At 37.7% G+C, this 222,754-nt stretch overlaps 1 protein-coding gene and 2 long non-coding RNA genes across 28 annotated transcripts; 1 reads left to right on the forward strand and 2 right to left on the reverse strand.

The window, feature by feature from the left end:
* Positions 1–29,193: 29,193 nt before the first annotated feature.
* TMEM200A (transmembrane protein 200A) lies at positions 29,194–82,789 on the forward strand. Of its 8 annotated transcripts, none has more exons than XM_048938142.1 (4): positions 29,194–29,813; positions 33,511–33,625; positions 38,229–38,320; positions 79,636–82,789. In XM_048938142.1, exons 3-4 carry the CDS (start codon positions 38,253–38,255, stop codon positions 81,119–81,121), a joined length of 1,554 nt encoding a protein of 517 aa, XP_048794099.1. In that variant the 5' UTR covers positions 29,194–29,813; positions 33,511–33,625; positions 38,229–38,252; the 3' UTR covers positions 81,122–82,789. The 8 variants fall into 8 exon arrangements, with proteins under 8 accessions (XP_048794099.1, XP_048794100.1, XP_048794105.1 ...); XM_048938141.1 differs by lacking the exon at positions 29,194–29,813 and adding an exon at positions 30,977–33,233; XM_048938143.1 differs by lacking the exon at positions 33,511–33,625.
* Positions 82,790–86,891: 4,102 nt separating this feature from the next.
* LOC125690126 (uncharacterized) lies at positions 86,892–119,440 on the reverse strand. Its single transcript, XR_007375527.1, has 3 exons — positions 119,347–119,440; positions 112,656–112,770; positions 86,892–87,409 (listed from the first exon to the last, which is right to left on the reverse strand). It is a non-coding gene; the product is annotated as an uncharacterized LOC125690126 (long non-coding RNA).
* An 18,195-nt stretch (positions 119,441–137,635) lies between these two features.
* Positions 137,636–214,557, reverse strand: LOC125690124 (uncharacterized). 19 transcript variants are annotated; one of them, XR_007375519.1, is made up of 17 exons: positions 214,105–214,557; positions 201,185–201,278; positions 190,029–190,207; positions 184,319–184,427; positions 183,729–183,849; positions 179,356–179,529; positions 178,143–178,247; positions 177,809–178,023; positions 177,276–177,440; positions 165,837–176,302; positions 165,195–165,253; positions 163,010–163,151; positions 161,048–161,231; positions 160,060–160,148; positions 151,578–158,879; positions 147,653–147,738; positions 137,636–146,867 (listed from the first exon to the last, which is right to left on the reverse strand). It is a non-coding gene; the product is annotated as an uncharacterized LOC125690124 (long non-coding RNA). The 19 variants fall into 19 exon arrangements; XR_007375522.1 differs by having other exon boundaries at positions 137,636–158,879; positions 165,837–166,075; positions 176,173–176,302; XR_007375514.1 differs by having other exon boundaries at positions 137,636–155,594; positions 155,700–158,879.
* Positions 214,558–222,754: the final 8,197 nt, after the last annotated feature.

Genomic DNA, 222,754 nt, shown 5'->3' on the forward strand with positions numbered 1-222,754 from the left:
GCTGTCACACTGGCCTATTTTACACACCAGAAGCAGCACCAGAAGCAGTGCTCTAATTTGGCACCCTTTGCCACAAACTCTTTAAATAAGGGCATTCTAAAGGATGGACCAAGAAATGTATTGGATTTATTTGGCTAATTTATGTCTAGGGTGTACACAGCTCATTTCTTCAGGTTGTAGCCCTTATGGTTAACCAGCCATGACCACAATAAACCAGTGCCCACAGCCCGAGTGTTATTGTCTTGTTGCATACAGCTGATGAAGCCACAGCTGATACAAGAGCTTTAGCTGAAACCACCAGTGGAAACACAATCAGCCATTTCAATCTGCAAGATCAAAGGAGGAAACTGGGAAGTTTGAACATCACTGTTTGGGTTATGACAGTGTAAGCAGGATATAAGTAAAAGAATTCACAAAACTTCTTTAGAGGACTGCTTCATCCTACTTGTCCCCTTTTCATCGGCAGCTTATTTATGATCAACTCAAAAACCAACAGCCCAACCAACCAAAACAAAGAAAAGGTCCCATACATAAGGACTGTATATAATCAATCATTTGTTTTAGTGACAGTGGTTTATACTTCACAGTCTAAAGATATCCTGGCATTGTATTTTTAGGTTTGCCTGTCTCAACTGGCAAATCTTCAGGAGAGGTTTCAGTGGTGGAAATTTCAAGGGAAAGTTAGCACTTCATCCCAGGTTGTAGATTGCTAGAAAGAGCACATTCAGCCCTGTGCCTTTCATGTTATTGTCACCTAATGATGTTAAACTTTTTCCAAAAGGCTAGAAGATCTGTGGTTCAGCCTCAGGCAGTTACGAGGCATGTGGGAAAAGGTAAGAGTTCAATGATTTCACTTTGTTTGCTCACTCTGTGCCTCCTAAACCTACACATTTTATAAATAAATCTTTTCTGAGTGTAGGTCTTGTTTGCATTGCACTCAGTCAGACTGAAGCAATACAACACCAAAAGAGGTGTGAAATTCTTTAGGATGTCTTAAGTAGACTGTTAATTTCAAAACATCATTTCACTTTTAAAATGCTAGTAATTTTAAATAAATACATATTCCAAACAGCAATACATGAGTTATATGTATTTAGTTATACACCCTGGTCAAATACATAAAAAGATATTTTGGTCTTGAAAATATAAAACGTGAAGTATTACAGTGCTAGTCGATAAAAAATATCTAGATGAGTAAATTTCACATTTTCAGTTTTGAAAGTGGCTTACATTCCTTTATTTCTGCCATGCCTCTCTGTGTAACTGATCATAAAGCAGACTTCTATTTCAACTCTAGTGCTGATATGGAAAAAAAAGAGCTTTTACTGAATTTGTACAAACTTTGATAGTCTGTTTGTTCAAATCCCTAAACTGGTCATGTTCACATGGCTCAGCAGTCAAGGGGAAGTCATATATCAAAAGTTCTTTCTTCACTTTTTATTTTTAATCCAAAGCCTTTGTCACATAGGCTGTCTTAAGCAAAACCATGAATTTTAAAAAGAATAATAATGCTGAAACACTCTGCTTCCACTGCCAGTCACTTTTCCACTCAGCAGACAACCCAGGGCAGCTTATTTGAGACAAGGTCAGTGTTGCCACGTTCATCTGCTTTTCATCTTTCTCTTCCAGGACCCAGAAACATTTTTTTGAAATAATTTTTCCTTCCTAAACATAAATCAGTATACTGATATTCCAGTCATTGTTTTCACATTTGTATTATCTTCGACATAATACCAAAGGAGAGTATGGGCTACTTAGTTGCCCGCATGCAGTGCGTTTCTTTGCCACAAAGACATGTTAATGAGCATTTATAGATGCAGTAGTATACAAGTAGATGTGCAGGCTCAAATTCATATTTAGGAAACTATAAATTCATAACTTTTGTGATCAGAATTAAAATTGTTCTGTTTTCATATTTGAATGGAAGAGTAGAAGAATAATTTCCTGTAAGACCTAAGATCTCAGTAAAAATATTGTTTTAACTTGATGTAAGTAAGCTTCTTTGGAATTGTTATTTCTATGTCTCAGCATATGTGTTAATAACAGTAACTACCAATTACAGCTCAGATGAATACTGAAAACAACATTTATGAGACACACTGCGACATGGAAACCATGCTTATTGAAGAAAGATGTTCAAAGATGAACATGTTTTTGATCCAAGACCGTGTGATAGTTCACAAAACAATTAAAAAATAAAACTCTTATTCCTTTTCTCATTGTTGGATTAAAGAATGAGTCCTCTGTAGTCCCTTTTCTTGGTGGCTTCCTTCTGGATGCTCTGTTGCTCAGATGATGTAAGCACTGAGGTGCTGTTCAGAACCAAGCCACAAAAAAGAACTGTCCTTTTTCCCCAGTGCTACCTCCTCATATTCCCTGCTCCCACTGTCCCCATCCCTCTTGTCACTCCAAGCTCTCTATGATCCTATGAGCCCCACAGGGGACAAACACAATCAAAAACTCAGCAGATGGTTAGTTTTCTGTCAAGTCTGGCCCTTGTCCAGTTCATTGTAGAGACAAAAACAGCTCTACTGATAAAAAAAAGGTGGTGACACAAAAATGGCAATGAGTTACAAGGGGTTTATGTGGGAAGACTTCTTCATTTGGTAGCAGTGTTGGCTTGAAAAACTCCTGCCTGATTTTAATAAGGATATAGACAAACAGCAATTTGGAAAGTAGATGCCCTGATGTGAAACACTATCTCCAGCCACTTATTGTTGCTTGGCAGGAAAGATGTTAAACCCAAGCTGTTTGCGTATTCCAATATATCAGTTCAGCTATGCAGTAAGTAATCATTGGCACAGTGTGTGTGGTACCTTAAATTATCACAGCTGTCTTTACAGTGACTCTGATCAAATCTTAACATGCCAAGGTGATGAGTTTTGATCATATATAGAGTCATCCAGATCTCCATATTTCCAGTAATTCTTACAGATAACATTGGTGGAAAAGTCTACTAAGTGTGGAATGCAGAAAAGCCAGGCCTTCTGCAGACTTGGGTCTGATTTGCCTGTGAGATCCAATGGAGAGTTCATCCTACCTGTTCCTGGTTGTTTCTGCAGTCCTGGCAATGGCTGGTATCACAATATTTCTGCTTTTTTGAGAGTGACAGTGCTGCTGCTGTCTGCTCATACTAAGACTTCTGAAAACAGCATTCAGCAGATTCTAGTTCAAAGCAGAACAGACTCAGTCTTTAGGCTTGAGGTGAGTCGCTGGGGCTATATTTAAACATTTGCACCATAAATGGAGTTCAGTGCTTCAGCTGTGTTTCCTGCAGTTTAGGAATTGATTGGCTCATTACTCCCCTGTCTAAGACAGTCAGTGAAAGAGAATGTGTTTGTGACCCTTGATGGATGACACTAACATGAAACCATGGCTCAAATCTTCTTAGTTTAATCCAAGCTGCTGGACTCTGTACTGATATGCTAAAAGTAGGCACACAGGTTTCCTTACCATTTTGATGTGGATGAGATTTTAACGATAGGTGAGGAAAGGAGATAGAAATCAGCACGACTAAACAACCTGAATACTTTGTCTGCTGGTATTTCGAATTTCTCACATTACACTTGCAAATCTTGTAAGTATGGACAAATATATGTGTTTTTAAATTGTTATTATTCTTCCCCACATTTTTTTTCCTCCTTAAATGCAGTTGGAAGTTTAAGATTTTTACTATCTTCAAATTCTTGAGCTATCCTCCTGCCACAATGTGGGTGCTGGAGGTCAGACATCCTATCATAACTCTGTGCCAGTGTAAAGTTTTGTCTAGGACACAGCACAGGATGGATTCTTTGTGTGCAGTGTGATTCTCTGCAGGAAACAGAAGTGTGTTGCTCTTCACTTGGCATGACCCACCAGTGCCATGGGTTGTCAACCAGCCTATGCTCTGGAGTCCAAGGTGAACGTGGGGAAGATTCAGCACTGTCTTTGTCCTTTGGTCTGGCACTGAGCAGGGAGATGTTAGGGGAAGAACAGCTGCACAAGCAGCCTCCAATCAGGTCATGACATTTACCTGTGGTCTCTTTCTTTTTGCATGGAAAATCTAACAATATTAATATGGTTTTGTCTATTGCATTGCCTTACTCTATGTCAGCTGTTGAATGTGTGTGTTTTTTCTTGCCACTGGTATAGATACATCACCAGTGAGGTGCCACTGGTATAGATGCATCACCAGATACATCTAACCAGTAAGGTTAGATGGTTGAATGTATCCTTCCAACCTTAAATCTTATGAAATATCTAAAACTCAGCTATATCTTAAAAGGCTTAAAATAATCAATGTTATGACTTAATGTAATTAAAAAGTGTAATTAAGGCAGTCGAAGTATAGCACAGTGATTGACTGCTAAATGAATTTTCAAATGCTTCCATACAGCAATATTTCTATCATATTTATTCCATAATTTTTCAAAATGCTGGTAGATATGAGGTATATTATCAATTAGAAAGCTGTGCTTTTAGAAAGCTGTGCAAATCCAGTTTTACTGAGAGGAAATGATTAGCTAAATTCCAGACTTTGTCTCTTAGGATCTCTTGACATTAAAGAATTACACCAAACAACTCCAAAGAGATTAACAGCTCATCAGTTTTTTTTTAATGCGTGTCCCTGATAGGATGATGAATTCTGAAAGCAAGCCACCGCTAATCCTGCAATACTTTAAAATACTGTGAGCTATAAGCTTGGTTAGTTTAAGAACTGTTTCACAATCACTTCTACTTTCTTTGCTGTGCAGACAACAAATTTCAGAAAATTGACCCCTAAAAACCTATCCAGCTGTCTGTGATTATTTGTGTGTGTAACATTGTTATACAATCTTACTTGCAGTAAGAGTTTTTGGAAATAACTGGATATCATTCTGTATTTGGAAGGATAAAGTAAGGTAACTGGAATCAAATAAAGATTTGGGCAGGAGAGAATGTGAAATTTGGTCCCAGTACATGGGCTGCAATAGGACAAACCCAATGACTGAGGCTAACAGGAACGAAAAGAACAACTGTGAATGTTCAGAAACAAAACAGCAACGCAGAACAGAACTTTTAAAAATAATTGCAGTATAGCCAAGAATGTTAACATACTCATTTGTGCCAAACATGTCTTAAGCCTATTGTTAGCTTTGAACAAGCAGTGATAAAATTTTACAGAATTTTAGCATAAGAAAACGTATCATAGAACGCTGTTGGAGATCACTGCCATATTCAACATAAGCAGGTGGTAACAAAACAGGTTTTCTATTGAAGTTTTTATGGATAATGAATTCCTATTAGCTATTTTTCCTCCATTTCTGATATTGTATAGTTGAAGGGCACTTTTGTGTCTTTTGAAAGTGACAGCAATAATAAACTGCTGGGCTCCATGGATTTTTATGCAAGAAAATAAACTAGCTTCTCATATCTACCTGCTGGATCCTCTCCTGACAGAAAGCCACCCTTTATTTTATAAATATTTTTTAAAAATAGAATGTGTAATTGCTCTGGTGAAGCTTTCTAAATGAAAGTCACTGCCAGTTAGCAAAAATATCTTATATTCATCTCTTGTTGAATACTATGCTTTACAGGCTTCAGAAAAGCTGTGTTAAAGAAAAAAGCAAAAGATTGGAAGTGTTGTGCTAGCTCATGTATTGAATGTAGCCAAACTGTTTTTAATAAAAAAAAATAATAATATTATTATTATGGTATATTTTTGATACAGCTGAGAATTTGGATTCTAGCATGGCAACACTGAAGTAACACCATGCAATCTCCATGGCACAGGTAAGGTTATGTCAGTAGCACTGTTTTGAAGGCTCTATGGCTATACCTCATGCACCATGTGTAAGAGTTTTAGCTTTTCACATATCCTGGCCTATGGGAAGGGGAGGGAACTAATGGAATGTTTGAGGGGATATTCTGGATAGCTGTCTCAGTCTGGTCAGGAACAATCAGTACAGAGTTAGCTTTAAGCTTGTTGATAGCAGTCTGTGGAGATATCTTCATCTGATACCTAGCATGATTTACTCACTGTATAGGAGACCAGGATATTTATCTCAGCTAGGGATTTTATACCAAAATGCTTTGTTTAGGAGTTAAGTGTGTGAGAACTTGTAGCGAAGCAGTTGACCTTGGTGTGAAATCATGGCAACTGATAGCAGCGTTTATGGGGGGATAGACTTTCCTCCTTACTTTTATTTGAAAATTTCAATCCATGCAAACATAAACTTCAGAGCAAATCTAGTCCTTCAGTGGCATAAAGTGTGTCTAAGGGGTTGTACTAATGGTTATCTTGCTGGGTAGATGGAGAGGGAAGGTCTAAATTTTAAAATACAGATTCTTCAAGTATACATAGATAAAAACTTCCTCTTAAGTTACACTCTTCCGATACAAGGACTACAGTCTATTGCTTGAATGAGTGGAGATTAGTTCTATAGCAGGACCAGTAGTTACAGATAAAACTACATCTGAAACAATAGAACCATAGAATATCCCAAGTTAGGGTACCCTAAGGATCACTGAATCCAACTTCTCCAAATGTTTTAGTTAAATTTATTACTAACATAATACTAGCAGGTCACGGGAACTGATTCAGTAAACTGGTAAAAGAAAATGTTAACTAAGCCATCTGTCAGCATGATAAAGATTTGAATGCAGGACACTTGCCAGTTATCCTTTCTATGTCTGACATTTTCCTAATTCCATGCAAAATTATGCATTAAATATTTTTGCTATAATCTCAGTGGGTTGCTAATAGCATTTATTTGTTTATTTATATGCAAGCTAAGACATCAATGTTAGCCAAAACAATTTGTTGTTATTTGCACAGATTTGCCAAAACTCCTGGGTTTTTGTAGCTTTCATTTACTTGTTTTTCAGAATTTGTGATTCACTTTCAGGCCAAGGATAGCATATTCAATTAACATTTAACAAACTTATACCAGTAATTCTATATCTGGAAAAAAACTGACATACAGAATGTCTATTCTCAAATAATCTTGATATTAAATCAGATGAGGGATTAAATTTATTTCGACTAAATACAAAATATATATCTCTGTAAAACCTTGATGACTACTTCAGAAAATGGCTTTCCAAAGAAGCAGATTTTAAAAGATTATCTGAAATTCAGTGAAACAGTAGCATTGATAGATGATGTGCCTTTTCCACTTCAGTGATAAAAAGCCTTACTTGCTTTTTGTACGTCTGTTTTTCTTTACATTTCTTGCTGACAGTAAATTTTTTTTAGCCTTCTCAATATTGTCATATTAAGGAACTTCTTACTAAATCTGAAGTAAAACTAGTTACGATAAGTTGTTTTAAGCCTTTATGTTTCGGCTTGGGTGTGGCACACTCTTCCAAGTCAACCATCTAATATATAGACAATGGACAGGTAAGTGTTTAAATTAAAAAATGTATTACCTTTTACAAAGGAAATGACACAGTGTCTTTATAAAACATTTTCTTTCTTCTGGTGACAATCATGATCATGCCACTTTTATACATGTTTTATTACAAACAGGTTTCTAAATTTATCACCTGATTAGAAAATTAATCATTCCTCTGAGTTTATTACCAGGTTTTGTAGCCCACATTTCTTGCCAAATTCTTGTTCAACCTCTAAAAATCATTTTTAAAATATTAAACAGTGAAATACATTGTCTAGTATCACATCTTGGAAATAATTTCTGCTTTTTAACATATCAACTATGACATTTCTTAGCAATTTTCTTGGTTTCACTTTAACCCATTAAGTTAAATTCTCCTGAGCAAAGTTAGTGCTGTAGATCTCGAGTCCTGTGGATTTCACAGAGTATAATCAACTTCAAATTGGATATGAGTGGAGGAAAAGTGAAAAGTGTAACACGTTTCAAGAAAAAAATATTTTTATTAAAAAACAAAGCCCAAAGTACTGGATTCAGTGATTAAAAATTTTTGCTCAGTATATCCTTAAAAATCTTTTTGATAATTCGGATCTTCTAATTCTGTTAAGTTGATATGGCCTGTAAGACGCAAATTGATATATTATGAAGAAAATTAAAATTGACAAATAGAATGCACAACTTTCTTTCCAGGGCACATTAACAAGAGATTATTCAAGCAAAGGGACCTATGGTAAACTTCTGGAAAGGAAATACATATTCTGTAACCTGTCTGAAGGGATACGAACTTCATTGTGCATTAACTTGGCTTACATTTGCAATGGCTGCCATTTTGGAAGTATTCCAGCTTTGCATCCTCACATGATTGGCTGCTTGGTTTGCCTATGTGGACCCTGCTGTAATGGGGCTGGCTAGATAAATATCTGGAAAACTCTCTCTGCAGTTAAAAGCACTCAAATTTGGGGGTATAACATATGGACAAGAAACACAGCTAAAACAGAGCAGCACACCACCAGTCTCCTTGTCTTCTGGGAAGAGGTGATCACGTTAGAACAAACTTCATTGCAAAAACCTTTACAAAATTGCCACCAGCAGGGTTCATTTAACCAGGTCATGTCTGTCCTGCAGCATGGAGCCACAGGGGAAAGTCCAGTACAGTCTTCCCATCTACTCTGAGAACAGTGCAGATTTTGAAGCATGATAGTTGCTGTATTTATCTGAAAACTTGGTCTTTGCTCTTTTAAGAGCACATTATAAAGCTCTGTGAAATCATATGATATAGTATGGCATAATAATACAATCTTTGAAGTTGAATATAGTCCAAGCATAGCATTTATGACAACTGGTGCATACTTAATGAGTGATGGTGTCTCACAGAAAACTAGCAACTCTTGAATTGAACACATAAGCATGCAAAGTAAGATGTTAAGATGGCAAGCTCAGGTCACTGCACCTTCTAAGATTTTCAGAAGTTGCTGCGATTCTATTCATGTCACTGTGTGCATGCCCACAGGAGGTGAAACATGGAACTTTTGTGCATAAAAATACTCTTGTAGCTCTGGCATCAGAAAGAGAGCTGCTATGTTTTCCACATCAGAATAGGTAATTTAGAGATAGAATCTATCCTTTATCTATCCTAGAATAGAATCTAACCTTTCATCCCTGAAGAACATCAGGTAGGACCATTCTGGTGAGTTATGTCAATGCATACCTTGCATGAGAAAACTTGCAATTACACTTCCATGATCCATATGGCTGAAAGACCATTTTTTGTAAACTCACAATAGTAGCACTGGACCTGCTTTACCAGGTAGTCTTGGAAAAAATTTCTTCTAAGGATCCTGACAGGACTATTTAGAAAGAGTAACATGGTTTTGCATTCTTTCTGGCCTCAGCTTTCCTATCCTTAGGCCTACTCAGTGAATTCTCAATGCAAAAAGGATTCTGTGATGTTTGGATGACTGTGAAGGAGATCTCACATGATTGACTGTTCTCCATTTCACTAGAAGAGCATCTGGATCTGCACAAATATCACCTGACTTACATCACTAGGAAATTTTACTGGCGCCTTCAGGTCACAAGCATATCACTCTGCCATACTACAATCTCCATTAAATCTTCACTGAAATTTTACCACCACCAATCCAAGTAGTCATCTGGACTAGAATAATCTTCCTCCAGGACTTTATACTTGCAGTTTCTCTGATACTTACCTGCTACTGCCATTGGGCTACCAGACTGCCTAAATGTTGATTCTGGTGGTGGACCCACATATCATGCTTCACTAGCATCCTTATTTTTAAGATACAATTTTGATTCTATTTTAGAAAGATTAGAAATAAAACCAACTTTATGCAACTGTGTCTGCAAGAGCAAAATGATTATATATAGCACCATATATACTTCAAAGAAACAGAGATTATGAAACCAAGCACACAAGGTCCTTAGGAATAATGTGCCTGCAGAACTTCATGTCATGGAAAGTATCTGTGTAAGACACTATTATTAATAAAATAACATTACTGTAGATGTATTCAAAAGTATCCCATAGTGAACTGAGATAGCAGTGAATGTGGAGTAGCTTCGACTTTCTGCTCGGATATTGCTGCTAATTAACAGCTTTCTGAAGTGCAGGGGCGTTTCTTGCTGAAGTAGGAAATGAATGTCATATTATATGGGATTATTATAAGCCATTTCTTTAGTTCACAGGATCTCATGTAATTCCACATTAAGGATTACATACCACATTCTACTACTGATCTACCAGAAATAAAAGCAGATAATTGCCTACTGGAAAATAGCGGGTCTAGAAGAGCTTACTTTATGTACTGAGGGCTCCCAAATGTTTGACAAAGTACACAAGAATTGCTCATTCTCCTATTCCTGTTTTAACATCTTTGAACAGAAAAAAAGGTCTTTATTCACAGAATAAAGCCTTTTTTACAACATTTTTTACAACATTTTTTAATACTGCAGACATTTTTTAACAGAGGTGAGATGAAAAAGTATCTCTTTCAGTTGAAACTTTTATTAGGATAAATTCTAGGATATACTGATTAGCAGCAACTCTTACAAAAATGAACTGCAAAGTATTTAAAGACTACAGGTGCTCAAGTTCTTTATTCTACATCTGATATAGAAAATGATATGCTATTTAGTCTCAGTAAAGTAGAGGTGTAATTTTCCTTTCAGATTCATTCCAATGCAGGTTTTCTTTATTGTGTGGTTTTTCACAGTCATCTTCACCTGATCAGGCTGATCCGAATGGAGCATTTCCATTCTCCTCCACATTCTCATCTTTGCAATCTTGTCTTCTCCTTTTGGGCTTGGTTTTGCAGCTCTGAAAGCAGTAGATCTTGCTGTGATCCATCTGAGGTGTTGTGCTGGTTCACATGTGCCTGCTAGGGTGCTACTGGTTGCCCCTGGAGACATGGCACTGCACAGCCTCACCACCCTTGGGCTGCCAAATATTGTAGAAACCCAAAGCAGTGCTCCCCTAAACAACTGCCCCTCTCAAAAACTTCTAAGCACTCAGAATGTGATCCAGGACTGTAAATATTGGATCAGCTTCTCTGAATCTAAATTTCATATACGTTTCAGTGTTACTTAAGACTCAGTGTCTTAAATTTCAGAGCAACTTCTACTCCCCTGCTCCTGAGTGCTAACTTGCTGTAGACATGCTTTAAACTTGGTCTTACAACACTTACGGAACATATGTGTAACTCCAGTACAAATGCTGTTACTGTGAATTACAGATGTCCCACTGTGTTTGTACTGACGTATGCTTTGTTGATGATTGATCTGGGCATCTACATGCCTGAACTCTGATAGGATTATAAGATGGGTAGATGAGATCCAGACTGGGACCAACCCCCCAACATTTCAGGCCTGCCAATTCTGTTCCTTCTCTATCCTGTCTGTGCTTAATTAAATGAAAAACACAGATCAACAGCATGCAATGACTTATCTAAGAAACTGGGCTTAGACTGTCTGCAGTCAGAAGGTGATGGGACTACCAGACTGTGGAGCAGCATGGTGTAAGACTCTTCCAGCATACATCAGTCCAAGCCTTTGCTACTGGAGCTGACTCTTCATTGTGAAAGTAGAACACAATTTTATGGAGACAAAGAGCAAACGAGGCAAATCTAACTGCAGGCTGGAAAAAAGGAAGCCCATTATATGGGCTTACAATCAGCCTGTTCTCTGTATTTTCCCAGAATTATTTTGCTATATTCATGGAGAGTAAGAGTATAGGATGAGGAATTTCAGGATATATTTACAAGATACGAGCAGGACATTTAGGTTGCATAGATTCCATGTAATTATTCACTTATCTGGGAAAGATGCTAAATGTTAGACGACAAAAGGTTATGCTGTGAGTTTCCTAATGTATTGCTGTTTGTAAGAATTGATCTCACTGTGGATTAACTGCTGTTGCTCCTCAGTAATTTACTTAGCACAACATGAAAAAAAAAAGGAAGAAGAAAAAAGTCAAGCCTGGTGAAAGCGTGATTTTCTTAGATGAATTACAAGCAATCTCTCCTTCTTAAAAATGTGTTTGCAAACGGGCTGATAAGCTTGTAGGACAGATGATTTCTATTAAAAACGGTTTGGCAAACATATGGATTAAGTCTTGCAGCGACAGAACAAACCCAGTTCAATTAAAGTAAATGGCAAGTACATTGATTTTAGTTGCACTGGAATACACCCAGGACAGTAGGTAAAACAGTGACATTTTAACTATTAGAGAGAACATATTGAAAGCAAATGTTTACATGTACAGTGACCTTACACCTTAGGAAAATGATTAGTTGTAAGCTGACCCTACATGAAAAGAATATTTAATGATTAACAACTGTGCCCTAATTCAGTGCACATGCACTTTTTAATACTTGTATTTGTCAATCTTAAACCAAATGCTAAATAAAATTGTAATAAATTACATGCTTTTCTTATTTTATTGAAGAAATTCAGTAAAAGTTTTTCTGCCCTCAAAGCAGAGTGAAATCTCTCTTGATGAGCAGAAGTATTATCTGAGACAGTACAAATTCACTAGGTGGCAGCATAGCTAGCAATTTTCTAAAAAACTTACTTCCAAGTTTGTGCATGTTTTAGGTACATCTTGACCAATCTAGACATGAAAACAGACAGAGAAATATTCTTTTAGAAAGCTAACATTAATAAAATCCAACCATTGTAAGGGTGGTGTTCTTTCAAAACACATTAATTTCAGGTTATGTTCTGCATCTGAAGCAAATGACGCATATGTATTATGATGTAAGGAAACAAAACAAAGAGAATGAAATTCCTCAAAAGGGATCATATCAGAGCTTTTAATTAGGTCTATAGCAGACAAAATTCAAAACACAGCTTCAGATGGTAAAAACATAATATCCGGCTATTGACAGCTATTATTGGTGATCTGAGTTGACCCTAACCAAGGAAAACATTTAGTCAAGATTGCATTGAACACGGCACAGGGCAAACACATGGTGCCAAGTGGAAGAGAGGAGGGAGTAGAGCTTACCTCCTTGGCTGACAATTTTCCAAGGAATACCGACGCTGTGAACTTGTAGCTGAACTCTCCTGTCTGGATATGAGACTGGAAATGTATTTTGTTTGCTACAAGATCCTCTCTGATTTCATGGCTTTACTGAAAATGACAGTTTATTTTTTCCTTTGGAAAAACTAGGTTAAAAGCTTCTCAGCAGAGAAAATGTGTATGAAAATACATTGGTAAATGGACTGAAATAATTCAGCCTTCTGAACTTCAGAAATTCAGATGAACAGATCAGCCTTCCTCATCTCTATATATGCTTTACTATCAACAATAGTAAATTCAGAATGGATAATGATGATTTAATGAAATGTTCTGCAAACAAGCCATTTCCTGGTGCAAATCAACATAATTATCCAGTAGTCTTTGCTCTCCAGTGTTTCTCTCAGCCTTAGCCAGACATGCTTAATGTTTTTCGAGCATGTTTGCAACATTGCTGCTGTTTGTCCATGTGAAGCCCAGGACTGCTGCATTTAATCAGAACACGTTTTCTTTGACCGATTTCCCCTCATTAGTGACTGACAGATCGATTACTTTATATTCCAAACTTCAGGGCTTTAGATGAGAGGTTTCTTTTACAATTTTTTTCTGATGTAACTTTTCAGTAAGCTTCAGGGTGCTTCTTTTGCCATCAACAACTTTCTTTGCAACTAGGAAAGGAAGAGGAGTAGTAGGTAACACAGAGCAGATAACACCTGAGCTAAAATCCAGTCCTGGTGTTTAATCACAGGAACTGGCAACCATTCACAAAGTGCTTGAGCTGTGTATTGTCTGTTTATGACTTCAGCAATGAAACTGGTTGTGTTCAGTCAGGATTGATGCATGTTTTTATACTTTTGGCAAGCAGAAGACATATGGCTCAGAAACGATGTATAATATGTTGTAAATGCTGCTGTTTATAATGAAATTGAACAGATTTTGTATCTTTATAGTATTTGTATATATTTCAGGGGATAAGAAGATCAGAAATACTGTATTCAAAATAACATTAGTAAATTTTTCTGTTCTGTTTTTTTGAGGAAAGTTCAATTGTTTTCCCTGAATATGGACTCAGTTGCCAAAATGTCAAGCCTGGATAATGCTCTCACTGAAATGCATCAAATTCTTGTCCTGTCCCTGCACTGGAGTGAAGTTTCTTTAGCATCTTTGATTCTCCTCTCATTAACCGGGACTTGAACACCACCTTGCCCTCTGTATCCCGAAAATCAAAGTTCTGATTCAGGACAGAACTAGTGCTGCACTTAGACCACTTAGCCCACTCCCCATCATGAGAGGCATGAAATCAAGCTAGCAAAACCTAGAGCGCACCAAAAACTAGATAGGAACTGAGACAATACCAATGTATTTTCCAAAGGAGAAGGGAGGAGTAAAGAAATGCAATTCCTCTATCAGCTGTTGTAAAAGCAGAATAACTGAACACCATCAGCCTTGCAAAGGGCTTGCCAAAAGATAGGCTTTTAGACTGTATAAACAATTTGGATTAAGAAACATTAAACACATTCACACCTGCTTTCAAGCTTTAAATCTGTAGCTCTGCAAAATGTCACATATTTGAATAAAAGCATGTATTATTCTTTCAGCAAACATCTGTTTGGAAATGATAAATTTATTTTTCTGTGTGAACTTTCCTGCTTCACTTACCCATTTATCCTTCTATTACTTTAAATATACATCACTGATTAATACCTGACAGCCATAAATATCCATAAGCTATTCCACTCTTTGCCTTTTCTCCTTGGCTTAGAAGCCAAAGGTTTTTTTTAACAATCTACATAAAATTGCTGAACTTTAAAACATAAACAACCTGGGAACCAAAAATAACCTGCAAATAGGTAGTAAGAGCTGGGGAAAGTATTATTTTGCTTTACTGTTAAATATAAGAAAGTCTCATTTTCCATAGAAAGCAGTCAACCTCAAAGTGAATGAAAAACAAATTCAAATTACTTACATGATTCAGAGTCTAATAAATAACAAGCCAGTGGATAAGAGTATTTGAAAGGAGATTTCATGTTATGAGCTATACAATTATAGGTAAAGTATTATATGCTCGATTTGAATCAGAGTCCCAAAGATTAAGAAAAAATAAAGTAATTCAATCAAATATTCATATTTAGAAGCTACCAGGTATTTCTTTAGAAAAGAGTGAACAAGGTAGAAAATTAATGTGACATTTAAAAGTATAAGCTCATCTTAATATTTGATGTATATTCCAAATTTAAGGTTGTGATCCTTGCAACATGTTCCAATTCAAGTAATATTTCTGAGATCAAGGGAGTTGTTTGAATAAATAAAGATACGTAATTATGAGACTATAGAACCAATAGAAAGCCACTGAGATTGTAAGATACATTCAAACTTTTGTATGGTGCATTCACTGGTGTGTAGAGCTTTCCTGATGAAGCCGCTGCAAGACCACAAGTAGTGTGGAAAGTGCTGTGTGTATTTCATAACATACACATATACACATCTGCAAAAAGCACTGCTATGTTTTTGAAGAAAACTAATACAAATGGCAGAGAAAATAGAGGAAGAATTGATAATAGAGTTCAGAAACTAATGAAAATCCAAATGGATATATCATTAAGGTAGCTGCAGCTGTACTGTTACAAACATGTATTTGTAAGGTTCAGTTAAGGAACTTGATGCATCTATTCTGAGTATTTGCAATTAACTTAAATTCATAAAAAAATATATGTAGGGTGGCCTATTTTTTCCTTTTTGTAAAGGATAGACTCTGGCTTGCTAGCTCAAGATGAAAAATGTCAATTAATAGGTAAGTTAAGAAAAACATTATCCTTGCTCTGTAGTGTGGACAAAAGATAGTTCTACCCATCTCCTGTCTGAGAAGTCCTTCAGTGAGTAAAACAAAGTTTACTAGAAGTCATAGCTATAGAAGCATAGAAAGACTGATGTTGGAAGGGATCTTGGAGGTCACTTGATTCAACCATTGCCCAAGAAGGGACACTCAGAGCAGAGCTCAGGCCTATGCCCAGATGGCTTCTGAAGATCTCCAAGGAGAAGGAGGTTCCACAGCCTCTCTGAGCAATTTTCTATTGCACACATAGCACAGAAGTGCTACCTGATACTCAGATGGAAACTCCTGTGTTCCAGTTTGTGCTAAAAATTCTAATCGGAAACATTGGTTGCAAAAGCAGGTTCAAATAAAAATGGCAATACTTTGCGCATGTGTTGAAGACTTCATAAGGGTGACGACTGTGGAACGCCAAGATCCTGTTGTCTGTGGAGTTATGTTATACAGACTGCTGAGCAACACTCTGGGGACTCTGTACTCTAGTGAATCCATTTCCTGCACTGCACAGCTATTTCTTATCTATAATTTGCACTTAGAATGTCACAGGAAGCTCATTGTCTGTAAACAAATGACTTCCTATATTTATACAGCAATTTTTACTCCCATACACTTTTAGAGCACTTCCTAAATTTGGGATATTTCCAGTACCAGCAAACCTCTACCTTTGCTGTTCCTATTGTGCAAGAAAAGGCTACCCTGGGCAGATGACAACCATCACTCTTCTGCTCCTAATCCCTGCATTTTTGAAATTATCAACTGAATCTCTTTATTAAATACTGTATGAAGAGAATAATATATGGTTGGATTAACAAGCTCCTACATTTTGACAATGAAAGTTCATTACTCCACACTATCCCAAGGAATCCTGACACAGGAGATTACTTTCTGAACTGGTAATAAATGGCTCTGGTAAAGCCCATGCAAATACCCCAGACATAGATGTCTATTACTCTTCCAAATGGGTAAAATTAACATTTGTGGAAATATTTCACTCCTGGAGCAGGATTCTCTGTGTAGCTGGTGGATGTAGCACAAAAACAGAGCAAAAAGATCCTTGTCAACAGCCCCTATGTCGTAAAGGTGCTGCCTGTAGTGTGACTACTTCTCAGCTAGGTTTGGAGTCATCCCTCAGCTAGGTCAACTCTGAGCCAGGTCAACCATGGGGCTGTCTGTCACTGTAATCCCTACTTCCACACACTCTTGATGCTGGGATTGATGAGGACATCCAAAACAGGAATACCAGCAGGGAAAGAAACAGGACACTACAGGTACAAGGGTTTCTTGGTAGAGTGTACACACTTGGTCTCAGCCTCACAGGACCATCTCCACAGGGTCACTCCTGTGAAGTTTTCCAGACCCATGGTCTTTCTCTGACTCCTCCAGCTCTATCTTCTGCTCTCCCTCTGGTAAGGACTGAAGAGTGGATGTCCCAGAGCAGAAAAACCCACTGCTTCCTGCCATCTTCTCAGCAAGTTTGATATTAAAAATGTGGCTGTTCTTCCCAACTGGGCTGAGCCAATGTTTTTGACTTCTTCCTCTGCTGTGAGACTGCATGCCCTAGGGAAGGAGATGTGGCTGTGGCAAGGATCATGACAGCTTAGTCATGAAATCATACTCTCACATATCCTTCAGTCCATGACAGCCCCAAAAGTTCAGTCTAAACTTTTAGGGAAAGACACAGAATTAGGAAACATCACATCACAGCTAAGAGGATTTAGTTAATTACCAGCTTTTGGTTACCAGCAAAGTTAATGTCAAATAGATTTTTGTTTTTTTGTAAAGCAGAGCCTTTTTATTTTTTAAATGAATAATATGGATTTAAGCGTCAATTGATTAGAGAAATTCTACAGAAACTGTGAGATGCACTCAGAACCCCTGGTAAATAAACTATAGAGCTAAAATGCATCTGCTGACTGAATGAAAAACAAAGGCTCTTATGTTCTGGTCAGCAGTGTACAACCATGCTATGTAACAACTACTGGGGAGAACAGGAGTGCTGTGACAATTGGAAACTGTAGAGGAAATCTAAGCAGAAAAAAAAGTAATTGTTTGTTCAGAAATGTAAGTAAGTGGGAGACCAAGGTTAACAGCAGTAGTTTTCTTGAGGTGGAAAAAATACCGGAAAGTGCGTGCTATTCCCCCAGGTATTTACATGAAGGCCTTTGATGACAGATGAAATAAAAACATGTACTAGTCACCTTCTCTCTCTCCACTATCCAGTGCACTAAATTAACACTAAAGTCAACATCAATTTACATGCAAATGGGTACATAACATTTTGTCCGGTCATGTATAAATAACTAACAAAACAACTCTCCCGAGGAAGATGTTATCCAGATTTGGTTAAGTTGTGAAGAAGAAATATATTTTCTGAAAAGATGATAAAATAAACAAACAGATACTGACAAAGTTCCTCATGTTTCATTTCAACACAAGGAATGAATTTATGTTTTGACAAACTACATCAACAGAGGCTCCAACTCTCCTGCTGTGAGCTCTTCTGCAGATGTGCTGAAGCAATTAACAATATGCTAAGGTAGTCAAGCTCATTCTGCATAGCATTTTGTTTCATATTATTTATTTTAACTTACGTATGTTGGGAAATTTGATTAAAAATAACTTTAAAATAACTTTTTTTTTTTGAGAGCACATTTCTCCTAGCATCAGATTAACTTGTTTTGACAAAATCCCTTTCCATCTTTAATAGTTTAACGAAGATATCAATACTTCTCTGAAAGTAATTCCACTGAAAATAATTTTGCTATAACAAACCCTGGGAGAGGTATGTAAATAATAGATAAAGAACAAGCTTCTTATCAAGCTTCTATGTTAATTACCATTTAAGTAAATCTAATATTCATAAATAACAACTCAGTTATACCCACTCATCAATGAGATCTTAGACAAAATGATGATAAATTAGGTTTGTGGTAGATTTATATGATTGTTACATAATTATTAATAATGGAACTTTTAAACATCGATGAATGGCTTCACCGTTATTCTTCCATAATGCTCTCTTAAACACTTTATGACATTAATTTGACAGGAAATAGGCAGCAGATTGCATGCTCATATCTAAATCATCTCTAACACGTATATACAATTATTTGAGGAAAACAGAGACCATATTTTTAAAAAATGCTTTCAGTGGCACCTTTGTATAAATGTTTGCCCTATCCCTAATTTTTTCCTTTTACATTTCATTTTCCGTAGCAGTCTCTTCTAAGACAATTTCCTGACATAAGTCATGCTGAGAATCTGTTATTTTCTGGATTACTAGTTCAGAATGAAAATGTTGTTTAATGGGCTTCTCAGTCATGGCTACGAAAACAATAGGCAGAAGAATGTGTTTTCAAAAGGAGATAAAAATTGTGAGGATTTCTTTCCATTTAGGTTTTATGGTTTGTTAGTGCTTTTTTTTTTTTTTTTTCCTTTGTTTTTTGTTTGTTTGTTTTTCTTCCTTCTATGTTATATATTTCAGTTTGGTTTGCTTCAGTATGTAATCCTCTAAAAATAACACATCTCCTAGTATTTCTTAGTTCCTGTGGGAAAACTTAAATCCTTAAGCACTGCAAGATTGTTGTGGAATGAGGCAAAATTGAATGTAACACATTCTTTTTCAAGCAGTAATTATAATCAATGTAAATAAATATATATGTATTAAAAATCCACTACTTATAAGTACAAGAGGCCTAGCAGGGGAAAAAAAAATTCTAAGAAGCTGGGAAAAAAGTAAGTTAAAACATCATGTATATGATGGTGGGACATGAGAGTACAGAAATTTCTTGAATTTAGATCCAGATAAGGAAGGTATAAAGTCACTCTGTTCTCTTTCATTTGGGGTTCAGTATATTTCTCCTCTTGTTTATTACACCTTCTGAGGACAGCTGAGCACCTCATTGCCAAACTGAACCAAATTCTCAAAACTACAGAACTGTAATTTTTATGTAACATTAATATTTTACTAAAACTCTGATAAAAATTAAGGCTCCAATGTTATTTTGATAGCACTAAGACCACATAATCGTTGCTGTGTCAGCTTAGCAGAATGCTAAGAATACTGTCCATGGGTTTTCCAGTTGCATTATTCACTTTAGCATTAAATATGTCTCAAAATGTTTTACCACACAGTAACAACATGCTCTGCTTCTCAAGAAGGCTCAAGCCATATTTCAGTAAAACAAATATTTGGGGTTCTGGAGTTAAAGAGAATATTACTGTCTATTTAAATATAAATGTGATATTTTTGTTAGTTCCACTGTACTTACTCCTAGTTTCACTCTTCCCTTAGTTTTAATAAAAATATAAATGACATTAAGTCCTTAAAATATTAGCAAAAATAGCAGATAGATTTGTGTTGTGTTGGATTCAAAATGCTGGATGAGGCATAAATACTATTTTCATCAAGATTCTCATATTAAATATTAATTTCCTGATGTCATCAATTATTCTGCTCTAATTATCACATTTTGTCGTCTTTGTTACTGAGTTATTCATAATTTACCTTTTAGAAGTAGGCATGAAAATTAATAGAACAACCATTCACCATCTATTCCTCATGAAGTCTGGAAATTATGGCTGTCACTTTACTGTATGTTCAGACCCAACCTTTAATATCTTGTGTGTCATCTTTAACTATTTGAATAAAAACTAACTTCCTCTAGTTTCTCAGTGGAACTCAGTTATCCAGGGGACTTGCACAATGTCATTACACAGAGAGTCCCTCAAGATGTAATGCAAACGCATTCATTTCTCTAGAACAGGTTCTGGTGCTATTAGCATGATGTTACCCTGAAAATCTGTCCTGACAACCTCTAAGCTTAATGGGAATTTATTAAGATGATTTTGTTCTGGTTTTCTGTGCTGAAGATATCCTAGCATTTTTTTTTCTGGAACATGAACATTTTTCTGAAATATCTCCTATAACGTAAACATGAAGATCTAGCTCTTTAACCAAGGATGGGCAGTTAAAGCATGTGATTACAAAGGATAAAATGCTAATAAATATGAAGAAATGTACTTTCTTTGAGGCAGTTGTCACTTCATAAAATTCACGTTTTCAAGAAGCATGCACATATGGTCATATAACAAAGGGATTTTAGAGCATTCGTGCTACTGCAATGAAGCTAGCTATTGTACAATTCTAGTTTCTTTTTTTTTTTCCTAGAAATAATAATATTTAGGAAGTGGATTGCTGGTGTCAACGGTTTACAGGCTCAGTTCCATGACCAGCGGGGTGGAGGGATTTCCCAAAATCCGCACCTTCGGAAAAAGGGAACAGGGGACCCCAAAATAATTAAAAACAGCAGCAACAATCTGAGGAGAAACAAACTAATTTACTAAATATAGTATTGGAATGCAAGATAACACACTCTCTCTTTGGGATTGCAGGGAGTTTCTCTCGATTTGGAGGGCATCTCTCTCAGATTGGAGGTCTTTTCTCTCAACTAGGAGACTCCCTCATTCAGCCTGGAGATTCTCCCTCTCAGCTCAGAGTCTCTCCTGAAAACTCTCCTTTTCAGCTTGGAGACTCTTGCTCATTTTGTACTGTCTCCCTGAGACTCTCCCTTTCAGCTCTCAGACACTCTCTCTCAGTTTTACAAACTCTTTCCCTCTCTGGGATACTACAGAATAAGGCCCGATAAGCATTAGCCAGACCCCAAATCATTTGTACCTCCTCAGATCTGCCTGAGCTGCAACATTCCTGTCTCAAATACGTGTTTAAGCTCTCAGGGTCTTTCAGGTGTTCAAGCGAGAAGTTCTATGACACTGAAGATGTCCATCTCCCTAAAATCTCTCCCAAGCCTCTCCACACTCCCCGCCACTCAGTATTCTCTGGCTTTGGGGAAGGTTTCCTCAAAATATGATAAATACAAATACTGAGTGAAATGATGAGCAGTACATTCAGGGAGATTAACAACGTGATCAGATGAGCATTCAAAAACTGGATAAAGGATTCAAAAGAGAGACTGGGAACCTGCTTAGAAATCCCAAGTTCTGTGAAATTAGTGGCTCCCTCTGCAAACAGGTTCAAAAGAGAAAGCGGAATCATTTCTTTTTCTCTTTACAGAAGCAAGATAGCAGTGCTCAAGTTTACAAATATCTCAGAATATTGGCAGTCCGCCTGGACTTTCAAGGTCAAGTTTTCAGTGAGCACCTGCGAAAGAGGTAAACTTTCCCAACAAAACTCTGAGAGCAGAGAGAGATTCGCTCTAAAAAGCTAAAAAGCAGCTTCTGCCCGCATTCTCCATCAAGAATGTCAATGGTTTACGGGCTGTTTCGGCCCAGTTCCGTGACCAGTGGAATGGAGGGAATTCCCAAAATCTGCACCTCCGGAAAAAGGGAAACAAGGGACCCCAAAATAATTAAAAACAGTAGCAACAATCTGAGGAGAAACAAACTAATTTACTAAATATAGTATTGGAATGGAAGATAACACACCATAATACAATATAATTAGAATTCAAGCTAATAAATCAAATATAATGAGAGAGAGAATGGCCGAAAGGTGGATAGGCCTCACCATAACGCAGAAGTGAGATGTGCAGTCCAGTTGAGCAGCAGGGAGACGAAGAAGAGCAGATGAAGAAAAGTGCATTAGGTGACCTTGCCAGGAGTCACCTGGCAAAGCCCCTGGAGAATGTAGTTCTTCTCTTCCAGACAGGCACCTGGAACTTGAGCATTAACAGTTAAACTCCCAGTGCACTACATGATGTTATGATGTGGAATACTGATAACCAAAAATCGTAATGACACACTTGTAAGTAATTACATATTCTACATAACAAGAATTTATTACGTACATTTTTTTTCTGTATAGTAAGAGATAGAAGAAATACTTGAGACTTCCCTTAATAATACATCTCAATAGTGGTACAAATATTCAAATGAGAAAGTATCTCTTCAGTTTTCTTAATGGCCAATGGCTATTTCCTACAAGAGTGGTGAGAAGAATTCAAGATGGTGCAAAATAGCATGAAGGCCCAGTTTACGGTCTATCGCCACAATGAAAACGACTACAGATAATTATGATTAATCACAGCTAAAATACTTCAATAGTACCTTTAAAAATTATGAAAAAAGTGTTGTTTTTCATTATTTAGATTTTCATTCAGAAGAACAACAATACTTTTCCCATTATATTACCCTTTCACTTGCTCCTGATTTCCTGTAAGACCACAGGCAGACAGTATGACTACTGTTCGTGCCAGCATTTGTACAAGTAGCTTACTACAAAATTTTCATGTTTAATCATGCACTGCGTGGCTTTTTGTTATCCACCTGGAAGTATATGATGAAAAGACAGCATTTCTCTTTTTCTGGCACTACTGCTGGTATTTAATATGCAGAGATATGCCCTTCTGCAAACAAGAAAACACACTACCTGTGGTAACAACATAGCGCCTACTTATTTTGAAGCAGCCCAAACAGAAGAGCTGTGTATTTTGGTTCCTAGTTAAGTATCAGGAAACCTTAAACGCAGAGTAGACAAGTGTTTGCTGAAAACAATTCAGTAATCTGAGAAAATAATATGTTTTCTATACATTTGCTGATTCTACCAAAATATTTCACTAATATATTATTTATTGAGGGTTCCAGCTATAGTGGACACAAAAACTCACACTTTACTTTATATTTTCTTTTCAAGATAGTACTGCAATTTAAAGATTCCAGCACAATAGAGTGTCTCAGACACAGACCAAAGCTCACAAACTGCACTGATAAACAAGAAATCGAAAATAAAACAACATCTGGAAACCTTTTTTCTTCCCTATCTCACCCATTAAAAAAATAATTCCAACTCCTATGCATTTCACTTTCTTTATTCATTCTATTCTTTCAGAGTTTCTTCATCTACCTGAGCATAATAAATAACAGTTGTCTTTTTAGACGAGGATTTCAGTGGTTTTTATTAGTGACTGATATTACACATTCCAGTACATATAGGTATTCACAACAACATTTCTGTTCAGACAAACATTTCAAATAAAGCCATAATAAGATTTCATTATACCAGTGGAAAACATTTAATGAAGTCTGATTTCTTAGATCACTTCACGACATGTTAAAACCCACTAAAATCACAGACTGTTTTCATACTTCAACTGCAAACAAGTATTCCACCACATTCTTTATGTATGAAATGACATAAATACTTTTGATGCTGCACAGAGAGAAAAATATGGCTTCCTATTTACAGACACTACCAACATATGATTTTCAAGGATTAATTTTTTAACATATACACATTTTCATCATACTTGGAGAGCTAAGTGTTAAATCCTGTTTGTCTATTCTTTTAAAAAATGTTAGATCATATGAAAGCATAAGACGATGAAATTAAATCAGCACTATTAAGCATTGTTGACCACCTGCCAATCATTTGGAAGTAGACATTTCCATCCTGTGTTCTCACTGCCTTCAGAATCTGTTCAAGATAAAGGTCAAGCCAGTAAGTAATATATCACCTAGTATTCCATGCTATTTAATTATAGTTAACATACATAGTGATAGATACCATAATCCTTTTTTTTTATTCTAACATTTACTTGGTCCTGTATTTCTTGGCTTTATGTTGCTATTAACAAATATTTAAACAGTAATTCTGCTGAATAAGACCTGATTGTATTCAGTGTTGCACAGATGCAAATAAAAAAGATGCTATCTGCCATGGAGAGCATCTAACAGGGTAAAGATAACATATAACAGATGAGTATTGAGAGTTGCACTGGACAGCTAGAGATGCAGCAGCCCAGGCACTCCTAAGATTTTTCCTGTAAATATAGGAAGGACACTCACACTGTTGCTCTAAGGAGACCAAAGAAGTAGCTTTACTGATACTTAACAATGAGTTCTATTTAGTGCTAGGGTATAAGACATCACAACAAAAATATTAGTTTCCTGTTGAACATTTTAGCAGCTGGCTGATGGATGCTGGCACCAGGGCCTAGGAGCTGAGCTACTAGTACACATGGGATTAGGCAAGGACATTAAGACATTGCTTATAGACCTCCGAGGGTAATAATAAGGTGGTTTCTGCTTGAAGAGACAGGGAATAGGAAGTAATGACACTGTCACAAGTTAAACCAACAGCCTATGAGGAACCATTCCTCTTTAATAATAACTTCACTGTCTCAGTTCAAAAGAAAGTTACAGAATCATAGAACTGTAGAGGTTGGAAAGGACCTCTAGAAATCCTTGAATTCAATCCCTCTGCTAAAGCAATTTCCCTACAGTAGGTTACACAGGAAAATGTCCAGATGGGTTTTGAATATCTCCATAGAAGGAGACTCCCAACCTCTCTAGGCAACCTGTTCTAGTGCTCTGACACCTTCAAAGTAAAGAAGTTCTTCCTCATTTTCAGAGAGAACTTTCAGTGTTCCAGTTTGTGTTCATTGCCCTTTGTCACTGGGCATCACCAAAAGGAGCCTGCTTCTATCCTTGTGATTTCTGCCCTTCAGATATTTATAAGCCTTGATAAGACAAGGACAGTAGTTCAAGAAAGCTCTAGATGTTCTTAAGTCCTCCCTACAGAGAGGTCAAGTGGTGTATCCAAGGCCACATGGAAAGTCCAGAAAAGCAAGAAGTTCTTGATCCCAGTTCCGAGTTTATAGGTGCCTATTGTAAGATATCATGCCTTTTAGCAGCATATTGTTAATGTTTTTCCCTTTTAGAAGTTACTGTGCTATTTAAAAATTCTGTGTTTTTTTTTATGTTTGTATGTTTCAATATAACATTAAACTTGGTAAAACACAAGTTTCACTATTTACTCACCTGAGCAAAAGTAGAAGTTACCAAAAATTACTTTGTGTTTCATGGTTCAAAAATGAGTGGTGGTTTAGGACATTCAGTACCTGTAAGACATACTGCCTCTTGTTCATGCCAACCACGTATATCACTCAAATTTGAATATGGTAAGTTTGTTTTAAATTCCCGTGCAAGTGAAGATCCAGGGGAAAATATGTTGAGGCCAATGAAGTCTCTTGAGTGATGGACACTCGATCAGGGCTTGAATCCACATGGTATTACCCCAGGGTACAGCATTTACTGCAGATTACAAGTGTGTCTGTTATTGTCATTGCCTGGCCATCTGAGTCAATTGGTAAATATGTAAACAAGGATGTGAAGTAGCAAATGATGCAAATGAAACAAGAAAAAATGCATTGGGTAAATATGGGTGCAGGTTTCTATGTACATAACATGATGCACTTCACCGAGGCATATGCTTCAATATACCACCAAAAATTACTTAAACAGGTCTTTGCATAACAAAACGTACTGCATTTTTTTTCTATTTTATTCAGCAAAATGGATTGATCTTATTTATCAGAAATGATTTTCCACTTCAGCACAAATAAAGTATATTTATGTTCCCTGTTTTCAAAAAGAACATGGAATGAAGAGGAAGGAATAGAGCTGGGACGCAGAAAAACATGGAAGATCGCTTCAGGTGCGTATGTTAGAGAAATATCTACACTGTTAACTCCATTTCCTTCTGGAAAACATTGGGATGATTCAGTTTTTTATTACTGAATTTTCCTAACTGCTCATATAATCTAATTATAAGTTATAGGCTTGTGATTTAATATTAAGACACTATTCAGGTCTTGTCCATGTTTTAAAGATTTTAGACTGTATTTTTACAGACTAAAATCAGCTGTTAGCCAGAGATCTTGACATATTTTGCAGTCCCAGGATTATTAGTTATGAATTAACACTTATTACCACCACAGAACACTTGATATCTTATGGAAACTGAATTTGTACTGATAACACTGAAAAAAACTGAGCATGAATAAATGATAGACAGTAGATTTTCTCCATGTCTTAATCAGAATTAAGGGATAACAGCTTTATAAGAATATTTGAGTTTAATATTAAGTGGAAAGAAAGCTATGTAAGGTAACTGATTCACAGTATTATTTACATTAAGTCTTGGCAAAAACAATTATGTTTGTTCTTCCTGTAGTTGTCCAGATTTGACTACAGCTCTTCACAGCTCATGGGGATCCCTTCAACCTTAAATTACATTCACAATCCTAATTCACGAATTCATATTTACCACCCTAAAGCACATGACAGTTCAGTGACCCAAATTCTAACCATATTCCAGTAGAAGTGAGTCTGGACCTTAGAAAAGCATCCTGTAAATATCTGCCTTCTTCAATGCATTCAATTTACAGATCTGCTGACCATTTAACATACCCACTGCCTTGTTTATGGAAGCAAATGAATGATTTCATTTGATGAGCTGAAAGATGCAGGTTGGAAGGGAAACTAGAATAATGCTGCTAACATACCAATTTTCAAACAAAAGTACTCCAGGCCTTTACGTGAATTAAAAGGGAGGATCTCACTCTTGAGGTTAATTACTGATTCTTTCTATAATCGCAGAAGCAACCACCGTCATAATTAATGCATTAACGTGTTTGTTTTACTGGGATGAGCAATATCCATGTTGACTTTTAAAGCCTGGAATATTGGTTTTGACACTGACTGACTCCAGAGATTTGCAGATATCTGAGATCTGAAGAGCCTTATTCTCTTCTTCCTTTTCCATTGCATATCGAGAGTAAATCCCTTAAATCAATGGTCTTCAGATCATATCAAACTGATATAAGTAGGAAAAGGAATAGGCAAGAACTGAAATGTACCAGATAAGAAGCAAAGCTGTACAAGTCAAATCCCAGTCACTAGGATGGGCAGAACTTGCTGTGCCATCATCCACGGCAAGCTCCCACAAAACATATTGCTCACATTTTAAAATCACAACTATCTTATTTTCATACATATAACCCATGGGTAATGTAGAAAAACCATGACTTTGTGGTTCAGTGGGAACATAGGCTTTGTGCTTGTGCCACACAAGGGTCTAACCCACCTCCATCTGACATAGAGATGCTCCCCACCTCGTAGCATTGCTAACACCTATCCCCTAGCCCACTGCTCTGTCCGCACAACCTTGCTGCCTCTGAACTCTCGTTAATTTCTACTTTTTGTGGAGAGGGGCTGTTTGAGAGCGTAAATCATCTGAACAGTTCCAAAGGACCTGAGGAGCATTTTGTGGCAGGAAAATACAAATGGAGATGATGTGGTGATGCCATACTTGGTCTGGGGTTGGAAAAAAAAGAGATCTGGCAGAAACAAAGACAGAGCAAGAACTGAGCAGAAATCTTTCCTCGCAGCATTACCACCCCCAGCATTTCCAGGAGACCGTGGTGGAGCTGGTGCTGGCTCACATCATGCCCTTAATCCAGATGTTGTGAACTATTGGTAGAATAGGAGAGTGAAGTTTCCACACCTTTACCTCTGAGGGATTTCCCATAAATTCTAGTGGAAAAAAAAAAAAAAAAAAAAAAAAAAAAGGAATCTATGGAGAGACGCTGACTCTTGAAAGAGATCTGGTGTGCACAAGCATCATCCTTTCCCTCACCCCCAGGCATGTGCAGTGGTGTCAGAGAACCTCTGTCTGCAGGATGTCCCCTCCCTTGCTGGCATCAAACACAATTGCTCTGCGATGGGCAAGCCAAAGTACAGGTCTGGTAACATCTGAGCAAACAGGCAGAAACCTGACACTTGTAAGCTGTTCTTTCCTCCTCAAATCAAAAAGTGCTGAAGCTGGAAATTTGATACTTCCTACTTCTGCTGAATGTTTCTCTGCCCTTTGCTAGTCCTGCTAGGGCTGGGTGACAGCTGTCTTTGATGCAGCCATTAGGCAGGGGTGCAGTCATCATAATGTGAGCTCTGAGAACCCAGCACTCTCTGCACTCAAGGTGTGAGATCTCACTGCGTGGTGGTCAGGAGCACCCAGGCCGCTGCCATCTCAAGCCTCAGGTACACTTAGATATGCAGATTCCAAGTTCAACATCTTTCTGTCTTTTTAGGAGAAGCATTAAGTAGAATAACGGTATGAAAAGCAACGGCAACTTTCAGGTCCAGTCAATTTTTGAAAATCAAATAAGACCAGCTACCGACTCTAAACAGGTGCAGTTTTTTTTTTCTTCTTGTTTTTTTTTTTTTTTTTTCCCCCAAGAGATATGCCCGATGTACACGCTGGGTAAAATCCCGTGCAAGTAGGAGTTACCCCCTCGCCGATCCCATCCACTGGCTGTATCTCGCGTGGCCAGGAGATGCGAGCAGCCGGTAGCCAAACTGTCCCGGGCTGGACACCAGGAGTGAGTGGACAACAACAAATAAGCAGAAAAAAAAAAAAGAAAAAAAAGAAAAAAAAGAAAAAAAAGAAAAAAAAGAAAAAAAAGAAAAGAGCTGAATCACAGAAGTATTGTCGTCCCTGAGCTCTGAGGCGAAACCCACCGCAGTGAATCACTCAGCTCTGACCCCCCACCCACCCGAGCACGGCGAACCTCCCGGCCCCGACTTCCGAGCCCCCGCCCCGCGGCTCCTCCCTCGCGGCCGCGGCCCCGCAGCCCGCTGGGGCGGAACCTGACGCCCTACAAAGCTCGCACCCGGCAGGGCGGGGGGCAGAGCGGCACTGGGAGGAGGAAGCGCTGCTCTTTGGGGTGGCCGCGTCCTTCTGAGAGGAGAAGGAAAGTTCTGCCCCAGCCTCGGTGCCGTCCCGCCGCATGCTGCCTGCCCCTTTCACCCTCCTCCTCGTCCCGTGAGGAGCGGCGGGAGATTGGAGGGGTCGTCCCCAAGGTGTCTGACCCGCAGCCGGCGGCTCAGGGAGTGAAACTTTGCTGCTGGGACCGGCGTGAGGCGGCAGAGCGCCTTTCCACGGGGCCGGCAAAGTTTCTCGTGGCTGCCGCCCTCCCACGTCCCCAGCCCCGCTGCTATGGCACCCGCCCATCGCCGCGGGGCGAGCAGCGGGCGGCCGCCTCCGGCTGTCCGCGCGGCGGCGGAGGGGGGGCGCGCAGCCCCCGGTCGGCGGGCGTCCTTCTCCGGGCGGCAGTGACCGCCCCGCCGTCCGCCTGCCTCCGCCCGAGCCTCGCCGCGGATGGGGACGGGCGAGAGGAGCCTCCGCCTGAGCCAGCCGCCGCTTCACCGGAGCGGCCCCATGTCCTCCTCCCCGCGCCGCGCAGCCCCGCAGCGCTCCCCGCCGTGAGAGCGGCGGACGCCCCGCTCCTCCCCGCAGGTAAGCGCTGATGGGTGTGAGGGGTGCTCCGCGTCCCCGAACTTGCAGTGCCTCCGCGGGGAGATCGCTCCCGGCTGAGCTCCGGCGCTGGGTGGGCTGGAGGCGCTCCTGGAGCCCTGGGTGGCGAGGGGTCAAGCAGGAGGGGGAGGAGAGGCACGGAGGGGGATTTTTTATTTTTTATTCTTTTTTTTTTTTTTTTCTCCCCGAAATAGACTTTGTTCCTCCCGCGCGGAGCCGGCAGCACGCCGGGTCTGCCGCTCCCGTGCAGCTGCTACACCCTCTTTTGTCTGCTTCGGTTCCGGAATACTTTGCGCGCTGCCACCGCCCGCAGCTCTCCGGCCTCGGCAGCTGCCTCAGGGCTTCGCACCGCTGCCTTCCCCGCCCCGAGAAGTTCCCCGTTCGCTTTTATTGCCGCCCAAGTTCGGGTTATCTTCAGCTTTGTTTGAGGAAAAATGGTGGTGTGCTGAGTGCTGGAAGGGTGAAGCGCGGGGACAGCAGGGGGGTTGCACTGCTTCCCTTGGTGGGAGCACACCTCGCTGCTCGAATAAATCTCTCCTCGGGCAGCCAGAAGCCGCTCTGGAGCAGACTTTGAAGCAGAGTGGTCAGGAGCAACTTGGGGGTGCGGAGTGGGCTCTCCTGATATCCCATTGCTACAACCATTGTTGTATTGTCGCTGTATTCAGCAGGCGCGCAGCTGAGATTGCAGGAGTGATGTCCATTGACACCTGGGACTGATTGCCATTAACCACTGCTGTCTGCTTCATACAGAGCTTATAAAAAATAAAACTGCTTTTCCTCTTTGAAGACAAGAGCGTTCAGACAAAAGTATTCTCCTAGTGTGTCGTTTTGTATAATATAAGCTTCAAAATAACCTGTGGTCATGTGGTGGACGCTGTACTTATAGTGCTTATGGGACTGAGGGCTGTATCGCTCAAGTCAGTACTGCCACTAAAGCTGATGTAGCCTCTTGCTCACCCTGTTTCAGTGTCAGTACTCTGGCAACTGCTCTGTTATTCTTCGTCTGCTAGATGATACTTTCCATTTGTGAGGGAAACCGAGTGAGTACCCCGATAGAAGCAAACAGTGCGTTTCTTCCATTAATTGTGGATTGTTGTTGGGTTGTTGGTTTTTTTTTTTTTTTTTTTTTGGTACTCCTTTGTAGAAGGTACAAAGAAAACCTGAAAATCTTATTTCCACTGAAAGTAATTTGAATTATTTAGCAATGAAGCCAAAAGGTATTTTGAGTTTGGAACATTTTAATGTTCTTCTAGCAAAATACTTGCTAGAAGATAACTTAGACAGTTTTTTTGGCAGTAATTGGAGACATGGGAAAAGATGTGTGGTAGGTAAGTAGCAGTTTAAGAAACAAAATCATATATGATTTTTATTTTCATAGCAAGTTTGTTGCTCATTTGATTTGCAACAGTGATCCAAACGAAAGCTGGAAAAGGAAGAATGATGCAGGAGTTCAGCACACTAGAATCATTTTATTCCATGTATAGAAACAGTTTCATGTACAGAAACCCAATACAGTCTCACTGGAATTGCAGCAGAATTCATTTTTATGGAAGCTCTGTAATCAGATTATAAGTGGTGGGCTGCCTGAATTTAATCCTGTAAAGTAAGGACTGAGTGAGCTCTGTTCTTGAAGCACTGCAATGTATGCTGACCCTCAAACAGGTGAGTAGTACCAAGATTCATCTCTAATGATTACTGGTGGTTTAAGTTCTTTGCTTAGAACAATAGGCCAGTAACTCTATTGGTAACTCCATTGAAACTGTTCACTGGTTTAGCAGCATTACTGGACCTTTCCTGGATCAAGCTGTATTGTGATAGGTTCTGCTTCCATTTTCTTGAATACTAGGCGTGTAACACAAAACACCTATGCTATACACAAGTATTCACCTCAGCCACGTCTTGTGGGCTATATGGTCCTGATTGACTCATGCCTTTCTGGGAACGAAAGGGGGGAAAAAAGTGAAAATTAGTTAAGGACTAGAACGTATGTAGGAAACAGCAGAAGGAGACTGTTTTCGTAGTTTGTTCAGTATGTTTTAGGAGCCAAAAATCTGAAATGCTGAAGATCAGTGAAGACTTTGAGTAGAATCATTGAAACCAGATAAAGGTACGATGGAAGAAGTGTAAAACCTATGAGTTGCTGTCATGAATAGCTTCCTATTTTTTTTTTATTTTTTTTAAGAATGCTGTCAGTCTTGTCTACGATAGCAGTAGAGCTGTAGTGGAAATAAGAGCTTGATATCTTAGGTAGTGATGATGTCTACACTTGACTTGGTGCCATTATACTTTTTTTAAACAGATAAATTACTTTTGCCTACAGGTGTTTGATCTCGTGGTGTTGGAAGAAAGAGAAAATTGCAAATCACTTTTCAGCGTGCAGGAACAGACACTGAAACTATGATTTGTTTGTGAAAGCATGGACATCTTGTCCCAGTTTAGATCCTGTAAGATGTTTCAGATGCTGGCATGCGGCTGGCAAAGAGAATGTAAGGAGAACCTGAGCACTCGTAGAAAGGCAGCTGAAGGCCAGATAGAAAATCCAATTAGATAATCTTTATGCTACCATTGTACACAGAAGCCTTTAAAAGGACTTGAATCTGTTCTGCAGAAACCTTGTAGTTAAGATTTGTGATGCTGCAATCTGATGGATGTGGGAAGATATCCCAAATATGCCATTGCTGTGAGGATTCAGGGAGGTTCTTCCTGGTGTGTGTTTTCCAGCAGAGTCTTTGTACTGCTTCCTGCTCTGCGCCTGCCTTATGTTTGCTCAAGTAGTGATGAATAGTGATCAATAACGTAATAATTCTTAGAACCTTCTTAGAAGGTTCATACATATCTCTTTCTTTTAAAACATACACACATTCTTGGTCCACTAGAAATGGAAGGCATTGAGTTAATGCTTTTGTTTTAAAATAAGAATTAAGTAAGGAGAAATTTCAGCTTTTTTCTCTTACTAACACATTGCCCACACAATCTATGGGTAATTAGGTTCTTAATAAGTGGATTGTAGATTGCACGGAGAGGTGAAATGCTGACAGTGCTAGTGAATGAAACTGCTGAACAGATGTTTGGCACAGCTGTTACCCTACCCCCTAGTTTTAGTAGTCTTCATTTTGTGGAGTTGGTGAGAATAAGCATTGTTCTCAATTTCCTTCTTGGGACTACAGTCTGACTGTACAGAAATTTTGTTCTTCTGTTCCACTCCTAGTAGCTTCTATTTGACACACGGTTCAGTACTTGCACTATCACTATATTTGTAGTCTTTTCTCATCTCAGTGTACCCCAGCAGGAGCAGATGAGGTAGACTTGATGGCTGAACACAGTACTGAAATATTCAGGCTATACTGGCTGGTCTTCTCATATAGATGTAATTACATTATCCTACCAGAACTTTATTGTAAGGTCAGTGGCTTTTAACTTTGTGTTTTTGCTTGGCTACTTTTCCTTAAAAATCAAATGTTTTTTTTTTTTCATAACAAAGCTGCTTGTAACCTTTCATCTACAGTACTGACACAGTGTGCTTGTATCACTCAGTATTCTTATTTTGATCTTTTGACGATAGAAATATTACAAAGAGCATTTGGTTCTTTTTGAAAATAATTCAATAAGCAGAAGATGTGAAAAGGGAGGATGATTTTCCTTTAAGTCATCGTATCTATTTTTTCCTGTTTCATGCTAGGAAGGTTTGTTGTAGCTGAAAAAGTGTGCCAAAGAAGTGCAGAGCCACCTAACCAAAACTGAGCACCTGAGGATCTTGTCATCTTCAGTGAGATCCAGCAAAGAGTTTGGGGAAGGTAATGCCAAAGCAGACTGGTGGGAAATGAAGCTGTGAACTGCTTTTATGTGCACAGTCACTGGGAGTTGTTAGGAGGAATGTTAAGCAGTTGTCGCTTCACTCTGTGGTGTCCATTCTGATAAACATCTCATTATTTGTATCCCACTGGAGTTGTACTCAATTATTCTTTTTATTTTCCTCCAATTAATTTAAGTAGAATCAAAGGGCATTTTTTTCCTACATTTGTTTCATTTCTGTCCCACCGAGCTTCACAATGATACTCTTACTGATTCTGAGGAATGAGGATTTGATTGTTTCCACTTCAGATGCAAGATCTAACCAAGCAGATCTTAGAAATCACCAGAGATGGATGACATAGTGTAAATTATTCTCACTGCCACTAGTTTAAAGGCAGAGAACTCAAGAAGAGAAGTCTCCTTTTATGACTTTATTTTTTTCTTCTTAGCTGTTTCACAAAGATCATTGGACATCCCAGTTTGAAAACCCTTGAGTAAAAAGCGTTAATATTTGAGCATTTTGAAACTGTATATTTCCATAAATTCACTCTGGCTGTGAAAGGGGAAGGTCATTTTCAATGAAAGTTTGATGCAGTTGGGCACTAACATCCTATGACTGGAATTGGTTAGCAGCTTTTAATTCTTTAATTCCAAGCAGGAGAGGTTTCCACTTTGATACTTTTGACTTATGTTGGGATCTGTGGCATCAGCTGAGGGAGCAGATATGAATTTGAAAGAAGTGGTTTACTGATTTACAATGATGGTAGCATAACTTCCCCACTAATGGGGGAGGGGAAACTCCAGAGGTCACTTTGATTGTTGTTTTTTTTTTTTTTAACCATCAAAGCAGATTAATTAGGAGGCAGTTAAGAATCTTTACTTAGTCTTGATGAATTTGGTGAGATAGTGATGCAGTAATAGAATTTGATTTTTTTGTTTTCAGATTTTCCTTTTGAGTGTATCTGAATAAATGGTTGTGCTTATTTGTAATCAGCAGCCCATTGTTGAAGAACAAATTTATATCTAATTAATTTTATCATTTACATCTTGCTATGTATTGAATTGAAAAAGAGTGCTTTTACTTGTACTGCAACTTGCCCATCCATCTAGTTGTATGTGTAAAATTGCAATTCAAAGCACTTGTATTTTTTTCTCTCCTTTGTGTAATTCAAAATAATGAAGGCAAAAGGGTACGTTGTAATTTAAAGCAAACAAAAGAAAGACCAATCAATTTTGATTTGCCATTACTTGAAAACCATCTATTTGCAATTTATTAGAGTTCCATGTGTGAGAAACAGCAGGTAAATGAATAGCTCTCAGAGCTGCTAGAACGTTATACCATTTTTCTATGTACTGGAAAACTCATAATTAAGAATTAACTGTGTTAGCAAGGCTTTATCCTCATAGAAGTTGGCAGGATTGTCATGGAATCAGGATTGTCGCATACTAGCCCAGCAGTTGGCTTGATCCAGTTACTCATTTTTTTCCTGTATCTTCCTGTCTCTGCATGCGTACATGCACAGATACAATCTATCTTTCTCTCTTGCTCAGATAGGAAGTTCGGCTTATATTGACACTGCAGAGAAATGTAGGTTTAATGTATTACTTTCTGAAGAGGGAAAAGAGTAGCACTGTGTGTTGGGGCAGCGTTCTACTGCAGTAAAGAAGCTTTCCTAATGTAGTGTTACTTGGAACAGGCAAAGTGTACGCAACTTGGTTGCTACAACTTGTTTTTATCTTGTGCTACACAGATAGCATATAAGGTGTTAGGCTACTTCTTGGTCTTGGAATAAGATATGCACCAAGGAACCACACTGTCCTGTAGACATGGATGCCATGGTAGGATTGAGATCAACTAAATGAACTTGATACTGTGTGCGAGATTTGGCAGATGTGTACTTTGTGCTATAAATCACAGAATCATCTAGGTTGGAAGGGACCTGCATGACAGCATATTTAACAGTTGACTTGTTTCACCTGAGGTATGACTATATTTCTGTAGCAATAAGAAAGAAAGCAAGGGGTGAGGTAAGGAGGAAAAAATAAAAGGACAGAAGAGGAAAAAGTGAATGTCAAAAGAGAAGTTGAAGGAAAAAATGAAGGCAGAAAAATTATGAGCTTATAAGTAACATATTTAAAGGTTAATATTGCTAGATTCAATGATGTACATGGAAATAGGCTCAAATAATAAATAGAAAATTGAAAACAGAATATATAGTGGTGTTTCTTTTCTGATGCATTCCTGTCTTTTGACTCTTGAACTGAAAATGAAGAAATTGCATGTTGAAGGTGCATTTTAAGCAATTTATATTTTTCTTCATTGTGTATCAAAATATATTGATCTACAAAAATGACATTAAACAGTTCTTGCAGAAGATGCACTTAAGCTAATTTAATCAAACTATGAAGATGCTGAAGGATCTAGAGGGCAAGACATGTTGGGAGTGGCTGAGATCCATCAGTTCAGCCCAGAGCAGAGGAGACTGAAGGTCCTCATGGTGGCTGCAGCTCTTCACAAGGGTAGCAGAGGGCAGTGCTTATCTCTGCTCTCTGGTGGCAGTGACAGGATCCAAAGGAGCGGCATGGAGCTGTGTTAGGGGAGGATCAAGGTGTCAGGGTGGGAGTTAAGAAAAGGTTCTTCACCAGAGGGTGATTGGGCACTGGAGTAGGCTGCCCTAAGTGCTGGAGTTCAAGGAGTGTTTGGAAAATGTTCTGATGCATAGGGTTTCAATTTTGGATGGTCCTGTGTGGAGCTGGGAGTTGAACATGACACTCCAACTCCAAATATTTTGTGATTCAGTGATTAAAAGAAAGATAGCCAAGGAGTACAGTATGTTTACCAAGACAGGAACTGCTAAGTAATGGCATTTCACTCTGTTCTTGTTAGTTAGATCAGCTGTTGTTTCCTTTTGCAATCAAACAAATGCCTTGAACTGAAAAGTTGCTACTGTGTAAATCTGTGTAATCTGTTTCTGTCTCACAGAAGACTAATGAGCACAATAAGAACAATGGGGACTTTCTTCAAAATAGTGGAAAATTAAATGGTGTTTATTTGAAGGGAGTGCTTAGCTACCATATACTTGCACAGATTTTTGTTTCCAGTGTGGTTTTTCCAGGTCTGTATTAGAAAAATACTGATACATAGGCCTATTCTCTGGCCTTGAGGCCAGAGTGATCTGGTTATTTTCATTATGTTTGGATATACAGAATGCTTAGAGTTGGTGGAACATCTTGAGGCACCGCACTCCCAAATGGATTATGAGGAATTTGCTAAACAAGTTCAAACTTTCACACAAAATACATTTCTAACTGACAGTTCCTTTGTGTCACAATAATCAGTGTTGTAACAGTACCCTAGTAAAAAATGACCAACAAATATTAATAATAATGACATTCAGAAGCTTAGCAGACAGTTCAGAAACTTCTAGAATGGTAGAATCTCTTAATGTCAATTTGGTGCCTAAGTGCTTTCCTCAGATCCTTCTGAAAACCCCTGCAAAATATTTGCTTGTTCTTTGCCAGGCAGGAAATAAATTTATTTCCAAATTATTTTGCATATTCTTATTCTGAATTCATTCTTCTTCTAATTCAACTTTATTCTCCTGGGACATGGCCTCATGAGCTAGTGCCCATGGAGGAATAACTATTGGGTCCTACATGTGCTGATGGAACATAGTTCAGTGGGCTATACAATATTAGGAAGACAAGTCACTGTTTTCCAAACCAAGTTTACAAACAATACAGCTACCAATGAAATTACAGAGAGAAGCATTTATTTATTAAGAACAACCAGTGTTGTGTTTTGCAGAACTCCAGTTTGTAATTTTTTAACTGCCTGTGGAGTTAATGCAGGTAATGGAGAATGGCTTATAGTGAAGACAGAGGTTCCTTTTCGTATTAGTTCCTGATATAGTGACATTTTTTTACTCAGAATTTTTTTTCTTGTGGAACCCAGAGATTCTGATGAGGTGTCATTGTGTACATTATGTAATTCCTGAAAAAAAAAAAAAAGCGGTTATCACACAGTCAGGATTAAATTATGGGAGGCTGAGCCCAGATGGAGTAGCTTTCCATTAATGTTTTCACCAGGGTATTCCTATACTGCCTTCAAAACATACAAATGTTTTATTATTGTGCTTTGTGACATGACTTTGTGATGTGTGAAGTTCATTACGTTTCTTGCCTTCTCCAAAGAATTTTGAGAATACTCACCCTTTGTTTTTCTGGTCATTTTTTGTCAGTGTACACGATGCTAGGTGTTTACTCTATGATAGAGAAGGCAGAACCCAAGAGGAGCACCTGGAGAAGATAATCTGCAGTCCTTCCTTACAAGATTTATGTTTAGTAGTATATTATTCTAATTGTAATTGTACAGTGTTTTGAATAAAGCTTGACATGCATGGTTTTCAGATTTGAGTGAAGGAGGATATTTTCAGCTCAGAATATTGAGTGCTGTGGAAACAGCCTAACACTTTGCTTAATATTCAGTGAGAAGCTAGTATTATCATCAACCACAGGTTAAATGTGTTAAACCTTGTTGAAATGATGGACTTCAAAATTGAATTCTAAGCTTTATTTCCTAATTCAGTAATTCTTCCTTTACAGTTGAAGAAGCATCTACTGGGGAAAATGGGGAAGGCAAGGAAAAAAGGAGAGAGCTCCAGTAGTGCAAGCTGTGAAATCAGATGGGGAGAAAGGTTGGTAAAACCAGAGCCAGGGTCGACAGTGGTGTTGTGGAAAGTTTGGTTTGGAGGATTTTTCTGATGAGTCATTTGTTCTGGAATTAGCTGAGGATGTTGCGCTTCAACAGTGAGACTCCATTGGGGAATACCCAAGTGGCTGAAATCCTTCCAGTACTTTTTTCTTTTTTCTTTTAGTTTAGAAACAGTTATTGGAGGTCTGAGTAATGTTTGTTGTACAGATCCATCCATTGCTTTATGTTAATAATCTTGTTGCTGTGTTCTGCCTAACTGCATGGATTAGATCCAGTTGCTCACATTCAGTAGCTCTGTGCTGTACAGAAAGTTCATAGAAACTGACACAAACTATTACACTTTCTTTGCCTTATGTAAAAAACTTACGTAGTCAGTTCATTCTTTGGCAGTTTCAGGACTGAGAATATAGTGATGCTCTGCGGACAGAACTGTAGATGTAGGGGAAGATAGGTCAATACTATAGTGGTAGCCACAGACTTTAATTAATTTCTAGGGGTAAGCTCTCATTCACAAATAAAGTTGTAGACAAGTAGCTGGGAGACTTCTTTCTTATTTGAGTAACTGGAATTATGAGAAGTGGGTCTTAACATGCCATGTGGCTGGAAATGCATGTGGCATTAATATCACAGAACTGTTTCCTTTCTTTTAGTCAGTCCTTTGATGAGACCATGTGTTGTCACTTGCCACGGTTAGTAATTTAGAAGAGAAAGATGTGGTGGGGTAACACTCAGATCTTCAGCAGTGACAGCAAAGATTCTGACATATAGCAGTAAAAAAAAAAAGTCCTAGGTCTGGTCTGCTTTTATGGCTATTAGTCATTATGATCAAACTGTAAAAACAAAGTACGATCCGCAGTGGGAGTCTGCAAAGTAGACCAAGAAACCATCCTGGATTTCATCGAACCCCTAAAGATGATATGACTTCATGTTGTAGCTTTGGGAGAGTGATAAAATTGTAGCTGATAAATGTCTCATATTAATCATTTTTTGTTTGGCTTGTTTTAGGATACTTTATTGCCAAACTTTTAGAATTGCTCTTTCTCAGTATGGGTTTTGTTTGTTTTGGCTAAGACTAGCTGACATAGTGCTGCAAGTCTCTGTTCTGTCTGAATAGTTCATGAACAGGGAGCATTAAAGAAAATATGACTATGTAGCCAAGCTAGTATTGCATAACTGGAGTGTGTCTGAATTTACTATGGCTATTCTGGCTCATCTGATGATATTTTCCATTTTTCCTCATGGAAGAAGTGTCTTTTCCTTATATATATATATGTGTGTGTGTGTGTATTATATAATTAATATATATTTATATGTATATAATTAATTATATAATATATTATATATATATATTTTCCTTACATTGTCTTGTGAGGAGAACTTATATTGTCTTGTTTAGGGAACTGTTTCTCCTTGTTTTGTAAGAAATAAAAGTAAATGAAGTAGTAAACCCAAACCACCCCCCCGTATTGTGTAGATATGGGCAAGGCACCAGTGTGTATTACAACATGTAAGAGTCTTCTGAGCATGATGTTGCATGAAATGCTTGATAATAGCTGACTTTGTTCCTCTCTGAAATAATTCTTTAAACACTTGAGATTTTCCATGTCCGTACAATGCTCTGTCCGGTATGTATATAAGAGGTCTATCCCCTCCTCTTTTGCTTTTCTTCTTTCTTTTTGTTCTTTTGCTACTAAAGAGAAGCAAATGCATGGGGAAATAAATGCTGGCCTCCTGTGTGACTCCTGCAAAGTTAATGTATAAAGCTTTATAACTTACATCAGTCAGCAAATACATAAGAAAATTGGTTTTCTGCTATCATCGCTCACATTTCTGTCAGTCTGAATCTTTAATTTTAATGGAGTGCTAGTGTACCAGGTCACAAAAATGTTGGAAGATTGGTTAACACACTGAGAACTGGATGATGCAAGTTAGTAATGATCTTTTCCTGCTGTGATCTCTAGAACTCCATAGAAGGTCTGAATATTGTTTGGCTGCTGTTGCTGCGGTGATGTGGTGAGATCCTAATCATGTGAATTGAAAGGCAGAATTCCCATGCATTTTTACAAGGTTAGGATTTAATTCTGTGTGTTAGGTACTCATGGTCCTAGTGAATACAGTATACTGGCTTTTACATGGCCCAAAAATGTCAAAGATGCTTTCTGTGAGTCATGCCTTCATGACACAAGTAAGACAAAAGAGCTTTCTGGAGCTGAACGGATTTTAGCTCAAAGCCATGAGAATCAGTTTCCAATAATCACTTGCCATCTTGAAAACCCCTGAAGCCTTCTGGAATGTATTTTCTGCAAAGACAAATTTCTAGTTTATCTAAGCTGTGTGAAAGTGGTATTTTTGTTGTTGTTTTAATGTTTGTAAACATGAATTTTAAAATATCTTTTAAATTTCTAAATGACATATCTAACATGCCTGGCTGGAATAGTAGTAAAGATTATTTTCATCTACCTTCTTTGATTTATAGTAGAACATTATGAATGGTTAAGTATGGTATATCAATGGTTATCAATGGTTAATCAATGTATGAAATAGATTTTTTTTTTTTATTTTCTTATTTGTGATACTCAAACTTGTAATGGCAGTGTAATGGAGAAGATGCCCTGAACTGAATGAGACAAATACTTTTTAGAGAACTTCTAGAAGTGCCTTAACACTGATATGAAAAACTGTCTGAGGTCACTAAATCTCAGAAGGTCAGATGTTCACTTGGCAAAAAGCTGCCCATTCATGGAAGTCTCTATCCCCTACCTCAAAAATAGTAGAAAAATCTCAATAACCTTTTAATCCCAGTCAACTTAAGCAGTAAGCTTAGCGTTGTAGGAGAGAGTGTAGAAATGTGCTGATAATTTACTTTCCTTCTTCTGTTTCTGTCCCATCTGTTGGGACAGAAGCACTGGAATTTTTTCCCCCCTCTATGACATGACCTGCTGCTTTGCATGCTAAGAGGCTGTGAGGGTAAGAGGTCTGTGTTAACAAGGCTTCTCTCAGAAGATAGCTATTCTGATAGCTATTAGCTGTGTTTTGGAGTAAACCTATTAAGTCATTTTATCTGCTCAGCAGTGTTCAGTGATCCAGAAAAAAAGCCCTTCCTCCCCAGTTTGGATGTGAAAAGAGGTGACAGAGTGTGCACGTGTCCATTCCTACTAGGGAATGTCACTAGGCACAGGCTGAGGTCTTCGTTGTCTCGGCCATAGGTAAGAATTTCAGCAGCTGCCAAGGTGGATTTGTGTTGGCTCTGAGTATGTGGCAGGGATTCATTAGGCTTAAACTGTGGTCTTGTAGAAAACAGGTTTAGGAAAAAAGAGTTGTTTAAGCAGAATAAAAACTGTTGCATTCCTGTGCTGAACAGTTTGTACTGTTAATGTAATTCAAGAACCAGTATTAAATTCACAGTGCATTTCTGAGCTGTTTTAAATGTGGTGTTGTATACCTAAGCCTTATACAGCAGTATATAAAAATAAGATGATCAAATCATAGTTGTCTCGCTACAGAAACAGAGGCATAAGAATCAGATGATGAGGGTGTTGTTCTTGCCTTGTGGAGAGGTAAACTGTGTCTTTGGACAGCTTGCCTTATTCTGCCTTCCCAAAAGTTCACAGCCACCTCATCCATGTATTATTTTTATTCCTTTGGAAAATACAGTCTCTAGTGTCTTTTCCCTCTGTTTTCCTTTCTGCAAAATGGAGGTATTTCTGTATGAGACTTATCAGTCATAAATACTCATGAGGGTTTTTTGAGACCTTTGAATGAAAAGTGCTACGCAAAATCAAATCAATATTATGTATGCTGACTGAGAAGAGCTCTGTGAATGCTGATGCCTGAACAGGGTTTAGCAGTAGATGCTGTCTTCATGCATCAAACTGTATTGGAAATCAAAATATTTAAATAAAAATTAACAATTGAAATTAGTTACATTTTTAATAGTGAGAAGATTTAATTCTTCAAGTGCCTCCTTGAGCTGAGTTGTCTCTTTTTAAAAAAACAAAACAAAACAAAAAAACAACCCACAACCAATGGTATCTTTCTGGAAGATCTAACTCCAGGAGAAGTTATAGGCTTGATACAGAAATTAGAGTTAGATATCCTTAGTTATGTATGCAGCATGCTGACAACAGTGATCTTTTCTGGCCATGAGTATGTTTATTTTTTGTGTAGCAGTTGTATATTTGTACTTAAATGATACTTTTCCATCAAAGCTATTATTTTAAATTAATTATTTAAATTAATTATTTAGTCAAATGTAATGGCTTAATGTTTATTTTAGGCAAAAATTTCCAGCTGTATCAGTAAATAGCTGTTGGAGAGACTGAAGTTGAAGAGAGAATGCTGCTCTTCTGTGTGTAACTCCTTGGATAAAACTTAGATTGTACAAGCTTGGTGTAGTGAATGGAACAAACGTGGCTGAGTAGTTTTGAAGTTCTTCAGAAACACCACGCTATGCCTTTGGGGCATTATTTATACACGGCAAAAGTTGGGTTGATGCTGGCAAGCCTGCCTGACAAAATGTGGTTCTCCATTGTGATGCCTGAGATAATATGGGAACCAGACGTGGGGTGACTTTCACAAGTGAACTCTGCAGGAATGGTTCCAGACATGAGGCTGAATAAGTTCTGCAAACACTGTCAAGTCAGAGACAGCTGTCACACTACAAATATAAATTTAATGTGTAATGCTTCATACCAGCAACTTGGTAATATTTTTGATAACTCAAAAATTTGAATCATATGTTGTCTTTGGCACACAACTGGATCATTTCAGTACTCTCTAAACAGTTTCTAAGTTGAAATAGAAATCTTTCTTTTGTCTTCCTTTGCATCCTGTAGGAAAATTAATGGAAATTGCATTCCTGATTGAATGTTGGTGTTAACCCTGCAGTGAGCAGGACCTTTAACTAGATGACCACTGAAAGCCTTGTCCAGCCTAAATTATTCTATAATTCAGTTATCTAAGTGATTTAAGAAGTGTGTTTGCTTTCTATGTGAATAAGTCTACACCATTCAGAGACATGTAGTTAGGCATAAATATAGTTGGAGCCTTTCTAAAAGGAGTCTGTGAGCACTTTGAGTGGCTGTGGAGATGAGGTTTGCTGTCTGTATCTTACTTCTGTGAAAGTTATGACTTCCACCCTGTGAAATGGAGCTTCTGCCTGCATTCCTGGTTGTGTTGGCTCAGCAGTTTGGGAGTAACTGAACCTCACTTCTCCTTGGAATCAAAGGAATGACAGCCCAGCAATGTGCACTCCTCTTGTGTCTTAAAGCCTCTTGTATTTGGTATAATAATGTTTTTATGCCTAGTGTTACCTAACAGTGCAAGTCTATCAGGGCTACTAACTGATAGATAAAACTACAAGTCTCCGTGTTTGCAGAAAGATAATTTTGGCATGCTTATGGGATAGTTAACCAGTTGGAAAAGTTTCCAACTGATACTTGCTGTTAGTACTAAGGAGAATTATTGTGTTGCTTGTATATTTTCTGGGTTGGATCGAAGTGTGAGGTGTCTCACTTTAAGTTCATTGATCATAGAATCATAGAACAATTTGGGTTGGAAGGGACCTCAAGGATCATCAGATTCCAGTTCCCCTGCCACAGGCAGGGTTGCCAATCTCTAGATCAAGTTTAGATCAGATTACTCAGGGCCCCATCCACCCTGGCCTTGAATACCTCCATTGACAAGGCATCCATAACCTCCCTGGGCGACCTGTTCCAGCATCTCCTGGTCTTTCAGTTAAAAAAAAAAAAAAAAAAAAAAAAAGTCCCCCTGACAAATAATCTCAATCTCCTTTGCTTTAGTTTTAAACCATCCCCCCCTTGTCCTATCTCTCTCTATCTATGTAAAAAGTTGTTTTCCCTCCTGTTTGTAATTTCCCTTTGAACACCGGAAAGCCGTAATGAGGTCTCACCTCAGCCTTCTCTTTTCCAGGCCAGTGATGGTTTCAGTATTTCTTGTGGTGCATGGGAGAATCAGTTCCAAAAACTACTGGATCAGGAACTGTCAAGCCATCATGGTTCATTCTCATACCTAGCCCATAGCTAAAAGATCTGCATAGTTTTAAGCACTATGATTTGATTTCTTTCATTTTGATTATCTTTCAAAGCAAAAACATTTGCAATTATTTAGGTCTTCCTATGCTAAATTAAATCTTTCTTGTGAACTGAAGGCATCAGTGAATGGTGAAGGTAGAAGAAAAGTATTGAAGAAGGATTACATCTTTAGTAGATATCCTTGAAAAATATCTGCAGGGAGAATACAAGAGTTGCCAAAGAATGACAAATTTTTGTAACTGTTTTTTTCATTCTAGTGTTCAGGGAAAGGGAAGCAAGTCATATTCTGTGTGCATTTTTTTCCCCTAGTGGACTATGGGAGATTTCATTATGCTCAGTTTGACTTTAACTGCAAAAGCTGTTCATCTGGAGTACGTGTAACTGCAATGACTGTTAACAATGGCTTCGTTTTACATTGAAGTGCTGAGAGCAGAGAATGTAGGAGGCTTTACAGAGAACATCAAGCAGCCTTGATGTGGAGATTCAATTTTTTCATACTGATTTAAAAATGGGCATTCTAGTTTAACATAGTTTTCCCAAAAATCTAAGAATTTATGTTTAATACATGTAGTTTAAATATTTTGATAACTGTGTATTTTGATCTTTTACTTATCTGTTAGTAAATTGCTAGGCTTCACTGTCAGAGGCACTTGGTCTTATACACTTGCCCCATTACTAAGTTAATATCAAATAATTAGGGAATAGCTAGTGGAAAGAAGTGGAGCATAAAGATCTTTCCTGGGAACTGTTCACTTCATGTCCAGCTTAATCACATGGGTTTATAAAGACTTTGTCAATCATGCTGAGACATGCTGACAGATAATTCCCATTGGATGAATGTGGGTAAGCACTGGATTTCAGAATGTGAGGACAGACATAAGAGTGATTTAGCTTGCACTTCCTTTAGGATGCAGCCTCCTCAGACATGGCTGGGCTTGATACCAGCATGTGAAAGGCAGGGCTATTAGTTTTCATAAGAGCCCTTCATCTAATAGCTGGCTGTGCAAAATGTGGTTGGTTCTGTCTACATATTGTGATGTCAGACATTTTATTTATCTGCTTAACTTGCATCATGCCATCTGGAGAAAATACCGCCTCTGCAAGAGGAAATATAAAAGATGTTTTATCCAGGGTGGTGGGATTCTACCTGCTTTGTTGTTGCTGTTGCTTGTTTTTTATAAACTGTAGCTCAGAGTTCAGATTACAGCACCTCATTGCATGGTGTAATTGTGCCCAGAGGCTGCAATTCTGGTTTGTAATGAAAGGGGAAAAGACTCATGGTCTGCTCAAAAGATGTTGGTTCTTTATTGAAACACCTGACAACAGAGACTATCTGATGATTGTTGTAAAGTATATGCTAATTATAAACCCAAATGTTTGGTAATACATGCTAGTTTTATCTGTAAAGCTTTTAGTTTTATCTGAACATTAGGATTTAGTCATTAATTTTCATTTATTGAAGTCTTCACATTCACTATTATTAATATAAAGTACGTTTTATTTATTTCTACTTCTGTAAAAGCTATAGTACCATTCACCTATAGCAGGCATTCACTCAGTACAGTGTCTTTTGCATTTGTATATACTGATGTTTATCAGCCAACCAATCTGTTCAGTACTATGCTGTGTGAAACCCTTCAGGTTTTGGTACAGAAAACTGAGTCATGGCAAGTAGAAGCAGGGGAAGCCAAGGAGAAGAGTGAGAACCCATACTGAGCTAGTAATATTATTAAGTCTTTGTTCTCCCTGTAATAAAATGTTGTTTTACTTGCTCATATTTTTAAGGTGTTCTACTTTATGCTACGTACATTTAGTGGACCTTAAAGTTTGCTTTGTCTTAAGGTTGCTTTGGATGAGAACCTTATCATCAGTCTTAAGCAGAACATTTCTCTGGGAATATCAGGCAATGCGTGGCTTTCATCACATACCTCAGAATATCATTCTAACATTTAGCATTTTGGAGTGACTTTGATTTAAAAAAAAAAAAAAAAAAAGTAAGTCACAGGAATTTTCCTGGTTTCTCTATGGAAGTGAAGAACTTACCAGCCCTATTTCCAAGAATTTGAATATGCACGCTAACGCAGAAAAATAACCTTCTAATGAGAGCTCAGGTTTTGTTTTAAAGGAAGTCTGGAAGCAGGCCAAAGTAAAGCTTTTACTTTACAGAAGCATGTGGCAAGCCTAGGTTAAAAGGATATTCAAGGAAAATATTTTTCTCTGTGATCACACTATGCTTAACTGCAGTCAGCTTGCTGAGTGTGAGAATATATTACTGGTCCCTTCCAACCCAAGCTGTTCTGTGAGTCTATGATACATCTTTTAATTAATGTTGAGGATGAGCTTCTCAGGATGGTCATTGCACCGTAGGAGAAAGTGAAAATGTAGGGAGAACTACAGAGATATTCCTTTCTTGTGGAGAATGTACACAGATGTGACTTCAGGAAGAAAAGAGGTTGTTCTCTGCAATCACCAGAACTTAGTGAATGAAAGGTAGTGTTGAGTTCTTCTTTACTTATTTTTTTAGAATTGAACTTTTCAGGAAAATTGAAAGTATTAAGTGGTGAGAAAAAAATAATGTATTTAAGGTTTAAGAAAAGAGTACTTCTATTTGAGATACAGGCTGCTGGTTTTTTTTTGTTTTTTGTTTTTTTTTTTGTAGTGTAGTGCTGATTAATGAATAAGATCAGGGTGCTATTGTGCCTGTAGATTACCTGCTGCTAATAACCTTGTGGCTAAATCATTTTCATAAGTTAAAAATTGTAGAAACTTTACACAGTACTACTTACATTTATTCAACTTTTTGTTCAAGTGTCTCCTTTTGACTCATTCTGTCTTGTCGAAGTTGTCATTCTTTCAAATAAAATACCAACTTAGAAACATCATATAGCTCGTCTGTTTTGTTGATAAGCAAAACCATATGAAATTTCACATATGATTAGATCTGCTAGTTTCCATGGAATGACAGAACTTTTCCCCACCATTCAAACACTAGAATAGAAAACTGTAGTATTTTGGGCTCACTTCTGCAAATTCTTGCCAGTTCTAACAGCCTTTCATCACATAAAATCACTCTGATTTTAAAGGAGGCAATTCCAGGAATTTAGGTTCAGTAAAGGCATTCTCCTTCTGTCAGTAATGAACAAATTCCAAAATCCAAATTGTAAGACTGTAATTTTATTTTACATACAGTGTGCAGTAACTCTGAAGAATTTACTGTAATAGTTCTATGACCTCAAAATGAAGAAGGAAGCTACTGCAGGTAAGTAGACATTTACAAATTAGGCTCTCTGTAGAAGTTTATGCTAAATTTGTAAACATAAAGCATTCTTTTGTCACCATAGAAATAATAATTTAAGTTCCATAATTCCTTTGGGTACATTAAAATGAGTCTTTTACTTTTCAGGGTTATGAAAAGATCAGCATTTTTAAGTTCCACAGCAATTACCATTGTATTCTTTAATAAGCCAATTTAATGCTGAAGCACGAATGTTTAAAAACGAGTAACAAGAATGGATCTCTTAGGGTTTGAAATGGACAGCCTCCAAAGACTTCTAAGCTTATAAATAATAAACCCTAGTAGCAGTTATTTTGAAGAGGCAGCAAGGCAAACACCAGGCATTACTGACAAAAAAAAAAAAAATTGAATCACATATAACATTCTGATCCCATTTGAACTGATGACAGCTTCCTATTGCTTGAACTTAAGGTTTAACCTTTTGTCTTTTTATGTACTTTTAAAGCACGTGTGTGCATTCAGAATTGCTAAGACAGATGATTGAAAGTTATACAGAACTCACAAAACATTGGTGGACAGATGGAAAATCTGGAGAAGAATGTTAACCCTAGCTTACTAGCTGCCCTATCTCTTCCTCGCTAAATTCTTCTCCCAGCTTAGGTCAATACATTTAACAGTTCAATAACTAAATGGCTGGACAAAGCATGAGCTTCTTCATCTTTATAGCATGCATTGTCTTACCTTTGTGTTTTGTTTGGGGTAAATAAGATGGATTGCTTTACTATTCTGTTCCAAAATCCTCAGCAGTGTCACAGGGGAAGGTGAGCTCCTCTCAGTATGGATTAGGTTTTTTTAAAATGAAAGGCATTGTATGGGGCATGTGAGAAGACCTTGATGTGACTTAAGCAATGTTGATATGACTGCAGGATTGAAGGCATCTATACACCAGCTTTAAGCAAACTGTTAAGAGATGTTAGGAATGGCCATTCCCACAGTTCTCCATCCCAGACAAATGGGCAGGACCGCTGCTTTCTCTTTTGCAGGTTCCACCAGTAGCGAGGCTAAACACGCTTGGGACACACACTCAGACACCTCCAGTCATACAGACTTTTGTAGGCATGGTGCTGCTTTCAGCAGTTAGACATTGATGTAAGAGCCAAGTCCCTTAAAATCTCAAATCCCTATGATTCTTCCTCCTTTTGGCTGGTAGAGACTGACTTACCTAAGTCCACTCAGCTATTCCCCCAGTTGCTGGCACTTCATCCTTGACTGGATAAAGTGAAATGGAAGAGATGTTTTTCTTCTATTTCCTTGATCTCCTCTTGACTGTCAAGCACAGATCAGAAGCATGGGAAACATTATAGTGGTTACAATGCTAATTGGTGCCAACTCCAAGCATTTTTGGCATAACAGATCTCTATCTCAGATCTTACATTTCTTCCACTAAAATTGGCATCCAGAATGGTTCATCTCCTAAATAGGAAAAAAATGAAAGTTGAATAAAATAAATGGAGAAATCACGTAGCACAGATACGACAGACAGGATTAGTGGCAAACAGACCTAAGTACAGAGAGTTATGGGGAAAGGTGAAGTGTGTAGAGGTCCAACTGTCTCCTGAAGGACTAACAAGGAAACATGGCAGTATGATTTGAGAGATCATTGGTGACTAAGTGAGAGGCAGTCAGACCCTTCCTGAGGAAGGAGGGAGATGTTGGCAGATGTTAAGATGGCACGTAGTGAAGTGAAGGACAGGGAAGCAAGTAAGGAAACACCTTCTTCTACAAAAGCATCAAAAGGCATTCAAAGGAAACATCTGAAATGCTGAATGTCTTCTTTTTGAGCCTCTTCAAGGATTTTATAATCTGTGAGTATAATCAGTATTATGTACTATGCGTTACAAGATGTATTTTTCTTAAGAAGTTTAGAAAGCATCTGTACTAATAGTAAGTACTCATGTAAGTGGCACTGCTCAATTTTACTTGAGCTGTTTGTAATACAAGTATTAAGGGCTGCGGAGTGATTTCTTATGAGCTACTGTAATATTCCTGCATTGAATGGAATGTAAATCACAGCAGAATTTCTTCTGTGGTATAGTTATATCCTGTACTGGTCACAGCAACAGAATCTAGCCTCAACCAGAAAAGTACTGATTATGTTAAAGAACTGAATTTCATCCACATCTTTATTAATATCTTTGTTAAAGGGGAATCTTGTTTAGAGTCTCTTTCTTTGTTGAGTTGGATTTTTTTCTCATCTCAGCAGATAACTTGAGAGAATGTGTATGGCTTTAGATACAGCTTTGGATTTTTACAATAGTAGGATCTGGGTGTTCTGTATTTGAGTTCATTTACAGATGTAACTATTTTAGTAAGCAGCATTCAGAGACTTTACACTGTTGCCTAAGTGTTTTTCCACAATTGTGGAATGTAATCTTGAATTCTGTTTTATTATTTTCAACAAAATAATTGAACAAGTGTGATTGTTTATTCGCTAACACAGATTAATTGAATAATAAGCAAGCAATGTGAACATTTGTGGTTGCTTGGTATATATTTTAAAAATCCTGTGAATGACAGGAAAAAAAATCTTCTTAGAGACAGACATTATCTCCTTTTTTTCCACTGACTTTCAGGGCTAGTCTAAGGTTAATATATGGCTGCTTTATTCTAGTGAGTAGAGGCTTTATACTAGGCTTTTCATTACCTCTGATTTCTTCTAATTTTCACTTTTCATTTTTCTGATTAGGTATGCTCATATCTTAATTTGTTATAGTACTTTCCACATTTTCATGCATATGAAACATCTTCTTGGCTGAAGGAAATTGTCTATCTCAGACACTGCCAAGGGTTTCCTAGCAGGGAGTGTAAGGAGTACATGATTCAGTCATAGGCAGCATGGAGGACTTGGACCCATCTGAGTGGAAGATCTGTTTCTTAGCACAAGTGTGACTGTTTTAAGACATCTGGCTGTTAGAATAACAGATTGTTAGGAAGATTTAAAGAGTTACTTGATGGAGACATGGACAGAGATAAGACCTGCTTGGGCAGTGACTTTCAGTAGCAGTCCATCAAGGCCCTAAAAGTTTTGGAGATCTGAGCATACTATGGGATGAGGACAATGGGATTTGGCCACGAGAAGTTACCTTTCTACTAAAACTGTAATTAGTTTTGTTTTTAAAAGTCAGTCTATTTTGTCTCCTGAGTTTATAATTGTGGTTTTCAGCATGTGATTATTGGTCTGCAAGAGGAGTAGAAAGCTGTGAACAAGTTCTAAGATATTCATGAATGATGAATAGGAAAACAAATTCTAGAGGTTGCATTGGAATAAATTTAGGCATCTAAAAATATTAGAAGTTCAAAAATCACTGATCTAGAATCTGAATATCTTGATAGCTGAATTACAGGTGCTCAGGCTTTCCTCTCTTTACCTTAGTCTTTCCTAAGCAGTGTAGCTTTTGAAAATGGAATTTATTTGCCTTTTATTCAGCAGTTCAATAGACTAATACTGCATCATGCAATTACTTAAACCTTTTCCTGGAAGACGTATAATTTTTTTCATTGCTGATTTTATGGCACAAGTGATTATGATGTACTTCTAGCTCAAATATATGTTGTCCGTATATTCAAAATTATAACAGGAGACAAAAAGCATTGGAAATCAGTGCCTAATGTATGTTTCAAATGTTGGAACTTGAGTGCTCTGGAAAATGTTAACACTATTTTGCATTCTCTATGTTACTATGTAAAAAAAAAATGTTTAAAAGTGCAATCTGAACAAATCGCATAGGAAACAGGAACTTACTGTACACAAAAAAAATTGCCAAATACACAAAATCTGCAATACTAAGAAAAAATAAAATGTGACCACTTTCAAATTCTTTTCAATTGTTAATTTAACAAGTCAAGCAAGTAGTAGAAAATAAAAAGGAAAAAAAACACTAAATATTTTTTTAAATTAGTAATGGTTAAGTTTTAAGAGGCTTCATTAAGACTTTAGCCTTGTCCTGTGGGTTTTGAGAACTCCATTTAACCAACTTCCTTTCCCCATGACATGTTGCAGGCTAAAAACTATCAACTAGATCAACTAGAGCCAAAATGCACAGTACATTGCAATGTTGATCCCTGGAAATTGATAGGCCAATCCTGTACCAATTATTATAGTAGTTTTGCTACTGCTTTCAATTGGAGGTCAGCTAGAATTATTATCATTCTATGCTGACCTCAGTTCTAACTGATATTTTATTTGCTAACATTTATCCCATGTCAAGTATCTGCAATTATACGCAAGGTATTTTATTCAAATTGAAGTAACTTTCATAATTGGAAAGCTGAACATTGTTACCAGTGTCAAAGGTGGGAAATGGAAGTACACAGCAGGTATCAGTTACACTTAAGGTAGGTACAGCGGACATCTGCCAGTGCCAGGGATATTTGTGATGATGCATGGGGAAGAAGCTAGCAATTGTGGGATTGTGAGTTTAACCATAGCCTTTCACCTGTGTCTGGAGATGGCATCTGTTTCCTCCATCTGTTCTATTCCTCTGCTTATCATCCCACGTATGATCCCAGGCTGGAAGCTCAAAACAAGGAACAAAAAGAACTTTAATGGAGTTTCAATTAACAGTGTTCTGAAGTCCCCATGCAGCAGGTGGAGTTTCAGTGGGTACATATGGCCTTCTCTGAAGGGGAGGAAAGTGCAGCAGGCTGCCATAAACTTTAATATCCTGTGAGGAAGCTTTCCTTAGTAACATTCTGTCCAGGATAGGATGTGTACTGTTTGACATATAATTGTAGTGAAAATAAAGTTAAGAAAGTCAATTGCCCTTAGAGAATATCCATTTGGTGGAGCTTTCTGATATGAAGTAGCATTGCAGCTTCTGCTTAAAATTCCATTCTTCATAAAACCCAGCAAACAGGAATTTTGGCAACCAGGAATAGCTTACAATGAGAGAACAATGAGATACATTAAGGGAAAATAACTGGCTACTTCATAACTGAAGAAATTCACTGCCATAAATATCTTCAGCACTTCTAATAAATCTACTGTATTTGGGCAGCAACTTTACAGTTCTTGGCAAGCTTGAAGGATGTTCCTTAGAAAAGACAAGAATTTGGAAAACCTCATGGAGCAATCTTTGCTGCGATCTGTGACAGGTGGTAATACATGCATCTGAAAATGGTTTATGTATTGTAAAAACATTTCTGAAGAGCAGCATGATCCAGGGAGAGCAAAATCACATTTCATAAAAACAGTTAATTTTTCTTAACCTGACAAATGTCAGTTCTGTGCAACGTTTTTCTTTCTTTTGACAAAGTTGTGTGATTTATAACATGAGTCATTCCATGCTCTATTTTGGTTAAAAATGCAATATTTTTGTTAAAAAAGTCACTTTTACGTGTGAAACATTTCACTCAGACTCAGTGTTGACAATAATATGAAAGAAGAGCTGCTGTAGTGTTTCTTTTTATCATCTTTTTATTTAAACATTGTCAAAAATTTGTAATGAGGTGAAACTAAAATAGAGTACACTGCATGTATATTAAACAGCATTATTGCTAATTAATGCTATTTGCAAAAAAGGTGATTTAGTTGTTTGTTTGTTTTTCTTTAAAGCAACTGTATGAGTGTCCATATTAAATTCAGCAAGGGGTTTTGGCTTAAATTAATGACAACTAAAAAACAAAATTTGAAGCAGCCAAAATAGTTCTGGTGTTTTGAAAATGAAACCTTTTTTTCCTTCATTACTGAAAGTAATACCTCTTATTTCCACGGAAACTACAACAGATACAAGAGAGCACCATGACACTATTTGCTGGAGCAGATTCTCAGCTACAAAACTCTTTTTCAACGTAGTCACCACAGTTAGCCATGAATTTTCACCAGTGATGAACAAGAGCCCATGTGCTGCACTCATAAGGATCTGTATGACTGTCCAGAACATGGCTTGTTTTTATGTTGCTGTCACCAATGTTGAGATGCTTCACCGACCGCCTCACTGTGCTCACATCCACTCTTTGGTCTTCATTATCATTCAGCAAATGTTGATCAATTTATGGGTGCCATTACTTCCATATGGAGGAATTCCAGTTTGTTTCATATGTATTTCTATGTCAGATGCCATTTTGTCAGACTGCTTTTCTGCTGCCGTCTGTTACAAAATGTAATGGAATGTTGGTGGGAAGGTTCACCCTCTTCTGCCATACCACCGACATCCTCCTCTGATGTCCTGAGCTGACATAATAAAACAGGAGGCATTATTTTTAGAGCACTTCTCATATTTTTAAACTGGTGATAAGACACAGAAACTCTTTTGTTTGACACAGAAATAGTTTAGGTTGATTATGATTTTGGTGGGAAAGCTGAAAGTTATTTATAAATAAGTCCAAATACTTTCCATATTGCTATGTTTTCAGGATCACTACAGGGCTGCTGTGCCTAAAGTTTTCCAGCATAAAGGCAACTAAAGATTCAGAATGCTGCAGTGTGTTGCACGTGTTGTTGGATGTCCTTTAAAATAGCTATATTTTGTTTTTGAAAAACTGTACCACTGTTAAAAAAATTTCATTCCTGCATGCTTCTTTTTTTCATTGCCTGTGTCATCTACATTTTTGTAGCTTCCAAGTTACAACAGCGTGTGTGAAAGGAATGATTCAAAATATACACAAAATAAATTTCCAACCCACAAATGAAGGTGTTTGGCCTTGTTAAGGTCAGTGCAAATTTTGCAACTGATGTTAATAGTTAGAATTTTACCCAGAAGTGTCGCAGCCACGTTAGTTCTTGTAAGTCATCCTATCTAATTTATTATTTTCAATAATACCTCAGAATTCAAGATTCCATTCCACGAATATGGAATGGAAAAATACTTAGGTGATAATGTGAAATGTCTCTAAATGCTATTTAAAACAATTAGAGATTGAACTAAAAAAAACCTTTGTTCCCTATTGAGAGAGTACATTCGTAAATATATTTTCTCAGTGTCCAAGATATCTCATCATCAGTGTCTTCTGACCACAAGGTAGTTATTTGGTATTCATAGACCTACTTCACGATAGATGAAAAACTTTATATCCTTAACACCATTTTGTATTCCTTGTGCATTCAAGTTTTAAATAAAAGCTAATCACATTTTTATATGTACTTAGAAAAGTAGGATTGAGCTTCTAATTGTAGAGTATTTCTCTTTCTAATTTAGTTTAAATAAATTATAGTAAGCACAATCCTATCAGAAATTTCCAGACCAAATTTTACTTGCCTTACTAATGCAGAATTCCTGTTGAAAACTCTGTACTGAGTAAGAGTAGCATTTGCTTAACCATAAATCTTTGAAAAATGTTCTGATTCACAGCAGGTGATTTCAGAGATAAGAAAGAGAAAAAGAGAGATAAAAATTGTACCTATTACTTTGCCTTCTATTTGGAGATAATTAAGTTCAGAGGTACTGAAACAACATCAGCTATGTTACAGGGTGCCCTCCACACCAGAAAATGAAATTAATCAGTCATTGCCATATTAAGTTAAAATGAATTACATGCAGAGAAACCCTCTACTTCCATTAGTCACGTCAAGATGCAAATATGAAGATATATATCTTCACATAAATGTTCACAGATAAACAAAATAATTAAATTCGCTGCTGTTATGCAACACATTTTCTCTTAAGTACCTGTTATTTGATTTATGAGAGCACACAGTAGATTCTTTATCTGTATTTTTGATAACAGAATTTAATTTTTGTTAATCTGAGGCGTCTGGACTCGGGCAGTCACTCAAGAAAACGTATGTGTTTATGTTTAATGCAAAGAGTCCATCTAAATCTCTCTATCTGCAGATTTATTTTAGTTTTTAATAATGTTCTCTTGAGAGTATAGTTCTGATGTCAGGACTTTGCAAATATCAGTCAGAATGATTCCAGTAATGCCAGTTTTGTCCAATGACTAAGGAACTGAGCGTAAGTTTTATTTTTTATCTATTGAAAGGATTTAATTAATTCACGTCATAGCAAAATTCATTCTGAGTTTTTGCTTTATTTTATGAGATACTTCTAGCAACAGAAAACATGTAAAAAGCACCCGTTAATTTATTAGTGATTCAAAAGTGATTCAAAATTCAATTGATTTATTATTCTACTGTCAACTTGGGGGAATGCAAAATGGGAAGGAGTGTGTTGCTACATTATAATGGTAGTGATGTACATAATCAGCTGTGAAATCCTGCACTGCTTGGTGGACAACAAAGAATCACATTCAGCTTGTCTGCCCCATAGTTTATAGTCTAGCATAGGTGTATACATCTACTTTTCTTTTATGCTGATGAATGGCAACTGGTAGTAAAAGAGGCAGAAGACTATGAGAAACAGGATTTAAAATGGCAGTGGGAACATTTTCGTAAGAACTGTTCTCATAAAGGATGAAATTATTGGAAGAAACTACTGGAAAGACTGGTCCTCAGATGTAATCGACATGTAAGAGAAGACAAGATGAACATACACAGATTGATGAGTAAAAGGAGTGAAAGACATAGAGCTTAATTAGGGGAAGGTCAGGTTAGGCAGGAAAAGATTCTCCCCCAGGAGGGTGATTGGGCACTGGCACAGGCTCTGAAAGGCAGTGGTCATGGCCTCAATCTGCTGGAGTTCAAGGAACATTTGGACAACGCTCATAGGACCACTCAAAATTCAAACCCTATGCCTATGTGGAGCCAGGAACTGGACTCAAAATTCCTCGTGGGTCCTTTCCAATTAGATATTCTTACAGAATATCTATGAGATAGCCTTGAGAGTGTTCTCTCTTCACACACGTGAGATCCAGACTACAGTAAACAAATAACTAGTCAAAAGAAATTATACTTCATATTTCAAGTTTAAAATAAAAAACTTTGTAAGCTTCAAAAGGTCAGATAAATACTGAGGGTATTTCTAGCAGTTACAGTGATAATTAAAATGAAGTCACTTTATGTTATAAGAAAGATAAATAGGGAGAAATTTGTTTTCTGTGGTTCGTATGCATTGCAACTCCCAGCGCAGGCCTTCATGCAAGTGCTGCTATGTGATAGGCAGAACTTATGAGTTTTAATGTGCTGCTGCCATAATTCACCAGTGTGGTTTCCAAAAATAAAGTTTAGGGAAATGATCAGGATTCTATCTGCATTACAGTCAAGTTGCCACAGATTTATCTGTTACAACTGGACAATTGTCCTGAATTTGGATTTTGTAAATTTTTATACAGCAGATATATATGCTTTCATTATGTTATTATCAACTTGTAGTCTGGAATATAAGATGTTGTGTATTCTCTGTTATGAAGGAATCAGGTCCTCATGGTTAGAGAAAGACTTCAAGATATTTAGTGTTTGTTGAAGATAGCTACGTGTGTTAGCTGAGTAAAAATGTCTTCAGGATTTGGAAAGACATGCCTTGTTTTTGTTTCTATGTAATCGTAGTTAATCATAGTTGTTAAACATGTTAAATGGTTTCAAAAGATAACTGAGATGATAGTGAGGAAAATACAGGGCAGCATGGAGAAAAATCAAACTCCCAAACAGTCCAGAAATCAGCAAAAGGAAACAGGTATGGAAAATGTAGCCCTGTGCATGACAGGATCAAATGTTTTCCACAAATGTCCTCATCAATTAGTAAAAAAATAAATTGCAGAAATTGTGGAAATTTTAATTCCTCCAGTCTAGCTGAAAGAACCACTCCCATTCAATAGCAGCATCAATGAACATCAGCAGGATTTCTCAGGGAAAGTAATAGGAAAGTATTAGGATCCAATCCAACCCCGATTTCCTGCTGTATTGGCATCAGTCTGCAAGTTATGGAGGATATAATGCTGGCAAGGTCAGCTTCAATATTCAGATTCTTGATGTTCAGTATGCATTTAAATGTATTGGTGGATCGATCAATGAAGTGCTCAGAGAATTTATAAAATGATGAATATGTCCTGTTTAATACCATTGGGAATTTAGAAAAAAAATTTCAACAAGTTATTTCTTTAGAGAGAGAAACAGCAGTGAGCTATTTAAACATCAGATATAGCTTGTCACAAAAATGTAGTTGGGTTCAACTGTCTCAGAAAATATGGCACAAAAACAAATAAGGACAAACTGTCCAGGAATAAAATGGAGCTGGAAGCAAGCAGAGTATTTCTAGATGTCAGGTCAGAGTGTTCCACGTGGGAGGATTGGAAAAAATACTTTACTTTTAAAATGGAGGCAGTAGAATAATTAAAAGATACTATAAAATGATATTGATTTTGATGTAATGAACTTGAGATCTTTTCTGGTCTTCAACATTTTAAAACAACACCTGATGCTATTTTTGTCATTAGTAAAGGAACTAAATTACTTGTTTTCTCGCTAGATTTTAGTTTGACTGTAGGAGCAGCATTGAAGAGAGGTTTTAAAAGAGTTGAGGAAACGTTTTCACTTAATTGAAAAGAGTTTGTGTTGTAGAAGTGTTCTACTTGCATGGTACAAAGCATGAGTTTCATTTTAATTTTGTGTGGAAAAAGAACACAATTAATGGTTACTGAGCAGTTGAATATTAAATGTGAAGTGATCCTTATGAAGGAGAGAGTGTCTAGGGGCCGGCTTGAATATTTCAGCAAACCAGCCTCAGTAAGGAAAAATAAACAAAGCCTTATTTGTTTATTTTCCTTTTGTTTAAACAGATAAAAACTAAATGTAATATGCTCTACTGTATCTCTTGTGTAATCATTTGTATGACAATAGAAAGATTCATAGTTCTGAATTTTCATATATTTCAATATTTCTGTTACTAAGCATGTTAATAATATTGATGCCAACTCACCAGCATGAATATTCAGCTGACAGATAGCTTGTGAAGAAACTATTGCTGCTGATCATACTTCACAGTAATATTTGATAATACTGTTTTCCAAGAACATTTATGATTTATTAGTCTTTTTTCCTTCATAATTTTCTAGAGAATTCTTCAGAATTTCACAGGTGGTGTATGGATTGCAAGGAAATGTGTTGGTGAAAATTGGAAGACCTTTCAATTAGACTGGGCCCTTAGGAAAAGGATTGGTAAATCTTTAATAGTCACTTTGCTAATCCTTTCTGAATTAATGTAGTTTCCTTACATGCACAAAAATGCATCCTGTGTTTTGTTGTTACATGAAGCCTACTCCAATTTAAAGGAGGAATTTTTAAATTTAGGCATAATTCAGCATAATTTACTTTTAATTCACTACTCTAGACTGCTGAAATAAATACTGAAAGCTAGAAAAAAAATTGTCTGAAGTAATGACAGCGTCACCTTAAAAGCATATTATTAAAGTAAACAATACAGCTGACATATCATTCTTTAAATGGTTTAAAATGGTTTTCCACCCTTTTCTATTACCAAAGACTGATAGAGGGTAAAGCCTTACAGCCCAGATCAATAGATAGCAAGGTGTGTGTTCATCAGCTGAAAGCTTACCTGAAGTTTTATGAACCAGTTCTTTGTAAAGCTGATATGCGTGAAGAATAAGACAGAATTGAGGAAAGGATAGCTGTCTAAGGGAACAGTTAGAACTTAATTACTTAATGATTAGTAAATAGGAATTTGAGGGTAGTGTTGTAGGGTCAGAGCAAAAGAGCTATGGCCTGCTTAATAGATGGGAATTGGACACTTCAAGTGCTCAAATGCTTAAAGCTAAAACTTGCTTTATTTGCAGGCTCATACTTTAGAAGTGTCAAAAACATCCAAGTAATCTGGAGACTCAATTTCCTTTTTGAATGAAGGTTCACAGGTAACTTCTGAAAATGGTTCTGGATAGTTCTTCAGAATTTTGCCCTAAGCTTTTTTGTTGCATTTTTGGTTATGTCTGTGAAGGGGAAACGCACATTAAATGTTTTATAGATACTACTGATGATAATCTCCTGATGACATTTTCATAGCTCTGTTCCGGACATCCTGGAACATGATGTTGACTAAAAGTAAGTTTCAGTATGCTGAGGTCTGTTTATGATTTTATGGTTAAGAAACATGAATCAGGACTTTTTAGCCTGAAACAGCATCTATTACTTACCCTTTGCATGAGCCAGTGGAGAATTATTTGTCATCATCCCATGGGGCTAAAATCAGCCCTCAAGACTTGGCACTCATTGAGTGTAACCTAGTTACATTATCAGTGAAATAAAGGTTCATAAAAACTGAGCTACAGTAGAACCACGTTACTGACAAGAATAAAATAAATAAATATGTACCAGAATAAAGATGTTCTGAATAGTACATACCTGTTGCAGCCTTATACAAATCTAAGTCTGTAAATCCCTGTCCAAAACATATGTTGAGTTTCTACCTGCCCTTCATTCATCTTGTTCTTATTGCCCTTGCTTTTTTAAAGCACTATGTTTTTGAAATGACTGATTCATGGAAGCACAAAAAGCTGATGCAGAGCATATAGTTAAGCAGTGCTGCACCACAGATGCAAATGGGAGGCAGTGTTCACTGTAAAGGAATGGGGAAGGATAAATGTAGCCTGCACTGCTGAAAATTAGAACAGGATTGGATTAATCAGCATAGCGTGTATTAGGAGGAGGCCAGGGCAAGCCCAATTCAATTGAGTTTCAGCATGTCACAGTTCTCCAAGCCAGAGTGTCTGTAATTAAATTCAGAAATCAATGTTAATGCTCATCTGGGTCACAGAGCTCAGATCGGAAGATATTCAGGAAGTGCTGGAAAATTAAAGGTTTAATAGAAATATTCTGCTGGCTGTGGGTCATTTCTTCAGCATTCCTCACTAATACTTTTTCGGAACAAGTACTACAATATGGGTAAATGCAATTAGGATTGTGATACTCACCAAGAACAGGTATCACTGTTTGTTCAGGGGTATAACAATAGCTGAATAAAGTAGGGGGGAAGTAGCTTGCTGCATCATGCATGGATTGGGAGTTTCCAAGCTAGAATAAGGCAACACATTCACATTTCAACCTCTAGCCACCTCTCAGATCTCTTAGTATTTGAGGCTTCTGGAGTGGCATGAATATACCAGCATTTCTGAAAGCTGTTGAAGTGGTCCTGCTTTACTTGTTATGTGATCTCTGTTGTATCTCTAGTGGAAAGAAAGCTGTAATCTCCTTACATAGGCTGGTCATCTGTGAGGAGGTTTACATGGGAAATTTATGGCACCAGCAGATTATGTTATTATTAATGCTAGTACTTTTTAGTGATGTTTCTGTAATGATCTTAGTATAAGTGAGAATATATTTTCAAGAAATGTTCTTCATGTGGACTACATGCAAGAAAGCCTTGTTTGGTATGACCTATGAGCTAGAGGAGAGATAATTCCTTCCCAGCTAATGTGGGAATGATTTAGGAATCTGTCCCACTGGTCACAAAGTAAGATGACTCATCTAGGATTTTCTCATTTCAGAATTCATGAAGATGCTGCCCTTGTTCCATACAGTATATGCACATACTTTCTTTGAACTTGATCAGTTTTTTGCTTGTCAGATGTGGGATTTTCTGGCTCAATTTCTGGATCTACATATGGATTATGATCTGACAAGTTAGGAAGAGAGAGCACAGCTGTGTTTCTGTTTGCTGATTTAAGTCAGCTTAAATAAAGCAGACAAATACCAACCACTAAGATTCTAAATCTGTGTCCCTGCTTTCAGCATGCTTGGCAGTGAGGAGCTGACTTTTGTGCTTCTGTCATGACAAAGGCATTTAGTGGCAGCCCTTGAGGAACCATCAGGTTTAGAATTGACATTGACTGTTTTTAGGTGTATGGGAGGCTTCTTCTGTGTAAGTGGCACAGAAAGGCTATCACATTATCACTATGGAGTAATAGAGATCTGCTATACAAACATCTCTCCATGGCTTGGAAAATGAGACTTGGAACTGGATGAAGCGGGACTGTCCAAGTGAAAAATCTAAACACAGCTTTCAGCCAATCTGCAATGCTAGGGATATTCATGCTTGCAATTTGCAACTGACAAGAAGTCCTTCTAATGTCCTCAGTAAAACACTGTAACGAATGGAAATTTGCCAATAAGAACACCAACAAAAATGCCTGCATGATTTAGCCTATTTCTTGATAGTACAGAAGAATAAACTTTCTGATTATCTTGTTAAGTATCTTATCTTTGGATCTTTCTCCTCCAAATTTAGCTTTTCAGGGCAACAGGATAGACGTTCTGAGTGTCCTCTCTTCTGACCCCTTATTTCACCCACTCAACAACTCAACTGTGAAAAATTGTTTAACTGTGTTAAACGTTTTCTCAAATTCACAGCTATTTCAAAGGCAGAAGCATCAGTGTTGGCTGGAATTTGGAACTACTTGATTTGGATGTGGCTCAATTATAACCACACCCTGGGATGTCAAGACAGTGTGAGAATCCACATACGTGTACCAGGGTGATGCAAGCACATTCCCGAGAATCCCAGCTTACATAACTAGTAAATGCTTATGAACTGTTCATAAGACTTCTCACCAATGCAGGCTATACTGGTTGGCTGTGTTGGATCAGCACAGAACAGTCCATGACTTCTCTGAGGACTGTATTTTTTGTTTTTACTTGTTGGTATCTTTGGTGTGCACTAGGGTAACAAAAACTGCAGAATAAATGAAAAGCCTGAAAGAAGTGTCTGTGAAGTGCTTTTTCAGCTTCTGGGTGGGATCCTTTTAGTAGGGGAATAAACAACAGTATGATGCGAAGGGAAAAGAAGTTTCTTGCTCTACAAAATCTTATCCTCAAGCTGAACTAGGAGGATGTGATCAACTTCCAAATATGCCAGCAGCTGCATCTGACTAGCTAACTCCCACATACCTTGCACATTTCCTACAAATCAAATCAAACTCACGACCAGATGCTTCTCCTACTCTCCTTTTTTGTTTCAGTCTCATATGTTGTGTGCTTTCATCATTTATGTAGGTCATTTTGTTTGCTTTCTCCTTGCCTCCTATCGTGTTCTCGTTTGTTATCTTCATCTTTGTTCATTTGTGTTGGTTAAATTACATTCTATCTCTGACATCTCAGGCTGTTTTCACATAGTTGCATGATCTGGTTCATCTCTCTGCAGGCTCGTCTGCCTTTTTATTCACTCTGGGTGGTCCTTACTGTTTGCAGCTCTATTAACCACTGTTTCAAATATCAAGCTCAGTTCAAGTTGTACAGAAATTTTTCCCTCTAATATTTGCTCTGCAAATTCTTAGTGACATTTTTAGAAAAAAAAAACTAATATTTGTACTTTGGTCTTCTCATGTATCTGACTTATTGTGGCATTGCTGATTGGTTTTGCTGCAGTACTTTCTTTGCCTTAACCAAGCAGTGATTACTTTCTTCACATTTTAGTCCCATAATGAACTTAAACTCATGTATTTGTGTATTAATCCAGCTGCTTAAACCATTTACTTTACCCAGGATTTTCTACACTGAATATCTTTTCTGCAGAATCAAAACTTGTAAGGTTTCTGCAAGGAAAGGGAAGAGAATACTTAGCATATGTCCTCAGAATTGACCTTTTTTAGGGCAGTAACTTATGAAACTAGCCAGCTGTTATAGCATGCTCTGCTTGTTGTTAACTGCACTAATATTGATAGTCTTAACTGTTCTGTAATGTCTGCTGTATTTATCTGTTGCCTTTTACTCTATCATTACACTGGTGTTGGTGATGTCTTTCTGCTGAGTGGGACAAGCATTGAATGGTGACCTTTAAAATCCGTTGTGAGACAAGTGGAATCGTGAATGAATATTACTTACAAGATACTGCGTGTAATTTTTCTAAATTTTAGTGGAAACCCTCAGTTATGCCTGGATAATAATAACTGGTGATGCTGTTTTTCACCCTTTCCCCTATACTCTGGACTGCAAACCTTATGGTAGACTACTGGCAGCTTCCTGCTGCTTAACCTGTAATTGCATTTTCAGTTTCTCTCTCTCTCTCTACTTCTTCATTGTGCTTTTCTTATACATAGCTGATAATTTTGCAGTAGTTTCTTAAAAGAAAAAAAATAACCCACACTATATGTGTTGATACTTAATAGTCTGCTAAGAGAGTTTTACTGACCTTTACCTTCTCCTCATAAATGCATCCAGAAACTGGGCTAAAGCTTTAGATGTACCAGACTGACTGATAGCTACAAATGCTCTGTGATGGACTGAGAAGACTCTAAAGCAATAAGACACAAATATAAATTTTACAGTAACTGGTAAAAAAATGGCTCTTTATTTTCTCTCTCCTTGACTCTTAAACTTCTTATTGAAATTATTTTTCAGTCATTTGTGCTATCTATGTTTGCATCGCAAATCAACCAATGGTTTTTAACAAGGTGCTTCAATTAACTTAAGTCAAGCATTCAGTTGAGTTTAAATATGCCTTACTTATAATTCAAGTGCCTTATTGTAAGTGTTATTCTGGCTTTGTGTAACTCTGGATGATTTCCATTAAAAGAAACTGACACTATCTTTGTGATTAACTGTGACCAGACACAGGCTGAGAGAAAGCATGCAAAATATTAATAGCATTCAGATGATGTAAAAATAGCAATGCAAGTGAGGCCTCAAGAAGCTAAAAAACATAATTTTGCAAGTCATTTGTGAATAAATTGCAGTCTGTAATACATACATAATGTAAACATAATATATTATGTACATATATATGTACATATGTATTATACATTACGTATAATAGTTGACTATCTCCTCCTAAAATTAAGATGTTACCTAACATTGGTCATCGTTGACATCTAACCTGATCGTATGGGTCAACCGAGATTTTGTTTTAAATTATACAGGATAGCTCAAATGTGTTAAAACAGACCTCATAAATGGAGTGCATTGAAGCTGAGCTATCCATGCAACATATCCATTAACAGGGTCATTAATAGGGTGCCATATTTTAGCAAGTGGTACCATTTAATCATTCCTCATGTATTAGGAATATTCTCATTTTTCTCAGGCCAGATGGCCTACTTCTTCACAAACTCTCTGTTATGGGCTCAATCTGCAAAGGGCATAACTGGAACAAATGGATGGAGCTAAACAGCAGGATAGACATATGCTGATTCATAGATGTAAATGAAGTCATTGAAACTATTTTGGTGGTTTTGGTGCCATACAAAAGCTGTGGCCAACAGGATGGAGTGGATACAGACCATTTAAGGGTCACAAAAGAAAGTTCTGTGTTATCTATGAAGTCTACTGTGTGAACACATGGGCATTCTGGGAGCAAGCAAAAGTGAGGAGACAGGACAGCAAGCCATTCTTATGCTCTTTTAGCTGTCTTTACTCTATGCACTGCCCAGTAATAACTGGTGACGCTGTTTTCCACCCTTTCCCCTATATTCTGAACTGCAAACTCACTGGCAGACTACTGGCAGCTTCCTGCTGCTTAACCTGTAATTGCATTTTCAGTTTATCTCTCTCTCTACTTTTTCATTGTGCTTTTCTTATACATAGCTGATAATTTTGCAGTAGTTTCTTAAAAGAAAAAAGTAACCCACACTATATATGTTGATAAATCACTCTTTTCTTAACAGGAAAGGAAACTGAACAAAAGCACAGGACGCCTAGCAGATCTCCTTTGCTTTCAGAGGTTCCAAGTTATGAATTTCTGTTGCTTCTAATACTTAATAAATCAAGCAGAAAGGTGATCAGTGTTAAGGGATAGACTTTACTGTCCTATAAACCATTTAAGACAAAACATTTTTCCCACTCCTCCTCCTCCACAATGATAGAACATCAGTAGGGTTGTTCAGAGTCAAGTAAAAATAGAGATTTGCTAAGAGCATCACGTACCTATACTTAGATATGTATTTGTCTGTCAAAGATAAATGTACAATTCCATAAATATGACCTGCACTATTCCAGCATGTCTTTCAGCACCTGATTATTGATAAATCACTTGGCTCTCTGTGGATTCTTGCTGTTTACAGTATTATTAGTTTTGGATGTTAGAGCACAAGAAGTGGTTATTATAATGCCAATGGTAATGAGGGTGATTAAAAGTAAAGAAGAAATTGTGAGGGATAACTTTCATTCTGGGAATTAATTTAACCCTGATATTGACATTTCTATAGTTTTATATATATGAAAGATTAATTTGCTAGTCTTTGTATCTTGGAACTGCTGTGTTTTTTTATATGTACTTTCTACTTTGCAGTTATGGGTCATCAAACTGAGGAGTGGTAGAAATACTTGCATGTTCTAATGATGCACCCATATGGAAGTCTGGCTATGGCTATAGACACTATGAAGTCCAGTGTTCAGTTGAAGACCTGGTGGAGTTTTACTGTAATTTAATAATGATTTATTTCTGAGACATACATTAATGGGCAAATTTTGCCCAAAGTATTTTTGAACCATGCTTTCCTTTCTGTGTGAAATATTGCTTTATTTTTAAATCTAGCATTTGAAATTATTATTGCTAATCTGTCTTCTTGGCAGGGTAGGTTGACTTGCACAAAGGTCTTCAGCAGAAAAAATATTCAAACACTGATCCATTCTTCTTCTCAGTGTTCCTTGGAATATAGTTGTCAAAGGAGATTTCCAAGGGTACTGACAGACCAGGGGAGTATAGCTGTAGCAAAGGGCCACAGCTGTGCTGAAGCAGCTGTTCCTGCTGGACAAACAAACACTCATCATGTGGCTGGGGCACTCAAGGATCCCAGATTCGAATTCTTGTTCCAAAGAGACCCGTGTGTGTACTTTTCTACTGACATGGACTGAAATGACATCATGCAACTAAAAAGTATCCTGTTGGTGGAGGGGCCAGGAACCCAGGCTGTCCCACTTCACAGGCTGATGTTTTGGCCATTACTTTGAAATTATTCTGCCAGCACAAATTGACAAGTAGCAGGGTTACATTTAGATACCTGTAGATACCTAAGAACTTTTCAGTTACTTTCTGGCATTATTTGAATATCTTTGAAAAACTGCTCCTTTGTCTCTAAAGATAAACAGAGAATGATTATTCCTGCAGTTTTCAGGCTGTATGGTTTACATAATGCGATGTGTTTTCTAGGTCAGGGGTAAGGCTCTGCTGAAACACCTCAGTTACAGAACAAATAGATTTGAACTCATATCTAATACAAATACTATTTAAACCTTATTTTAAATGACTACTTCAGTTTGTTCCTGCTATTATTTGATCTTACAGTCATTGGATTTGTATACACAGTGAGAAATTACAGTTGTTAGAACATGCTAATTAACATGATTAAGTGAGCATGTAGAGCATAAGGACATTTGTTTGGTCTCCTGACAGCTGGTCGCTGCCCACATTAAGTGTGTGTCTCGCCTCAAGATTTCACTCTGACTAAATCAAGTAACAGATTGGTGGTTAAGCTAGATGATGCGTCACCAAAGGACTACAACATTTTTTGCTCTTATATGCCTTCACAGCAAGTGCCTGCCACTGGCTTATTTATTGGCTATTTGAAATTTTGTGTGCAAGAACTGAAGAACCAGCAAGTCCTAGTGCCTGTAAATTAAGATATTTGTTAACATCTTTGATTTTGTTTCACATTTATTTTATAGGGGAACTGAGCTTACTCATCTTCTGGCACACTGAGCTCTGAAGTGTTAACTTTTCTTTTGCAATAGGTCACAGATAGCTTTTACAAAATCAGTCCTTCAGAAACAACTGGAGACTCTTTATATTATTTATTTCAGGACTGTACGATTAATGTCTGGTCAGTACTTTAATCTGCATCCTGTAAGCTTGATTCCAAATTCCAATTAATTCAGTGCATTTGGAATTTTAGTTCTAGTATTGCTAGGCTCTGATGCTATCTCATAGTGTTCACTTTCTTCAAAGGAAATGCCTTCATATTCTCTGAAATGTCTGAAAGGTAAAATGAAAAAAAGGCAAACTAGAATAAATACATATAGACCCACATGCTTCTTATACACATTTTAAATTAGATTGTGCTCCTAAAATGATAATTTTTTCAATAAAAAAACTTCTATTTCTATTCATACTGAAAGCAAACAGATGAAGATCATAAAAGAATTAATAATCATTTAGCCTAAAATGTAACTGTCCTAGAATCTCTTCTATTACCTGAATGTGAACACCAACAATGTGAATGAATAAATGTTTCAAAAATAACCCTGAATATTTGGCTGAATAGCCAAGTCTACTTCCAGTTTTGCAACTTGTTTTCACCAGGAAATGGGTTTTATTCATATGAAAGTTTTAAAATATGTAGGTCACTCCAAAAGTAATGTCTCCTATTTATTTTCATGCAAACTACAACAGATGCAGAGCACAGTAACAGTATTTCGTAGTGCAAATTCTCAGCCACAAAACACTGTTTTTTAACATAGTCACCACCATCAGCTATGCATTTTCACCTGAGCCTGCATGCCACACATTTAAGAATTTGCACCAGTGAAGCTGTTTTGCACTTGCTATGATGGCATTGGTGCTTGGACAATGTTGCCCAGCAGTTTAACTTTCACTGTGCTCACATCCACTCTTTGGTTTCCATAAGCATTCAGCATGCATCAGTAGATGTCAGTCGGTACCATTTTTCCACATGAAGGAATTCAGTGACACACCTATGCTTTGTAGGCACTTGTCCAATGTCATTTTGTCAGGCTGCCCCTCTGCTGCCATCTGTCACATAGCAAACAAGTATGATGGGATATTGGTGGGAAAGTTAAATCTCTGTTCATACCACCACCACTTGTGACATTGTGGGCCAACATAATAACATAGGAGGCGTTACATTTAAAGTGCCTTCAGAGCCTAGAAAAGCCTACACTTTATCTCTTTAGTCATTAAAGACAGTTATCACCTTACTCAGTTTAGGCTTAAAAAATCCCTAACTTATTGGTTTTTTTTAGTAGAAAAACACAACAAAACCAAAACACCTGCAGAAAGCAAGCAAATACAAGCAAAGTAAAGCCAACCATATCAAAGTTTGTTTTTTTGTGTGTGTGTGCATATTCAAGTTTTTCCTTCTGCAGAGAAAATAATGCAAGAATATTAGTAGTCAGTCTGCTCTTAAGCACTTTTTCTTCAAGTCTTACAAAGTTTCTTCCTATTTTTATTTCTGCAATCTTTTTTTTTTTTTTTAAGCTGTCTCTTGCTTTTTGTTATAGTTCTTTAATGTGTATTGGAATAGGACATGATATACCATGCATAATAAGAGAAAAGTTCTGTGTATAAGTGAGGAAGTTATCAGTGCATACTTCAGAAAACAAGTTATAGATAATGTAATGCAGTGAATACAGATAGTACAGTAGGCATACAACAAACAAATGTGTCTAGTATCTAAGCACTTGTATTTCTCTAATCCGTCATCTAACACCTGTGCTAAGTGGTACAGCTATGCTAAGCAGAATGCCTGAACATTGTAGACAATGTGTGGCAGTGATTCAGGCTGATAATGCATGAGATAGATGTTCTGTGGCCATGAAGAGAACATGCAGTTCATTGTATGGTGACTCAGCAGCTGTTTTAGATGTTGGATACCTGATGCCAACCTCATATTTTACACTGATAAAATTTCTGAACTTCTGTAAACTCACCAGATTTCCACAGTATGTCTGAAGATGTAAATGAGGAAGGAGCAAGTGTAAAAGTGAGTGCAGCTAAGACAGGCAAAAGCCTGTAGACCAAATCTAGGCCAAGTCATAAAGCAGTATTTTGAAAGGAAAGTGTAGAGCTCAGGTTACTTCTTTCTTTGATGTGTGCTCTGTGCTTTTGTGAGTGGCTAACGAGCTCTGTATAATTCTGCCAATATTGGATGCTGCTGATTTTGCACAGAATTATCTATCTGACCCATTGTAAGGATCAGGCTGGAAAAGAGATAATAGCAAAGAGGACAAGCAGTTTGGGCATTCATCTTTTCACAGTATTGCCCAATGTTCACTTTGCTTTTGACCTTGGCATATTAATTGGAATAATTAATATACATGGCAGATACTGTAGGTAATTAAGGCATTCAAAAGGGATTTTTCTTTTGTGTAATTTAAAGAATGAAGTCAAGACATTCCCAAAATCTGAGTAACAGGTATTCTTACTTAGTGTACAATTATATTTATCAATATTTCTGAGTTTGGTGTTCTTAGTTCAAATTGCATATTTAGTTATTGATAGACATTTCAAATCAAGTTTACAGCTTAATAAAATCCCAGAGAATTTCCAAAAAGAAATTTTGTACCAATAAAATTTGAGAAAAGACATTCACAGACTCGAGCAATTTCAGCTGGGGGTCTCCCATGTTGCTTGGGGAGCCTTGCCCTTGCCCTGAGAGTAGACTGAGGAAGCAGGGCTGAGCACACAAATGACTGTTGTGAGAAGAAGGTTGGTCTAGAGATCTCCTGAGTTCCACTGGGCCCGAGTTACCAGTTAACGATAGTGTAGCCACATTGTGTATATGAACCCAGACTCTGAACTGCTAAGTCCCGAGCAGCTGTCTCGAGCAGAATTTTCCAATATTTGTTTTAAAATATAAAAAGGCACTGCACACTCACTTCCATGAGCTTTCTAAAGGAAGAAGAGTCTTGCATTCTTTGGACACAAACTGAACAGCTGTGAGAGTTTGGGTGCTGATCAGTTGTGCTTTTGTGACCAAGTTCTTTGCCAGTTGACAGGTTCACTTAAACACTGAAAGTGCTATTTTATAAGACTGTTTTTCCCCTCTCTCTCTTTCTTTTTTTTTTCCCCAAAGGAACAGTGAAGAATGAAAGTATTTTTGGAATTGTTGTTTAGTGAATTGGTTAATTTTATAACCTGTCCACAGAGTCATAATGCAGACACTTAGTATAAAAGACTGGGGAAGGCTCATTTAGGAAGTTGGCTGTTCACAGTCATACCTGAACTTCCTAGATGTGAGAGCCCTACTTTAATGCAAGAATAGTCATAAAAGTCAGAATAGAGAATGCCATGGCTCAGAATTGCTAATAAAATAGAGCAAATCTGAATCTAAATGGGAATATGATATATTCAATGTGGTTATGAAACATGAATATACTGGAACAAGTCACAGAAATCATGAGGGAATTGGTGCATCTTCTGGACTGGCTAAGAGACTATTCAGTCTGAAGAGGAAGCTCAGAGATGATCTCGTCAGTATCCATAAATATCTTAAAGGAGGGTGCAATGAAGACAGAGCCAGAGTCTTTTCAGTGGTGACCAGTACCAGGACAAGACATAATGGGAACAGACTGGAACACAAGAATTTCCAGCTAAATATCAGAAAGCACTTCTCTGCTATGTGGGTGATGGAGCACTGGCACAGGTTGCCCAGATTCTGTAGAAGATCTTCAAAAGCTGCTGGGAGGTAGTCCTGGGCACCCTGCTCTGGGTGTCCCTAATTGAGTGGGGTTTGGACCGGATGGACCCAGAGGTTCCATCAAGCCTCAACCATTCTTTGATCCTGTATGATTCTCTGATAAAGCAAATATATGCAAATAACCACACAATTCTATTTTTGTCACTTGAGTGGCACTTATAGTAGAATAAGGGAAGTTCAACAGCTATTTACCACTTGAAAGTTACATCAAAATCATTTTTATAAAATAGAACTGTAACTCTGTATACAGCGAAGGTTCCTCTTCTGTGCATATGCTCTAAAGTACTAAGTAGCTATAGAAATACGTATAAAATGAGATCTGTTCACTCTCCTAACAGCCTGTATTTGTTTTTGTTTTTTGTTTTAAATATTTTCCCTCACTCAGCTTGTTTCAGTATTCTATTTATAATAGTAGAAAAATTACCTCCTTCTCTTTCCTTCCCAACATCCTCTAGACCCTCTGTAGACCAGTGGCATTCTGTCCTTCATACTTTGTGATCCCCCTAGATTGCTTCAAGTAGAAAAAAAAATAGATATATATATGTATTTAAAGAAATGCCTATAGATAATGCTGTGTGCCATTCCTTAGTTATTTTCCATTGATTTTTTAGAGGTAACTAACGAAGACCCTTGACATTGCTTGGGCCAGTACAGTACAGGTTTGGAAACTGCTGCCAGATCTAGGTCTTTTAAATGGGTGGATCAGAGTCAGATGTCAGATCTCCTCACAGGTTTTGATATATCCTTAATTCCAAGCTTTTGTTTTTTACAGTGAGTGCAAACATTTTACTGTTTGATATGTAATGCAAATACAGACCATTTGATACAGGTCTACCAATATCTGGGGAGTCTGAGCTCTTAATCCTTGCTATCAACTTTTTGCCTACTGCTGCCCCTTAGACACCCTGGATTCTTTCATTACCTGACCCACATGCAGCCTGCCTTTTCCTTTTATGTTGGGAAATGGCTAGCATGATTTGGCCTGCTTCCATAATCTGACCAGCAACCAGGAGGTTAAAAAGATATGATTAGTCCCTAAGCTTATCCCTTTGCAGCCTTAAAGAGGCAACATTAAAGGGAGTTTGAACCCAAAGGGTTTGTTTCAGCTGAAAATTTCAAAGCTTTAATGTTTTAAATAGGCATGCAATTTTCTGTCCTTGGCTCTGCTTGCATGACTTCAAAATCCCAGCTGAGGTTATGAAAATTTTTAATACCACATTCCACATGCTTTCATCTCACCTATTGTCAATTAAAGTACACTTAAAATACCCCATAATCACGAATACAAAAGATACCTTGCTTTTCTTCTTTAACCATATTTTGAGGACTAGATATTAGGAGAGAGATGCATCGTAATGTAGTCTCACTGATGTGTTAGTCAATTGGAGAGGACTGCTTGTTAAGCAACTAAATAGAAATGGAATTTGGGATGGTTTTTCTGTTTCTTGTGGAACTACTCTCTCTTAGGCTATTGCTGTGTTATCTCTTTCAGAAAGATTAATATCTTTGTGCCTATAAAAAATTGCTTTGAAAGAATATATCTTTTCCTGTGGAAAAAAAATGATGGTATCAAATGATAATGTCTATGCATTGGTTACACATGGATATATAATACATCAGGAATAAAGTTTAGATGTATTCTGTTAAATTCAACTTAATATTGATTTGTTTACTCAGTTATGTTACCAGTTCTCTTATTACTTTATCATTTGCATTCCTGATTAGAAGAATTTACACATACGTCTTTAATTGCTAGGACTTCAAATTTACCAAAGATAAAGGAAACTTTCCTTGATGTTAAATTTTGTCCTGTTAATTTGAAACTGAGACACTTAAATAGTAACAAATTGTACCAACAGGAAGTAAATTTCCTAATCAGCTAAAGTAGCAGAATAGGTAATGCCATGATAATATAAATCAGTTTTTTTCACACTTCTTACTGTGACAAAGTTTAATTCTTTGCTGAAATACAAGATCTGATTTTTTTTTTCCACAAAGTTTTAGGTAAAACTGAACTATGGGGAATAGCATGTACAGATAACTTCAAATAATTAAGTTTCAATAATTTTTCAAACAATAAGTGTTCCAGTTTTATAGCAAAAGAAATACTCATGCTAAAAGCAAAGGTCATAAGTGTTAAGGGACACTGAAATGTATCTGGAATAAAACAAGCAATATTAAAGAAACATATTAGTATCCTTTATTTCACTTCCCATCTTTGCTGTTGATATGCATTTTAAACGAAATGTAAGAACTCAGCATATTCAAATGACAATATATTTATTCAGAAGACTAAGTGGTAGGTAGTGGCAATAACTTTTATTGTACCAACAATAGTTGAAAACAATGGATTTCAGTTTCAGGCACCTGAAATAGAAATGTCAAGCTTCAAGCTAACTACTGGTTGAAATTTAAAATAGTTTCTGAGAGATTAATTAGATACTTAATGGCCTGACCTCTGAAAAACAGTTAGTTAGTTGGTACCTATACTGCTAAGATTATGCCAGTCGTTAGGGAGGAAAGAGGGATATTACCCTTTATAGGGTAAAGAGAGAAATAAGGAGTTTGTAGTTTGTGACACCACAAGAAATTATCTGGAGTCACTACCACATGCTGCGTAGTCGATTCCTTTCATTGAATTTTTGTTCTTGCATACACATCTTTCAGATTTTTCTAGGCTGCCTAGAGGCAGAGCCATTGTGTAAATAGCTGATATTGTCTTAGTTGTGATTAAAACAGAAGTGTGCAATCTGTAATACATTCTTGCAGTTGACACATTTTATATGTGGGATAATCAATCAGTGAGTCAACTGGGCTCTAGTCCCACCAAATCCTATCCCACCCATTTTGTCATTTCCTTGGCTTCCAAAGGATAACTGAGCATTACTTGTGTAGGTGGTTCTTAGCTTCAAAGAGACTCTGAGTGACTGCTCTCATCTGTCACACCTCCCTGTGGACATGTCCAGGCTGTTCAAGTTGCTCTTTGCTCTGCAGCTGTCTGGAGACACCATCTGCTCTAGCGAGTCCCCTGGTCACCTGCCTCTGGCCTCCCTTCCCTCTCTAGGCTGACAAATTCAGATATGGGTAACACTATAAGCATAAACACTGTATTTCTGTTTAATCATCCATGAAAGCTTGACATACTAATACAAATTAAAATAGAAAATAGGGACCCTTGTCCATCTGTGCTAAATTACAATTTTTCCGTGATGATTAATCCCTGCCTTACCTATGTTTTATGGAGTGAATCTACTCCATTTATTTGTTGATTTGAATTTGACTTCCTGATTCAATCAGCAAAATCATAGAATCATAGAATAATATAATATCTGGAACTGAAAGAGACCCTCAAGAATCATTAACTCCTTGCTCCACACAGGACCACCCAAAATTCAAACCCTATGTCTGAAAGCACTGTCCAAACACCCCTTGAACTCCAGCAGCTTGGGGCTGCGACCACTGCTCTGGCGAGCCTATTCCATGCCCACTGCCCTCTGGTGAAGAACCTTTTCCTAACTTTCAACCTGAGGTGGCTCTGTGCTGTTCCCCTTGGGTCCTGCTGCTGTCATAGAGAGCAGAGCTCAGCACAGCCCCTCCACTCCCCTCTTGAGCAGCAGTGTTACCCAAACTTGCACTCAGTGCAAGAAGTGAGGCCTCACAATGCAGAGCAGAGTGGGACAATTCTTTTCTTCACCTGGCAGCAGCACTTGGCCTGATGTACCCCAGGGTTCAGTTGGCCACTTGGGCTCCCAGGACACACTGCTGGCTCAGATTCCACTTATTGCTACTGCTCTTTCTTTGATCAGCAGATGCAAGTCCAGTGGTTACCAACCAAAAACTTCTAGGAAAGCCATTTTTTTTACCCTCTTTCACTATTTTCTTTTATGATAAGCTTTCTTGAGCATCTTAGCAACTTTTGCCCATGTGGAAAGGTGATGAAGGAGAATCCCTTTCAGCCTCTCTGGCAGCCTTGATCTGGGCAGTCAGTGTAAAATAAGAAAGAAGCAGATGTCACTCCACATCTCAGACTGATACTTCTCTTATAATTACCCAACTGTTTGCAAACCTTTCCTGTATGAATTATTCTTCTGGCTCAAGTATACTCTTAGATACCTTGCATCTCCTCTCATGGTTTCTTATCATGTAAGTGTTTCCAAGTGTCATCCAGGCTTTTCCCTCAGGCTCCCTTTCTTTGTCATTGCTGCATGGATCTCTAAAGGTCCTTTTGAGGCTGCCATCACTTGTTACCTGAGAAACCTTTCGGGAGCAGCTGCTGATGGGTCCTTTCTTCAAGTTAAAGGACACACAAAAACCTGTTACTCCACTTGCTGCTGGATTTCTGGGAGCATCTAGAAACCATGACAGATGCATAGGACTGCACTTGGCCCACAGCCCATCTTAAATGTGAGGTACATCTTGCTAAGGGCCATGACCTGAAGCATTAAGAGCTCAAGTCAATTCTGCTTTGTACAGATGTTGAAGAGTGAGCATTAGCAGTAGCTACTTTAGAGGATCTGCACCAAGATATGCTTTTCTTAGTTGATCTTGGAGTGGCTGACAGTGATGGTGCAAGGCTCATTTGGTAACAGCAACACAGTACAAAGCAGTGCTAGATATGGGAGTAAATCTGGGCCACTGTTTCTTTCAAGACTAAAACCATAAAGTATTAAGCCTTTGGTTCTGTTGTGGCTTAATCCAGCACGGAGCTCAGCCCCACGCACCAATTTGCTCACTGCCCTGCAGTGGGGTGGAAGAGAACATGCGAAAAAATGGAAGAACTCAAGACTTGACATAAAGACAGATTAATAGAAGGAAAAATAATAACAACAACAAACAAACACAGAACAAATGATGCAAATACAATTGCTCACCAGCCACTGACAAGATGCTCAGCCAATCCTTGAGGAGGGGCTGCACCTTCAGACAACTCTCCCAGTTTTTTGTTCAGCATGAACAATATGGGATATGATAGGACTTCTCTTTGGCCTATTTGAGTCAGCTGTCCTGCTTCTGTCCTTTCCCACCTCCTTGTGCATCCCCAGTCTCCTTACTGGCAGGGCAGTATGAGAAGCTAAAAAATTGTTGACTCAGTGTAAGTACTCCTCAGAAACAACTAAAACATCAATGTATTATTAACATTCTCATCCTAAATCCAACATACCAGCCATTATGGAGAAAAAGGCTCTGTATGGGCCAAAACCAAGACAGGTACTGATGTTCTTGCTGAAGATGAAACAAACAGAACATCTACAAGGTTAGGGAGACAGAATCTTGGGGAAAAAAAACAACAACACCTTTGTTCTTTAAAAATAAGATTAACAGCTATCGTGCTTTGGAATCAGCAAGATGGTTATGTTTTATAAAACAGTTTACAGACTTGTCTCTGTATTTTTGCCTCTTAATCCACATCCATTTTACTGTTACTCGATGCATTTTAGAGCAAGACTGTGTCATTCACAATGCTACCAAAATATTCTGTCAAAGCTCCTAGCATAATCTGATTCAAAATCTTGTAAGGTTTGTTTGTTCAGAAGCTTCAGTTCTCAATTTTGAGTATACTCAATTAAGAGTAAATGTAATCATTGCACTAAGCTAAGTAAGAAAATTAGCATTTGTCATTGATACTCACAAACCATGGCTATTCTGTGGTGCAACTAAACAGATCTGCAAGATAATTTCTGTGTCTACAAAGTCACTTTCTTCTAAACTTCATTTGCTAAAAAATGATTTTCCATCTTAAAGTGCATTTAATTGTAGTAGGCTTATGAAAAGCTTTCTAAAATCATCTCATATCAATACGTCTGCTAATACTGTGGATCTTATTAGATGGAGAAGAAATCAAAATGCAGCTGTTAATATTAAGTATTAATATTAGTTAATATTTAGTTAATATTTAGTTAATATTAGTTAATAAGTTAATATTAAGCCTTACCCAGCACTGTGGCTTATTAAAGATTATTACTTATGCACTTGGTAGTGATTTTTTCCATGAAAGAAAAGAGATTTAATAATATTGATGTCAACTGAAGAAACAGGAAAGAGTCTTTTGCTGTGTATAAAGTGGTTTTTCATCTTGTTGCAGCCAAAGTTGGTTTCCCCTACATCCAATTTCTGATGCAGGTAAAGTGAAAAGAGGGAGAGTGCTCTCCTGAAATGCTGGGAGGAAGGTGACGAAGTGGCTCAAGAGATCTCTTTCTCACCTCAAGAGATCTCAGTTTCTTTCTGTCCTTCAAGTTATTGTATACCAATCAGTAATTAGATTTATGTATTTTTTCCTGCAGTATTTGTAAATCTTGCAAATGATATTTTTTTCCATAGGAAGACACCTCAAGATGTATTTTTCAATGTGCATTTCAGAGTTAGAGAGGAACTCTTGCTGAAAGTATGTTTAAAATATTTAGCAATCAAATCCGAGCTTATTTGGCTCACTCTTTGATGCAATCCAGGTAGATGTAATAAACACAATACAGTACACAAAATGTCAAATCCTACTAACGAGCAGAGCTTTGATTTAGCACTACACTGTGCAGCTTCTTGGCAACCCTGAGATGGACAAGTGTGGGTTTATGTATGCTGCAGTATGCCACAGGAATATGGAAGCTCCAACTCTGCAAAGATCTTGAATGTGGAAAAGAGTAAGGGAGCTAATTAGATAATAGCTAAATGATCTATTCATTTCAGTAAAGATAGGTCATAATTATCTTAATTTATTTCATAGAGAAAACTAATTACTTTTAATTGAGTAAGGACAAATTACAATGGCTTTTTTAATGAGTAAGTCCTACTTATTTCTGCCCAGAGACTCAAACATTGTTTTATGGAAGAATAATCTTTTGCTTTTGGCAGAAACTCTTATAGAAAAACATGTGAAAAGGTTTGTTTTCATTTTTTTTAATACTACCTCAAAAAACTTTCTTTGGGGGATTTGAAAATTTATTACATAAAAATATGGCTTTTTGTGAAGCATTCAAGAAATTAATTGACATGAAACAATTGCAGTTGCCCAGATAGCATAAAAATGGAAGTGAGTTACAAGTTAGGAACAGAAACCTGACACTACAAGTGAAATTGCTGAAGTTCTTTAAATAATCCTTTCAAGTCTGCTTTCATAAATTCAGAAAATGCTGTATACTTAGTACCTCAGGCTTTTTTTTTCAGTTTTTCCCTTCATAAAGGAAAGATTTCTCATAGAAGGAGAGGAAGCACTCTGCCTTTTAATAATGATGGTCTAGGGAGAGAATTGAAGTTGCCACTTTTTGTCTATTATCTGAATTACTGCTGAACAAATAATAATGAACAGCGGATACGTTTTTTTCTGGATTAGTACTTCCATTAGCCACTGTCCTCAAACTCTCTATTAATTTCATAGTCATGAATAATAGCAGTCTGGATTAATTTCTGTTTGGAAATATGCTTACCTGATACTTGTTGGAAATTCATGATAATGTCCGAATAACAGTCTGTCTGTTTCTCATACCATAATAGACCTTTCCTTTTTGCGTGGATGTCACTGTTAAGATTTTTAAAATCTAAATATTTAAAGATATCTGATGAAAATTATTTTCTGCAAATTGCAAGCAGTCACTGGTTTGCTTTTCCTTTGCTTCCCTGCCTTTCACTTTATGCTCTCAGTCTAACTTCTACTTTATCTGCTTGTTAAACCATCCCCAGCATTGACATTTCACCTTTTTCTCTGCAGCAGGCTATCAGCCTTTCTTTATCTCTGAGCTTAGCAATACCATCAAAGAAAACATTTTTTCATACCCAGCGTATTGCATCTTAGTTGTATTTTGTAATATTGTCTAGTATTCATTCTAATCCATTAATTAAGCCTAGAATCTATTTTGAAAATAGATTCTGATTATAAGATGTCTTTTAAAGTAATAATTAATATTCTGAATATCCTGAACTGTGACATTTTATTCATTACTTTTACTCATAAATAAATGACCAAACTTGACTTTCTTTTTATAAAGCCATGCTGGTTCATGTTTTCCACATAGCAGACACCCAGGTGTAAAAAGTCTAAAATGAAAAAACATGAAACCAAGTCATAAAAATAGTGAAGGTTTGAATTCATGAGCTTGAAAACCGAGTTTGTAGTTGGTGATGTAACAGTGGAGATTGTATGCAAGGTATGCAGAGAGAAGGATCAGCTTTATTCAGGAACACAGAATTTATTCTGTAGTTGAGATTCAAGTGGTCTTAATAGGCTTAATAAAAGCTTCTTTGAATGATAGAATAAGAATATATTAATGTAAATTGAAACATAAAGGGCAAGATCTCTTAAAGATGATGTGTGGAATGGTCTGTAATCATAATAATTGTCATGGAAGATTTTAAAAGAACTACTAGCTAAAGTGGTAAAATTATCTGAAACGCATGCAAGGTGATAATATGTTACTTATTTTCCTGGAGATCAGTTCTGACATAAACCATCTGTACAAATTTATGAATATTTTTGTCTTTAAGCCTTATATGTCGTCACAAAGAGCACTAGTTTTCTTTATAAGTCTGTATCGTTGATGGAGGATTTATTGCCTGTATATATAGTTATAAAAGATACATGAAAACATTTTTAAAATGCCACGTGAATCAAAACTTCTATTATGTTCTAACTGGATTAAGATGTAGTAGCTTTCAAAAAGTACTAATAATTTAATTATCAATAAATATTTTTATATTAACAAAGCATACACAAACTTTCATTGCATCAATATTTCTGCTTTCTTTTTCCCCCAGGACACAACACAGAACTATGATAGCAACCGGAGGAGTCATAACAGGACTGGCTGCCTTGAAAAGGCAAGACTCTGCCAGATCTCAGCAGCATGTAAATCTTGCCGCAGCACCAGCCTGTGAGGAGAAGAAACCAGTCAGACGCCGACCCAGGGCAGATGTAGTCATTGTCAGGGGCAAAATTCGACTTTATTCTCCATCAGGATTCTTCCTTGTTTTGGGAGTGCTTATTGCATTCTTGGGAATTGCAATGGCCGTCCTTGGATACTGGCCCCAAAAGGAACAGCTTTTGGCATCTGAAGATAGTGTATCAGTTAATGAAACCCAGCTCCTAAGAAACCAAGGAAGCATTTTACTTCGTTTCTTTGAGCAGCATGTGCACTCAGATAAGATGAAAATGTTGGGCCCTTTTACCATGGGTATTGGAATCTTCATTTTTATTTGTGCAAATGCCATTCTACATGAAAACCGCGACAAGGAAACAAAAATCATACACATGAGAGACATATACTCCACTGTAATAGACATCCACACCTTGAGGATCAAGGAACAAAAGCAGTTGAGTGGTGCCTTTGCTGGTTTGTTAGGGGAAGGAGAACTCAGGCACAGTGGGAGCTTGTGTGCATCCCGGCTGGCCGCTAACACAATTGCACCTTTCTCTGGCTTCAAAAGTAATTTTAGAATGGATAGTTCTGCTGAAGAAGATGAAATTACTCTAAATGAAGATAGGACCACTGCTAGCCTACTACCACCTCTGCTGACTGACCAATCTGGTTCGGTCTTTGGACTTTGCCCTCATTCCAGCAAGGCTTCAGATGACAAAAATACTAGTTCTATAAGGTGTGAAACAAAATCCATTGTATCATCTTCCATTAGTGCTTTCACACTGCCGGTAATTAAACTGAATAATTGTGTTATTGATGAGCCCAGTATAGACAACATAACTGAGGACTCTGAGATCACAAGGAGTCGGTCCAGAAATCTCTCGATGGACTCTTTGGCCATTCCATTAACTGATACCAATGAATCCTGCAAGCCGGCCATGCTACCACGACATAATTCATTTGTGGACACTCAATATGACCAGTTCAAGTCTTCTGTGATCCTTGGACCAAGCACAGGAAAGCTTTTATCCCCTGGTGCTGCCAGGAAACAGTTTGGTTCCAACACATCTTTGCATCTTCTGTCTTCACATTCAAAGTCCCTGGATTTGGACAGGGGTCCATCTACACTCACTGTCCAAGCTGAACAAAGGAAACATCCCAGCTGGCCCAGGCTGGATCGGAGCAACAGTAAAGGATATATGAAATTAGAAAACAAGGAAGACCCAATGGATAGGTTACTTGTGCCACAAGCAGTGATAAAAAAAGACTTTACCAATAAGGAAAAGCTTCTTATGATATCAAGATCTCATAATAATTTGAGTTTTGAACATGATGAGTTTTTGAGTAACAATTTAAAGCGGGGAACTTCAGAAACAAGGTTTTAATATTTAAATTGGAATCTACAAGATATCATACAGTATTTAAAAAACAAAACAAAACATTTTGACAAGTGTTTCCTTTTCGGTGAAAATTGTACAAGCCTGTTTTTAACCAAATGCTTAATAGCATATTAAAATTGGCTTGTGCAAACAGATCTTCATCTTTGTAAGGCCAAGTTTTTTGTCATAGTACCATACAGTTGCAATATTGTACATTATCAGTGCTCAGAGAGTTTTGGTACAACTGTTCCAAATTTTTTCCAACTCATTTTTCCTTCTGTTCTATATAGGCATGTTAGTTTCTACCAATTTGACTCCAAAAGTCTGCATTAGAATAAAAGCTCAATTTATTTGTAAGTTCTTTTATTTAACAACTGCAAGACTCTAAAAATTGTATTCATGTTCTAGAATGGGAAGTGAGCCGCAGTTCATACTGGAATTGTTAAATTCAGGCCTTTATCCTGGGTGTTGTATTTCACATATGGTACATCTCAGTAACTATAATCTTGCCACTATCATTTGAGAAACTTGTTTACATATTGAGGTGGGTGGTTAAAGAAGAGTGAGTATAATTAAGAACATTTCTGTTAATTCATTGTTACTGATCAAGTTGAATACTAGTGTTGTGAATTATTTACTATACTTTGTACAACAATGTTTCTACATACATTATAATTTATATAAACCAGTAATTCCAGGAAAAAATATTAAAGAAATCTGAAAATCCTTCTGGGGTCAGCTCTCTAAAGCACTTTGATTGGCAACAGTTTTAAAATCAAACTATTTGGATTCATTTAAAATCATAGGAACATAATGATTACATGATTTTAGAAATGTGATATATAGTGAAATGATATTGTGACATTATTATGAAGAGGAAAATGGAAAGTGAATATATTGCCTCTCAATAGCAAGAAGATAAATGACTAGATCTCTATGGTCATAATAGCTGACACAAAGCGTACAACTCAATATGCCTACTAACCCAGTACGAAAGCCCCTTGCCTGAATTTTGCTTTAGATTTCACATTGGCATGGTGGATCACTGAAAGCTTAGCTGGAGTAATTTGCATTACAAGATATTGCAAAAGTTTGTGACATTTGGAACAATGTTCTTCTCATCGCAGCAAACTTCTCAATTGACAGTTGTAGGCTGTTTATAAATAAAGTGAGAATTTGAGTGTGCATACCAGAAAGTTTTCATTCATTTCATTAAGGTATTTAGGCTTTAATCCTGCCATGACTGCCGTGGTAGAGAATGTCACTTCTGGTTGCAAGGCTCACCTAGCAGGATGCTGGTCTTAACTGGTCACTTCGGATATGTACACTTAACTTAAATGCTCAGGAATTATTTTAAAAGGCTTTTCCCAAAAAGAATCAAACCCGTAAAAACGTTGTTGTACTTCAGTTGGTTATGAAAGATCAAAGATAAAAACATTCTTTTTTTTTGTAATATTCAGCTCCGAGTTTCAACTGCGCAATGTTTATGTATCAGGAGCATTACTTGCTCAGTGAATTGAGGCGTAGTGTTAACTATTAGAACCTCAAGCCTATATATTGTAATAAAGTTGGCTAAATATTTTGCTATGAAGCTTTTAATAACTTTCTGGTTTGTGTTCTTAAGACATTTGCTATTTTTTGAAACAAAAATAAAATGTGTATCTATGTATCTTATCTATGGAAGACATTTTTTCCTCAATAATCTCAATTCTTCCATTTTGAAGTATAATTAGGTATCATAGTGCTATAAATAATATTATGCTAAATACATTAGCCCACCACTAGATATTTGACTATGACTGTCAGTGATACCTCTTCATGTGTAGAGGCTGAATTTACTGCTCTTCTGATATTTATTTTTTTAATGCAGTATGAAATTTATTCAAAATGCTTTTGATAAAAGGAAATTTTGTATTACAAGAACATCCTGTCCTTTTTAGTTTCACAATAAGGAAGCTTAGACACTATTAGACACTATTATTAGACACTACTATTAGACACTACTATTAGGCACAAATGATGTAAACTTTTATTTCATGAATAGTTAAATTAAGTCTTAGCTTAAAAGACTATTTGTTTTTGCTCCCTGTTGTACGTGAGAATTGTCCTTTTTGTAGGTATGTCAGGTATTGGGCTTTTAATTATCACATTACACTATCTGGTACTGAAAAGCTTACTTCAGAAAAAAATTACCTGCTTGGGAAACCAAGGTGAAGTCAGTGACTTAAATTAGCAAGAAATTAAAATAGCAAATACAAAGAAGTTGTGTGATTGACAAACTGATTACAGAAAGATTCCCAAATTACCCTAAAATTGAACATTTCATTCAAGTAATGACATGTAGAAGTTTCAGAAATGATCTCATCTACTAAATATTAAGTAACATGATAACTCTTCAAAGTAACAATAACCTTGTTTTGCTGGGTTTTCAGATTCCAGACTTTAAAGATGTGTGCCAAATCATTCATAAGGCATAAAGTCTAAGGTGCTGAGTCTGATTAGAGGTATAATGTTTTTAAAACATTTCCAGGACTCTATTTCTGCCCAGATACACTAACCACAAGGTTAGGCATCAGTCTGGAAATGAAGGGCATTGCATCTTTCCGCATTCCTTGAATGGTTCTGACTCAGTCTAGTCAGAAAAACTTGTAGACATTCAAGAGGTGTGGTCACTAGCCTTCATATGTAGAGGTCAGAAACCTACACCGCTACAGGTGCAGCGGTCTGAACTCTCTGTTGCCCAAATTTGGATGGCAAGTAAGGACCCTGATGAAGACAGGAATGTGTCCTAAATCTTGTTATCTTTAGAGAATAAATATTATATTCACTCTTGCTGATTCAGTTCACAGACTTTTTTTATGGATGTTGCTCATTTTGGTTATTGATGCTCTATACAGCCCCCACAGTGACAGTACAACTGCAGGATGAAAACGAAGCCAAAGACAGGAAGTTTTAAACTAGCTTTCTTATCAGGGAAAATAAGTGTACAACTGCACAACAAGCCTTTACATGCAATAAGAAGCTAAGCCTTATATCTAGCACTCTGAAGATGTTATGGTACAGCATTTTGAAAGTATTAATCCAGGAGAAAATTGTTGATATTGTACAAGCAATGAGCTCAGCTCCTTCCTCTGCATAAGTCCATCTAAAAAAATGCACATTTTCTTTCTCATACATAAGCATCTTAATCAGTCCATGGCTTAGGGTGATATTATGATCTGTCCCTTCCTCCTGACAAAGCTCATCGGGCAAGACATCATTAAATAAAGAGTATGGCTGCAGTGATGGAGCAGAAAGGCTGAGTTGTGTTATCCCTTCCAGGATTGCTTCTGTTCTTCCCATGGAGCACTCACTGGATAAAAATCTTGAAGCAGGGCCTGTGCTCTAGCCACACTGATATTTTAACTGCTCCTCTGCAGAGCCCAGTTCACTCTCCCTGTGAGCCAGCAAACTCAGCTGTTACACACAGAGCTGAACAGAGTTCAGCAGCTGAGGCTATTAAGCACACAGCTGCAAATAATATGGTTTAATAAAGGGGAAGGTCTTGGCTTGAGGCTTCTCAGTAGCAAAAGGATTTTGGTATGGTGTTCCTTATCCTGACAGTGGATCTGATGCTTATGCTGTGTAAATAATGGAAAGGTAAGCTGATGTTCACCAATCTGGTTCTGAAGAAAAATGTAAAGTAATGTTATAAAAACAATTTTGGAGTCTGCTGGCTTTGGAGGTAGGCATTTACATCTGTCCCTAATCATATACTAGGCAGCTACCTAATTTTGGTGTAACTATATTAGAAAGACTTCTGCAGATGCTGATTTTAAAATATAGAAATACAAGTCCTTCAGTTTCTCCTGAGTGATATTTGGGAAATAGTTTCAACTTGAAGCGTGTCTTCTCTCTCAATAGCTTGTATGGTAGATTTTGAACTCCTGGATTGCTTTAGTCTTAAATTCTTACAGATATGCTTGTTCTTTCTAGGGGAGTTTCTATGGTCCTTTTTGGGGAATTCTGCCTTTTATCTTCCCATCACTGCCTTTTCTCTGTTTTTGATTTTCATGCCAAATATAATAATATCATGAATAAGTAGAAATACTTAAGCAAGACTGTGTGCGTGCATACATGAAAATGCAATGGTATAAGTGGCCTATTATAATACAGAAGTGCTTCAATTAGTATGACTTAGCTACTCGTAGGCAAGTTCATGCTCTTTGTCAAACCAAACTGCAGAGAGAATTAGTTGCAGTTATCAGCGATATCACATGTTAAAACAACATGCCTAGAATAATCTTGTAGGTATTGATATTTATTTCTGGGGATTTTCTATTTTTAAATTCACCACACTAGTTGCTCAGTTATCCTGTGATTCACTGTAGAACAGGTTTAACACAGATCTTTCTGTTCTCAGAATAGGTTTATGCTATGTAGGAAATATTTGTTTTAATCTCTGAGTACACATTTTTTTCCCACTGTTATTATTAAATTTCAGCTCATTAAGACAACTCAGTGTTCCTTCTCATCACTCTCTTATTAACAGTGCATCCCTACTTAGGCTATGTTAGCAGTCAGTGCAGCCCAACAGGAGCAGATCTGCAGCTGGAGATGGGGTCCCATTATCCACAGCATGTGCATTTCAGAGGGTTTTCTTCAAACTAGCTCCCACCTGGTCCTGTTAGACTGAATGTCCACTGTCCACTGAAACATGTCTCATGCTCCTGGAGCACATCTTGTTTTTCTCTCGCAGGAACCAAATCAATGCTATGAGGTTGTTCTTTGATGCACTGCCACATCCTCTCAGGCGCTCAAGGCCAGGTTGTATGGGTCCCTGGGCAGCCTGATCTGGTGGGCCACAGCCCTTCCCACGGCAGGGGGATGGAACTGGATAGGCTTTAAAGTCCCTTCCAACCCAAGCCAGACTGTAATTCTGTGATTGCATGAAATGAAGTATGGTACACATGCCATATGGTAAGATTAACTGCATGATGGATCCTTGAAAAACTCCATTAATTTCCTTACTGAAGCCTCATGATAGCTACCCCTACCAGCCGATCTGGCTACTTCTGAATTTGACAGTGAATATTCAGCTCATTTTTCTTCTCCTAATTCTCTTAATTTTCAGTATAGCTAATAATTTCCAGTGTATTTCCAATGCACTATGTATCAAACCTTTTAGAAGACAGATGAGATATATTACATATTTTACCTAGGAAATTGTTATTATTTCAAAAAAATATTGATTTAGTGTGATATGATCTGTCTTCGACACAGCATTTGATCTTATTTCCTATTCTCATTCTCAGTTTAGGTCTTTGTCTTAAGCCTACCATCCTATCTGGATCAGGCTTATATGTGTCCAGATAGCTCCTGTCCTTCTTTCTGCATTCTGTAAATGCAGTTTAAAAGATTACTATTATTACTATTTTCAATACTTATTGGCTTCCATCTCTCTCAACTCACTTATTGAAATTCCGTGCAAAGATGTGTTTTCATTTGCCAGCTTTTTCAGGCAACTGTAACAGAGATTGTGCTTCCACAGAGTGAGAGCATTCAAGGCTTTAGCATTCTCACAGGTGAAGATTTATACATCTTCTGTTTCCACAGTTTTTTTCTTCAACTTTTCACACTTTTCTATCTCCCATTTCCAGACTTTTTTTCCTACTATTCATCATACCTTTACGCTATTTCTGTAATAATGCACACAGCTGAAAAAAAGAGACAAAGTTATCACTTAGGTGTAGGCTATAACTGGAATGAGCTTGTCTCTTTTTATGTTTTTATGCATTTTTTTTTTCTTTTGCAGTTTCTTTCTTTTAATTAAAGATTAATTAATAAATTAAAAAAAAAAAAAAGTTAAAGGGCAGTTAGGTTTTCAAACCTTTTCAGAAGCTTCCTATAGTGAGGGTATAAGTTTGTATCTGTTGGTTTGGAAAAGGTCTCCTTTACCTCAAATCTTGTCTGGCTTCTTGTCTGGCTTTTTCCTTCTTGTCTGGCTGATTTCAATAATTTATTTTCTTCTGAAGTTATCAAACTTTGTTCAGCTCAAGTCAGCACCTTACTTGGAGTCCCCTATAGTTTATCCTTGTTCCTTGAAGTTAACTGGATCAGCTCAGGCGTACTTGAGTGAGTGTGTAGGAGCATCTTGTCTATGACATACCCAGCACTTAACAAAAGCCAGTCAGTGCTTTCTATGACGACTGTTTGTGGTGACATCTGTTCACTCTTCTGTCTAGGTGTCTCTGTGCTTGGTTGTCATAGCCATCATTTGTTCACGGTCTTATTGGTTCTCGGAAATTAAGTTTTCTATAAGGCAAGGATAAAAATTCAAGGTGAAGGGAAAGCACTAATCAATGTACATCTGCTTTTAGTTCATTCATCACAGGGAAAAATATTCTCGTGCCTTCTTGCCATTTGACTTTCTGAAGGCTTAAATATTTGTGCACTGTATTCTTGGTAATAGCCAAAACTGAGTATCTAGGATGAGAGTATAACTTTGTTACGCAATGGAAAATATTATTTTCAGTATTATTCTCCATACTTAATTGAGTCACTTTTTTTTGTCTGTTGCATTTTTCCAGTGGGATGTCGCCACTGCTGTGTCTTGCTTTTCTGTGTAAATGCAGTTAGTTTTGAAATGATCGCAGTACAGAACCACTTCGCATAACTTTCCATGGTGCATATCATTGCATTTTTTGAATAATTCTAAATTTAAATATATCCTATTCTACCTTGAAGGAATATCGTTCCAGTTTATTTTTATAATTGTCTAGTTAAAGCCACTAGTTTTTCAAAGGTCTCACAGGTTTCAAAATATGTGAAGAACAGCTATTATTAAACAGAGGTTGCAATATAATTAAATTCATCTTGCACCTGTACAGAATTCATTATATTTTAACAGACAAAAAGTACTCTGATATTCATAGTGAACACATTGTATTATCTCCAGCAAACAAGTGTTCTTTATTATCTCTTTATGGGGACCAAGAAGGGCACTAGAATTATAACTAAATTAAATGACAGTACTCTTTGAATCTTATGCAGAAGAGTCAGGTGAATACAATAGATTAAGAGAGGTTACAAATTAATAAACTGAAAATTAGATTCTCATTAAACTATGCTTCCTACATTTGTAAGCTTTATATCTTGCACTGAAAAGAAGACCTCTTATTGTCAGAGAAAGCACTTCTGGTCATTCTTCTAAATAATAAAGTACGTTTGTTTCTTTTCCTCTGACTTTTTGGATAAGTATTTTTTCCCTATGAATGACATCAGTACCTGTTATCTAGACTGGCAGTTTCGCAAAGCTTTTGTGCCTTTCCTTCACATTTTGATTTGCTCTGCATTTGCTCTGCATTTAATGCATCTGGGATGCATTAAGAAGAGCGTGGCCAGCAGGTCAAGGGAGGTGATCCTCCCCCTCTACTCTGCCCTCGTAAGGCCTCATCTGGAGTACTGCGTCCAGTTCTGGGCTCCCCAGTACAAAAAAGACAGGGATCTCTTGGAAAGAGTCCAGCGGAGGGCCACAAAGATGGTGAAGGGCCTGGAGCATCTCTCCTATGAGGAAAGGCTGAGTGAACTGGGTCTGTTCATCCTTGAGAAAAGAAGACTGAGAGGGGACCTGATCCAGGTCTATAAATATCTAAGGTGTGGGGGGCAGAATGGCGAGGACGGAATCTTTTCAGTGGTGAATGGAGACAGGACAAGGGGAAACGGCCAGAAACTGCAGCATAGGAAGTTCTGCACAAATGTGCGCAAGAACTTCTTTACAGTGAGGTGACGGAGCACTGGAACAGGCTGCCCAGGGAGGTGGTGGAGTCTCCTTCTCTGGAGATGTTCAAGACCTGCCTGGATGCCTACCTGTGTGACCTGGTGTAGGGAACCTGCTTTGGCAGGGGGGTTGGACTCGATGATCTCTGGAGGTCCCTTCCAACCCCTACAATTCTGTGAAAAAGAGTTATTATGTACTTAAAGATATGCCTTATTGATAAGTCATTTGTTCAGCTTCACACTGATTTCTAAAGGTAGGCATGGGTGATTGCCAGCAACTGTGTCCCTGAGCCCTCTTGAAAGGTGAGACATCTTACTGATTTCCAGAACAGATTGGAAGGATTATTTCTGAATTAAATTCTTTCACTTGAATTATTGTGCTAAATCATATAGCACAAGATCTGCACACACATACATTTATCTCTGTCTACATACATGTTTAATTGAATATGAAAACTGACCTACTTCAGAGTATATTACCTCAGAGCAAGCTGGTTCTGTTGCTCAGCAGGGACTAGCAACATGGTACAAAGTGGGTAAGGAGAGCATGAGCCCAAAGTGCTGGGTTGCCTTAACTGATTCCTGCCTCGGTGGAATTAGTTGCAGCACCATCATGAGGAAAGACTCAGAAAGAATAGACAACTGTTAATGAGATTCAAGTGCCTTTTTATGGCTAGTTAAAATTCTGAAGTGTGCAGGCTAACATATTACCAGACTGAGTCTTAGGGGATACAGTCTAAAACATTATCAAATTCTCTGTTCCAAATAAGGCAATCCCCTTGTTATTTTTGGAGAACCTCAGAAGAGGAGGGGAAAAAAAAACTGAACAAACAAACAGTGAATTGAATCGGAAAGAGATGTTACTGCGAACGGACTTGGCACTTACATACACGCTTCTGCTGTTATCATAGTATTGGTTTTTAAAAAAAAAAATAATAAAAAAATTGTTTCCTTAATACATGGCATAAGCCATTACTAAGGTGCACAAATTCTTCATTCTCGTTGGCAGAGAAATCTCCTTCATTTGAATTCCTGGAACAGAAGCTTGTGTGCCCTTGAAACCAGTTGATGCAATTAGACTGTGACATTTGTTTTCCCCCTTTTTTTGGGGCAGGTATCTTGGAAGATCAGGGAGTGAAAATCCTTGCAGAGTTAATGGTTATAACAGAAACAGTAAATTCTATGGAACTGCAGTCCCTTTCTTGTTTCTTTTCTTCCCTGACACTGGGAAGAGTGTAAAAGTAAAGAAAGTCTGAGTCTTTTTGTATTTGATGATGCCAGAATTTTGGCTTTGACAGCTTCTAAGATGCTTTTATGCACCTATATTATTACAGAACAATGATTTGTGGCACTAAGATTGGAGTTAGTTTAAGAAACAGTGGCATGAGCTTCAGAGATAGTCTATGCTTTCAACAGTGATCTGCAGATGAAAAGTGTTAGTTAAGGAGGATGCACAGATTTCGGTGGAAGCAAAGTAGATGGATGGCTTGCCAAACTCGTGACATAAAATACAGTGGTCTGTTCCATGACTAAAATCTTGGTTCAGAAAAAGAAAGAGCTGTTTACCAAACAAATAACGTGTCACAGTTAACCTTATTTTCAAGGATATTATTCGTATTTGCTTTTGAAAGCAGTGACAGTTAAAAGTACTTTCACAGGACTACAGTACTGTGCACTACTGCAGTGCACACACACACAGATCATGTCCAGATAACATTAATGTTTGGTTTTAAATAAGTGTCTACAGAAGACTATATACCTTTCATACAATTTGAATGTCTTCATGATAATCTATCTTAAAAGTGTTTTTATTTAATAAAATACAGATTCAGCACAAGCAAGCACATGTAATGAGAGACAAAAGGATTGGTATTATTTAAAACCTGAGCACAGGAAGATTTGAAGAGGACACTGAGTGAAATTCAGTCTAGTAAAGTTGATACATTCTTGGCAGATATGTAAGATCCTCCAGGTTGAATGCTATGAGAAGAGTGAAGGATCATTTCTAAGCTTCCAGAAACCTCAGCTCAGACCTTCAGACCTGATCTGCAAAAATGATTACTTGAATGTCCTCCAAAACAACACAGGGCCCTCTGCTGAAATTCTTTTATTATTTATAAATGGGAAACAATATCTGCTAGTATCAAAACGTAAATCAGTATATAACCATACAGACTTGGAGGACAAACGAGATGAGTATTTTGTCTTTCCTCTTAATGTTAATGTAGTCTTTTTTTCTTAGTATTCCTAGAACACGGAAGCAAATTATGTCATAATGGAATATAAAATAGCTTTCAAAACCAGCTGCTCTGTGATGCAGTTCCATCACAGAACCTGTAGAATGAAAATGGTTTTTAAAGACTCTCACCCCTTGTCAAAGCCACAATTTCAAGTGAACTCTGAATATATTGAATGGAAAGACATGACACCAACTGATAGAAAAACAACTTTAAAATGATAGCTGGTTGTCAATTTCAGTTGGTAGAATGTCAGTTTCTTGACTACTAATAACTTGGGAAGAGCTTGGCAATATAAGAAAGGGCCATCAAGACTAGAAGATCCAGAACATGAAATTATTATTGTTTCCACTGAAGTTTGGGACCAGCGTAGTCCAATTTACAATAATTTCCTTTAGATTTGTTTGTTTGTTTATTTATTTATTTTTGTTACTCAAGCCTATGACTTGACATTCTCAAGCTCAAAATGCAGCATTTGCCTTTTGCAGTACAAAGGAACCATCTGTTTTTTCTCCTACACAAATAATACAAAGAAGACCTACAACTTCTGTAGCATTATCTAAAAGGAAAACAACATTTGCTTTCTCCAAGTGACATAACTAACATATTGACAAATATGTGAAAATCTTCAGCATATATGTAGTTGGATATTGCAGAAAATTAGTTTAATACAGTAACAAAAATACAATTTTCCGTTAGTAGGAATTAAGGTTCATACTGCCTTTTCTCTTAGCCCTGTTACTGTTCTGTGATTTCCTGTTACAGTGAAGGCTGTCTTTAACAGATAAGAAAATGAGAGGGAATCATATCACTAAATTCTTTCTATTTCAGCCACTTGGTGTTGTAATTTCTACCCTTTAATTAACTCTTTCTCCTAACTATGAACTCCTTCAAACCAAGAATTGATGTTACTGGGAATATTTCTTAAGAAGGCACTAAAAGAGGTCGTCTTTATGCAGTCACAACAGGGCATTGCTCATACCTGAGCTTGCAGTTACCTACCTGGCACTGACTGCTTTCTTGAAAGAAAAAATCCAAAAGAAAAAGAGCATGATAGGTATGTTTTTTGCAGGTTTGAAGCAAATCAGGGTTTGATTTGCTTCTAATTGTGAAGTCTTGCAAATAGAACATCACCCCCCCCATTCTTTGTGCAATATCTCCTCCTGAACATCAGCATGATGAATTTCTGTGTGCTGTTGTTTTTCCTCTGCATCTGGGACCAGAATATCTGCACTACTGTTCCCTGAGCAGGGCAGCAAGTGTGGGGAAGCAGCAGGGCTACAGCAGATTACTGCAGAAGCTCAGCCTGAAAAGCTGAGTGTCAGCAGACAATTTCAAGTCCAGAGATTTCAGATTTCATGCCCTAGTTTATGAACTGGGTGGGAGTTTGGTGACAGTAAACTGGGCATGTTGCTGAGCAAGCAAAAAAGCTGTCAGAGGAGTGGCTTTCCACATAAGAAGCACAAGTTGGCCCAGAACAGAGCTCAGGGGAGTCCCTCAAAGACAGAGGCCCTGTAGAGAAATGGGAATTACACATTTGGGAAAGAAAGAGCTTGAGGGCTAATGGAAAGACTCCTGGAAAATAACAGAAGCCAAACAACTTTCTGCCGTACCTGCTCTTACCACACTGCTGTGGTTTGACTGTAAATCTTGCAATATTTGTAGATTTTTCTTGCTATTTTTGGGAACCTGTTCTGGTTGGAGACGAAAACTAACTCCAGACAACACCTCTATTTTTTTACCCTGATCCTGCAAAAACTCTGGGAATTGTGGCTTGAGAGTTCTCTGAATGCTCAGTAGTGGAAAAAATGATGGAGAAATAATTTTAATTTTTTAAATTAATCCAGTTTTGAAGACCTTGAACTGGGGAGACTTGGAGCCAACTATAAGGTCTCTGCTTTATGAGGTCAGCTTCTTTTGGAAACTCCTTGTAGAGCTGTGTGCACTTGAAATAAAGATACACTTTCATTGGGGGTCTGATAGATATTTATATATATCTCAAGGAAGATGGGAGGTAAATAGATGAAGCCAGGCCAGTGTAGTGTAGTAGTTCTCAGTGATGTGTAGTGAAAGTACGAGGAGTGATGGCATAAAACTTGGACATAGGAAGTTCTGTGCAAATGTGCAGAAGAACTTCTATACAGTAAGGGTGACAGAGTAATGGAATAGGTTGCCCAGGGAGGTTGTGGAGTTTCCTTCATTGGAGAGACCCAACTGGATGCCTACCTGTACATCCTATTTCAAGGTACCTGCTTTAGCGGTGGGGGTGGGGGTTGAACTCGATCTCTTGTGATCTCTTCCAACCCCTATTCTGGGATTCTGCTATGTGGAAAAAGTTACAGGTGCCCCAGCAGCAAGCCTGAATCTCTATCTTGAGGCTGCACATGGTGCTGATAATGGGATTCATAACATCTAACTGAGCAGATAGGATAGGTTCATGCCTGCTGAATTAACCACACTACTGCACGTGCAAGGGGAGAGATTTCTACTGTACTGCCTTTTTCCTCAGTTTTTGCTTGCTTTGGCTATAGTATCCCTTCAAGAGAACATGGAAGAGAGCAGAAATGAAAGCTTATTTCAATGTGTTGTTTCCATGCTTTTGTGTAGAGATTTATTTCTGGATTGGATTTCTGAATTATCTATTGTTTTTTTTTTTTTTTGCTCTCATATGACGGATGTAGTTAATTCAGTGAGTGCCAAATCAAAACATGCAGCTGGTGAAATATGAGTTTCTTGTTTGTATGGCATTTCCTTGTTTTCTTTCACTGACTTCTGATCCCTTATTTATTTCCAAGAAGAGTTTTGATAAAGCAACATGATCAATTGACTTGTGAGCTAGAAAAAGGTAAGAATATTTGCCTCCACGAAGTAGGAGCATCTACAGGCTCCAAAGATCAGCAGAAGCATTTAAATATCTACAGAACCTTGGCTCACCAGATTTTCAAGTGAGGTTGCTCAATATTTGGATTAACTCTTGGTGTGCAAAGACCCTCAAGAACCTTTATGGACTTCTACGCCTATAATATTTTGTTCCTTGGAGGCTACCAGAATGGAGCTATTTGCATTCTTGGTGCACAAACCAGATATCCATAGGTATGTCAGCCTGCAAAGGGTCTGAAGAAACAAGGTACTGCGTTCTGCTTCCATCCCAGCTCGCAAGTCAAAGACTTGCTTTAGCTAGTGCTGGTGGTGGTGATTGATGGCAAATGTGCGCGGAATGAACATCCTCAAATAGATGCATTCACTGCCATTTCTGTGTACACTGCCCTGAAATCTGGCCCTTGTTTGCACTTGACAGACAGAGTGGCTCCTCAACAACTGTTACTTGAGAGCTAAATATACAGTCTTACCCACACAGAGTGCTATCCTGCCTTGAAAACTGCAGTACAGCCTTCAACCCCCCAGAGACGGGAGACAACAAAACAAAGAGATATTGTATAGGTAGTAAAAACACTTGAGAGACTCTGTGGCAGAGAGGACTACATACATGCTGTGTCTTGAGGCAAACATGAGAAAGGATGATTCTTACACAAGAAGCACAAGTTACAGGACAAGTGCATTTGTGTTTTGATTTTTCCCTTCAAATGCAGACTGCAAGACATCACCATTTACAGAAGGAGGCTACTGTCATCATTTGGAGAGTATAACAGAAAATGCATCCCAAATAGAGACAGAATGGCTTTTCAGCCTGGCAGAGCCCTGGCTCACACTGTTTCAGTGGCGAACATCCAGGGTGATAATCCCTGCAAGCAATCACTTATCTGGTGCTGATCCTCCAGCAGGCTGGAGGAGCAAAGGTCATCAGGTGAAAGTAGAACTTAATTATTTTTTTTAATAAATGGAAGATTGATGGGTGACAAAAAAGGATTTTATAACCTATTAAAAGTAGCAGTTGCACTTGTATTGAGTGTATGCATGCCTTTGGCATTTTGTTCTAATGACTAAGAGACATCTGCTGTTAGATTGTAAGGAGGGAGGTTAGGGAGGGGACAGTTGGATCAGCATTTTGCTGGTCTGCTTCATCATACTAGAATTTATCTTCCAGATGTACGTGGGTCACTCTGAAAGTAATGCCTTCTATTTATTTCCATGGAAACTACAACAGACACAAAGAGCACAATAACACTTGTTTATAGAGCAAATTCTCAGCTACAGAACACTATTTTTCAACATAGTCATCACCTTTAGTTATGCATTTTCACCAGTGATGAACAGCAGCCTTTGTGCCACACTCATAAGAATCTGCCTCAGAAGAGGTGACTCACTGTTTCATAGAGGCCATGCCAATGTCATTACTAGGAAAATGTTGCCCACACAGTCCAACTCTCACCATGCTCACACCCACTCTTTGGTCTCCATTAATGTTCAGCAAGAGTTGATGAATGTCAGTAAGTGCAATTTTTTTTCTGTGTGGAGGAAAAAATTACACTCATATCTGATACATTTTGTCAGACTGCCCCTCTGCTGCCATCTGTCACATGGCAACAAAATATAACTTAATGTTGGCAGAAAGGTTCAGTCCCTACTGCCATACCACCAATATCTACCTCTGAAGTCTTGAACCAATGAAATAGGAAGCATTACTTTTGGAGCAGCTCTTGTATCAGTTATTCTCCCTTTTTTTTTTTAGGCAAGTGAAGAACTCCAGTGAGGTCCTACAAGTGTGAAGAGAGAAAATGGCTTCAGCCTGTCATTAAGGTGTTTATTTTATAGATCACATTTGAAATGTGGGTAAGGAATTAATTATGCTGTTAGCTGACTGATAGTTTATTGATCAGCAGTTCCTGTGATGAAATGCTTTTCCGTCTTTTAGGAATTAAGCTGCTGGCTTCCTTTCTTAAAAGCTTGCTATCACTGCTGTTCTTTGGGATTTATGTGTATATCTCCATGAAGGCTCTTATAGCTTATCTGAGACATGTGCTTAATCTGCTATCTAACTGCTGGCGGTATTTACTAATTTTACTAACTATGACTAGGCAACAACAAAAAACAAGCCAAAAAAAAAAAAAAAAAAAGTTATTCCTTTCTTTCTCCACATTTTCTCAAACAGCATATTTACCACTTCTGCAGCCTCTTTGAACATGAGAATTTTAGTGGCTGAGACACAAGCTTTATGCTGGTAAGAAAAAGACTTAGGGCTATACTTTTGTTAGTCCCAACAGAATTCAAAGCTCTCTTGATAGACCTCAGAACAGTGTTTGATGTGGAAGTGCTACAGCATGATTACGATGGAGTCTTTTCCAATGTATCAGCATTTTTTTTATCAGAAGATTTCTACATTATTGAGCCTCTGGGAATACAGCTGGAAATTACAGTCATACCACTGGAAATGTGCCCAAAGATTTGATGTCACATAAATGTAGGAATGAAAATTGTCTATATAGGGGTGAAACCAAATTTACACAGTTCACTGTAGAGGTTTTAAGGCAGCTGTGGGAAACAGGCACCCAGAGTATAAGCTCTCCACGAGCTCGTGGGCACGTTTCCTCTAGCCAGGATGACTGTGTAGAGTCATCTAGCAATAATTCTGCTGCTTTGCAAACTTTGTTTGGTCTAGGCAATAGTAAGACCTTACCTCTTTTTGCTCATCTCAGAGGTAATGTGAACTTCATGGGAGTTCACATACATCCAAATACTGTGCATGAAGAGCATAAAATCACCCCCCATGTTTGTTAGATGCAACTGTCTATTGTGCTATAAAGAGATGTTTCTTTCCTGTCCAGCTGCTTAGCATTTCCCAAAAGCATAAAGCTATTTTTGCTGGGAAATTTTCCTTCCCTTTTTTTCTACTCCATTCTTTTACATCTGATTATAAAAAAGGAAACTATAGGAAATCCTGGTTATGATGATGTTTGCCAATATCTTACGGTAATCTAGGGCTACATATTTCTTCAGGTGATTAGAGAAAGTGAAGTGGAATGTGAACAAAGAGTGTATCATGAGAAACCCTCATTTTCTCCCCTCCTGCCCACACAGCATGAGCTGTTCTCTCTTAGTGCATCCTAGGAGCTACTTTGTGTGCTGGGTATTGGTTTAGTTTTGTTCCATTCCTCTTCCTTTCCTCTTTTTTGAAGATTTTTTTGTATGTATTGTAACAGTATATAGCATTTAGCTGAAAGCAGGATCAGCTACCAGTGGCCTCTCAGGCTATAAGATACTGAAATAATAATAAAGTGATACAGAACTGAAAGAGATGCATTGGTAACTTGAACAACAAACAATGGAACTGGCTTGCTGGCCAGCAGCGATTCCCTATTGCTTCTGATATTAGTTTACTGTTGATAATGTACTTATTAAAAAAAAAAGAAAGGACCTTGCTGAGTCAGAACTTTAAAGAAAGTTGGAATGATCATACACTGCTAGGCGGATTTTGCCTCTCCACCTACAGGCGGGTAACAGTTCTCAGTGGTAGCATGCAGCAATTGACTTTTACAAAAAAGAATACTATACCAGAATGGTGATTGGTAAAAGCTTGACTTCCATTAAGCAGTAGGAACTGTTTCTTGCTGTTTTGGGCAAAAAGGTTTCGTATAATTAGACTTGTAATTAGAAATGCCAGACCTAATGTTCTGTTGCCTTCCTTGGTTTGATGACCATGGAAAAAACATTCACATCTGACAGAAGTTTGCACCTACTAATTACTTGTAAAAAGATTTGGATGGAAAACAGAGCCTCAAATCTTCCAGTAGACGGAAAGGCAATTAAAAGAAAAAAGCGAGCCATTATGTTATTAATTTCTCTGGTTCATCTGTGCCATTACCGCACTGTTATCACTCAAACAGTGTTCCCTTATTAGTGACATTAATTCTAACTTTTATTTATTCAAATGTCTCTGAACATAGCTTTGTCATAACAGTGATGAAAAATGGGAATAAATTGTATTATAATGAAAATAAGACTTGAATGCCAACTGACAAATAATTCTGTCCATCTTTTCAAAATGTTCTGAGAGGCTAGGAAAGACAGATTTGAGGGTTACTTTAATTGAAAAGCTTTCACTGGTTTGTCATTTCCTCTTGAATCAATAGCTCTTGCTGCCAACCACAGAAGTTAGTTAACAGATGCTGTCATAAAAGACTATTGTGACTTACCACTTATGCAAAAAGTTTGAAACTTTTTCTTTTCATGAAGATTTATGCACACTTAAAACAAACTTGACAGTGAGCTTAGGTTGCCCAATGTATTATATTCAATAATAATAATAATAATAAAACCTGCAAACTTTACTGCAGGTGATAAAGCATATCTAAAAAGTTAATTACCTTTCAAGGACCCACTTTCTTTCAGTTATTGAGGAAGGTAACTGTCAGGAATTACTGATCCTAATTAGGCAGTGTGGGAATTTAAAACTTGTTGGAAGTCAGAGAATATATGATAGTTGTAAATACTGAGGATAGCACAGAAGTGATCATTCTGTTCATTTAGTAGTACAATCACGCAATCACAGAATGATCTAGGCCGTAAATGAACTTTAAAATCACGAAGTTCAACCATCAGCCTGACTTATTGAGTCCCACCACTGAACTATGTCTTTTTGTACCACATCCACACTTCTCTTGAAATCCTCCAGGGGTGGGGAACTCCACAGCTTTCCTGTGCAGCCTGTTCCAATGCTCAACCACCCTCTCCATTAAGAAATTCTTCCTAACATCTAATCTAAATCTTTCTGAGGCGGCTTGTGATCATAGTATCACAGTGGATCAGTACTAAATAATTTATTCATCTGTACAGTGGCATAGTTTACATGTGTACATCCTAACACATGGCATTTTTGTTAGAACTAAGAGTCACCTACACTGCTACAGTGACAGACTTTTGCTGCTCCTATTGTGATTTCTTCTTTTGCTGCACTCACGGTTACAGCTTTAGTGAAAAATGCACAAATTTAAGTTGTTATATATGATTGATGATTAGGGTAAAACCTTAGCTATAATCAGTAGATGTCTATGACCAATAATGGCCTTAAAAGGATATACTAAATTCAGAATTAAAATGAACTAAGACAATTTTCATTTCTTTTATGAATTCTTGGAGTCCTGTCCTCAAAGAGCAGCATACTGCATTTTTCCTTGTTTGCTTTTTATTGTAGTCCTGGAAGGTAAGTCTCACACAAGATTTTCCAAAGAAATTTGCCTGGCTTCTCTTTCCAAAAGGCAAGGATGACGGTGATAAACACAATTTCATGTTTTTCCCTATAAAGTAAATAGTGCTTGTTCTTGTTAAAACACGGTCTGTTCATCTGTAGTAGGTCACAGGTTGAAATCTTTTGCAACTTCATATTGTTACATGGAGCACTGTTAAGGCTGGGGCTGTGTATGGCATGTTCTATGCTGAGTTTCTCATGTCAAGTGAAGCAGGTGATTGAATTCAGCAGACTGTCTTCAGTCCAATATTTTTGCTGCATTAAAGTGACATTCACTGTAATGAAATGTTGGTCTTCACTGAGAACACTGAATGGTGCAGCCCGGTAGCCAAGCTGCTTTATAGTACATGCAGAGCATGTACTTTTTAAAAATTTTTATTCCTAGCATGGTTGCTTATGTGGGGTTAATTTTCCACTTGGTCTTTTTTCAGTGCAGTGTCACCTATGGAGCTGAAAAGACACAAGCATTTATCTTTTCAGCTATTGGGTGATAAAAATACCATAGGAAGATCAAATCTCATTAAGTTTCTGTTACCAACAGCTATACCAAGGAATAAATTCTCTTTCTTTTCCCACAAAAGCTTTGTATGTATGCAATCGCTTATTACATCATTCCTGATACAATTTAAATAATAGTTCACTTTCTTTTCCGAAGTTTTTAACTTTCATCTTTTAAACATGCATCCTTACATTAAAAGATATACTAGCTGTTTGTAAATGATTTTTATTGCGAAATATTAAATTGGAAAAAAATTTTGAAATATACAAATATTTTCCTTAATATCCACTCCTAATTCAAAATCAGGTTCATCTCAAATCAATTTTGTTTATATCTTTGTATTTAGTCCCAAATGGCTTTTTGCAACCTAATTTTTCTTTGATTTATTGATTGTTTTACAATACTTGAGATGTTTGGTTGTTCATCCAGGCTAGCTTTCTTAGTAGAATTCATAAATTTGTGAGCTCTATTGTCAAACAATTGACTTGTAAGATACGTTTGGAAATTGCAGTCCTAAACTGTATAATACTTCCTTTTATGTCTGATTAGTTGTCAGAAATCTTTTAAACAAAGAAAACATGAAAAACAAATACTGCAAATACTGAATAAACTTATATGCACAAGTGTTATCAGTAAATAGAAATACCAGCATACAGCAAAGAGCAGCAGCTCTCAAGTACCTAAGCACTTACAATCCAAACTTAGCTTTCAAAAATGTTTGCCTAGTATCAGTGTCTCAGCCAGCAGTTCGGACTTCAAATGTCTACACTACATTTTATTGTCAAATAGTCCTGAATTTGATGTGCAAAAGCTACCGTATGCTACAGTGCCTCCTGTCTCCTTCATGAACAAGGCAAGTTGATAGCTTCTGTAGATGGTGGAGGAATAGAAGTGTAGCTGGGTGAAAAGGCTGACGTGCCCAGTTACCTTTGAAAATGCTTTTTCCAAGAAGTGGAGCACATTGCCAGATTCCCTATGAGTAAGTTAGGTCATATCTGTGAACTGGGTAGACAGTGCTGAAGGCACTTTCATCTCATATGTTTCACAAGTAGCAAATTCATTATGAAAGGATTAAGCAGTTTAGCCATCATCCCCCTTTTAGCAGATACCACTTTTATTGTAGAAATTCTTGGAAAGAGTGTCTTATGTGAGTGATACACAGTAGTTATACTCAGTTGACAACATCAATTTAAGAAACACAGCCATGACCCCAAGATTGCTGTTCTTCCTTAAGTACTTCTAAACTAGACAGAGCTGTGCTCCTTTAAGGAAAAAGAGCTAATTTCAGTCTCATCGTTATTCATGTAATGTGCTCTTTTATTTTTGATGAGGAAGGATATCCTCTTAAATGAGCTTTAAATCTCTGTATTTTACTGAACACATGCATAAAATATGGCAGCCTGAGCAGAGAATGACTCGATTCTTATTGTGTGGCATCCTCTTAGAGAAAATGAGTTTGTTTTTAACTTTTGCTTTGATTTATGACCTACTCGGTGTGACTAAGGATCTCAGTTAATTCTGGCCTGATCATATCTACATGTGATTCACATAATGTATCTAAATTTAGAGCAGCTACAACAGGGCCAAAGAACTGATATTAAAAATACATTCATCTAAACCTTTGGCATTTCTTTGATACATGCATTTAAGCACTGAGCTGTTGGTCATGCAAAATTCAGGCAGATAAGATTGTGAGGTTGTCTTGTCTTTCCAAACTAAAAAATATGAAAAGTTTCCTTGTATAATTTATTACACCCAAAACAAGGTGCAGTATGCCAGCACATGAGATTAATGACTGGAAATAGGTAGTAATCTTGTTGTAGATTGTTTAACAATATAAAGTAATCTTCCTGATGAATATTTCATAGAAATAAACAATACATATTATGTAGCAGATATCAATGGAGAAGTGTAAGATTACCAACTTTGGGTTGATTTCAGCCATGACTAGCAAAAATTTCTGAAGAGTAATGATAAGTATTCTCAAGTTTTCACAAAACTATTTTTATGAATTCATTCTTTGGTCTCCTTTTTTTTTTTTTTTTTTTTTAATTACGTATTACTGAGTATATCCCTATTTAATTATATCAGATTGTTGTGAAAAGGAGTCATACTTTGAACAGTTTTTAGCACTATATTAATCCCCAACATTTTCTAACACCATATTTCTGGAATTCCTGGTGGGTTCTTTTGTTTATTTGTGTTTTGATATAGGTTTTCAAACATTCAAACTTACATTTCCTGTAGGCTCTGAATACTTGCCTAAATGTTCCTTCATGCATTTGCATCTTGTGTTCAGATTCCATTCTGGAAGACAGCACTGTTTAAAATGGAGATGCAAACTTCTCAGAATGAGTTAGTGTTCCCAAAGAACACATTTGGATAAAATAAACTGTCAGAAGTAGAGTTCAAATGAAAATTTTCACTTTGCCTACCCGTGCTCTTATGAATAGCAGCCCAAACTGCCTCAAGAGGCAGAAACTGCCTCATCTTCCCCAGCCTCTGCATGCTATTCTCTTGTTTTTCCATCCTGCTAGATGCCTGGACTGTCATTGTAGTTTTATCAGTAATGCCTCATTCCCACAAAAAATCTTTATAGTGAACCCCTGAACTTCACTTGTTTTTGGCTTAGACTCTATGAATGACTGGAATAAGGTTTAGATGTAAGTGCTGAAACAGGCATTTTAAAGTTAAAACAAAACACAGACAGCAAAACATGAAAGAAAGAATAAAAATAAGAGAGAGCTTTTTTACATTTTTGTAAAAAAGAAGTATATGAGCATGAGGTATTGTGATATATGCATGCCTTGGCATTGCAATAAACATGTTTTTGAGAGTTTGCACTACTTCGTGGTGAAGTAAGTTCAGATTTTCTGCACGATTCAAGTACAGCTGATGTTCTAAGGGCTGTCTGCTTCTCTCTCATCAAAATAAAAGGGGAAGTAATGCATGACATACACACAGTGGAAAGATAGCTAGTGAAGCAGGAAAATGAAATGCTCTCTAGCTACCTCCGATTTCCCCTTCTCCTTCCCCAATTACATTATCAATAATTCATCTAGGTTTTTTTTTGGTGTAATTTCTTTAGTGCTGAGTCAAGTATAATAAGGCTTTTCCACAATGATAAATCACTTCTGGGAATTTATGGAAATTTAAGGATGTTTCTTCACTCTTTACCCACTCCTGGAACAAATCTTTTTGCTCTGGAACATGACTTAATGGGATCTAATGAATCTCAGACATTTTTTTCCATGATTGAAGCAGGAAGGATCACCTGGGGTGAAGCAAGATCTTCTGGGGAATGGCTCTGCTGGGGCACCCAGAATAGCAGGGACACATGTGGGGTGCAGGACAGCCCAGGCTGTGGTGATGAGAGTACAGCCAGGCTTTACCTTGGCACTGGGAGAGGACAAAGGCTCCAGAGCTGGTCCAGTAGTAGTTCACACCTTTCATTAACCAGAGCAATTATCTGGAGCAGCTGGAGAGTGGAAATTAATTAAACAAGAGAGGATGATAAATCTGAGTCAAACCTCTCTTCAGAACCATCTTTTTTCAATAAATGTTTCTAAAAGTCACAGGGAAAAAGGAATGGCAAGGAGTTTGCACATTGTCAAAAGAAGAGCTTAGTGATTGAAAATATGGTGTTTTCTTTGCTTGACAAAATCCAAAAGGGTTTAAACAGCTTTGTTACAAAAGGGCAGCTTTAGCGCAGACAACCCTTCCCATCTGAACATAGAATAGGGTTTGTTAATTAGTAATTATTTCTGTAAAGGACAGGTTCATACTGACAGGAATAATGAAAAATTCATGACAGAGATTTAACATTTCTAATCTGCTGGATTACTGTAAGGAGGCTGCCAAACTTCAGTGACCAGCCACAGCTAGGAACACAAACAAAAGTCATGGTTCCCATAGTAACTGGGATCACCTTGGAGATGATTAATACCAGTCTGGCTTACAACTGGTGTTCCTGAGATATCACTCTCTACTGATATAATTATGACCCACTGAACTGTAGCTGAGCATCTCCAAAGAAATAGAATTCCATATTTCTCAAGTTCTTCCTCCTACTCTTTGATGATGGTCCAAAAAGGATATTCTTTTCCTTTTATACTGAGAAGAGAACATACTGAGATAAAACAGAAAACCATGTAGCACACATTCCAGAGCTATGCATGCTAAACGGGAACATAAATAGATATACTGGAGACTATTTAGAAATATTCATAGTATTCTGTACAAAACTAAGCATTGACAGTTTTCATACCTAATCCAAGTACATCAGTTGGTGCTAGAAGCTTTAAAATCTAATGTAAAAGTGGAGTTTTATGAACAGTATCCTATTCTAAGGTTTTACAGTTTTAGCTAAAAAAAAATAGGATAGTTAATTTCACAAGATTCTGTCCAGGAAAAAAATCCAGTTGTCAAAAATCAAAAAATATTTTAGACCTTGTTAGCACTACAGTCAGAGAACATAAGTATTCTTTGAATAAAACTCTTGTGGTGTCATTTAGTACTTCAGTTTCTACTTGAGTAAAAACTGTATAACAAATCTCATACATAATTTGCCTGAAAGTGCTAGAGCTATATGAAGAACTTATCACAGAACTAACACAGCATTCAGTTTTGCTTCAATTTCCTATTACTCTCCTGAAACATTAAAAGGTTTAATTTTAAGAGTGACCTGTAAGAGGTACGTGTTTACCAAGAAAAACACATCTTGTATTTACAGAAAATATTACTGACACCAATAGTTAACTTTGTTCAAAATATTGCAAATTTTTCTTCAGCGCTGAGCAAAGCAATTAGCTTTCACCATTTTTAGATAAATACTCATAACATATATTTTTTTTAATGTTGAAATATTTCAGTATTTACCTGTTTTCAGAAAATTGAAGAGAATAAAACTATTTCTCCTCATTCATTATTTCTCCCTAGAACTACAGGAAATTTTCCTGTTCAGAACTGAAGGTATATAGTCTTAACTTTCCTTCCCCCACCCCAGTTTTGTTGTTATTTGTATTAAGCAATCTGTGACAAAAAGGATAGGGAGGTGTTAAAATATCAGAAAAGCTATAATCACTTTTAGCTTTTATACTTTGTGAAATGCTGGATGATAGACCAGATTCTGAGAAACAGAGAGTTCCACATAAAATCATAGTACCAAAGTTGAAAATTATAATTTCCCCAATGAAAGGAATAAAGGAAATGTATTAAAACCGAAACTAAGTCTGCCAACAATTCTGCAGTGGCCTCACAAAATAAAACAAAGAAACAATGAACAAAAACAAACAAACCAAATAAACTCTAGAAAGCATAGATAAAGCAGAAACAACACCAGTTTTGCAGTATGCATTTAAAAGTTGAAGAAACGCATTGTACAAAATAAAATATGTAGAAGTTTGAAAAGATATACAATGAAAAAAAAAAACCAAAACCTAAAAATGCTTTTAAAAATATATTACCTCTTATGAGGAAGACAAAATATTTGCCAGCTATTCAAGAGTAAAAGAAAGATAATAAATGAAAGAAAAGTCTGAAGTAGGCTTTTTGAAAGACTAATCATAAGCAATCAAGTAAAAAGAGTACAAATTCATGATTTTTTCTTTTTCTTTTTTTTTTTTTTAAATGAAAAATGTGAAAGTTTCTTGGGCTACTTTAAGATTTTCCGGATTGCTTAGCAATTCTCAGGTTAGTTTAACTAGTCTGAGAATGGACATGTCTACAGAAAGTGGTGATCTGAAAAACTGGGTGATGTTTAACCTTGTGAAAGAATGAGGAACTCTAGTCATAACCCTCTTTAAAAATGAGAAAGAAAGATGAACCAGAATTTTTACTCAGCCAATTAAACTTCTGTCTTGTGAAAAATTATCAGATAATGAGGAAAATATTTTTCATGAAGAAATCATGTCAGACTGTTCTAACTTCCTTCTAGGACAAGTCAATATGTTTTGCGAGTGGGAGAAAAATAGATGACTCGGATGATTCAACATTGTTTTATTACATTCTCACACAGTCCATCTAACAAAATATATTCTCACTGAAATTAATTGAAAGCTATATGAAGAAACTGAGTTCAAGGCCATGCTGCATATCAGTGGTTCAAGACGCATCAAGTCCCATTGAAACCAATCCAGCAGTGAGAATGCGCATCGAAAAGGAAAGACTGGAGGTGTGTATGTAATAAAATGAAATAAACTGAAATCAAAGCAAGCAAGACTTGTTTTGTAATTAAGAGATGAAAGATGACTAACAATTTGAATAGTAACAGGTATCCTACAACAGGTTTTCTCTAACTTTTTGGAAATAAAATTCCTTCTGGATCATTTGCTTCCCTGTGACTCCTTTCATCAAAAACATTCATTCATCCTCAGGAAGATATGCTCTATGCCATCTGCTTCCCTTGAGGATTCACAGGCAGTGCTCACAACCCATGCTACCTTCAAGATGAAGGGGGGGGGGGTGGTTTTAAACTAAAGGATGGGAGATTTAGATTAGATATTGGAAGGAAATTATTCTACTCAGAGTGGTGGGGCATCAGCATAGGCTGCCCAGAAAAGCTGGGAATGCTCCATCTCTAGGGACACTTAAGGCCAAGTTGAATGGGGCCCTGGGCAGCCTGAGCTGGTGGGTGACAGCTCTGCCTACTGCAGGGGGTTGGAACTGGATGGTTTTTAAGGTCCCTTTCAACCCAAGGCATTCTATTATGCTATGACCCTGCACGAAAAATTTAAATTAATTTAAATTTAAATTCTTAAATTCAGTTCTTATCACTAATAGCCCTTGCTTCCACCAAGATTTGCAACTGACACATTATTTTTCTGGAAGGAACAAAGACCATATTCTCTCAATGTAAAAGTACATCTATCCCAAATATTTTAGTGAATGTTTATACATTGTTATGAATCGTATCAGATCGTTTCCACATAATTTTTTTTTGTTTTTGCTAACACAACTATTGTACTAATTTTGCAGTTAGACATGGAGAAGGGGCTGTCTAATCACTTCAAAATGTATTCTCATATTCACTGGTGCTACCTCATTTATTCTGAGTTGCTCCAATGTAAGTTAACATGATGAACCAGCTGTGTGCTCCATATCTGGAGCTATATTAAAACTTCATTTCGCTAAATTATATGTGCCTTGAGGCTCACAATTTATTCTTTGAGCATCTCACATATTTTTATCTATGTAATAAATGGATTGGATTTCCAACTAAGGCATGAATCCACTACAAACGCTTGCCACAGGCATAGAATCAGAGGACAATAGATGTTATACCAGAGTCTACCCTTCTTTCAGCTTATCAACTGGAAAAGTAACAGTGCTCTAACTTTATGAAGATCTGAGTATGTTTTCCTCCACTTGCAGTCAGGGGATGCATACCTCCTTGGAAAGGCAAGGTTTTACAGAGAACACATTCAAAATTCTCTTCCCATTATTCATAGTGGAAAAAGCATGCCTTTGTGTTTATAAAAATGATGTCATGTATCTTCATATAGTCTTGTTTTTTTCTTGGGGAGAAACAGGTAACACGAAGGTGTTAATCAATGTGGCTGTTACCAGTCTGTGCATATTGAACTTTGCTGATAAGAAGAGCTTTAATGGCTTCAGCAGAGCCACTCAAGGAGAAAATTAAGCATGTGCATAGACTTTTCCAAGTCTGCCAGACATTATGCTCAACAGTTTCTGAAAAGCAACATTTCTTTGGTTAAAAGTCTAGTGGTGATGTAACACACTTTCTAGAAGTAATAAACAGTGAATTTTTGGTCACTAGTATTGGATAAGTTGCAACAAAAATAATTTAATCAACTTAATCAACAGAGAGTAAATCAAATGAAAGCTGGAGTAGTCCAAACGCTCTATCAACAATTCCAATTATGACCCCCTGCCACTAGATCAATTTTTGGAAACTTACTGCTTAGAGTATAAATTCTTAAAAGGCTTAAGTTAATATATGTACTTTAACATGTCTTCTGTAACAAGTATTTTTTGAGAATAAGTATGTTTAATATCAAGAGAAGCAATTAAAAATTCAGTAATTTGTTTGTAGGTTCCTAACAGGTTCCTTGCTGAGTAATGGGATCATTCTACATTGATCTTAATTCAAATTATATAACAAATGGAAACAAAACATATTGAAATAAATCACAGGCCTTTAAGTATCTTGGCAACGTTGCGTGTTTCCTAAAGCCATCCTATGATATCACAACAAATGAAATAGGAGGAAGTTTTTTAAATTATTTTCTTCATTTCTAAAAATAGCAAGAAAACCACATGCCTACATGAAAATGCACCCTAAAGACTGATAAACTACTTCCATTTAAGTATGATTTACCAGCTAAAAGGTGAATTATTCCTCTCTGTTCCAAGAACAGCCTCAGTTGATGATCTGAATGCTTCAAAGAGTGCCCAACCGCTTTCAGGGGAGTTTAAATAGATGCTGTGGTTCACTCATGAGAAACCTCACTGACTATAATGAAGATAAGTTGTAGTCAGGCAGATACCAGTGCTCAAACAGTAGCTTCTACAGAATGACCTTTTATTGACAGATCACTTTGAGGCAGAAAGACTTTTTTTTCGCTTTTTCTTTTCTTGAAGTAAATCATTTCCTCACACTATTTTCCATTCTTTTGTGTCCTGTTACTGCCTACAATAAAGTTTGTTTATTTTCTGATGGAAATGATAAGGACTAGGGGTAATTAATTAAGCATGTTTAAATTCTATCAAATGAATTTAAACAACAGTCTCCTCTCTCAGAATAACTTATGTGAATGCAGCACTGAACTTCAAATGTAAGTTTAACTATTCCTCATGAAACCACAGTCCAGTAAAAAAAAAAATATATTTATCACATCCAAAGAGCCAGATGCTGAATATTAAGGTAGCTGTGAGGGGTTGAAGACCTGTTCTGCAGTGGTTATGGGTGCACATGGCTCCAGGGACGTTGGGTGGAACTCCACTGTGAATCAGTGCCACAGAAGAAAGCAGAACTCAATATTCCTCTCCAGCTTCCTGATTTGCCCAAATTCTATTGACATTGTAGGACAGTAAGTAAAAATAGGACAGATGTCTTAGTGATACATTCTAGTCTAGTTTCAGGCCAGAGTTTTGATCATCCGTTCTTCTATGTGGAGAAAAATGTTGGTAACCAATTTTCAGCTTGTTCTTAAACAGCAGGTAACTAGCAACACATACCCAGTACTAAGCGTGTAATAATAGTCACATGGACTGACAATTGAATACAAAGATGTGAGCTTGCTTAGAAGGGAGAAGATGAAGGATAATGGCTATTTTTTAAATTACAGAACTGTTAAAATAGGCATTCTCTTAAGCTAGCAAAGAAATTATTTTCCTCTATTTATGAAGCTTACCTGCATAAAGTCATGTAATTATTGATTTTAGCAGAGAAGTATGGGTTTTGCACTGCACTGTTGCATTTATTGTATGTAAAACTCACAAACTTTGGTGCTGATAAAAAGAAGCTCCATTACAGGAGGGCTAATAAGATTTCTGAGCTGTTAAAACTGTATGCATAATTTATACAGTACAAATGGAAGCTCTGAAGCCTTCAGCTCACTGTGGAAGCCTTGGAGGCTCTAACAGATAGCATGGTTATATTATTTACATTGCAGTTGCAGTTTCACATGTCAAAAGAAATCAGTGTATCATCATGAAATTATGACATCGACATGGGTTCTACATCAGGTTTCTCAGCAAAGACTGCCTTAGCAGTTAGATTCCAATTTCCTGAATCTGGTTATCCAGATCATTGGTGGCATTTCTGCATGCATTTGTCTCCCTCTTCACCTATCTCCTGCTGCTCATTGACCTTAACAGTCCTTAGAGAGGAAAGCATCCCAAGTTTCTATACTAGAAGAAATGATTGATGACCATGAAAACTGACAGTGCTCAGTACTTCAGAGGAGATGCCTAGAAACTTTAAGAACTGAATTATTTAAGAACTGTGTAAGAAAATACCTGGTGAGAATTGAGATGGGTTTGTATTTAAAATCTTTTCTTGGTAAAAGATAATTGAATACTTTCCCTTCACTGATTATCCATCATATAAACTGCTTTGGTAATCCCAATCCAGACTCATGTTCTCCATATATTCCCGCTGCAGTACTGCAATGAGTAGAGTATAATTAACTACCATTCACTTCTCTGCAACTCGCAGGGCAGTCACTAAAGAGGGATTACACAAGGACCAATGATTTTTTCCCATAATGAAAAGATGCCAGAACTTGTCCCATTATTCCCTGGTAATGTACACCCTGTGATAAATGTGCTGCTTACTACAGTAATTATCATGGTGTAATACATTTGACTATAAGCTAGCCTTTTGTGCTACCAATGTAACTTAATTTCAGTACACATTACCTTCCTGAAGTTATTCTTAGTAAACATTATAAAAATCTTCCTGAACAGAGCTGGGCATCACAAATCTCATTCATTACTGCAATGGTAACGCATGCACATCGCCATCTTAGACTCCATGCTTAAACTCATCTGCAATACCATTCACATTTTCTGTATTATTATCATGGGTGTTCCTGCATCCTGAGAAGACTTGCAGAATCACCACAAAATACTCCCTAAGGTCTCTTCTGCCACAGTGTCTAAAACCAGACATGACAATGGTTAGATTGTTAGACTACTGAAATCACAAACTTCTATGGTAAATAGCGTTCTCTCACATGTTCCATGTCTTCCCTCATACTTGAAACATGTTGTCTTGGTACCTGAGATGCAAGGATGATCTTTTACCCATTTGTAAAAGATGACACAACAGGACTATCTATGATCCTTCACAAGGGCTTCTGAGCATTGCAGAAAATGTGCAATTAGAATAACATAATTTGTGTTAGGTTTTTGCTTAACATGACCCAAAAAGGCAGTTTCTGTCCTAGAGATTTTATCCAGTGGTTGTGAGGAGTCAGTGCTGAGATGTTTCCCCGGATCTGAATCTCAATGTAAGCAGCTGAAATCTTAATTGACCTTAATTATACAACATTCTCAGTAGGCATAGCTGCTTTCTTTGAACTCATCCAGATTAAACCAAATCTAGTCTACAAACAAGAAACATTTCAAGTCCAGAATTGGCTCATTTTGAAATATTGACCATGAGAATTTGAAATAACTAAATACTTCTCCAAAAAGGTCTGCTGTGATTTCTGAAACAGCACTTGCAGCAGTATTGATCATACATTAGAACAAAGAGAATCTAAGCCCTTAGCTCATTATGAAAGTCTATGAAGCTTTGAAATACATTACTCCCACATCACCTCATTATTTTATGTCAAATAGCTGTAATTTCTGTATTCTTGGACATCAGTTCACCTTACTAAAACTACAGTACTAAGTGAATCTTGTAATGCTTAGGTAAAACCAGAGCATTTCCCTTCTGTATGCTTCTGTCCTAAAACATTTGCACAGCACTAATCAGTATCAAATAAATGTACCAATATTTTTTCTAGAACTTCAGATGACTCAGGGCCATTCTTTGAAGTCATTTACTGTTTCAGCTGAGTGTAATGAAAGCTCACAGATGGAAGAGAAGCAGGAATCCAGTGAGAACTGTATATGAAAGGTTTACAGGGCTTTGAAGACAGCTTCTTCCTTTGGACTCCAGTCTGAAAGGGTTCTAAGGCCCATGTCAGACTACAGTCTTTCCATATAATTTTTATTTCAACTTGAAGTCTAGATTCCTCCTCCTACTTACATGAGTGCATGTCTGAGGCTCCAGGAGCCTCAGACAACCATTTTAGCTGTCCTGAGTGTCTTCAACCCCCACTCAGCCATATTCATTATCAAAATGAGCACATGAAAGTAATGTGGGTATCTGCAAGACATTTCTCCCTGATGTGGCTTAACCTGGCTTAGCACACAATTATTTGCTCACCCCCTACCTTTCCAGTGGGATGAGGGAGAGATTAGGAAAAAAAAAAAAAAAAAAAGTAGAACTTGTGGGTTGAGATAAAACTATTTACTTAGAGAAAAGGAAAATGATATTAGCTTTGACTATATATATAAATACATAGCAAGTGACGCATAAGCAATTGCTCTGCAATTTATATTCAATAACTGGTGCTCAGCTAGCCCTCTGAGATGCAAAATACAGTGAGATGAATAGCTCTGCACAACACTGCTAAGCAGAAACTATAACCATCGGTGTGTAACCTACATTGCTTTTCTTCAAGAACAAAAACATAACATCATATCAGACACTCCATCCAATTTTATACTAAGACACTACCTCTATGTAATTATTAGGACTTGGTACTGAAGACATTCCATTTTAGAAGAGAAAAGCTTCAATCTGATCTTTGTAATTACACTGGCAGTTAGTCAGAAGTGGTTGTCAGGATCAAATCTGCTCCGTCATTTCATGGGTAATTGGGAAAATAATTTTTTTTTAACAATAATGTCTTCAGATATGCAAATATTCCAACTGAAAGTGACAGGTGCTGACCTCCTGCACGTAACACCATATATGAATATGAACATTCATATTTGCTGAAAAGGAACATAAAGGAAAACATTTTCTTTTTGTGTTGAACATAAAATGCTGCTGTTTATTCTGGGAATAACGTGCAAAATTTACTTTTCAGGGGACAATTGCAAGTCAGTTTTACTTCTAAACAAAACTTATGAATCAACACTGTAGTTCTAATACTGTTCTAACATTGAAGAGGGCTTTTCCTGTAAGCAGAGTAAAATCAGTGAAAGAATGATGAAAATTAATGATGGAGTTCAGTAAAGAACTATTCTACTGAAATAAAGACATACAACTGTTAAGTATAAGCCAACACTAAGAAATTTCTGCCATTAACCCAGTCTGAATTAAAGACTCTCACTAATGAGCAATATGACAAGGTATATCTGGTCTTCAATACTTACTAGCACTTATGTGAGCAAGACTGCTACTGATAGATCTTCCAAAAGCATCATCTTAGCACTTCTTCTTGATGTACATTGACACACACGACCTCAGAAGTTGAATAATTCCAGGTAACTATGAATAAATTGTTATAGAATTTGGGGTCAGAAGTTGTTTCAGTGAGGGATCATCATTGCTCTGTGCATTTTTATAGATCTGACATAGCTAGGCTCTAGTCCTGAATGGGAATTTACCAAGACTGCAGTAACATCAAAAATAATAAAACACCGATGTACTTGGAAAGAATGGGCAAACATATCACTATCTGCAGGCACATAACAGATTAAAAAGTGAATTCCTTGCAATCCAAACAATCTGTTGCATTACTTATGTCTGACCATGCCCTGTCTCTCATGGGACAGTATGGCAGCAATGACTTCTTCCCCTTCTTGCCTACTGGAAAAAAAAAATATCTATAAATAATGAGTGCAAAATCTTGTAATATAACAATGGTGTCCTATCTTACACACTTTTTAATGAGATGAAACCTTTCGGAGCCAATGGCACATTCAGGGAAGAAACTGTGGGATTCCTAGTTAATCATGTCCCTCATGTAATTAATTGAACAAACTGAAAATACCTAATCTTTCAGATATAACCAGAATCACACTAAAAGCAATCTCTGATCAGAATTTTGCAAAATCTTAACCAGGACATTTTTCTTTGCAAGATAATACATATTTTATTTACACTACTTGTAAACAGAAAGCATTATTTTTCCTTATTAATAGAGATGTTTTGCAAACACTGAGATAGAAGTGCTGCAGGCTGTGTTACACCATCTACTAAGTTAACTGTCCTCATAACTCACACTGGTTTGTCCTAACTATTCTCTTTTCCGAAAATGCCCAACGTAATTCTCATTATATTTTCCCTTTTTAAAGTGATATGGCCACACAAGCACAGCTAACTTCAGAACACGAAGCCTCTCCCAGGTAGCCAAGTGATGTAAAACACTTATTTTTCACTCCCACAGACAACAGGTGCAATGCCTTTAAAATCTGAGAAGTGCACATACAATTGCCTGCCAAAACCTGAAACCTTATGGAGCAAGGTTGTAATCTAAGCTGCTTTCTACAAGCATAGCTGTACCACTGCAGGCCCAATTTATCCTGAGCTAATATTTAATTTTCTATTTTAAGTACTATTGCCACAAGCAATTATTAGTTTTTGTTTTCAGGATGAGAACAGATGCAAAAGCCTTATGATTTTTTTTGTTCCTCAGTAACAGTGTCACAACTTGCTAGAGACATTCTTGCTGCATAAGGTTACTTTCTTTGACATGAAGCAAAGGATGGTTTTAGCAAGTGCTACAAACTTCCATACTGTCCCATCAGGCAATTTGACTCAGGCAAAACGTGTGAACTCTTCTTTGCCCATTTCTGCTGATATTGTTGCAGCACAACATGTATAGCCGTCTTTTCTATAAATGTGTCTTGCTGTGGGATATACTTTCTCACATGTGGGTGTACATTTGTTTCAAAATTGAGAAAAAATATGTTTGAATTCAATCTATAAATTCTTTAAAGTCAGGTAACCTAAAAATTCTGCTTTGAACAACTGCAATGAGAGAGTACCATATTTTCTTGCACTGAGCATATGGCAGAGTTAAGAAAGCAAAAGGAGATTCATCAAAACAAAATCTATCTTCCCCTACCTTGATTCAGTATAGTTAAGCACTCCCTGTAAAGCTCTCTGTGATAGTCTCCAGACAGATGACCGTATGTAGAGAGAGCATCGTACAGAAAATTATATAAACCTGACATGAAATGTTGCTTGGTGTGGGAAGATTTTCTTTTTTTCCCCAGACATGTTATAACATAATGAGCCACTGGCAAGTGAAGATAAAAAGTTTCTGAAGTGTTGCCTTAGGACTCCTCTGATAATTATTTCCTCATAGACATCACACAGCTTGATAAAAATATAGATAAAGATTTAAAGATTTGTTCAAGGACTTTTCTGTGAAAATTATAAGGAATAGTAAAGAAAGATTTTCATTATATTATTATTATTATTATTAACAGTGGCTAATTTATAATAGGGTTTGAAAGCCATTGCAGGCTCAGAAAATGTAATTTACATATAGTAGACTGCCTGGTTTTAGAAAAGGGGCAAATTAATTCTCAGGATGATCTTGATAACTTTATTATGCCAAAAATATCCTAAAAACAAAGGCAGTCTTTGACATTTGTCACAGCATGAGAGAGTTTCTATCCTTTGCTGTCCTCTAACAGCCTGACCCAAAGCTCTCAAAGTTCATGAGCCCTTCTTTATCTTCAGTGAACTTTGACTAAAACTTCATATAAAAAATGACTACAAAATTTTCCCTTAAAATATACGTAACTGAGTATTAAGTAGAAGCTTTAGTCTTAAGATTTAGTCTTAAGTCCAGCAACGCTGAAGTACGTCAGTACTGAAGTACCCAGATGGCAGAATTTATAGTCATAACTTTGGTGGCCAAATTGTTCAACAAATAGAGAGGGAGAGGTATCTGTGAGTCATATCTTCAAAAGCTATACAGACAAGGTTCAGCATTAGTGTAGAAATCTCTGGTATGTCCATGAAAGGGCAATTCAGAGCACCTCAGATAGAGCTGCTTTGTCTACTAACTAGTAGAGGTAAACTAAGCCATAGCATTGATGCCAGCTCCCAACCTCTTCCAGATCTCCTGCATTTTACTCTATTCCATCAAAATTCACAGCAGATGACAAACAGCAGCTTTGTTTGTTCACACTTATCTGAAGATAACTCTTCAGATAAGGCCAATGAAGTAATTAAGTAGAGACAAGAGCATAAACAACCAGATCAAATCACCATGGGAAGGATGAGATGAACATCTAGCATACCTAGCATAAACAGAAGTCAGGATTCCTACCGTGTGACATAATTGCCCCACTGTATAACCTATACGCAGAGGAAAAATAGGATGAACAAATTCTGCTCAGTAGCTGGTTTGATCCAAAGAAGTTGGTACAATATTTGCAAAGAACTGAATTTTTCCATGCCCAACAGACAAATGTTGTCTTTAGATCAGGGACAGACTGAAACGTAAAGCTGTTTTTGTGCTAAAAACTGATCATCCCAGAAGAGTAGAAGTTTTTTATGCGATTAGTTTTTCTAAAGTAAAGACAATCTAACTTTTGTTTCTCAGAATAGCAGGTGAGGGATTAAAAAATAGAAGCCAGAATCCAACAAATGCTGAATTAAAATTAAAAACCTGAACACTAATAAGACAGTGTTCTAACATTGATAAGACAGCTATAGAGTGAATTATCCCTTCACCCTATAGCTATTCCATAAGTAGTGTCTGCTTGTCTTTCCCTTCTGCTGTTACTGTTTTGTCTAGTTGTATGACATACAGTAAGAATGTGGTGTGAACATGAAACAACATCATTCTTTTAAACTATCCTCTTTCCAGTACAGTTCCTGTTACAAGAAGTTAATGAGGACAAAAAAGGTTTTCACTTCTCCTTGTTTATTTCTGCAGCTGATGTTCATAGTGGTTCAACAAACAGGGCCTTCTGCTTTGAAGAAATACAGTCAAGTGGGAAGAGAGAGTCCTTTTGCCTAAACATCAGTGATGACTACACATATCAACATGTAAACAATCAGGTGGGTGAAATTTGTACTTCACAAAAATAATTTTGTTATGAAGCTTCTGTATACAGCAGGCAAGAAGGATGTATGGAGATGCATTTTTTTTTTTTTTCCGAGAAAGCTTGCTTTGGAAACGTTACCTCTTGAACTTGTGTAGCTGAGCCCACCTGCTGCCTTTCTCAGGACCTCTGGCCAGGTATTTACTAATAGTATGTGCTACTGATGGATCTGTTCTAATAAAATGAAATGCCCTCCTGGTCTGCCACAAATACCTCCTCCTAGTCCACGCTTACAGGTCTGAAGCCTCAGAAGAACGTCAAGACCTCTTAAATTGAGTATCAGCAGTAAACTTAATTCTATCTGTTCTGATATGGTCCCTCCACACACTGGGGGATGCTTACAAATCATCCAGACTTTCCCTTGTCTATATATCCACTGCTGACACTTCTGTTTTCTGCATGCTAATATGGATTAGCATGCATGCAGGAGTTTGCTTTCCTTCTATTCAATTTGTAGAGGAAGAATTTGCTAATGATGCTGAGACGAAAGCTTCTGACTGAAGCTTTGTACATTCCTTGAAGATTCCCAGTCCCTTCTTATTGTTACATTTTCCAACATGTATAATGGCTTTTGATGGAGACAAAATTGCAGTGACCTCAATTTATTCATCTTTTGCAGAAGCACTCATCACTCACATGCCTTAATTTCAGAAGTAACCCAAGTAATACGTCCAAGGCCTCTTTGAAATGCAAAGAGTTCTTTCAATATTATTTCTGGAAAATTATTTTCATAATAGCAGATACCAATATGCACTAAAATTCAAGTATATCTGGTACAAATGATTTTTAGAATGCAGACAAATAATTTAAGTAATACCTTATGATAGCAGTAGCTTTATGTAAAGTTATCTCACATTTGCAGCTTGTCACTAATAAACCAATCCCTATAAATGCTCCCCTCTGATTTCTGCAAGATAATTGCTACTTTTATCTTAAAGAGCAGAATATGTACTGGTATTATTATTTCTCATTTCTTTATTCAAATTATATTTTTTATATTCCTGACATCTGAAGCATTTTACTACAGTGCACACATCTAATGTAAATCATGTTCTGAGATGCTACTGTTGAACCCTCAGATTTGTTTTCCCACTGAGGAATTTTTGTTTCAGAGCTGCAGTGGGATCTCACACCATTTCCTGGAGATAAAGCATCCACAGGTTCAAAGCCATCATCACAATTGGCACTAATTGGGAGCTTTTACAAAACTCCAAGCAGAGGCTGAGGTATAATAAGCAAGGAGCATGAAACACCCACTCAGCACCTAGTGCTGGGCTTCTCCACAGTAGTGTGAGACACATTGTCATGGCAATCAGGAAAGTTTGCAGTGCAGTGCTCTCAATAATTAGAAAAGTTGATTCCCTGGAATTGCTATTCTGGAACCTTGCACCAAACTTAGGTTTTTTTTCTTAGTTCTGTTTCAAAGAACTAAGAAAGAAAAGCCACATTCCTTTGTCAAAATAACTACAATACAAAATCCAACAGCTGAAATGCATTGGAGACTGCTAATTAAATAATTGATACCACTACTCGGTATTAATTAGTGAGATTCTGTTGGCTAATGAGCCTAATCAAACCTCCAACCAGTTCCTGCTGTATCACTCTTGTGTCCTGCAATTGATCAGTGTTCCCCTGCTTTCTTTCAGCGACTTCCACATAAATAAAAAAGCCCAGTGACAAGATGGAAAATGACATTTCTGGTACTGCCTAAATAAAATCAAAGTAGAATCCAAGGTCAAGAAACTGCAACCAGTTGTCCTTCACCATGGTATGGGAGGTCTGACTGGGGACAGAAGGGAGTATTTAAAGCTTATTTTACAAAAACATATGGAGTGTAACTGACTGGCTGAAGCATTCTGTTGGCTGTATAAATGAGCTTTTTTAAGCAGCAATTCAAAGGCAGGCTTTTTAAAGACACATCTAACTATTCTTGGTTTGTTTGTGCATGTATGTGGCTAATAGTTCTTGGCAGACAGGAAAGGAAGCAGAAGAGCCATGTAAGATAAAAACTGAGTTCTCAGCCAACACACAACTCATCTATTCTCATCTAAGGGACATGGCACCCTCACCTTCTGAATGAGATATGGGCTTGGCTCCCTCCAAAAACAGACTTGCCAAGCCCGTTTTTCCCCTCACCCCATTTGCGCATAGAGACAGCCTGACTTGCAGATGTTGCATACTTTAGACATAGCTTCTGCTTCTACACATAAGTAAATAAAGCTTCTGGGAACAGCATGAGGAAGATGACTGTTACTAAATTAGCAACAAAAAAAATAAAACTCAGTAATATAAGCAGAGTTTTGTCTGGCTTTTTTTAAAAGGTAATAATAAATCAGGAATTTTTATTACAGTGGTGCTGTCATTTTACTCCCTCTAACCACTGTTTCCATTCTTTTGGGGGTGTGTCTGTATATTTCAATGAATACATTAGAGTAAAACTCACAGTAGAACCCTCCTCTCCTTAATAATATGAAGAACGTTGTATGGAATAACATCTGATCGTGTTTCTCCCTGCACTGACATTCATACCTCTCACGTGAGCTAAGTGTCTGTCAGAGATTTAATTATCACCAGGTACATTAAATCCAATTTACAGTCATTCACTGAGCTTGGGGTGAGCTGTGTCGATTCATCAGCACTGCATATCAGTGCTGATATGCACTTTTCATATGTGCAACATTTGCCTTAACTAGGCTAGTCCATGAGGGAAATTTGGTGAGGAAGGCATTGGCTCAGGTTTGCTTGGAAGCACTTTTCTTATTCTTGCCTTTTCTATTTAAGCAATTTATTTTCAGAGTTTTACTTTTCTTCTTTGATCCCATACACCGGTGTTGGATATTAACTCAGAGACAACAACGAACTAACATTTTGCATTAAATCCAATCAGTTACACTTGAGTTTGTGGCAAGGGTCATGAAGACAGACAAGAACTTTAGAGATGTAATTAAAAATTAAAATTGCTTCCTCTAAACAATTTCTACTTTCTCTTAGTTACCTGTAGTAACCAAGGCAGGTGGTAAGTATTTTAAGTCAATTTCAACTTTAATAACAGTAATCATACATAAAGCGCTGTATTCATTCTAGTGCAATATAGCAATCAATCCAACAAGCTGTAAAGAAAAAAAAAATAATTAAAAAAAAAAAATCAATATTATAAAGCAAGATACCATTACAAGTAAATTTAATTGCAAAAGTGATTTCTACTGATTAAGTGTAAAGTTATTAACTCTTGGACCTTATACATACATAAGTTAGCATAATCCTAGGATTAGCACAGTATCAGTCACAGAGCTTTTTCTCTTTCCAAACAGATCCTTGGCTATATCTTGTAACTTTCATCATGCACATCAGGCAGAGAAAAAAAGCCAAACTTCTTTAAATCATACACACTTGTGACAAATAAATTAAGAAGCAAAAAGCTGAATCCTACATCAGGTAGAATGCACCTCTCTGGTTGCAGGGAACATGACTCCACTGAGCTCAACCTAACGTCCTCAACTTCTTACATGCCAAGCAAAACCTGATATCTCATCATAGCCAAGAAATGTGGTTGCTCAGAGATCTCATACTTTTTAATGCCTATTGCAGACACAAACACTTGTTAACTCATGTCTTCTCACAATCCTCTTTTCTTGTGCCCCTCAGGCAGCAGTGCCTCAACATAAACATTAATGAATGTGAGGAAACTGCCTTGTAAAAAAAAAAAAAAAAAAAAAAAAAAAAAAAAAAAAAAAAACCACAACCACACACACTAAACTAATTAAGTAAGACTGCATCTGTGAAATTGATTTCCAAAGCATACTGTCAGCCTTGACAATTCCTGGAGACATAATGACAGACTGAAATCAGAACTGAAAAGTACATCCTAGGAGGAACGCTCAGCATAAGGGTACATTTCCCTCCAGTTTTTCCTCTAAGAATAACTACACTATTTTTCCTGTAAATACAGCAGCCATTGATGCAAAAATAAAGGAAGAAAAACAGCTTACCTTTAGAAGACCTCAGGTACACAGAGATCTCCAGCAAAATACCTTCACCTCCACTGCCAACCCTTAAATGAGGTGTGGAAAGGTGTGGAACCCAAATCCTCCACTTTCACTCACTCAGGTGCATTTTATACAGCTGAGCTCCTCTGGGTTGGCCCTTCCTTCTCCCCAGGTGTTCAATCACTGTTTCAGGTCATGACATAGCATTATCTGCTACAATTGAAAATAAGAAAAACCTATTCTTATGATGAGAGAGTAGTGAAGCACTCATCCCTAGAGACAGTGTCAGGCTGGACTGCGTTCTGAGCACCCTGATCTAGCTGTAGGCTTCCCTGTTCACTGCAGGGGAGTTGGACTAGATGGCCTTTAAGGGTCCCTTTCAACTCAAATGACTCAATGATGATTCTATGATTTATTCTTCGAAAGGAAAGGAGAAACCTCCCAAGTAAATTAGACATTATTCCATCATGGAGTATGTTATGCCTGAAGATATCTGGAAAATATGCGGCTATTGAGAGTGCTATAGGCTTGGTGCCTTAGTCTGCTTGGTAACAAAACACATGCTTGCCTTCACAACCATGTTTGGCTGTGGAAACTACAGGGTGGCTGGGAGGGATAAAGGCATTGATTATTTTTTTTTGTAGTTCTCTACAGAGTACCAAATATGAGAAATAAACACTAAACAGTAAATCAAATGTTGAAAAAATAAATAAATACAGAACAGATGGGCAAATGATGTGTCCAGCTGGCTCATGACACTCGTTTTTTCTCATTTGAACAACAGCCGCATGCAAAGTAGATTGGATATTGTGCTGAAACCATATTTTCCAATGTGATATTGCTTCTACTTTCTATTTTTCTCTAATAAGAATTTATGCAGTCAGTCAAATAGCAAGGGACTGCTTCTCATTACACTTCTTTATGGAGAAGGTAAGTGTGAAGATCCATTGCACATCATCATCATCATCACTTGTGTGATGCAAAACTCTGTGCCTCATATTACAAGCCTACTGACAGTGCATGCACTCTGCAAAGCTCATGAGTACACACCCTCAGTTTTCAGCAGACATTACACAGACCTTCTCTGGACACAGCAAGAAGTGAACAAGCTAACCAGGCTGTTGTGGAGATATGTCTTTGAGAATGAATCTCCTTCTGTATCCCCTACAACGGCTAGGAGAGCATACATTCTGAGGGCTAAAAAGCCCAAAGGGTAACACCTTCCCCAGACCTCCTGGCATTGACTTTGCCTTGAACTAAATTGGATATTTCAAGTTCTGAAGTGTAAATACTGTGAATCTCAATGCTATTTCTATGGAAGAATTCACAGCAGAAAGGCAAAGAGCTACTTGTAAAGGATGAACTATTTCTAGCTTGTTTTACTGCACATTGTATGTATTTTTAGCCAATTTTTAAGAAGTATGAAGGTATGAAAACTAAATTCTCATTCCAAATATGGCTCCTTAAATGTAGTGTAACTGAGAATAACATTTGGCCTTGTAGTCTCAGGAATGAATGAGATGGTCTTACTAAGCGTGTACTCTCGTCTATTGACCCAAAGTATGATTTCTGAGAAACAGTTTGTTCTGCTGAAACCTCTTCCCATATGTAGAAGAAATGAAAACAAACATTCCAATTGCTCTTGTGACATTTGCAAATGTCAACCTGTATTTTTTTCTCAATGAAGACACAACAGATATACCCACAGAGATCATTTCCAGCCTGAATTATTCTATGATATCATGGTGCGTACACTAGCTAATATCCTGGGGAATCACATCTGAAAAAATGTAAGGTCAACAGTAAGAGAACACAACTACAGTGCAAGTATTGCCCTCTGAAGTGCCTTTCCCAGGTATTCTTTTGAAGTATTTACGTATTACTTTTGTACTAAACACACAAGGGACAGGTATGGTGAGTGATAAACAATTACGTAGAAGACTTGGAGACAGATTCAGTGCCCATGACCTCTGAGTAGGTCCAACAAAGGCACTGGAAACAGACAGAAGCAGACTAGAGATGTGTCCAATATGGCTTTAGTCCACTGCCTGCAGCAGTGAGGAAGCACTCCTAGAACCACTTTCTCCTTGACACCTCCATCAAGACTGAATATACAGGAAGTGACTGATGCAAAAAGTCCACCAGTTCTTTTGACTTCATAAATATCTACTATGGCCTCTTTCCCATGAACTGAAACTGACCCAGTCTTCAGTGGCTTATGGCGAAATTAAAGCAGTACCCCAGGTGAGGAGGATCCAAACTACAGTGTGTAATTCAAGACCAGCCCTGGAGAAAATTTATGTACTCCACTGGTCCTCTTTTTAGCTGCATCCTTTAGCAATTCAGCTTCAGGCAGGCTGAATTATTCTCACAGATGTGACATCCTCCTGTTGATTGCCATTTTTCCTCAGCAATCGTTCCCATATCACATTAGGGTATGTATGTCGGGCAGGGCCTACAGAACACATGTAAAGCCATGATTACTGGAGTTTCCCCAGTTAATCTTATGCCCCTGCACCTCTTCTCTTTGTGATTGGAGTCCTGTCTCTAGATGACCATCAAACAGTCATATCTTGGTACAATGAAGAGTGCTAACTGCAAGACTTTCATCCTTCCTTTAAACATCCTGTATGTTTTAGTGGCATTTTGAGTATAAATGTAGGTGTAAATAGTACTCTAACCTAACCCTCTGAAAAGAATATATGCAAGCAAAAAAGGAAAAGATGATGATGTGCAAATTCCCAAGGTCAAAATGAGTAATTGCTGTTTTTTTCTTGATAAAAACAGTGATTTTGAGATTTTTGATTGCACATAGAAAGTGATTTTGTGCTTATGGGGTTTTGTCTGCTCCCCAGTACATTCTGTACTTGTTAATAAATTCACAACTTCAGTTTTGAATTTTTCCTTTCACTCTGAATGAAACTGTGTTCCCTTCTCCTCTCAGAGTGAATGTTTTGTGATCACACTGAGAAAATAGTCATTTAAAATAAAAGATTGAAGAAGTATCAGTTATTCTGCAAAATGGGTTGGAAAAGACATCTAGATATTATTTAAAAAAAAAAAAAGTTTGCTGTCATTTGTTATTTGAAAAAGATATGTAAAAATTACTTTTCCATTATGTTTACAGACAAAATGATGGACTTCTATACTTACTTCTAAGCATACAGCAATAAATGCTGCCGCATAGAGTGAAACTTATTTTCCTGATTGAAGTATCAACTTTCATCCTTCTGTTTTGCTTTGAAACATTTGCAGCTCTTTGTTTCACATTTTCTCAGACTGTTTCAAATAAATTTTCCAAAACAACTGCTGCTAGAATATCAGGGAACAGCTTCTTGTACTGACACAAGCTTCTCTCTCTTTATAGTTTCATCACAAGAAGATACTGGCAAGCCAAGCCAAATGATGGTTTGTGCATTTGCTAGAGAAATCCATTTTCTTGTAGCAGTGTGAACTCCTCTCTTCTTATGGTGATACTCACTATGTGCAGAGGTGTCTGCTGTCTCTGTTTGCTATTGCAATGGGGAAGACCACGTACTTCCAGACATACTAAAAATAGCAAGACAACACAGTTGATTGTATCAGAGTTTTGGGTTATGTGGTCTCTCTTGTATTTCCCAGATTTCCATTCCATTTAATGGAAGAGATGGATACAATAAAAATGTCCTTGGCTCTGAACAGCTCTGCTCAGCAACAACAGTATCAACATTGTTTTTCTCCTAAAGCCAAAACATACCATCATTCCAAACACTAAAGAACTCTGTTACAGATGAAACCATGACACCTCCCCAGTATTCATTCATCTACTATTCAGCCCAGTCTTTTCACAGCTTAGTTGAAGGCATGAAAATATTTTCAGTCGTTTTCTTTAGTTACAGGAATGTAGCTCCAACTTTGTTTCAGGCATAGTAGCTGCTGCTGTAGTTAGCAGAAAGAGACTATAAGTGGAGGTGGTGAAAAGCTGCCTAAGTGCTGGACTTCTGTACTGCTAGACCATGCACTGTGAGATTGATAGCATGAGCATTTCAGAAGTTGGGTTAGATTTGAATTTGATGTATTTTGAATTTGCATGTTTTACAGTATTTTCAGATACTTCCTCAACAGCTGCGACTCTAATCCAGAGAATATTTCTGCTGTTTTAAGCAACTGCGTGTAGTCAGGGGTAGACTTTTGTGTCATCCTTACTCCCTTTCCTGGAATAAAAATTCTCTGAAACATAAAAACTGAACCATGAAGATGAAGTGAATACAAATCTAGCTAAATCTCTGTCTACTGTCTAGTTTTCTTTTTGCTAATATAGGTTGCAATGTACTTATGTCAGGCATTTAATTCCACCTCATACTTAATGTTTTCAGGCCTATGTCCTGATGAGCTCAAACACTTAACCTTTCCTACAGAATTAAAATCCTGGAAGCAATCATGAAGGTGGAATAGAGGCAAAGCCAACTGGTAATAAAACCCAACTTAGTGAAGGTGCTTCAAATTCTCAATTTGAAAGCAGGTATAGTTTATAGTTTATAGTTTATAGTTTATATTTATAGTTTATCATTTATAGTTTATAGTTTATAATTTATATTTATAGTTTCCTTATGCAAAAATTCCCAAAACTGCCTACTTTGAAACATGAGTCACATGAAAGAGGAGAAACATTTATAGAAATTCTTTAAGTAATCTCAAGGAAGAATCTCTAGAAAAACGGAGAGAGTCTGCAGGAAAGAGGTAAAAGACTGATTAGAAAAGTGGGACAGCAGGCCAAAGGCCAGGAGAAAAAGAGCAATGAATGGGAGTGACATGGCCTAAGGCAGAAGCAACATTTTGGTTTTAAGTCAGGAAGACCATCTAGCTAACACTCTATTAGAATTATGAAGAAACATTTTCAGATGCATATATTTTTGTCTTAGTTTGTTAGAACAAGAAATTACTGCATTTTAACCTAAGAACTATTCTTTGACAGTCTCCTAACATATAAAATGTCTAACATTAAGATGGCACTTAAAGAATTATTAAAAGAAAACATGATGTGACTGCCTGGAACTGCAGACAGAGCAGAGGATTGGACTTGATGAATGAGGACATCTATTCCAGCTTCATATTCCCACAGGAAATCTACTCTGAAACAAATCCACTGTTTTGAAATTACACAGTTCAGGTTACAAGGTTGAAATCCTCCCTGTAAAAGTAGTGATTTGGAAAGGTAGAAGGAGAAGCAAAGTCAACTCTGCAAAACAATACTGTGTGCACCTTCCAGATGCATAGCCAGCCTGCCATTACTTCTGAGCTCTACTGGTCTCTGGAAAAACTGTCTGAGTGGGCTAACTACCAACATATCCTTGCAGCTGGAGATCACAGCGATTGTTTATCCTACTAATAAAGTAATGTGCATAGAATCAATGTCAAAATGCAGATTTCTGGCAAATCTGTGATATGTGGGTGACAACAAAATATTCCTCTGTTTTTCCCTTATTCTTCCCACATAAACCAAGAAGGGAAGATTAATGCTGCTGAAAGAATAATAATCAGAGAAGCAACAAAGATCTGCTTGCTGACATTTGTGACACAGATTGAAAGAAAATCCGAATGGTTTGTTTTACTTCTTTCTCCTTAAAGAAACAGTTCAGGCAGACATGGCAAACTAGAGAGACTGCACTTTAAAAAGGGTTTTTGCACAGGCTAGTTGGAAAACAAAATAAATTTTAATATCATGTCAGCTTGGAAACAGATTTGAAAAAGAGAAACCAGACAAGTCAGAGAACAAGTATAATGTATATCTGCTTGAATATAAAGCAAAATAACATATTGTAATTTTTAAATTTTTTTTTTTTTTTTGCCTATGGATTTAGATTCAGAGTTTACAGATTTTTAACAAAGTACAGATTTTAAAACAGAAAAATATGAAAGAAACTAAACATAAGGTAAATATATCAAAATTCAGCTGGTTATCTTATTGGTTTATGTTTCAGCTGGTATGTCTCTGGGACTACAGTGTATCAGCCAAAAACTGTAAATCTTATGGATTGGCACAAATGACATTTCCATATGTCCTCCTTTCATCCCACTTGAATCTGTGCAAAGGTAGCATAAAAAAAAAGTCTGAGTATAACTAAGTGTTGTGATATCACATCATACATGCTGTAGAGTTTTAAGAAAATAAAGAGGATTTCCAATACAAAGAGAAAAAAATTCTGACGCTACTATAAATGTCATGAGATTGAGCAAGAAATACTGTCATTAAACATGTTAGAAATACTGAAGAAGTGGAATGGATAGACAAGATGGATTTAAGCACAAACTTGTAGTTACTGGCAATATCTTCTGTATTTATCTTAAAGAAAAGACTGACAAAACTGTAGTACAATCCTGTACTGTATAATGGTAGCTTTAGTACACTTCAGATAATATTTTCAGGTGTGTATGAGACCTTTCATAACATCTTTCCAAATTTGGCTGAGGTTCATCAAATTGGAAATGTAATTTAACAATTATATCCTGAAACAATTCTCCATGGCATTTAGAAAACTGCACTTCCTCTTCTATTCATTGAGAAAGCTCATACAGGGGCTTACATTTTCCAACAGCTAGGAAAAAAAAAGGCAAGTATTTTGGTGTGGCAATTCCTACTGAGTGAGAAATATTTTTGAGTAATGAGTGAAAAGTATTTTTTTCTTCTTCAACAGATCCTGACTTTTTGAACAGTTGTTGAGAGGAAAGAGAAGGAAGGAGAGTGCTCCTTGAGAGAAACCATCAGCTCACTAAACAGCAGTTTGGGCACAAAATTTATGCTATCACAGCCATGCTAGAAAAGACAATATATAATCTACTCTGTCAGAGGGATGCATTGCCAATGTGATGTGCGATGTGCCACCCACAGGAGAATTGTTGTGGAGAGGAGCAGCAGAAACAGGCATCAGAGGTCTTTGGGTTGGCACGGGTGTTCTCCTGCATGAGGAGAACAGTGGCTTTGCTCACTGAACACAGAAGTGTTGCCTCTGCCTGTTGCAGTCATCTGTTTGATAGAGAATCTATAGAAGATAAACTGTACAAGAACAAATTACAAAACCCTTCTCACTCTATAACCAAAAAGTTGATAAAATGGTAGAAAAATAGCAGGGCAAATAAAAAAGTGAGATGATTATCCATATCCACCAATACAGAATTACATAAAAATGCCCCAACGATTCCATAAGATGTTTTTATTCAAATATAAATTAGAAACTGAGAAGTGCAAAGACTCGATTATTATAGACTCAGTGGTTCTAGAAGTAGCTTAGATTATGTGGTACAGAGAGTTGAAGTAGCTATGAGGCAGCTACTGAATCAGCTACTGAAAAATATTTCTGATATTTCTATCCATTTAATCAACAGTTTCAGCTGTAATAGAAAAGCATCCTGTTTGTCTTTAAAAGCTTACATTAAAAATTTTCATTGCAACAGAAATATACAGGAAAATAGCACAGAACAAGGCAGGAGGAAAGACAACTTACTTCAGAAGAAAATTACTGTGTTTCTTGTAGCAAACCTTTTCAACTCCAGAGTAAATGTTCTCCTTTAAATGACAGTGCAACATATTGATCTACAGAGAATTGAAAATGCTACAGTAATAACAAAGTACAATTTAGCACAATAGGAATAGATGGGAAATTGCAGGTCTTCACTAATTGGCTAAGGGGTTCCACTGCAGTAATGAATTACAAGGAATAATTCTGAGAAGTAGCAGAGAAACTGAAGAATCAGAAGCTTCCTAACACAGTAAAACTTTCATTTCCCAGAAGATTTAGGTTTCTATCAGCCGCATTTGTAACATGAATCAAGAGAATTAATTTATAGAGATTATAAATCCTTCATTTAATCCTTACAATGCTTTTCAGCTTTTGAGAATTTTTTTCTCCCACCCCAAGCTCTCTTCAATACTGTGCTGATTTTTAAAAATTCACTATGCAAATTATACTTTTGTACTTGCCTCATGAGCATTGAAGAAAGCCCCAGTCAATGAGTGCAGTTTGCTGTGTGAGAAACGTGGAATAAAATCTCTTCCATACTTCCAAAAAGTGGTATTCAAATGCCATATGAAGTGATGTATGAATTGTGATTGATGAATCTTTCTTTAAACCTTAAACAGTTCCTTTTTTATTTTTATTTTTAATTTTTACTGGCTTATAGGCTTTGTTTCCCATCCTGACACCAACCTTTTCCCTTAATTACCTACTGCAAAGGTGGGGCTGTGTTTCACCAGATATTTGAACATGCTGCTGTAAAAGTGGGGCTGTATGAATACTCTTTTTTTTTCCTTTTTCAAGGAAATGTCTTTTTGTTATATCATCTGAAAGTCAGATGTGAGCCAGAATTCCATTCTTCTCTCCCAAACACAATCTGCTTTTAAGCTACAAATCAATCCACCATGCCTCAGATGTCTGCCTCCAGCTGACTTCTCCCTTTAAACATAAACAGTGCAGATTCCCAAGGCCTGTTACTCTGACAACCCTATAATGCCATCCTTTTGACTGTCCAAGCTCTGTAAATCTTCATTCCATCACAGTTTGAAACAGACTGGTCTATTTTCACTGCTCAAGATATGGGAAGCTATAAAAACAGCCTCTGTGGTAAACTAATCAGATTTTAAAATTATTTCAGTATGATTTAAACACCCATCAATGTCACAGACAAGTTGCAGCTTTTAACATCTGATTTCATTTGCAATATAATTACCCAGTTCTGTTTCACATCAGCAATTTGGGAGGAAAGCCTCATTAATTTCAGTGTTGATTCAGTCTGAAAAACTGATGGTCCAGTACAAGCACAGGTAAGCACGTGCATACATATGTGACACATTAGGCATTTGACAAATGGGCTTTTAGCAATTTTAAGTAGCTAGCAATATGATGAGCAAGCACTTTCAAAGTGTGGTGCTGAGAATCACCAAATTCAGATGCATAGAAAGTCTAGCAGGAAAGGATGTGCTTAATGAAGCCAAGTAGTTACCGTTTCTAACTTGATAGTGTTCATTTTTTGCCACGGTTCCAAAATTTCTAGCACACGGTAGTCAGATAAACATTCTCAGGAGCAGTAACCTACAAAAATGTCATTACGTCTCACAGTAATTAGCTATTATGGACCATACAGCGAATGCCTTTTTTATTTAGAGGAGAAAGAGAGGAATTAATAATTTGGTGTGTTCAAAGTGCAATGGTTTTCAGTTTTAAAAACAATGTAAAGAGTACACAGTTTATTTTAAAAAGGGGCTAAACACATGTCTTGCAAGTAGCAAACATGATGTGCTGTTTCCATAGAAACAGAGGTTGGTATTATTAAAAGAAGTAAGCCATTCTGTAGCTGGTTCTCTTGAAGGACCCTCATTTGCAGCCAGCAGTGGGTAAACTGTGTAAGTGAGCTTTACCACCTGTTGTTAAAGATCATTAGATATGCTTGCTTAAAGCTTTATTAACTCTCTGCTAATTCTTGGAACATAACTGTGAGGAAAACATCACCCCATACCTGTAGGCTTGTTTGGAGCATTTTTAATGTTAAAAATTAAAATCAAAGCCTCCTTTGAATGAGTTGATCTTGAAGAGTGCTATATGCCGCTATCCTGAAAGGAGAACAAAAAAATGAATTTGGATGAGTCTCACAGTCAAAAATATTTTCCTGCTGCAGAATTCTTGAAATGCTATGACTGAATAAAGAGAGGAAGAGGAAATATCTGAAGTTAGAAGAATGGAAGGGTAGCAAAAGTAAGAGGCACTGGTTTAGAAAGTTACTGAAGCTTTGAAGTTAAAGGTATCTGTCTTCTTATGTATTCTGTCTTAATACGTAAGTAAGTATTTAACACTGTGAGATATTTTAAAATATAATGATGTTGAAGTACCTCTTTTCATTGACGCTCACTGATTTATACGTACTAATGCTGTAAACTCACTGATGATCATGCCTGATCCATGGACAAGTGGCCCTCTATCTCCATGCTCTGACCATAATATGTTGGGTGCTGAAAAGCCAGCTAAACTTGTCATAACATCATGCCATGCTAGCAAGTAAGAAGTATGGTGCTGGTTTAGTAAGAGGAGGCTGCAAGCTGTACATATTTCATTACCAGTTTTCTGTCAGTTTTAATGCATAGCATGTCTTCTTCAAATCCAAAATTGAGCTGTCCCTTTTTTGCCATGGAAGAAAGCTGTGATACTTACGCCAAACACAGGAACTCCATAACCATCATCTTATGGCTACTGCTTCAGGATCTGCAAAGATCCTGAATTTATATCTACAAAACAGACATAAATGGTTTGGAGGGCTTTCTGATGTTGCTTCTGAAAGCTGTGTTCCAGTGTTCCAGTGTGTTTCAAGCTGCTTAGAAGTGTCTGCTACAGATAGCAGATTATCACTGTTTTTCTGTTTGCTGTCACAGCTTGGAAATAAAATTCATAGAAAGACGAGTTAATTATATGTTTCCAAGCTTCTTCTTTCCAAAGGCAAACCAAAGGTCAGTGTGCATGCAAGAGGAGCACAGAAAATTTTTTCTTGCTTCTGCTTTTGCTCTAAAAGAGCTTCTCTTTTCCATTGGTTTCCCAGTTCAGTTAGCCAGCACTGTTCCTAATGCTGCCTGATGGAACAGGAGCCATCTCTTAAGTCCTCCCATGTCAGTAAGACTATTTCAAAAGGAAACAACATTAACCTCTTCAAAGTCTTAATTATAGTTATCAAAGGCCAATGCCTGGGTTTGATAATGCAAAATGGTAAAGCTTACAAAGCAAAAGAACTCGAGATGATAATGAACTGTGGGAAGATGATAAGACCTGTGTTTGCTGTACCTTACCACGTCTGCCCAAAATTGAAGAAATCACTAAGTTTGGTGTGACAGTTCACTATACTTGCTGGTTTCTGCTCTGAGACTGCCAGCTTAGGATCAGAGGGGATGAACAAAAAAAAAATTTGACATGCAGATAGAGGCTCTGAAGAGCAAATTGGGACTTCATTGAATGCGCCTGAAACAGTTGGACATCTGAGCTCTGTGAAGGATGAACAGAATGCAGATAACCAGATATGTGCTTATCAATTTTCTGCCTGCTCTGTGTCTGTAAGTAAATGAGCAACATCTCCACCTGGACGACGCTGCTCTGATCTGCCTCAAAAAGCTGCTGGTGTCCCCAGGCTATGGGGTGCACACATGGTGATTTATGGGCTGATGTCAGAAGTAGGTGACACAGGAGCCTGGTGATCCAGCCCAGCAGAGTGTGAACCAGAGAGCTCTAGCAAGGACACATCCACCTGTCACCCTGGAGAAAGGTGGCACATAAAAAGAGAAAGAGAATGAGGGAAGTCACTCCTTCTCTCAACAGGGCATCATTCATGTTTACCTTTGTGTAAAGAAATTATCTTGGGATCAGGCTAGGACAATCTCTCCAGGGAAATATAGTTTATTTTCAAAGACAAACACTGCATATACCTCCCTCCTCCAAAAAAATAAAAAATAAAAAATAAAAAATTAGAATTTAAAAGAGTAAGCATTTGACATTTAGGGGAAGCCTGCAGAAGTTTAATTAATTCACTGTTTTCATGTAAACTACGACACACGTTATGATATATTACCTTTTTTTTTTAGCTTCCCTGTCATTCAACACAAGTTTCCCATTCAGCTGGCAGCTATTTAATACACTGTTTTCTTTTTGCTTTTCAGCATACAGCTCATCAAATGTCATCTACCACACTCCAACCTCTTCTGAAGTCAGAATTAGTATACTCTCTGTAGCTTTTTTGCAGTTCCCCCCACTGTGATATCTAAGTGCTTCATAGACCCAAATGCATTTCTGCAATATTCGTGCAAGATAAGAGGGAGCAGTTATCTCATTTTTAAAATTGAGAACCAGGACATAGGAATTGGTTTCCTAGGAGGATTTAGGATGTAATTTGTAGCATCTGTTTTTTAAATACCTTGCCATTTAGTTCCTAGCCCTCAGGAAACAGAGCACAGAACATCATTTTAGCTAGTAAAGGAAAAATATTGTCATGAAGAGTATAGAGTCAGTACTATTTTTGCAAAAGTGGGAGGTTTCAATTTCCCTCAGGATGCACAACCAAGCAACTACCTCTGCAATTATATGACAGCACCAGGATGATGGAGTCAGTGCTATTCTCCTTTTGCTCTGTAAGATGTAGGTAGAAACTTTTAGCTACATTACAGGATCAGATTCAAATCCTTCTTCTGCCTAATTAGATTTTTTGGAGAGATCAGTCCTAAATGGATATAACAATCCTGAAGCTGAAAACAAATATATCATGACATAACACCATCATTTTGCAACACTTGTAGGTTTCCTTTGGAAGAGATCTCAGAAGGCGTTTCTTTCCACCTCACCCCCCTTGCTTTTTCAATACTTCATTCTTGCTGTGAGGTGGGAACTAGCCTTGCAGACTACAGATCCACAGAATTTATGGTTTTGCTGGGAAGCTCTGCTCTCCTATTAATCTCAAAGCCATGGGATTTTTAGACCAAGCAGGGATCCTTCCTAGAATCTCCACACTGGATTCAGAAGAGAGCCGCATGCTCTGATCATGCAGCAACACTCCCTTCATTTTCAGGAGTTGAATACACCTGGAAACACAAAGAAAAGGTTGACACAAGGAGCCCAGCAGATTTGGGCAGCACACTTCTGAGCTGAGTCCCCAGCATAAGGCACCTGACTATTATTGCTGACACTTCAGCATCACAGCACAACTGAGGCATGACAATTTTGTTTTCAGTAGGCATTTTTTACTATTAGTGTACTGTCCATAATTAATTTGAACTCTAAGTATTTCCTTATGAAGCTAACTCTATATAAGTACCTCTTCACCACAGCAGGGACTACAACTTGCCTTTCCTGTCTCTCTCATGCTCAGCCTCATTACCCAACATTTCTCCCTTCTTTTTCTCAGAAATTTTCTATCAGTTGAGCCTGTTTTGTAAAACCAGTTGAGGTTAACCTTCTGAGGAGGACGGACGTGTCCAAGAGCTGTCAACATATAAGGCTATTGGCATAAATACAACAAAAAGTGAGAGGTTTTTCTATTCATACTGAGTAGATGCTGCACTTCTGGGTGGTCTGGGACATTCCCTGAAGGCTAAAGGCTTAAAATTGATAGTATTTTCTGACTCTGGGTGACCATGCTCTAATAGGCAGGTTCTGATTTTTCAGTATTTTGTCATTATATGTTGAAGACCAGCTCATATTGACTTCACTTCAGCTTGATGTGTAAACCTGGAGTAGCCATGGTGAAGTGGACAGTTACAGGTGGAGTTGAAAAGAAGAACAAGCAATTGGGAAACTCATGAAAAGTCTCACAGATTAATTCATCTTTTAGAGACAGAAAACAGATGTGTGAAAAATTGCCTTTAATGTAAGATCTGAACTCCCCTGCAGTTATTGTTGCAGAGCAAAGATCTTGTCTGTGTAGTGTATTCTGAGTCTTAGGACTCATAATGATAAAGGTCTTCAGAAAGATACTTGAAAAGGAAAAATCTAAAATAAAAGCAAATAGTAAAGTACAGCTATGAGTCTGAGATCAGAGATGTGGCACTATAAGATATACCAACGAACCAAGAAAATGTCTCTAGCTTTTTTAAAGATGTAAAATACAGAAACTGAAGATCTGCAAACTAGGACCTGACACTAAGATGAGCTCTGCCCTTGAACAAACCCTTTTTGGCACTTTAGACTGAAGGAAGAACCCGAAAGACATTTAAAAAAAAAAAAAAAACTTAGTGAGGGAAATGTTGCTTACTCTGTATTTTTTTTTCCAGTTGCCCTGTTGCACCAGTGCTTTTGGACTGGAATAAAAATAGTTTCATTGGTAGAAATGTGCTATAACAGAGGGAGGTAGCGTTCCAAAAAAAAAAAAAAAAAAAAAAAAAAAAAAAAAAGCAACAACAACAACAAAAAATTGACGAAACACTATGTTTGGAAAATGATGATATTTGCATTAAAGGAAAACATTACACAGCAAAGAGTGAGACACAACTAAAAGCTTTATCCCTGGGCATAGCATGGAAAGGCAAACAGCAAAAAAGTCTGTTCATAAGTACTGGAGTCTTCTTAAAGTGCAAAACCAGAGTAAATGATCATCTGAGTACAGTGTCTTCCTTACCCTATCTGCTGTATGTGTGGTTTCTGCTGATTTCCTTCGCATTTCAGGAAGCTTTTGGTTTGTTCCTTTCTTTCCAATCAATGCAGAGCCTGCCAGCAACATGAGCACAAAATGGTTTCTCTTCCACCAATAATCAGTCATGGATACACACAGATGCATATGCTGTCAGAGCCAGGGAAAACCTGACAGCCCTTCCACCATGCTGACCAATCCACCCATGCTGACCACTGCTGGGCTGGGAGCTGAGGTCTCCTCAGACCTGAAGTTTGTTTGATAACTACACCAAGTGGAGTAGCTTAGCAAAGCCTGCTTTTAAATTATTTAAACTAAATTATCTTAACTGAAGCAAATTAAGGTGCAGTTTACACAGGGAGCAATTTGCACAACAAGCAGGAAATGAGCAGTTCATCAACGAGATCTGACGGACGGACAGTAATTTTCCATAGAGGAATAGTGATAAATAAAGAGAGAGATAAGTGGCCCTTCCAATTCTCCCATACCATAGCTGGAGGCAATCAGATCACCCACTGTTTCTTTACAAGAAAACTGTGCATTAGGATCCTGAGTTAGTGGTTTAAGGCTGCCAATTAGGCCATTTGGGGAAATTATCTTTTTTACGTAATGATCATACTTGAGTCACCAAATAGCAGAAAATCCATATCCTCACATGTCATTTTTTACAGAATAAATCTGTATTTTTCTACCATCAGAAATATTCAGAGAGCTAATGTGGCATGACAGCAGTCCAAATGAAATTAATCTGCAAGATGAGATAGTAGCTTGAGGTTGACAAGAATTTCTTCTCAGCTGGAAATCTCTTAGGGAGAGCTTCACAGCTCACTTGGTCAGCTGCATGCCCCATTAAGCATCACTGACTGATATCAAGGAAGGCTTATCAATCACTGTAGTCTCAGAGACTGTGAAGAGATTAGAAGTGGTACAATTTTGTATGGAAAACAAAATCCTTAGGGGATTTTCTGTATCCTCCAGCCTGCTTTTCTCTGTAGTGAAACTTTAATAGGAGTTGAAAGAAAGAAGATGGTAAAAGGGCACTTTTGTCTCTTTTCTCACCTGATTCTCCTTACGCCATAGGAAAGTGCCTGCAAACCTGATTATCACTGCACTGTTTCATAACTGCAACCCCTCCAATAGCAAAGGTTTTACACTTTGGTTTGAAACATCAATTTGCCATTACTGCAGACAGATGTTACCACGGACAGATATGTTACAGCCCTGCCTTCCTTTCACACTGCATGAGCTGAAGGAAGGAAATTCTGCAGTCATCTCTAGCCATCTCGTTTGACCATCACTACTAAAATTAATATAAAACTCTACCTGCTGATTGAAAACCCTATCTATGGCTATCTACTCTTTGAAAATCATGAAGGTTTTTCTGATATCTCACAGATAAGCTGTTAGTGACTATGGTTTCTGTGACAGCAACAAATTAAGACTGTTTCATTCTTTAAAAAGAAAGTTATCGTGCATCAGCACACTCTTTAGAGTTGATCAGTTTACTGTTTGCAAAGCTAAAATGAAAAAAAAGCAAAAAGAAAATGTTTCAGAAATACAAAGATTTTATTCTACTTTACTGATTTTAGTCCTACTTCCACACTTCTTAGGCATTCAGTTCAAAATCAAAATCCAAAACGTATCAAATAACAAGCAATTATAAACATAGAGCAAGAAAATACTACTTACATGTTTAGAAAAAAAAAAATCTGTCAGCTTCCTGCTTGAAAATGAATCATACAGCATTTACTATCCATGAGTTTGAAGAGCTGCTTTCATGTCTGTAATATGGAATTTTAATTTCAGCCTTCAGCCTGGAGAGGAGAAGGCTCTCAGGAGACCTTAGAGCAGCCTTCCAGTAACTGAAGGGGCCCTACAGAAAAGCTGGGAAGACTTTTTATAAGGGCAGGTAGTGAGAGGACAAGGGGTTTTAAAATGGAAGAGCATAGATTTAGACTTGATATCAGGAAGAAATTCTTCACTGTGAGGGTGGTGAGGTACTGCATCAAGTTGCCCAGCAAGGTTGTGAATGCATCGTCTCTGGAAGCATTCAAGCCCAGGCTGGATGGGGCTTTGACCAACCTGGTCTAGATGGAGGTGTCCCTGCCTATAACAGTGGGATGGAACTAGATGATCTTAAAGGTCCCTTTCAACCCAAACCATTCTATGATTCTGTGATTCTATGAAACATGAATACTACAGGTGCAAATGACAGGTGAATGCTATTCTGTGCCAGTGGCTGCAGCTTTTTTGGGGAAATTAAGCTCTGTTCCATGTCAGCAAGCAGAATGGCCACCAGCTCATTACAAGTTACTTTACTGCAAGCTAAAGCTAGCGAGGGTTTCTGGAAAGGATCACATTTAATAATGCTGCAAATATACAGAGTGAAAGAAAGTGAATTCTGATGCCTGTAACTGATCCTGCATGTTATAAATATCTTCTCAATCACTGCTCAGGCAAGAATTCTTATCTACAAAGAGTCTGCTTTGCACACTCACATAGCTGCATAACTTTGAAGCTCAACAATAGATCATTTTATCATTCCAAAACCAAAACTAGTAAGAGTTATTAAAACAAACAAACCAAACAATCAAACACATAAATTATATCTGATGGAAATGGATGGAACTGAACTGGTTGAATTTTTGTATGGAGAGGAAATTTCTAATCTAGTTCCCAATTTCAGCTAGAATTCTATACTTCAGAATATATTCATCAATATCAGTGTACTCAAAATTAAAATGATTTAATTTAGCCCAGCTAGGAGGAAAGAAGTCTTAACAAATGCCAGATTTCTCAAGGTGAACATGAAGCATGCTTTAAAGATCAGTCTGGAAAATCTGAATAAATGAGCACCCTGAAGCACCTAACTGTTCCTACTGGCTTTGCTGTTACTTCTAAATGTGCCTGCTTTACATGAAGGAGGTACACCGCTTAAGTATTAATGCAAAAAGCACAAAGAGATGATGTGATGTCATTCCCCTATTTCCATATCAAATGTAGAATTCCATCACTTTCTAGAACTGACATGCAGCATTACTATATGAAGTATATTGCCTCTATGTTTGATATTATACAGTGACAGCATCTAGCCCAGTGGTTTTAGTTATAAGTTGAAGAGATTATTCTTTCTTACAGCACACAGAGAACCAAAGAGGAACTGAACAAAGTGCCTTCAAGTTTTCCCAACTTCAGAAAGTTGAGACCAGATTTTTCATAGCAATCTGACATGATTGCACTTCTAACCTCAACTCCTAATGAGCTCACCCCAGAAAGATGTGAACAAAACAATAGAAGTTAAAATTCATGTGGCTGCCTGATAAATTAATACATTATTGCCATGAAGAAAGCAGTCAGTCTGAGCATTCATTTTGCTATACTGTAATTTAACTATACGGTAAAAGACAGTTTAAAAAGCTCTTTTTTCCTAGCAGTGTATAACTGAGAAAGACTTAAAACATGTAGCTTCAAACATGACATTATATTTTGCTCCAGTTATACTTACTACTTTGCAGAGGTTCTTGAAACCTCTAAAATGTGCACATATTTTCTGGTATGCATCACAAGTTTGCGAATGTTTGATATGCACAAAGTTATTTCAAAAAGATTCACATTTGATAAAGTACATTATTAAAATATAATTAAATTTAAAATATTCTTAGGAAATATTTCCCTGTTCTTCTCCTCAGGCAGTAGAATGTCATTTACCTCTTCACAATAAAGACAATACAGCATTTTTTCTGTGTAACGGTACATTTCAGTTTATCAGGACTAAATTTCCTGGCATACTTAAGGATTTATTTATCATAATTGAAAACCAGCCACAATCTCACTTACTTTTACTGCTTATAATTGATTTAGAAAAAACAATTGGTCATGTTCTGGGTAATTGGTTAACAAAAGTGTGACAAACATCTGATTAATTTATGCATATTTGGAAAAAGGCCTTGAAACAACAGCCTTTGGTGTCCGATCAACTTTAGGTACACATAGGAAGCGGTAGTGGTGATATTATATGATTACACCTGGAAAAAGGACAAGCATATGCCTTTTACATATGGGAATATAGAGTTGGGCAGAGAGGAACCTGATGTGGTTCCAAAAAGTTTAGAGTCTTACACCTGGGGAGGAATAATTGCATGCATCAGTACAAGGTAGGGGCTGACCTGCTGAAGGGGAGCTCTGCAGAGAAGTACATGGGTGTCATGGTGGACAGCAGGTTGGCCATGAGCCAGCAGTGTGCCCTTGCAGCCAAGAAGACCAATGGTGTACACAGGTGCATTAAAAAGAGTGTGGCCAGCAGGTGATCCTTCCCTCTATTCTGCCCTGGTGAGGCCACATTTAGACTACTGTGTACAGTTCTGAGCTTCCCAGTTCAAGATAGACAGGGATCTCCTAGAAGGAGTAGAGCAGAGGATGACAAAGAGGATTAAGGGCCTGAAGCGTCTTCCTTACAAGGAAAGGGTGAGTAACCTGGGAAATTCAGCCTGGAGAAGGCTGAGAGAGGATCTCATAACAGTTTATTATTATATAAAGTGTGGGAGTCAAGTCAATGAGGGCAGACTTGTCTGTGGCATATAGCAATAGAATAAGGGGTAAAAGGCAGAAACTGGAATACAGGATGTTCTGTACTAGTAGAAGGAGAAACTTCTTTACTCTCAGAGTGATGGAGCACTGGAACATGCTGCCCAGAGAGGTTATGAAGTTTCCTCTGGAGATATTCAAGGCCTACATGTGCGACCTGCTGTAGGGAACCTGCTTTATCATTGAGTTTGGACTAGATGATCTCCAGAGGTCTTTTCCAGCCCCTAAAGTTCTGTGATTCTGTGAATCACTAGAGCAAACTGAAAACGTGCTCTGTGCCTACTGGGAATATGACCAGCCTGATGATCATGCTTGCACAGGGCTCTGCTCAGGTCTGCTACAGAATGCATGGATAGGTGCAGCACACTTTTAGCCTTCTCAGTTTCAGAAGTGGTAGAAATGCAATAATTTCCACATACTTGTGAAGGGATCAAAAATTTTTGCCTAAACATATTAAAAATCCCCATAGACATACACTATTTATCTTTGTCTATTATTTCCTTAGTTCTTTAAAAACTATCTGAGAAGAAAGAAAATTGCTATGAGACCTTTCCTTTTGCTTCAAGATGACAATAGAAATTATGAGAAGCATTTGAATTTCCATCAATTCAACATTAATCTCAAAAACTTCAATGAGTAACGGAATTACAGTGGATTCAAATCAGCATAATTGAGAGGAATATAGTCTTATGCATTATAACGTAGGCTGACTTTTTTTCTTTTCCTTAAGTAATAAATTAGGGCTCATCCAATTACTAGAGGAGAATACTAAGTATTTTCCTCTTTCAGAGAAGAATGGCGGGTAAACTTGCACATACTTCCAATCAGTAGTGGTTAATAAAAATTTGGTATGAGAAAGTCATTCAGTGTCTCTTCAGCAAATATCTGGAATTGATTGCTAATTCTAATGTCAAGTGAAACATTCCCAAATACTGTTTGAGTGAAAATATCAGGCTATATTGAGCAGAATTATTAGACTGTCCATCATTATGTCCACAGCTGAGTTTATTACATTTTGTGTAGGTTTGTTATGTAGCATTTAGCTGGCAGTTTGCCTTAGGCAGTACTGGGAATGGTCTCCATATTGCAATAGCCACTAAACCTCCACAGTACAGTACTGTACAGTACAGAAGTAAGACACTGACACACTGGGTGGAAGACAAAAGACTGGAATTATTTCTGGATGTAAGAGTGCCAAATGTTAAAAATGTAATTGTTTGAACTTCACCTCATAATAAACACTCTGAATTTTTTTTCTGTCACATGTATAACTTATTGAGTGAATTGTAGTTATTAAAGAATAGCTATTAAGTGCTTAAGAGAAAATAATATACTGACATAAACTGTGTGTACAAGAGAACATAAAACATATGTGTGCATGTGGAAATAATTACTTTCACTGAAATTTATATCATACAAAAATATTGCTCAGTTATTGTGCATGTGCCAATAATTTCACTAAAAGGCTGCTCACAGCTTTCAGGAAAAGCATAAATATATTGGTCTCTGTACAGGCTTTACATTTTTTCCTGAACATTTTTAATTAAATTATCTCTATATATGTAATGTTATAATTATATGTTGTAAAATATCACCCAGTGGGATGTGGCCTAGGTAGTCTGTTATTCACATAGGTGAATGAAATCTTAAGTAAGACCATACATGCAAATGCAGAGATACGGGTCCTTAAAGTAACTACTTAACTCACTTCCTTAAAATCAGCATTCAAAGTCACGATGTGGCAACTTATAAGAACAATTTCATGCATACTAATCTCAAGTGCATGGACATATCACACCGTGCTACTTTGCATCCTGTTTTTTTCATTGACTAAGTCAAGGCATTAACCAGTGTGTGCTGCCCAGGAAGACTTTAAAATGTAGTTGGAAGAAAAAATTTCCACATAAAATCTCTAAGAAGTGAGAAGTTAGCCCTTGTATGCTTTTTATTATTATTATTATTATTTTAAATGAAATTAAAGTGTAATGCAGTGTCCTGTTGTTTTCCCACCAGTTCCAGTTAGTCTCAGTTCAGTTTGTGTCAATTCAGCAGATATATTCCCACGAGCAAAAGAGAGCAGAAGGAGAGTCAGGAATATCTATCTCAAAATAGAAGAAATCTCATTTCTAGACAAACTCTTGCTTGTATATATTTACTGTACCTACAGTGATACTTGTATCTGTAGCAAGTAGAATATAGCCTCTGCTCCTGATCTTACAGAAGCATTGTACAGTACAAATTGTAGGCTGAACTCATTGCACTGAACATTAGAATGTGAAATCAGTCATCTGGCAAAATCATCTCAGGACTACATGCATGAAATTCTAAGGAAACTATTTAAACCCTTCAGAAGGAAACCATAACCAAGGTTGTTTTACACTACTTGCAGGCACTGACATTAAAGATGCAGCAATTCTGTGTGCCCACGTCATCCAGAGGTTGTAAGTATACTTACACAGGAATAGGTTGGATAATAGACTGCAGTTCCTGGGAGCCTACGCAAAATCTTAACAATGCAAAACTTGTGACATGCAGCAACAGAAGGAAATCTGCGTTTATTCATAATAAAGCCTTTTCTTCTTCCATCCCTGAATGAAAATAAGTAAAAAGAAAGGAAAAAGAAAGAAAAGAAGAAAAAAAGACTACAACACAATTAAAAATTGTATGAAAAAATTTGAAACTATTCAAAAATATGAATATTTCCTACAGCAGGTGAACCTTCCTGAAATAGCAGTGCCTTTGGCTTCCTCTTGCAGATACACGCTGAAGTTCAGAAGCAAATAAAGGTATGACCAGAGGCCCTTGCACCACTGCACATGTGCATATGGAGGAATGAGTGATTTCTTAAATGTCATACAGATGGCAGGAGTGAAGACAAATCATTCTACCCCAGTTGTCTCTCCATTGCAGATCTGAAGAGCATACAGCCAGAATCTGCATGTCCTCAAAAATCCTTGACATACACGCTTATAAAAAATACTTGTTTCTTAAATGCTTCTTACACACCAGTGCATGATTGTAGCTTCTTAAACATAAATAGGAAAAGAAATACCTTTTCAGATATATGTTACCTTTTTGATACTTAATAAATTTCTAATTAGTAAAGTAGAAAATCATTTCAGCTTTTGATGATGATAGAGTATTCCAGATGTGGCTGGAGCCCATGTATCCATTCCATGGTCTTCACTAAAGCTCATTTCTGCAGCTTGCATCACAAGTTCTTCTCTTGTGAATTAAAATCATTTAATTTTTGAAAATACTGCCCTGTGTTACTGGGTACTGATTATCTTGTTTAATCAGCATCCAAATGCTGCAGGCGCAGGATAAATTCTAGGAGCTTTTCTAAACGTTATGATTTGATGAGGGATTTCACTCCCAAGTAGGAGTATATCAGCAGGTTAGCTAGTGGCTTTGTTAATCTTCTTTATCCTGATATGGTTCAGAAATCATCTTAGATTAGGAAAAAGCATACCAACTGTTTTTGAATGTGCAGCTTCCACACTAATCTATCTACTTATCTGCTTGGCTCTACTCCTTTGGTGTCTTCATTCAGGTCCTTGGGCACCTCTGTATGAGCCCTATAGACAATATATGGTCTAGCAAAGCTATTCTTGAGAACTCACAAAAACCTGTGTACATTTTCTCTCAATTTATCTGGTTCATAGTAATCCCAAGTAAAATTATATATCAGAGATCCTTTTGAAAATTTGAGCTCTAAGTGGTATTGATTCATGCCATAGAGATGGATTATGGGTAAATCAATAGGAAATAACATTTCTTATCTTAAATTGCATCAAATTAAATGAAAATGTCTGCCTCCCTAGTCTTGATGTCTCCTTTTCTTTCTCACCATTTTACTCTTTCCTTCTTTCTCCTTTTCCTCCTCTCCTTGCTTTTCAGTATAGACATTAAATTGTTAACCTTTTATTCCCCTAGTTTGTCAAAATGAAGTCATTCCCTTATTTCTGTAAAATACTAATTAACACTCTATATCATATGTATTCTCCCATTACAAGTCCTTGTTATCCAGTGGTTACACTACAAAGCTTCACTTGCACAAAATTTGGCTCTTTTGAAAGCTCCAAAGGGACAGTGTTGACCCTACATCTCCCTTGCTGAATTTTGGGATCTGCTACCCCCTTTTACTTTGCACAAGAAGACAAGGATAGATGACTACTTGGTTAAAGGGGTTTAGTATGGGTGTCTGGTTTCATAAACCACAGTTTATGTGAATAAATTCATTCACACAGCAGAACTGGTATCTTGCTTATCTACAAGAATCTCCTGATGCTCAAGATCAGCAGTGGTTAGCGGGGCTGCTGCAGAATCTTCAGCAATTTCAGGTACCTTGTTCTTTATTTATATATGAGAGTTCATTCTGTGTCAGTTGTAGATAAGACTGAATACATTTATGGATAACAAAAATTTGCACTAGGGTTGAATATGAAATGCTAGGCAAAACATTCATCTTCTTGGAAGAATATTTATAAAGCTTTTTTTTCATGATCCTGTTAAATAGTTGTGATAACAGATCAATTTAGAATGTGAAACATCTGCCTTTATCTTCATCTTGAACTTCATCTGATTAAGTAATGAAAATGTTTGAACTCCTGCAGCTATGAATCACTAAGTGTAATGGCTGTGCTCATTCTGTAAATGCATACGCTGCTGATTCACCTTACAGACAATATTTCTTAGCCACACTATAATTGCAAGCCATTTTCAACTGCACTTCTGGGAGCTACAGGAAATGTTTAACACGTAAATCTCAGTAATATCTATGATGCAGTCACGAAGCCCAGTTTTACTGCTCTGATAGGTCCCTAAGTCACACCAGGTCTGGCTTCTCTTGCATAGAGCTGTTTGTCCCAGATAGGGAACAGCTCATCATTACAGAGATACCTGGGTTGTACGGAAGGCCATTTCTAATGCTCTGGCTAGAATAATTTTGGTGTAAGCAATCTGTGTAAAACTGCTGCCAACATATGCCCATTGCTTAACAATTCTAATTCCAGCCAATGTTATTGCAAGCACAGCTATTTGAAATCATTTAAGAGCAAGTGCCATTTTCCGAACTATGTTTCTCTCCAAAGAGAAGACAAATGAATCACTGGTGGTAATTAACAAGACTTATGTTAATTAAATTCTACTTTGGCTGTAACTCATAGAGTCCCTGCTGCAAATAGAAGTTTGTTCAACAGCTGTACCTGCAGCAAACAACATCATACTTTAATAACTGCTCTGAATTAAAGTTTTTGTTGCAAAAGCACCTGCGTAACCCCTGAGTACTCTAACAGTTCATTGAGCAACAACGAGGTTTTAAATATAATGTCTATTTTCTTTCCTTTTGCAGTCCTTAGTCATACAAAATATTGAGATAGAACAATCCATACAGGATGTATGGAGAGAGTTCTTTTTCCAACCTGTTATTAACAGACATGTGCGTCCATAATTTTATCTATTTGCACAATTATGTTACAGGAACAGATCTTAAAAACAAGTGTAACATACCTTGAATATTTTCTTATTCTCAATTTCACTTCTGATTCCACAGAAACAGATGAAAGGCATAAAATTATTTTCATTTGTAGCTTTTCATAGAAGTACGGGCGTATTATGAATCTGATTGAGTCTACAGACACTTTTTGGCTACATGTGTATTTCTTATCACTCATTACAGGGATCAAGAACATTTTAAAAAGACTGAAATTGTTTTTTGGGGTGAATTTTTGACTTTGAACTTCCAGATTACAGTCTGTACAGATTGTTTGCAACATTTTTGTATATAACAGAGAACAAATTAAAATGAAATCAGACATAAGAAAATATACTTTAACCTAAATAAATTTTAAACAGCTGAAAGAGAGTATTTAACTTAAAGTACATGAGTCAAACTTCCTGCTGCTTTCAAAAGAAATATAATAATGCACTGCTAAAAGTGTCAGGAAAGGAAACGTCAGCATAAGGTTCAGCAAGCACAGGAGTTCTTATGTTTTTGTTGCCTTTGTTTTTGTATGTAAATTAATGTGTGTCTTATCAAGTTGATTTCTGGAAAATAACCAACCAAAAAGCAACAACAAAACAAAACAACAACAGGACCTTTCATAGACAGTAGCTTCTTCCAGAGGTTGGATAACTCCAGGTCATAGAGTGAACATGAGAGATGGCATTCACAAAGACATATAATACAAAAAAACGACTGTGGTCTTAAATGTAGCAGCTGTCACTAGTGACGGCCAACAGTTTTGAGGGGGATAACAAGGAAGAGATCCTTCCTGTACAAGGTTAAAAATGGACAAAATTGAAAATGCTGATGGTGGACTGTGAACTTCAGGATATTACAAATGGCTTCCTTGTTTCCTTCTCTTCTTGGACTAGCCAAGAAGTAGAGCTACAAAAGAACAGGCATCTTGGGAATGTTTAACTTCAAGATGAACACAATCGCTGCAGTCACCATTAGCAACAAAATGCTTGTATTTTGTATGTTGAACAGTATCCTTCAGAGGAGACTTCTGGAAAATGTGAATGGTTTCTGAAACTATAACATTCTTTACAGATTAAAAGATTTAATTTTCACAATCCTTTCCAAGGCAGCTAATTTCAGTTTTCATCAACACTTTCCAGAAACTAACTTTGGCAGTAGACTTGACAGCCAAAGCAGACCAAAGCACTCTCTATTAAACCCTTCTGCCTCTTCACCCTCATCTTCCTTCTCAAGGTGCTGAAGGTTTTGTCTCTTTGAAGCCTCTGATACAGCCACTGTTAAAAAACAAGACCTGAAGTAAACAGATGAGCACTGCAGTATTGCTCAGAAATATCCTGCAAGTTAGCTCTGGATCAATAAATGCTCTTGTAACACTGTGATGCTCTACCGACATATCTTCTCAGCTGGGCCAATTAGCTTATTCAGATTGCTATGTTAGTGTTTCTATACAGCTTTTGGTGCCCAAGGTAAGTTGAATATACTTCTAAGACACTGCATTATGTTGTACAGACATATTCAAAGATGAAAAATAACAAAATATATGAGAGAAAAGAATAAAAAGGGATAAAGGCACATTGTGCTTTCAAACGTCATGATCAATATCACTCAACAGAACAAAAACTCAAGAAACATAGTTTTCCATTGTCAAATGCACCATGCTTTTCAAACAGATGAATGATTGCATTAGTCAATAGAACTATGAACAGAGGCAGTGTGGAAGGGAGAAAACACTTTGAACTGGTTGAATCAGGTTAGGACAAGGACTTTCAGAGGTTTTTTTTAAGAAATAGGTTCTGATTTTTATAAGAAAACAAACTTTTTTATTATATAGGAGCTGTAGATTTCTACAGAAAAATATTGTTAATTCCACACCTCTAGACTTGAAATGAAAGTTCATCTTTCTCCCTAAAATGCCCAGACTGTGGCAACTGGGATTTCTCAATGAGCTAAATTGCTTTTCTCTCATTTATCTTTTTCACTCCAAGTATGAAGGAAATTACTCTTCATATGGAACAATTTTTCCATGAGAATTAAGCAGTGGATAGAAAACACTTTTCACTTCCCAAAACCATGTATTATAACGAAAGATCATTTAAATTGAGTTTTAAAATGTTACTGTCAAATAATTTAGTGCCCAGTGATGCAAGTTCTTACTCATTCTATCAATCTAATCTGCTTTCTTGAGTGAATACATTTGTAGGATTTAGGACGTGACCTGTAAGGTGAGAAGTAAGCTTTTAATTGACATAAAGGAGCTCAGACTTTTTAATGATCATTCTGCAGGCAAACTTCTTCTTTCTTTTCTTAAAGAGGTCCATTGTGTGATTTGATAAAGATCTGCAAAGAAATGTTTTTTCTTTATGAAGATTTTGCCACTCAAAAATTAAATACTACTTTATTCCATATAGCACTTAGCATTTTCAAGATATTCATTTTTATACAATAATGAGTTAGATTTTGGCAGAGTAATGTCTGGGTTAGAGCAGCTATTATGCATTGAATTATAGATCGGATGTATTCTTGGATAATACAGACTCTCCCCTTTAAATATTATTTCAATCCATCTGAAATTCATTCAAAAATGCTTTTGAATCCAGTATTTCCATCTACACATTAGAGAAAGAAAATTTTATCATATATTTCATAAAAAGACTAACATTCCTTGAAGTCCATTTTCTTTTCAACCTAATGCTATGAAAATCTTAATTATGGGACTTAAGCCTCACTTCCTTTTTTCTTAGTGTGATTTTATACTAATAATAATGCATGATGCCCACATTTTAATTAAAATATTTTGTATTTTAGTAACACCTTCCACTGAAATATATCACTTCCACATTTTAAGATCAATATTACTATTGTCAAAGTATATAAATATAAAAAAAGACTTTCAAGAACTAATCTGTGGAGAAAAAAAAACAGCACTCACTCATATGGAAATCTCACCCCTACAAAACACAAACAAAAGCTGCAAACCCACCAACACAGAAACAGAAATCAAACCAATTTGACTGGTTTGATCAAACCAGTTCTTTGCTTTAAGTTAAAATGCTTTCACATATTTTATATGTGCATACTACTAAGGAAAATTCTGTCTCCAACAAGAATGGTAATAAACTTACAAACATCTCTTCTTTGAACCATAAAACTTGCAAGCAAAAGATGCAGGTCAAGTGTGTCGTTCATAGTCTACACATCCATACAGAAACTGAACAGAAGAATAGAATAGATTTATAAAGGAAAATGTAAAGAAAGGTTCAACACATGACCAACATGTAAGTGACAGAATTATCTATCTAAAAAATTGAGGCATTATAAGTAGCTCCTGATGTTAATTCCACTTGGGAGTGCTGGCAGGATCAGGATCTGAAATAATTCCTGCTTTTCTAAGCCTGCTTACATTTTATCTCTCTATATTTCAGTGTTCTACCTATTATTGCATTATTATACTGCTTATTAATTGTTAATTTACATGACAAGTATATCAAATTACTGCAAACCCTTTAGCTAAAATTCACACCTGGCATTCCAGTCTTTCTTTGATGATTTCAGGATGTAATTTTTTTCCCAATGGGTCCACATATTTTTTTTTAAAATCAGTTTACCTGCAGTCTTATTTCCCAATTTATCATTCTGGCCACAGAAGGTATATTCATTAATAAGAGTTAGATTAAACCCACAGTAGCAGCAAAGCGTCCATGCATATTCAAACATCACAAACACTCTGAGTAGAAGCGTTTCCTCTGACCACACTGCGTTTAGCACAAATTAAATTCACATCACAGTGTGTTCATGACCTCTAGAAAAAAAAAAAAAAGAACTAGGAGAGATGTAGGATTGGTTTTGAAATAGCTGCCTAATAAATTGTAGTTTAATGAAGAAATGCATAGCTCAAATATTTATATGGCAATACTATTCAGACATACGTATATCATGGGGTGAATTGTGTGTCAGTAAGAAATAGTCTACTGGTCCCCTGAGAAACATAAATTACAGAGCCATAGGAGAAGAAAAAGCTAATGAAACTGGACAAGTAATGGACATACAGATGTAAGCACGAGAGCTTTGAGGTGTACTTCTGTAATCTGATAATCTGAAATGTCTTCACAGTGAAAAGGGAAGGAAAGAGGTTAATAAAGGTATCTGCTTAGGTGAAATAGACATCATAAAAAGAGGAAAAGAGGCATAAAAAAGCTAAGACAAAATGAGATATAGTGTAGATTTTAAAAGGCTCAGAGAGGAATTCGGCACTTGTTTTCTATTGCTCTTCAGCAGGAGAAAGATGTCTTTTTTTTTTTTTGGTAATGCTCTCTTTTTTATAACACTGAAAGTATTCTTACCTCATCCTAAGGATGCTATTTATCTATACATCTGATTTTCTGCATGTGGACTCTTTCACTTCAGGAACATTGTCCATGTGAAAAGCAGATTTGGTTACTCATCTGGAATTTCCAGATGTTCAGAAGCAGTGATGAAGGAGAAGCTTTGGCTAGGCTTCAGACATCTGGAAATCCCACACGGGCAGATATTACACAGGCATAAATTAATAGCACAAATGTTTCAAAGTTTAATTGGTCCTGGATGTACTGAACTCACTGGAAAATGTTGTCTGTTACATTCAAGTTAACTTATGTTTAAGAAATATGAAGAGATATGAAGGTACTAGTCCTGTATTGAAGGGTTCTAACTGAGGTAATCATAGGAATGTATAAACTTCATAGGGAGTATGTGGAATTCTGATGAGCAAGAAAAAGCATAGATAAATCTGTTTGTCAATGCTACAATTCACTGTACTGCAGAATGAACTGGATATCTAAAATATGGATGAGGAATGGGGCCAGTATCCTGTTGTTATTAAAGTCAGAGGACTTAGCTGCTGCCCAAGGGACTCGTCTCTAGTGCTGCTGAAGTCAAAAGAAAAAATCATCTATTTCTGTGAGTGCTTGATTGGATTTCAGAGATGAATAAGGAAGATAGGTGAGCTGAGGAAAGCCATACTTTTGTTTGTGATTGCCCTGAGCATCTGTACTCATCAGTGCTGTCAGTATATTAAGGAGAACTTCAAACATTTTCCACCAACAGTGGAACACTTGCAAATGCTAATTTTTGATTAGTTGGGATGACAAGTGGGGAGGATGGGGAAGGTGAGAACAAAAGGAGAGCAATAATCTATTGCCACCTGGTATCCACAAGCAGAAAAAATTAGACACAAAGAACGATGGACAATCAATGGTAAGACACCTTGCTGAAGAACAGAGCAAATGAACAGACAGCAAGTTACGTGCAGTTGGTAGAAGCAAGCTAGGTGAAAGAGAAGAAATCTTTCAGTGGATGAGACAGAAACAGCACTCAGCCAAGTAAAGGAGTACATGTTCTCCAAGCCCAAAATGTTCTTGGCAGACCTGGGGCAAGCCACCTGTCTCCTTTTTCTTTCTCTCTCTGTTCTTCTCAAGTTTCCTTGCTATCAAGCATTGATTTTTGTCAACATAGGAACTTGTTAACACAGAGAGTTGCTCATTGAACAAATAATATTTCATTTTCCATAAACAACATGTGCTATATACACATGTATATGCATACATATGTGTGTATATATATATAGCTTACAAATTACATATATACAGAGAGTTACAAATACAAATACAAATATTTGTAACCTGATTTGTTTCTTGTTAACCTAGAAGCTCTAGAATGTAAAGAATAAATGCATAGGACATGTGAAAATTGCATTTCAAAGAGTTGATTAACTATTAGGAGGGATGACTGGATTTTTCTCCTAGAATTGTTTCAGGTTTAGGGCAGCCAAGACACAGCGAAGAGTCATGTACATTCACCCAAGTATTTTATGTGCCATTAGGTCTCTTAGAAAGGTAATTGTAATTTGTTTCCTTTGCTATTGGTAGAAATGCTCAGAGAAGCAAGATTTAGAAATTCAGGAATGCTTTTTAGAAGATGTGAGAATTATAGAGGTGAGCAATTTCAAACTTCTGACAAGAAAACCCAGAATAAAAAAAATATTTCTTTATCTTGACTGCAACATCTCTTGCTCTCTCCATGGACTTATTTAATATGGATATTCTCCTAGATCAGTTCAGAAGATCATAACAGCCTTCCATTTCTCATGATTTTCATTTAAAATATATGTTTGCTGTCCCAGAAATTCAATCCAGGAAGAAAGAAAAATTGATAAACAGTGTGTTTGAGATTGCGTCTTCTAGTAAGAAAGACCAGAACTGATATATAAAGTGTGAGGTGACCTTGACCACTGGGGGCCCACTGAGCTCACAACCAGTTTTACCTTCTCTGGTGCTTTAGGTCTGTTCCCCTGAATCCTTTTATTTCACTCTGGCCTCAAGCATATAGACCACTGTGAGAAGGTAGGTGCGTTTGCAGAGAGTCCATTTTATCTTTCCTTTTGGGTGGCTGATGATTGGCCAGAGTAAAATTCTACTAGTACAGGACTTGGGGAAGGAAATGTTCCTTGCCTTGTCAAGGAGACAGAGAGCACCTGTACCTGCACCTGTGGTCAGGAGATCAAACACAATCTGCCTTGACCAAAACAGTTCTCTAGAAGTCCAAGCAGTAGGTCAGCAAAAAGAGAAGGCTGTGGCTCACTCAGTAGCGCTGCCAGGAGGATGTCCATTCCTTCTTGCCCTGGAGACAGCTGCCTCAGGTCCCCCTCAAGCACAGCTACAGCCTCCTCTGTGCACAGTCTCCAGTGGAACTGAATGTCCTCCAGTTGCTCTGCCTGCTACCCTGCCCTGCCTCTTCTGTGGCATGTGTAAGTTTTAATTTGAAGGGAGATGTGTGCCCATTTGTACACACCAGTACATCCAGTCCCAGCATGCAGTGAACGGAACATTCGAGCTATGCTTTTAATAGCGCAATAAATTAGCACAGCTGTTTAATTCAAAACAATCTGTTTACTTGCTCACATGTGACTGTGGAAAGATTACAGGAAATTAAAATGTCTAAAAATAGAAAGAGTGCCAGGGAAGAAAACAATTATACAGTGCAACGTGACTTGGTGCTGGCCATTACTCTTACCTGTGAATCATAAAAAGCTGCTCCTGGTTCTCTCTTCCACCCTCAATGCTCAGCTGCTCTTGAATGGAAAGCTCAACATTAAATCAGCATATCTCCTTTTTTCCTATTTACTTGAGAGCAGACCTGGAGCCTCCCAGCCTCTGCCTTCTTGTCCCAAGAGCTGCCTTGAGTGAAAATGGACTCGTGTAAGCCTACAGGCATCTGCTGCACTTTGGGCACCCCCACGATGGCTAGCTAAGGCCTGAAGAGATGTGTGACCCAAGGCAGAGCCAAGCACTTTTGGTCTATCACTGCAGCTCTTCAAGAAGACGAGCCATTCTGAATTCTTAGCAAATCTATACCTTTCCATCACTTCACTTTGCAAAAAAAAAAAAAAGTGGTGCTAGTGCCTGTGCTGGTGTTCATGAGTCACCTCTCTGGTTGGATGTAAATCTCTTGCACGGCATTCTTGAGCTTGGTGTCTCCTGGCTAGATTTGGTGCCTTTGGTTCAGAGGGAAGCACCCTGCTACCAGGACCCCAGCATGGGATGCTGAGGGACTCTGCTGGGAGACAAACCTGCTGAGCTACAACTCCGGGAGTAGATATCAGCACAAGTGTCTCCTCCTATTATTTATGATTTACAAGCCAGGAAATGCGCAGTGTGAACTCCACTTTCTTATTGACTATACTATTTTTCTGAGTACAGTCTGATGCAAAAATAGATTGTCAAGAATATACCACAGTTTCTGTGAAAATATTCACATTTTGTACTAGTATTAGAAACTGCAAAAAAAGAAAATCTTGCTGCCTGGACATTCCTCATTCAAGCGACTGAGCAAGCTGTAACTTCCTTGGGCTTTTTTGACTGAATTTTTTCATGTAAATTTATTCAGAAGTAAGCCATTTGTAGAAACTATCTTTCTAAGACATCTTCCTTTACTCATGATGGAGGGAGGGAGAGAGAAAGAGCACTAAAGGGTAATATTTTAGACACTGATTTTAAGGATAGGTGATCCACACAGGAATGGCAGACCTCTCTTTGCATTAATTGTAGAGGACTTTAAGAATAAACAAACTGAAGTGTGGGTCTTTGAAGGAACTAACAAAAATCTAGATGTGTAATACACTGGGTTTTTTCCCTCTCTTTCTCCTTGACTAAACTTGAACTATACTTGAATTTGCTTTCTAAATTGCCTTTTTCTTCATCTTCAGTAATTGCTCTTCAAACTCTGTTCCTCTGCTCTCAGCCCCTGTGGCTTACTTAACAGTTTAACTGATTGCTTTCAGCGCTCAGGTGTCGCGTTTGTACAGTACAGTAAAAAATTTGTACACAGGGCAGGCATAACCTTATAAACAAGGAAAATATTTCACTGTTTTTAAACTAATACAATTATTGTGAAATTCACCCCAGTGCTTCAATTATTATAGTAGCTAATATTCTAATAAATATCTAAGACCTTATTTAGAGACTCCTATACTTTATTTGCATTGCATAAAACCTCTAATAATACTGCTAGTTGCTGCTGTGATGGGGACTAAATAAGATGAAGAATATCTTATTTACAGATGAGTAAAATGAAGTATGAGGTACAGATGAGCAAGCTGATAAGTTGTGGCATTCTCAGTCCTATGAAACAGCATTCTAGTAACCTGGAAATAATTCAAATACTGCATTATAATAATCCGTAACTTAAGCTGTTCCTGTTTTTAGGATTTCAGTAGGACTATTCACATGCTTAATGTAAGTAACATATACAAAAGTATTCACATTTAGGACCACAGTTATAGGTACTTAAAGTGGACATCTCAGTAATTAACACAGGAGAAAGACAAGTTCAATAAACAGAAGCAGTAAACAGGATCCAAGTCTACTGGTTGCTTACACAGTACAAGGGATAAAGCGAACCTCAGGTAATTTTCATTCAATTAAACAGTGCAAGGAGAGTAACAAAGCCATGTAAATTCACGATACTATCAACTATGCTAAACAAGGCAAAGCACAAGGTGCTGCACTCATGGTGCTTTGACTATCGGACCCTGCCAAAAATACAGGACAGTCCTCATTAACACTTATAAACACCCACAGGGTCAATGACAATAGGAGAAAGGGCAAGAGGTGAATAATAATGATGTTTCCTTTATCTGAGACAGTGAGCCTCTACCACTAGTATCTGAAAGATATGAATCAACGCAGCAGGAAGAAGCAGGAATGGCAAAGCCTCGGCAGTGGTATCAGGAGACTGCTTTGACAACTGACCTGATTTGCATTCAAAGCAAAAGTATCTGAGTTCCTTCATGCAGACATGGTAACACAGCAGCACACAGCTTTCTGTGAGCTCATCTTCCCCATTTTTGCAGATCCTGAGCAGATTATGTTAGTCCATACTTATATGTCCAAGAACACCAGGATTGCAAGGAAAGGGACATAAAATGCTAACGAGGCACAAGGTAGTGAAACAATACTTCATGCACAGATTTTTTTCAGCGTTAAAACTGCAGTCCTAGTTCTGGGAAGATTTTGGAAAAGACAGGAAGAGATTATATTTCTTAAGGTAGCAGTGCTTCCAGCAAACTTCACTTTGGACCGTATCTTACAAACACTAATGAATTCAAGTATCAAATTGTAGCTCTGTCAAGTCAGCGTTGTTCTTATTTAACATATAAGAGAACAGAGGTAGGGGAATGTAGACAGCGTTATTTTCTTGCCACGCTCAGAGATAGATACTATTGAGATTTTCAGTGGATCTTGAAAGTTTTTGCAACAAACAAATGCACTGTCAGTCATTTAATTCTGGCACTTGGAACTTAATAGAGCAGGTAAAAAAAATCAACAAAAGCATATGGAGGACTATTTTTGTTGAAAAGAACATTTTAGACTGTATATGATTTGCATGTGGTTTCATGTAAATGAAAGTAAAATTTGTTTCAGAAGCAGTATTTTAGAAGATAAAAAATTTTGTTACCTGTGTTTCCATAAGAGGTAATCCTGTCTGCAGATTCTTATAGACTCAGATGGAAGAAAAGGATCTGATGGAAACATACAAGTCAGTCAAGAAAAAATAAAGAAATAATAAAGTAATGAAGATCAGCATGTGAGAAAGTAATCTGAGCACATTTTTCACCCAAATACCAACTAACTTTCAGAAATTGTGCACTTATCTTGACTTGGAATTTTCATACAAAGAAATGTGGAAGAATCTGATTCAAAGATCTCTCTTTACCTGTAAAAGAACTAGAGAGTCTTGATGGGAAGAATCCAAACAGTTCAGCAATCATCCCTTGAAAATTTCAGATGCTAATCATGTCCTCATTAACAATATGTCAGTGATATGGGGATTCAACTGAAATTACTGTGATGACTTCATGCTAATGGGTATTTAAGTAAAAGGTAAGACATTAATCAAAGATTAGAGGAATGTATGCTAAATTATTATGATATATGTATAGCTGAAGTGTTGAAATGGAAAGACATTTCTTTCTTGGAAGAATAAAAGTAAAAACCTAGAGGAAAACAGATTCAAGGTAAAAATACATCTGAAGCTGCTGAATGACTTCTTTTATTTTCTATCTGCATTTTTCTTCTCCCTGTGGGAAATAAGTCATTTGTCTGGAAGAAAGTATTTGGAATCAGCAGTTTGATGCTAATATATGGAGGATCCAAATGAGCTTTATTGAGCTGGCATCATTTTGGTAGTTAAAAGAATGCAAATTTTCTTCCAGTTTAGAACTACATTTAAGACCTTTTTAGTAAAGCCTCAAACTTGCAAATGTAGGGGTGGTGGATATTACCACTGAAATCTGACTTGAAGTTCAGTTCATATGTAAAGTTTTCTTAGGAGCCATGTATAAAGAAATCAGATGATGCAAAGAGTAATTCTGAACATCTTCTATGGTGCCTTTGGCTGTTTCTGTACCAGGAGAGAACTAACTTAAATTTTTCCTCTGTGAATTCGAGTCCTTTTACTGGAAGGGAGACGAGTGGCAGCTGTGGCCCCGTGTCTCACAGATCCCTGAGGGGCAGAGAGGGCTACTGAAGGCTGTAAAACAAGGAAACAAAATAGAACAGCTTGAAACTTGTTCTCTCCTGTATAAGACAAAGATCGCCTTTGGATCACAGGGCTATAAAAATAGTTCCAACCTACTTCTGCCTTTTTTAGCACTCCAGTCTTCTGACAGCCTATTTGGGCCCAAAGTTAAGTCACTCTGCAAAGGAAAATCTCTTGCCTGAAAGCTCCCCATAGGCTTGAGCACTGGAAACACACTGAAAAGAGAATAGCAGGAAAGGAGAAATATTTATAACAACAACTGTATCAGCTCCAGCCCCTCCGCCAGGGCTTTGAGCGGACAAATGAGTCAGACCTGTGTGAAGTCAAAGCCCTGGTTTTACAGCTGGCTACCACCCTCATAGCATGAGAAAATAAGGTTGATCTGGGGCTCCTGGCAATCACTTTCTCAGCCTGCATAGAGAAGCAAACAGAAAAATTTGCACATCTTTTTCATTCAAAATGATTATTTTCTGCCAGACAAAAGTACTACTCTGATCAGCTGCTTCTGCTACTCTGTCTGTATTTTTCTGTACTCTGAGGATCTTTGTTAGCTTCCCCGGGAAGAGGTTTTGGTCACAGAGACCTTTGTTTTGCCAGTTAGGACTCCTTCCCCTGCTTGGATGCAGATACTGCTCTCTGTTTCTCATTTTCCTGAGTGCCATTTTCTCCTAGAAAAACAAACTCATTTACAAAGTTCTGTGACTTACCTCCTTTTCCCATGAGATGCTTTCCACTGAAACCTGTGTTTCAGCTCTAGCTGTAGCTCTAGTTACCTAAGTAGAAATGGTGTCACCCAATCCTGTGCAAACCACCTGGTCACTTCTGAGGCCTGACTCTAAAGCTGTATGTAGCAAATCCACAGCAGGAGAAAAACTTGAGGTCTTACTTCTACATTTGAGAAATTTATTTTTTTAAAAAAATCAAGATTTAATGTCACTACCAGGGACACAAGGCATTTTTAATGCTTTTAAATTCCACTGCTAAATTCATGAATCTACTTCAGGCAAAGCAATGGTTGCTGTTTTGTTTACCAGTCTTGAAAGGACTGAAAGCCCGCAGTGACACACTAGATTATGTAGATCTCATTAGCATTTCATTAATACTCCACTTCTTCTCATTAAAATCTCAACCTTGTGTAATTTCTCTGCCTCCCTCCTCAGATAAGAAGGCTCAGATGCAGAAAGTTAATGGAGTCGGGCTTTTTCCCCATTTCTGAGGTACGCTTGCTACAGGCACTTGCTGAGCCCTGTCAAGCTGATATTTTTAATAATACACTATGTTCTTATTAGTGCTCATGTCTGTGAATCACATTGAGCTGAAAGAAATTTCCAGCAGTTGTAGATTCCCTGCACAGCTTGCTGTAACTGCCCTAGCAACAGGGATCTGATGTGACATGGGTTTGTGTAAAATGTATGCCTCAAAAAATCTCTCCTGACCTTTTGAAAGATGTGAGTCTCAGGTTGGTGAAGACAGGGCTGCGTGGGTTCCTGAAAGTCTCGTCCTGCTCCCACATATCTACAGGGCATACATGGATGGATTTTAAGGAAAGGTTCTTCATCAGTAGGCAGTGGGCATGGCACCAAGTTCAAGGAGCGTTTGGACAACACTCTCACACACATGGTTTGGATTTTAGGTGGTCCTGTGTGGAGCCAGGAATTCAGAATCTTTAATGATTCTAAAGACTTTCTTAAAAATGACACTTCAGTAAACAAGATATGCAGTCTGGCAGATAGAGAAGCAACCCTATAATGAAAACAGTCTTTTTGTCTTCTGTATGATGCCATCTGAATATCTGGGTGTTCCAAGCAAAATCTTTAAAAGTGAGAATACTGTACATTCCTTCAATAATAATGCACAGTATCTGCAAAGTCTGGAACTGGAAGGGAAAAAAAAAAAAAAGCAGGAGGGGTGAGAGAGAGAACTTTGAAGTGTCTAGAAAATTTCCTTTTTTGGTAGCTTTTTCTTACAGCTGAAGAGTCTGCCATTTTCACTGATTTTTCTGAAAGAGGAGGATACTGTTGTTGGTTTTTTTTTCCTTAAGCATTGCAGTAAATTGCAGTCTGATTGGTACTAAGTAGTAGGGCTCATGGAGAAAGATGTCTGTCAACTTTGGATAAGGATCTACAGATCATTATCTATTATACTCCATAAAAAGAATAATTTGCGGAGGTAGAAGAACATAACTCTGTATTAAATCTGTCAGAATTATAGGCTTGTCAGCCTTTAAGGAACTAGTTACAAATAATCAGTAAATACTTGATTACAGGCTATTTTTGTTACAAATTATTTTGATGACCACATGCATGCAGCCTCCACAATTGCTTTTTTTTTTTTTTTTTTTTTTTTTTTAAGTATGAATTGGAATGAAAACTGTTTATATCTTGTGAGAACAGATTTTGTGTTTTGGTACCAAAAGATCCTGGTCTTTAATAGGACTTCAAAGTGCTTCCAAAACAACATAGCAAAACCAATAGGCCCCTCATGATTATGATTGTAAATAATCATAGAAAATAGTTATTTACATTACTCAGTATGTGTATGCGTTTAAAAGAGGGAATTACTAGAGAACAGTGACTTAACATCACACAAATAAACATCCATTTTTTCACTGGTCTGCTACAAATAAGTTATGTGTAAAATATGAAAAGATCAAAATCAGATCAAGCTGTGATCATCCAGAGAATGGTAAACAATTTCTTGAAGTTGCTGGTGGTTGTTCCATCAGTCTTTATAAGAAGGTCATTTTCTCCTGAGTGAATAATGTTTTAATTCATCAACTTCCAGTGATTTCATACGTCTGTATAAATAGAAATCTTCCCACTTAAAGGCAGAGATGAAAATATCCACACGACAGCAGTGTCTGACACAGGAGTATGAAAAGCCATAAAATGTTACAAAAGATTTGTTGCTGATTGTGGAAATTGTAGGGTAGTTGGACTTTTTAAATCAGTACTTTTACCTGTGTGTGTGTATATACACACATAAAAATTCTGGAAACCTAATTATTCAAAAGCATTCCTGCATCCTCAAATAGAATAGTATGGATGCTAACAAACTTCTGTTCTCTGGAGCCATTTCCATTGTTGAAAAATACTTTGTCAAATTAATGCGAGATGATTATTAGTTCCATAGCATTTATAAGCTAATAACTATTATGGCTCTATCTATTTGTTGGATGAAACATGCAAATGCCTTCTCGTATGAGATTGCAGTCCCTTACATGGAGTTGTCTCTGTTGCTCCAATCACATTGCTTTGCTGTCTAGTCCCAAACCTACTGGAGTAATTGAAAAGAATTATTTTAATTTCAGTGGGATTCAAAACATGCCTTGAGCAAGTAATCATCTGCAAATAGTTCATCTTCTGACCCAAAAAATTCATTTAGCGTTCAGCTTAATGGAGTATTTAATTAAAAAGCACCATAAAGGTGCAAAATAAGGAATATTTATTGTTAACTGGCTGAATTTCATCTGGAAAAAAACAAAAAAAAAACCCAAACCCAATAAAACAAAATCAAGATTTAAAGAGCATTGTTTCTTCTGGCAGGCAACTAAGCTTACAGAACATCTTTTTCCCTGACTTATGCCTAAAGTGTGGTGAGCCTCAGGCAGTCCAGAAATACTCATCTACATAAATCATTTAATACAGTATAATTTTCATGACAGTCCTCAGAAGCCTATCGCAGTGCTTTGACTAAAGATCTTACATGTTAGAAAAAAGTGAAATATGGTGTTTGAACACCTTCCATTTAGTTTTGCAAAGTTTATAAATTAGTTTCTCCACCTACTATGAACTCAAGTACTACCCCAGGGAGATCCCCTTGGTTTTTGCAGTGCACTGGAGGCACAAAGAACATACCCATACAAACTGGTCTCATGACCAGCCACCCTTTATGTCTGAACTGCCCACTCCAAAGACAAATACAAGCAAGCTGACTCAAGCTCAGTCTATGTCCCACTTGTAGCACTCATGTACCTGAATCAGCCTCTAAAATTGAAGAGTGACTTCGGTTTTCAAAGAACAGAGGTTTTTCATCTTTCATGCTGTTCTTTCTCTTTGGATGTTATGTTTGATAAATATAATTGTTCTTTGCAAAACCTACTACAAATCACAAAATGGAGAAAGCTGTGTCTATTCTGACCATTAATGAAACCAGATCATTGATTCCTAGTGTTACACAGTGTTCCTGAATGCAGTTAATTTATATGAACAGTACAATAGATGTTGTTCTTAAATCTCATTCTGTTGTTTTATGAAAGACTGTGATAGAATAAATGGAACTAATGCTAGCTTAAGGAAGAATGCTTCAATTTCTGCGTATTTTAGGTTATGAATGCAGACATTATGTAGGTTTCAATAAATGGAAGAAGCTAGGGTCCATTTGAAACTGTTTCTTCAGTTCTCGTTAAAAACTCAGTGCTTGTTTCTTTCAGGAAATAGTAGTTCACAGTACTCACCAAAGGCCCAAGTCCCCGTGACACTGAACTGGAAAGCTTGTATTAGCTGGAACTCACATGTTCAAATAGATGTTTCACTGGGACAGCTCCTGGGAATTGAATTTCCTTCTATTGACAGCAATATGACAGTGCTGGAACCTTAAGACAATATTCATGCAGATTCCACTTTAACAGAATATCTATTCAGATGGTGTTATCACCATAAGTGGTGCTTCAGAAGGTATGAATGCTAAGCTTCAGTCTACACAGCCAAATACAGTTTTAGATCAGCTCTTTGATAAGAAAGGTAAACAAAAGTTTATTGCAATTAATGTATTTTTTCTGATTTTTTTTTTTTTTTTCTTCATTTTTTTCCACCCTTAATTTTGGTAAGTTAAGACTCTTCAGATTCTGTATAAACAACCTCATTCATGAAGAGTTATGGCACAGTAACAAGTGTTAGAACGATAAGCCATTGAATAAGATGACAATGACTTCTGTTGTTGCAATAAACCGATTCACCTGAGTTCATTCCTAAGCGCAGAATTTCACAGCAACTGGCCTATAAGGTAACTCACATATGTAAGCTTTGTTTTAGTTTTGCTGAAGTTCTACACACTAAAGTGTGTAAGGATCATTTGATGACACCAAGCTATGGGTTGTGGTTGACATACAGGATGCCATCCAGAGGAATCTGGGCAGGCTTGAACAGTGGGCCCAGGAGAACATCAAAAGGTTCAACAAATCCAAGTGCAAGGTCATGCACCTGCATCAAGGCAACATCCACTACCAACACAAGCTGGAGGATGAAGGGACTGAACATAGCCACACCAAAAAAAATGGACCTGGATGTACTATTGGGTGGCAAGGTGAACAAGAGTCAGCAATGTGCCTTCGCAGCCCAGAAAGCCAACCATATCCTGGGCTGAATTGCTACATCAAAAGAAGCATGGCCAGCCAGTCATGGGAGGTGATCCTGCCTGTCTACTCTGTGCTGATGAAGTCTTACCTGGAATACTGTGTCCAGATGTGAAGTCCATGGAAGAGACATAGACCTGTTGGATTGTGTCCAGAGGAACACCACAAAAAGTGATCCAAGGGATGGAACATGTCCTCTGTGAGAAAGGGCTGAGAGAGCTTGAGCTGTTCAGCCTGGAGAAGGTCGAGTTGGCTTTTCAGTATCTAAAGGGGATCTATAGGAAAGGACAGACCCTTCAGGAGGATTCATAGTGACAGAACAAGGGAAAACGTTTTCAAACTTAAAAAGTGCAGATTTAGGTTGGAAATAAGGAACAAGTCTTGTACAGTGAGGGTAGTGAGGCACTAGAACAGGTTGCTCAGAGATATGGTGGATACCCTATCCCTGGAGACATTCAAGACTAGGCTGGTTGGGGCTCTAAGCAGCCTGATCCAGCTGTGGATATCTCTGTTCATTGCAGGGAAATTAGAGTAGATGACCACTAAAGGTCCCTTCCAGCTGTAAGGAATTTATGTTTCTAGGATAGTACAGCTAATAATGACAATAGATATTATTCATTTCCTGTGTAAAGAAAGATGCTCCCAGGTTCAACTATCCCAGCATTTATGTGCAAAAAGGCAGGTTCCCAAATCTGTAGCTTATCTTGTTATTCTTGTTATCAGTATAGGAATGAGTTGCATGAAAAAAAGATGTATGCCTGGCACATTACTAGTATCCACCACAGAAAAGAAATTCTACCTTGTGATCCCAATTGGCCTGTAAGACTCCCTCCAACCTTGTACTGACTGATGTTTCATTGAAGTGGCAGAATTTTTTCTATTGCCACAGCGGGGGATGGCACTCACAGCCCTTGCAGGCTCTGACATCTAGCTAGATGCTATTTTTCTAGTCACTTGGCCAACAAACCAATTGCATCATAGCTGGGATGGGAGTTTTCCTGCTGGCCTGCCCTGTTCCATTCTATACAAATCCTCCCATGGGAGAAGATTGTGTCATATATCCTGCACGAAAACCAGCACCTGTCTTTGGAAATCTCCATAGATCTGATAAAGATGGATGAAATAATTTTCCTTTGTCTATTCTGCATGGGACCACCTTTTCCAGAGTAACCCCAGGCTAGCTGAGATCTCAGAAATACATACGTTTCATCTGCTTTCTGCTTTTTCTCTGGGATATTTTCGTTTTCTAACCTGTCTTGCCTTCTTCAAAGTAAACTTAATCACAATCATTTGAACAATTAATTGTCTAAGCTACTATTTATAATTAGGGGAAATTGAATAATTTTTGATAAATTTCATTTAAGTTATGTTATTCATACTCATCCCAGCTCATGCATCAGCAAGGTGTCTGGTAACTGATCCCAGGCTGATAACCCATCTGGAGAGCTCACTGTGAAATAGGAATTGTACTTGGAGATTTCATGTATAGAATTTTCTTTCCTTGAGATACTTTAAAACAGGTGAATTTAAGATAACTCTCAGGAAAAACAAATTACTGTTTTCTTTCCCTAGACATTACTTCAGAGATTTGGAATCTCATAAGCTTCATTTCATTGAGCAATTTTGCAGTTTGTGCTGGCAAAGAGGTAGAAAGCAAAGCAAAAAAAAGCTACTCTGACTTATAATGTGCCAAGAAAATAACCTCAAATAGAATTTGGAAGGCAACAATTATTTTTCTGTTTAATTACTAAAAAAGAAAAAGAGAGAAAAAGAAAGAGAGATTGAGAAAAAGAGAGAATTGAATGAAAAAGGCTTAGAGAAAGAAATGTAAATCAAGAGGGAAAAAAAAGGCTGGCCTAAGGCTCAAAGAGAGAGAAATAAATGAAAGAAGGGGGAAAACAGAACAGAATCACAACATGAACTGAGAAAATAAAGGAAAAATAAACAGGTTTTTAAGAGAAGAATGAACATACCTTCTGCAATAAAAGGGGGGGGGGGGGGGGAAGCACTGAAAGAAAACAGTAAGTTTATGAAACAGATGAAATTAACTTACGTGCTGACATTTATCAAAAGTCTTGCATGCGCTGCAAAATTTCATATCAACTAACTCCCGGTGTTATGTTCCTCCTAAAAGACAGGGAAACTCTTCCTAATCAGTAGGCATTCACCAGTGAGCTTCAACATAAGATGAGATCCTAGGAAGAACATATATGAAAACATAGGGTATGACCTATGCACGTGTATTCTACTAGGTTAGACAGCAATTAAAATTAAAATTAAATGGGAGTAAAATTCTAATGGGAGCAGGGAAACGCATAGATCTTTGCAGACATTGTGTGTGTGTTCTGGCTCCTGGTTTTTCTCAGTCTGATTATTGGACTTGCATGTCTAACACTCAGGAGTCCTTTTATTCTCAGTAGGAGACTATCATTCCAAAACTCAAATCGTGAGCACATGTTCTAATATGAAGTGCTGAAAAATGTTGACACTATTTCTGCTCAAAATGAACCACTCCTGGACATTTAAAGGGGGAGCATGCTTCAGATTAACTTTGGCTTCTAGTCCTTATCAGTAATGAAATAAATGGCAATTTGAAAACGAAAGCAGGAGAGAAACACAGGCAGAGGTAAGGGAGTTACAGCACAGCAGCTCAGCCACAGAAAGTAGAATCAAGGCAGTTTGAAGGGAGCAAGAAGAGCAAATATAAAACCAGGTAAAAATAACTTTATACATTATTAATACTCAAATGGCAAAGGCTTTTTCTCAAATTAATAAGTGTTTATAAAGGGGAATATCAGGAACAGGAAATAGTTACTACTTGAGTTATAAAGAGAAAAACTGCTGGAACGGAAAGACCGTCCTTCACGCCATCTTGCTGAGCCACAATGTTCCCTTGTGGCACAGAGGCATAGCCATGGACCAGGCCCTTTCTACTTACTGTAGTTTATTTCTACCTATACTCACTGACCATCTGGCCCACAGTTTGGTTTTCTTTTTGTAATAATTGTCATTCAGTACTGCTTTTTGTTTCTAGTGGGGGCATATAACCAGTTCACAGTTGGTAATATTTTCCATAGACACATCTTTCATTGAGCTCTCTGAAAAACAAGGAATAAAACTTCCATTAATGTAGCTTCAGTTACTACCTGTTAACTGCTTCTGGCCTTCTTAATTTGTCATAGTTGCTATTAAAGATGCTTTAATAGCCACCATTATCTTTAAGTTAACTTTATTCATTACACAAAATAACTTTACAGAAAAAAAGTAATATAATGAATAAGTGTTGACATTTTCATAACAACCACTGTAGTATTTTGGAGGCTATAACACGCAGGTCTTGAAAGAATTTAGTTCTAAAGTATTCTCACTTTTTTCACCTCCTTTCTAACTCCTAGGGATTGTTCTGGTTGTGTAAGATATCTAAGACCCAGAAACATACTACTAAAAACATTTTCCTCTCTGAGGAAGCTAGGCTTTCAGCTGTTTTTATATTTATTTATTTTTATTGTGCGAGATAAATTGAGAAGTGTTTACACTGGAGTCAGGAGGTGAAGTAGGCAAAGTCAAGGTCAGCAGGCAGTTGCCTGATTCCACAAAAAAAAAAAAAAAAAAAAGCTTTCAATCTACACTAATCGTAGCCTATTGGCAAAATTCCCATTCACCTCAAAAGTAAACAAGCCAAAAAAACCATTAACTTCTTAATTCCCTAAGAGATTTGTACTATGTGAAGATTGACATAATCATCTGTAGTTTTACACATCAGCTCTAAAAACAAAAAACAGACATTTTCACCAGGCTAATTTGTAGGAACAAATTTTCATGCTTTCAGTCAAAGTGGTATTAGATGCAAATGCACTTTGATGCTGTCCAAAATGCAGATAACCAGAGTTCTGCAGCAAGTCCTACACGGCAAAGGGAAAGGTGAGGGGGAATTTATCCTCCTTTCTCGTATCTCCAAGATGCGTACAGTCTCTGGCAGGATTGGAAGAGCATGGATTGAGGAAGCACAAATAAGAAGCCCAGAATGGTGCCAAAATTGTGCAAACCTAACTAGCACCTGAACAAGACACTTTTATAATAATAACTGAGACTAAATCACTGGAATGTCTCTTAAAATCTTAGCTTGAATCTGCACCACCATCAGTGATGCAGCTCAACAAGGGGCAAAGAGAACTGCTAAAACAGATCACTTGGGGGAGTCTTGTGAATAGGCTATGCTGAATACATGTTTTACTCACCTTCTGTTCCTGTTTCAGCCTTTGTTAGAATAGCTGATAGCTAGTTTGGAGGGGCTTGACTAAACATGACGAAGAATGAAAAAAAAAAAAAAAAAAAAAAAAAAAAAACCAAACAAACTCAATATTAGAATAGCAGATAGCATTTATTTCCAGGGAAGCAGAGAACATTACCATTCTGCAGACTGCTCAAGCATACTTTTTCTTCTATACGGTAACATTTGCACACTTAAGTAGACATTTGATATTTCTTTCATATAGATATGAGAAACAGATCATCTACCTGAATGAGGTCATCTCATTTTTTCACCAGAATATGTAAAACATGGAAGAATTTCAGATGTAGGCCAGCCCAGATAGTCTTAAATCAGTATGATTTTACTAATTTGAAGAAGAGTGCTATTATATCAACTGATACAAATTGTCTTAACTAATCAGATGTCAATACTTAGCCTTATTTCATGCTTTCTCAGTCTGTCAATGCTCCAGGCTCCTCCAGGCTCCATTGCAAGAAATAATCTGGGTGTTACTTTTCCACACCAGCTGATTTTTTGGGTGAATACAGGCTGATGTCCAGGCAAGCACAGCAAGAGAGTTTGGCAAAGCAGATTATAATAACAAAAAGAGAATAGATAGAAAGCTTACCTGTACCCTGGGTTCACCACAAAACTCCAAAGATGGGATCTCCAGAAGAGCCCCTTTCCTACTGGTAGTCAGCTCTTAAATGGGTCTAGGAGGGGTGGAACCAGGCTGCACCCCTTCCAGCAGCACAGGTGAATTGCCTTCACCTGTGATCCTGTGCCTGACTCACTGCTCACCTCAGGTGATCAATCAGAGGGTCAGGCCGTGACTCAGCAGTTCTCATGCAATCACAAAGACCTATCCTATAAAGGAGAATATATGTAACTCAAAGAAAGTCCAAAATACAGATTAGGAAATACCTGAGACTGTTTCATCCCAAACGTTTTTTAGGTATGAGTGTGTTCAAAGACCTTTCTATGTTACAAACAGAGCTCAGTGCTAAAAAAGAAACTTACGTGCTAAGTGCTACCATTTTACTGTAGCTCTCAGAAAAGACGTAGACCAAAATAACTTTTTGTAGGTATGCTCATTTCTTGTTCTATTACATTTTTTTTCCTCGCTCTGGTTTGTTTTAATAATCATGCTTTGTTTTGACACCTTGAATCGTTTCTATGACATTGAGCATATTATCTGATCTGCATTACAAGCTGTCACTGAAAATGTGCTGTGCGCTAAAGTTAGATCCGAGGTGACAAGTAACAGAGCTTTTTTTCTTCCCCTATAAAGCCTATAAATTTCAGTTTCATGCAAACCTCATTTCTCACTGCATAACACTCATGACAACAAATTGGTGCTATAAATTTATGGCAAATGTATTTCTTTTCCTATGATCTATAGTGGTTACTCACAGTAAAAAAAAGGTGTTAGTCAGTGGCAGTTTTAAGTTTCTGCTAAATATCCAAGATCACCACTGGGTTTTCCTGTCAGTTTTCAATTTGTAAATGTAACGTGCAAAAGAGTTTGCCCATCCTTTTTGTATATAATGAACACTTCAGTAGTTTCCCTGTTTTTTAACAATAATATATATATAAAAGTATATCAGCTTTTTCTCCTGAGAGAGCAGGTTAAAGGCTTGATCCAAGGTTTGTTCAAATGGATGAAAAGACTGATTACTTTAGATTAGACTGTAGGATAGCATTTAGCCAGCTGTGAAACAGTTATCATTGTGTGACCATGAATCTGGCAATTGAAGTTTTTCTTTCATCCTTGGTATCCAGGTGCCTTTCCCCTAAACAGCACACATAATTGCCACAATATAGTATGTCTGTTTTCACTGCTCCTTCTTGGTTTCTCTGAGGGATCTACTCTCCATACCTCTTCATTGCACGGGTCTTCTACGGATTGGCCCGTTGCAATGCACCATAGTAGTTTTTATTTAATTTTGATTTCTTTTAACTGAAAATTGATATTTAGGGAATGAACGACAGATAAACATACTACTGTGATCAAGAGAAGAATGACAGATAAACATTTTACTGTAATCAAGAGAAATGTGATCATTCTTATTGTGGTATCCTTCAGAAGGAATCACAGAACGTATAGTCTCTCTTACATCTCAAAGATTATTTCAAGGATGAAAAAAGGCAATACACTAGAAAATTTCATGAAGAAAACTTGTATGGGTATTACTACAACATATGACACTGTTCTTTCTTGTGGCTCATCACAATTTTTCTCTATTTTTTCCCCTTGCAGAAGAGACTTACCTTCAGTTCAATAATCACTTTTGTAATTGGCAGCATCAGTGATTTCCACATATTTTTCCCCTCAGTACATTCGGTTGCCTCAGACAAAGGGATCAAACACAATTATGAGAGTGTTTCCAAGAAAGAAAATTGTCTGAGCACTGGGGGCCAAAGTAAAAATAAATTAAGTGTCTCTGTTGTAACAGATCATAGGGATTAGATTACGTTGATTAAATTTTCAGAAGTCCAAATATATAGCAGACACACCAGCCCTTAGGGCTCTTGCAGACTCCTTTGCTCTAAGAGGCGAAATTACTTAAATAATAGAAAAACTGATCATCACCGTTTTGTCTTTAGAAACGCTGTGGCACTTCAGCATTGTCCACACATGCTGGTGGAAAAGTAGCGATTATCCTAGGTCATTGGAGATAATTTTTGCCTGTAATCAAAAACCCTGTGATTAATCATCCCTCACGCTCTGGCCTTTTTCAGATTAGGGTTTCCCCGAACCTTTTGTACTTTATTTCTCTGGGTGCTGCAATCCAGACTGCCTGAGATGCCTTATAGCTTTCTTGTCCACACATCCATTGGTAGAGCTAACTGTTGCGTATGAAAGCTCTTTTTTCATTGTTGTTTGGAAGCTGCACGTTTCATGGCCTCAATTCATCTCTATCTTTATTCTTCATGCCTGTCATAATTATATAGACCTCTGACATGACCTCCTCAAATTGGTAACCCTTCTCTTCCTGAACAACTCTATTATTTCTACTATGGAAAATGTTTGCTTCCTCTGATCATGGTTACTGCTTTTTTCAAAAATGTGTCGAGTACTTCCATATCTTTTCAGAGATGAGAAGTCTAGAGCTGCCTACGTTATTCACGATAGAACTGTGAATTTATGCAATGGCAGAATTATATTTTTTTCTTTCCTATTTTTTTTTTCCAAAAATTCCTAATATTTTATTAATTATTTGGGTAGCGATTGATCACTGACCCAATGTTTTCATGGATAAATTGAGCCAACTACAAAGTTTTTGGCTCAGACTCCTTTTGGTTCCCCATGAAGTCCTGTTTAAGACTTGCAAGGCTATTCTGTTTCGGGGCATCAGCTAAACCTTCTCTTTCTAGCAGACGCTGTCTGAAGTCTATTGCATTGCAGCAAGAGGGAAGGAGATGGATATTTTACATTCATGTGAATAAATGGCAGGTTATTGCAGAATGGAGTGTTCCATAAGAAACCTGTATCTTCATGCTAATACAGAGAATTGAATTCCTTGTTTTTCTCAAAGTTCTTTGTAAGTAGTTTCTTCTTCTCTCTCTTTTTTTTTTTTTTATTCAAGTATAAGATCAACTATAATTATATTACTTCTATTCATGTTCCACTTTTACCTATAATTTAAGAAAGTGCCACTGGAGTTAAGGAAATACCCTGTCAATAGTTTTGCATTACTTAGTCTCAGGACATGATGTTCTGAATTCCTTACAAAAGGCTGACTTTTCTAAGATATACACAAACTAAATTTTCATGAATACATCCTAGAGGAAAGTCAGCTGAATATATCTATATTGATAACAATAGAATAGGAAGGTACTCCTGCACTTGGAAGACAGTTTTAGCTTCTTCCTCCAAGCTTTAATGATCTTTTCTATAGAAATTTCATAGTGGTTGATGAAGGTAAAAACACTATTTCTCATTTGAAATTTTCATAAATACAATGAAGTTGATTCAGTGATATCATTTCCAGTTCATAATTTCTGTAAATTTCCCTTGTAGAACATTATGCGAATAGTTTCCTTTCAGAATGACGCAGTGATCATTTACATTCCTTAAAGAATTAGGTAAAATTTTAGATGAAGGTGCTTAAATTTAAGTATATATTTTATACTAAACTAATGTGCTCTCTTGCTTCTCAGAAAAAGAATAGCAACAGCATCACTCTTCTGTATGCATGGCATTTTCTAAACAGAATGCAATATCAATACATGTGATTTATGCTGTGCTCATTACTAAGGATCTTTAGCTCCAATCTTCATTCTTCAGGTAAGATAACTGATTATTTACTTAAAAACAAAGCAAGACACTGAATGTTTCCAACATCACTACTAGCTGTGTCTACTTGAGATATCCACTTTTGGGTGAAATATGAAGCAGACTCTGTACTTGTTTCTGTTTCTTTGTTGAGATTTCCAGTCTAAGAAGGTACATTCCTTTTTGGTATCATGATTATCAATAGAGCCCTGCAACTCCATTGTATTGAAAATAAATACCAAAATCTTTCAGATTATTCAGCAACGATCGGTATCCAGAAAACATATATCTAAGGCTGAAAACAGGAAAAAAAAAAGGAGAAATTCTCATAGGGAGGAAAATCTGTGGAAAAAATTGTCTTTTTCATGGTATCTGTTGTTATCAAAGGTATCTGCTTACATGAATTTGGAAGTTTCAAAATTTTCAGAACTTATAGCTTAGACCAGTTTCTATTAATTATGTAATTAATACTTAGAGAATATTTAAATCTAAATTTCCTTGGCTTATTTGGAATTTCTACATGTAGACTTCAGAAACTAACAATTAACTGTCTTAAAAAAAAGAAAAGAACAAACCACAATTATTAACCAGATATATTAATTTTCAGCAGCCAGATGCCGATACCCTGCTACAAGTGGCCAGAGCAATAGTCTGCACATTCTCACAGCAAAAGAGAAATCAGGAGAAACCATTTTATTAATTACTCTGATCACCTGGGCATCAAATCTCATTACATTTCACTCAATCATCATTTTGCCAGTCCTCATAATCAGTTTTATCTCAGTCTCTACCTGAGAGGCACTGAAATATCAGTATAACTTCAGCTTCTGACAAGTGGTTCCTATTAAGCTTTTCCTCATTACATAATATAAACCTCCAGCATTCACAATTTCCTCATGAGAGTAAACACTACTTCACTCTATTTAAAATGAGGGAGTTCTGTGTATTTTACATTTCAGTTCTCTTCCTCAAGGTAGCCTTTCTAACCATTACAGACCCTTGTAGCATATTTACTATCTATGGACAACAGCATTAATTTCCTGTCCTAAAACTCGTGCAAAGAAAGGAGCTAAAGATATGCTCTGCAGGGAAGGATTAGCATGCCATTAACTGAATATTCTGATTATTTTCCCATGATGTATGACTTTTTCATCTCAGCTAGTGGAGACGTCTGAAGGACTGATGCATAGCAGTGCTCGTCTTGCATCCATAGATCCACTGGAACGAGTGGTGGAGCCCAGTGGAAAAAGCCCCACAGTGTTTTACACAGCAGCTTGTAAATCACATGGTCGTGTTTTGCCATGGGAGTTAAATCATTATAAAGCAGAATGGCAACTTTATCTTACAGTGAGGCTCTTTATCTACTTGTGTCACAGGCAATGTCACCATCCAGCAAGATAGCTGTCTCCAACAATAAGATTCAGAAAAACTCCAGCTTTCAAGCAGATTTCAGAATAAATATGAGGCAAAACTGTCTCCTTACACATAGGAGATGCAGATTAGCATGAGCATGGCTTTTAAGTGAAAAGCCTCATTCACAGAATTTGCATTAAATAAATGTGTCCAACAGGAGATGAAAAGGAGGAAAAAAAGTCAGCCTAAAACATTTGCAAACTGAGGAACAAATACTTGACAGATTCATTTGAAGGACAAGGAGTGGAAAGGCAGCTTTATAGATAAAATTTTTGACGGGTTTTATTTTTGAAATGGTTTAGTAGAAAATATAATTGTCTCTAATTTATAACATTTTATTATGAAATATTTCTGAGATCATAATGAGTATCTGCCATGCCTAAATATCCTCAGACTGCGTCTCCACAACCCTGTCACACACATCATTTCAATCGAGGCAATAACTTGGCAAAATTCCTATCAACTTCAGTAGGAAATTATCTTGCAGGTTTTGATCTCTGAACTGTTAGGGTTGAGGGGGAACCAAATGGACTCTCTCATAGTGTTGGAAAGTGTCCATAACCTATAAACTCTCATTATTTGCTCTGAGCCCCTTACAAAACAGAAAAAACTGAGTGCCAAAAATTATCTCATGCCAGTGTTTTCATTTTTTTCTCTAGGTACATTGAGATACATAGATCTTTTAGTACAGGACTCCAACTTTGATCTCTGTCCTGTATTTCACATAAGAGCTTCATATTTTGAAGGGATACAGGATTTTTCTTTTTGGTCCCCTGCCTAGACAAACTGCAGGGGTGGGTCTATATGGGAAGTTTTGTAGTAATAATGCACTCTTTAGATAGCTCTGGAGCTGGTGAAGGAAATAAGACCAAGGAAAAGCAAGAGTTGATAATGCAATGGTAACAGTAAAAATGTGGCTGCTCCTTTCTGAAGTGGTTTAAGAGCATCAGGTCTCTGAAGAATTTTTATTGACTCTTCATTTACAAAGACTGAGAAGATAGAGCATGGTTGCCTTTTTTCTGAAGACTGAAAATGTACAGTGAAGTATGGTGACAAAAAATATTACATTCAGATAACAGATGAGACAGGAGAATCAAGGCAAGGCTTCAAATCCCCTTGCCTAATTTTGTACGATTTTGGATTATTTGGATTCATTCATTAATTTCATCCATTTTGCTAAAAGCTGGGAGCCAAGGATCAGTGCTCCTTGCATGTGCTGACTGAATTTAGTTCTTTTCCATCATAAACCAAAGACCGAAATGCAAAGAAATGTTGGATTCAGTAATGCCTAAAAATAAAGGTTCACATTTCAGTTGTAATGATCCATCAGTATGATAAATGCATACACGCAGATAACTGTATTTACTATGCTGATAGTTGCATCCTAACATTTAGCACAGTACAAAGCACTAATAAGTAGCTTGATTTGAACTGCATGGAACGTAAATGTAGAAACTGCGGGACATGAATGTTGTCTTCAGATGTTGCAGACAAAAAACCTTCGAAGGATGGAAGGCAAATGCTAAATTTTCTAGTTGCCCAAAAGGCAGGTTTCTCAATGGATTTTAGACTCAAAGATGAAATCTACCTTGCTGTGTATCTTCAGATAAAGCTATGCCAATATGTTAATGTACTAGAAAAAGTGATAAGAATAAAAATATGGATGAGTTCAGCCTTGTCCTAAAGCAACAGAAAGATTCTCTTGGGTGCTCTTATCAAATATATGTATAATATTACAAAAATATTACAGCTACTCAGTCTTATGGAAATGAATGACAATGGAAATGGAAATGACCACATAAGTGCAACCTAAAGAAAGCTACTGAGACAAATAAATAGAAGTCTGAATTACTGGCTACTCTCAGTTAAACAACAACAACAAAAAAAAGCAGCAAGTACCATATGAGTTTCACTGGGAGGTCTGTTTGTAGCCTACTGTCAAAGGGAAGATTCTGAGGGGAGTAGCACATTATAAAACAAGGGATTACAAGGGAAGGGTGAATATGTGGTAATATATCCACATCATCTAGCCTGTAGTTAGCCCTTGTTCAGGGACTTCCTAAATTGAAGACTCTATCATGACTATATTGTATTTAAGTGTCTAACAAATCTTATTCCATCAATTAAACTAATCATTTTCCTGAACTCACTTAACCTCTTGGCTTTCAAAGCCTCCTGTCAGCAGTTTACTAACACTGCCTGGAAAATGCTTCAACCTCTTTTTTCTAAATTGTCTTCCAAACTGTTTAATTTAATGTCCTTTGTGCTGCAAAGAACAGCGCATACTTTCCTGCTCACATTCTTCATACTAATCTTGATTTTATAAATCTAAGACTTATTCCCTCTCAGTCTTCTTCTCTCCGATGAAAACATGCAATCTGCAGCATCTGCTGAAGAAATTCCATAACTCTATTCACCTTCTCCTTCTTTACGCTTTTCCTCCATCTTCTCAGAAAGGAAAGCAGCAAAAATTGTATACGACACTCAAGATACAAGAAATGTATGAGATTTCTATACTGGCTTAGAGGGATTTCCTATTTCTGCCTTTTTCTTTTTTTGCTAATGATTCTAGGACTTTGTTCTTTTGGCTAATTCTGAATAATGGGATCATGTTTTCAGAAGCTCCCACAATGATGACAAGATTTCTTTTTTGATTGGCAATGGCTAACAAGGTCTGTCATCATGAATGCATCATTCACTCCCTCTGTCTTATCCCTTTAAGTTTCATCTGTCTTTTTTTTAACCCAGTCTTTTATTCTTGCATGGCAATTCTGAGACAGTTTGCAACCAATTTTAGTTTTGATTACTCAGATTTTCTATAGTTAAAAATGTTATCATATCTGTATTTGCTCCCTCTCCAAGAGCATTAACTACTCATGCAACATGTACTCATCTGAAACTCTCAAATTTATTTTACTAATCTTCTATGCCACTGCATAAATATGTTCTTTATATTATTATGGTTTCATCAAGCTTTGGTAGAATGGAGTTTAGACTTAGTGACCTCTACTTGCTTGTATTAGTGACTGTTTTAAAATATTGACACATTTCACTCCTGAAGTATCGAAGATTCTGTTGCATTTGGAACCAGTGCCATTGTGATAGAGCTTTTGGCAGAGATTTAGGATGTTAAGTTCCTAGTTTTTCACCTGTTATTTGGATGCTCTGTAGAGAATTATATGAGGTATAATTAATGTCGGTAAGTTCACAACAATTACCTATGGCATTTTCCAAGAGTTGATTTTAGCATTAACCTTTACATGGTTATTAATTATCTGGAAAAAAAAAAATCTTATGTTAATGTGTTCTCTATAGTAATTCTGTCTACAGACTACTCCATCATTTCTGGCTCTCATTATAAAGAAGGTCTGTGCCTGCTCACATCTCTTATTTGTACAAGTGCAAGAGTGACCACCCTCAGTTTCTCACATTGATTAATGATCATGCTAGATTTGCACTAAAGGAGATTGGGTATAATTTGTAATTTTAATTTCTTGAAAATTTTAGGAGCCCATTTCCATCACTATTAACAAAAAAAGAGGAAGAGAATTCATATAGCAAACATCTTTTTTGGTGGTCAACTTCTAATTTTTGTATGATCGCACAATGATATGAACCCCTCTGACATATGAAAATGTTTGAAATGTTTACACAAAGAGAATTCACACATACAATTTCCCCCAAAAAATGAGATTTAAATCAAATGTAAACAAGAAGCATGTCACCAGTGAAAGTCACAGGCCAAATACGCGAGATAAAATTTCATGCTCAGTGAGCATCAAATGTTAGAAAGTTTTCAAATTATTTTGTTTTCTCTTTTTGCGCTGAGGATATTGCCAAATAACCATTGCCTTTAATGGCTCTGTGCTTTAAAAAGGAATATGCAGTCTTAAGTCAGCCCTCCTGCTGTTTCACTGCCTTTGACTATTAGAGACAGTTTGTGCTATTAACATGGTGTTAGGCAAAGTGATTGCCTCAGCTATTGTTTATGACCAAGTAAACCTGCTACTTCATGAGCATGGTAGAGGAATACATTTCAGCAATTTTGCTTTTGCTGAGTGAGAGATTATAATGGATATTTTTCTCAAGGTTTTGTTTTCAAAGGCCATTTTTGCAACATGTTGGCTACTTTTCAAAGTGTCAGCAGCATGCATTAAGCAATGTCTTAAAGGTCTTTTCTTAAAGGTCATTTTTTCTTAGCTGGTGTTTGCTGCTGACAGCAATATAGCCTCAGTGATATTGTCATAAAACTCAAAAAATGAGCTTCTGATAATCTTTAGGAACCACACACTGAGAGTCCAGAAATCAACATAGGAGTCAGACATTCATGACTATATTCCAGCTGCCTTTCTGACAAAATACATATTACGGATATTGTTAATTACAGTGGGTTATGGAAAGCCCACAAATGAATAGAGTAATAAGCATTAACTATACTAAATCTCATAAAGAATGAAGAGCTCTTGCAAGAATGTTTTTCACTCAATTATTGCTTGTTAGCAGAATAATATTGATCTGATTGTTTTTATTTAGCATCAAACATACATATTGCAAAAATTAAAAGTTGCTGCAGGCTCAGTTCCAGCTTGCCAGGTGTTGTAATAACCAAGTGATAATGGCTGCTTCTGTAGAGACTCATTTGAGTCTCTACTTGGGGCGTTTATAATCACTGTTTTTGGATCATGTCTATGTTGTGCAAGTATGACCATGCACATATCCATAAAGGTGGAAATTCCCACAACTGTCAAGCTCAGGATGGCAGAAACTGATTTCTGTGGTTTACCTTACAGTCAGTCTTCTCACTCTGCTACCACTTTTTTCTCACATCCATGTTGGTTTGGGATATTTTTAATCATCTCTGTTTGCTCCAAAGTAAACTCCATAGGATATCTGTTTTGTCCTTCCACTCTGCCAATGCTGCAATCCCAACTCTGTCTCTTCCAATTTCTAGACAGAACATCCAAAATACAAAAACCTGCCTCCCACTGTGGTATTGCCAGCAGAGCTTGTGGTGCTTTTTGTGAGCACAGTCGTCCTGGACAGGAAATATTAACTCAGCAAGACACTGATTTATATTGTTATGCTGCCTTCCAGCCACCACAGATATGTTTAAATCGTTGATGAAGAATAATTGCTATCAGTAATAAACTTCCTGTCCAGCCCACTTCATTATCTTCACATATTCTGATAGCAGCAATTCACAATTCCATTGCTTTTCTCACAGCCAGAGAGGCACAACATAGAGCTTGAACAGAAGCTCAGGAGCCCGTACCTGTAGAGGATGTTCCAGTGCTCTGCATACACCATTCTCCTGCTCACATTGCTGGAGCATCTTCTTCCAGTGGTGATCCAGCCTCCGCTGCCCCTCTTACCCAAGGCAGACACAAGCCTGAGATCACTTCCTAAAAAATATAGATAGGTGCACACTGAGTCCTCAGCACTGGCTGCTTTGCTGCTGCAGATTCACTCCTACTCAACCATACTGCTTGCTAGCACAGGCATAGCCTTAGTCCTGGAAATACAGGGAAAATATACAAGAGCACTGTTTTTCAAATGTCTGTTCCCTTTTTGTCAGAAGAGCCTTTTTAGCTCTGAAAACTTCTCCTTGTTTCAAAGGCAGAGGCTAATTATTATCATTTTTTGTATGTTTGTTCTGAAAGGGGATTTAATGGGACTCATAGACACACTACGGAAAGAACTGATAAGGGAAAAAAAATACAGGCAGAAAAACAGCGTTCAGTTCTGAATAAACCCTAGCCAGAAAAAGCTTGTGCAAAAGGAGAGAAAAAAACAGTATTTCAGTGCAGGTCCACAGCAGGAGCTGCACCAGAGAGCACGAATGTAACCACAAATGAAATCCGTTCATATGTACTTGACCTTTACTGGGTATTATTAACCAAGAAGCAAAAGAACCTGGATAAATGCTAGGTCCAGTTTGTTCATTTTCTGTGCTAGCAGTGGTTGTAAGTCAGTAAAGCCATCCCCTCAGAGCAAGTTTATTCCTTACATGGCTCTACTGCATCTCTTCTCCCAAGCAGGCAATAATATTTACACTGAGGGGCTCCCCAGGGAGATTCATGCAAATCTCCTTGTCCAAGAGAAACTCTCCAATGGTGCCTGAAATGAAGCATTGGAGATGAGGGCTTTGTGGCTCCCTCCTCCCAGACTCCAGCAAAATTGCTCCTAGGTACACCTCACTCTGAAGCAAGTAGCAAATGTAAGAGAAGTGCAAAACATCTGTCATCAGACTCAACAACACGGAAAGAGATTTGCTCTGCATGTCCTGGAGCAGAGATAATATCCCAACTGGTGTGCTCCCTGCTGAAAACTTATAACACTTCTGATAAGCAAAACAGTGATGGGATTTCTGCTCACTTGATGTCTTCCTTTCCCAGGGTCACTGTGCTCAGTTATCCCCAACCACCTGGCCACGTTTCACAGCCTCGTTACAAGGGCAGTTGCGTTATTTCTTAGTGCCACCAAGTGGAGAAATTCAACACTACCATTTTCGATCATCACTCGACCAATCAACTCTGGTGCCTGCAGAAGAGCAAAAAAGTCAATCAGACTAAGGTTTTGCAAATTAAAATAAAAATTAATGTTATCTATTTCGATGCTAAATAGGAAACAAGTTCACAACAGAGCAAACCTTTAAATATGTATAAATCAGTAAGGCTCTATTCAGAGTGACAAGAAGTATATGCTAAAAACTACAGAAAGGAGAAAGAGGGCTTAACCTCATAATTAAATTGAAGACTATCTGATTTCAATGTCTTGCTCAACAGGCATGGTTTGCTGAGCTGGAGCCAACGATACTGGTAATTAATTCAGAATTACTGAGTGGAAGCTGAGATTTCCAATAGGTTGATGCCTTTCCATTGTAATTTAATGGGAGGAAAAATACTCACCGCTTCCTGCTACAATGTAATTGTGAAAAAGTTCAATTCAGTTCTTTATTAAACCGTGGCAGCAGTATCATGAGTCAATCACTGAACTCTTTTTGTAAGCATATGAACTTTACCAGGCAGTAGGAAAATCAACAAGGGAAATGTTAGATAGCAACAGTATTATGTATCCATCTGAATCAGGTATTTTCACTTTTTCAGATTTACGTTAACTTTGCCTGTAAATAGAGAGACAGTGGTACCGATCATAGGGTCACATCAAATATAATTTTCCATTAGATCTACAAAGAAATAAACACAGATGTGTTTCTGGAACAGGAATTTACATCTGGCTTACTGGATATTAGGAAGAATTTCTTTTCTAGTCTTTTCCAGTCTTAATGATTCCATGATTCTACTCTGCAGATGAGACTGCCTGGAGTATAAAATAGTTGCATGCATTCTAAAAAAAAAAAAAAAAAAAAAAAAAAAAAAAAAAAAAAAAAAAGTTAGCTTTTTAGTGCAAATGCATTACATCTATCCAGATAAATGAAAATGTTATAAGGATCACAGGATGAATTTACTAATGCAAATATGGCAGTGAAGTCTTTGTCCATTGGATGTGCCTAAGCAAACTTCGGAAAACTTCTGAATAATCAGAATAAACTTCTTTGAGCAAGAGAGAGCTATGCAACTGGGCCATCTATAGCTGGAATAAGGGCTGGATGTGGCGGTGCACATAGGTGGCTCAGAGAAAAAAAATGGCTTTTGCTCATTTCAGAGCAAGCCAGGTAACAGTTTTTTCTTAAAGACATTCTTCCTGTAAAGTGTTGGAAAACCGCATGTTCAATCTGTTTATTCAGAGAGCAGCTCATTATTTACAAATAGTGGTATAAAATGAAAGCTAAATATAGGTTAAATATCTTCCTGTACATATCAGTAAAATGCACATCTTATGCAGACCACACAGGAGCATCACCTAAGGGTCAATTACCGCACATAGGGAAGCCCAAGCACTTCACGTGGCTCCTGATGTGAGGAGCATCCCAGGCTTTGAGTGCTTTGGCTGTGACTAGCAAATACATCAGCAGGGAATAGTTGCCCTGGCTGCCCCAAAGATCAGCAATGGGTGCATCCCTGCAGCTTCCCTTGGGTTTCTAGGACATTTCTCTCAGTCTTTTGGGACTATGCATGACTAATTCCCAGTGGATCCCACAGCTGCACTGCCGAGCTCAGGCACTGCACAAGCATCAGCACTAAAGATCCCTGTGCTGGATGTAGCCTTTAAACAGCTAGACAGCATGCAGAGCAGCAAGCAGCTGAGCCATCCCAACTGACAGGCCTCATCAATGCCACCATTTTTATTAGGCTAGGCTTGAAGAGTGTTTAGACATTTGTTATTAAGAGATTAAATCTTAGAGATTAATGTGAAAACATAGTAAAGACATGATCTTGGGAGAAATAAATAAGATATTTGAGTTTAAGAAAGAACACATTAACATTAGAAGCAGCTCATTATATTCTCTAGGAATTTAGTCAAGAATTGCATGAGTAATCCTGTGTTTACATACTTGGTCTAGTGTTAGATATTTTCCAGTAAATTGCCAGTAGGAACAAGCCTTCCCAGCTTTGCAGCAATGAAACATAGCAGATGGAGAACATATCTTCCTCTGCCTGTTATTCCAGTAGTGACACAAGAAATAAACAAAATCCTGTGCGCAGACCGCAGAAGGGTTAAAGAGATGCTGAAATAAAGTAAAAAAGAAACTGTCAAGTCCTCAATAACCTGCAAGGAACTCATCTATCCAGTATTCAATTCATTCTAGATGAAAAGATCCATTGTAACTACATAGCAGCCTTACACATTTCCAAACAGGTATCTTCCTGCCCTCTTCCTCCAGCATCCATCATAAACCTCTATAAGCTCTTCAGACTTATCCTGCGGAAATTTTCCAACTGAAGTGCAATCTATTCAGCTAAATGTCTGTTAACCTGACAGCTCCTTCCAATTAGTCCTTCCTATTTAAACACATGCCTTGTCTGCTACCGCAGGAACATTCAATTAAGATGAAGAAAAAAAGTGCAGTAGACAAGTTTGACACTAATATAAATAAATGAGTGTATTTTCTTCATGCGCAAAGATATCACAGTTCAGATTTCTATTGAGCTTTCACCTCAAGGGGATTTAAGTACAGAAATCTTGCACAATGCCTGTTTCGAGTAAGCAAAGGAAGAGTGGCACTAAGAAAAAGCAAAAATATCTTCAAACACCATGCAAATTCATGCAGATCAGTAGGATAACGAAATTAAGAGTGATTTAAATGCCATTCTAACTGCATTTCTTATACTGATACTGGTGTAAAAATAGACAACTAATTTGATAACATTCTTCCTCAGAAACACAAAGCTATAAGTGGTCTTCTGCAAAGTCAGAGAGGTGTAGCCTGCTCTCCTTCCTTCCCAGGAGCACTTTGCATCACCAGTCCAGGTCTTTGCAAAATGATAAAATGACTTTTGTACATGAAGATCAATTAAAATAGATTCTTCTTGGCCATTTAGCATGAGTACTGCTGTCTTTTATTTCTCTCCATCCCAGTCACTCACTCTTTTCTAAAGGCATCAGCCAGCTTCTCTCTCAGGCAGCCCAAGAGACAACCCAGTCACTCTGAACCTGCAGCAGTTTGCCCTCAGATAGCATTTGGATAGTCACAGAATCATAGAATTGTAGGGGTTGGAAGGGATCTGGAGAGATCACTGAGTTCAACTCCCTTGCTACAGCAGGTACCCTACAATCACCACCTCCATTTAAGATCTGGGAGAGGGCTTCTCTCAGTGGAAACTTATTTTTTGTTCAGTGAAATGATACAGTTGAGAGAAAAAAAAAAAACAAAACATTTTTCTCGCAACTTTTAAGATGTCTAAAATCTGAGACACTGTGCCAAAGCACACAGAAATGTTATAAACCATACTTCTTTGTATGATAGACTGTCTGTAAGATAGTTTAATATTGCCATGATTTGTGTGTTAAAAATGCTTAGATTTCCTCTGCTGAAGTTGTGCTTCCCAGTGCAAAGCATTTGCTTCTCATCAAGAGCCATGGTTTACTACCACGGAGTTCATCAGCAGAGGGGCCAGTCCCTCCAGCAGCACTAATTATAACCATTTCCAAGAAGGCTGGTTGTGGTTCCTGTTAATTAGGACCCAGTCTGTGACAGATGCTCACAGATGTTCCTCAGGGATGAGACTTGTAACATAAATCATTACTTCTGTGATAGCAACGGGTGGCTGCGTGGACCTTAGCCCAGTAAACCACACTTCTACTTTAAGATCATCAGGAATATCCAGAACATTACAAGGTGGCCAGGTACTTCCACACTTTGCCATAAGAAGGCATAAATGGGACAGGAAAATACTGCCTATATGCAAGTGAAAGAAAATGCCCTATTTTCTGTATATGTTACTGTATCCTACCCTAACATGCCAAAAGAAATTGAAGATACTAAGTCATGGAAATATAGGCATCAGAAATAGGCATTTTAATAGTTTCAGAGCAAATCATGTGCATTCTGATTTAAATCAAGCTTTGGCCTGCTTTTTATAAACAAGCACACTGGTTGTGCTTTTTTGCCATATGCTTACTTAGCTAATTACATCAAAATCTACTTAAGCATTTATAAGGAAATGGACTGTGGACTGTTGAGCATCATGATAACACATAAAGCAAGAGTTAAACTCTGTTCTGTTTATCCAGGCAAGTAACAGAAAACATCTTGAAAATGCCAGAGTCAGAATAAAATTTAATTGGTGCAAGAAAAAAATGCAGAAAAACCAGGGACAAAGTGAGGTTCACAAGCTCTCTATGAACTGAAATATGCTAACACAGTGTTTGGAAGAGTTTCCAACACATAAAAAAGGCAAAAATAATGACAAACAACTGCCCTTGAGTGTTAGGAAGCAAAAAAAGAATACCTGTATTCAGGGCTGCAATTCATGTCCTGACTAATCTGCCTGGCTTTCAGCAAACATGGGAATTCAGCCAAGGAAATACATTTGACCTCCCTGTTAAGCCTGCAGATAATCTGATTTTCAGCCTGGTTTTGGCTGAAAAACACACCTTAAGCTTTGGTGGTGCATGAATAGCTGTGGTCCCTTCCCAACATCAAGGCCAGGAGATGAACAGCTGGAGAAAAACACAATTTCCAGCTGTGATACAAACAGTTTGGTAGCACACATTAGCTGATATTAGGGAGGAAATTTTAACTCAGTCATTTACAACCATGAGAAAGTGCTGCTTGCCTCCTGTACTAGCCTTGACAAACAGACACTGGGCCTCTCAGTACATGAAAGTCATTGAGACCCTGAAGCGTGTTCAGCGAAGGGCAAAAGAAACTGGTGAGGGATCTGGAGCACAAGTGTTATGGGGAGCAGCTGAGGGAGCTGGGATTGTTTAGTCTGGAGGAGGATGCTGAGGGGTGGCCTTATTGATCTCTATAACTACCTGAAAGGAGGCTGTGGCAAAGCGCACATTGCCCTCTTCTCCCAGGTAATAGTGATAGGATGAGTGAGAATGGCCTTAATTTTCACCAGGGGAGATTCAGGTTGGATGTTAGGAAGATCGAGAAGTAGACCCATCAGCCTATCTCACAATTCACACAGAATTTTTACCTAGGGTAGTAGAGGAAAGAAGGGGTTTCTTTTGGCTTACTGTGCTTGCTTGAACCGCTCTCCCAACATAGTCACACCTGTGTATGCATGAAATTGCACTGGGTGCTATTTCTCTCACATTTGTGCTTTTTTTCTAGCTGAGCTTTGCTGTCCAGGCACCTGCACATATAGAAGCAGCTTAAATTGCATTTTTTTAATGTCATTTAAATAATTTAGGAACTCTGAACAGAGAGACCAAATATTAAGTAATTTAAAGGTTTCTCAAGAATCCCTGAGAGAGAATCACAGGATACTGCTTGCAATCAAAGTGGAACTGCTCTTCTCCTTTGTCAAACTCAGAGGACGTAGCATGCGAGAACAAAACAACATAACAACGCTTTCCTTGAAAATGTTTTTCTTTCCATCCACATGTACAAACAGGAAGACCATGTCTTGTATTATAAAATGTTTTTCCATACTTCTCCTTCTATACTACTCACATATGAGACACCCCATGTTGTAGAGGTTTCTATAGCAACAAAATATTTTTTTTTTACAATAGAAGCTGTTCTTTCCCCAGGTATATCAGCAGGTCATAGTTTAGCCTTTGAAATTAAGCTTCTTGTCTTTATGGAGCTGCACATCCAGAGCGTGAAACTGTATTTTCCGCTTAGTTTTCATGAGTAAATAATGATGCCTTGACTCCAATTAGCAAACAGAGAAATCAGTACAGGAATTTTAGTGGCAGAGAGCAAATTACTGCGTCTGAGTGCTTCATAAGATTTGAAGTATGCATCCACATATGCCTTTCCTACCCTTAGGAATTTATTACTCTCATTTCACAGCAGACAGGGAGAAGCATATAGAGGGTAAGTGCCCTGCTACAATCATACAAAAGGGCTGTGGCTGAGTGGACCGTGAGATGAAGTGGAGCAATCATGAGGCTTTTGCCCTCTCTGCCATACCATTTTTGTAAACACCACTGAGGTGGAAAGGATTATTTGTGTTCCTCTCGATCCAAACTATGCTGAAGTTCAAATGAACTTCCTTTCCTCCTCCTTCACGTCATTGCTCCTTTAGCACCCAGGGCCTCGATCCTAAGCATCAAGTTTTTTTCTTCAACATTCATTTTAGACAGTCCCATCAATGCAATCCCATCCTCATCTCTGCTGTCATCACAGCTTAGTTCTTTATTCTTCCATACTTCCTCAGACTCACTTCTCCAGTCAAGTTTGTTTTCTTTCCATTTCCACCTTCCAAATATTTTCTGAGCAATTTCTTTTGCTAAGATTTTACTCACCAGCAAGGCTTTTTTCCATCTTTCACTTCAAATTGTTATTTTGTCCCGATTCACACAGTATCCTTTCAGGACAAAGAGCATTTCAAGTTGCATTTGATAACAGCAACACACGTTTATGCCACTGGAACAATGCAAAAGCATATAGGATATAGATATCATCATTCTTGTTTGGGAGGATGAGTGAAGAAGACAGTAATCTCACAACTCAAAAAGACTGTTCTTCTTCCATTAATTTATTGTGCATTTGGGCTATTATTCAAACTAAGATTTTTGCTTGTAAAATAATGCATTCTTTCTATCAAATCAATCCCTAGGAAGCAAGTGGCCCAATTTACGTTTGTTCTACAGTGCTGGCTTTCCAGAGCCTGGAAAAAGATAGAGACAAGGCCCAATATCTAACATGAAATGCAAGCAAAGCTGGTCCAGCAGGGAAGAGGAAGGTGTCCCCAGCCTGAGAACAGTGGCAAATCAATTCTCCTGGAGAATATCCTACAGAAGGCATAACTCTGCTAGGATCTACTTAGCCTAGTCCAGAGAACTGAAGCCACTGTCTTGCTCCAGTTTTAACTGGCTCCTCTGTTTAAACATACCTTTTCCCAAGCTGTGTAAAATGAGCAGGGGGGGCTTCAAGGTGACCTGCTTTGTACCATGCGGATTGTCTGGTTTTGAACAGTACTTCTCCAGGTTACAGTCTTCCAGCTGTGAAGAATATGGGTCTTAGTGAAGTGCTTTTTTGGCCTCCCACAGACCTTACTGTGGTACTGTGGTCTCAGCAATGCTGAGACTTCTTTTTTCTAGTGAAATTGTCACATCAAGGTACCAAGCAGACTCAGGCCAGTCACTGAATTTCAGTACTCCTTGTCTTCCCTAAAAACCACAGCAAGATCAACCAAAGACCAAAAACCACAGCAAGATCAACCAAAGAGAGGCAGGACAGATCTTGAAGTACGTGGATTCTATTTTATGGGCTATCAGAGCAGTTACTTTCACATTAACACTTTCACCATGAATAACCACTCTAATTTAACTTGGTTGCTCTTCTGTAATTCAATGAGAGATCAGTTACTCAGCAGAACAAGGCACTGGAGCAGCAAGTAAATAAAGCAGACAGGTTCTGCTTCTGTCACATTACTTCTGTTTTGTCAAGCTGAATATGTCACTAGGGAGCAAGGATTACTTTAATTACCAACTGCTTTAATTTCAAATAGTTATGGAAAATTGTGGATCACATTAATTTACTTTGGCAGCATGACAATGGGATTGCTTGCAACCCTTGCTGGTGGCACTGGGAGGCTGGTGGGGGAGGGAGGGAGGTGGAAGGAAGGCATTTTCATGCATTTCAGTTTCAGAGGGGGTGTCGCCATTCAAAAGAAAGTATGTGACAGCTTTCAAAATGCTGTTAAGCTGGAAATGAGATGCATTTGCTGAGGTAGTCTATCAGAATTTCTACACTAATTATAAGCAATCCAGAAATGTTCATTATCTTCCATTTCATCAGTTTGAAACTGAAGCAGCTGGTGGGAAAGGTTTGTTACTTTGACTTCTGCCTTTCCATATATCATTTTGACCTTTCAAAAGTCTCTGTGGGTTAACTTGGAAAGCATGTCCAGTCCTAACCCAGACACCTGGGAATACGATGGAGAGGTATAACTAGAAATGCAGCGATTATAGTCCTTTTAAGACTTCAGAGTTTGATACCCTCCCCAAGACAAGATATTGAGTCTGGATGTGACCCAGTACACCATGCACCATGCTGTGCTACATACGTGTCTTTCCCTCCATCTCTATTTTAAGATCAGGGAAACTCATAAACACAAATAGTTTTAAGCACCTTTTCTTTGGTAGCAGAACTTCATGCCTCCTGTGTACTCTTTGCTGCTCAAAGTTAAACACTAATCGTTTCATTTCCACCATATTGAAAAACAAAATAAATTATAGTTTTGATTTAAAAAAAAAATTTAAGCTCCACAGATCTCAGCAATCCAATCTCTAGTTCTGACTTACTGGCAGCTGAATCAGCTCAAGGGGGAAATCTATGAAGAAATGATGGAGGATCAAAAATTCTTAACTGCATTTCTGTACACAAGATAATGCATGAAGAGGTGCATCATACCCACAAACTGCAAGTAGTATCACTTGAGATTACAGAGTTTTCATTGCCTTTTTTGATTGACACAAGTAATATTTATCTAGGCTAAAAAACTCAAACAAGTCAAGTCGCTAATAAGGGAGTTTCTTATATTTTGGACCTTAAAGAGATAATATAAGTGCAAATTTCACTCTTATAATTCCTTTGAGTTAATGGATATTTCCAACTAATTCAAACATACACTGAAATTCCTGGTGATTGAGGGAATATCAACCATGGGAATACATGAAGCCTTGTGTTAATAGCTGTCCTAGGACTTTTGTCATGACACCTCAGATAAGACTAGGACACTGACAGCCCTATCCCTCTACCTGTGTAACAGAAGCACCCTTCTGCTCACCCAGAGTTCAGTAGGATCTAGAAAAGACACTACTGTCTCCAATTCAGACCTCAAAAACAATGAGTTACACAAGTGGTGAAAGAAATCACCAGTATCATTAGCTGGGATCAAGGTTACCCTGATCACAGGGTGGGCAAACAATGCTCCTGAGTGCTGCAGTGAAACAGGACAAAAAGAGGAAGACACAGGACTTTCTTTTAGGGTAACAAGGTCAGCCTTTACACTCAATTCAAGTAAGCTTGCCTTATTCCTTCCAGTTTCTTTTCTAGATGCCTGCATTTTCACCTTCTTCAGGGAATTACATGTCTTGGGGACAACAGCTGAGTTTGCTGAGTGAACACAGAGCAGTTAGAGCAGTGGTGTAGGCAGCCTCCCACTGCAGAGAAGGGGACAGCTTGCAAGCTGCCCCACTGCCAACTCTGATGTAACCTGAGTGAAGCCATAGTGGTTTCAGTGCTTTGGCAGATGGTATGTAGTTGGTTGTGCATTCCTAGTCCTTTCATTAGGGAGTGGAAAAGTATTATGTGAAATCTCTGGAAGGAATGGGGATGATTCTCCTCTGAGAGGCAAGCGAGCTGCATAGAGAAAGACCTGAGAGTGCCATAGAGGTGGGAACAGCAAGGCAGTGGAAGGGGAGACTTTAGCAAAGAAGTCGCTGACAAGGAGCAGAGTTGAGAGGTCACCTTAGAGGTCATGGAGATCACCTTCCTATGGACCTAGAAGAATATATGGAGTTTACTGCAACACAAAAACCTACTGAGTTGGCTGAAATCAAATAAGGGCTCAGCCCTCCAAAAGGCAAAGAGGCTATGATTCTTTTATTTCAGTTACCTCTTCCCCAGTCAAGAGAGTATTCTATAAAACGTTAACAGTCATGCCTTGTTTTCTAATAGCATGTGGCTTTTCAAAGTTTAAACCCTATTGGTCTTTTAGGGATGCTCACAGCACAGTGCAAGTTCCTGTATAGTGTGCTGGCCAACTGCTCCCTGATCTGCTCAAAACTGAACCCTTCAAGTGAATTGTGTTGTTAATATACACTGAATGCTGGCTTCACAGCATCTGAGTGCTTCAGTAAGGCAGAGCCTCCTGCCTCCCTGAGAGGGGGCACTTCATAGGATGGTCCCTGGATACCAGGTCAGCATAGCAGGGACTGCAAGGGGTACCCCCTTGGTGAGGACCAGGTCTACCTGTGCTCTGTTTGTCCCTAGAAAGGAGTTGAAGCAATGGTGTGCCACTTACACACTTGCTGCCAGCTGGCCCTGTTTTAGTACAGAGACCATTGCATTTTTAAAGTGTACCAAAAAAAAAAAAACAAAAAAAACAAAACCTTTTATCTCATAATGCCTTCAAAACTTTTCATTTCTGAATGGGCACTACGGCATTTACCTCAGCTCCACTGTTATGGAAAAGTTTGCCTGTTGGCTGGTTTCTTTTTTTTTTAGTTTTTAAACTGCTACTGTAAGGACAAAGATCATGTTTGGTTTTCATGGTTTTTGTTTGTTTGTTTTGAAAGCAGAAATAAATATAAGATCAGGAGTATCTCAGAAATGGCAAAAAAAACAAAAAAGCATTTCAGGAAACACATTTACATTTCAAGGTACCACTCTGTAGAGGAAAAGTTACCCTGAGATTTCAAAACCAGAGGCCATGTGAGTTTAATAATAGCAAGTGACAGAAGCACAAGCCATAGGTATCTTAATATTTTCTGTTTAGTTTCTGAAACAGCTTTCAAGTCTGGCTACTCCTTTATTTCAATTCCTCAGGATAGCTTTGGGCAGTCATGAATGTAAACTGAACTCTAAATTCCAAGGAAACTAGTTGGAGTTGGTAACCTAAAACAGTACTCTTGCTACATACAAGAGTAGTTTGGGAGGAAATGTTATGTCACAATACTCTGTGTTATTCTCTACATCTATTGTCTTCTGAAGATTTTTCAAGATTATGTCAACCAGAAACACATCTCTAGTAAGCAATTATCTTTTAATAAGCACTGCAATATCTAAGCAATGTTCATTTTACATCTTTTTTACCCGAGCATCCAGATGCTCTTGCAAACAACAGCCCTAGAAATAATTCAATTTCAAGGATGCCTTTTTATACTGATTGCCAGATACCACAGGGAAAACTGGATAACAAACAGGCTAAACAGCTGCATGTATTTAATCCAAGAGCAGCTTTTTTTAGCACTGCTTTATGCTAATTTAATAATTCATTATAAAAGCTAGCTTAGAAGGTTGACATCTCAGTATTGTCAAGTAGCCACACTTGTACTGAGATCTTTTGAAAATAAGTTAGCAGCTTGAAACACAAACCTGTACTGTGCACTGTGCCCCCAGCATCATCTGCTAAGATGAACAGCAGCTGTAAGAGCACTGCACTGGCCTAATGGGACAGGCCCCTCAGGCAGCTGGCTGGCAACAGGAGCTTCTCCACCCCTGACTGTGCTTGGCCCCATCTTGGAGACTGTAGCTTGGCACCATATGTTCAAACTGTTCGTTCAGCCCTTCTTGTTTAGTCAACATACAGCTCTACAGACATAGGTCCAGTTCAGAACAGTTTCTGTGATACAAAGCTGTGGTGGTGTGCTCTCTCTGCCCCGAGCTTCCTCCTTCAGCCTGGCTGTTATTCCCAAGGCCTTGGGTACAGACAGATAGTGATACCCCAAAGACCTTGCTCAGGACTTCCACAATATTGTCTCAAACTCAGTGCTCAAGGAACTGATAGCAGACACTCAGTTCAAGAGGTGCCAATTGAGCCCGCGCTTAAATACTGTATCAGCTAATCATCTTATCCAATGGACAGTGACCAGCTAAGAGCTCTCTGCTGTATGGTAGCTGGCTACAAGACAGGTTCTCCTCTTGAAGAGGACATCTCTTGATGTTACAGCTGCACCAAGATTCCCTTACATCTTGGTGTCAGGATGCCTTGCTGATACAGATTCTTAGCTGACATAGTTTTAAGCTTTGTTAAGATTCAGTCGAAGATTGACTGTGCAAATGTAATTCCTCAGACATAAGAATTCATCAAGTTTGGGACTAGGAGTGAATTCAGCTGCACCTATGTTGCTTACAGCTCTGTGGTTCACAGAGTTTAGAAAGCAAGGGGGTCCACACTGAACCTTATGATTCAATAGGAAGGTGTCCTGGATTAGTGCACTTATGCTGTAAATAATGAAACGCCCATCACTGTTTCGAATCTTAAACTGCTGTCTTACTCATGACTAAGCTTTGTTAATGCATTATATTTTATCAATATATTCCTGCTTCTCTCTTACAAGCGTATAGTATAGTTGAATCCATGCGACAAAAGCCCAGCAAGAGAGATCCTCTCTGGAAAAGCCCCCTTCCCAGGTATCAGTAGCATCACCTCCTGATTCAGAATAGATTTGGTATTTGAGACTTGCTTTGAGACTGTATTTCATCACATATTCAAAGTAAACTGCCTGACTCACCTCAGCACTAAAACACCCATGCGCTAATGCTACTCTGAGAATTCATTTAAGGAGTAAGAGCAATTCTAAAGCTTTCTAAATGGCCCTGGACATTATGGCCTGTTTGCCCAGAAGTACCTAAAGAAAATCTGATCAATGCAATGAAACAGTATTTCTTATCCCCTAAATACTGATAAACCACATAAACCCCTGAAGTCACAATACCAACAGCACATTCCAAAGCATTTCATGCATTCTTATGCATGGTGAAATTTGGTAAGTGAGAGCATAGATACTTTGGAAATGTGTACTGGGGAGATAGCCAGCAGCAGCTTTGTAAAGATAGGGCACTACATTATTCATGGAAAAAGTTATTCTCACCAATTCAAGTGTCCATAGCTATTTTCGGCACTCAATAGTGGCATCAGCACAATAAGTTTCCTGTTTGCAGCTTTCAGAGCACAGCATGAGACCCATTTCTTCCCTAAGACAGTACCCTAATGGATCTGTAAGGTCATCCAGACTTCTCTTGAGTTCTGATCCTTTCTAAGCAGGAGCCTCTGAAAGAGAACAGAATTATTCACGTTACTCTCGCACACGCTCTGCCGTACAGTGCCTCTGGCTCATACAGAGATTTGCAGAGTGAGCCACACCATCTTCTGCAGTAAATATGCCCAGATCCCCTGTCCTCATGCACAGAGCTTAACTATCTTCTGTAGAGAAATGTATCTTAAAAGCTGAGAACCAAAGTGAAATGAGTGGGTAAATTAAGAGTAGTTTTCCTCCACAGAAGAAAATCCATGGAAGGAGATACTACAGAATTTCCAGGAGTCCAGCAACCTTGGAAGGAGTGGGGGATGTCATTTGTATAGCATGGAATCAGACAACATTTGTTGTACTTGTCCTATGGTGTTTGGGGCCATCTGAATTCCAGGAAGCCAAACGACCGACTTTTGTAGGAGTAGGATGAGCAAATTCAATGAAAAATGAGAGAGATCTATGAATTGTCAGTGTAGAGACAAGCAAAAGTTTTGGGAATGTCCTTTGTTCAGCCCTGTATTTTTCCAGTGCAGTTAGCAGACTAGGAACAATAAGCATCACTCTGACTCTTGTTTCATGATAGTATTTCAATGGTTCTTTCAATTGGAATTGCTTTTCACATAATTATTCTGCCTTTTTGTCAGCCTATGCTTCTAATACTGATTCAAATAAAAAAAAAAAAAAAAAATCAAATGGAAATTGATTCAGCATTTAATGAGAAATTATTGCTGCAAGTACAAATGCAATAAACTATTCATAGTAATAAATATAGTTTTAAAGGCTTTACCATATGATCTTGGCAAGGCATGTGATTTCAAGGACTAACTTTCCAAGTAGTTCAATTGTCAACCATTGAATCAGAGGATGGAGGAAGGATTTTGTCTCTTGGGTAGGGAAACCTCATAGAACCAGTTAGATCTCCTGTTAGAAGCAGACTATTTTCCTCTAATTGCAGACTTTTTGGTAGAGCAGATCTCTGCAGGTCCATGATTTATGTTGAGATGATGAGCTTCAGCTCATTGCAGTCATGAAAAAATTAAAGGGATTATTCACTGATTCAGGAAGCATCCATCTAATAGCTGCTTATTAAACCAAATGAATCTCTTTTATAGGACAAACGTTAGTCCTTGACCACTTAATTATGTGTGAATAACCCTGCTTACTCTTCAGGAGATGTACCAAAAGAATGAGCTATCCTAAGCATAATGGCTAACATCAGTCTAAGGCAAAGAATTAAGCACCAAGAACATTGTTTCCTTCTTCACATGTAAAAAATGGAAAAGTGACAGGTGAGAAAGTTACATCATTACTTAACAGGCTTGTATTTCCTTTTAAAGGTATCTATAAACAATATATTATAAATGTCCATGAAAAAATTTTTTTTATTCATTAAACTCTACTTTTATTACAGTAATTCATGGAGTCTCAAATACTGGCCGAGAGTATTTAATACCCTGCAAGTCTTTAACAGCTCATCCCAGAAATCTAACTATACATAAAGTAAGGTAATTCGAAGGCAAACAAAGGAGACTTTGTCAAAGTACAGAAACAGTGAGGAAGTGTTAGAAATGCATGGTGAGGACAAAGGTATGAGACTTCATCATTCAAGTTCTGATGTTAGTTACAAGGCTAATATCCAGCACTGCAATGACAAAGAGCAATTGTATGAATGAAGAGGACGAATGCTGTTTCCACAACAGTTACAGCACACATCATTCCTAGCTCTTCAAATGCCTTCTGAAGGAAAGTTCCTATTTTCTACTTGCAGAAACTGTACCTGATGATAGCACTTTCCCTAAGACTAGCTTGCAGCAGAACTGGAAGGACAAAAAAGAATCTCAGAATCTCATGTATCCAGGGAGTCCACAAAGTCTTCCACTAGCTATCACGTTAAATGATGAAAAAGGCAAAACACTTGAAAATGAAAAGAGCTACGAAAATTGGACAAAGCCCTGAAGAAGATGAGAAAGTTTTGGGGCTCATTTTATCCAAAACCACAGAATGGTATCTGGTTCTCCTTGAAATACAACTACAACTGAAAGAAATGCTACTTTCAAACTTATCAATTCATCTGCTTATCTCACAACTGGCTTTTGCCCTTCATCTTGCCCCCTGGAAAAATGGTCTGCCTTGGAATTGCTTTCCAGAACTTGCCATGGCATTTCTGATGTTTAAGAAGAGAGTTGAGGATGTTTTGAATGAAGGTTGGGACGCTGAGCCAAAGCCCGCCAACAAGCCAGGAGTTTTTGCTTGTATAAGGAAAAACAAAAACCAGGTTTGGCAAATAATTGTGCCTAGTTGCTGCACCCTACAGCAGGATCTGTTGCTAACACTGAATTGAAGCAGACTTTCATGAGATGAAATAACCTCCCCTTCCTCAAACTATTAGGCTATTTTGGCCAGCAGCAGTCACTACTTCTCCAGAGCCAAGAAAGTGAAACTGCTAGCAAGAGAACCTGAACTAGCAAAGGGCTTGAGAGTCTGGCTGGGATATCGTCTCCTGAATAATTGAATAAAGAGTCATACTGACACTATTTGCCTATGTTTTAAGACTAATATTTCAAATATTCCAAGAGACCAAGCTGAGGCTCAATTTCCTTACACTGTTTTCCCCTTTTTCCCTTTAACTCTTGCTCTATAAATAGATTCTATTTCTGGTCCTTATGTAATCCACAGTGAAAAGTACTCAAGAAGACAAATAGTAGTGAATGGGCAAGGGTAAAGGGGCTAAGGAATGATTCTGGGCCAGGATTTTTTTCTTAATATTAGTGAACATAAGGTACATATTGGTCCTTTATTTTCGTATGTTACAGCCCAGCATCCCCTTGGTTTCCAAACAAATGCTTTCACATTTGTTCACAGTTTCTGGCACATATGCCAGGTCTACTTAAAGGGCTTCCCAGGTTTGTATACCAGTTGTTGTAGTACAACAGATATTTTCCAGACAAACTTGTGCTATTCCTCTGTATAATCAATGAATATTAAGATGTTGTAATTACAAAATAAACAAGAGAGTTAGGCAAAGCAGATTACGATAACGAAAAGAGAATAGATAGAAAGTAGATAGAAAGCTTACGGGTATCCTAGGCCATACCCTAGGCTCACTTACAAAACTCCAGCACAGTGGCTCTCTAGAACAGCTCCTTTCCCACCGGCAGTCAGCTCTTAAATGGGTCTAGGAGAGATGGAGCCAGGCTCCACCCCTTCCAGCAGTACAGGTGAATTGCCTTCACCTGTGCTCCTATGGCTGACTCATTGCTCACCTCAGGTGATCAATCAGAGGTTCAGGCTGTGACACAGCACTTCCCATACATCCTCTAACAATATAGTCATTACTTTTTAGCGTGGTGCACCCTTTGAAGCCTCAACTGCTCTTCCTGTAACCCAAACTGATTCACGTCAAAACTCCAAAAATATGAAATATGTAAAAGCTTCTAGCTACTCTGTCTGACTTCTGAAGAAAACCTAATTAAATCCTACCAGAGCACACACTTACTCTTAAGTTGCATTAATGGAAGCTTGGAGGCCACAGCCAAGAATAGGGAATGAGCGCACAAACTCAGAAATGACTTGCAACATGGAGATTTTCAGTGGAACATCTACAGATTGTTCCCCATCTTCTCATAAGATCCTTGATGCTGCTCTCTGACATTCTTTAATCTGAGCTTTGGACAAACATTTGCAACCATTTAGAAATCAGCAATTATGATTAAATCATGAGGAAGTGCCAGGACACCCCAGCAACAGCTTTTTCCTTACAGTAGGTAAAAACTGTGATAAATATTTCATTCCATTTGATTAATAATTTCTACGTTTTTTTAAGAGACATACTGACTAATATATTGCCTTAGGTAAGTGTAATGGTAACTTCCCTTAAATTTTCAGTCTAGTTTATAAGCATAAGGAAATGAAAGAGCATTGCAAGTAGCTATAGCCAGAATCAGACTAATGTATTTGTCAGACCATACTAGATGTCAATATCCAGAAATAGTCCTATACACATATGCACTGAAATGAGAGGTTGTCAAAACAGAAAAGAAAATCTGGTTCTGCTGAATTAATAGATTTATGATATACTCAGCATAGCTCTTGAATAATTTCAGATCTGGAGCAGGTCCAGAGAAGGTCACAAAGATGCTCAGAGGGCTGGAACATCTAAAGACAGATATTAGAAGGAACTTTTATACTTAGAGGGTGGTGAGGCACTGGCACGGGCTGCCCCAAGAAGCTGTGGATGCCACACCCTTGGAGGTGCTCAAGGCCAGGTTGGATGGGGCAGCCTGAGCTGGTGGGGGACAGCCCTGTTCATGGCAGAGGGTTGGGACTGTGTGGGCTTTAATGTCCTTTTCAACCCAAGCATGGGATTTACTCTAGCTAAATAAATGCAGCTACTTTGGATTCCTTTGAACTTTGAACAAGGGCCAAACAGATTAAATTTTATCTGTATTGAATTTACAGGGGAAGATAAACTCTATTTCATTGCAGGAGATAGATAGTGGTTTTTAAATCTCACCAGCCATGAAAATAGTATAACAAACAAATCTTTTTTGGATGGAATGCAGGGAGGAAACATAAGGAAACAACTAACTCTAAATTATAAGCATTGAAGATTAAATTCTTACCATGGCCCAAATAGTGGATAATTCCCAGTTTTAATAAAAAAGTACTGGCAGGAGCCCTTGTGAATATAATTTCCTAAACTTAGTTTAATAATATTCTGGAGAGCAAAGGCAACAACTTTTTTATCACTTGAAAGCCTGTCAGTTTCCATAGTTAAACAATTGAGATGCTTTTAAATATAACATGCAGTAGAAAAGAATAATTTTTTTACATGCTTGGGCAGAGTAGAACTATTAATAAAATAGAAAGAATTCCTAAATGGGTACACAGTAATAAAAAAATGCCAGGAGCCTTAGCTCCTTAGCACCTTAGAAGTCTGGTTATTTTTCCCATAGTTAAAGTCCATGTTGTTCAGAGAATAGATTGGTCTGCTCTGTTGCCTAATTTACAAGTAAATAACATTTTATCTTTTTTTTTTCTTTTTCTTCTGTTTCCCCTTCCTCCCCCACTTCTACCCTTAAGGATAGTTGTCCTCACTCTTGGCTATGGACCAATTTGCACTGACATGATTAAGCAGTGTAGGTATAGTTTGGCACATAAACCTACATTTACAAAACAGTACCTGTGTATTGCTTGTGTATTACCTGTGGACAAAGTACCCATTTGGCCTAAGAGAAATTCTAAGATTAAGAAGCACTGCTTTTACCAGTGAAGATTCAGAATTGTAATAATTGTAATAATTAAAGACTATTGTAATGGACACATGGGGTACTGGCTTTTGTAACATATTCTAAGTGTATATTCACATGGGGCAGCTAAACATTATTCCTGATTCTGAAAAACAAACTGTGGAGCTGTGCTCTAACTTCCAAATGGAGAATAAACATTTAGTCTCCCAGATTCTGAGTCAGGTCATGGCCCAAATGGCTGCAGCACCTCAATGTCAGTTTCATTCCAGGCGTGGGAGAGGACAACTGACGCAGGCAGAAGTTTTTCCACTTGTTATTCAGAACTCCAGCTTTTACTGCTTGCCCCTCGCCAGAACTCCTGAAGATTTTTCTTCTACCTATATCCTATTCCATTTGTTACTGATGTACAGCACAGAAAAATTTAGGCCCAAACCATTTCAGGTTTTTGGAGTTGAAGAAAGTGAAATTCAGGTCTTTGTAATGGGAAGATCTCAGTGATGCTGGCACTGAATAGTAGCACCAGCCTGTTACAACTTCTTATAGAGGTGGATCACAAACACAAAGGTTGCTCCAAAAGTAATGTCTCCTATTCATTTCAATGAAAACTACAACAAATACAGAGAGCACAATGACACTGCTTGATAGAGCAAATTCTCAGCTGTAATACACTATTTTTCAGCACAGTCACTACCATTAGCTAGGCATTTTTCCCACTGATGAACCAGAGTTGCTACAGTGGTACAGTGGTACAATAGTGTTACTGCTTGGACAATGTTGCCAATGTAGTCCATCTTCCATTGGCCTCAAGAGATGGAAGTCAGGAGATGCCAAATCTGGACTATACAGTGGGTGTTCCCTGGTCATAATCCACTAGTTTGCATGGATGAGCTGATTGAGACACTCTTCATTTTTTGGTGTGACAGCTGTGCATGCCCATCCAGAACGTGGCTTATCTTTCATGTTGCTGTCATCACTGCTGAAACACACCACCCACCACCTCACTATGCTCACATCCACTGTTTGATCTCCATAAGCGTTCAACTAGCAGCAGTGAATGTCAGTGGGTGCCATTTGTTTCCACATGGAGGAATTCAGCGATGCACCATTGCTTCATACGCATTTCGATGTCAGACACCATTCTGTTAGATTGCCCCTCTGCTGCCATGTGTCACAGCAACAAAATGTAACAGAACATTGGTGGCAAGGTTCAACCTCTACTGCCATACCACCATCCATCTCTGACATCATAGGCCAATATCATAAAAAAGGAGGCACTACTTTCAGAGCAGCTCTCATACCTGCAGTCTCTAGGCACATCCAATATAGAATAAATCTTCTCAGAACCCAAGCCAAATCAGAGTGAATTAAGCCACGGTGCTGCTAACAAAGTGCTTTGTCTTTTCTGTTGCCAAGCCTGATCTCACTACTTAATAAATACTACACAATTTACTGATCACATGATCTATTATCATAAACATACAATTTTAATTGTTTTATAACACATTCACAAACAAGTCCTTCATTTGCTTTGGAGATGTGGAGACTGGAGTTCTTTGCCAGCAATATTTTAGGCATGCAGCCCATGCAAAACTCCTATCTATTGCTTTAGTTCTAGTACACATTCGAGTAATTGAATCTGATTTTTCATCAGTGCACAAGGGAGAGAAAAAAAGGGAACCAGAGTGACTTACACCGAAACCGGTAAAATCAAATCATTCTGGGATTTGCAAGTAAATATATTTGCCTCATGTTATTTTTCATTTTCATATAACTTGCTTCCAACTGGAATTCAAAGTAGAGAAAAATATTTTTAAAAGTTCTTGAAATACATCTGTTTTGCAGGCTTAGAGGAGTCAGTGGGTTTGAGTTAGGCTGAGATAAGCACTCAGAAGAATGAATGCTTATCTGAACCAACCTTTCTGAGGTTTTTCAGTTTATAAAAAAACATCTTAGCTGCAATCAGAGATGTCAGAGAGCAAGGCTGGTCTTGGGACTAAGGGCTCCAGCCATTATGCTTCTATTTCTGATTCTAACAAAGTCCTCCCAGCTGACCTTCGGCCTGTATTTTTGGCCTCCCTTCATCACTCCACTGAATGCAAAATGGAGATAGCAATACGTCTTTCTCCTCCAACTGTTGGCCTATACTGCCTGCTCCTAATGCTACAAGAAATTAACTGCTTTATACAGAGAATTCCCCATTTCAGTTGGACCTCAGTACAAAGCTATAACATTAAAAACATAATGAAAAGTGCTGGGTACTGAAAAATACATTAGTTTCTTCTCTAGTTTCCTTCGTTTCCCTCCCATCTGTGTTTAAAAAATGCTTTTAAATAACTAACTATACTCAATAATGTCATTCAGTAGGGATGTTAGAAATATGTAGCTAATTTGAATGTGTTAGTGAAAAGAGATTGTTAGTAATTTTAGGAATTGTTGTTTTGCAATGGAAAACATCTGATTTGCTGAGAAAAGTGGTAGCAGGCCATGTAACATCTTTTCAATTCACCTGATTATTTCATATGCAAGTTGATGTCTCAGTCAAGTGATAGCTGCAGAAAAAATCAGTGCTGTCCCAAGGTTGGGCTAAACTGACCTGGGAAAGCATGAGATAGAGGACTGTGCTGAACATTTTTTATCTCACTGAAACATACCAAGGTTTACTGAAACTTTTTTGTTACAAACATTTAAGAGCTCTGAAAGCTAATGCAAATTAGCTAGCAGTTCAAACTAAATGGAGCTAGCAGCAAGTTTTCACACCGCTTCTTGATTTGACTGATGTTCTGATACTCTTTAGGGTAGATTCTGACACTAAGCCCTTTGCAACTTTGAACAATAACAGGAATAGCTGCTGTTCCAATACAGTTACTCAATAGTTTAATGTGAGAATACCATGAAGCAAAGCCATGAATTCCAGCTTCTTGTACCTGTTGTAAACTGTGTATGTATACAAGTTAATAATCTGAGACAGGATACGTATCCATTCAAAAATGGATAGCTGGAAAGATAAAGTCACTACAGCTCTTGAGAGACATCTGTTTTAAAGCCAAGACTTGAAAAAAAAAAAAAAAAAGAAAAAAAAAAAAGAAAAACAATTTTACCAGATCTTGTTGCCAAATACATGCATTGCTCTGAATTCCTGTATTGACTGTGGTGCATTTTCTTACAGCTAGTGAAGCAGGTTGATACCATTGGGATATATATATAAAAAAAAAAAGTTGTCTGAAGTATGTAATTTACTGCCAGTTTCTTTGTACTGCAATGGAAAGATCTGCTGGTGGTTGAGCTGAATAAGCACATCACATGGAAGATGATAAAATTATCCAAGTAAAACCAAGAAAAAATAGTATAAATAAAGGTTTATCCATCATAAATTTTACTCTAGTTCTCTGGTTTTACTTTCCAAAATATTTTAAAGAAATGTTGTTTTTTTTCCACAGGCTGGAAAGCTTTAATGAGCTTCAAGACTGCCCTGTTCCCTCATAATGCTCAATGTGTAATAGGTGAATTTTATCAGGAAAAATGCAATGAGGATTTGACCTCTCTATTCTCAGGAGGGCCCAGAACCCTTATTGTTATTGGGCTTCATATGTAACACTTTGTTCCTTCTTTGGAAAATTAAGTCTGCAATACAGAAAATTGGTGGAATTTTCAGTTTGATTTGCAGAACAATTTAGATGTGGCCCATAATTCACATTTTTCAAGAGAAATTTCTGTTTGTGAATCTCTTAGGATGAGGGTGACATCTAAAATATCATACCAGGAAATCTTGAGTTGTTTATGCTTTTACAGCAAAGTGAAAGCCTAACATTGTGAGCTCATCTTAACCTTAATGGTTTCTCCAGTGACAGTAGGATTACTGAGACAGCTGAAGCCTGCACTTTAAGCCATGAAAACCTAACAAGACAGCCTGGGGTGTGTGAGGGACTGAAGTGAGAAGCTTTCATCTCCATGCATCTGTTTCCATGACATCCTATTCCTGGCTTTGATAGACACAATCATGTCTGATCTGCTCTTGTCCATTCAGAATGTATCTGCAAGGAGTGATTTTCTAGACCATTGTTTTTGTATCTCACCTTGCATCTACCTACTCATGCTGCTTTTTCCTTTAAAGTCTAGCTGCGGTACTTTTCCCATTCAAGGTATCCCATACTCTATCTTACCTCACTGACCCTTTTTTTCTTATCAGTACCAAGATACTGATAGGCTTACAGTGCCAAACTGTATCTCATACCCATGATGTTCCTGGTTCACTGTTCTGTTAAGTATGAAAGGTAACCCAGATGTAAGCACTTTATAAACTCCCTCAGACTGTTCATTCAGACTATTCATTCACTCATTCAGACTAGTTCTTAAAACTTTGCTTGCTGTGATGACTACCAGAAGCCATGGTTACTGTGCTAAGTCTGTTGCTTATTTTACTGACTAATGAGGTCTGTTATTTCTTTGTATACAACTAACTGTTGGTTGTCATGTTGTGTGTTTGGTCTATAAAGACTTTTTTATTTAAGTCTACTTAAAGCTTTCAGAACTATGCCTGTATAGTGCACGATGGGCAGTGGATTAATGCGACACAGCAAAATCTTTTCAACTAACACTGCATTCTGTGTTGGTGTAGAAAAGCTGCATGATCCATCTGTGAAGTCCTTAAAAAGTAAAACAATGCTATTTTTCAGTAGTTTTTTTTTCTTTGCAAAACTAGAGAGCAAAACAAAAATATTCTATTTTCCACAACAGTTACTTCAAAAGAAGATGAAATAAGAATTGAAAATGGCATCACTCCATGCCCAGAGAAGAGCCCAATAAAGAAAATTAAACGAAAAAAAACAAACAAGTACATTATTCTACTGCTCACAATTTTACCAGATTCTGGTATCACAGCCATGATTCAGCTCACAACATTCTCACATCTATTTTTTAGTAAAAGGTAACCTTCTCTCTTCATGGAAACACACAGCTGATTTCTTTACTTACAAGCGAAGGCAGGTTTCCACTCCAAGATTTAAATACACTGAACTCTGCAAACTATACCATGTACTTCTATTATTATGCTTTCAGGTTCAATTTTTATGTCTGGTATTTTAGGGAGAAGGCCTTCTGACTTTCTGATGATGCATTTAAATGAATAAAGGGAGCCATGGGGGATAGCTGGAGGCCTAAAAAATAGAGCACACTCAATGCTTTTATGAGTACTTACATTTAATTAAAGAGCACCATATGCCACCAAAAGTACTGTTGGCTGGGTAACGTCCCTTTTAACAGATGTGATTACAGACATAGGGTAAATATTATGCAAAAAGACATAATAGTAGCGTAGCCCATTGGAAGGGAGAAAACTAGTAATACAAAAACTACTCTAAACAGCAGTGTGCTGTTTGGCAAGGTTATAGGCTTGCTCTGGAAATACCTACTTTTCAGCCTTGCGTAGGAAGGATTTTGAGCTATCCAAGCTTCACCATTTACACTTATCTTGAAAACATACATTACTGTCCTCCAAAGCACACAAATAAACTCTAGGTTTTATATTTTACCTCAGAAAGAGATCAGGCAGAACTACAATTGACATTTAGTGCAAAACAACCTGTATCAGAAACTTCCAGTCCATTCATTCACGCTTAAAGCACGCGCACTTACCCAGCTGGTTCCTGTATTCATCATCAACGAGAAAGTCCCTGGTAGGAGCTAGCCCTGGCAATCTGCACCTCACTGGCATTTAAGAAAGCATTGGGACTATTCCAGCTGGACAGTTACCTCTCTGTTATGAGAGCCATTCCTCCAAATCCTGGTGCTCTCCTTCCTTCCACTCTGCCATACTGGGGATGGAGGACGGTGAGATGATGATTTACTGGAAAAGGAGAGGATCAGAAAACAGTAACAGGAGATTGAAAAAAACAAACAAACAAAAAACAAAAAACAAAAAAGAAAGAGAGAAAGAAAAGAAGAAGGTGAATGGAAAAGAAGCAAGGAAGAAAACACACTGTGAAATTATTTAAAAGTTGCCTGGGCTTTACTGTTATGTCTTCCCATACAAATTGAAGGGCAAGTACTGTTATGTGAAGGAAGTATGTGCTAATGGAAAATGGGAAAGGTATTTAAAGCATTTATTCCATATTTGTTCTTATTTGCTATAATATCTGTAATATAAAAAATATTTTTCCACCACATTTGTATCATTTATGTAATTTAATATTATGGACAACATAGCTTTATATCTACCTCAGTTACTGCAAGATAAAGTAACTGTTAACTGAATCAATATACACTAAAACAGACAAGCCACAGGGTTGGCAGACTGACAGTTGGGACTGTCAGGATGTAATATTTTCTGTAAGTAATTATTCTTTTTTGCTGGCATGGAAACACGCTTTCAGCTGCTCTTGGCTTCAGTAAGAGTTATGTCCAATTAAGGTAATAGAAAATCCTCCATTAACATCAATGGGCTGGCTAACATCTTCAGAAAATGGCTGTGGTTCAGCTAGTATATGTCTGACAAGAAAATAAGCTGAAAGAGGATGTCAAAACTACATCTGTCTGAAGATGAGAATGGATAAAAGTTACTAGTTTCTTACCAAGAGAGGTGATGCTCCACTATCTTGACTGATGTAACTGTATAGTTTTTAACTCTGAAAGCAGGTCCTTCCTTAACAATATTATATTTATCAGGAACAAGCTATGAAAAATCTTTTCATCTCTTTCTTTGAAAAGATGACTAATCTCATGTAAAGGGAGAAATTACTGATGCAGACTGTCCTGATGTTAGTAAGCCTTTGGTACAGTCCCATTTTGTACTCAGAATACAGCCTGACAATAAGCCTACAAGAAAGTCTGCCTCATCTGAAACTCCAGGTGAGGGGAGCGGATTCTGTCCCACTGTGACAGTGGAACAAGTCCAAGACCTCCTCATGCAATTGAATATAAGTCCATTGGGCCAGATGATATTCACCCTAGGGTTCTGAAAGAGATGGCTGGTGTTGTCGCTGAGGCGCTCTCCATCGTATCTGAAAAATTATGGCTCTCTGGTGAAGTCCCCTGTGACTGGAAAAAGGGAAAAATTACTCTCATTTTTAAGAAAGAGAGAAAGGAAGACCTGAGGAACTACAGGTCAGTGAGTCTCACCTCTGTGCCTGGGAAGATCACGGAACAGATCCTCCTAGAAGCAGGGTACAGTGTGTGTCAAAAAAAAGATGGTGATTGAATGTCATTGAAGAGTAGAATAATAATTCAGTGGATTTGCAGTAAAGAAAATTTAGGTTAGATAATAGGAAAGTCTCAGCACACCACGTAGTAATCCAGGGAGGTAAACCCTCGTGAAAATACTGAAATGTCAGTTAGAGGGTTTTATGGACAAGTTATTTTCACATGTTTAAGGAATGCAGATGTTTCTGATACTGATCCAGAGAAAAGGCATTGGTTATACAGCTTCCTGAAAATCTGTCCCAATTAGTTTCTTCCATTTCTTATAAAAATCAAAACACCGACAACGATATCTAAAGAACTACAGCTGTCCAGAGACTGTACCTAAGTGACCATCAGCTACAGTGGTACTGGAGAGAAAAGCCACAAGGGCTTGGGAGAGGATGAGGGGTTAAATGAAGAATGTTGGGGTTTTTTGGCAGAGAAAAAAAAATATTGATTCATCAATTAAAAAGAGCAGACCTCAAAATGGAACAAGTTACCAGAATGAACCAAATTGAACGTCTATTCTTCTCATTTACTTGCACAAAATGGCCAGTGAAGTCAGGGAAAGAGTCCTTCCTCTTCACTTCAGCACAAATAATGAATTTATAAACCAAGAGTATTCCATATTCACTGAGACAGCAAACCAGCAACAAGGTAACAGTATCAGCTTCTATAAGCATTTTAAAATAGGTCTAATTTTTCCAAGCAAAATTTTCATATAAAATACACTTGCAGCCTGAAAGCTTCTCAGCACTCTATGAACTTTTATGAAGGTACAGCAAATTACTTCAATTAAGTCTTTTTTTTTTTTTTAGCCTGACAGTGCTAACCTTTTTTTGTTAACCACTGACAGAACAGTTGGTATTTAAGTTAATTTCCCTGAGTTGTGCTAGAAAATTGCCAATATCTAAGGTGGAGTAGATCCCCTGCATTATTTTTAATATCACTTCTTTTGCCTAATAGTCTTTAAACTATTTTTCTTGCTCCTGGCAAACAGGGAGTTAACTTAAGCAGCATCTCCTTCCTTGCCCTCTCCTTTAAGTTGACTATAAGTGCCATTCTTTTGACCCTGTGCCTCTCCAGTTGGCACTGGCTACACTCAATCTACTGTGGAGTAGAGAACTACCTAAATATTTTTGAGAAATAGGACTGTTTGATAGTCAGACAATAGGACAACATTTCCTTGCTTGTCCTGCTTCTCAGTAGCCAGCGCTGCTGGTTAACACAGTTTCTTTTAGGTGTGTCACCAAGACTTCTTCTCCATCTCTCAGCTTGTCTTCCATCTTTTTTGTGTGCTTCTCTGTACTCAGATAGACAGCACCACTAAGGTGCACCCCTGTTACCTTCTGGTCAGTGTGCCAACCCACCTTTTCTACACTGATTTTTAGCTGTCTGAACTGAACTGAAAAGACAGTAAGTTACTCTGTCACTCTCATCTCATCATAGAATTCACCTCTGCCTCCAAACAGCTCCAGGGAAATCTACCAGCTCCAGCTATCCTGTATGTTCTCCATCAAGGGAATCTTGGGAAATGCTTAGAAAATAAAGAACTTCTTTTCTAATTATGGATTTGTTAAAACAAGGTGAAATTTTAGTTCCATGGCTGCAAAATGGGAATCGTTAATCCCAGTGTAACTGGGACACACTGAACTCTCCAGCACATCTGAAAGAGTGAATCTGTCAGTACTTTGAAAATCATTTGCAGACCCTTAGAAAGAAAGCCCTGTTACAACTTCAAATGTTGGTATTATGACTCTCTGCCAAATGCACAAATAAGTACTAAAGAAAGATAGGAGAACACATCTCTGTAATGTTGTTGATTGTAACCCATTATCTGAGTACCCCTGAGTGCACTGTGCTTCTGAGATTTACTGATTGAAGAACAGTGCTAGATAATAAATGCTGTTGGAAGCCATTGAAAAACCAGCAGGTTGCCGTCATACAACTAACAATAAGCGAAAACAGATAATGCTACCAAGATAAAAGCAGCAGGAATGGAAGAAACTGTGTGGAAGAGATTCGTAGAAGTGATGATGAAAGAAAATGGACCTGAAAACTTAAAAATGTGTATTTGTCACTAATTTCTTGCAAGCCTTTCAGTCTACAATAGAAGGCACATGCTGCAGCAATAATTATAGATGATTGTAGATGTACAGATGCCATGTTGTTTCTGTTGTTATAAACAATAAAACCGTCCATATACTCAAGACTGATAAATGATAGTCTTTGTATCCACACAAGTGTGCACGCATGAAAAAAAAAAAATCACTAAGTAGAGTAGTCTAGGAAATTACAACTATTCTAATTACCTCTCAGGCATACGTCCACGAGAGAGCCACCAAATATTGACATGACAGGTAAATATTTATCTACAGGCACATACCCAGAGAGTAGCCAGAGTGCTGCTCTGAGTCCATACCCCTTTCAATTCATATGATGTAAAGTTTATTTGATACCACAATGCACTTGAGTCCTCAGGGTATTCAGTACATTAAAGACACCTGCAGCTCTTCCTGTCTATCCTTTTTTTGATCTTCCTGACATTTGTGACTTCTACTCCTCCAAAGAGTCAAAGTACTCAACACACTTTTAAAATAAAGATCAGACATCCCTAGGAGGGAAAGCCCTAGCCAAGCCACTGCAAAGAAGTTAAATGGATTCCTTTTATAAGTATTTGCTGTGGAAGAAGCTGGGGAGATTCCTGTGCTGAAACTCGTTAGTGGAGAATAAGGAGCAGCAGATGTCTTAAACTTTAAGTGGCTGTAGAAGTTACTGAACAAACTGTTAATGCATCCCCATTATTCCCTGAGAAGTTCTAAGAGAAGTCAGGGATGATATAGGTAAGCTATCAGCAGTGGTGGGTAAGTGCCTGTTTAAAACTGTTTTCATACCTCAGGTGTGAAAACCACACTGGTTTTCAAGAAAGACCTTGGGAACTCTAGGGTAAAGTACTGGTACACCTGCACTAGGCAAACTTGTAGAAATTCAAATAAAGGAATATGAGAACAGAATTACCCAATTTCTGGATAAACGCAATCTGATTTGAAAGAGCCAGCATGACTTGTATGAATGGACATATTTGCTTGTAAATCTCTGAAGTGGTTAAACAAATACCATAAGGACAGTTTTTGTGGTTTCCTCTTGACCTATAAAAGTCAGTGTCTGAGCATCCTTCTTGGCAAGAGTGATAGGTCATAAGGAAAATAAAGAGGGGCCAAAATAAAAGTGGACTGCTATATTCTTTTATGGAAAATGTTCATACCAAAACCAACCGCAATTCAACAAAATGTTTTCACAGTAAGTTCTGAAGCCTAGACTGAATTTCTGGTCAAACCCAAAATGTCTCAGCATTTTATCACAAACACACACTCATATCACCATAGCGTTATTGCTTAGTCTAAAAATAACACTGAAAAATAAAAAAGAGAAACAGAATATTTTTGAGCTTTAGATTTTACATAGTAAGAAAACAAAGGCTTCAATCTCCCCTATTCCTCAGTTATTAAAATTTTGATTACAGTTTAAAGCAAAAGAGACATCATTTTCCCTTGATCATACTTAAGGATAAACCAATCAATGTCTTGTAGTATATGTACAAATTAACTGTGTAGTCTTGCCTCCATTACAGATAGATATGCTATCATATTGATCAACTTGTAAAGGCCTATCAGCATCCTCTATACTAATTGGGCCCACAATCTGAAAAGACAGAATTGAGGTTACATATTTTCAAATCAGCAGATATTTTTCAAACAGGAGACATCTGTCTGAATTATTTCCCCTAATTTCTATTTTATCAGTTTGCAGTTCTTTTATGTTACTGCCTCAGCTTTTTGCACTTAAACATTCATGCTAGAGAAACAGCTGCCTATAGGCAGTTTTCTAGCAAGGATGGATTGTATTTACCTTATCATTCTAATGAGTAAAAAATCCCTTACAGTGGATTCCTCATTCAAGAAAAAATGCAGATGATGTTCTGTTAAAACATTACATAAACTTCCCCAAGGCAAAACATTCACATTAACAAGCTGAAATCATCTGCACAGGCTTAAAAACTCTTTCCCTGGTCTTACACAGTTGCAGGAAGTCTCCTGTGTAAATTAGCATTTGTTGATGCAGTGTCAGGGTTAAGTATAAGGTCTTCGATATATGCTACATTGCCAGGAAAAACATGAAGGGCTGTTTGCCCTTCTTCCCTTCTGGGGAGAAAAAAAAAAAAGAATTTCAAGACAGTAGATGGCTACAGCTCATTACTGCGTAAATGTACAGCATGGAAAGTGGAAAGTTAAATTAATCAGCATTCACTAGGAAGGTATAAAAGAGAATGATACACGTTCATGCCTTTTTATTTCATGTCACATTAACTGAGTAAAAGACAACAGACACATGTTCAACTAACCGTGACTTTCACTAATAGTAGTGCATAAGCTGCAAGTGTCTCTCTAAGATTTTCTTTCCTTTGCAGACAGTGTTGGAGAAGGTAATTGCACACAGCCCCTCACATGGCTCTCAGCACTGCTAATTTGCCCATTCTTATATCTGTTTCACAGTGAATTATTTTCAACAAGGTTATACTAGGCTGTACCCCAGTAAGTTTTGGATAAACCAGAGCTCAACCCTGCTTAACCAGCAATGCATTTTTCTGACATTTGGTTGCAAAGAAAAGTGAAACCTACATAAAGTGCCTGCCACACTTTTAATAATTTTAAGAGATTTAGTCTACTGACAGCAGTGTCAAAGACATTTCTGGTGTGGACCTGAGTGTGCTGTAACTCTAGTACCCCTATGAAAACCCAGGCTTTTTATTCCCAGTATGTCAAACAGGGACCTTGAAACTGAGGTACTGCAAATCCTCCTTACAAGCCATTAAAAGCAATTGAGGCATCATAGCTCATGCTTCTTTTATTATAGCACACAAGAAGAACCAATAGCTAAAATCTTGTATTATTGTATTATTTTAAATTTACTTTCCAGAGCCATGCCTCAAACCTAGTACAGCTGCATACCTGTGCATATTTTGCCACAGAACAAAATGCAGCTTTTGCATTAGTGCCACCCAAAGGGCTGTACTGTTTCAGGGCTGAGGTCAGCCTGCACTACGAGAGGCACGGCCGTCCAGAGACTTCTGAGTCCATCTGGTCCAAAATCCTGCTCAAATAGGACCAGCTAGAGCAGCTGGCCCAGGATTGCATCCATGCAGGCTGTGCACAACTGCACGTCTTGCATCTGGTGCCTGCTGTCCATTTGCTGTTACCTGTGAGGGCAGAGGAGGAAATTGCACTGTGCTACAGCAGTACAAGGCAAGCAGGGATGTTGCAAAGTAATACCAAGAAGCATTAGCTAACCAGGAAGCAATAAAAAATAGCATAACACATTTGAAATCAGGCAGGTTAGAAAAAATCAATGTAGCTTTTACAATTGCCCTGATCACTAATATGAACTCCTTCACTTGCAGTGTCAGAATCAGTTACGAATTGGGGCAAAAGATAAATGTCACACTGGCCAGTTTCTAGATGTAGATTTTGTCACATATGCTGCTCTGTATGTTTCCAAGTGAAAAATGACCTGTCAGCCAGCAAATGCTAGTGCATCAAACTGCCAGCACTGCAGGGGGAGTGGGCCATGGGTAAAGCAGGGACAGCCTTGCACTGCCACCTCACAGCCGTGCCCAATGCAACCTTGTTCTGCCCTTCTGGGATGTCAGTGTAGAGCAGCTCCTTAGCACTCACTTATCTGCACCCTCTATATGTTACACTGACTTCTCTGTTACTAATCAAGAAGAAGAGCACACCAGGAGGCAGCTGTGAGCCATAGAAGCGATGGGATGGGAAAAGAATGGATTTGTTCTGCAGTGTTTGTTTTAAAAGAACAAACGCTTCCATTTAAATACAATTCTATTCCAAGTTTCAGGATGAAAGTATATGGTTTCTGAAGATTCACAATTTTCTACCAGAAATGAGGTTCAGCTGAATGGAGACACTGTGTGGGATTGGGTTGTTCCAGGCACGAGAGCAATAACCACTGTAGTGGGACTGGTGGAGAGCAGCTGTTCACAGAGTTGTAATTTAACCCAGAAGCAGCTCAGCACCACAGCCATTTTGCTCACTCCCCCATACTAGTGAGACGGGGGAGAGAATTGGAAAAAAAGCTAAAACCCATGGGTTGAGATAAAAACTATCTACTAAAACAGAGAAGGAAAGGGGAAAAAAAAACAAAAACAACAACCAAACACAATAGTAGTGATAACTGTATGTGTGTCTATATGTACACTTACAAAATCAGTGATGCACAATGCAATTGCTCACCACCCACTAGCTCGTCTCCAAGCCATGGCTGCTTCCCCGCCTGGCCAAGTCCCCCGAATTTATAACTTCACATGATGCCACATAGGAAGGAAAATCTCTTCAGCCAGTCTGGGTCAGCTCTCCTGGGTCTGTCCTCTCCCATCTCCTTGTGCATCCCCAGTCTCCTCATTGGCAGGGCAGTGTGAAGAGCTGAAATGTCCTTAGCACTGTGCAGCACTGTTCTGCAACAACTAAAACATTACTGTGTTATCAACATTCAAGGTCAGGCTGGACCAGGCTTTGTGCAACTTCATCTAGCTGTAGATGTCCTTGTTCACTGCAGGGAATTTAGACTAGATGGCCTTTTAGAGTTCCTTTCAAATCAAATGATTCCACAATTCCATGGATTCTCAGATCATGGATCCTAAATCAAAAACACACAGCAGGCACTATGAAGAAAATCAGCTCTGTCCCAGCTGAAATCAGGACAGAGTACCTGTTCACAGAGCAGTGATCAGGATCCAGTCCAGACAGAGGTGAGCTGTGGCCACCCTAGAAAGAACAGACTCACACACAAAATTAACCTATTTCCCAAAACTGAAGACATTTTTCAGCAAAACTGCTTAGTAAAAAAAGTTTAAATATTTGTCAGTAAAAAATCTAACAGGCTTGATAATTTTGTATTTCTTTAAAAGAAATGCAAGTGAAAGCTCTGAAGGAAATATTTACTGTCTTTTTTAGAGTCACATTTCCAGTCAAGGACAAGCGTGACTTTGAACTGCAGTCCTTGTTGGCTGAACAGGAAAGGCAGCAGGCAGCAATGATTTTTCCCTCACTAAGCAGTGGGACTAACAAAGCCCAATCCTCTCTGAATCCTTTGTCAACAGACTCCTTATCACCACAACTCCACGAACAGACACGCCCCGTGTGATCCTGCTGTATGACGGGGACATACAACATACTGGCATAGCACAGCAAGCAAATGTGAAGGAGGTGGGGCAACTGGTGTCCTGCTGCCAGCTGGATGCCAGTTCTGCTCTGCTGCCATTGTCTTGAGTCCTACCTCATGCCTGTCTCCTGCTGAACCACAGTATTGGAGAGGGACTTGACTTGAGCTCCCTGTACCTCTTACCTGAACCTGAAGTTGGCTGACAAGGAGGGCAACATGGCAACTGTACAATCATATTTTTGGGAAATCTTATTTATTGGGCAAAGGTCTTTCCTAAATTAAATAAACAATCACCACCACAACAACAAAGAAACAAGCAACAACAACAAAAATGCAAACAAACAAAAGCACACAACTAACCAACCAAAGAAAACCAGCCAGGATTGCAATCAACACATCTTGACCATGAAGACAGAAAAGTGGCACTAACAGCTCCTGTTTCCATGGAAAAGCTGTGGTCAAGGGACTTAGCAATAATCAGGTTTTTTTTCATTCTTGCAAAGTTATACAAGAGACAAGAGAAATGTCCACTTTGTATGTAGCCCATATCTTGATGGTTTAAATAACAGTGGATAGGAAGCCTTACTACTCAGTAAATATTTTGATTTACAATTGGAAATGTCTGTGCACTATTACTACTGCCAGAAGATTTTGCATGGGCAGATTAACATTCATCTGTACAGATGACTATAAGAACAAAGCAGAAACATACATAACCAGTGTTGAACAGAAAAACTTTGGCAATCAAGAATCCTGGAAGAGGACTACAAGCTGGCCAAGCACATCTTTATTTCACTGATGTTAATTTTTTATAAAGTTTAACATCCAGGAGATCAGAAATCCATTATTGTCATGCCAAAATTCAAATAATCTGAACTAGTTGTAAGTATAAAGAAAAAATGCAAGGCAGAGAATGGAAAGATTGTTCACTCAGATAGAGAGCTGGAATACAAATAAGCTACTTAGCATGGTTTATGCAAAATAGCTATTACTTTGTTAATGAGATTACAATTTGTTTGATAAAAGCAACCACAGCTTCAAAACACTTAGATTTCCTAAGGTTCTTGGATTAGTAACACACAACGTGCTTATTAAAAAGTAATCACTTTTCTTTATCAATAAAGCACATGAGTAATGACTTAGGAATTGCTGCAGAGATCCAAAATGTCACATCCGCAGGGATTGGCTGCTCACAGCATTCTGAGCAAAGCTGCAGCTTGGCTTTTGGCAGCACAGCCAAAACTTAGGGGAAAGGGCCCTCCTCAATGAGTGCTCACCACCACCCTGTGTAACACATAGCCTGCGCCTGCACCCTCTGTGGATGCCCCGAGAGCAAAGCTGATCAGAAAACGGATCCAGTTTAGAAATAACCTAGTTACTACCTTCTCACAAAGCTCAGAAACTTGTGTCTTGTCAGATGGTTCAATAACTCGAACCGACTTAACAGGGTTTCAACCCTGAATCAGAGAGAAACATAAGGGTTGTACCTGAGCTGCTGGTCTATTCTGGAAGGCTCTGTCATCATCACCATGCCCTGAGCAAACTGCCACCTCCTTTCTGTGATTATTACAGATATTTATTTATTTTAAAATGCCAAGTCTAAGTTTTGCTGTAATCTTTTCAGGGTTTTCTTTGGGAAAGAACAATTTCAGCTCTGTCAATGCAGCCACCATGAGGGTTGGCTGTTTGCCCTCAAGGAACATGAATATTTTGGTTGGTGCCCAAAAGGCTCTCAAACACCTGTGGTAACTCCTTTCTTTTCTTTACTGTGGTTGAGTCTTCACAGGCAAACCTTACTCCTTCCTCCTCAGCTTCAGTGGTGTTACACTGCTTTTAATTATTCCTGAGCAGAGCTATCCAGAAAGATTTTTTCTGGAAATGGTGACTGAATTAAAAGATTCAACCAAAAAATATTGATTAGCACACACATATCTCCAAAGATGAGAAGCTGAATTTCTTCAACAAGGCAGATGTGATGCTCATTATGTCTAATGTTACTTGGCAGGTTTTGGAAATAAGAGTCATTTAAAGTTTGCATGAATTCATTTGTGGTCATATTTTATGTAAATAATCAAAATGATACAGATGAAATAAGACTTCTGGTGGCTTTAAAATTAATGTTCCTTAAATTCCATTTCACGGAAAATTAAATTTTTGTTCTGGTGCAAGTCAAAAGGGAAATTTTAAAATGGCAGAATTTCCCATGAGCCAGAAAGTGAGCCTCTAGAAGTTCAGCTGGCATTGCAGGGCCAGCAGCACCATCAGGGGGATGAATCAGTCGCTTCTGTCAGGCTTTAGAGAAGTAGGGGGACATTCAGCGATTCTGAGGAACTCATCCATTTCCCCAAATACACCCAAGCTTCACAGATCATCCAGGAAAGCATATGTCCCTGCCTAACTAACTGATTCATGCCTGGCAGATTTTCCATTTTCCTTTTGACTGTGGCAGACAAATATGCCCACATATTTGCACACAGTGGACACACAGTGTATCTACCATTCCAGCACAGGATTTGCCCAGGTGCAAAGCCCTGATGAGGCAGTGCTGCTGCTGGCAGGGAGCATGGGTGTTGTTATATGATGGAGGCTTTTAGTACACCGTCTGGGCAGAGGCAGCTGACAGCAGAAGCGTGAATTTTATTGGTGTGACTTTGCAGACATTCTGACAGACTGCTTGCAGTGAACTAGTATGGCCTGAGATGAACTGGCTTGCCCAAATACACTTAATTTTGGGGCATAACCTGTATCTTAAAAGTCATCCAGACTCAGATTTTGGAATTGCTAATGACAGAGATCCTGTTGAAAATGAAGTACCCTCACTATAAAAATATATTTAACCTTGTTTCTGCCTACAGTTGTGCTCCTTCAACATAGAAGCTTATTTCTCATGTCAGCTGCCATTAGAAAAGTTTTACCACTCCTATAAGTGTTATGATCCAAGGTGACAGTCGTCTTTTGAAAAAGAGATTGTACAAATGCAGAGGGCAGATAATTCTCCTATTCTTCCTTGGCAGAAGGTAACCAGTCAAAAGCTGTCTGCTCTGCTGTCCATCATCTATACAGCTCCAGAGCCCTTGGCTGCAACAAGCAAGGTAACTACGTGCTCCATCATCTTCTGTGCCTGCTGTGCGTTTGATAGAACTTATATCTCAAGCACACAAGGAAAACCAATTAAATAACCCAAGTAACTGCTTTGCCCTGGTATGCAGGTATTTTGTTGCCATTTACTTCTTTGTGTGCCATGCACGTGTATCAAACGGAAATACTCCTGTGGCTCACTCGCAATGCCATAGCACTTAGAATTAGGTCACAGATTTTTCTCATTCCACCATAAATTCCTGCTTGCTCAGTAATTATTACCATTATTTTTTAAGAACACTTAAGAAAAAAAGGATCCAGAATGATCAAAATGTTGCAATTGTTTTGCAGATCGGAACACCAGCATTCAGAATAGTCTAAAAAAATCTGAATTAACTCAGCATGTACAAAAAGAGTTTAATGAATTTACTGATTGCAGCTGACAGCTATGTATGTAAGGAGAGAGTTATCTGGCAACAGATGGCCCTACAATAATATTAATATCCTCTGTGCTTTTCATCATAAAGCACTTTATGAATGAGGTCAAATGTAGTAGGAAGAGGCAGAATCAGATATAACGTTTAGAAGCTGAAACCAAACAAATACAAGCAAAAAGTAAGTCACTCTCCATTTGTTCTATTTATCAAAACAGCAGATGAATAATATAATAAGGAATCTGTCTGAAACATGACATTTTCCATCACTTATTGTCACAAAGGGAGGATCTCGTGCTAGATATGTTACAGTCCAAATAAAATAAAACCTTAAAATAAATGTTATTTGAGGTTGTTTGCCTTTTTGACACAGCACGTGAAGAATACAAAGTGAACATAGAAATACTTATTTTCCTTGAAAATTCATGATTCTACTGCATTTCTTATCAATTCCAGCCTAACTGCTATAAACTCCAGCCTAAATCTTATTCCCCACTGCAAAGCATCCAGAGAGATGCTATTAAAATGGTAATTTTCACATTGAGCTCACAGTTCCATTTTAGATTTGGTAGGTATTAAAGAAATAAATTCCTTTGCAACTCTCAAATGTACATGAGACAGATTTTTTTGTCCCCGTCATAACAACCTGCTGAGGACACAATACCATAATGCTTAATGCTACCTGATGCCTTCCTTAAGTAGTCATCAGATTTGATATGCCAAAAACTGGAAGATTGCTAGACTTACCTGATCTCTGACAAGCACGTTTCTGCAGGGTTAAGCATACAGGCAAGTCAAACAGTGAGATCCTGCAGTGTTCCCAGGTGAAGTCAAGATGCCAAGTCTACTGAGCCGATGGTTTTAGAAACCTGAAAGTGTGGAGAAAGGACGCATTACAGCTACTCTTCTTTTTAAACCTGCCAGTGCAACCTACATAACACTTCTGCAATAAACTGCTGACCAGACAGGAAAAACTGAATACACAGAACACCCCAAACCCAGTGACTCGCTGAAATGTTTAAAAGGTTACTGAATTCTTTGGTACATTCAGCCCCAAAGAGCACATAATTTTGACTTCTCTAAAAAAGAATCATTCCTGAATGTCATGGTTCAGCAGCTGCACTTCAGAAAAAAAATCTGCTGCTGCAGTATCCATTCTCTGAAGTTATGCCTGCCTCAATGGTTTGAAAACTCTTCAGAGCAGTGACTACATGTGGTTCGACCTGTGTGCCTGTGTGGTTCGACCCGTATGTGGGACAGGGTTCTCACTTTGATTGAGTAATTTAGGTTTATTGTAAAATCAATAATATGTCTGTAAAGAAGATGCTTATTATTCAGAATGACCTGTACAGTGTTAGTGGATGATAGTCTATGAGGCTCAAAAGGAAGCAGCTTTACATACTGAGCCAAACCCAACATATGTAAAGGTTTGGAAGCCCAGCACTACTTTAAGAACCACTTTTAAACTCCACAGCTGAGTAACTTTGCAAGTGAACTCCAGTCCTATTAGGAATCACAGGCCTATGCAAACAAACCAAAGTCCAAAAAGTGATAATGGTCTGAGCAAAGGGCAGAATGTGGATACAGGAAAAAAAAAAAAGGAAGAAAGCAGGATAAATAGGTTCTACACTTAGAGATCTGAAGGAACTTATTCAGCTAGGCTGTTGCAGAAGAAATGAGCATAATTTACATAATTTCGGTGTTCGCAAGGGAGCTGCCTGGATACTTTATCTTTGGCTGGATCTTCATGCCTGTGACTTTACTCCTACTGCTGCTCATTGTCTATTTCAGGATCCAACTATCAAAAGGTGAGTCAGAATTTGGGCAGAAAGAGTGGGTAGGCAGACAAAACTTCTCATTTAACAGTCTGCTTTCAGGCTTGTACTATTAACTAAACTGAAGAGAACACTGATCATAATTTTCTGAAGCTGTATGCATTTTGGGTCATTTTCCAATTTGAAAAATACTGTAAGAATATGTTTAGAATTTTGATTCAACCCTCACTTAAAACTCCATAGTTTTGCCTATGCTGAGGCCTGTCACAGGGCTCATATCTGTCATATCAGAACTCATTCCTTCAACCCTTTCAAAACCCTTTCCTCCAGAAACTGGGCTAAGCTTGTTCCTGAAATCAGCTGCATTTTGACCTTTCATCCTAAGAGAGTGTTGAAGGAGATCAGATCATATCCTAGATTCCCTCAGTAAACTTCACATGCTTCTTGGTATAGTTTGATGCAAAACCTGTGTAGGACAAACACTCATGAGGCAGGTGCTGTGGATTGCAGATCCAGCAGCTCCCTCATGATCTCAAATGTGGACTTGGCTAGGTCAATCCTGACCACAGGGCTCTGCAGGCAAATCAAGACCAGGTGACAGTTAGACATCAGCTGCTATGAAACAATACTGAGATAACACTGCACTCATTTTTACGTGACATTTCTCTTGCTTTCCTACTCCAGCCAAGACTGACCAAAATAGGAAGAGGAGATGGGATACAGATCCCATGGGTTTGGGTATTTTGCTGAGGTTCAGAAAATATTTTCATTAAATCAAAAGAAACCACCTGGAAAACCTCACAGATGTTCCTGGTCGTGCTGTGTGATCAGCCACTGAAACAGCCTGGCCTTCAGCTTTGGATCATAATTTCCTAAATTTTCTAAGAATAACAATCAAGTTTTCAAGAGAGGTGAACGATCTGGCTGGCAGACTAATTTGTCAAAGGAATATTTCTTCCTTCTCCGTTTCCTAGATGAGAAGCATGAAAGAAAAGATACCCCTGACTGTCCAGTGATCCAGGGAAGGAAATTCTCACGGGCGTCCTGGGTGGGATTCTTAGTAGAGTGGAAGATTAATTCCTGTCTGCCTAATCAGTTTGGGCATCACTGTCCCAGCTTTACCACCAAGCGCCTCCTTTGCTTGTTCTGAGTCAGCCAGAATCCAGCCCATCGCTCAAGTCTCAGACAGCTAACATGGACCATGGTGAGCAGTTCTCCCTGAGCAGATGAGCTGAGTCAGCTCCAGATCCTTAGGCAAGCCACATAACAAAGAGATAAGCCTGGAAAGAGACTCCTTTAAGTGCCAGCAGCCACTCTAAGCAAAGCCTCAGAAATTCTGCCTCAGTACACATTTATTTAGGCTGTGTTAAAAATAAATGACCCAAATTTGCATTGTTACAAGCAAGGCTGCTTTGTTTCATTGTCAAATGAGCACTTTGTTCTTCTATGAAGCACGAGAGTATCTATTTAAATCTATCAAAATAGGTAGCATCATCCCCTTAAGATTTCTTAAAACTAAAACTAACAAAGTAAACAGCAATACTTTGAACAATTAGCAATGACAAGGAAAGATACTGTCTTGTGACAAAGATTTTTATACTAACTAGACTTTTTTTTCCTCTCCACCTTTTTTCCCCTTAATTTCTCTATTGGTCCCTAAATATTCTCCAGGCCTCTCATGATGCTGTGTTGTTCTGAAAAAGCAAGGGGTGGAGATTGTGTTTCTGTTCTGTTTGTACCACAAGCAGTGTAGGAAGGATCAGGACAATGATAAAAGGCTGTTTTGACACAGCCACAGTAAAACCGAAAGCAAATATTCAGAAGACACTAACTAGCACTCTGCTTTGCACTGGTGCAGTCCCATATCAATCAGCATGTGTAGATTTAGGCACTATAACATAGAAAGGATATAAAAGTATTACAGAGCTTCAGAGGAGAGCAGCCAACATTTTGAAGGGTTGAGAGGGCAAGACGTGAAGAGCTGCTGAGGTCCCTTGGTTTGTTCAGCCCAAGTAAGAGGAGGCTGAGGCGTACAATTCCTCATGAGGGGAGCAGAGGGGCAGCGCTGAACTCTGCTCTTTGGTGAAAGCAAAATGACCCAAGAGAATGGCATGGAGTTGTGTCAGGGGTGGGTCAGGATGGTTTTAGGAACAGGTTCTTCACCAGAAGGCAGTGGGCAGGGAACAGTTGCCCAGGGCAGCGAGCACAGCCCCAAGCTGCTGGAGTTCAAGCAGCATTTGGACAATAGTCTCAGACGTAGGGCTTAAATTTTGGGTGGTCCTGTATTGAGCAAGGAGTTGGACTCAGAGATCATTGTATGTCTCTTCTAACTCAGGATATACTGATTCTATGCTTTATTGTAGTTGTTGAAAGATTTTATTCTGACTGAAAGGTGGTAGAGGCAAATGAGAATAGTGTATTTCTTTCAGTGTCAACAGAGTTTATGTCAGAGATTCATTGGAAATAGGCATGGTCACTGTTTTGCATTCAGAAGACTTAAAGAAATATCCAAATCAATACTAGTGTGCCAATCATGCATCTTCAATTTAATAAGCTTTTACAATTAATGCTAGCTCCTTTTCTTTTAAAAATTCCTCTTATGTAATTATTTGTTGCTTGATTTTCCAGTTGATAAGGAGCTGGCCATGCTGTATGACCCCAGAAACACCCTCCCAAACTACGACATCAATCAGCAGAAACCATGGAGATCTCGAAAAAACGCAAACAAATAGGGGAACTGAATGACATTAAAGGGAGTCTCAAGCCTCAGGATACAAGGTTACAACCAGTGCTCAGCTCTTCAGGCTTAAATACAACCAGCTGAAGATAAATATCATAGAGGAGAACAAAATGGAGAGAAGCTAGTGGCATGCGGTACAAATCAAACAGGTGTTGCCATTCAAAAAGACCTCATAGCAGTTTTGCTCTCTCACCTGTGGCCAAGTGATCAGTACTTTCATCAGCTCATCAGACACCAGAGACCTCCTGCAATGTACCGCATCAGTTTGTTTATGTGGCGCAGGATTCGGTGGGATAGAAAGCACCTTGCTCACCAGTCCTTCACCAGCCTACAGAGAAGTACACTCAATATTTAACAAGCTCCTGGGAGAGCTGAGTTACATATACAATGCAGGCCGTCATATTAAATTGAAAATGCAAAAATAATAAGTTCATACCAAGCAATGACATCTAGAAATTGAAAAAGGGTGATGGGGGGGAACTGACTTATTTTTATCCGCTTGTATACTTTGTGAAAGATCGTAGGTTTTCTAAAGTATGGAAATAAAATATGATAATGATGGGAAACAGAAGGATATCGCTGATCTTGCCAAAGTTTGAAAAAATAGAATGTTGTAATCAGTATTTTTCCAAACACTTATTACTTTATCCTGAGGACAAATCTTGAATAAATTCTTACAAAAAGAAATAATGAAAAAAAGAACTCTCTAAATGTGGACGTGTGTGTCTCACATACTCAGAAATCCCCCTCCCCTTCCTGGAGAATAACGCTCCAAAGGCAGTTCTTAAACCAGAAATATGCTCTCTATCACCCAGTTGTTAAGTAGACCTTACTTTCACAACATGAAACCAATATATCAGGACATTAAGGAGCACATTCTTCCTTACCTCTCTGACCTGGGCTTTTACATTACCTGGCAGATATAGCACAACATAGTCCAAAGTAGAGTATGCTTTTCTTAAAACCTAGCACATCCAGATTATAAAAGCAGAGAGTCCAAAGAGCTCTCAATATTGGCCTGCTCCTACCTTTAACAAACTCTGTTGTTAAGTGCTGGCACTAAGTAGCCAAAATAACACTACTTTCCTCAAAAGATGCATCCTGACCCCATAAAAACAGATGACGAAAAAAAATGTGATGCTTCATTTAACTTTAATGCTTCTAAACTTGAATTTATGTCATTAGGTATTTAATGTTCACTAAAGATAAATTAAGATAGTTACCACAGTGTCAGTACTGTATTTATGAATACTTACGTGACACAAAGCTTCAGAGACTAAGGTGTAATACATAAATATTCTTAAGAAGAGTGATATTAACTCATACAGCTATTTCTGACCATATAAAGAACATAGTCATCTAAATGAACCTACATTAAACTCTGTTCTCCTGGTAACGCAGATAATGGTGTCTTCAGGACAGTGTTCCTGTAAGGTGAAGACGAAACACACCTCAATCAGTAGAGATCCTAAAGTTAGAGTCAGGTGTGCTGTCTAAGGTGAGAGATCTGAAACTTTGATTCTAATGATCTGCTTACAAAAACAGAGAGAGGGTAACAGCTTCAAAGGAGAGAGGACGCCTTCCAGTTTTTGGTTATTCTTCCCTGTTGTAATCCTTATTCCATATTTCTCTTGGCAGGGAAAGACGGTCTATCTGGTAGAAGTAGGTTCATATCTGGTAGGAAAGATGGTCTATCTGGTAGGTTCATAGGCAGGGTCCACACATTTGGTCACTTTTGAGATCTCAGGTTGTAAATGGTGTGGGTCAGGAATAGTTGTCATCTGAGTGGATACAGAATAAGAACCATGTCCTGCTTGGTGTTCTTACTCAGTGCTCCTCACCATAGGTCTCACTGAGAACACCTGATAAGATATATTTATTTTTGACAGACAAAAGTCATGCTTAGAGATAATGGATAATAAAAAATGCAAATGGTTCCCTGGATATTCAAAGAGATCAGGTTCTTCAGCATTATGTATATGCCAATTCTACACAGAATTGTTATTTTACATTAAAGAAACATGCTGCTGGTACAAAAGCAGTGACTAATGCCAAAATCAGAGATTAAAGCAATTGTACCCTCTCCACTGCAACCCTTTAATTTCAAACACCCATTCCCACCCCACCCAAAGAATGACTTGCCTAGACCACATGTAAAGATACAGATTCAAAGTTCAGGAAGCAGCCTTTTTTCCACTCAAAATTTTGCTGATTCACAAAATGTCGGAGATATAAAATAATATGTATGATAAATGATATATATATATCACTCTTAAAGAGTACTTTTCAGTAAAGTGCTATTAGAGCTATTAAGGAAAATATATATATTAAATGAGGATTATAACAGAAAACCACTAGGATCCCTTAACCACAACTGCTGATTAACATGTAGGAGGATCTGTCATTCCAGACTCAGTAACAAGCCATGAAAATCTTCAGGTCTTGCTGTTCTCAGTTCCATTACTGAATAGTGTCAAGAACCTCCTGTATTCATGCTATTGGCATGAAAAATATCATTATATCTTACTTTGTTTCTCTGAAAATAGAAAAATATACGTTTAAATATCACTACAGAGCAAAATCTTTAAGAAGCAAATAGCAAATGTACAGAACAAAAAATATACTGAGGCAGATAAAGAAATACAATAGGTCTTTGAAAACTGATGAAAGCTGTAACAGTGTTTAGGAAAAGTACTACTTTCTAGTACAGTACTTATTCTCTTTTTGTACACATCTGTAGGCAACAATCAGTAGCAGGGTTCTGGGAGAGTTAGTCATTTAGCCATTCATATACACACACCTCCAAAAATATCACTGGATTTCCTTCATGCTAAACAGAATAAGTTAATGCTATACAAGCATTAGCAATGCTGCTAATACCTAAATTATACAAATATTACTAATTCAAGTGTATGGTTTCCTAAGTATAATATAAGAAGGAAAAAAAAAAAAAAAAAAAAAAAAAGAAGTGAAATCAAGCAAATATACAACAAAGCAGCCTGAAAAACCAAAACAGTTTCAAAACTGGAGTGGTGTCAGGCAGCAGTGTGGGATATCAGCTGCTCCAGGTAGCCCATTTTCATTGTAAACATGCCTAAAAGCTAGGAAGCTCCTGATGCATCCTGGTCAAGGGTACAGCTAATCATCACTCTGATCTCTATTGTATTTTATTCCATCTAGCCGATTTGTTCCGTGTCTAAACTAAAAGTTGCTGTTCAGCCTAAGTTGTTAAGGAGAAGAATATGCTGCTAATTATTCTGGAAGTGACTGAAAAACACCTGAAAGACAATGCAGTCATTACTTGCAGCCAACATGAGTTTATGAGGGGAAAGTCCTGTTAAACAAACCTACGCTCCTTTTATCAAAATGTTACCCATCTAGTCCACAAAGGGAAGCCTGCTGAAATTTTAGTGCCAGCCGTACTGTGGAGTGCACCAGGCCCAGCACTGCCAGCCTGGTAGGGAGAGAGATTTGTCTCACTGTGCTGTCCCACCTCAAGCTGTGTGAGCAAGGAAAAGGACACGTACAGAGTGTTCAAAAGAAGGCACCCAACATGCTAAAGAGTCTGGAGTACAAGACACAAGGAACAGTTGAGATTTCTTGGTTTGTTCAGCTCAGAGCAGAGGAGGCTGAGGGAAGATCTCACGGCAGCCTGCAGCTCCTCATGAGAGGAGTACAGGGGCAGTGCTGAGCGCCCTGGTGGCAGCAACAGGGTCTGAAGGAATGGCATTGAGCTGTGTCAGGGGAGAAGCAGCTGGGTGTTAGGAAAAGGTTCTTCACCAGGCGGTGGGCATGGCCCCAAGTGCCGGAATTCAGTGCTTTCAGACATAGGATTTGGATTTTAGATGGTCCTGTGCAGAGTAGGGGTTGGACTCAATGAACCCTGTGGGTCTCTTCCAACTCAGGATATTTTACAAAACACTGTATTGCAATTGCTTACTGCATTGAGCAATATCTGTATATCTAAACTACCTTGTTGCCAGAGTTGCTTGCTTGTCCTTTATGAAGCCTTAATCTTTTATCTTAATCTAGCAAACTCCAGGAGTACAATACTAACACTTATTCCGAACCCTTGGATGACCGTAATTTAAAAGATTTATTAAGTGTTTTGGTATAGAATCCACTTGAATCACTTCTCTCTAACAGTATTTAAGCTGAATTATTTAATCAAATATCTTCTTCAGATTTTCAGGAAATGGTCCTATAATTGTATTTGAAATCGCCTAGGTATTGACAAGCCAGATTGTGAAATGTCCTGAGAACAATTCCTTTTGTTGCATTTTGAAGTTTTTCCTATGGATACATAAAAAAGTAACAATGAAAACTAATCAGAATTGCAGAGTTTTCCAGAACATTTGAATAAATGCACACAACCAAAATATCTAAAACCTGACTATTTTTACAATGCACTCTTGGAGCCTAAGCTTTTCTGCATGACAAAGGCTGTTTAATTAGTACATGTTTACTCAATGGAAGTGATAGCTGTGCACAAGCTATGCTGACCTGAAGGCAGTAGCAATTATTCCCTAGCATAAGGTTCCGATTGGTATCTGAAAAAATACAGCTCGTGGTGGAAGTTATAGTGTTCAAAAATACTATATTAGCACAGTGTTGTGGTAGTGTTCTTAAGTTATTAGATTGGATGAGGTTCTCTTTTCTAAAGACAGTTTGTTTTTTGAAGAAAAACGTAGGACTGTTATCTGCTATTTTTCAGGCTCATGTGGGATGCAATTAAGAACACCTGTGTATATAAAAAATCAACATCTTGGCTACTGTTGTATTATATTATCTAAATTACCAGAGCCAAAATGAGAAGGAATTTCAGTTAACCAAGCATGCTGACAACAGATGGCAGCAGTCTAAACTGAGAACAGCACCAAAA

The sequence above is a fragment of the Lagopus muta genome, chromosome 2 (genome assembly GCF_023343835.1).
Source record: "Lagopus muta isolate bLagMut1 chromosome 2, bLagMut1 primary, whole genome shotgun sequence".
NCBI lineage: Eukaryota > Metazoa > Chordata > Aves > Galliformes > Phasianidae > Lagopus > Lagopus muta.

Excerpts from the sequence above, each read along its gene's own strand:
- TMEM200A (XM_048938142.1), top strand. The coding sequence starts at position 38,253 with ATGGGGAAGGCAAGGAAAAAAGGAGAGAGCTCCAGTAGTGCAAGCTGT. Across the intron at positions 38,321-79,635 it reads GAAATCAGATGGGGAGAAAG|GACACAACACAGAACTATGA; the intron begins GTTGGTAAAACC and ends TTTTTCCCCCAG.